The 288,358-nt window shown below is 39.8% G+C and overlaps 6 protein-coding genes across 14 annotated transcripts; 2 read left to right on the top strand and 4 right to left on the bottom strand.

Annotated features, from left to right (window-relative positions):
* Positions 1–82,924: 82,924 nt before the first annotated feature.
* On the bottom strand, positions 82,925–136,302 carry LOC124150673 (activin receptor type-1-like). 2 transcript variants are annotated; one of them, XM_046522670.2, is made up of 8 exons: positions 136,226–136,302; positions 95,148–95,233; positions 93,165–93,357; positions 91,930–92,138; positions 90,222–90,321; positions 88,418–89,038; positions 86,268–86,398; positions 82,925–84,674 (listed from the first exon to the last, which is right to left on the bottom strand). In XM_046522670.2, exons 1-8 carry the CDS (start codon positions 136,281–136,283, stop codon positions 84,492–84,494), a joined length of 1,581 nt encoding a protein of 526 aa, XP_046378626.1. In that variant the 5' UTR covers positions 136,284–136,302; the 3' UTR covers positions 82,925–84,491. The 2 variants fall into 2 exon arrangements, with proteins under 2 accessions (XP_046378626.1, XP_046378636.1); XM_046522680.2 differs by having other exon boundaries at positions 91,930–92,135.
* An 18,484-nt stretch (positions 136,303–154,786) lies between these two features.
* Positions 154,787–159,744, top strand: LOC124150685 (ankyrin repeat domain-containing protein 50-like). 6 transcript variants are annotated; one of them, XM_046522723.2, is made up of 2 exons: positions 154,787–154,934; positions 157,664–159,744. In XM_046522723.2, the coding sequence occupies exon 2, from the start codon at positions 157,675–157,677 to the stop codon at positions 159,466–159,468; it is 1,794 nt and encodes a 597-aa protein (XP_046378679.2). In that variant the 5' UTR covers positions 154,787–154,934; positions 157,664–157,674; the 3' UTR covers positions 159,469–159,744. The 6 variants fall into 6 exon arrangements, with proteins under 6 accessions (XP_046378679.2, XP_046378653.2, XP_048238452.1 ...); XM_046522697.2 differs by having other exon boundaries at positions 154,787–155,015; XM_048382495.1 differs by having other exon boundaries at positions 154,787–155,096.
* Positions 159,745–164,229: 4,485 nt separating this feature from the next.
* On the top strand, positions 164,230–180,271 carry LOC124150714. Its single transcript, XM_046522732.2, has 15 exons — positions 164,230–165,528; positions 166,745–166,944; positions 168,105–168,186; positions 168,315–168,405; positions 169,726–170,072; positions 170,723–170,890; positions 171,429–171,525; positions 172,520–172,624; positions 173,281–173,449; positions 174,472–174,554; positions 174,982–175,083; positions 175,685–175,808; positions 176,945–177,137; positions 177,990–178,132; positions 179,282–180,271. Exons 1-15 carry the CDS (start codon positions 164,445–164,447, stop codon positions 179,408–179,410), a joined length of 3,117 nt encoding a protein of 1,038 aa, XP_046378688.2. The 5' UTR covers positions 164,230–164,444; the 3' UTR covers positions 179,411–180,271.
* A 20,051-nt stretch (positions 180,272–200,322) lies between these two features.
* On the bottom strand, positions 200,323–211,242 carry LOC124152671 (nose resistant to fluoxetine protein 6-like). Its single transcript, XM_046525705.2, has 15 exons — positions 210,604–211,242; positions 209,834–210,042; positions 209,272–209,359; positions 208,947–209,037; positions 208,438–208,691; positions 207,164–207,331; positions 206,871–206,967; positions 206,511–206,615; positions 205,815–205,983; positions 205,112–205,194; positions 204,662–204,763; positions 203,894–204,017; positions 203,421–203,613; positions 202,152–202,294; positions 200,323–200,773 (listed from the first exon to the last, which is right to left on the bottom strand). Exons 1-15 carry the CDS (start codon positions 211,163–211,165, stop codon positions 200,648–200,650), a joined length of 2,514 nt encoding a protein of 837 aa, XP_046381661.2. The 5' UTR covers positions 211,166–211,242; the 3' UTR covers positions 200,323–200,647.
* A 3,253-nt stretch (positions 211,243–214,495) lies between these two features.
* Positions 214,496–228,636, bottom strand: LOC124152682 (O-acyltransferase like protein-like). The gene is made up of 15 exons (XM_046525717.2): positions 228,013–228,636; positions 226,463–226,671; positions 225,587–225,668; positions 224,923–225,013; positions 224,350–224,609; positions 223,754–223,921; positions 222,103–222,199; positions 221,863–221,967; positions 221,158–221,326; positions 220,025–220,107; positions 217,858–217,959; positions 217,281–217,404; positions 216,760–216,952; positions 215,503–215,645; positions 214,496–215,260 (listed from the first exon to the last, which is right to left on the bottom strand). The coding sequence occupies exons 1-15, from the start codon at positions 228,560–228,562 to the stop codon at positions 215,141–215,143; spliced, it is 2,496 nt and encodes an 831-aa protein (XP_046381673.2). The 5' UTR covers positions 228,563–228,636; the 3' UTR covers positions 214,496–215,140.
* Positions 228,637–236,057: 7,421 nt separating this feature from the next.
* Positions 236,058–281,474, bottom strand: LOC124152426 (3-oxoacyl-[acyl-carrier-protein] reductase FabG-like). 3 transcript variants are annotated; one of them, XM_048382688.1, is made up of 9 exons: positions 281,359–281,474; positions 275,600–275,739; positions 274,947–275,039; positions 273,630–273,771; positions 243,902–243,942; positions 243,020–243,083; positions 241,827–241,863; positions 238,318–238,384; positions 236,058–236,839 (listed from the first exon to the last, which is right to left on the bottom strand). In XM_048382688.1, exons 1-9 carry the CDS (start codon positions 281,456–281,458, stop codon positions 236,618–236,620), a joined length of 906 nt encoding a protein of 301 aa, XP_048238645.1. In that variant the 5' UTR covers positions 281,459–281,474; the 3' UTR covers positions 236,058–236,617. The 3 variants fall into 3 exon arrangements, with proteins under 3 accessions (XP_048238645.1, XP_048238646.1, XP_046381321.2); XM_048382689.1 differs by lacking the exon at positions 273,630–273,771 and adding an exon at positions 245,905–246,046; XM_046525365.2 differs by lacking the exons at positions 273,630–273,771; positions 274,947–275,039; positions 275,600–275,739; positions 281,359–281,474 and adding exons at positions 245,905–246,046; positions 247,377–247,469; positions 248,012–248,145; positions 248,747–248,885.
* Positions 281,475–288,358: the final 6,884 nt, after the last annotated feature.

Below are 288,358 nucleotides of genomic sequence, written 5' to 3'. Positions count from 1 at the left end.
CCAATTAATATAAAAAAGTGTTCCTTAAATTTGAAGAGAACCCATGAAGCAGTTCTCACGTTAAACGTAGCACAATGTTGAATTAAAAAACCCATTCAAAACTTGTAAAAAAATAATATTGTTTCATAAAATACACACATCAAAATCAACATTTGGACGGCACCTTTTATATTAAAATAGAATGTGTTTCTTACATTTGGAAAGAATCCATGTTGCAGCTCTCCAGTAAAAGGTAGCACAATCATGGAATAAAAAGAACCATTCTTGTTTTAAAATGTGAAAAGGAAACCTACAGGCGATATATCTCCTTTTTACTATCTCATCACACCACGAAATCCGGTTGAAATGTAGTGATTTTGTACCCATAATTTCTGTTGATTGTATACCCAGAATAAGTTTGCATTGGTTTCAAAGATATACGTAAATATTAGTTTTATACTTGTTAATTTACAATCATTTTCCTATCCAAACTTTACAATCAACTAAGGTTTAATCAATTTCACTGTCCTATCAGAACCAAACACTCAGTTTGAGTTTTGCCAATTGGATTGCCTTCACTCAGTCACAGTCAGTCATAATCATAGAGTCATATCATGAAATTGATAATATGTTGTTTTCCATGTTCTGCTCATTTACTATTGTTTGCAATATATATGTAAAAAGAAATATGATTTATATAGATCGATTGTTTATATTCATGGGTACAAAATCACGAAGCATTTTGGGTAGAAAATATTTTTATGGTACATCACAAACATCACGTGTATCTTGTTTCATCCGTTCTGAGAGGGGCTGTCGGATAGCATAGTGGTTGAAGCGTTCGCTCGTCACGCCGAAGACCCGGGGTAGATTCTCGACATGACATTCTAAATTGTCCTTCTTGCAATGATAGATCAATTACACCATTTTCCAATTTCGGCTTCAAAACTTAGACTTCGATATGTACGATGCTGTATGTGCTTCCGATTTCAGCAAAGAGTCATAAAATTACAAATAGTTTGATTATTTTACATAATCTGCATTATGCTGCTATTTAATCGTTTTGGTACTATGTAAATAAGTTCAGATTATAAATAAACTTATTAAAGTTTTGATACTTAGAAAGCTGGAGGCAGAAAAGTTTCAAGAGGACAACTCGAGGCATTGATTGCCAAGAATATATTTAGTGGCACTTCTCTGGCACGAAGACACCCTGGAGGCAGAAGAGTTCTATGAGGACACCTTAAGGCATTGATTCTCAAAAATATTTTGAGTGGCACTTCAGTCACGAAGACAACCTGGAGGCTGAAGAATTCTAAGAGGACATTTTGAAGCATTGATTGCCAAGAGTATACCAAGTGACACTTCTCTGCCACGAAGACACCGTACAAGAGGCATTTCGAAGCAATGATTGCAAAGAATATGTTCCAATGACACTTCATTGTCACGAAGACGCCCTGGAGGCAGAAGAGTTCCATCAGGACTGTAACGAAGACATCCTGAAGCAGATTTCTAAGAGAACATTTCGAGGCATTGACTGCTGAGAAGATATTCAGTGACACCTCACTGGGAGGAAGATTGCCCAGAAGAGATCTAAGAGGACATTTCGAAGCAATGATTGCAAAGAATGTATTAAGTGGCACTTCTCTGTCACGAAGACACCCTGGGGGTTGAAGAGATCCAATAGGACTGTCACTAAGACACCCTGAAGGCAGACGATTTCTCAGGCAACATTTCGGGGCATTGACTGCTGAGATGATATTCAGTGACACGTGGCACCTCACTGGCACGAATACACCCCAGAAGAGATCTAAGAGGACATTTTGAGGCGTTGATTGCTAAAAGATATTCAGTGACTCGTCACTGTCTAGAAGGCATCCTGGAGGCATAAGATTTCTAAGAGGACATTTCGAGGCATTGATTGCTAAAAAGATATTCAGTGGCTCGTCACTGTCACGAAGACACTTTAGAGGCAGAAAGCTTCCAAGGGGACATGTCGATGCATTGATTGCTAAAAAGATATTCAATGACACTTCAATGTCACGAAGACACACGAGAGGCAGAAGAGATGAAACTGCACATCTCGAGGCATTGATTGCTAAGAATGTATCAAGTGGCACTTTTCTGACACGAATACACACTGGAAGCATAAGATTTCTAAGAGGACATTTCGAGGCATTGATTGCTAAGAATATATTCAATGACACTTCACTGTCACGAAGACACCCTGGAAGCAGAAACGTTTCAAGAGGACATGTCGAAGCGTTGATTGCTAAGAAGAAAGTCAGTGGTAATTCACTTTCATGAAGACAAACTGAAGGCAGAAGTGTGCTAAGAGGACATTTCGAGGCATTGATTGCTGAAAAGATATTCAGTGACACTTCACTGTCACGAAAACACCCTGGAGTCAGAAGCGTTCCATTAATACTGTCACGAAGACACCCTGGATACAGAAGAATTCCATGAGGACATCTCGAGGCATTGATTGCTAAGAAAATATTCAGTGACACTTCACTGTCACGAAGACACCCTGGAGGCAGAAGCGTTCCATTAATACTGTCACGAAGACACCCTGGATACAGAAGAATTCCATGAGGTCATCTCGAGGCATTGATTGCTAAGAAAATATTCAGTGACACTTCACTGCCACGAAGACACCCTGGAGGCAGGACAGGGCCAATCAGTTATCTATGAGTTATGATTGCCAAAAAGATTTTCAGTGAAAATTCACTTTCACGACGGCGTCCAGCAGCACTTGAAGCAATTTTTTCCTAGAAGATATTCGGTGACAATTCACTGTCACGACGACACCATTGAAGCTGAAAGGTGCCTTGGTTTCTTCTGGAAACATTGTTGTCCAAGAGGATAGTCTGTAACAAATCACAGAAGAGACATAGACGAGTTGCAAGGAGACGTCTGGAGGCAATGTTTGCCAAGAAGCTGTTCAGTGGCAATTGACTGTCACGAAGAAACACTGGAAGCATTAGAGTGCCAAGAAGACTTCTGGGGGCAGAAAATGACCAAGAAGACCTATATATAGGAATATGTCTGCCAATAAGACATCCTTGAGGCAAAAGGCATCAACGGGAAACTCTCCGGGACCAGGTTTCCCAAACTCCCATGGTCACTGGTACCCAAATAAGACCTCTGGAGACCTCGATCTAAGGGTCGGGTATGCTTCTGAGGCACGTTAGGTTCAGAGACTTAACACTGCAGTAACCTGCACTATCCCATACTAACAACCTGCACGTAGGCGCATCACTTTATAGAAAGACACTTCCAAATTCTTTAGATTTAGGTTCAAAATCTGGGATTGTTTGGTTGTCAGAGGCAGTGTCAGCCTCTTTGTATCCGCCTGAAGCATGCCTGACCATGGATAACGACGGTCACACACTGGAGGCAAAAGGGGGTCAAGAAGACTTATGCATGCAGTGATGCTGCTCATAAGATATTCAGTGGAAATTGACTGTCACGAAGGCACTATGGAGGCAGAAGAGATCAAAGTGCACATTTCGAGGCATTGATTGCCAAAAATTATTAAGTGGCACTTCTCGGGCACGAAGTCACCCTGGAAAACAGTGACATGACGCATCTTGAGGCAATGAATGCCAAGAAGATATTCAGTGACACATCACAGTCACAAAGACACCCTGGAGGCAGAAGAATTCAATGAGGACATCCCGAGGCAATGATTGCCAAGAATATATTGAGTGGTACTTCTCTGTCACGAAGACTCCCTGGAGGCAAAAGAGTTCCAAGAGGACATTTCGAGCAGTGATTGCTAAGAATATATTCAATGACACTTTACTGTCACAAAGACACCCTAGAGGCAGGAAAGTTCCATTAGGATTGTCACGAAGACATCCTGAAGGCAGACGATTTCTTAGAGAACATTTCGAGGCATTGACTGCTAAGATGATATTCAGTGACACTTCACTGTCACGAAGACATCCTGGAGGCAAAGGATTTCTGAGAAGACATCCCAAGGCATTGATTGCTGCCAAGGATAGGAGGAAGAAAAGGTCAAAGTGCACATTTCGAGGAATTGATTGCCAAAATGTATTAAGTCGTACTTCTCATTCACTAAGACACCTAGGATTGTGACGAAGACACCCTGGAGGCAGAAGATTTCTTAGAGGTCATTTCGAAGCATTGATTGCCAAGAATATGTTCAATGACATTTCACTGTCACGAAGACATCCTGGAGGCAGAAAGCTTCCAATAGTACATTTCGATTAGTATAGAAAGTGTTTCTTACATTTGGAAAGAATCCATGTAGAAGCTCTAAAGTAAAAGGTAGCACAAACATAGAATAATTAAAAAACATTCAAAACATGCATGTTCAAAACATGCAAGAATTTCATATTGTTTCATAAAATCAACACATCAAAATCAACCTTTGCACTGCACCTCTCCTATTTGTATAGAAAGTGTTCATCTAATTTGGAAAGAATCCATGTAGCAGTTCTCCGGTAAAAGGTAGCACAATTTTGAATTACGAAACACATTCTAAGTTCAAAACATGTAAACCATCATATTGTTTCATAAAATATACATATCAAAATCAACCTTTGCACTGCACTCTGACAAAAAAAATATCTTTGAAAGGACAGACAGATATCCTTGGTATGGCTTTACCAATCCGCCATTTTAGATTGGGGGTATCATTAAATAAGAAACATCTAAATTTATATTATTAAAGATGTTTGTAGATATTTTGCAGGGCACATCACACATTAACACTTAATCACATCACATGTCGCACAAAAAAACATTACATGACACCGATCACTGGATATATAACACATATGGTACATGGCACATCACACATCACACATCACACATATAAAATTAATCACATTGCATATAAAAACAATTTAAAAAATTCAATGACACATATCAGAGGATACATGACATATATGTCAGATGGGAAATCACACATATACAAATAATCACAACACATATCACAAACAAAAACATAACATGACACAGATCACTGGATACATGTCACTTATGGTACATGGCACATCACACATCAAACAACACACAACACACATATAAAATTAATCACATTGCATAATTTTTAAAAAAAAAAACAGCAAAACATTCCATGACACATAGCACACCGTTGGCCCACGTTAGATTACGCCTGTTTTATTCCTCAATACCTCCCAGGCAGCTTGAAATGTTTGTACCAATCTAGTTAAAATATCAGGTAACAAGCAGTAAGTTTTGCAAGCTGAATTCACTTTGAAACTCTATCCGAGGAAGAGCATGTTTATGAAATGTGCTGTCTTCTGGCAGGGTGCCTCGGCATACATAGTTTCAAATACGGCCAAGACAAAATTCAAAATGGTTTTAATTACGTGCACAATTTCGTGATACAATATTTACTTTCCAAAACAACTTTCAAGACTATGCGCTAATTGTTCACAAATGTTTCAACATTATTTAAGGATATATGATTTTCCCACGAGTTTGCAAATTAAAAATCATCAGACAATAAGCCTGGCACGAATTGAAACATTTAATTTTCCTTGGCCTTACCCTATACATTTAGCATTGAGAGCAACACTGAGACAGGCAAAATAGTCCATACATCGGATCTCCTATGATTTATTGTCTTGATCCATTAAAAAATATGATGACAGCAACAAAATGACAATAGAGTTCTGGTTTAGGTGACCTTTTTTATTTGTTAAATGTCAAGTCAGAACTTGGGCCAAGTGGTTGAGGAGCCTTTTCAGTCCTCAAATGAGGAATCAGACGAACTTATCACAGGGATGATCTTCAACCTTATACATGGTCAGTACTTTTGCCTTGGTAACTGAATAAAACAATGACACAAACATTATAGAAATTACAAGGTAAGGGACATATTTTGAAAGTTGCCTTCCCCAAAATAATAATTTGATGTCTGTAAAAAGTCTCAGCAATGCTACCTCCACCCGTCCAAGTCATTAAATTGTTAAAAACTACTAAAACTGGGAAGGTGGCATGGACAGCAAAACCATGATACTCTTGGATCGTACATTGGCAGAAAAGCTTTGAACACTTAAATGAACAAGGGTAACCTCGACACATTCCATTTTCAAAGTTCAAAATATTCAATGTTTAAAACATGTACAAAATCATATTGTTTCATAAAATACACATATCAAAATCAACCTTTGCACTACACCACTTCTATTTGTATTGTAAGTGTTCCTCAAATTTGGAAAGAATTCATGTGACAGCTCACAAGTAAAAGGTAGCCCGAACATAGAATAATGATATAAAACGCATTCTATGTTCAAAACATGCAAAAATTTCATATTGTTTCATAATCTAAACATATCAAAATCAACCATTGCACTGCACCTCTTCTATTTGTATAGAAAGTGTTCCTCAAATTTGGAAAGAATCCATGTAGTAGTTCTTAACTTAAAGGTCGAACAATGTTGAATTAAACAAATAAACATCCTAAGTTCAAAACATGTTATTAATCATATTGTTTATAAAATACACATATCAAAATCCATATTTGCACTGCACCTCTTCTATTTGTATAAAAGTGTTCATCAAATTTGAAACGAATCCGTGTAGTAGTTCTTAACCTAAAGGTCGTACAATGTGGAATGAAAATAAAAAACATCCTAAGTTCAAAACATGTAATAAATCCTATTGTTTCATAAAATACACATATCAAACTCAACATTTCCACTGCATCTCTTTTAATATTTCAAGTTAAAGGTCGCACAATTTTAAATGAAGAAGAAAACATTATAAGTTCAAAACATGCAAAAAATCATATCGTTTCATAAAATAAACATTTCCAAATCAGCATTTGCACTGCACCACTCCTATTTGTATAGAAAGTGTTCCTCAAATTTGGAAAGAAGAATTGATGTAGCAGTTCTCCGGTTAAAGGTAGCACAATTTTGAATTAAAAAACACATTCTAACTTCAAAACATGTACAAAATAATATTGTTTCATAAAATATACATATCAAAATCAACCTTTGCACTGCATCTCTCCAATTAATATTTCAAGTTAAAGGTCGCACAATGATAAATTAAAGAAACATATTCTGTGTTCAAAACATGCAAAAGATCATGTTGATTCCTAAAATAAATATTTCAAAATCAATCTTTGCTCTGCACCTCTCTTATTTGTATAGAAAGTGTTCCTCTAATTTGGAAAGGATTCATGTAGCAGTTCTCCGGTTTAAGGTAGCACAATTTTGAATTAAAAAACACATTCTAAGTTCAAAACATGTACAAAATAATATTGTTTCATAAAATATACATATCAAAATCAACTTTTGCACTGCATCTCTCCAATTAATATCTCAAGTTAAAGGTCGCACAATGATAAATTAAAGAAAGATATTCTGTGTTCAAAACATGCAAAAGATCATGTTGATTCCAAAAATAAATATTTCCAAATCAATCTTTGCTCTGCACCTCCCTTATTTGTATAGAAAGTGTTCCTCTAATTTGGAAAGAATCCATGTAGCAGTTCTCCGGTTTAAGGTAGCACAATTTTGAATTAAAAAACACATTCTAAGTTCAAAACATGTACGAAATCATATCGTTTTATAAAATAAAGATATCAAAATCAACCTTTGCACTGCATCTCTCCAGTTTATAACTCAAGTTAAAGGTCGCACAATGTAGAATTTAAAAAAATACATTCTAAGTTCAAAACAAATAAAACATCATATATACATATCAAAATCAAACTTTCCACTGCACTCACACAAAAAAATGTCTTTGGAAGGACGGAAAGACGGACAGCCCTTTTAGATTTTGGATATCATTAAAAAAGAAACATCTAATTTTTTATTATTAAAGATGTTTGTATATATTATTGCAGGGCACATCACACATTAACACTTAATCACATCACATATGGAATAAAAAAATAAAAATACATGACACAGATCAAAGGGTACATGACACATATGTCACATGGCACATCATAAATATACAATTAATCACATATCACCAAAAAAAATACATGACACAGATCACAGGATACATGACACATACGGCACATGGCACATCATAAATGTACAATTAATCACATATGGCGAAAAGACGATATATGACAGAGATCACTGGATACATGACACATATGGTACATGGCACATGACACATATAATATCGATCACATCACATATCACAAGCAAAAACATTACATGACACATATGGTACATGGCACATCACACATATAAAATTAATCACATTGCATATAAAACAAACTAACATTCCATGACAAATATCACAGGTTACATGACACATATGTCACATGGCAGATCACGCATATACAAAAGTCACATCACAAATCACATACAAAAAAACATTACATGACACAGATCACTGGATACATGACACATATTGTACATGACAGATCAACATCACACATAAAAAATAATCACAATGCATATAAAAAAATTATTTATTTTAAAATGCATGACACATATCACAGCATACATGACACATATATCAGATGGCACATCACATATATACAAATAATCACATCACATATCACCCAAAAAACATTACATAACACATATCACAGGATACATGACACATATGTCACATGAAAAATCACGGATATACAAATAATCACATCACATATCACATAACAAAGACATTACATGACACAGATCACATGATACATGACACATATGGTACATGGCACATCACACATCACAAATATGCAATTAATCACATCACATATCACCAAAAATATTACACGACACAGATCACAGGGTACATAACACATCCCAGAAAGAAGTCAGGCGTTATGCCGTCGGACAAAACAACGTTGCCCAACGTTGATAGACAGCATAAGCCCAACGTTAGATTACGCCTGTTTTATTCCTCAATACCTCCCAGGCAGCTTGAAATGTTTGTACCAATCTAGTTAAAATATCAGGTAACAAGCAGTAAGTTCTGCAGGCTGAATTCACTCTGAACTCTATCCGAGGAAGAGCATGTTAATGAAATGTGCTGTCTTCTGGCAGGGTACCTCGGCATACATAGTTTCAAATACGGCCAAGACAAAATTCAAAATGTTTTTAATTACGTGCACAATTTTGTGATATAATATTTACTTTCCAAAACAACTTTCAAGACTATGTGCAAATTGTTAACAAATGTTTCAACACTATTAAAAGATATATGATTTTCCCACGAGTTTGCAAATTAAAAACCATCAGACAATAATCCCGGCACAAATTGAAACATTTAACTTTCCTTGGCCTTACCCCATACATTCAGCATTGAGAGCAACACAGAGACAAGCAAAATAGTCCATGCATCGGATGTCCTATGATTCATTGCCTTGATCCATTAAAAATATGATGACAGCAACAAAATGACAATAGAATTCTAGTTTAGGTGGACTCTATCTATTTGTTAAACGACAAGTCAGAACTTGGGCTGAGTGGTTGAGGAGCCTTTTCAGTCCTCAAATGAAGCATCAGACGAACTTATCACATGGTCACTCCTTTTGCCTTGGTAAAACAATGACACAAATACAATAAAATTACAAGGTAAGGGACACATTTTTTACATTAAAAAAGTTGCCTTCCCCTAAATAATAATTTGATGTCTGAAAAAAGTCTGAGCAGTGCTACCTCCACCCGTCCAAGTCATTAAACTCTTAAAAACTGCTAAAACTGGGAAGGTGGCATGGACAGCAAAACCATGATACTCTTGGATCATACATTGGCAGAAAAGCTTTTAACGCTAACATGAACAAGGGTAACCTCAACCTATACATTTTTCAAAGTTCAAAACATTCTTTGTTCAAAACATGTACAATATCATATCGTTTCATATAATAAACATATCAAAATCAACCAATTAATATCTCAAGTTAAAGGTCGCACAATGTTGAATTAAAAATCACATTCTAAGTTCAAAACATGTAAAAAATCATATTGTTTCATAAAATACACATATCAAAATCAACATTTGCACTGCACCTCTTCTATTGGCATAAAGGTGTTTCTCCCATTTGGAAAGAATCCATGCAGCAGTTCTCAAGCAAAAGGTAGCACAAACATAAAATAAAAAACCCAAACAAGTTCAAAACATGCAGAAATGTCATATTGTTTCATAAAATACATATATCAAAATCATCCTTTGCACTGCATCTCTCCAATTAATATAAAAAAGTGTTAGCAGTTCTCACGTTAAAGGTCGCACAATGTTGAATTAAAAAAAACACATTCAAAACTTATAAAAATAATAATGTTTCATAAAATACACTTATCAAAATCAACATTTGGACTGCACCTTTTTTATTAGAATAGAATGTGTTTCTTACATTTGGAAAGAATCCATGTTGAAGCTCTCAAGTAAAAGGTAGCACAAACATGGAATAAAAAAACCATTCTTGTTTTAAAATGTGAAAAGGAAACCTACAGGCGATATATCTCCTTTTTACTATCTCATCACTCCACGAAATCCGGTTGAAATGTAGTGATTTTGTACCCATAATATCTGTTGATTGTATACCCAGAATTTGCATTAGTTTCAAAGATATACGTAAATATTAGTATAATACTTGTTAATTTACAATCACTTTCCTATCAAAACATTACAATCAACTAAGGTTTAATCAATTTCACTGTCCTATCAGAACCAAACACTCAGTGTGAGTTTTGCCAATTGGATTGCCCTCACTCAGTCACAGTCAGTCATAATCATAGTCATATCATGAAATTGATAATATGTTTTTTTCCATGTTCTGCTCATTTACTATTGTTTGCAATATACATGTAAAAAGAAATATTATTATAAAGATCGATTGTTATATATTCATGGGTACAAAATCATGTAGCATTTTGGGTAGAAAATATTTTTACGGTATATCACAAACATCACGTGTATCTTGTTTCATCCGTTCTGAGAGGGGCTGTCGGATAGCATAGTGGTTAAAGCCGAAGACCCGGGGTAGATTCCCGACATGGGTACAATGTGTGAAGCCAATTTCTGGTGTTCTCCATGATATTGCTTGAATATTGAATAAAGTGGCCACCCACCCATCCGTTCTGAGAACAGGAGATTCTCAGAAAAAGTTTGTAAAGACATTCTAAATTGTCCTTCTTGCAATGATAGATCAATAACACCATTTTCCAATTTCGGCTTCAAAACTTAGACTTCGATATGTACGATGCTGTATGTGCTTCAGATTTCAGCAAGTAGTCATAAAATTACAAATAGTTTGATTATTTTACATAATCTGTATTATGCTGCTATTAAATCGTTTTGTTACTATGTAAATAAGTTCAGATTATAAATAAACTTATTAAAGTTTTGATACTTAGAAAGCTGGAGGCAGAAAAGTTTCAAGAGGACAACTCGAGGCATTGATTGCCAAGAATATATTTAGTGGCACTTCTCTGGCACGAAGACACCCTGGAGGCAGAAGAGTTCTATGAGGACATCTCGAGGCATTGATTCTCAAAAATATTGAGTGGCACTTCACAGTCACGAAGACAACCTGGAGACTGAAGAATTCTAAGAGGACATTTTGAAGCATTGATTGCCAAGAGTATACCAAGTGATACTTCTCTGCCACGAAGACACCGTACAAGAGGCAATGATTGCTAAGAATATGTTCTAATGACACTTCACTGTCACGAAGACGCCCTGGAGGCAGAAGATTTCTAAGAGGACATTTCGAGGCATTGATTGCTAAGAATATATTCAATGACATTTCACTGTCACGAAGACACCCTAGAGGCAGAAGAGTTCCATCAGGACTGTAACGAAGACATCCTGAAGCAGATTTCTAAGAGAACATTTCGAGGCATTGACTGCGGAGAAGATATTCAGTGACACCTCACTGGGAGGAAGAATGCCGAGAAGAGGACATTTCTAAGCAATGATTGCAAAGAATGTTGTAAGTGGCACTTCTCTGTCACGAAGACACCCTGGGGGTTGAAGGGTTCCAATAGGACTGTCACGAAGACACCCTGAAGGCAGACGATTTCTCAGATAACATTTCGAGGCATTGACAGCTGAGATGATATTCAGTGACACGTGGCACCTCACTGGCACGAATACACCCCAGAAGAGATCTAAGAGGACATTTTGAGGCGTTGATTGCTAAAAAGATATTCAGTGACTCGTCACTGTCTAGAAGGCATCCTGGAGGCATAAGATTTCTAAGAGGACATTTCGAGGCATTGATTGCTAAAAAGATATTCAGTGGCTCGTCACTGTCACGAAGACACTCTGGAGGCAGAACGGTTCCAAGAGGACATTTCGAGGCATTGGTTGCTAAGAAGATATTCAGTGACACTTCACTGTCACGATGACATCCTGGAGGCAGAAGTTTTCTGATAGGACATTTCGAGGCATTGATTGCTAAAAAGATATTCAATGACTCTTCAATGTCACGAAGACACACGAGAGGCAGAAAAGATGAAACTGCACATCTCGAGGCATTGATTGCTAAGAATGTATCAAGTGGCACTTTTCTGACACGAATACACCCTGGAAGCATAAGATTTCTAAGAGGACATTTCGAGGCATTGATTGATAAGAATATATTCAATGACACTTCACTGTCACGAAGACACCCTGGAAGCATAAGATTTCTAAGAGGACATTTCGACATTTCAATGATTACTAAGAATATATTCAATGATACTTCACTGTCACGAAGCCACCCTACAGGCAGTAGGTTTCTGAGAAGACATTTCGAGGCATTGATTGCTAAGAAGATAGTCAGTGATATTTCACTGCCACGAAGACACCCTGGAGGCATAAGAGATCCAGGAAGGCATCTCGAGGCATTGATTGACAAGAATATACCAAGTGACACTTCTCTGTCACGACGACACTGTAGAAGAGATCTAATACGACATTTCGAGGCAATGATTCCTAAGAATATATTCAATGATACTTCACTGTCACAAAACACCCGTCTTCAGCAACCCATGCTTGCCGTAAAAGGTGACTCTGCTTGTCGTAAAAGGCGACTAACGGGATCGGGCGGTCAGGCTCGCTGACTTGGTTGATGCATGTGTACGATCCCAATTGCGTGTATCGATGCTCATGATATTAATCACTGGATTGTCTGGTTCAGACTCGATTACTTACAGACCGCCGTCATATAGCTGGAATATTGCTGAGTGCGGCGTTAAACAACAAACCAACCAACCACTGTCACAAAGACACCCTTGGGGAAGAAGAAATTCAGTTGTAATTCTCTTTCACTAAGACAAACTGAAGGCAGAAGTGTGCTAAGAGGACATTTCGAGGCATTGATTGCTGAAAAGATATTCAGTGACACTTCACTGTCACGAAGACACCCTGGAGGCAGGACAGGGCCAATAAGTAATCTTTGAGTTGTGATTGCCAAAAGTGTTTTCAGTGAAAATTTACTTTCACGACGACGTTCTGCAGCTCATGAAGCAATTATTTCCTTGGAGATATTCGGTGACAATTCACTGTAAAGAAGACATCCTAGAACTCTTGAACCAATGATTGCCAAGAAGATATTCAGTGGCACTTCACTGTCACGACGACATCATTTAGGCTGAAAGGTGCCTTGATTTCTTCTGGAAACATTGATGTCCAAGAGGTTAGTCTGTAACAAATCGAGTTGCAAGAACGAGTTGCAAGGAGACGTCTGGAGGCAATGTTTTCCAAGAAGCTGTTCAGTTGCAATTGACTGTCACGAAGAAACACTGGAAGCATTAGAGTGCCAACAAGACTTCTGGGGGCAGGAAATGACCAAGAATACCTCTACAGGAATATGTCTGCCAATAAGACATCCTTGAGGCAAAAGGCATCACCAGGAGACTCTCCGGGACCAGGCTTCCCAACTCCCATGGTCACTGTTACCCAAATAAGACCTAAGGTCGATCTAAGGGTCGGGTATGCTTCTAAGGCACGTTAGGTTCAGAGACTTAACACTGCACTAACCCGCACTAACCCGCACTAACAACCTGCACGTAGGCGCATCACTTTATAGAAAGACAAATCCAAATTCTTTAGATTTAGGTTCAAAATCTGGGATTGTTTGGTTGTCAGAGGCAGTGTCAGCCTCTTTGTATCCGCCTGAAGCATGCCCGACCACTGGATAATGACGGTCACACACTGGAGGCAAAAGGGGGTTAAGAAGACTTATGAATGCAGTGATGCTGCTAATAAGATATTCAGTGGAAATTGACTGTCACGAAGGCACTATGGAGGCAGAAGAGATCAAAGTGCACATTTCGAGGCATTGATTGCCAAGAATTAATTATTAAGTGGCACTTCTCGGGCACGAACACACCCTGGAGGGAAAACATTGACATGACGCATCTTGAGGCAATGAATGCCAAGAAGATATTCAGTGACACATCACAGTCACGAAGACACCTTGGATGCAGAAGAGCTCCATGAGGACATCTCGAGGCAATGATTGCCGAGAATATATTGTGTGGCACTTCTCTGTCACGAAGACTCCCTGGAGGCAGAAAAGTTCCATTAGGATTGTTACGAAGACATCCTGAAGGCAGAAGACTTCTTAGAGAACATTTCGAGGCATTGACTGCTAAGAAGATATTCAGTGACACTTCACTGTCACGAAAACACCTTGAATGCAGAAGAGTTCCATGAACATCTCGAGGCATTGATTGCCAAGATTATATTGAGTGGAACTTCATTCTCACGAAGGCACCCTTGAGACAGAAAAGTTTGAAGAGGATATTTCTATTCATTCATTGCTGAAGATACGTTCAGTGACACTTCACTGTCACAAAGACACCTATGAAGCAAAAGCATTCCATGAGGATATTTCGAGGCATTCATTGCTATGAATACATTCAGTGACACTTCACCGTCACGAAGACACCATGGATGCAGAAGAGTTCTTTGACAGCTAGACGCCCTGATTGCCAATATTGTATTGAGTGGCACTGCACTGTCACAAAGACACCCTTGAAACAGAAGAGTTTGAAGAGGATATTTCGTTTCATTGATTGCTAAGAATACATTCAGTGACACTTCACTGTCACGAAGACACCTTGGATGCAGAAAAATTCTATGACTTCTCGAGGTATTAAGTGCCAAGATTATATTGAGTGCCACTTCATTGTCACGAAGAGTTTGAAGAGGATATCTCTATTCATTCATTGCTGAGGAAACGTTCAGTGACACTTCACTGTCGCAAAGACATCCTGGAGGCAGAAGAGTTCTATTACATCTAGACGCACTGTTTGCCAAGATTATATTGAGTGGCACTTCACTGACATGAAGACACCCTTGAGACAGAAGAATTTGAAGAGGATACTTCTATTCATTCATTGCTGAGGATACGTTCAGTGACCCTTCACTGTCACAAAGATACCTATGAAGCAAAATAATTCCATGAGGACAATTCGAGACATTGATTGCTATGAATACATTTAGTGACACTTTACTGTCACGAAGACACCTTGGATGCAGAAGAGTTCTATGACATCTCGAGGCATTAATTGCCAAGATTATATTGAGTGGCACTTCACTGTCACGAAGACACCCTTGAGACAGAAAAGTTTGAAGAGGATATTTCTATTCCTTCATTGCTGAGGATACGTTCAGTGACATTTCACTGTCACAAAGGCACCTATCAAGAAAACTAATTCCATGAGGACATTTCGAGGCATTAATCGCTATGTATACATTCTGTGACACTTCACTGTCACGAAGACACCATGTAGGCAGAAGAGTTCTATGACATCTGGACGCACTGATTGCCAAGATTATATTGAATGGCACGTCACTGTCACGAAGACACCCTTGAAACAAAAGAGTTTGAAGAGGATATTTCGATTCATTGATTGCTATGAATACATTCAGTGACACTTCACTCTCACGAAGACACCATGGTTTCAGAAGAATTCTATGACATCTCGAGGCATTAATTGCCAAGATTATATTGAGTGGCACTTCATTGTCACGAAGACACCCTTGAGACAGAAGAGTTTGAAGAGGATATTTCTATTCATTCATTGCTGAGAAAACGTTCAGTGACACTTCACTGTCGCAAAGACACCATGTAGGCAGAAGAGTTCTATGACATTTGGCGCACTGATTGCCAAGATTATATTGAATGGCACGTCACTCTCACGAAGACACCCTTGAAACAGAAGAGTTTGAAGAGGATATTTCGATTCATTGATTGCTATGAATACATTCAGTGACACTTCACTCTCACGAAGACACCATGGTTTCAGAAGAATTCTATGACATCTCGAGGCATTAATTGCCAAGATTATATTGAGTGGCACTTCATTGTCACGAAGACACCCTTGAGACAGAAGAGTTTGAAGAGGATATTTCTATTTATTCATTGCTGAGAAAACGTTCAGTGACACTTCACTGTCGCAAAGACACCATGTAGGCAGAAGAGTTCTATGACATTTGGCGCACTGATTGCCAAGATTATATTGAATGGCACGTCACTCTCACGAAGACACCCTTGAAACAGAAGAGTTTGAAGAGGATATTTCGATTCATTGATTGCTATGAATACATTCAGTGACACTTCACTCTCACGAAGACACCTTGGATGCAGAAAATTTCTATGGCATCTTGAGGCACTGATTGCCAAGAGTGTATTGAGTGGCACTTCACCGTAACAAAGACACCTATGAAGCAGAAGAGTTTGAAGAGAATATTTCTATTCATTCATTGATAAGAATACATTCAGTGACACTTCACTCTCACGAAGACACCATGGATGCAGAAGAATTCTATGATATCTCGAGGCATTAATTGCCAAGATTATATTGAGTGGCACTTCACTGACATGAAGACACCTTGAGACAGAAGAATTTGAAGAGGATACTTCTATTCTTTCATTGCTGAGGATACGTTCAGTGACCCTTCACTGTCACAAAGATACCTATGAAGCAAAAGAATTCCATGAGGACATTTCGAGGCATTCATTGCTATGAATACATTCAGTGACACTTCACCGTCACGAAGACACCATGGATGCAGACGACTTCTATGACATCTCGAGGCATTAATTGCCAAAATTATAGTAACTGGCATTTCATTGTCACGAAGACACCCTTGAGACAGAAGAGTTTGAAGAGGATATTTCGATTCATTGATTGCTAAGAATACATTCAGTGACACTTCACTGTCACGAAGACACCATGGATGCAGAAGAGTTCTATGACATCTCGAGGTATTAAGTGCCAAGATTATATTGAGTGCCACTTCATTGTCACGAAGACACCCTTGAGACAGAAGAGTTTGAAGAGGATATTTCTATTCATTCTTTACTGAGTATACGTTCAGTGACACTTTACTGTCACGAAGACACCATGGATGCAGAAGAGTTCTATGACATCTAGACGCACTGTTTGCCAAGATTATATTGAGTGGCACTTCACTGACACGAAGACACCCTTGAGACAGAAGGGTTTGAAGAGGATATTTCTATTCATTCATTGCTGAGGATACGTTCAGTGACACTTCACTGTCACAAAGATACCTTTGAAGGAAAATAATTCCATGAGGACAATTCGAGACATTGATTGCTATGAATACATTCAGTGACACTTTACTGTCACGAAGACACCTTGGATGCAGACGACTTCTATGACATCTCGAGGCATTAATTGCCAAAATTATAGTAACTGGCATTTCATTGTCACGAAGACACCCTTGAGACAGAAGAGTTTGAAGAGGATATTTCTATTTATTGATTGCTATGAATACATTCAGTGACACTTCACTGTCACGAAAACACCATGGATGCAGAAGAGTTCTATGACATCTAGACGCCCTGATTGCCAATATTGTATTGAGTGGCACTTCATTGTCATGAAGATACCCTTGAGACAGAAAAGTTTGAAGAGGATATTTCTATTCATTCATTGCTGAGGATACGTTCAGTGACACTTCACTGTCACAAAGACACCTATGAAGCAAAAGCCTTCCATGAGGACATTTCGAGGCATTCATTGCCAAGATTATATTGAGTGGCACTTCACTGTCACGAAGACACCCTTGAGACAGAAAGGTTTGGAGAGGATATTTCTATTTATTGATTGCTATGAATACATTCAGTGACACTTCACTCTCACGAAGACACCTTGGATGCAGGAGAATTCTATTTCATCTTGAGGCACTGATTGCCAAGAGTGTATTGAGTGGCACTTCACTGTCACAAAGACACCTTTGAAGCAGAAGAGTTTGAAGAGGATATTTCTATTCATTCATTGCTGAGGAAACGTTCAGTGACACTTCACTGTCACAAAGACACCTATGAAGCAAAAGAACTCCATGAGGACATTTCGAGGTATTCATTGCTATGAATACATTCAGTGACACTTCACTCTCACGAAGACACCATGGATGCAGAAGAGTTCTATGACATCTCGAGGCATTAATTGCCAAGATTATATTGAGTGCCACTTCACTGTCACGAAGACACCCTTGAGACAGAAGAGTTTGAAGAGGATATTTCGATTCATTGATTGTTATGAATACATTCAGTGACACTTCACTCTCACGAAGACACCTTGGATGCAGAAGAATTCTATGGCATCTCGAGGCACTGATTGCCAAGAGTGTATTGAGTGGCACTTCACTGTCACAAAGACACCTTTGAAGCAGAAGAGTTTGAAGCAGATATTTCTATTCATTCATTCCTAAAATATATTCAGTGACACTTCACTGTCAAAAAAGCACCTTTGAAGCAAAAGAATTCCATGAGGACATTTCGAGGCATTCATTACTATGAATACATTCAGTGACGCTTCACTGTCACGAAGACACCATGGATGCAGAAGAATTCTATGACATCTCGAGGCATTAACTGCCAAGATTATATTGAGTGGCACTTCACTGTCACGAAGATACCCTTGAGACAGAAAAGTTTGAAGAGGATATGTCTATTTATTGATTGCTATGAATACATTCAGTGACACTTCACTCTCACGAAGACACCTTGGATGCAGAAGAATTCTATGGCATCTTGAGGCACTGATTGCCAAGAGTGTATTGAGTGGCACTTCACTGTCACAAAGACACCTTTGAAGCAGAAGAGTTTGAAGAGGATATTTCTATTCATTCATTGCTGAGGAAACGTTCAGTGACACTTCACTGTCACAAAGACACCTATGAAGCAAAAGAATTCCATGAGGACATTTCGAGGCATTCATTGCTATGAATACATTCAGTGACACTTCACTCTCACGAAGACACCATGGATGCAGAAGAGTTCTATGACATCTCGAGGCATTAATTGCGAAGATTATATTGTGTGGCACTTCACTGTCACGAAGATACCCTTGAGATAGAAGATTTTGAAGAGGATATTTCGATTCATTGATTGCTATGAATACATTCAGTGACACTTCACTCTCACGAAGACACCTTGGATGCAGAAGAATTCTATGGCATCTCGAGGCACTGATTGTCAAGAGTGTATTGAGTGGCACTTCACTGTCACAAAGACACCTTTGAAGCAGAAGAGTTTGAAGAAGATATTTCTATTCATTCATTCCTAAAATACATTCAGTGACACTTCACTGTCACAAAGACACCTATGAAGCAAAAGAATTCCATGAGGACATTTCGAGGCATTCATTGCTATGAATACATTCAGTGACACTTTACTGTCACGAAGACACCTTGGATGCAGAAGAATTCTACGACATCTCGAGGCATTAACATCGAAGATTATATTGAGTGGCACTTCACTGTCACGAAGACACCCTTGAGACAGAAAAGTTTGAAGAGGATATTTCGATTCATTGATTGCTATGAATACATTCAATGACACTTCAATCTCACGAAGACACCTTGGATGCAGAAGAATTCTATGGCATCTCGAGGCACTGATTGCCAAGAGTGTATTGAGTGGCACTTCACTGTCACAAAGACACCTTTGAAGCAGAAGAGTTTGAAGAAGATATTTCTATTCATTCATTCCTAGAATACATTCAGTGACACTTCACTGTCACAAAGACACCTATGAAGCAAAAGAATTCCATGAGGACATTTAGAGGCATTCATTGCTATGAAAACATTCAGTGACACTTCACCGTCACGAAGACACCATGGATGCAGACGACTTCTATGACATCTCGAGGCATTAATTGCCAAAATTAAAGTAACTGGCATTTCATTGTCACGAAGACACCCTTGAGACAGAAGAGTTTGAAGAGGATATTTCGATTCATTGATTGCTAAGAATACATTCAGTGACACTTCACTGTCACGAAAACACCATGGATGCAGAAGAGTTCTATGACATCTAGACGCCCTGATTGCCAATATTGTATTGAGTGGCACTTCATTGTCATGAAGATACCCTTGAGACAGAAAAGTTTGAAGAGGATATTTCTATTCATTCATTGCTGAGGATACGTTCAGTGACACTTCACTGTCACAAAGACACCTATGAAGCAAAAGCCTTCCATGAGGACATTTCGAGGCATTCATTGCCAAGATTATATTGAGTGGCACTTCACTGTCACGAAGACACCCTTGAGACAGAAAGGTTTGGAGAGGATATTTCTATTTATTGATTGCTATGAATACATTCAGTGACACTTCACTCTCACGAAGACACCTTGGATGCAGGAGAATTCTATGGCATCTTGAGGCACTGATTGCCAAGAGTGTATTGAGTGGCACTTCACTGTCACAAAGACACCTTTGAAGCAGAAGAGTTTGAAGAGGATATTTCTATTCATTCATTGCTGAGGAAACGTTCAGTGACACTTCACTGTCACAAAGACACCTATGAAGCAAAAGAACTCCATGAGGACATTTCGAGGTATTCATTGCTATGAATACATTCAGTGACACTTCACTCTCACGAAGACACCATGGATGCAGAAGAGTTCTATGACATCTCGAGGCATTAATTGCCAAGATTATATTGAGTGCCACTTCACTGTCACGAAGACACCCTTGAGACAGAAGAGTTTGAAGAGGATATTTCGATTCATTGATTGTTATGAATACATTCAGTGACACTTCACTCTCACGAAGACACCTTGGATGCAGAAGAATTCTATGGCATCTCGAGGCACTGATTGCCAAGAGTGTATTGAGTGGCACTTCACTGTCACAAAGACACCTTTGAAGCAGAAGAGTTTGAAGCAGATATTTCTATTCATTCATTCCTAAAATATATTCAGTGACACTTCACTGTCAAAAAAGCACCTTTGAAGCAAAAGAATTCCATGAGGACATTTCGAGGCATTCATTACTATGAATACATTCAGTGACGCTTCACTGTCACGAAGACACCATGGATGCAGAAGAATTCTATGACATCTCGAGGCATTAACTGCCAAGATTATATTGAGTGGCACTTCACTGTCACGAAGACACCCTTGAGACAGAAAAGTTTGAAGAGGATATGTCTATTTATTGATTGCTATGAATACATTCAGTGACACTTCACTCTCACGAAGACACCTTGGAAGCAGAAGAATTCTATGGCATCTTGAGGCACTGATTGCCAAGAGTGTATTGAGTGGCACTTCACTGTCACAAAGACACCTTTGAAGCAGAAGAGTTTGAAGAGGATATTTCTATTCATTCATTGCTGAGGAAACGTTCAGTGACACTTCACTGTCACAAAGACACCTATGAAGCAAAAGAATTCCATGAGGACATTTCGAGGCATTCATTGCTATGAATACATTCAGTGACACTTCACCGTCACGAAGACACCATGGATGCAGAAGAGTTCTATGACATCTCGAGGCATTAATTGCGAAGATTATATTGAGTGGCACTTCACTGTCACGAAGATACCCTTGAGATAGAAGATTTTGAAGAGGATATTTCGATTCATTGATTGCTATGAATACATTCAGTGACACTTCACTCTCACGAAGACACCTTGGATGCAGAAGAATTCTATGGCATCTCGAGGCACTGATTGTCAAGAGTGTATTGAGTGGCACTTCACTGTCACAAAGACACCTTTGAAGCAGAAGAGTTTGAAGAAGATATTTCTATTCATTCATTCCTAAAATACATTCAGTGACACTTCACTGTCACAAAGACACCTATGAAGCAAAAGAATTCCATGAGGACATTTCGAGGCATTCATTGCTATGAATACATTCAGTGACACTTCACCGTCACGAAAACACCATGGATGCAGAAGAGTTCTATGACATCTAGACGCCCTGATTACCAATATTGTATTGAGTGGCACTTCATTGTCACGAAGATACCCTTGAGACAGAAGAGATTGAAGAGGATATTTCTATTCATTCATTGCTGAGGATACGTTCAGTGACACTTCACTGTCACAAAGACACCTATGAAGCAAAAGAATTCCATGAGGACATTTCGAGGCATTCATTGCTATGAATACATTCAGTGACACTTCACCGTCACGAAGACACCATGGATGCAGACGACTTCTATGACATCTCGAGGCATTAATTGCCAAAATTATAGTAACTGGCATTTCATTGTCACGAAGACACCCTTCAGACAGAAGAGTTTGAAGTGGATATTTCGATTCATTCATTGCTAAGAATACATTCAGTGACACTTCACTGTCGCAAAGACACCCTGGAGGTAGAAGAGTTCTATGACATCTCGAGGTATTAAGTGCCAAGATTATATTGAGTGGCATTTCATTGTCACGAAGACACCCTTGAGACAGAAGAGTTTGAAGAGGATATTTCTATTCATTCTTAACTGAGTAAACGTTTAGTGACACTTTACTGTCACGAAGACACCATGGATGCAGAAGAGTTCTATGACATCTAGACGCACTGTTTGCCAAGATTATATTGAGTGGCACTTCACTGACACGAAGACACCCTTGAGACAGAAGAGTTCTATGACATCTCGAGGTATTAAGTGCCAAGATTATATTGAGTGCCACTTCATTGTCACGAAGACACCCTTGAGACAGAAGAGTTTGAAGAGGATATTTCTATTCATTCATTGCTGAGGATACGTTCAGTGACACTTCACTGTCACAAAGATACCTTTGAAGGAAAATAATTCCATGAGGAAAATTCGAGACATTGATTGCTATGAATACATTCAGTGACACTTTACTGTCACGAAGACACCTTGGATGCAGAAGAATTCTACGACATCTCGAGGCATTCATTGCCAAGATTATATTGAGTGGCACTTCACTGTCACGAAGACACCCTTGAGACAGAAAAGTTTGAAGAGGATATTTCTATTTATTGATTGCTATGAATACATTCAGTGACACTTCACTCTCACGAAGACACCTTGGATGCAGAAGATTTCTAAGGCATCTTGAGTTACTGATTGCCAAGAGTGTATTGAGTGGCACTTCACTGTCACAAAGACACCTATGAAGCAAAAGAATTCCATGAGGACATTTCGAGGCATTCATTGCTATGAATACATTCAGTGACACTTCACTCTCACGAAGACACCATGGATGCAGAAGAGTTCTATGACATCTCGAGGCATTAATTGCGAAGATTATATTGAGTGGCACTTCACTGTCACGAAGACACCATGGATGCAGAAGAATTCTATGACATCTCGAGGCATTAACTGCCAAGATTATATTGAGTGGCACTTCACTGTCACGAAGACACCCTTGAGACAGAAAAGTTTGAAGAGGATATTTCTATTTATTGATTGCTATAAAAAACATTCAGTGACACTTCACTGTCACGAAGACACCTTGGATGCAGAAGAATTCTATGGCATCTTGAGGCACTGATTGCCAAGAGTGTATTGAGTGGCACTTCACTGTCACAAAGACACCTTTGAAGCAGAAGAGTTTGAAGAGGATATTTCTATTCATTCATTGCTGAGGAAACGTTCAGTGACACTTCACTGTCACAAAGACACCTATGAAGCAAAAGAATTCCATGAGGACATTTCGAGGCATTCATTGCTATGAATACATTCAGTGACACTTCACCGTCACGAAGACACCATGGATGCAGAAGAGTTCTATGACATCTCGAGGCATTAATTGCGAAGATTATATTGAGTGGCACTTCACTGTCACGAAGACACCCTTGAGACAGAAAAGTTTGAAGAGGATATTTCGATTCATTGATTGATATGAATACATTCAGTGACACTTCACTCTCACGAAGACACCTTGGATGCAGAAGAATTCTATGGCATCTCGAGGCACTGATTGCCAAGAGTGTATTGAGTGGCACTTCACTGTCACAAAGACACCTTTGAAGCAGAAGAGTTTGAAGAAGTATTTCTATTCATTCATTCCTAAAATACATTCAGTGACACTTCACTGTCACAAAGACACCTATGAAGCAAAAGAATTCCATGAGGACATTTCGAGGCATTCATTGCTATGAATACATTCAGTGACACTTCACCGTCACTAAAACACCATGGATGCAGAAGAGTTCTATGACATCTAGACGCCCTGATTGCCAATATTGTATTGAGTGGCACTTCATTGTCACGAAGATACCCTTGAGACAGAAAAGTTTGAAGAGGATATTTCTATTCATTCATTGCTGAGGATACGTTCAGTGACACTTCACTGTCACAAAGACACCTATGAAGCAAAATAATTCCATGAGGACATTTCGAGGCATTCATTGCTATGAATACATTCAGTGACACTTCACCGTCACGAAGACACCATGGATGCAGAAGAGTTCTATGACATCTCGAGGCATTAATTGCCAAGATTATATTGAGTGGCACTTCACTGTCACGAAGACACCCTTGAGACAGAAAAGTTTGAAGAGGATATTTCGATTCATTGATTGCTATGAATACATTCAGTGACACTTCACTCCCACGAAGACACCTTGGATGCAGAAGAATTCTATGGCATCTCGAGGCACTGATTGCCAAGAGTGTATTGAGTGGCACTTCACTGTCACAAAGACACCTTTGAAGCAGAAGAGTTTGAAGAAGATATTTCTATTCATTCATTCCTAAAATACATTCAGTGACACTTCACTGTCACAAAGACACCTATGAAGCAAAAGAATTCCATGAGGACATTTCGAGGCATTCATTGCTATGAATACATTCAGTGACACTTCACTGTCACGAAAACACCATGGATGCAGAAGAGTTCTATGACATCTAGACGCCCTGATTGCCAATATTGTATTGAGTGGCACTTCATTGTCACGAAGATACCCTTGAGACAGAAAAGTTTGAAGAGGATATTTCTATTCATCCATTGCTATGAATACATTCAGTGACGCTTCACTGTCACGAAGACACCATGGATGCAGACGACTTCTATGACATCTCGAGGCATTAATTGCCAAAATTATAGTAACTGGCATTTCATTGTCACGAAGACACCCTTCAGACAGAAGAGTTTGAAGTGGATATTTCGATTCATTCATTGCTAAGAATACATTCAGTGACACTTCACTGTCGCAAAGACACCCTGGAGGCAGAAGAGTTCTATGACATCTCGAGGTATTAAGTGCCAAGATTATATTGAGTGGCACTTCATTGTCACGAAGACACCCTTGAGACAGAAGAGTTTGAAGAGGATATTTCTATTCATTCTTTACTGAGTATATGTTCAGTGACACTTTACTGTCACGAAGACACCATGGATGCAGAAGAGTTCTATGACATCTAGACGCACTGTTTGCCAAGATTATATTGAGTGGCACTTCACTGACACGAAGACACCCTTGAGACAGAAGAGTTTGAAGAGGATACTTCTATTCATTCATTGCTGAGGATACGTTCAGTGACACTTCACTGTCACAAAGACACCTATGAAGCAAAATAATTCCATGAGGACATTTCGAGGCATTCATTGCTATGAATATATTCAGTGACACTTCACCGTCACTAAAACACCATGGATGCAGAAGAGTTCTATGACATGTAGACGCCCTGATTGCCAATATTGTATTGAGTGGCACTTCATTGTCACGAAGATACCCTTGAGACAGAAAAGTTTGAAGAGGATATTTCTATTCATTCATTGCTGAGGATACGTTCAGTGACACTTCACTGTCACAAAGACACCTATGAAGCAAAATAATTCCATGAGGACATTTAGAGGCATTCATTGCTATGAATACATTCAGTGACACTTCACCGTCACGAAGACACCATGGATGCAGACGACTTCTATGACATCTCGAGGCATTAATTGCCAAGATTATAGTAACTGGCATTTCATTGTCACGAAGATACCCTTGAGACAGAAAAGTTTGAAGAGGATATTTCTATTCATCCATTGCTATGAATACATTCAGTGACACTTCACTCTCACGAAGACACCTTGGATGCAGAAGAATTCTATGGCATCTCGAGGCACTGATTGTCAAGAGTGTATTGAGTGGCACTTCACTGTCACAAAGACACCTTTGAAGCAGAAGAGTTTGAAGAAGATATTTCTATTCATTCATTCCTAAAATACATTCAGTGACACTTCACTGTCACAAAGACACCTATGAAGCAAAAGAATTCCATGAGGACATTTCGAGGCATTCATTGCTATGAATACATTCAGTGACACTTCACCGTCACGAAGACACCATGGATGCAGAAGAGTTCTATGACATCTAGACGCCCTGATTGCCAATATTGTATTGAGTGGCACTTCATTGTCACGAAGATACCCTTGAGACAGAAAAGTTTGAAGAGGACATTTCTATTCATTCATTGCTATGAATACATTCAGTGACACTTCACCGTCACGAAGACACCATGGATGCAGACGACTTCTATGACATCTCGAGGCATTAATTGCCAAGATTATAGTAACTGGCACTTCATTGTCACGAAGACACCCTTGAGACAGAAGAGTTTGAAGAGGATATTTCGATTCATTGATTGTTATGAATACATTCAGCGACACTTCACTGTCGCAAAGACACCCTGGAGGCAGAAGAGTTCTATGACATCTCGAGGTATTAAGTGCCAAGATTATAATGAGTGCCACTTCATTGTCACGAAGACACCCTTGAGACAGAAGAGTTTGAAGAGGATATTTCTATTCATTCTTAACTGAGTATACGTTCAGTGACACTTTACTGTCACGAAGACACCATGTATGCAGAAGAGTTCTATGACATCTAGACGCACTGTTTGCCAAGATTATATTGAGTGGCACTTCACTGACACGACGACACCCTTGAGACAGAAGAGTTTGAAGAGGATACTTCTATTCATTCATTGCTGAGGATACGTTCAGTGACACTTCACTGTCACAAAGATTCCTATGAAGCAAAATAATTCCATGAGGACAATTCGAGACATTGATTGCTATGAATACATTCAGTGACACTTTGCTGTCACGAAGACACCTTGGATGCAGAAGAATTCTACGACATCTCGAGGCATTAATTGCCAAGATTATATTGAGTGGCACTTCACTGTCACGAAGACACTCTTGAGACAGAAAAGTTTGAAGAGGATATTTCGATTCATTGATTGCTATGAATACATTCAGTGACACTTCACTCTCACGAAGACACCTTGGATGCAGAAGAATTCTATTTTATCTTGAGGCACTGATTGCCAAGAGTGTATTGAGTGGCACTTCACTGTCACAAAGACACCTTTGAAGCAGAAGAATTTTGAAGAGGATATTTCTATTCATTCATTGCTGAGGAAACGTTCAGTGACACTTCACTGTCACAAAGACACCTATGAAGCAAAATAATTCCATGAGGACATTTCGAGGCATTCATTGCTATGAATATATTCAGTGACACTTCACCGTCACTAAAACACCATGGATGCAGAAGAGTTCTATGACATCTAGACGCCCTGATTGCCAATATTGTATTGAGTGGCACTTCATTGTCACGAAGATACCCTTGAGACAGAAAAGTTTGAAGAGGATATTTCTATTCATTCATTGCTGAGGATACGTTCAGTGACACTTCACTGTCACAAAGACACCTATGAAGCAAAATAATTCCATGAGGACATTTAGAGGCATTCATTGCTATGAATACATTCAGTGACACTTCACTCTCACGAAGACACCTTGGATGCAGGAGAATTCTATGGCATCTTGAGGCACTGATTGCCAAGAGTGTATTGAGTGGCACTTCACTGTCACAAAGACACCTTTGAAGCAGAAGAATTTTGAAGAGGATATTTCTATTCATTCATTGCTGAGGAAACGTTCAGTGACACATCACTGTCACAAAGACACCTATCAAGCAAAAGAATTCCATTAGGACATTTCGACGCATTTATTGCTATGAATAAATTCTGTGACACTTTGCCGTAACGAAGACACCATGGATGCAGAAGAGTTCTATGACATCTAGACGCCCTGATTGCCAATATTGTATTGAGTGGCACTTCATTGTCACGAAGACACCCTTGAGACAGAAAAGTTTGAAGAGGATATTTCTATTCATTCATTGCTGAGGATACGTTCAGTGACACTTCACTGTCACAAAGACACCTATGAAGCAAAAGAATTCCATGAGGACATTTCGAGGCATTCATTGCTATGAATACATTCAGTGACACTTCACCGTCACGAAGACACCTTTGATGCAGAAGAGTTCTATGACATCTCGAGGCATTAATTGCCAAGATTATATTGAGTGGCACTTCACTGTCACGAAGAGACCCTTGAGACAGAAAAGTTTGAAGAGGATATTTCGATTCATTGATTGATATGAATACATTCAGTGACACTTCACTCTCACGAAGACACCTTGGATGCAGAAGAATTCTATGGCATCTCGAGGCACTGATTGCCAAGAGTGTATTGAGTGGCACTTCACTGTCACAAAGACACCTTTGAAGCAGAAGAGTTTGAAGAAGATATTTCTATTCATTCATTCCTAAAATACATTCAGTGACACTTCACTGTCACAAAGACACCTATGAAGCAAAAGAATTCCATGAGGACATTTCGAGGCATTCATTGCTATGAATACATTCAGTGACACTTCACCGTCACGAAAACACCATGGATGCAGAAGAGTTCTATGACATCTAGACTCCCTGATTGCCAATATTGTATTGAGTGGCACTTCATTGTCACGAAGATACCCTTGAGACAGAAAAGTTTGAAGAGGATATTTCTATTCATTCTTTACTGAGTATACGTTCAGTGACACTTTACTGTCACGAAGAGACCATGGATGCAGAAGAGTTCTATGATATCTAGACGCACTGTTTGCCAAGATTATATTGAGTGGCACTTCACTGTCACGAAGACACCCTTGAAACAGAAGAGTTTGAAGAGGACATTTCTATTCATTCATTGCTATGAATACATTCAGTGACACTTCACCGTCACGAAGACACCATGGATGCAGACGACTTCTATGACATCTCGAGGCATTAATTGCCAAGATTATAGTGACTGGCACTTCATTGTCACGAAGACACCCTTGAGACAGAAGAGTTTGAAGAGGATATTTCGATTCATTGATTGCTATGAATACATTCAGCGACACTTCACTGTCGCAAAGACACCCTGGAGGCAGAAGAGTTCTATGACATATCGAGGTATTAAGTGCCAAGATTATAATGAGTGCCACTTCATTGTCACGAAGACACCCTTGAGACAGAAGAGTTTGAAGAGGATATTTCTATTCATTCTTTACTGAGTATACGTTCAGTGACACTTTACTGTCACGAAGACACCATGGATGCAGAAGAATTCTATGACATCTAGACGCACTGTTTGCCAAGATTATATTGAGTGGCACTTCACTGACACGAAGACACCCTTGAGACAGAAGAGTTTGAAGAGGATATTTCTATTCATTGATTGATATGAATACATTCAGTGACACTTCACTCTCACGAAGACACCTTGGATATAGAAGAATTCTATGGCATCTCGAGGGACTGATTGCCAAGAGTGTATTGAGTGGCACTTCACTGTCACAAAGACACCTTTGAAGCAAAAGAGTTTGAAGAGGATAGTTCTATTCATTCATTGCCAAGAATACATTCAGTGACACTTCACTCTCACGAAGACACCATGGATGCAGAAGATTTCTATGACATCTCGAGGCATTAATTGCCAAGATTATAGTGACTGGCACTTCATTGTCACGAAGACACCCTTGAGACAGAAGAGTTTGAAGAGAATATTTCGATTCATTGATTGCTAAGAATACATTCAGTGACACTTCACTGTCGCAAAGACACCCTGGGGGCAGAAGAGTTCTATGAAATCTCGAGGCATTAATTGCCAAGATTATAGTGACTGGCACTTCATTGTCACGAAGACACCCTTGAGACAGAAGAGTTTGAAGAGGATATTTCTATTCATTCTTTACTGAGTATACGTTCAGTGACACTTCACTGTCACAAAGATACCTATGAAGGAAAATAATTCCATGAGGACAAGTCGAGACATTGATTACTATGAATACATTCAGTGACACTTCACTCTCACGAAGACACCTTGGATGCAGAAGAATTCTATGACATCTCGAGGCATTAGTTGCCAAGAGTGTATTGAGTGGCACTTCACTGTCACAAACACACCTTTGAAGCAGAAGAGTTTGAAGAAGATATTTTTATTCATTCATTGCTAAGAATACATTCAGTGACACTTCACTCTCACGAAGACACCTTGGATGCAGAAGAATTCTATGACATCTCGAGGCATAAATTGCCAAGATTATATTGATTGGCACTTCACTGTCACGAAGACACCCTTGAGACACCAATGTTGAAGAGGATATTTCTATTTATTCATTGCTGAGGATACGTTCAGTGACACTTCAATGTCACAATGGCACCTATCAAGCAAAAGAATTCCATGAGGACATTTCGAGGCATTCATTGCTATGAATACATTCAGTGACACTTCACCGTCACGAAGACACCATGGATGCAGAAGAGTTCTATGACAGCTAGACGCCCTGATTGCCAATATTGTATTGAGTGGCACTGCACTGTCACGAAGACACCCTTGAAACAGAGGAGTTTGAAGAGGATATTTCGATTCATTGATTGCTATGAATACATTCAGTGACACTTCACTCTCATGAAGACACCTTGGATGCAGAAAAATTCTATGACATCTCGAGGTATTAAGTGCCAAGATTATAATGAGTGCCACTTCATTGTCACGAAGACACCCTTGAGACAGAAGACTTTGAAGAGGATATTTCTATTCATTCATTGCTCAGTATACGTTTAGTGACTCTTTACTGTCACGAAGAGACCATGGATGCAGACGACTTCTATGACATTTTGAGGCATTAATTGCCAAGATTATAGTGACTGTCACTTCATTGTCAAGAACACTCCCTTGAGACAGAAGAGTTTGAAGAGGATATTTCTAGTCATTCATTGCTGAGAAAACGTTCAGTGACACTTCACTGTCGCAAAGACACCCTGGAGGCAGAAGAGCTCTATGACATCTCGAGGTATTAAGTGCCAAGATTATATTGAGTGGCACTTCATTGTCACGAAGACACCCTTGAGACAGAAGAGTTTGAAGAGGATATTTCTATTCATTCTTTACTGAGTATATGTTCAGTGATACTTTACTGTCACGAAGACACCATGGATGCAGAAGAGTTCTATGACATCTAGACGCACTGTTTGCCAAGATTATATTGAGTGGCACTTCACTGACACGAAGACACCCTTGAGACAGAAGAGTTTGAAGAGGATACTTCTATTCATTCATTGCTGAGGATACGTTCAGTGACACTTCACTGTCACAAAGATACCTATGAAGCAAAATAATTCCATGAGGACAATTCGAGACATTGATTGCTACCAATACATTCAGTGACACTTTACTGTCACGAAGACACCTTGGATGCAGAAGAATTCTACGACATCTCGAGTCATTAATTGCGAAAATTATATTGAGTGGCACTTCACTGTCACAAAGACACCTTTGAAGCAGAAGAGTTTGAAGCGGATATTTCTATTCATTCATTGCTGAGGAAACGTTCAGTGACACTTCACTGTCACAAAGACACCTATGAAGCAAAATAATTCCATGAGGACATTTCGAGGCATTCATTGCTATGAATACATTCAGTGACACTTCACCGTCACGAAGACACCATGGATGCAGAAGAGTTCTATGACATCTCGAGGCATTAATTGCCAAGATTATATTGAGTGGCACTTCACTGTCACGAAGACACCCTTGAGACAGAAAAGTTTGAAGAGGATATTTCGATTCATTGATTGCTATGAATACATTCAGTGACACTTCACTCTCACGAAGACACCTTGGATGCAGAAGAATTCTATGGCATCTCGAGGCACTGATTGCCAAGAGTGTATTGAGTGGCACTTCACTGTCACAAAGACACCTTTGAAGCAGAAGAGTTTGAAGAAGATATTTCTATTCATTCATTCCTAAAATACATTCAGTGACACTTCACTGTCACAAAGACACCTATGAAGCAAAAGAATTCCATGAGGACATTTCGAGGCATTCATTGCTATGAATACATTCAGTGACACTTCACCGTCACGAAAACACCATGGATGCAGAAGAGTTCTATGACATCTAGACTCCCTGATTGCCAATATTGTATTGAGTGGCACTTCATTGTCACGAAGATACCATTGAGACAGAAAAGTTTGAAGAGGATATTTCTATTCATTCATTGCTGAGGATACGTTCAGTGACACTTCACTGTCACAAAGACACCTATGAAGCAAAAGAATTCCATGAGGACATTTCGAGGCATTCATTGCTATGAATACATTCAGTGACACTTCACCGTCACGAAGACACCATGGATGCAGAAGAGTTCTATGACATCTCGAGGCATTAATTGCGAAGATTATATTGAGTGGCACTTCACTGTCACGAAGACACCCTTGAGACAGAAAAGTTTGAAGAGGATATTTCGATTCATTGATTGCTATGAATACATTCAGTGACACTTCACTCCAACGAAGACACCTTGGATGCAGAAGAATTCTATGGCATCTAAACGCACTGATTGCCAAGAGTGTATTGAGTGGCACTTCACTGTCACAAAGACACCTTTGAAGCAGAAGAGTTTGAAGAAGATATTTCTATTCATTCATTCCTAAAATACATTCAGTGACACTTCACTGTCACAAAGACATCTATGAAGCAAAAGAATTCCATGAGGACATTTCGACGCATTTATTGCTATGAATACATTCTGTGACACTTTGCCGTAACGAAGACACCATGGATGCAGAAGAGTTCTATGACATCTAGACGCCCTGATTGCCAATATTGTATTGAGTGCCACTTCATTGTCACGAAGATACCCTTGAGACAGAAAAGTTTGAAGAGGATATTTCTATTCATTCATTGCTGAGGATACGTTCAGTGACACTTCACTGTCACAAAGACACCTTTGAAGCAAAAGAATTCCATCAGGACATTTCGAGGCATTCATTGCTATGAATTCACATTCACTGACACTTCACCGTCACGAAGACACCAGGGATGCAGACGACTTCTATGACATCTCGAGGCATTAATTGCCAAGATTATATTGAGTGGCACTTCACTGACACGAAGACACCCTTGAGACAGAAGAGTTTGAAGAGGATATTTCTATTCATTGATTGATATGAATACATTCAGTGACACTTCACTCTCACGAAGACACCTTGGATATAGAAGAATTCTATGGCATCTCGAGGGACTGATTGCCAAGAGTGTATTGAGTGGCACTTCACTGTCACAAAGACACCTTTGAAGCAAAAGAGTTTGAAGAGGATAGTTCTATTCATTCATTGCCAAGAATACATTCAGTGACACTTCACTCTCACGAAGACACCATGGATGCAGAAGAATTCTATGACATCTCGAGGCATTAATTGCCAAGATTATAGTGACTGGCACTTCATTGTCACGAAGACACCCTTGAGACAAAAGAGTTTGAAGAGGATATTTCGATTCATTGATTGCTAAGAATACATTCAGTGACACTTCACTGTCGCAAAGACACCCTGGGGGCAGAAGAGTTCTATGAAATCTCGAGGCATTAATTGCCAAGATTATAGTGACTGGCACTTCACTGACACGAAGACACCCTTGAGACAGAAGAGTTTGAAGAGGATATTTCTATTCATTCATTGCTGAGGATACGTTCAGTGACACTTCACTGTCACAAAGATACCTATGAAGCAAAATAATTCCATGAGGACAAGTCGAGACATTGATTACTATGAATACATTCAGTGACACTTCACTCTCACGAAGACACCTTGGATGCAGAAGAATTCTATGACATCTCGAGGCATTAGTTGCCAAGAGTGTATTGAGTGGCACTTCACTGTCACAATCACACCTTTGAAGCAGAAGAGTTTGAAGAACATAATTTTATTCATTCATTGCTAAGAATACATTCAGTGACACTTCACTCTCACGAAGACACCTTGGATGCAGAAGAATTCTATGACATCTCGAGGCATTAATTGCCAAGATTATATTGATTGGCACTTCACTGTCACGAAGATACCCTTGAGACACAAAAGTTTGAAGAGGATATTTCTATTTATTCATTGCTGAGGATACGTTCAGTGACACTTCAATGTCACAATGGCACCTATCAAGCAAAAGAATTCCATGAGGACATTTCGAGGCATTCATTGCTATGAATACATTCAGTGACACTTCACCGTCACGAAGACACCATGGATGCAGAAGAGTTCTATGACAGCTAGACGCCCTGATTGCCAATATTGTATTGAGTGGCACTGCACTGTCACGAAGACACCCTTGAAACAGAGGAGTTTGAAGAGGATATTTCGATTCATTGATTGCTATGTATTCATTCAGTGACACTTCACTCTCATGAAGACACCTTGGATGCAGAAAAATCCTATGACATCTCGAGGTATTAAGTGCCAAGATTATATTGAGTGGCACTTCATTGTCACGAAGACACCCTTGAGACAGAAGAGTTTGAAGAGGATATTTCTATTCATTCATTGCTTTGGAAACGTTCAGTGACACTTCACTATCGCAAAGACACCCTGGAGGCAGAAGAGTTCTATGACATCTAGACGCACTGTTTGCCAAGATTATATTTAGTGGTACTTCACTGAAACAAAAGACACCCTTGAGACAGAAGAGTTTGAAGAGGATATTTCTATTCATTCATTGCTGAGAATACGTTCAGTGACACTTCAGTGTCACAAAGATACCTATGAAGCAAAATAATTCCATGAGGACAATTCGAGACATTGATTGCTATGAATACATTCAGTAACACTTCACTCTCACGAAGACACCTTAGATGCAGAAAAATTCTATGACATCTCAAGGCATTGATTGCCAAGATTATGTTGAGTGGCACTTCATTGTCACGAAGACACCCTTGAGACAGAAAAGTTTGAAGAGGATCTTTTGATTCATTGATTGCTGTGTATACATTCAATGATACTTCACTGTTATGACGACACCCTTGAGGCTGAAGAGCTTTAAAAGGACATTGATGGGCCAGAGGATAGTCTGTTATAAATCACAGAAGAGACACAGACGAGTTGCAAGGACACGTCTGGAGGCAATGTTTGCCAAGAAGCTGTTCAGTGGCAACTGAATGTCACGAAGAAACAGTGGAAGCATTAGAGTGCCAAGAAGACTTCTGGGGGCAGAAAATGACCAAGAAGACCTCTATAGGAATATGTCTGCCAATAAGACATCCTTGAGGCAAAAGGCATCACCAGGAGACTCTCCGGGACCAGGTTTCCCACCTCCCATGGTCACTGGTACCCAAAAAAAGACCTCTGGAGACCTCGATCGATCTAAGGGTCGGGTATGCTTCTAAGGCACGTTAGGTTCAGAGACTTAACACTGCACTAACCCGCACTAACCCGCACTAACAACCTGCACGTAGGCGCATCACTTTATAGAAAGACACTTCCAAATTCTTTAGATTTAGGTTTCAAAATCTGGGATTGTTTGGTTGTCAGAGGCGGTGTCAGCCTCTTTGTATCCGCCTGAAGTATGCCCGACCACTGGATAACGACGGTCACACACTGGAGGCAAAAGGGGGTGAAGAAGACTTATGCAGTGATGCTAATAAGATATTCAGTGGAAATTGACTGTCACGAATGCACTATGGAGGACGAAGAGATCAAAGTGCACATTTCGAGGCATTGACTGCCAAGAATTATTAAGTGGCACTTCTCTGGCACGAACACACCCTGGAAGGAAAACAGTGACATGAAGCATTTTTGAGGCAATGAATGCCAAGAAGATATTCACTGACACTTCAAAGTCACGAAGACACCCTGGAGGCAGAAGAATTCCATTAGGATTGTCAAGAAGACATCCTGAAGGCAGAAACGTTTCTTAGAGAACATTTCGAGGCATTGAGTGCTAAGAAGATATTCAGTGACACTTCACGGTCACAAAGACACCCTAGAAGCAGAGGCGTTCCATTAGGATTGTCACGAAGACATCCTGAAGGCAGAAGACTTCTAAGAGAACATTTCGAGGCACTGACTTCAAAGAAGATATTCAGTGACACTTAACTGTCACGAAGACACCCTTGAAGCAAAAACGTTTCAAGAGGACATTTTGAGGCATAGATTGCTAAGAATATATTCAATGACACTTCACTGTCACGAAGACACCCTGGAGGCAGAAAGGTTTCAAGAGGAAAGTCCGAGGCATTGATTGCCAAAAATATTTTAAGTGACATTTCACTGTCACGAAAGACTGGAGGCGGTAGAAATGAAAGTGCACATTTCAAGTCATTGATTGAGAGGACTGTATTAATTTGCACTTCCCTGTCACGAAGACTCCCTGAAGGCAAAAGAGATCCAAGAGGACATTTCGAGGCATTGATTGATAAGAATATATTCAATGAAACTTCAATGTCACAAAGACACCCTAGAGGCATAGGAGTTCCATTAGGATTCTCACGAAGACATCCTGAAGGCTGAAGATTTCTCAGGGAACATTTCGAGGCAGTCAAGAAGACAACCTGGAGAGAAACGGTGACATAACGCATCTTGAGGCACTGATTGCTAAAAAGATATTCAGTGACACTTCCCTGCCATGAAGACACTCTGGAGACAATTGTTCCAAGAAGACATCTCGAGAAAATATCAAGTGACCCTAAAAGAAAACTAAGAGGATATTTCGAGGCATCGATTGCTTAAAATATATTTAAAGACACTTCACTGTCACGAAGACACACTGGAGGGAGAGGAGTTCTAAGAGGCCATTTCGAGGCATTGATTGCTAAGAATATATTCAATGACACTTCTCTGACCTAAAGACACCCTTGAAGCAGAAGGGTTCTAAGAGGACATTTCGAATCATTGATTGATATGATTACATTCAGTGACCCATCACTGTCACGAAGACACCAGAAACGTTTCAAGAGGACATTTCGAGGCATTGATTGCAAAGAATATTTTTTAAAAATAACACTTCACTGTCACAAAGACACACTAAAGGCAGGAGAGTTCCATTAGGATTGTCATGAAGACATTTCTAAGAGAACATTTCGAGGCATTGATTGCTAAGAAGATATTCAATGACACTTCACTGTCACGAAGACACCCTGGAGGCAGTAGATTTCTGAGAGGACATTTCGAGGCATTGATTGCTAAGAAGATATTCAGTGACACTTCACTGTCATGAAGACACCCTGGAGGCACGAAAGGTCCAAGAAGACATCCCGAGGCATTGATTGTCAAGAATATATCAAGTGACACTTCGCTGTCACGAAGACAACCTGGATAAAGGGAAGTTCTAAGAGGACATTTCGAGGCATTGATTGCTAAGAATATATTTAAAGACACTTCATGGTCACGGAGAGACCCTGGAGGCGCAAAAATTCCAAGAAGACATCCCGAGGCACTGGTTGCCAAGAAAATATCAAGTGACACTTCACTGTCACATAGACATAGACAAGTAGACATCTCTAGGCACTGAATGTCAAGAATATATCAAGTGACACTTTTCTCTCACGAAGACACCCTGGAGGCAGAAGAGATCAAAGAGTACATCTCGAGGTATTGATAGCCAAGAATTTATAAGTGGCACTTCTCTGTCACAAAGACACCCTGGGGGTGGAAAAGTGCCAAGAATACACCTCGAGGGAATGACTGCCAAGATTATACTGAGTGGCACTTCACTGTCACGAAGACACCCTGGAGGGAGAGGAGATCCTTGACATCTCGAGGCATTGATTGCTAAGAATATATTCAATGACACTTCTCTGACCTAAAGATACCCTGGAGGCAGAAGGGTTCTAAGAGGACATTTCGATTTTTATTGATTGATATGATTACATTCAGTGACACATCACTGTCACGAAGACACCTTGGAGGCAGAAGAGATCCATGACATCTCGAGGCATTGATTGCCAAGATTATTTTGAGTGGCACTTCACTGTTACAAAGACAGCCTGGAGGCAAAAGGATTCTCAGAGGACGTTTCGATTCATTGATCGATAAGAATACATTCAGTAACACTTCACGGTCACGAAGACACCTTGGATGCAGAGGAGTTCCATGACATCTCGAGGCATTGATTGCCAAGAATGTATTAAGTGGCACTTCACTGTCACAAAGGCACACTTTGGGTAGGAGAATTCCATTAGGACGGTCACGAAGACATCCTAAAGGCAGAAAGGTTTCAAGAGGACATTTCGAGGCATTGATTGCTAAGAATTATTAAGTGGCACTTCTCTGGCACGAAGACACTCTGGAGGCAGAAAAGTGCCAAGAGGACATTTCGAGGCATTGATTGCTAAGAACATATTCAATGACACTTCACTGTCAGGAAGACACCCTGGAGGCACAAGAGATCCAAGAAGACATTGATTGCCAAGAATAGATCAAGTGACACTTCACTGTCAAGAAGACTCCCTGGAGGCAGAAGAGTTCCATTAGGACAGTCACGAAGACATCCTGGAGGTAGAAGATTTCTAAGAGGTCATTTCGAGGCATTGATTGCTAGGAAGATATTCAGTGACACTTCACTGTCACGAAGACACTCTGGATGCAGAAAAGTGCCAAGGGGATATTTCGAGGCATTGATTGCTAAGAATAAATTCAGTGACACTTCACTGTCACGAAGACACTCTGGAGGCAGAAAAGTGCCAAGAGGACATTTCGAGGCATTGATTGCTAAGAATATATTGAATGACACTTCACTGTCAGGAAAACACCCTGGGGGCACAAGAGATCCAAGAAGACATTGATTGCCAAGAATAGATCAAGTGACACTTCTTTGTCACGAAGACTCCCTGGAGGCAGAAGAGTTCCATTAGGACTGTCACGAAGACATCCTGAAGGCAGTGGATTTCTCAGGAGACATTTCAAGGCATTAATTGCCAAAAAGATATGCAGTGACACTTTGGAGGCACAGGAGATCTAAGAAGACTTCTCGAGGCATTAATTGCTGAGAGTATATTCAATGACACTTCACTGTCACAAAGACAGCCTTGGGGCAGAAGAATTCCAATAGGACTGTAACGAAAGCATAATGGAGGTAGAAGATTTCTAAGAGGACATTTCGAGTCATTGATTGCTAAGGAGATATTCAGTGACACTACACTGTCACGAAGACACTCTGGATGCAGAAAAGTGCCAAGAGGACATTTAGAGGCATTGATTGCTAAGAAGATATTCAGTGACACTTCACTGACACAAAGACACTCTGGAGGCACAAGAGATCATTGTACACATTTTAAGGCATTGATTGCCAAGAATTATTAAGTGGTACTTCTCTGGCACGAACACACCCTTGATGGAAAACAGTGACATGAAGCATCTTGAGGCAATGAATGCCAAGAAAATATTCAGTGACGCTTCACAGTCACGAAGGCACCCTGGAGGCAGAAGAATTCCATGAGGACATCTCGAGACATTGATTGAGAATATACTGAGTTGCATTTCTCTGTCGCAAAGACACTAAGGATGCAGAAGAGTTCCAAGAAGACATCTCGAAGCAATTATTGCCAATAATATAGTCAGTGACATTTCCCTGTCACGAAGACACCCTTGGGGCACAAGAGTGCCAAGTCCACAAGAGGCAATGATTGCCAAGATTATATTCATTGACAATCCTCTGTCACGACGACAACTTTGAGGCGGAAGAGTGCCATTTATCATCAGGAGGCAACGACAGCCAAGGATATATTCAGTGTCAATACAATATTATGAAGACACCCTTCAGGCAGAAGAATTCCATGAGGACTTCTCGGGACACTGATTGGAAAGAATGTAATAAGTGGCACTTCTCTGACACGAAGACACCCTGGAGGCAGAAGAGATCAAAGTGCAAATTTCACGGTATTGATTGCCGTGAATGTATTAAGTGGCACTTCTCTGTCATGAAGACACCCTGGAAGCAGAAAGGTTTCAAGAGGACATTTTGAGGCATTGATTGCTAAGAATAAATTCAATGACACTTCACTGTCACGAAGATACCTTGGATGCAGAAGGGTTCTATGACATCTTCAGGCATTGATTGCAAAGATTAAATTGAGTGGCACTTCACTGTCATGAAGACACCCTTGAGACAGAAGAGTGTGAAGAGGACATTTCAAGGCATTGATTGCTATGAATACATTCAGTGACACTTCACTGTCGCGAAGACACCTTGGATGCAGAAGAGTTCTCAAAGAAAATCTCGAGGCATTGATTGCTATGAATTCATTCAGTGACACTTCACTATCACGAAGAGACCCTGGAGGTAGAAGAATTCCATGAGGACATATCGAGGCATTGATTGCCAAGATTATAGTGGCACTTCACTGGCACAAAGACCTTGATGCATACGGTTTCTAAGAGGACATTTCAACTGATTGATTGTAAAGAATACATTCAGTGACACTTCACAGTCACGAAGGAGGTAGAAGAGATCAACGTGCACAACTCGAAGGATTGATTGCCAAGAATATATTTAGTGGCACTTCACTGTCACAAAGACACCCTGCAGACAGAAGTGTTCTGAGAGGACATTTCCGAGCATTGATTGCTAAAAATATATTCAGTAAAACTTCTCCGTCACGAAGTCACCCAGGGGGCAAGAAACCATTCAGTGACGTGACATTTCACTGTCACGAAGACACCCTGGAAGCAGAAGAATTCCATCGCGATGCATTCATTGCCAAAACAAATTAAATGGCACTTCCCTGTCACGAAGACATCTTGGATGCAGAAGAGTTCAAAGAGGCCATTTCCAGGCATTGATTACTAAAAAAATTTGAATGACACTTCACTGTCATGAAGACACCCAGGTGGCAGAAGATTTCCATGAGGACATATCGAGGCATTCATTTCCAAGAATATACTTAGTGGAACTTCACTTTCACGATGACACCCTGGAGACAGAAGAATTCCAATCGGCCGTTTCGAGGCATTGATTACGAAGAGTATTTTCAATGACACTTCACTGTCATGAAGAGGTATGAGAGTTCCAAGAGTTAATCTCGAAGCATTGATTGCTAAGAAGATATTCAGTGATAATTCACTGTCACGAATTATTCGAGACCTCTTGAGGAAATGATTGCCAGAAGATATTCGGTGTCACTGTCACGAGGACACCCTGGAGGCAGAACAGTGCCCTCCCCTTCAGTGTCTATTTCTGCAGATATTTGTTAGGTCACAGTGACCTATTTTCAATGAAAATCATGTGCCATATTTTCGTTGACATTGGATTCCACCATGAGACTTCATATTTGGTTTTATATACTGGTTAACCCTTGAAAATATTGCAGCTGATATTGATAATGTCAAGGTCACGTGTTCTCAATAATAAAAAGCGATCAATGTAGTTGCAACTAATTGAAATGACGAAGACCTACTGGAAGGTCCAAATGACTAGGCAATCAAATGCAATTTTCCATAATAATCCCCCAAATGTTTTCACGTCGAATGTAAGCATTTATGTTTGTTTGTTTGTTTTCGTTAAGTGTATTCTAGATTCTCTGGACATGGCACTGAAAAACATTAAAATGACACAAACCAATTAATTCCAAAGATCGATTGGTTGGCACGTCACTCGTTCAGCAGTTATGATTTTACAATTAGTTCTCATTACCAATTGTGGAATGATGACGTCCTGAGGGCGGCGCTTTGAAGTGGTGAGGTCACTTGAGTAGATGGAAGTTAAAATGGGTCATGATACACGTTTGTTGTGGTAAAGTTTTCGCTATTCAAGAAAAATTATGATGGGACTCGTTCTGTATTGCATGTAATTGAATATATATTTATACATATATGTTTTACATGTTTATCCTTGCATCTGTAGGTAGTTGTAGAATAGCATTAATGTTGTAAATATGTAAGCTTAGTGCCATAAGGTAGAAATGGATCCCATACACCTGGGAATATTGTAACAATTTAAACCTTTAAGATTATGGTCGCGGTTGTTTGATCAACAGCCATGGCGAGATGAAGTCTGAAATGCATTGCTTCGATACTGTCAGTGCCATTCAAAATGATTAGCAGAGACAGAAAGCATTAATTATGAGAAACAAAACGCGCTGATGGCAGAAAATCAATATTACGACAATACTAATTCTACATGTCACCAATTTGTAAGTGCTTTCTTGTAACGTTGTCTTTCTTTTTCATTCAGTTTGAATCACTTGATCCACCAAGACTTGAACGAGCTGTGGAGGACAAGTAGTTGGTACCTGACAAAGGCCACTGTGATGGACATTACTTGGGCCGGGTACCACCTGGAAAACTCGCAGTTGTGCACCATCCTCTAATCACTCGAACGTGATGCCACACTTACAACTATTGTGAACACTACCACTGTAGTATTTCGCTGGGGACTAGGTGGTTTCAATATCATACTTGTGAGGCTGATTTTCATGAACTTTTGTGTCACGCCATTTTTTCTGTATCAAACCATGTATAATAAAAGTATGAAAAATCCACTAATTGGTTTTCATTGTAGCCATGTGAGAGTAGGATGATTTGTTGCAAATCTTGATATGATTCCCTAGTCTATCAGGCCAAACGATTTTCTCTCACTGCAAAATATATTGATTGACCACAGTTCAACACCAACGTGTTGTTTACTACAAAAATGACTGCTGAGCGATATTTTTTAAGTACATAATACAAAGTGGTAAATAATAAATGTCTGGCAGAAATTTCTGGAGGTATATAAAAAAATTCGCAGTACAAAACAAATCAGTCCGGATTTTCTTCAGAAATGCATTTGAGCTCATTTGAGGAACATAAACTTTCCAATGTTATTATTAAATGTGTTCCTGTAGGCTCGATGCCTTCATGGTCATGTTCGGACTGCTGACCATTCCAAAGTTGTATCGCCTTTCCTTCATGTAAGTTATATCCCAGCGTGTTACATGTAGGTTCATGCGGAGGAAACGTCTGAAGCGGTACAGAACGTAGGAGAACCCAAATGTCCGTAAAATGATAAAATATAAAACATAGCAAATTAGGAAAATTAGGCTACAAAAAATAAAAATAAAGTCCATTTGTTTGCAAACAAGTCTCGCAATGCAATTTAATTTTGGTTTTCTAACAAAAATGATCACACATATCTTCACACCACGATTAAGTGGTATTCAAGGTGAACTATTCACATGAAACGTGTGACGCACCACCTGAGAAGGGATGTATCAGGGTGTTTCTGTTCAAATAATGTTTTCTCATCAACTGACCTGACATAAATGATCGAACGTGCTCCATTCATTCAATTTTTGGCAAGAAATGACATATGTTCTCTTCTATGGAAACTCATTGAAACACAAAGAAAGTAGTTCCTGCAGCTTCGTTTTATTGAAAATGTTTCCACTGACGCGTACAGCAAAACTCAGCGTTCTAAATGAGCAAACACCACAACATGGACGGATCAGAATATTTTAGCGAAGTGACTTACGCTTTGAGGAAGTAAGAAATATAAGGAAACAAAAAGTGAAACATAAAAAGTAGCCAGTTCCTGGGACTACATATCACCAATTCTGAGTCACTCGGGTGAATGAGTGAGTGAGTGAGTGAGTTGGGTTTGACGCCGCTTTTAACAGTATTCCAGTTATATCGCGGCGTGTCAGCTTAATGTGGGAGGAAGCCCGAAGTGATGCAGGTCCCAGACGTTTATCACTTCGGTGAAACCCACGAGCACGGGTATGGTGCTGACAAACCTAGAAACATAATTGGGGCGAACCGGGATTCGAACCCACAATCATAGGTTTCTGGCGTGCCCAAGGGACGCAACTCTGCACAGCGAATCGCGGCGCCTTAGACGACTGGGCCACCCGTGCCCCCCACTCGGGTGAATGAGAGAGCTCAGCATTATTCCGGACGTAAAATGTTAAAATTGTAGAATAATCAATCAATGCAGTTTAGCTAAATGCTGCTTGTTGATCAGTTTGGGAAACATGCGTCTACAGGTAATTGATGGGTGGTGACACCAGAAACCCTGGATCTGCCTATGCCTTTGCTTGCTACACAATAATATAAAATAAAATTTACGTCGCTAGCTTGTCAGTCGTTAAACAAAATTCAACATAATATACCACACATCACTTCACGTACAAAAGAATAATTGTGGATATCCTATCTTGTGTAAACGGGACAATTATAATAGCTTTTCATGGTCGCAGGGATAAAGTTTTACACATGGTTCTTATTATTGACCATAAGAGAGAAATGTTCAGAGGAGATATTGCCGGACTGCACGTTCCACTCTTGCCTATGAATACATTACATTACCGCTTTCACATGGCTGTCCAAATCGCCAGACATTAACTCCACAGAACATTTGGGCTAGCTAGGACCCAAAGCCTCCTTCAATCCATGTCGGGACGATGCGGATCAGTTTTGGGGTCACGTAGTGGTCTCAATAGCTACCGAGAACAAGGCCCATTTGTGAACTGACATCATCATTGCTTGTACTTTTATTGACTTATTTACAATTACTAACATTCTCACATTCAGGCCATCATTTTCATGTGAGACGTTGACTTGCCTTTACACGTGTTCGCAATGGGTGGGGCAGAAAAATCGCACCTTTTCGCAAACATCTGATGTCATCACTTCTTTTCACAGTTATTCATGAACACTTGATATGGTCGCACTCGTAGAATGGACACGGATGTCACTTTTATTTCCAAGTTCTCATTTTAGCGGTTACACTGTGTGTAACACTCACGCACATTAATTTAATTTATCAGGGAATGGTGTTGGCGTTTGCTGTATATTACAAGATACATGTGGAATGGAGCAATGCCTTTGATCCCGTTTGTGACATGTATAACATAAATCCATGAAAACAAAGAATCCTACCTCCACGATGGGATGGTATGAATTTGATGTCGTTTTCATGGATTTATGTTTCGTTACAATAAGAAGAGAGACACTTGGCAGTCTTGGCTGTGTCTTGAAAAGACATGTCCTGCACGTGTTTCGACTGAAGATCCTTGGTTACTCCACTGGAGACAACTTGCGACATCTTTCGAACCACTTCGGCAACGACGGTCCAAGAACTAACAACTAGAGCACGACTGATAGATGGTGCCGTATCCAGAATGGAGTATGCCGACCATCGCTTCATTTGGAGTAATGTAAAATGATACATTTTTGTGACATTGTTGATGGTTTGTTTTGTGAATAAAATGAGAGTGACAAAACTTTTTATTATCTTATTTTGTTATTAAAAGAAGAAATATATCTTAATTATGTGTCATATTTCGTGGTGATGTGAAACATGATATGGATTACTGTGTTGTTTTAAACCCCTTAATGTGTTTTCATTAGGATTACACACGGGAGCTTAAACGCATTGTGCACTAAATCCGACCTTAATTGGTTCGTTAGCAAATCTAACGAGAGCGACATACAAGTCGAGTCAAACCGAGCTATTTTCACCCCAATGTCGCTCTGGCGTGCATAAACCCTGAAAACAAGGGGTGAACCGTTACACAGTGACTCGGGGTAACGATTTTCTGTGCTATAGAATCATGCATGTGTATGGAGTACATATATCTCGCGACGATGTGTCATTCCTTAACCAGTACGATGTATGGCATAAGTATACACACTTAAAAGCAGACACATGTTAACGATAATAATCACAGAGAGATAAATAAACGCAGTTCGGGTAAGTATTATTACCTTGGTTAATTATAAGTTGCCATTTTTTAAACAGTTTTTCATAAGATGAAAGAAATGATGGTGCAGAAAAAAGACTAGCAATTAACACTATAACCGTGATGCAAATGCGTTACTTAATACAGTCCACAAAGAACAATATATAGGGCGTATTTTTACTATTTATTCGTTATATGATATCAATAATTCATTTATGGATACTAAAGAATGAATTTATATCACACATTTGATTGTGTTTTATCATGAAATGTTTATTAACATGGAAAATCGGTTTTTAGATATCAATCACTGAATTTATTATCAAATGATGTACTTTATCATCTAAAAAATAAAATATGGTATTGTATCTATAGCCTTCGTCTCCGTGAACTTTATGCCACTTTTTAATAATTCGTGAAGATAGGTACAGTTTCGTAAGATTTGCATATATAGTCATATTCAGATGATGTCTACATATATGTAAGGGCAAGCTTCTTCCCTTTGTTTAGTCAGTAGCTGTCCTCCTGGCTCTGAATGTGGAACACAGGCCTTAGGGTTACATATGAATCTTGTTATCATTGTATTTTAATGCGATTTGAATATTATTATTTACTATCGTACTTACTTATTGTTTAAAATGAGACGTTTTAATTTAGATGTCACCACAAATTACAATTATTGCTTGTAAGTTCAACACAACTGACAAATACTCTAAAATATATGACTAAAAAAACATTAATGTACGTTGAAAAATATTATAATGTAAATGCCAAAATGATGTATCCAGGATCAAGTAGAAGATATATGGACGCTGGGAATTTATTCAACAGGCCCGTGAAAACAACACTGCTTTAGCTCAATGTTTACCACTCCTGGCGGCCATTATGCGACGGCCATCTTACACACAACCCCGTGCTCACGTCTACAGGTCTCTTCCTGCGGTACGGTAATTAGTAGAACCCTCTCCCTCAAGTGTATCCTCCATGATATAATCTACTCTCATTAATTAAATGCTGCCCTTTCCCAGCGTCACGGCCATGGAGCTGAGACGAAGAGACCCAACCATCATAAAGTAATTAGGGTCCAGTAAAAACAATGCTCCACCAAACCTCATAAACATGATCACTGAAAGTCGTACTACAGACGTTTAATGTCAAATCACAAAAAAACCCATTTGAATAGCAATAACATGTAACAGGATCATGTATTCTCTTAACACCATCGCAAGACACCATGTAATCACATCTATAAATGAAACATCAGCAAGTACATATAATAAAATGTGTATTAACATTTTTCGTCAGGAAATCAAAAAGTTATCTCCTTGTTACCACCTCCAGGTTCAGCTAGACATGGGTCCTCCTTTGGTCAAAAGTTTGCTCCCCCTCTAATGAGTGTGACACGCGTTGCACACGGGTATCACACGCGTGGCGGACGGGTTCCACACGAGTGACCAACGGGTTGCACACGGGTTGCGTAACGCGTTGCCCATGCGTGTAAGGGGAATGAACTTCTAGGCAGTAGTGTAGGGGGTGGTGGACAGTGGTTCGGTGTGACGAGCTGTCCTTTAACCTGGCATCTAGAGTCATTGCATCAACCTGTAAGTGCGCCATATGTCAAAAGTCTTACAGGGGGTCAGATGACATACGACAACACATGGTGACATCACATGCACGATTGGGACATCAGTGAACATCTGGCTTTTGGTCGCCTGTTACCGGTCATAAGGAAATTAACATGGTTCGTGGCATACTAGCATTTAAGTTGTGTCCCCCAGTCATTGAAGGTTTGGCAGGTGTGCGAGGCTATAGATCACCCAAGGCATTGTCTGCATGTGAGAACGCTTCCGATCACCACAAGGCGTTGCAGACACACGAGATCTTGCTCATGGGAACAACGAGGGAACTGTTGTTACCATATGTCAGAGGTGTAATGGCTGCTAACTGTGAAGAATGACAATTTCACTTTCATGGTTGATTCCATTCTGAGATATACACTGTATGCGTACCTATTCCGAGCTGGAATCAGGCACGGGAACCAAGCGCTTGTTCGGGAGAATGAAACCCGTATCAGTGACCTCTACTATCAGACCCGTATCAGTGGTCTCTACTATCAGGACCGTATCAGTGACCTCTACTATCAGACCCGTATCAGTGACCTCTACTATCAGACCCATATCAGTGACCTCTACTATCAGACCCATATCAGTGGTCTCTACTATCAGACCCGTATCAGTGGCCTCTACTATCAGACCCGTATCAGTGACCTCTACTATCAGACCCGTATAAGTTGTCACTACTATCAGACCCATATCAGTGACCTCTACTATCAGACCCGTATCAGTGGTCTCTACTATCAGGACCGTATCAGTGACCTCTACTATCAGACCCGTATCAGTGACCTCTACTATCAGACCCGTATCAGTGGTCTCTACTATCAGACCCGTATCAGTGACCTCTACTATCAGACCCATATCAGTGGTCTCTACTATCAGACCCGTATCAGTGGCCTCTACTATCAGACCCGTATCAGTGACCTCTACTATCAGACCCGTATAAGTTGTCACTACTATCAGACCCATATCAGTGACCTCTACTATCAGACCCATATCAGTTGTCTCTTCTATCAGACCCGTATCAGTGACCTCTACTATCAGACCAATATCAGTGACCTCTACTATCAGACCCATATCAGTGACCTCTACTATCAGACCAATATCAGTGGTCTCTACTATCAGACCAGTATCAGTGGTCTCTACTATCAAACCCGTATCAGTGACCTCTACTATCAGACCCATATCAGTGACCTCTACTATCAGACCCGTATCAGTGACCTCTACTATCAGACCCATATCAGTGGTCTCTACTATCAGACCCGTATCAGTGGCCTCTACTATCAGACCCGTATCAGTGACCTCTACTATCAGACCCGTATAAGTTGTCACCTCTATCAGACCCATATCAGTGACCTCTACTATCAGACCCATATCAGTTGTCTCTTCTATCAGACCCGTATCAGTGACCTCTACTATCAGACCCATATCAGTGACCTCTACTATCAGACCCATATCAGTGACCTCTACTATCAGACCAATATCAGTGGTCTCTACTATCAGACCAGTATCAGTGGTCTATACTATCAAACCCGTATCAGTGACCTCTACTATCAGACCCGTATCAGTGACCTCTACTATCAGACCCGTATCAGTGACCTCTACTATCAGACCCGTATCAGTGACCTCTACTATCAGACCCATATCAGTGACCTCTACTATCAGACCCATATCAGTTGTCTCTTCTATCAGACCCATATCAGTGACCTCTACTATCAGACCAATATCAGTGACCTCTACTATCAGACCCGTATCAGTGACCTCTACTATCAGACCCATATCAGTGGTCTCTACTATCAGACCAGTATCAGTGGTCTCTACTATCAAACCCGTATCAGTGACCTCTACTATCAGACCAGTATCAGTGGTCTCTACTATCAAACCCGTATCAGTGACCTCTACTATCAGACCCATATCAGTGACCTCTACTATCAGACCCATATCAGTGACCTCTACTATCAGACCAATATCAGTGGTCTCTACTATCAGACCCGTATCAGTGGCCTCTACTATCAGACCCGTATCAGTGACCTCTACTATCAGACCCGTATAAGTTGTCACCTCTATCAGACCCATATCAGTGACCTCTACTATCAGACCCATATCAGTTGTCTCTTCTATCAGACCCGTATCAGTGACCTCTACTATCAGACCCATATCAGTGACCTCTACTATCAGACCCATATCAGTGACCTCTACTATCAGACCAATATCAGTGGTCTCTACTATCAGACCAGCATCAGTGGTCTCTACTATCAAACCCGTATCAGTGACCTCTACTATCAGACCCATATCAGTGACCTCTACTATCAGACCCGTATCAGTGACCTCTACTATCAGACCCGTATCAGTGACCTCTACTATCAGACCCATATCAGTGACCTCTACTATCAGACCCATATCAGTTGTCTCTTCTATCAGACCCGTATCAGTGACCTCTACTATCAGACCAATATCAGTGACCTCTACTATCAGACCCGTATCAGTGACCTCTACTATCAGACCCATATCAGTGGTCTCTACTATCAGACCAATATCAGTGGTCTCTACTATCAAACCCGTATCAGTGGTCTCTACTATCAAACCCGTATCAGTGGTCTCTACTATCAAACCCGTATCAGTGACCTCTACTATCAAACCCGTATCAGTGACCTCTACTATCAAACCCGTATCAGTGACCTCTACTATCAGACCCGTATCAGTGACCTCTACTATCAGACCCGTATCAGTGACCTCTACTATCAGACCCGTATCAGTGACCTCTACTATCAGACCAATATCAGTGGTCTCTACTATCAGACCAGTATCAGTGGTCTCTACTATCAAACCCGTATCAGTGACCTCTACTATCAGACCCATATCAGTGACCTCTACTATCAGACCCGTATCAGTGACCTCTACTATCAGACCCGTATCAGTGACCTGTACTATCAGACCCGTATCAGTGGTCTTTACTATCAGACCCGTATCAGTGGTCTCTGCTATCAGACCCGTATCAGTGACCTCTCCTATCAGACCCGTATCAGTGGTCTCTACTATCAGTGGTCTCTACTATCAGACCCGAAACAGTGACCTCTACTATCAGACCCGTATCAGTGACCTCTTCTATCAGACCCGTATCAGTGACCTCTACTATCAGACCCGTATCAGTGACCTCTACTATCAGACCCGTATCAGTGACCTCTACTATCAGACCCAGGGAGTTCCATACCCGTCGCCTCACCGCAACATCGATGTCTGTCTCTGGTCACCCTAGCAAGGGTGAAGGGGGCGAATTTATCTTTGAAAGCAGCAACCGTCGTATAAAAAGATGGATGCCCCTGGCCAACCAACAGCCACGAGATGGGATAGGATATGCCACAAAATTGACAGACTTGAGAATGAAAGTAATTACGAGACATTTACTAAACGACCCGTGAAGATCCGGGATAGAATGGGTCTTCAGCAACCCATGCTTGCCGTAAAAGGCGACTATGCTTGTCGTGAGAGGCGACTAACGGGATCGGGTGGTCACGCTCGCTGATTTAGTTGATGCATGTCATCATATCCCAATTGCGTTGATCGATTCTCATTATGTCAATCACTGGATTGTCTGGTCCAGGCTCGATTATTTACAGACCGCCGTCATACAGCTGGAATATTGCTGAGCAAAGCGTTAAGCAACAAACAAACAAACAAACATAGTTTATTTCAACAATACCATCAATATCTACTTCAACTAATAACGCGGAATAGACACAACAAAAGAAAACGGAATGCAAAGGTCATTTTATTAATGAACCGCCAGTTCAACATGTATCGTCTGAACTAAAACATGATAATAGTCAACCACATACCAGTAAACACTTCGTCATTTTTCGGTGAGTCGTTTCACTGATTGAATGGCCTGCTCAGCGACCTAAAAACACCAGTAACGCCTAGGCTTGATCGATGGTGGAACAACACTAATTGCCATGTTAATGACCGCGTACATATTGATGAAAACGTCTTCAAGGAGTCTGTTCTGTTTCAAAGCGGCATCATCTGGAGCAGCTACCCGACAACGTATTCTTTTACGTACACTTCCCTCTGAACGCATAGGCATTATTTTCAATAAAACAGGAAGATCCTCGTCACTGCGTGCCTTCACAATGTCACTTTTCAGATCTCGGGCTTCTTCGATATGTTTTGCTTCTGTAACAATTATATAGGCATTCTGACCGGGCAACACGTCGCGTCGGAGAACTCTGTTGCGTCTTCCAGGGTCGTACTCAACAAGCTTGAAATAAACATTAATATTTGTTCTACCTTTGGCTGCGAGAATGTCCTCGATCTTTGATTGGTAGACTGATTGAAACTGGCTTTCAAGAGTCTCCTTGATGATCCCATGTTGCGTGCCGTCTACTAAGCTAATGACCATCACAACAAATTCAGCGTTTTCTGGTGGAGCACACGGCCCGGGTCGACATCTTCGCCTCATGATAAAAGCCTTCAAAGCTTGCATGATCACAGTGAAGTGAAAATGACGGATAGTCCTGCGATTGTTCCAAGAGGGAGTGAAGGTTGTGCAGGCGTTTGTCATTTATATGACAAGAACAAGGATGTTTATAACACCCAGACGTATTAAACGCTACTTTTAGCATACTTTTTCAGTGTTCTGACGATGTGGCAGTAATCCCTTGAACAGTCACTGGCAACGTACATGTAAAGACAACCGTGTGTCGAGAGAAGCTTTTTTGAAAACTGTATTTAAACAAAGAGCCAAACTTTGTATCAACTTGAATGACAAACCTTGGATACCACAAATTGTTCCATATCTAGATGTAAGTCAATACATTTTCTGTAGTTTTATCATAAAAAATTGAATCGGTCGTGTTTGAGCGTCTGCCTCAATCACAGTTTTCGGGGCTTATTTGGGATTGGGCCATAAATAGCAAAGCACATAGTCATGTTAATCAGAGTATATTTTTAGTACTTCCTTGTTACACAGATTTTTTTCAAGTAGACCTAAATTGAAACACCAGAAGCTAAGCTAATGCCATGGCGTCCGAGTGCTTTGACGGTATAATAGTTCAGGACAAAACTAATCTTTATTCAAGAAATAAACGACGAGTGGGAGTTGTTTATTTAAGGATTGACTGTGTATTTTTTCGGTTCATTGAGGTATGAATCGAAACTGTATGAATCTACGTAGCGATCAAAACAATGTTCATTGGACCTGTCAATTAAGGCAAGAGGCGAAAAGAACTGCAACAGTCAGACTGTAATGAACCGGGAGAGGGCGGCTGTTTCAAATAACATAGTCAGTTACCACCAGATTCAAACATTACTTCCCAGATTTCCACAGTTGGAAAAATGCTAGTAATGAAACCCGAAGACATGAAAGTTCAACCGAGGCGAGCGGGAAAAAACAGGTGAGCGAGCCTGCACGTTTGCTGTTTCATTCAATCATTCTCGGCCTTCGGTTTCAAAGGGTAGTTTGGACAATGAATATGCATGAAAGTCGCTAAATGTCCTGTGCATAACGATACACGTGAACAGAAAGGGAATTCCCTCGACTGTAATATTGGGATTCCCCGACCTTCCGCAGTAATAATAGTAGTGCGCCTCGGTGGGCGCGGCTTAATGTTTTACATTCATTTGGAAATGAATGCAATAAGACGTGACCAATTCGGCTAATCAGAATGCAGGATTTTCAACGAACACAACGAAAATGTAATTATTTTCCAATAAAGCACTGCACCCCATGGGGCTGATGATACAATGTACAAGCTTTAAAAATATTTACCCTTATTATACAAAATGATGACTCCCTCCATAGAATCCGAGCTATGCGATAAATCGCTAATTTTAAATTTTACTTTCAATCTAAGTGACAAGTATTTCAAAACGTAAGTGAGTTAAAATTTAAAGTCACATCGGCAATATTTCATCCATATCGTGATTTTCAAAGGTTATTATATAATAAATACATGTAAGCTATAAGAACCTGTCAACAACGGACAGTAAAATAACTAGACTTCTCAAAGATTATGATTTAAAACTAGCATGGAACCATAAAAAGACATCACTAGACAGGACAATTCTTTATAAAAAAGGACTATAGATCGCCAGCAATTGAAGGTAGATCACCATACTTATGACCATGGGGACTTACCTTTGCTTCCTGCATGAACCCCCGCGGAATTTACATCATCCCTTCCATTGTTGGCGATTATTGACAATTTAGCCGAATTAAAAGAACACATATTCTGCGATTAAAGCCGTGGCAGTAGTAAATATACTGTGAATGACGTGGACTTACGTACCATCTCAGGGGGACAATCCTTTTACACTTCTTCAACCCCCTTCGAGGTACAGCCACTAGCAATCTTAGTTATCCAATTTATTCCACCAATATTAAAAGTTCATTTATCAATAACAAAACACGGTTCACAATTTATTTAACAGTTCAATTTTTAAAAACAAAACAAAACAAGGATTAAATGAGAGTTGATATTGGTAAAACGATCCTTTAGCGATGAAACTTTAAAATATTGATCCCTTGTGATGGAAAAATCAATACAGTCAAGCAGGATATGCTTGACTGTGATTCCTTCTTCACAAGGGATACAGAATGGAGGATCCTCACCTTTCAATATATACTGAACCGCAAAAGAAACGTCACCCCAAGTAACATTGCATGAAAAGTTGACATTTAAATATCTGGGCAAATGTTGTCAAAGTTTCTAAAATTTAACATTACCTTGTCCGGAAAAATGAAATTTGATGATAAAAATACAAAGCAGATGACAATAAAACCGATCGCCAAGATTGACAAGAAATCAGGGGCACCAAGCCCTTGGACGATTTCAAGCTGGACAAAGCGCCCGGCAAGTAGCCAATGCATTTCAAGTCCACGTAAGGATCATATACAGTTTCCAGCAACGGTGCCAGACCACACACACTACAGATGACCGACCACGTAGTGGAAGACCAAGGGTCACCAGCCGACGTCAGGATCGTCAGGTTGTGCGACAAAAACTTCAAGATCGCTTTGTTACTGCTGCGGAAACTGCTCGACAGACCATGGGGACACACCAGCGACACATTAGTGCGGACACCGTGCGTCGACGATTGACGAGCAGACACCTCCACTGTCACAGGCCACACCGAGGACCCATTCTGACACCACGTCATCGCCAGGACCGTCTTCAGTGGGCAACACAGCACCAGCATTGGCGCCACCAGCTGTGGAAAAGAGTCCATTTATCAGACGAGAGCCGTTACTGTATCTCAACAGCAGATGGCAGAGAGAGTCTGACGCCACCGTGGGGAACGTTATTCGGATGCTTGTGTTGTTGAATGAGACTCGTGGGGTGGTTCGAGCATCATGGTGTGGGGTGGAATTGGTTTCGCACTGAGGGTCTGCCCTGTGGTCTTGCAGAACATCGATCCAGGGAGAGCCAATGGTGTCACAGCAGCTCGGTACATTGATCAAGTCTTGAGACCACACGCCATGCCTCATTTGGCACGTCGCAGCAACCACGAGTTTCAGCATGATAACGCCCGTGTCCACAATGCGAGAGCAACAAGAGACTTCCTCCAGCAGAATGGCATCAGAACCATGCAGTGGCCTGCCCTCAATCCCGATTCAAATCCCATTGAGCACCTGTGGGACGAGATTCAAAGACGGCTGAATGACGTCCGACCAAGGCCGAGAACTGCAGCTGAACTGCGTTAGGCGTTCCTCGGAGTGTGGGCTCAATTTAAGGGCCTATGGCCTTCATCAACCGCCTCATCCATTCCATGTATCGACGTTGCACGACAGTCATCAATGCACATGGCGGACACACGATATACTGACTTGTGATGCCATTTTCTCAGAGACTAGTGTTGTGTTTCGCTTTAAGAAATTTGACACTTCAATTTCAACCTTGATGACCTCAGTTTTGCCAAGTTTCATCTTTTAAAACATCTCAAAGTATGTTTAAAGCGTTTGGACAAATAAGGTTTCTCATATATCTATCCATGGTGACGTTTCTTTTGCGGTTCAGTATATATTCATTTGTATATCTGCTATGGCCAGTACGACATCATCGTATTATGACCTCTTCAAATCTAGACTGACAACACAAGTAGGTGTAGCCGATAGTTGGTTTTATTTCCTGTAATTTATTGATACCTACTTGGATGTCCCACTTCTTTTGTATCAGATCTCGGATGTAACATCTGATTACAGGTTTGATATCGCTGTATGGGATAAGAAGTGGCGTCACAGATTTCTTGAGTGCTGCTTTTGCAGCAGTATCGGCCATTGTGTTCCCACTGATCCCCACATGGCTGGGTAACCGGCAGAAAACGATGTCGTATTGGCCAGTAGCAAGATCATTAAACAATTCAATAATTTCTATTAAAAGTGGATGTGCGAAAGACATGCTTTTAATAGAATGGAGGCAAGAAAGAGAATCTGAAGAAATAATGAACTGTTTATGTTTCGTTTGGCTCTTGATATAATTTAGTGCTGTTAAAATAGCATTTGCTTCTGCTGTAAAAATAGAACACTTATCTGATATTCCTGGATCCAATGACGGTTGCGCTGGCAACAGCGCCACCATCCTTGGATCCATCTGTAAATATAGATTTATAAGTATCATACGGGCTTTGTAATTCATTATATTGCTGTTGATAAATTAGTTCATTTGTGTCGGAATTCTTGAGTTTAGTTAATGTTAGGTCTACCTAGTGAACAGCCGAGTGGGGGCTATGTTTTTAAGATTGATTTGAGCAGCAGAAACATCGGATTGTATTCTTATTCCAAGTGGTGTGTTCCACTTTTGAGTATGAATGTGCTATTTAGGGTGTCTGCTGTGTACACCATATAAACTTGCTCACCCCACACGCTCTTCTTAATGACGGCCCGTTTCAGCAGTGGTTGATCGCATCATGATCAGCAATCAACTATGTCATCAGGTGCGACGTGAGCAACGTGAAACGTTGAACGTTGGATGGTACGATAACACCAGTCAAGTCGCGTAAAAGGCAACTATGCTTGTCGTAAGAGGCGACTAACGGGATCGGGTGGTCAGGCTTGCTGATTTGGTTGATGCATGGCATCGTATCCCAATTACGTGACATCAATCACTGGATTGTATGGTTCAGATTCGATTATTTACAGACCGCCGTCATATAGCTGGAATATTGCTGAGTGCGGCGTTAAACAACAAACAAACCAATCAGGTCGCCGAGCCTGCGGACTGGTCACTGACTAAATCTTTCAACCTTTGCATGACCACAGCGAAGTGAAAAGAGCGGATATTTCAGCGATTGTTCCAATAAGACGTGAACCTGATGCATGTGTATGTCATTTGTATTATACGTTACATTTTAATTTTACACATCCGATACAAAACAATCCCGTTTGCCATAGTATTAAATTTGAAACGTCAACGCTAGAGAATAATCTATCTCGATTCAATTCGGCATACCGTATTCGACGTAATAAGCGCCCCGCTCTAAAAAGCGCCCACGGCGATATTTGCTAATATATTGGCTAGTGAACAATACCAATTCCTTCCGATTGATCAATGTACACAAGAATTATTTTTTCGTGTATAATACGCACTCGTGTGTTATATGCACCCTTGATTATGCGCAATTTAATTCTGGAAAAATATATCTGTTGTGTATAATACGCACAGACTTTTCTTTTGTATCATTTCAGGCTGTCAGCATAAACCATGAAATTAACGATCTTTCATCTCTGTGTTTTTTCACCAAAATTTTATTCCAATAAGAGCCCTCTTATTCTAATTTTGAGAGCGCCAGAAATGGGCTTCACATATTGTACCTATGTAGGGAATCGAACCCAGGTCTTCGGCGTGATGATCGAACGCTTTAACCACTGGGCTACCCGACCGCCCCATGTCATTTATAAACTCAAAAACATAAGGACCGTCATATATTTACAAAGCCACAAAATAATCAAGCTATATATTTTAAAAGTGGTTGTATTTTTAAAACAGGGCAGTTTTACAACATGTTTGCATAAACACTGAGAAATCCAGCAGAAGAAATTCATTTTATCGACATAAATATACATAGTACACGAGAACACAACGCGGTGTCTATATACATGGTTCTTCCTGATCATGTCAACATACAGAGTACACAGGAATAATATAAATAGCAGTGTCTATATACATTATTCTTCTTGGTCATGTCAACATACGGAGCACACAAGAATACATAGCAGTGTCAAAAACATTGTTCTACTTGGTCATGTCAACATACAGAGTACACAAGAGTACATAGCAGTGTCTATATACATTGTTCTACTTGGTCATGTCAACATACAGAGTACACAAGAATACCTAGAAGTGTCTATATACATTCAATTTGTCATTCCTGGTCATGTCAACATACAGAGTACAGCAGAATACATAGCAGTATCTATATACATTGTTCTACTTGGTCATGTCAACATACAGAGTACACAAGAATACCTAACAGTGTCTATATACATTGTTCTTCCTGGTCATGTCAACATACAGAATACACAAGAATACATAGCAGTGTCTATATACATTGTTCTTCCTGGTCATGTCAACATACAGCGTACACAAGAATACATAGCAGTGTCTATATACATTGTTCTTCCTGGTCATGTCAACATACAGAATACACAAGAATACATAGGAGTGTCTATATACATTGTCCTTCCTGGTCATGTCATCATACAGCGTACACAAGAATACATAGCAGTGTCTATATACATTGTCCTTCCTGGTCATGTCAACATACAGAGTACACAAGTACAAAGCAGTGTCTATATACATTGTCCTTCCTGGTCATGTCATCATACAGAGTACACAAGAGTACATAGCAGTGTCTATATACATTGTCCTTCCTGGTCATGTCATCATACAGAGTACACAAGAATACATAGGAGTGTCTGTATGCATTGTCCTTCCTGGTCATGTCATCATACAGAGTACACAAGAGTACATAGCAGTGTCTATATACATTGTCCTTCCTGGTCATGTCAACATACAGAGTACACAAGTACAAAGCAGTGTCTATATACATTGTCCTTCCTGGTCATGTCACCATACAGAGTACACAAGAGTACATAGCAGTGTCTATATACATTGTCCTTCCTGGTCATGTCAACATACAGAGTACACAAGAATGCATAGGAGTGTCTCTATACATTGTCCTTCCTGGTCATGTCATCATACAGAGTACACAAGAGTACATAGCAGTGTCTATATACATTGTCCTTCCTGGTCATGTCAACATACAGAGTACACAAGTACATAGCAGTGTCTATATACATTGTTCTACTTGGTGATGTCAACATACAGAGTACACAAGAATAAATAGCAGTGTCTATATACATTGTTCTTCCTGGTCATGTCAACATACAGAATACACAAGAATACATAGCAGTGTCTATATACATTGTTCTTCCTGGTCATGTCAACATACAGCGTACACAAGAATACATAGCAGTGTCTATATACATTGTTCTTCCTGGTCATGTCAACATACAGAATACACAAGAATACATAGGAGTGTCTATATACATTGTCCTTCCTGGTCATGTCATCATACAGAGTACACAAGAGTACATAGCAGTGTCTATATACATTGTCCTTCCTGGTCATGTCAACATACAGAGTACACAAGTACAAAGCAGTGTCTATATACATTGTCCTTCCTGGTCATGTCATCATACAGAGTACACAAGAGTACATAGCAGTGTCTATATACATTGTCCTTCCTGGTCATGTCATCATACAGAGTACACAAGAATACATAGGAGTGTCTATATACATTGTCCTTCCTGGTCATGTCATCATACAGAATACACAAGAATGCATAGCAGTGTCTATATACATTGTCCTTCCTGGTCATGTCAACATACAGAGTACACAAGTACAAAGCAGTGTCTATATACATTGTCCTTCCTGGTCATGTCATCATACAGAGTACACAAGAGTACATAGCAGTGTCTATATACATTGTCCTTCCTGGTCATGTCATCATACAGAGTACACAAGAGTACATAGCAGTGTCTATATACATTGTCCTTCCTGGTCATGTCAACATACAGAGTACACAAGAATGCATAGGAGTGTCTCTATACATTGTCCTTCCTGGTCATGTCATCATACAGAGTACACAAGAGTACATAGGAGTGTCTATATACATTGTCCTTCCTGGTCATGTCAACATACAGAGTACACAAGTACAAAGCAGTGTCTATATACATTGTCCTTCCTGGTCATGTCATCATACAGAGTACACAAGAGTACATAGCAGTGTCTATATACATTGTCCTTCCTGGTCATGTCAACATACAGAGCACACAAGTACAAAGCAGTGTCTATATACATTGTCCTTCCTGGTCATGTCATCATACAGAGTACACAAGAGTACATAGCAGTGTCTATATACATTGTCCTTCCTGGTCATGTCATCATACAGAGTACACAAGAATACATAGGAGTGTCTATATACATTGTCCTTCCTGGTCATGTCATCATACAGAGTACACAAGAGTACATAGCAGTGTCTATATACATTGTCCTTCCTGGTCATGTCAACATACAGAGTACACAAGAATACATAGGAGTGTCTATATACATTGTCCTTCCTGGTCATGTCATCATACAGAGTACACAAGAGTACATAGCAGTGTCTATATACATTGTCCTTCCTGGTCATGTCAACATACAGAGTACGGATTTAGTATCTTACCACCTGTATCTTCACCACGTTGACGTTGCTGTCAGTGGATCTTCCACTTAGCTGACTTACGGTTGGTAATATCCGTTCAGCAAATATGAGGATAGGTTGTTACAATAGTATACGATATACAACGAATTTTTCACAACTAACACAAAATCATTCGACACTGTCACCGCATCAAACCCCATGGCAGACTGGACACGGTTATTTGCGCACCGATTAGATAACTCAACAGGGTGGGGTGGTTCAAAGCGAAGCGACGGCGCTGCATGTTGTCAAATAAATGCTGGGGCGGTCGGGTAGCCTAGTGGTTAAAGCGTTCGATCGTCACGCCGAAGACCCGGGTTCGATTCCCGACATGGGTACAATGTGTGAAGCCCATCTCCGTTGTCCCCCGCCGTGATATTGCTTGAATATTGCTAGAAAGCGGCGTAAAACCATACTCACCCACTCTAATAAATAGAAATAAGCGATGATCAGGAGGGCCTGGAAATTTAAAAAATATTATTTCTATTTGCATATCAAGCCACCAATTCATCTGTCATGAGTTTCTGTTATGTATGTCCATCCACAATTAACTAGAATGTTTTATATCTACAAAATATATATATCAGCTAGATACAATGTATATAGCATGTATATAATACAGGCATCCTACTTCCAAAAATAGTTTTTCCTTTGAGAAGAGCATTTAGAAAAGCATTTTTTATATAGAATCGCTTATTTTACCGGCATACAGAATGTTCCGTTTCTAATAAACTAAAACAAGTATTCAAAATATGAAAGTCGCAAAGACAAAAAAAGTTGTTTTACCATATAAACTAGAGCGTGTAGAGTAACGATTATATTGACTGTACAAACGAGACACCCTAAATAACACATTCATACACACAAAATCGGTACACGGTTAAACGAGTTGGGTTTAACGCTGCTTTGCTGCATTTTCGGAAACATCAAAATATAATGGTCGGGGACATCTGTCCTGAAACCCGTGTTTCCGAACGACTAGCTGTTATTTGGAAACATTATGCATATGGAACATTACTGCTAACATAATTCCTCAATCAATTAATTTCTCCGGATGCCTGTACTTGAAATCCTTTCAAATATCAGTTTAAACTAGAGCGTGTAGAGTAACGATTATATTGTGTGCACATACGAGACACCCTAAATAACACATTCATACACACAAAATCGGTACTCGGCTGAACGAGTTGGGTTTAACGCTGCTTTGCTGCATTTTTGGAAACATCAAAATATAATGGTCGCGGACCTCTGTCCTGAAACCCGTGTTTCCGAACGACTAGCTGTTATTTGGAAACCTGCATATGGAACATTACTCTGAAGGGATCATTCCTCAATCACTTAATTTCTTAGTCTGGATGCCTGTACTTGGAATCCTTTCAACAGCATTTCTCTGTTTGTAAGGGGCACGGCTGGCTCAATCGTCTAAGGCGCCGCGATTCGCTGTGCAGAGTTGCGTCCGTTAGGCACGCCAGAAACCTATGATTGTGGGTTCGAATCCCGGTTCGCCCCGATGATGTTTCTAGTTTGTCAACACCATACCCGTGCTCGTGGGTTTCACCAAGGTTGTAAACGTCTGAGACCTGCATCACTTCGGGCTTTCCTCCCACATGTTGAATAATTGCGTAATTTTGTTGTTTTTTTGAGTGGTTGTTGTCAGCACGATGCTAAATAATGCATATGGAATCCCTTTAACGCACGTTTTTATATCCATTCTTGGGTAGTGAAATACATGGGGCTTGCATAAAAGTCAACTTTTGCATGGAATGCATGCTTTTCTGTAGCAGTTGCGTTTTTGTGACTTGATTCCATACATGTACTACAATATTGAAAACCAAACTTGACTTGTTTGAAAAATACACTTAAATATTGGTGTCACAGGAACGTTTGTTGATGAGTATATATAGCAATATTTTTAATTAGCTTAACATTTTTTGTTGCTACAAGTTGATTAAATTTTGCTCGTGATGGATACTGGTAATAGTAGCTTGGGATGTACAGCTTTCTGTTTTCATATAAAATGTACAAACTAAAAGGAAATGGTATTCATCCTCAATTATATACTGAACCAAATTAAAAACTTCACAATCCTAAAATTTTAACATTTTGACCAGTTATCATTGTGGGCCCTCATTGTGTATTTAAACAGTAATGGCCACGTATTGTCTTCAGATAACACCCGTTTTTGTGCAGGTGAATCGATCAAAATCATGTGCACAGCAGTATAGTGGCAAAAGTGGTTGATCACGTGCAACTTGTCACGTGGCCATAATACCGCACGTGTTTTCAGCCATGCTTGTTAGCAGTCATTAAAACAAGGAGAAAAACACAACAAAACAAAAGTCTTTACGGCCATTTGTCATGCCACGCCTTTCAAATGTGCAACGTGAACGTGCCATCGGCATGTTGCAGGGAACGTTGCTGAAGTTTGAACAAGTTTGAAAACAATGCCGTTTAAGACATTGCAAATCGACAATGGCTGCGTTTTGAGGCACCGTTTGACGAATATTAGGCCACCAACATTTTCCAATAAAATATATCCAATAAATATACCGGATTTTTTTTGAAGGTCAGCTTCAATGAACAACATAATACCTGTGTTTCCGAACGACTAGCTGTTATTTGGAAACCTGCATATGGAACATTACTCTGAAGGGATCATTTCTCAATCACTTAATTTCTTAGTCTGGATGCCTGTACTTGGAATCCTTTCAACAGCATTTCTCTGTTTGTAAGGGGCACGGCTGGCCCAATCGTCTAAGGCGCCGCGATTCGCTGTGCAGAGTTGCGTCCGTTATATTAGGCACGCAAGAAACCTATGATTGTGGGTTCGAATCCCGGTTCGCCCCGATGATGTTTCTAGATTTGTCAACACCATACCCGTGCTCGTGGGTTTCACCAAGGTTGCAAACGTCTGAGACCTGCATCACTTCGGGCTTTCCTCCCACATGTTGAATAATCGCGTAATTTTGTTGTTTTTCTGAGTGGTTGTTGTCAGCACGATGCTAAATAATGCATATGGAATCCCTTTAACGCACGTGTTTATACCCATTCTTGGGTAGTGAAATACATGGGGCTTGCATAAAAGTCAACTTTTGCATGGAATGCATGCTTTTCTGTAGCAGTTGCGTTTTTGTGACTTGATTCCATACATGTACTACAATATTGAAAACCAAACTTGACTTGTTTGAAAAATACACTTAAATATTGGTGTCACAGGAACGTTTGTTGATGAGTATATATAGCAATATTTTTAATTAGCTTAACATTTTTTGTTGCTACAAGTTGATTAAATTTTGCTCGTGATGGATACTGGTAATAGTAGCTTGGGATGTACAGCTTTCTGTTTTCATATAAAATGTACACACTAAAAGGAAATGGTATTCATCCTCAATTGTATACTGAACCAAATTAAAAACTTCACAATCCTAAAATTTTAACATTTTGACCAGTTATCATTGAGGGCCCTCGTTGTGTATTTAAACAGTAATGGCCACGTATTGTCTTCAGATAACACCCGTTTTTGTGCAGGTGAATCGATCAATACAGCAGTATAGTGGCAAAAGTGGTTTATCACGTGCAACTTGTCACGTGGCCATAATACCGCACGTGTTTTCAGCCATACTTGTTAGCAGTCATTAAAAAAAGGAGAAAAACACAACAAAACAAAAGTCTTTACGGCCATTTGTCACGCCACGCCTTTCAAATGTGCAACGTGAACGTGCCATCGGCACGTGCAGGGAACGTCCGTAACTGAATTCGCAAGGACGATGGGTTGTAGTCGACGGAATGTTTATGATTTACAGACGCGTCTACAGCAAACGGGTACCACCGCTGATCGCCCTCGGCCAGGTCGACCACGTGTGACGTCACATGCAGAGGATCGTCAGATTGTCTTACGTCACCTCCGTTACCGATTTTTGACGGCTACATCAACCAGAAATGAACTGTTTAGGGGTAGACTGAGTGTGCAAACTGTTCGAAACCGTCTGAGAACTGCTCAACTTCAGGCATACTGCGGGCCGATTTTGACTCAATTACACAGACGTCAACGTCAATTGTGGGCACAGCAACACTTACGATGGACTCAGAGGAATTGGAATCAAGTCGTCTTCGGTGATGAATCCCGATTTAATCTTCGATTTGCTGATGGTAGGGCGAGGGTGTGGAGGCGCCGTCATGAACGTTACGCCCAGTGTTCAGGAAGTTGACAGATGTCGAGGCGGAAGTGTCATGGTGTGGAATGCTTTCTGTGGCAATGCACGTTCCAGGCTTCTTGTCATCCGTGGCAACCTCAACGCTGCTGCTGGCACCAGAATTTCTGCTTTTTATGGCAGCACATGGACGCGGTTTGATCTTCCAACACGACAATGCCTGACCCAAAACAGCAATTGTGACAAGGAATTTCCTTCAGAATGCGGGAGCCAACGTCATGGACTGGCCGTCAAGGTCTCCCGACCTCAATCCCATCGAACACGTCTTGGATGCTCTTGGCAGAAGTCTGCGCACTCTCCAGAACCAACCACAGAATTTGAAAGATCTTGGCACCATTTTGCAGCAACAATGGCGTCATTTTCCCAATCATGTGTTCACAAGCATCACAAGGTCCATGCGGAGGCGTTGTGTGGCAGTTGTCAACGCACATGGTGGCCATACACGCTACTGAACTTGTGTGCCATCGGATTCTCGTGCTTGGGACTTATGATTTAAACTGTTGATGTTATTACCGAATAACGTAGGTGCTTGGAACAAATTATGGTTACCACCGTTAATTAAAATCCTTCTTTGGACATTAATGATTAAAAATTACCTTCTCTGATACATTTGTCCGTTGTATATCATATATGGGATTACCTTTAAAAATGTGAAGTTTTTAATTTGACACAGTTTATTATGATAACATTTCTTGCACTTAAGTAAATCAGTATTGACTTTGTCATTGTAACGAAAGTGTTTAATACAGAACTTATGGCTCAAACATCGGAATTTAAATAATATGCGGATAAGATCCTTGTTTGGACATAACTCCATAATATATATTTCTCTTGTTCAAGTTCATACTTATATGTAGTATAATGGTTACAAATAATGAAGAAATAAATTTAGCATGCCAATTCTGAATCTCTGTCTTTAAATCTTCGCTTAAAACATTGTATAAAATTTGATATGCTCCTACACTCCTATGCGATCCAAACATCCGTAAATCCGGTTTCTTATAGCAGCAAACGAACATGTGTTACCCAGTTGTGACTGCCGTTTTCATCCTGTGATTTCAACGTGTCATAACATGCTTTTGCGTATCGACAACTATCTATATACAACAGCCTGCACCAATACTTTATACAGCGACTAAATTAATTAACACATAAGTAGGTTCTACCTACTTTGCCTAGTACAGCATAGGTTGATACTTTTTTATGAACACATAAAGATCGTTTAAAGTAAAAACTCAATTTCCGAACCATATAACAATATGGAAGCTATTTTACTGTCAAATATTGTAGATGCTCCTTTTAGAGAAATGTTTGGATAATCCTTTAATAAGGTAATAATAGGAAACGAAGCCTTTCTGGCTTGTAGTGCTAATGTTTCACACGCTTTTGACCAAATTAATCTGGATGTGAAGACAATACCTAGATATTTATAGTGGGATACTACTTTCATATGTCTACCATCATGAGTCCGTTTTTCTGTATTTTTTAGGTATCCGCCATTCCTGAAAACAACAATACATGACTTCTCCAGGTTAACTTCTAGGCCCCATTTGTTACAATAACCTTTTAACACATCAAGTTTTCTCTGTAGGCCTATCACAGTGTCATCAATCAATGTCACGTAATCTGCTAATAATAGCAGTATGATATCGGTTAGTCCATCTCTAACAAAAACACCTTTCAATCCACATTTCTTCATTTCATCTACAAGCTCATTCATAAAAAATATAAATAAAACAGGACTCAACATACATCCCTGGCGTACTCCACATAATGTTGTAAATATTTCAGTTTTCGAATGTCCCATTCTAACACAAGCTGAGACCTTGTCATACATGATATCTTTTAGAATTCTAAACATTTTCCCATGTACACCTTTCATAAGAAGTACATACAATAGCTTATTTCTGTCAACAAAGTCAAATGCTTTACGAAAATCTATGAAAGCTGCATAGAATCTCTGTGTTTTGGTTTTCTCAAATACTTTTGACATAAAGATTGTAGGACAAATACATTATCATTGTAGAAGTCATGTCTAAAACCTGCTTGAAACTCATGTAATACTTCATGAACATGTAGCCATATTCTTATTCTGGATTCAAGGATAGATGTGAATATTTTACCCATTACATTTAGCAAAGAAATACCACGGTAATTATTTGGATCATAAACATCCCCATTTTAATACAATGGGATAATTATGCCGACATTCCAACTATCGGGAAAAACACCGCTATCCACTATAGTATTGAATAATATTTCTAAATATGGTAAAATTGAATTAGCGTGTTTAACAAAATCGGATGGTATACCATCAATACCCGGGGATTTGCCCATTTTAAGTGACTTGATTGATTTCTCAATCTCCTCTCTTGTAATACGTTCTGACAGTTTATCCATACTGTTACAATAAGTACATTCATCATCGTGATGTGTCATATAATGATTGACAGTTGCATCAAACCCATCACTGCTGTTACAACGAGTCGGGTTTAATAGATCTTTAAAATAAATAAACCACTCATTACGGTTCTGCAGTAGTGCTTTTATTTTTAACCAAAACTTCTTACAATCGCCATCTGCAACTGCTGTACAAATTTCGTCCGCGATCGTATTGTTGAAATGTTGGCACTTCTCTTTGCACAAAAGGCGGAAGTGTCTCTTAGACTGAATACACCTAGTCAAATTATCATTTGTTCGACATCTCCGAAACGTGTTTAGACGACAATATTTGAATATATTCTTTTTGCGAGCTCACATTCATGATCAAACCATTTAGGTTGAGCACGTTTAAAACCGTGTCGACTGTTACAGTTAACTTTAAGATGATTCCCCATATGTTGCAAGAGCTCCACTAGCTTCTCAGTGGGAGCATTAACACTGAAATGTACTAATAGCAGAAAATCATTCACAGTGTTACTCGAAATTTCAGATATTTCAGCTTCATTGAATTGTCTACGTCCTAAATCTGCCCATTTATATTTCAACACATCGTCACATATTACACCGCCATCGTTTGCGACATTAACAGCACTTGAATTTAATTTAACTTGTAAAATACAAGATACTGGAAGATGGTCCTAGTCCGTTCTGGAATGAACAACAATATCTATAACAGATTGAAAACATTTAGTAGTTGCTAGTACATAGTCAACTAGGCTTGATCCATTACTTGTAATACACGTGACAGTACCAACTTCATCAACTTTTCTCCTACCATTTACAATGTGTATTCCCCACAACTTGCATACTTCCAACAGAGCTAACCCATACTTATTCACTACAAGGCCTTGCGTTGATCTTGTCTCGTTAAAGTCATCAGCTAAATACAAACCTGTTAGTGGTAGGTAATTAAAGTCATGATCATCTTCAATTAAAAAATCGTCATTCGACCCAACTCTGGCATTAAGATCTCCTAATAATAGGATAGGTGTATCACTACCATAGCGTGATTTAATAGCTGACATTTTAGAGTCCCACTCTTCAATACATTAGTCTGAGGGTCCTCGTATAACGGGGATTGTTCAGGGTGTATGTATAGAAACCTAATGATGAAATTTTCCTTAACTTTAGAAAATACACTATTTTGCCATTCTTGGAATAGTCTCTCAAACATGTGTTCAAATGTCGTGCGTATATAAACAGCAACGACACCGGAAAACCGACCAAACTGCCGTTTTCTCTTTGCTGGGAGTACATGACATAAATAATAAGTCACTCTGCATAGTTTCGACATAGCCGAAAATATCAAAATGTCATGAAGGTGTTATTTTGCAGATGGGAATGTATTCCTTGTTGAAGTGAATCGATTACTAATCGTTCTGAGGTCATCATTTTCAAGGACATAGACTTCGCCGTTTATCACTAGCTTGTCATGGGAGAGGTAAGCAGTCTTATCATTTTGACGTGCATCCACCATATAAGGGATAAGCCCCGCTCTTATCTTTCTGACTCTCTCCGTATAATCGTTGGCTACATGTAACATCTCATTTCCTTTTAGTTTCTCTCTGGCAAGTTCAGTGACGCTTACTTTGTCCTTGTAGGACAGGAGCTTCACAATTATGGGCTTCTGTCTTCCTTGTCTTCTTTGCGATGACCTCGCTCGATTTCGATAGTGTCAGCATTGACCATACCAAGGTTATCGTGTAGAAAATCCCTCACTAGTTTCTCAGTCTCCGCCTACTTTTCTCCAATCACGCCCTCTGTGCCATGAATAATAAGATTGTTCCTCCTGCTCTGGGCCTCTTCTTTATCAACAAGATTTTCTAGTTTAGATATTCTTCTTTAAGTTCGACGTTTTCCGACCTCAACTTCGAAAATTCATCTTTAATTTCATTTCTGACTGTATCAAACTTTCTAATAAATTTACCTATGTCCGATCTTATAAGCTTCAAACACCAGTGCCGTCATCCTCGTATTGGTCAGAATCGCTGTTGTTTGAATTAACGTCACTCGTGAACGCTAGAGTAGACTGTCTAGTTGCCTTACTCCGAGCACCCCTACCGCCACTGCCCCGACCCCGCGGGCCTGGGTTCAACTCCACGTCAGAGCATATTTGATTGAGTCTTGGTATGTACGGGATGTAAATACAGGCATAAACGTTGTTAATTTCACCAAGAACACATGACGTCTTGCACATTGTCTTGTTAAACTGGCTGGTGTACATTTGACCATGATAAGACATCCAACAAATTCAACATGAGCAATATCTTCAAATGTCTTGACAAATATGATCCCGATATTCTTAGTTCTTTAATAATCGACGTGGATTGCGTCGACATGGTGTATAACACCCGATACGGCCTCGCCAACATTCAAGTGAGTCGCCCATATTGCACGTGAATTCAGCGATTGTCACGGGTGACTGGTGCGTGACAGCGATTGACAAGCGATTGTCTTCTAATGATGTGAGACTATTTCTTCTCAAAACGACATTAAATTTTAATTGATCTAAACATTTTCGTCACAACTGTACTTACATACGTTTTGTGTATCTTACACCGTACTTTCGTTGTTATTGTTGATGTATATTAGTCCATTTTCAAGGCCGTAGTATTTGTACAAGTATCAGTTGTCCAACGTGTTTAGAAAATGTTTACTTGTAAAATGTTCGTATGTGATACAATCATCATTCTTCTTGGGAGAAGGATTGGCGGTGATGATATATTGAGCTGATAATATCTTTCTCATACTTATAAGAGGAGGTAAACCAAGAAAGAAATTCCAAAATCAAAATTATTCATTTTTTATTTCACAAGGAATAATATGACCGCGGTCTGTAAATAATCGAGTCTGGACCAGAAAATCCAGTGACTGACACCATGAGCATCGATCCACGCAATTGGGATACGATGACATGCATCAACCTAGTCAGCGAGCCTGACCACCCGAACCCGTTAGTCGCCTCTTACGACAAGCACAGTAGCCTTTAACGGTAAGCATGGGTTGCTGAAGACATATTCTAACCCGGATGAACGATATGGATACCAGGTAGTGTAAACTTTTCGGCTTAATAATATTAGTTATGGTGTCTCAAGTTGCAGTATGCGCTGTCATATTAGGTAAGCAGAAAAAAATATTGGGCGAAGCGTAAGCCAGAACTAATAAAATGTGAACCAATGAAAACCAACGACATATATGGACTGTAACCTGATAGGTGCGCAGTTTCTCTGTCATGCTCATAATGATATTAGCAAGATGGATATGGCTTAAATCCACCAATTCTTTGTAAAGGTTCTGGAGAATGCTCCTCAAAAGTTTCACTTTAAAGAGTGTATGCATGATGTAAGATCGTTATTCAGAACAGATATTTACGTTTGGTTGTTGCTCCATCAAGTTCAATTCTTCACTTGGTGGGTGAGTGAGTAAGCTTTTACGCGACACCGTTCCAGTTATATCATGGCGTATCAGCTTATTGTGGGAGGACAGCCCGAAGTGATGCAGGTCTCAGACGTTTACCACTTCGGTGAAACCCACGAGCACGGGTTTGGTGCTGACATACCTAGAAACATAATCGGGGCGAACTTGGATTCGAACCCAAAATCATAGGCAAAGGGACGCAACTCTGCACAGCAAATTGCGGTGCCTTAGTCCACTGGGCCACCCGTGACCCTCACGTGTTTTAACGGTGTATGAAGTTGGTAGCACTGAGGGGCCCACACACGGGGGAAAACTTTCATTAAAACGCCCTTCAAAAACGTTTCACGTTAAAGCTTGTATCCCTGGTGGCCTTTCTTCCATTTTCTTTTATTCAAGAGTGATGTTAGATCCTTTTTCAGATGGGATATTTACGTTTGATTGTTTCTGCGTCAACTTCATTTCTTCAGTAACACGATCATGTGCCATTATCAAGAACGTCTGACCCCTAAATTTACAATTTAAATTAAGAAAACACCAGAAATTGCTTGCTTATGATACACGTACAGTGGCGCACATATCCACACACTTCATCAAATTAAAAATTACATAATATTATCAAAATATTTATCATCAGAAAAATAAAGAAGTGTTTGAATGTTAATGTTTTTGTTTTTAAAAAAATCAATATTATTTAACAATCGTTAATAATAATCGTATTTAATTAGAATTGTGAAATCTTTATAGATTTATAAGCCGTTATTTTAATACTGATGGGTTAGTGGGGGAAGTAATGTGACTTTATAGGATGTTCAGTTTACGCCAAACTGTTATATTACATTCATTCATGGTCAACGACAAATACAATAAGGGCAGAATGAATTTTAAGTCGTCAAAAATAATAATTTTCTGACCCTTTTAGGTATTCTGAATGATACAGCGCCTACCTAAGAAGCTTAGAGTAGCCAGAAGACAATGGTTTCGGGGAGTTGAATTCACAATCAATACAAGATCAATGGTTGTGGGAAAGGCTTTGTGACTTGAACAAAGACGCAATCTATATATTAGGGATTGGGCGAATCTACCCGGTTACCCGCCCCCCTATTACCCGACCCTACCCGGGTAACCGCTGAAGGTCTCAAGAGATATGTCCAAATGACTGATTGGGAATACATGTAGTTTGACCGTAGCTCTGGTGAAATGTATTTAGATACGCGTATAAAATGATCTGGTCATGCATAAACTGAAGTTGACTGAAGTTTTATCTTTATGCAAACATATGAAGTGAGAAGGAATGAAAAACACAAGTCACTTATAGTGTAACCATAGAGTTCTAGATAATTTTTGTCATTAAACAATATATCATGATTAACCATGGGTTCGGGTAGTCCTGTGAGTACCCGGGTCCTACTCAGTACCCACCCGACCCAAGTACCCGATTTACACGTCCCAGCCCTGCCATATACAGTCAAGTCCTGTTAATTCGACAATGTTGGTTGCATATGATTATGTCGGATAAACGAAATTAGGTAGTATCAAAATTCGTGATCGAAAATTGGACAACTATACGAACATAACGACATAACATGTTGTAATAACAAACATGTAAAAATGAAATACATTGTATTCATATTGTTGTGTTACATTGTCAGCGGAATATGTTTTCTAATCATGCAACCTCTAAAGTTTAACACAAAGCTACTGTAACGGACTGTATGACTGATTCGAAATACTTTTTAAAGCATAGCCTGGAATGGAAGTCGCCAATTTGAAACTTGTCTTTGGACTTGGACCACAAAGGCAATACCCTTAGAGTTAACTCCCTTAGCTCAAATGTTATGAGAGGGCGCTGTAAATAGCAACATTACATAAACAGCTGACAAGGAACACGTTTCGTGTATTTCTAACAGCAGAATGACCTCGCCTGAAAAGTTCCCCAAAGTACCTGGAAATGCCAGTGTATCCTGCTTGTTTACATGGCTAGGGTAGGTGTTACTAGGACACGAGAAAGTAACTTTATCATGAAGATCAGAGACCCAAAAACAGATGGTCGCTGTGCAGAGCAAGAATATTTCTAAATGAGAGGTACAACAGCCACTGGGAGATGTGCTGGTTACACGTACATGTTAACGTTGTTCAGATTTTAATACATACGGGGTAGAAAAGGTCTTCAGCAACCCATGCTTGACGTAAAAGGCGACTATGCTTCTCGTAACAGGCGACTAACGGGATCGTGTGGTCAGGCTCGCTGACTTGGTTGATGCATGTCATCGTATCCCAATTGTGTGGATCGATGCTCATGATATCAATCACTGGATTGTCTGGTCAAGACTTGATTGTTTACCGACCGCCGTCATATAGGTGGAATATTGATGAGTGCAGCGTTTAACAACAAACAAACAAACAGTTTTCAATACCGTCCAATGATGCTTTCTGATTCCATATGCAGTATTTTACTCAAGCAGATATTTTAAGGAACCTAAAGCAGAAAAATTGTGTTTTATCTGGAAACGTCAATATATTGAGGATCAATATCATTATATTCTAATATGCAATGTATATCAGAATCAGAGATATAAGTACATACCTAAGAAATTCGGTGTAAATCCGTCCCAACATAAGTTTAACATGTTAAGATCGCCTCCGTGGTCTAGCTTCCTCCCTGAGAGCGGAAGGTCCGGGGTTTTGACCCCCAGGCGCGTCATACCAAACAACGTTAAAATATGGTACTTTTTGTTACCCTGTTTGGCGCTCAGCATTAAGGGGCTAAAAATAGGACTGGTTGGCTCGGAGTCAATATACTGTGTCTGAGTGGGGTATTCATGTGAAACTGAGGCATGGTTTCTCAGTGGGCTGGCACTATAAACTTGCATCAGTCCGGACTAGTACAAGCAGCCTCTAATTTTCAAATGTATAAATAAGAGGTATCTTCTCCTGAGTGGGACGACATCAAATTTCAAAACACAGTAGGTTTATCTCCATTCTACTATGACTGCAACAACGCTTTGAAAAGGGTGCTCTCTTTCTATGTGTGACAACACAGGGTACAAACGTCAGCAGTCTTAGAACATTCCGAAAAGTGAACACAGGTAATATGTGTAAAAAGTATGAATAAAGTTCAACATTAAAATACCCATAGTCTTGAGAAGTTCAAAATAAGTTCATAGTTTTTCAAAAAGAAGTTGACAAACAACCCACCAGACTTGGTCCAAAGATAGATGTTTTAATTTCATCGCAGCCTGCTCTGCACTATTTGGACTCGGCAAGTCATTTCTTGGAAATCGACTAGAGAAATCATTTCTCGGAAATCGACTAGGGAAATCATTTCTTGGAAATCGACTAGAGAAATCATTTCTTGGAAATCGACTAAAGAAGTCATTACTCGGAAATCGACTAGAGAAATCATTTCTTGGAAATTGACTAGAGAATCATTTCTTGGAAATTGACTAGAGGAGTCATTTCTTGGAAATCGACTAGAAGAGTCATTTCTTGGATATCGACTAGAGGAGTCATTTCTTAGAAATCGACTAGAGAAATCATATCTTGGAAATCGAGTATACTGTTTCCATTGTAGGGGTGACAGGTTGTAGAAACAGATTTAAAAATGCTAAACGAACATATTAATAAAAAAACTTTATGAATTAACATTCTACTATTTATTTTAGATGGTTAAGTTTTATTAGATAGTTAGTAATTATCCCAGTAAATAAAAACAAAAATTTAAAATAAATGCCTCTCCACCCCCAAACTTGGATTTGGCAGAACTTGACCAACTTGACCTACATCATGGTCACTCACAACTCACAACCGTCATTGGCTGATGGTGTTAAGTTTACATTTTGTGCCCCAGACAAGTTACACGAGTAAGATGACAAGCCCGATCTATGATGTGGTTCAACATTAACCATTTGTTAACCTGTAGATTTCCTAAAATGTCAATGAGTAATACCGTATTCGACATAATAAGCGCCCGCTCTAATAAGCGCCCACAACGATATTTGCCATTATATTGGCTAGTGAACAATCCCATTTGGCACCCTTTCCGATTTATCAATGTACACAAGACATATTTATTCGCGTATAATTCGCAATCGTGTGTAATATGCACCCTTAATTATGGGCCATTAAATTCTGGAATAATATATCTGTCGGATATAAATATTTCAGGCTGTCAGCATAAACAACGAAACTTATCTTTCAGCTCTGTTTTCTTGCACCCAAATAATATTCTAAAAAGAGCTCCCTATTTCTAATTTTGAGAGCGCTGTGGGCGCTTATTACGTCAAATACGGTAGATAAGGCTACTCAAATTTCGGAAGCACAGATTATCAGCACCTCGTGAATAAATGCTGTAAGTAAGTCCCTCTCGAAATGCTTTGGAGGAACACCATCCATTCACTCAGGACAGATAATACGTAAATGTCCTCAATCGTAGCTTGTCTGTTATAGGACTTTAAAAAATACAATAGAAGGCTTAAAATCTCCATGCACCAATACTTATAGTACTACATCATGCATATACCGGTAGTCCTAATTAATGCTGGTGGGTGCTAACATAGAGAAACTGCCGATTGTTGTAGGCCTGGGACGAGTCCAAATTTGCTACCCGGGTACCCACCCCCCTATTACCCGACCCTACCCATGTACTTGCTGTAGGTCTCAATAGATAGGTACAAAATGTTTGATTACAAATAGTTTGACCGTACCCCCTGGCAAAATGTATTGAGATACCGTATATGACCGCGTATAAGCCGAATTGTAAGGACCAGAAAAAAGATTCTGTAGAAAGGGGTCGGCTTATCCACGGGATACACTTTCATGAGAGTATTTTCCAGATCGTGATCTGTCAGAAACATCGCCTGAATGACGGTCCGATAGATTACAACTTCCCGAAAGTTTGGAAGTTGCCACGACTAGAGCCATTATTGTTATAAATTATCAATAAAGTTATTATTATACACCAATGTACACATATAAAACAATCTGGTCATGCATACACTGAAGTTGACTGAAGTTTTATCTTTGTTCAGACATATACTGAGTAAAGTCAGAAAGAATGCATGCATTGTCAGAAAGAAATGAAAACACTTCTAGTGTAACCGTAGAGTTCTAGATAATTTTTGGCATTAAACAATATATCACATGGCTTACCACGGGTCCGGGTAGTCCTGTGGGTACCCAGGTCCTACTCAGTACCAACCCGAGAACCCGTGTTACCCATCCCAGCCCTAGATTGTTGAGTTTCATTTATGGTCCTGCCTCTGAAATATCACCAGGAAAAGAATACTGAAATAAAAATATTATTCTTCAGTGTCTTTTCTTCGACTTTATAACAAAGTTCCAAAACTATTTCAGAGATCTGGGAACTCAAACTAAGATTCCGTTCCATTTCCAGGATTTCATGAGCCATATGAAGTCTAGTTTCATTTTTGAGTGAGTGAGTGAGTTGGGTTTACCGCCGCTTTTAACATTATTCCAGTTATATCACGGCGTGTCGGCTTAATGTGGGAGGAAAGCCCGAAGTGATGCAGGTCTCAGACGTTTACCACTTCGGTGAAACCCACGAGCATGGGTATGGTGCTGACAAACCTAGTGACATAATTGGGGTGAACTTGGATTCGAACCCACAATCATAGGTTTCTGGCATGTCTAAGAGACACAACTCTGCACAGCGAATCGCGGCGCTTTAGACGACTGGGCCACCCTTGCCCTCAGTTTCATTTTTGATTAGACTCTTCAGAACATCAGTTTGGTGATGATATTTCTGTTGTAATACTCTCATTTCAATATCCACAGAACCAGGGGGGACTATGAACAGCTCGCCAGGAGGGACTCCCAGCTGTCTGGATGGAGGAGGTACTGCAGCGCCGCCACCAGGGAGGGGCGGGCCAGTGTGAGTACGAACCAAAGAATCGGCAATGATACCTTAACCAATTTAGACAGAACGTACGTCAATGCTCAGTTGAATTTGAACTCTTCACCAAATTGATAGCTGTGTGGCTAAAATATATAGAGGATATTTCATGTGTCCAGTGAAATATCATGTTTCTCTCATCGATCGACGGGGGGAGGGAAAGGCATTTCACGAGTGGCATAAAATATTACATTTAATATTACTGATTGTTAATACTGAAAGGTCATTTATCATGTGGGGTGGGGATGGGAGTGGAATTATTCTTTCTCCTCTCCCTACACCCCCAATACATGCAGAGTTTTACTCGACGCACAAATGTTTGATTGGACGCAGAAGAAGAATATGCTGTGTCTCGAGGGATCAGTGTCATGTACCTACACCGCATCAAGAGCAGTTATGGGTGTCTGTCATTTCATCCATCAATCATGACCACTGTCCACATGATCATGGATTCATTCCAGACTCTAAAGTAACTATCAAAACATACAGTACACTACACCATTTCATTACTTTATAGGACCCTCATATTGCCATGGACTACCCTCAATATTTATTTTTGGGGGTTCCCTGGACCCCATGTTTGTAAGTCAGGGTAAAACCTTGTACATGTGACATTTTTCCCTGCCCCCACCCAACCCACCCGTGTTAAATTACTTGTCCCTAAAGTTGGTTGATTGGTTTGTTGTTTAACGCCGCACTCAGCAATATGACAGCGGTCTGTAAATAATCATCTCTGGACCAGACAATCTGGTGATTAATATCACAGGCATCGATCTACACAGTGGGGATCGATGACATGCATCAACCAAGTCAGCGAGCCTGACCACCCGATCCCGTTAGGCGCCTTTTACGACAGCCATAGTCACCTTTTACACCAAGCATGGGTTGCTGAAGACCTATCCTACCCCGGAAACTTCACGGGTCACTTGTCCCTAAAGAATTTTCAAAATTAAAAATAAAAAATATTTGAAAACATAGAACTGTAATTTTTTATGCCCCCATTTGAACAGTACTTCAGTCAAGTCACGGCATGTCAGCTTGATGTGGGAAGAAAGACGGAATTGATTCAAGTTTTAGACACTTATCAGTTTGTTTAAACCTATGAGCATGGGCCACCCATGACCGTTTTATCCATACAAAGATTATTATGTCTTCATGTTCAATCAAAATTCTGAATTGCAATCAGAGACTTAAGAAATATGTTGCAAATTTTAAGATGTAACATCTACTGGAGTTTTGTTACTTTTAGGTGTTTTGTATAATTTATCAGTGTGTTGTTTTTTCAGATTGTCGTTGCCACCTATGCAGTAACAGCAATTACAGGCTACCTCATGTGGAAGAAATACACCTCGTTAAAGGAGGTCCAGTCAGGTTTAGGACAAGACTGAATGTGAGGCTGTTCTTCAAGAAGCTGTTGCCAACGGGATACGTATAGGTGTGATATAAACAGGATACTTATAGCCTATAAGTATCCTGTTTATATCACACCTATACGTATCCTGTATATAAGTTATAGGGATGATACAAACAGGATACTTGTCGCTGTGATACAGATAGTGTTTGCCTCATAACACTGGCGGACCTAAATGGATACGGGATGATTTCATACATCTTGTGAGACATTGTGTGGGGTTGTTTTTGTTAATTTTTGATATTGATAGAGTGCACTGCCACTTCCTCAAAATGTTGTATCAGCTGCTTTGTTAAAGTGAGTGAGGCGAGGTGAAATGAGCTTTAGAGTGATGTGTAAGATTATTGTGCATGTTCTGGTCTGTGGGGGGCGGTCGGGTAGCCTAGTGGTTAAAGCGTTCGCTCGTCACGCAGAAGACCCGGGTTCGATTCCCGACATGGGTACAAGGTGTGAAGCCCATTTCTGGTGTCCTCCGCTGTAATATTGCTGGAATATTGCTAAAAGCGGCGTAAAACCATACTCACTCACTCACTCACTCTGGTCTGTGGCTGCTTGTACTAGTCCTGAGTAATGCAAGTGTAATAGTGACAACCCACTGAGATACCATGTCTCAGTTCAACATGGATACCCCCCTCGGCCACAGACCGGGTAACAAGTACCATCTACTAACATCCTGTGGTTTGAGGGGCGGTGGGTTAGCCTAGTGGTTAAGGCATTCGCTTCTCACGCTGAAGGTCTCTGTCCACCATGGAAGCGGTCTTGTTATGTCAGTGGGTCTGCAAGATAGCACAGTAGTCAATGGTAGTGATGATTAACATTGACTGACAAGGGTGTGCGGTGATATACAGCGAGATCGGTATAAAAGAGATCGGGCATGGAGAAGTGGAAGAAGAGGAGTAAAATGTCCAGATATTTCTGGCTGTGTCCTTGGGTATATACAGTTATGTTACCCGCAACCAACTTGCCAGTAATTCCATCCTCACCTTGCTGTGTACTGCATTTATATAATGAGAATAAAATCCATTTTTACATGACCATACACATTTGACTTTGGGGGGCAGTCGGGTAGCCTAGTGGTTAAAGCGTTCCCACGTCACGCTGAAGTCCTGGGTTCGATTCCTGACATGGGTACAATGTGTGAAGCCCATTTCTGGTGTCCCCCGCCGTGATTTTGCTGGAATATTGCTAAAAGCGGAGTAAAACAATACTCACTCACTCACTCACTCCTTATTTGACTATTGAAAATGATCAGCATTAATTTTTATTACCAAAGGTTAGAGTGGTCGAAAACAACATTCTACCCGCCCTCACGATCATAAAATCTGATGCATGTTTCGTTTTTATTTCCATTTAAAAAAAAAAAAATCCTAATACTTACAAAAATTGCGATCCAATATAGCACGCAGTTACTTCCCTTTTCATGAGCATTGCTTTAATGCGCACCTCGTGTTTTGGTCATGGTGGCAACAGGAGTTTGTATTGTATGTTTATTTATGTAGGGAGGCCTTTTCCCAGGTTGAATACACAACTGTTTATTTGGTTACATACCAGTTTGAACAAGCAAAAACAAACAAAACCACCACCCGTCTACACTATATTTTCAACAGTCATTGCTCTTTAATGTTTTAAGCCTAACTACTTAGTAAACTCAACCGTTGCCACATCATTCATCACTTCCACTGTGATTAAAGGTTTAGTGCTAATATACTGACCGAAAAAGGTCAGGGATCATGAATATTTTTTGGGATACTGTCTGCTCAGTCTTCACGACAAAAACATATTCCCCAAAATATTCATGATTTCACGTGTTTGCCGTGTGCAGCGGCCAGAAACTTCCAGCTACTGGTCAAGGCCGTAGTTAACTTTTTTTTGCATGGGGGGGCGCAAATTATGAATATTTATTTCTTATTCAAGTTAACTTTCACTAGGAAAAATGTTTTCTGTAAAAAATATCCGGGGGGGCAACTACGGCATTACTGGTACTTCCATTTTCTGGCCACTGCACATGGCAAACGGCAAACAAACACGTGCGCCAGTTGAGATTCTCACAATCTTACCAAACTGAGAAATACATGTTTGTTGACTGCACTATTTTTAAACTATGATTGTTACAGAGACACGTGACATCGAATAAGTTTCTTTGTACAGCTGCAGACGTGTGGGTTATTGCTCCTTTGTGTGGATATTCACGGATACATTCCTCGAACAAGGAAGCTGCCTAAAATTATACACATAAATTTGGTAGATTGTAATTATGATATTTGCATTTTGTTTTCCTTCATTTGCTGTAGCATTGGACAGATTCATTCCTATTCTTCGATGCGCGATAGACGTTGTTTTCACAAGTCTTTTCCTTTGTAAGCGTGTATATATTACAGTCAATTTGTAAAATGTGATTCTCTCGGGCAATTTATTTAAATGTGTAAATATTTCAGTCATTTTGACAGAAAAATCTGTCCATTTCTTTTACAGATTGCAAATCTTTGAAACAAATGTTTCCTTAGCAAGAGCATGACTCGAAAACTGTTTACATATTCAACAAAAACATCTACGTAGGGTTGTCTGCAATTGCAATTGCGCATGTAAAGGGAAGTAACTGTGCTATATTGGATGGCATTGTTTCTAAGGCTAAAAAACATAATAATCTCGGTTCACAGGCACGGCCTGCATCATCTCAAAGTCCGCTGCTAGTTTCGTTTTTATTCCAAGTCCAATAGTAGTCAAATCCTGTATTCCAGTATTTTACTCATCCAGGAATACATTTATGTTGGGAGGCCCTTTCCCAGGTTGATTGTACACAACTTTGTTTTAGGTTACATACTAGTTTGAACAACCCCCCCAAAAAGAAAGACACCACCCATACTATATTTTCAAGAACCATTGCCTGAGAACCAATTCTTTTCTTTTATTAAGCCTAAGTATTAGGATTTTTTAATTTTTTTGAAAATGGAACTAAAAATGAAACGTACAGCAGACTTTATGATGATGCGGGCGGTGCCTGAGAACCAAGACTATTATAGTTCTTTTAGTCTGTGGTGACCATGGAACATGGTGGAGTTGAGACCTGAGTGTGCTTTCAAACTTCAAATTTTATTCCATTTCGGGACCTTTTCAAACCTGAACAAACATTGGCAGACATGTTTGCATCCCTGGAATGAAACAAAGACATCGAAGCATGTTTGCAAATAAATTATGACTTTATTTGGGTACATAGATTCACAAACTATATTTCTGAACCTATATATACATCAAGCATATTGATAATTTACAGTAGAATGGACAAACTGTACAATTACTTGAAAGAGTTGCTTCTGGTCTCGAGCACACAGTAACTGGTGCTCTGCTATAATCAATCTCAAAACTAGGGATTTATTGGCTCCTGAAGAAATAGCTTATGAATTTTGTGATCATACGTGGACAAAAAAAATCATCCTGAAACAGGATAACAATGTATCACAACAAAACATACCATATTCGACGTAATAAGCGCACAGGGCGCTCTCAAAATTAGAAATAGGGGGCTCTTATTAGAATATTATTTTGGAGAAAAAAACAGAGTTGAAAGATAAATTTCGTGGTTCATGCGGACAGCCTGAAATGTTCATATATGACAGATATATTTTTCCAGAATTTAATTGCTCATAATTAAGGGTGCATATAACACGAGTGCGTATTATCCGCAAATAAATAAGTCTTTTGTACATTGACCAATCGGAAGGGGTGCTACTTGGGATTGTTCACTGGCCAACATATTAGCAAATATCGCCGTGGGGGCTTATTAGAGCGGGGCACTTATTACGTCGAATATGGCAATATAACTTTACCAGTATATGAACATCTTACATAGTTAAAGTTAAGAATCATTGGAATGGCACCCAGTTTAAGTGATACCTACAGGCAAATGTCATATCAAATGACTTTCAACAAGGCTCACTGTATTATATATTCTTTGGGGATCCTAAATGGGAAAAGAGAAAAATTAAAGATATGTTATGGACGGTACATAATTTACTTGACTTCAAAAATAAAGAGTTTGTGAAGGAACTTAACTGTTTCATCATGGTGGTATGCCACACTCAGCACATGCTCAGTTGACAACAAGGAAGAGTAACTACTGGACGGTTTTTACACAGAGGTGGAAATAGAAAATCATAAATCTGCTCAAAGCATGTTAATAAGACATGGCTTGTATCATCCAAGCGCTTCTGATAAGCCAAATTAAGTATTATTTGCCCTTTTCAAAAATGCATTGACACAGCGGTGGGTTGTTTAAAAAGAAATATCCTTGATTAGGAATACCAACAAAAACACTATCAGCAAGAATGCTAGGACCCTAAAACGCTACAACAAAAGGCAAAAATATACATCAAGTCTTGGCAACAAATGTGGAGACATTAATTACATATTTACAGTTGATGCATGTTAATTGTAAGACTTGGATGAAAAGTGATATGATGACTGATAAACGATATATTTCAAACAAAATTAAATTAACATGAATCATTATAAACACAATCACCTCCTGATGAATGACTTTGGTTTTGTGAATAAAGCATGTAGACTCTAGTTGTCAGAAATATCTAACCTGAGGTACTGGAGCTCACCTTTAAAATGCTTAATTTCTACCTATACTTAAGATATGTGTCAACAATTATACAATTTATTCGAAAGTGGAATATGTGCACAAGGTACAAAGATAGACAAAAATTCTATGGCCAACGCTTGCATTCATCTGTTTTGACTATGTTAAAGGGAAGTCTTTTGGCAATTTTTTACAAAATAAATCTTGAATATATTACAAAAAAACACAATTATCTACATTAGCTGTGATTGACTAGTTCTACAATGGTCAAAAAAGGTATAAATTATAAAAAGAACACAAATGAAAATCTATTCAGATAGAATAGATTTAATAGTTTTTATGCTGAAGTCAGCAATATTCCAGCTATGTCACAGCAACCTGTAAACATGGTAAACAATTGAAGATGGGTCAGGTTGACCAGTGACTGAAACAGTATGGACACAATGACCAACAGGTTAACCATCCAATCCGCTGTCTGAACTTAGACCTGGGATTCCCCCACCAAATACGCCGTGTAAGGAGAGTCTTACGCTGCTCTTAGCACTATTCCAGCAATATTACCGCGGGGAACACGAGAAATGGGCTTAACAAATTGTATGGAGAAATCGAACCAGGCAAAACAACAGGCTCCCCAACCCTACCTAATTCAATGAAATACCACACATTGTTGACAGTGTTCTTAAGTTGTACCTTTATTTTGACATGAAATTATCAACCTTTCTTTGGTTTAGCCTGCCTTGGCCCTCTCCGCTGAACATTCCTCTGTCCATGGTGATGGAATGTTTTATTACTAAGCGACTGTTAACAAACACTTCTGCTACTTTCTCATCAGATGATCAGTATCTAGAGTCTTTGATAAAAAGAAGAGAAAATATAAAATAACACGACTGGCTGTGACTCCACTCATGGCAGTTTGCGAATCCCAGGTAAATATTTGTCATCTCGTTTCTGTTCCATAGAATTACCCACACCAACAGTTTATAACAAAACTTAATGATTTCCATGAATAAAGTAGCTGTATAATTACTTGCTGGGAGTTTGGCACAAATCTGTTGAGGTGTGATACACACTCTGATAGTGTATACAAGTAAATACCACTGAACTTTTGACATCATCTGGACACCAAGAAATCTGACACTGTTACAAACCTCAGAAGTATATTTACCTGATGGAAATATTTCATGTCAATACCAACTCAAATGCAGCTGAAAAAACATCAGCTTGACTGCAATACTGAATACTATTTGTATGACAACTCAGTCATATTTAGTCCTCATTTGGAATAAAATATTGATTCCTATCAAAAGCCCAGTAGTATATGTTTATTGGTTTTATTTTCCAAAACGGTTGTTGGTCAAAGAAACAATATATTTCTAATGTTCTTAGGGTCAGGGAAGTAACACCTTTCTTGGCACTTCGCTTACTTCTTAGTTATTCCATAACTGATTCTGTGGGCAGAAATAGAGACAGTTGTCAAAACTTTAAACTTATTCCACATATTTGTAATTTTGGGCTGTTGGATAAAAAATACTGTGCCTAGTCATCAGAGGGCTGCCTATGGAATGGAGGACAAGAACTGCCAACTGAACTGGCCTTCTGCTGCTCTGAGCAAAATCACTCTAAATCCTGTGCTGGAAGCAACGTATACAATGAAGGCTTCAGTCAATGTCCTAAAGCAACAAACACAATCCTTTAAAGCTCAAATCCTCACGAAGAAAACATCACATGGTCATCCTCATTATCAATATATACATCAGGTTTGTCACCCTCGAGTAAAAGATGACCTCTTCCATTCTTCAACAGTCATTATAAATCTGGACTGATTCCATATCATCTGGGGATGAAAGGCTAGAGTCTGATATTGTCACACTAAGGCTTAAACACATTCCTACATACACAAACATTCGTATAATTGGTGTCGTCTTTCTCGTTCTTGAATCATAGATAAATTCCCCATCTGCTCTCAAGGTTGTCTCTTCTGTTCATGAGGCTCTTCCTCAGCACTGAGTACAAATGGACTTGTTCTCGGAAAATTCCCATAGATTATGCCGTCTTGAATTGAACCGGTCACATGACACATAACACCAATCAGAATCTTCCTCCATCAGACATTCACACATTCCTAGTCGCAGAAGTGCCGACACACTTGTTGCAACGATTAGAAAATGAAAGCCCTAAGACAAGTTGTCACATAAGTAGTACCTCCACTACAAGTAGCTATGTAACTTTTATCAACACTGATTCTGTTTTGTGTTTTCGATATGTTTGCTGTCCTCAATCTTAAGGCATTTTTCTTCTATCTCTTGTGACCGTACCATCGTATACAGGGTTTTCTTCACTCGCAACATCGGCAGCCGAGCCTTGGGGTTCTGTGCCCAACACTCCTTCATCAGCTTTGACATCTGCACCATGATCTGAAAGTTCACAAAGGATATTCAATGGACTTCAAGGTCATGTTCTACAAACGTCAGGTGTCTCTCTCTCAAGTATGTTGTTATCATGTCTTGCGCTCGGCATTATGGGGCTAAAACAAGGACTGGTCGGCTCGGAGTCAGTATACTGTGTCTGAGTGGAGTATTCATGTTAAACTGTGGCATGGTATCTCAGTTGGCTAGCACTATGAAACGGCATCAGTCCGGACTAGTACAAGCAGCCACCCACACCCACACACACACATGTGCATGCATATCGCTATATAAGTACAATATTCTTGGACGCGACGTTGAACCCCATTTCACCTCTCTCAAGTAGCTGAGAGACGAAATGGGGCTTAATGTGGCATTCAAGATTATTGCACTTACATGGTGCCGTGCATGAGTGTGTGGCTGCTTGTACTAGTGTGGACTAATACCGGTTTTATAGTGCCAGTCCACTGAGATACCATGCCGCAGTTTGATAAGTATACCCAACTCAGAGTACACTGACTTCGAGCCTACCAGTCCTGTTTTAGCCCCTTAATGCCGAGCACCAGGCAGGGTAACAACAAGTACCTTTTAACATATTTTGGTATTATGCAGCCAGGGATCGAACCACTGACATTCCACTCTCCTTGCAGACGCTCTATCCACTAGACCACAGAGTGGTTATCTATCAAGAAAGCAACATTCTTAAGGAGCCAAAACACCATTGTTAATGGAATAATAAAGATTTGTTTGTTTGTGTGTTGTTTAATGCAGCACTCAGCAATATTACAGCTATAAATAATCAAGTCTGGACCAGACAATCCTGTGATTGACATCATGCGCATCAATCTTCACAATTGGGACATGATGACATGCATCAACCAAGTCACTGAGCCTGACCACCCGATCCCTTTAGTCACCTCTTACGACAAGCATGGGGTGCTGAAGACCAATTCTAACACGGATGTTCATGGGACAGAAGTATTATAAAGAATGAAGAATTAAGTGTCATTGGTACATTTAGCATGTTTAAAGGCACTGATATCTAGTAACCACATGTGAGACGAGAAGAATAAGGATGTAAAATGTTTGAATTCACTGAAGTTACAGATAACCAACATGATCAATAAAAGTATTTCATATCCCCGTATGGCAGCTTAATGTTGGAGGTGGAGCCCATTTACCACTAAGAAATCAGGGAGCATAATAGGGTGAGTGAGTGAGTTTGGTTTAACGTCGCTTTTAACAGTATTCCAGTAATATCACGGCATGTCAGCTTCATGTGGGAGGAATGCCCGAAGTGATGCAGGTCTCAGACGTTTACCACTTCGGTGAAACCCACGAGCACAGGTATGGTGCTGACAAACCTAGAAACATAATCGGGGCAAACCAGGATTCGAAACCACAATCATAGGTTTATGGGGTGCCGATGGGACGCAACGCTGCACAGCAAATCACGTCGCCTTAGACCCCTAGGCCACCCCTGCCCCCTAATAATAGGGTTAACTCTGGGATTCAAACTCCTAACAGCAGATTCCTGCATGGTAAGGTAGGCAACTCTAATAATGATCCCTCCGAAAGAAGCTAAGTATGGGTGGTACAAACCGGGTCGGAGGCCCATCTGTTTGGGATGACTGGTCGCTGCCCATCTGTCACCACCACTTTCTTCATGTCCTCGTAGCTCGGATCACTCGGCACCGACTCCCCGAACGGAAGCTTGTAATCTTCAGGAAAGCCTGAAAATGCATCCAGTTTACAATGATTTGTTTTGTTTTGTTTGTTGTTTAACGCCGCACTCAGCAATATTCCAGCTATATGACGGCGGTCTGTAAATAATCAAGTCTGGACCAGACAATCCAGTGATTGACATTATGAGCATCGATCCACGCAATTGGGATCCAGACATGTATCAACAAGCAGTTTATAATGACTGATAATACTAGGGCATAGTTCTAGTTCAATACATTTCACCACATTCCGTTTAAACATATTCATGATAATATATAGACGGCGGAATAGACTAGTGATTAAGGCTTATTTCGATTCCCTACATGGGTATAATGTGTGAAGCATGTTTCTGGTGTCCCCCTACTTCATAAACGTCATAAACCGCCGGAAACCCATACTAACTCTCATATGGCAAACACACAAATTCAGCCATTAGCAAAGAGAAACAGAGTTATGCCCCTTTAACTAAAGCCTCTTCTTGTTAGTCAACCTGGTGTTAAAACAACACTTGGACTTTCTGACTGGTATGAGGTAAACAGCTACATACGTCTTCACTGGCAGGCCCAGCAACACAAGCCAACACATACAGCTAGCAAGGAAATGCTGTTCAAACCCACAGTATGTGTATTCCGGCTATATTACGACAGACTACATAATAAAAAAAACCTCACAGCTTGATAATAAAAGGTTTTGATTACTGTAAATCGTGAAATTAATGCGTCTCCAAAAGAATGCGACCACTGACCCCTAGCCAAAAATGCGACTAAATACGAATGGGACACCCCACCCAAGCACTGACAATTCACAGGATGTAATGAGTGCTTGAATGACATTGTTTATATACTTCTTACAAGTGGAATACATTGTTGTTTGTTTTTAGTGTATGTCTAAGTTGGTATTTCTGCTAACCAAAATGTCTTATTGTTGATATAAATGCGATGTTTATTAATGCGAGCAAAGACCACTCGCATTTTTTGCGTTTAATTCACGCTCGCGTTAATTTCAAAATTTACAGTATCCACCAAAACAAGATTCCATTGGGCATAGGAAGCAAAATAGCAGTGAAAATTATGTGAATGGACACCTGTGAATGATAGCTAAAGCAAACTACGATCCAATATAGCATGCAGTTACTTCCCTTTACATGCACACTGCTTTACTGTGCATTTCGTGTTATGGTCATGGCAGCAATAGGAGTTTGTATGTTTGTTTATGTAGGGAGGCCCTTTCCCGGGTTGATGGTACGCGACTGTTTATTTGCTTACTTACATACCAGTTTGAACATGCAACAACAACAAAAACTACCGCTCGCCTGCCCACACTATATTTTCAGAAGTCATTGTCTGAGAACCAATTCTTAAATTTTTTAAGCCTAAGAATACTAATTTATTTCTGCTACATCCAAAACTTTAATTTTATAAGAACATAAAATTGTTTTGCAAGAAGAATTTAATTTTAGATTAAGAAGAGGTCTATCTTAAGCTCAACATAACAAGACACCAGTGTCCTCTGTTACTATCATCAGCTAGAACCACACAAAGGTCAATCAGTTGTGCCAGTAACATGAAGTCTAGGGCATTACAGGTTCTACTACACCAAATCAGAATCATTCGTCCAACAAGCAGTTCTCGTAGCCTTCAGTGCAGACTGAATCATCTGGCAGCTGTGACTGGATGATTGTTTTTGTTTTGAAATGTACATCAATCTAGTAATTAAAACTGACTATGTTTTTCTATATTTAGGGCTGTCTTTTTCAACATGATGACTTATGCTGAATGTGACCACACATCTTTTCAAGCAAGTGACATTTGGTGCGGAACAGGGGGTGGTGTGTTTAGCTTCCTGTACTCGGAAAAGGAGCTGGCTAAGCTAGTCACTTTGTTTGTTTTTATTGCCGCTCTAAGACCAAACTGTGCACACACGTACAGGTAATAACTGTTGATGCCTAATTATTTAAAAAAAAAATATAATGTTACTATAGATATCTATGGGAAAATATATAGTTGTGTGTAACCATTATGACCCACCTCCTGTGCAGCACTTGCGACAAATCTCCCACAGAACCAGGCCAAATGCATACACATCCACACACTTGAATGAGTCAAAGAAATCAGGGTTAAGAGTCTCTGCTAAAAGCTCCGGCGCCATGTATCTCTTTGTGCCCACTTTGTTATTCCGCCCTAAATCCAATTTATTATCCTCTTGCGTATGCGTGACAGCCAATCCCAAATCTCCAATACAACACGTTCCGTTGGACCGTACTAAAATATTTTTCGACTTTATATCTCGATGTGCGATGGCAGGTTTTCCGTGGTTTCCGACAATTTCCGTGTGCAGATGAACGAGTCCTGCAGCTGCCGAGTGAGCCAGATCCAACATCTGTAAGTGAGTGAGAACGTTCCACTGGAGATGGTCATACAGAGACCCGTGTTTGTGGTAGTGGGTAATGAGCCACAACTGTGTGCACGAGTTCCTGCTTGTCATGTCTGAAGCATAATACCCAAGAACGTATTCGTGACGTAATAGGCATGTGTTGTAGATTTCTGATTCCCTCAACCAGCTGGCTTCATCGCGCGATGAGAAAATTTTAACAGCCACGTCCTCGTCGTGATACTTTCCACGCCATACTTCTCCGTAGCGGCCTTTACCTGAAACATTAAAAAAGGTGTTAAATGCTGAAGTCATGGCAACCTAAGTGTGGTTGAATGGGTTACCACTTTTAACAGCATGACTCTGGAGAGTTTCTAGGGCTTTGGCACTGCTTAACTCCTGATACAAATGACTTTGTTCGAAATATGTCTCTGTTAACCCATAAGTAAATGGGTACCCGGTAGGATGAGATGGAAATGGGACGGTTAACCTTCCACCGCCGCACAGACACCTTGGGTTCTATACTCTAATGTGCAAATTGACTCTAATGACAAATTAAGTACAGTGATATGAAAGATTCTGTGTTCTTTGCCAAGACAGATTAACTATAGTAATATGAAAGAATCGGGTGTTCTTAAACGTCTTTTGAGCAGTATACATACAGCTAACTATTTTTTTTTTAAAGAAATAAGACCTAATGAGTTTGTTGTGTTCGTTGGTATTGTAATAGGTCTAATTTTAGTAAACCTGATCAAAAATAAAATCCTGATATAATGTACCACCATTTTCTCCACAAATATCATGAAACACATGTCCAAGTTTTCAAGAATCTCACAGAAAAAGCAATTTTCTTTCTACTGCCATTGTTACAAGTATGTCGTGTGGCACAACCCCTGTATCCCACAACGTGACCCCTCCACTCCATCTCATCCTATCCTACCCAACCCGTCCCATAAATGCCGAGTCCCTAAACTAATCTCTGTATGTATGTAACCTCAAGAGACTTAATCTAGCATGTTCCATTATTGGCGTGATGGGGGATATCCTTCATACTGAACATACACAAAGTATGGCTGGCTAAAAAGATCAATAATTGGAATTATCGTCGATGGGAAGAAACACTAACGATTATCGTTATGAAAATTGTGTCATCGATCATATCAAACAAATTGTGATGAAATAAAGTTTAGATTTACCAAAACAGACTTGTTATTATCAATCATGTCAATTGCCAAAGACTGAAAGCAACTGTTACTTAGGTGTCCACAGAGTAATCCATGCATAGATGTGTTACCAGTGGCATGAAGTGTGTTGATTTCTTTCGGACTTTTTTGCATATTTGCTCAAAGTTACTTTCTCTAATAGTTATCGATAATTGATCGATATTCCGTAAATGAATATCGGCCTCTATGATCTGTATCCATAGCCAGCCCTAACCACAAGTTAACCTGTTTTACATACCAATGCACTCGTCCAGTCGGACCTGCCGGGCAACTGTCTGTTGGACCAGGAAGGGCAGACCTGACCCCGACCCTGAGGTCATCGACTCGTCATACAGCTCCTGCGACAAAGCAAAAGGTCAAGGTCAATGAAACTAACAGTCCAGCCAATCATATGTCTGGTGATGATTGAAATGTTTATGAACAATTTTAGAATTTGACGTAAATTGATGCCAACCTACTTCATTCAAGATTCATTCGGTCTGATTATTTAAAATGTGACAAAACATCTAATTAGAAGAAAACGTTGATTTTCAAAGTGCAATCTGACAGGAACTGACAGAACCATTACAAAAGTTAGCCCAAAATAAGAACAAGACAAGTAAAAAGTAATGTTTGTTTCTTGTTTAATGTCACACTCAGCAATATTCCAGCTATATGACGGCGGTCTGTAAATAATCGAGTCTGAACCGAGACAATCCAGGCGTTGACATCATGAGCATCGACGACATTCTTCAACCCCTACCACCCAATCCCATTAGTCGCCTCTTGAGACAAGCATGGGTTGCTGAAGACCAATTCTTCACAGGTACTCTTTTTGTGTGTAAAACTCAAAGATGAAATTTTAATCAGTGTTTAAAACATATTTTGAACACATCATGAAATGGCTTGCCCCAGAGAGAAACATTGATAAGGACTTTCACTAAATTGTTCCTGTCAGCCACACAACACTGAGGTGTTGTGAGTGGAATTATTGTGTCTACCGTCTACTGATTGTAAAACCCTCACAGCTGTAATCACAAAGGACACAGCTGGAGCATTAGTTCACACTGCAATGTCTACCAAAACACACTAACACAGACATAACTTGTCACACTTTTGTTACGTATGTCAGCAGAATTGTTAGAGCTGGCACTGAAATAAGGGTTGGTTGAGTAATTCAAATCTCAATTTTTGGTGAGATTCCACTGTTCACACTATATGACCACAGACATGACAAGCTGACTGACATTGATACACACTCATGACACGTCATGTGAAACATGTTTGAAAGTTTACATGACCCAGTGTAGACAGTGATTGTCACACTTGCACAAAGCTTCTGCTGTTTCTAAAATCGGGGATGTCTAACAGGCTGTTTGTTTGAGCAGGACCTTACACATCCACATAATATTTAATTTCTACTCCTAATCCCAATTTCAGGAAAAATCCAAAAATACTTCTCAAAAGCCAATTTTTGACATGAAGATGCCATGACAGATTCACAAATGTAATAAGAAAGAATCGGGTGTTCTTTGACTTCCTTTTTGCATTATATTTGAAAAAAAAGGATTGTCATGTAAATTTTCAGTCATAGTAGAGAGCGCTTATTTTAGTATGGTTTTACGCCACTTTTAGAAATATTCCAGCAATATCATGGCGGGGACCACCAGAAATGGGCTCCACTCATTGAACCAATGTCGGGAATCAAACCTGGATCTTCGGCGTGATGAGCAAACGCTTTAACCGCTAGGCTAGCCAACTGCCCTTGCTTATAAAGATTACCTACAGGTTAATCTAGAAGTTGGGCAGGGGAGCTTATTGGAGCAGAGTGCTTAATACAGTGAATACGGTATGCCAGTTTTGGCTTCATGGTGCTGGAAAGTCAAGAGTATTTGTTTAGGGTGCCGAAGTGTCCGTTTGAGATGCGACAATCGTAGCGTTAAGAAAAAGTCTGCTTCATCACCAACCTGTAGAGTACTGTCTCCAACTTGCGCTGCACGTATCCCATCTTCCTCCAGTAAGCGTCTCTCACGGGCAAATAGTGCCTCCATCCGGCGCTGATGGACGCGTCGGAAGAGGAAGATTATGATAGGCATGAGGACAGCCACGATGATGATGGGGATGATGATGGCGAGGATGAGGGGGAGGTGGGATATCAGGTCGGGGAACAGTGCTGCTGAAACAATAACCATCACCAATCAAATACCATTCGTCTCAAACATATTGTTATATTATTTATTGTTTAACGCCACACTCAGCAATGTGCTAGCAGTCTGGAGATAATCAAATCTGGACCAGACAATCCAGTGATCGATATTATGAGCAACTGTCCATTCTGTCGGAGAATGCTGACATGTTATCAACCTAGTCACCTAGTCCGACCACATGATCCTTTGTTTGTGTGTTTGTTTGATGTGTGACGCAAAACTCAGCAATATTCCAGCTATATGACGACGGTCTGTAAATAATCAAGTCTGGACCAGTCAATCCAGTGGTTGACATCAAGAGCATCGATCTACGCAATTGAGATATGATGACATGCATCAACCAAGTCAGCAAGCCTGACCACCCGATCGCCTCTACAAAACAAAGGGCAAGCATGGGTTGCTGAAGACCTTTTTTCTACCCAGATCTTCACGGGTCACATGATCCTTTGAGCCACCTCGTACGGCAAGCATTGGTTCTGGGGACCAATTCTCCCACCAACTTGTCTTATGATCAGTAACAGATAGTACCATTATTCAAGTTGTATGATAACAAGATGCCGTACACAGGGATATACACCACATCATGAATATAATAGTTATACCCCATGGACATTATTCATATTCAGAACATCAAACACTGAAGTGAATGAGTCGGAGTTAACTCCATTTTAAACAGTATTTCAGTTACATCATTGAGTCAGCTATTGTGACTTTAATCTCCTCATAGAAACCCTACTCTGACCCTGAATCCTAGTCCATCTCACAGTCCCTGAACCATACCATTTTTCCTTCTTACCAGCCCTTACTGTAATGCCGTAAGTCTAAATAAAGCAAGTCTAGATTTTCCAAAGGGTTCTCTCTCATTGGGGCTCCTTTTCAATTTAAATACAGTCACCTGCTACTATCAAAATTACATATTTTTATTAAGCGTCACTGAATCTTATTGATATCTAAACTAACAAAGGCATAATGTGTTGTCCGAACAACTGTCGTACCGTCTCCTGGCTTTGCCGGTTCCGGCAGCAGCAATGGGATGTCCTTGTTGCAGTAGTTGGTGTTGTTGCAGCAGTCGGTCGCCAGGGTGTCCTGGTTCTTCTGCTTGCACATTGTATGGAGCATGAGGTCCATGTCCGTGCATCCGTATGCTCGCCGCTCTTCTCCATTTACTTTATTCAAGGATGCAAAACACTGAAAAGCAGTTGAGGACCTTGTGAAATACATTCTGTACCAACTTCACTGAACATGATTTCAATTAGAAACTAGAAAGTGTTTTTACTCGTAAAAACATATGTCTCCCCCTACTCCCCTAACCCCCATTCATTCGTTTACTTCACGTTAAACCCCATCTGTTCATTCCCACAAAAATAATTCACAATATTTTAATTCTAGAATTGCTTTGAATTCAATAATATTGAAAAGATCAAATTCTTAAATTTCATTATAAGCAAAAGACACAGAAATATTGAAGGGGTGTTGAGTTTAGTTCTGGAACAAAGCCTATCCCAATAAAGAGTCTAAGTTAAACTTGTCTCCATAAACAAGAAAAAATAAAATGTGAAAAACTTCTAAATAGCAAGAAGCACCACTTCAGGACTTGGTTAATATGTTACAACTTCATGAAATAATATTGAACAGTTTTTGAGTTATGGTCAGGAAACAAAGCTTACCCCCATTCAGAGTCTATGTTCAACTTATCTCCATGGAAACGAGAAAAAATAAAAATGTCAAAAATCTCTAAATAGCAAAAGGCACCACTTCACTGCTGGGTTAATGTGTATACAAAGTTTCGCGAAAAAATATTAAATGGTTTCTGAGTTATGGTCAGGAAACAAAGCTTACCCCCATTCAGAGCCTATGTTCAACTTATCTCCATGGAAACGAGAAAAAATAAAAATGTCAAAAATCTCTAAATAGCAAAAGGCACCACTTCAGTGCTGGGTTAATGTGTATACAAAGTTTCGCGAAAAAATATTAAACGGTTTCTGAGTTATGGTCAGGAAACAAAGCTTACCCCCATTCAGAGTCTATGTTCAACTTATCTCCATGGAAACGAGAAAAAATAAAAATGTCAAAAATCTCTAAATAGCAAAAGGCACCACTTCAGTGCTGGATTAATGTGTATACAAAGTTTCGCGAAAAAATATTACACGGTTTCTGAGTTATGGTCAGGAAACAAAGCTTACCCCCATTCAGAGCCTATGTTCAACTTATCTCCATGGAAACGAGAAAAAATAAAAATGTCAAAAATCTCTAAATAGCAAAAGGCACCACTTCAGTGCTGGGTTAATGTGTATACAAAGTTTCGCGAAAAAATATTAAACGGTTTATGAGTTATGGTCCGGAAACGGTGGGAACGCCGACGCCAACGCCGACGCCGACGGGAACCGTGCCAAAAACAATATGTCTCCCTCCATTCTGGGGGAGACATAATACTAATCTGATTACAGGATTAAGGGCAAAAGTGCTGAAACTACACCAGAAAGAATTCATTTGGATCTGCTAAGGAGCCTGATATCAGCCTCAAGTCTGCTGTAAATTTCAGTACATATTCCCAACTTGGAATTAAGATTTTTCCTATTCGTTTTAATCATGTTTATATAGTAATAACTCATATTACGGCCTTATAGAGGTGACTCGTATTTCACTGATAACTGGACCAATAAAAATTATAATGATAAAAAGGAAGACTCATTATAGTATTGGATGCAATGTTGTAATATCTCTGAATTAAAAAAAATAACGACTGTAAAAACATGCCGATTTTGCACAAAATGGTGAATTTTTCCCAATTTGTCTGGAATACTGGATACAACCATGACCAGTTGTGCTACTAGTTTGTTACCATGGTTACAGTGGTACTCATCAGAATTATTTGTGTGGGTCAGGATCTAGCACCCGATCCCGTTAGTCACCTCTTTTGACTGGTACAGTCACCTTTCACGGTGTACGATGTCACATGAAGGGAAGGTAATACTCACATTTCCATTGGTGACGCAGTAGTTGGTATCACATGTGCTGCAAACACAGGTGATGTTGTACGTGGGGTCTAGTGGCAGATTCACACCTGTAACAGAGTCAAATCATGAGGATACATGGTACACAGGTGACGGAGAAGGTTAGATGTAGCACTGTCTTTGGTCAAGTCATACAACATCACTACAGGTCCTGAACTAAGAATGCGCTTCCTGACCTTTTTCTGAAATTGATAAGTGGTGACAGCTTAAAGATGGTGAGGTGAAATGGGGTTTAACATCATATTTAAGATTGTGTGCATGCATACGTGGTTACTAATGCCGTTTTAATAGTGCTAGCCCTGTGAGATATTGTGCTGCAGTTTAACATGAACACCCTATCAGACACAGCATAATGACTCCGAGCCTTGTGTCCTTGTTTTAGCCCCTTAATGCTGAGTTTCAGGCAAGGTAACAACAAGTACCATCTTTTAACATCTTTTAATATGATGTGACCGTGGACTGAACCACCAACCTCCACTCTCATAGCTTAAAGAAACACCAAGTTGCATGTATATTTCCTTTTACACAATTGATCACCATTAAGATCACCATCCACCTACTGGCAATAACCCAACCATTGACAGAAATCAAGTACGGTCTGCCTACACTCTCTACAGATACTGCAACCAAAATGAAGACCATCCACTAAAAACGTTTGTTTGTTTGTTGTTTAACGCAGTACTCAGCAATATTCTAGCTATATCAGTATATAATGGCAGTCTCTAAATAATACCAGTCCTGGTCAGACAATCCAGTGATTAGCATCATGAGCAGTGATCGACACAATTGGGATACGATGACATGAATCAACCAAGTCAGCGAGTCTGACCAACCGATCCCGTTAGTTCCTATTAGAACAAGCATGGGTTGCTGAAGACCAATATCCCAGGTCTTCAAAAGGATTGACCAAAGTAATTATTTCAAATTTTGATATTATTCATGAAACAGAAAATATGAGGCAACTCAAAATAATGAGGACATGGCCTCAACAATGTCCCAGCAAGAAACAGGACAAAGTGGGAAATGTATTTCAGCATAAAACTGAGTTAGGGGGAGCCATGAGTGGATCACAGTGTATGTCCTGTACAGCCACCATAATGGGAATGTCACATGGCATTCATAGCTGAAAGGCTCCCCTCATCTGAGGTCAATGGCAGCCATCTGGCTCTGGACCAGATCATCATGGCCAGCAGCCACCTCGTCTGGGCCTTGCTCCACAGAGCGGTCTCCGCAACAACTTGACTAAAGCTACAGTCACACAGTCTATGCGAACGCAATGCAACCTATTGGCGACTCGCTTCTTTTGCGACTGACTGGCGATCGCTGAGACCGGTGCAACTACTTTTGCCCATATTTAGAATTTGGGTATGATCGTAGATCAATCAGCGATAGGTTTTGCAACTTGTCAGTGATTGATCGGTAACTGTTCACCACAGATACGGCAAAATGTTTGCAACTAGTTGAGACCGCTCGGTGACTAGTCAGCGAAACTTTGCAACTGCTCTGAAACCTTGAAGCGACCTCACTAAAACCTTTAAGAAACCCCTGGAACCTAACTGCAATTGTCAAATATTTTGGTCGCAAGGAGGTTGCATCGCGGTTGCATTGTCTGTGTGACTTAGGCTTCAGTCTATGTTAAGGTATGGGAGTTACAAGTCATGTTCATTCCTTGTACCCTGCCCCCTGTGGGTATTTCTGTACAATAAAACTTCTTCTGGCTAAGATCTTTTGTGGAACTTTGCCTTGGTTCTGGGGACCTGTCATTATTATAAGAGGCTGTCTAGGTGTGGCGTGAGCATGTCAGACGGAATTAGGTGTGTGGTGTGGTCAACTCAATAGACAAGCATTAGGGACGGTTATTATTTTCAGTATGTTCGTGTATCAAAAGCCACTTCCCTAACCCCCTCTGTAACAAATGGCCGGTCTCAGTGCTACAGCAATCAGCCAATAAACAGGGCCTGTTTCACAATGTTATCTCAGCCCTACGATCGTCATAAGTCTATGTTCAAACTGGTCCTGCTTCACAAAGTGATCTTAGCGCTATGACAAGCACAAGTTTATGCTAATGTATGGGAGTTACAATAATACTGTGGCTAAAACTGTTTTCTGGAATCTTGACCAGGTCATGTTTCAGAAGGTAATCTTAGCAGTATGATTGTAAGACTGTCATATTATAGGAGGTTGCACTGGTGGCCCAGTCGTCTAAGGCGCCGCGATTCGCTGTGCAGATTTGTGTCCCTTGGACACGCTAGAAACCTATGATTGTGGGTTCGAATCCCGGTTCACCCCGATTATTTTTCTATATTTGTCAGCACCATACCCGTGCTCGTGGGTTTCACCGAAGAGGTAAACGTCTGAGACCTGAATCACTTCGGTCTTTCCTCCCACATTAAGCTGACACACCACGATATAACTGGAATACTGTTAAAAGCGGGGTTAAACCAGACTCACTCACTCACATAGTATAGGAGTACAATCTAAATAGAGATGAAATTCCTTTGTGGAGTGGCTAAAGGTATGGTAGTATGGCAACAAGAAGTAATCTCATAACTGATCAGTTGTGTAGCTTATGTTCTCCATCACGAAGGAGTATACTGATCCAGCCCTGTACACACGGAATAACAGTGAAAATGGGGACAGGAGACCACAGATCATAGATGTACAATACAAATGATACATAGCTGCCCAGGCTATTATCTGATAACTATGCATTGGAAATCATAAGTCAACACCATAATGCTATTCATAGTCTTATCTTGGTAACATGAAAAATGCAACAGTGTCCAACAGAACCCTTTTATGTGACATTAACACCAGGGATGAATTGACTTCAGAAACCCATTTGGATCAGTCAGTAGACCAAAGTTTTATGCTGCAGTCAGCAATATTCCAGCCATACCACAACAGTCATCAACAGTCCAGTGCATGTAAACACAATTTCAAATCTGTGTTTGACTTATCCTTACTAGATCCACAACATTGATCTTTGAACATTAATACCTTTTAGCTTTATTTACCATACTATATCACTAATCCCTGTGTGTTGTGTAATTTGTCATGCTTTCTTGGGCATGACGTCAATCTTTGGACACCTTAAGATTATGTGCACATGTTCCTGTAATGTTTTACAGCAATACGTCATTAATTTATGGGACACTTCATTCAGTGAGCTTACATAACATTTAATATGCTCGGGACTTAGGGGTATTGAAGCTGATCCAGAAAGGTTCTTAACGCGTTGTGGGACTAGGGATGAAACCTGGCTACACCACTTCCAGCCGCAGTCCAAACAAGTTCAAATATGCAAGTAATTGATTACTGCAAGTTCCTCAAGTTTGTCAATTTTCCAGGGCTCAGAGTTTCAAACAAAGTGATATCCCTGATTCTATTGTAGAGTTTGAAGACATGAGTGAGTGAGTGAGTGAGTGAGTGAGTGAGTGAAAGAGAGAGAGAGAGAGGTGGGAGAGGGGGTATAGGTGGGTGAGAATGAGGGAGAGGAGAGAGAGAGAGAGAGAGAGAATGAGGGAGATGAGAGGGAGGAGGGAGGAGAGAGAGAAAGAGGGAAGTGGAGATGGGGGTATAGGTGGGTGAGAATGAGGGAGAGAAGAGAGAGAGGGAGGAAGGAGGAGAGAGAGGGTGTGTGTGTGTGTATGAATACATATACTGCTCAAAACAATGAAGTTAAAGAACATCCACAATTGGAAGACTGTGTGTTGCATTACCTAACAGCCATGACAGATGTCTATGGTTATATGAACAAATCAGGTGTTCTTTAACTTCTTGTGAGTAGTATATATATATAGCAGTCACCGCAGAGCAGTTCTAACCATATGTTTTCCAGATACCTACATCTACATGAACTGACGAACCTTCACTTCACAGGCCACAAATACAGTTGTCACACACTTAGTTTTAAACGGTTTGAAAATGAAATATGTATATATTAATTTTATGTTAATAGGCCAGAACCTAAACATCTCATTGATGATAAGAAGGGACATGATTCTCATATCTTGAATGACAAAAAATTTGAAATCACACTAGCAAATTTTAAGCCACACAGTGATACCATAATTATGTTGAAACTCCAAACTTGATTAATGTGATGCAAGAATGACACTATATAAATAATACATCCCTCGACACAATACCAAAATAAAGTATCATTTACTACCATGTTATACAATTTATTTTGAAAATTTGCTCAACATAAACATGATCAAACTTACATGAAAAATGAAGAAATATTATCTCAAAGCAAGTCATTAATTTCTCATGAGTTTAAAGAATTTAATATCCATAAGGATAGTTGGTTGGTTGGTTTGTTGTTTAACACCGCACTTAGCCATATTCCAGCTATATGACGGCTGTCTGTAAATAATCGAGTCTGGACCAGACAATCCAGTGATTAAAATCATGAGCATCGATCCACGCAATTGGGATCGATGACATGTTTCAACCAAGTCAGCGAGCCTGACCACCCGATCCCGTTACCCGGTAGTCGCCTTTTACGACAAGTATAGTCACCTTTTACGGCAAGCATGGGTTGCTGAAGACCTATTCTATCCCGGAATCTTCATAGGTCCCATAAGGATAGAACAGATGTCAATTGGGATCGATGACATGTTTCAACCAAGTCAGCGAGCCTGACCCCCCGATCCCGTTACCCGGTAGTCGCCTTTTACGACAAGCATAGTCACCTTTTACGGCAAGCATGGGTTGCTGAAGACCTATTCTATCCCGGAATCTTCATAGGTCCCATAAGGATAGAACAGAACTCCTAAAAATAGTAGGTGCACTTGAGCAAATAACACTTCTCGTGCACCAGTGTATTGTTGACGTCAATTAAATCTTAGTGTGATGTAAGATCGGAATGATGTCCCACTAGAAACAACGTCATAGCTGAAGACTGCTGACGTCATTCAACAATTCTGTCTTTCCATGATGGCAGTCATGATAAGTGCAATTTTCCTAAAGGGGAGCTCATAAAGATTAAGAAATGATAATAAAGAATTTATTACACTCGCAAGTGTGTCATACTGATTTTACGAATCTCGCGTAAGAATTCATGTATTACCCTGACTATCTCTTGGGAAATGCAACAATTCTCACACTTGTTTTGTAAAATCAGTAGGACGCACATGCACGTTAATAATCTATATGCATGTATCAGGGGAAGTCTCTGACATCTGTCTTCCATGCCGAAGACAATTCAATATCAGGAAAGCCAGGCCAAGAGTGAGTGAGTGAGTATGGTTTTACCCCGCTTTTAGCAATATTCCAGCAACATCACGGCGGGGGACACCAGAAATGGGCTTCACACATTGTACCCATGTCGGGAATCGAACACAGGTCTTCGGCGTGGCGAGCGAACGCTTTAACCACTAGGCTACCCGACCGCCCCCCAAAGTCAAATGTGTATGGTCATGTCAAAATGGATTTTATTCTCATTATATAAATGCAGTACACAGCAAGGTGAGGATGGAATTATTGACAAGTTGGTTGCGGGTTACCTAACTGTATATACCCAAGGACACAGCCAGAAATATCTGGACATTTTACTCCCCCGCCAGGCCAAGAAGACACTTGGCCAGGGATATGTTGTTAAATAATGTTATCTCAGCTAAGACCACTACTGCCTCTGGGTTAATCTCCAAGACCATGTATCTTTACACATGAGTTTTCACTTGAGCCTTGTTATTCCTTAGAACAAATACTTTAACCACACATCAGCGTCATCAGAGAAAGGGCAAAAAATGTAAAATATATCAGGATTTAATTGTTGTGCAACATGCATGGAGAGAACCCTGCCTGACACGGTACCTCAGATCTTATTCACATATTTTTTCAAACAGCCCCGTTTTTTTTGCAGTCCCTTTGCACTGCACGAAACTTCACAGCAATTATATTCAAATTAACATAACTGAGATATAATCAAAGCTGTGGTGTACGAGGCAGACTCCTCGTTCTCCGAACATGGGGATGCCTTCCTCAGCTTGGGAGACGCAGGACATCAACAGACAGGCTGGCCCACCCAGGGAAGCACTAATGATATAAACAGTCATCTTGGCGGCACACATGCACGTGGGGGTAAAGACCGTAATGAAGAGCTGCACCAACAAACAAAGCTGCAAACGCAATCATCAATCTGACGTATCCAATACTTTTTTCACATTTTTCTCTTTTAAACCTAGTCCCAATATCTGGTATATAACATCTGAGTAGCAAGCAGGTAGACGTATCGTCCACCAAACCGAAGCAAAGTATCTACTAAGCTGCTACTTACATGTGTGCGTGCTCTTGTTTAACCTATTACTCCAAGGTAGTTGGTCTATAAAAAGGTAGGTGAATGGTGAATTATTATTTCCTTATGTCACGAGGAACACTTTAGGTTCAGAAAAATGTCCATTATTGACAGGGACTGTTAAATAGGAAGGGAGTCATGAATTTGAAGAGTTGGGGTTTTTACACATATAGAATGGCACAGTTTTAGTAATGATCATATGGAAATAAAAAAATGACTTTCACAAATAAAAGTGTGAGTTTTGTACTCAACTGAGCTCATTATCGAGGAATGAAGAGAAATCAGGTACCTGTGAAGGTAATATAAAAATAATAAGCCACACACGCACACAATCCAGCATTGACAAAAGAGTAAGTTAAAATCATTTTACACCACTTTTAACAATATTCTAGCATCATGCAGGGAACACCAGGGCCCACTTGCACAAAGCGATCTTAGCTCTACCATGATCGTAACACCCATACTTTAACATAGGCTTATGAAAGTCTTAGCACTAAGATCGCTTTGCGCAAGTGGGCCCAGAATTCTACCCATGTGGTGAATCAAACCCAGGTGTTCTGTGTGACGAGCTAACACTTTAACCAATAGGCTACACCACCCCCATTGTCAAAAGAACAAGAAGAAGTCCAATCATAATACTGTCACTGTCTTTGAACAGGCTAAACTGGGTACAAAGAGGATGTCAGGTAACAAGAGACTGAGTGAACGAGTATGGTTAAACTGCTCAAACGGCTTCAAACAGTATTCCAGTTATATTACGGCATGTCAGCTTCATGCGGGAGAAAGCCAGAAGTGATGCAGGTCTCAGACATGCAAGATTTTGGTGAAACCCATAAGCGCAATTATAGCACTGACCAACATAGTAACATAATCAGGGCATGCACAAGTACTGCACAAGCAAAATTGACACAATACTTATGTCTATTACAGATACAGAATTATTTTAAAAATATTTCTCGCCAGACCTGAATTCTGTTTTCCATGTTCTCCAAGTATTTATTTTCATTTTCATCCTGTCCAACCATGCCGACCAAACTGAGGCTTCAGCGCCATTGGTCTTTTTGCAAAAGTATCATGTTGGCAGACCGGTGCGAGATACTGCTTAATCTACAGCTATGTCTAGATTCGGGGTAAACCATCTGTCAACATCTCATATTCATTTGGAAACATCTTTTTGTTCAAGCCAAGAATTATTTTGCGACTTTTTGGATTACGTCGTATGGAGGAAATTGTTCTCCAAGTATTTATTTCAATTTTCATCCTGTCCAACCATGCCGACCAAACTGAGGCTTCAGCGCCATTGGTCTTTTTGCAAAAATATCATGTTGGCAGACCATATTTGGTTTTGAGGGCCAGTCTAAATAATCTGTGCTTTTGGACATGATATGAACATTGTCATATTTTTCTTTTGTGTTGGTTTAGTTTAAGAAATTACAGACAATTCATTGCATATGATCGGTGTGTTCTTACAGCCAAGCATTGGCATTTTTGTTTCTCAAAAGAAAACTGGCGACCGGAACTATTATTCTGGCTCCAAAATCTAGCAATTATGTCCTGCCCGATTACCTGGAAGACTATTATCGTAAACCAAACTCATCAACTTTAAAATGATCCTATGGGGCAAGAATTCCATGTGCATCAAATAAATTTTGCTTTACATCCATTTTCAAACAAAAAATTCCATAATTTGCATTCAACCAAACTTAATAAAAACCAAACTGTTACTACTGTAGATCAATCACTGGTAAAAATACCTGGCTGAAAGTAACAGTTATAACAGTCTTGTACAATGTGAGCTGGTTTTTTCTAGGGCAAGGATACATCAGCTTGTAAAAACACTCAGACCATGTGACAAGCAGAGGCTCTTCGACCTTTCGTATATGACCTCGCTGTGAGAACCTTGCAGGAAAAAACACCACAGACACCTGATAAATGTGTTAACAATAGTGTGAATTAACAGCTCTATTGCAGACAATACAAGGAGGATTGGAGAGGTAGTCCCAGACATGACACAACTTCGATAACAGACAGTATCGCGAGATACTGCTTAATCTACAGCTATGTCTAGATTCGAGGTAAACCATCTGTCAACATCTCATCTTCATTTGGAAACATCTTTTTGTTCAAGCCAAGAATTATTTTGGGACTTTTTGGATTACATCGTATGGAGGAAATTGCTTTATTTGAGTTGACGATATACAAGGAGGTGAGGTGAAAAGGGGATTAACATCGCATTCACGATTATTGCATTTCTACAGAAATGAGCATGCAGGAGTGGGGCTTATGCTCGTTTTCCAGTGCTAGTTCACTGAGATACCATGCCACAGTTTTACGAATACCCCACTCAGACACATTGTTTTAGCCTCTTAATACCGGGCAAAGTAACAAGAAGTAGCACATTATAAAGTCTTTTAATATGATGCAGCCAGATCGAACGACCAACCATCTGGGCAGACACACTATCCACAAAACCATGGTAGTGGTCTGCTAGACAATGAACTTCAGCATATTGGCCATAACATTAACAAGATCTGCAGAGTCAAACCTACATGTTCAAACATTGTGCCAAAGGCACTTTGTTTTTCTGAGAACTTAATATGGTTTATTATTATCACTGATGCCACTGTGAGCTTCTTAAACATGGGGGGTAGGTGGGGTAGGCTTGTAGTTAAAGTGTTCGCTCGGGATGCCGAAGACCCGAGTTTGATTCCCCAAATGGGTACAATGTGTGAAGCCCATTTCTGGTGTCTCCCAACTGTGATTTTGCTAAAGTATTGTTAAAACGGCGTAAAATACAACACACTCACACATTCTTACACATGGTATAGAACATAAAGAATATTTCTCTATAATAAAGCAGCACATTACACATACAGCCACTGACAGACTCATAGAACAAAACTACTTTCTAGTCATGCTAGTATATGGTTGGATTCCAAGCCATGTTATTGATCAGATAGGACAAGATGTAACATTTCAGTACTTTCAACCTAAAGATGTCCTGGAAGTTATGCAAATAATAATGTAGTCTCATAGAAAACGTATCTCCCAATGAAGGAAACATGTGCAACCTTGAAGACTTACTGGCATGGGCTTCCTGTATATTCAGTTTACAGGATGTCAAAGAATTATTTCAATTTTACACAATTAAACGTGCTGCCATATGCCTTGCCCCTCAAATCTACAGGAAAGATAAAACCCTCTGACAATTATTTAATAATAATAATAATAATAATAATAATAATAATAATAATAATAATGGGTATTTATACTGAGACAAGTAAGAGTTGCAGCACTATAAAAATGTACAGATAAGACTTTAAGACGAGTAGGCCTGTACATTTAGAAGAAAAGATATGAGCATGCAATTGTGAATAGAGGTGTTTATACAGGATTTAAAAACGTCCATTACAATCAGCTCCGCAGCAATTTTAAGCTGCATCATAAACCCAACAGCAGTTCTACCATGCAGCATGACCTGAACTTAAACGCGCACAAATCGTGAAATCTTAGTTGTGGTGTATCCCAGATCCCTATGAAAACACAAGACATCTGTCTGAGTAGGGCAGCCATACAGTAACAATCCTGGATTCTCCGAGCCCACTAATCTCCTCCCCAACCCAGGAGTCGGGGAGACTACAGCAGTGCCCGATGACTCCCCGAGCCAGATGTCTTTGGACACATGTACAACCTGGTGCAGTAATTGGCTCTATTGGGACGGAAAACAGCTGCTTCTCTGCTAGGAAGGGAGATAAATCATAAGCTAAATAGCAGGTGATTACGACGATATTTTCCTATACTGAAATGGAGCGGTGTGCAATATTCCATGGTAAATTGGCTGTACTTCGTGTTTAGCTTTACCTCCAGTCTATCTGCCATAGCAGGTGTTATTGCTAGAAGCAGCTCAAATTGCTTATGCTATTTTGAAAGATGATCGACTACAAGATCCATTTATTTGCAATTTGATTGAAATCTGACATTTTCCGAGCAAACTTGGTTATGTTATTAAATGAGAGCACAAACATCTCATGCATAAATCTCATCGGAATTGTTTGCGATCACAATTATAGGATGCAGTTCCTGATATATAACTCTAAAGCCTGACTACAAACATTCCAAAGTCCCATCACTTCGTTTCATTTTATGAATCAGTTATGGAACAAATCAATGGTTATATCTAATTTCACTGAAGAGTAGCCAGTGATGAACGTTCCACTTTATTGATATTGAAAGGTTAAACCCCAACAATACTCCATCAGCAGGAAACGACTGTCTGCCTTCCGCAAGCCTTATGCAATAACAATGGGACCAGCTCCCACTTCTTGAGGTATTACTCTACAACGTTCACACAGACAAATCTCATACAGTACTTTCATATTCCTTAAGGATTTCCCACTTTGGGTAAGCTCTCAAAACCAGATCTGCCGTACTGCCACTGAGAATGAAAGCCATCAGACTGAAATCCATTGCAGCCATTTGCTTTCCCACATGTCATTAGCTTATATTCAGCAGGTATTTTTCGCGGCTGAATCTGGTGATTGTAAAATGGCTCCACTGCGTCTCAACAAATACACGCTGTGGTAACCAGACGCCAGTCTTTCCTGCTCTCTTCGCACGACACACCACATGCAAACATGCCGAGTCAGCACGATCTATACCAACAAAAACAACTTTGCAATAAAAGTGATGACCCTTCATATTACTATTTCAATAAAAAGAAATTTTCGTGAATTTGATGCCTGCTTAACCAGACGAATCATAATTTTTGCCTGTTTTAAGGCCGTCTGCTCCAGCTAATTACATTAGTTTCTGCACTTCACCATGAGCAGTGTTGCAGGTGCATGCACATTTGTTGTGAACCCTAACCTTCTCATGGGTTTCAAACAATAAACAAAATCATTAGCTTTCTTTGAAACTTTCAACTCTGTTAAACATACTTTCCAACATTCTTAAAAACACATCAGATGAAGATATTCTAACCTCGGATATTACACCGTCTTCAATATTTCTGTATCTGAAAGCTTCAATCTGCACGACATGTTCCATGGTTTTTAAGGTCACGCTGAAGAATGGGCGTATCTATGCATACAATGAACTCTAATTGTGTTATTGATTTCAGATTGGTTAAACGGACCTCAACATGTATAAACAATGATTCAAAAAATTAGTCAAGCTGTGAAAGATCATAAGCTCCTGTCAAAAAGTTGAAAAGGCTATATTTATTTTGATCTTTGTAAAGATCTTTATTGATCAGGTCAATGACATGAACAAATTAACATATTGGAAGCAAAGTTAATATGCTCGGCCCTTAGGGGTATTAAAGCTGATCCAGAAAGGTTTTTAACACGTTTTGGGACTAGGGATGAAACCTGGCTTCACCACTTCCAGCCGCAGTCCAAACAAGTTCAAATATGCAAGTAATTGATTACTGCAAGTTCCTCAAGTTTGTCTATTTTCCAGGGCTCAGAATTTCAAACAAAGTGATATCCCTGATTCTATTGTAGAGTTTGAAGACGTGAGTGAGTGAGTGAGTGAGTGAGTGAGTGAGTGAGAGAGAGAGAGAGAGAGAGAGAGAGAGAGAGATCCCAACCAACAGGCTGACCACACCTGGCAAACATTGAAGCTATTCTTGCTCAGCATCCCCCTCAGCATGGTTCAGAAATCAGACAGACTGTCACCCCACTCAATGATCCTTCTCAAAAGCAGTCACCTGCATTAGGAGCAAGGGTCCATCTTGCGTATAGTTTACGGCTTTTTGATGAGGTCAACAACTGTTTTGTTATCCACTCGGTTATCATGCGTCTGTGTATTGTGTTTTCTGAGATCTCTTTGAGTTTTTATTATACGTCACACTGATATGTAAAAAAACAATCAAATTTTCATTTCATTTTATGCCGCTACATTGCTACGGCCAAGGAAAAGGATCTACAAAAAATGTCCAAACTTAATTCCTGAAGTGGACCTGAAGAGAAAGCCCCAAATGATTATGCAACATCATCTTCGACTCATGAAGTTAAGTGAGTAACGGACTGGTCATTTATTATGGGGGTGGGCACTGGTCATACTTTTGGATGACCCTCCCAATGACCTGTACATTTTTTTCCTGACCCTCTCTGAAAAGACAACATGCAGACACACTTATGCTCTAATATATAATGTCCATTTCTGCATGGCCTTCTCAAATATGTGTATTTTTTTTTATAACCTTCCCCTAGATATTTTTTGGTGTTCCCCTCCCCCACAATATATGACCAGTCCTAAAAACTCTGGATTGACAACGTTTCTTCCAAATATAGTTCAGAGGTTAAATTGAATGCTCAGGATGCTTTTAAGAAATATTTTTACAAAATGAAACATTTCTTGTCATCCACCACATTCTCAACAACTGGACTTTCGTCTCAGAACATAGATTCACCAAATGCGTTATGTTATCAATACAACTTTATTCTCACACCTCGGACAGATGATAAAAAGGAAAAAAAACAAACAGAAAAGTGTACCCATTCACTCAAAACAGCCATTATTCCTAAACTGTACAAAAGCAGCCATTACGGAATAGACCCAAAGTCACAGAGCCTGCCTCCTCAGCTGTGAAGGTGATAAACTGCCATTTCATATTGCAATGACTGAAGAAAGGCAGGTTCAGCCAAGCGCTCCTGTTTATCAGATATTACATCAATATACCACCAGGTATGGCTGGCGCCCATCCACCATTACTTCAAGCTATAGGTCACTAGTGTGTGATCCCTCTTCTTGTCAAGCAGCAGGAAACTACTGACATGATAGACGTCCCGTCTCATAAACTTTGCATTTGAAAATACAAGCCTGGAGGAGCTTGATCACGTTGATGTCTGAATAATTGATGGGTCCCATGTCGTCAGAAATCCTAGCCTGATTTCAATCTAGCTGACAATTTGAATGATGCTCTGGAATACCCTTTCACCCATTATGGATTTATCCAAAGTTTCGAATATGATTTTAATGTTTTTGGCTACCTGAGAGATTAAATGTTGACATAAAGCACAAACACAAACTACAACTTGGTCTAGCACAGAAAATCTGACTGCTATCTGACGTTAAATTGTCCTGAAACAAATTCCTTTAAATTGAGACTACAAAACACGCTGACAATATGATATGTTAACAATGATCACATGAAGACTTGTTTTTGCAGGACTTGAAATATGTATTGAGCAGTTTTAAAGCCCATTCCAAATAGGTCATGTAGAGCTTTATTTGCTTTACTTGAAATGGAAAATACATTCAGTATAGTTTGCAATGGCTTGTGAGTGAGTGAGTGAGTGAGTGAGTGAGTGAGTGAGTGAGTGAGTTGGGTTTAACGATGTTTTTAATAGTTTTTAATAGTATCGCGGCGTGTCGGCTTAATGTTGGAGGAAAGTCCGAAGTGATGCAGGTCAAAGACGTTTACGACTTTGGTGAAACCCCCGAGCACGGGTATGGCTTGTGAGTGAGTGAGTGAGTGAGTGAGTGAGTGAGTGAGTGAGACTGAGTTGGGTGAGTGAGTGAGAGAGAGAGTGAGTGAGTTTTGAGAGTGAGAGAGTGAGTGAGTGACAGTGAGTGAGTGACAGTGAGTGAGTGACAGTGAGTGAGTGACAGTGAGTGAGTCAGTGAGTGATATGCAGGAAATATGTACATGATGAAAATGTTCAGCAGTTTGCTATCAAATATAACATGTCAATAATCAACACACCATCTACCATGTCTTCACATATCTGTAGTGGTTCAAACTTTGCTTGCCAAGTCGGTGCATAAAATATTTCTAATTTCCCCTTTCAAGGTGTTTGTTTGACGGTAAACACCAGCATCTACATACCTGACAGAAACATTCTTGTCATGAGCAAACAGTCGTGCTGCCAACATTCCAAGATACTATTATCTGTACCACTGACCACCTGTGAACATTACACTGGACTCAGAGCTTTCGGGGTGTGAAAAGAAGTCACGGGTGGTGAACACTAAGAAAGGATGCCCAAATCCGATTGGATTTACACAAAGGTGTAACGACTGCGAGGCCAAGTTCCCGTGAAAGGTTTAGGCACACACGGTGTCATTGTTTGCCTGGGTTTTCTTTCATTATGTAACAAGCTTAGCTGGAGCTCTGTTGACGGTAAGTATCATGTATATTCAGCTGGCTAAATGCTAGTATGGTTTCTCATTACATAGTCTGTGACTTCAGCTACTTGTCCGAAGCCTGACATGTAAGAAGTAAAATATACTGAAAACGATCTGATGAACATGATGAAGAAAGTTTGGCTTGTAGACTCAAATGTTTTCGGCAAAGACTAATATTATGATGGGGTACTCATATTTATGAAACCGCCTCTGTGGTCTAGTGGTAGAGCGTCCGCCCTGAGAGCGGAAGGTCCGGGTTTCAATCCCCGGCCGCGCCTTACCAAAAGACGTTAAAAGATCGTACTTGTTGTTACCCTGTCTGGCACTCGGCATTAAGGGGCTAAAACAAGGACTGGTCAGCTCGGAGTCAGTATACTGTGTCTGAGTGGGGTATTCATGTTAAACTGCGGCATGGTATCTCAGTGAGCTACTACTATAAATCGGCATCAGTCAGGACTAGTACAAGCAGCCACACACACACACACGTGCATGCACGTCGCTATATAAGTGCAATAATCTTGGACGCAACATTAAACCCAATTTCACCTCACCTCACATTATTTATGAATCATGTGAATCATGTCATGCTTGACAACGGTATAAGGATCTATACCAAAACGTCGCATTTACAGTAATTAAAGAAGTTTTTATCCATAAATTGTCTACTTTGTCATTCGTCAAGTTCTAAGTAATGTCTATCAAACAATTCGTGTGAATCATCATTAAGGCCTCCGTTCAACGAAGCAATCTTTGTGTTGCAAATATTATGATCACAATCTGTGCCAATATTTTTTTATTAATTTGCAAAGTTTACTGGACTGAAGAAATTTTTACTAGACTCGGGCTATGGACTAGAGGCTAAATCACAGACTGTGATCAACTCCCTGACCAAAACATATATTAATTATAGTCATATAGCCTTAAGATAGTTTTGTAGAAAGGGATACTGATTGGTTGAATAAAATAAAACTAGAATCTATTCCAGATTGTGGTGTTTTTCAGTATGGAAAATAAAACTATTACAATGACATATTTACTCCATCTCTGCTTTTGTTTGTTTGTTTGTTGTTTAACACTGCACTCAGCAATATTCCAGCTATATGACAGCGGTCTGTAAATATCCGAATGTGGACCATGCAACCCAGTGATTGATATCATGAGCATCAATCCATGCTGTTGGGATACAATGACATGCATCAACCAAGTCAGCGAGTCTGACCACCCGATCCTGTTAGTCGCCTCTTACGATAAGCATAGTTGCCTTTCATGGCAATCATGGGTTGATGACAACCTATTCTACCCTGGATCTTTACGGGTCCCTCTATCTCTGCACATGTTAGAGATACTGGCAGGTCGGAAAAGGCAAGAATGAAAAAGAGAGTATTAGAATTGTCAATGAAATTATTGTTAATCAAATTGTCCATCAATCATTGTTAATCAAATTGTCAATCGAAATCATTTTCTTCTAATATATTTCATGGCGTTTGTTCCATCAGAACAGATGTCTTAATTTCTCTGATTCATGCTATTTCTGCAGGTGGCGATGACTCAGCAATTAAATAAATGAGGATTTATGCCAGCCAGGGAAATTACTGTGTGTTAAAGCCTTTTAAATTATTTTTTAAGAGAAGTCCAGAAGATTCTTATTGAGAGTTTTGCTTGAATGAGACAAATATTTACTACATTTACATTTTTATTCAGTTCCAATTAGTAACAAAATTGAAGCATTTAAAACTGGTTCACAATTAATAGTACTCAAATGCCACTAATAAATTTTGACCTCATTACATTTTATTTGTCTCGGCTAGCTGACTGGCATGAATTTCAAAGGTAGGTGGCAAAGTAGTCCACACTGTCAGGGTTGAAATGAAAGACAATCAGACAGGCCAACCTCAGTAGCCATTGTAGCCAATCAATCCCCAGGGGGACACAAGACATGGCTTCCCACATGATACCCATTGTGTGACTGCCTTAACCACTGGACTTCCCTACCATTGAGGTGAGGAGAGGTGAGGTGGGGTTGCAGCATGGGATTTAACATTGTGTCCAAGATTATTGCACTTCTATAGTCACGTGCGTGCACATCGTGTGTGTCCGGACTGATGCCGATTAATAGTCTCAGCACACTGAGATACCATGCCACAGTTTAACATAAATACCCCACTCAGACACAGTATACTGACTCCGAGCCAACCAATCCTTGTTTTAGCACCTTAATGCTGAGCACCAGACAGGGTAACAACAAGTACCATCTTTTAACGTCATTTGGTATGACATGGCCGGGGATTGAACCCTGTACCTTCCATTCTCCAGGCAGACACTCTACCACCAGACCACGGAGGCGGTCTACCATTGTTGGATTTATGTCTTGTTTAATGCCTCACTCAACAATACTCCAGTTATATGATAGTGGCTTGTAAACAATACAAAAATCTGGACCAGAAAAAAACAGTAATTATTATGAGCAATGACCAACATTGTCCGGATACTATGATATGCAATCAACCAAACCACCAAATTTGACCCTCTGATCCATTTACTCACCTACTACGGACATATTCTAACTCAGATTGACATCCACTACTATGACAACTGAAACTGTAGGTTGTGTTGAGCATGTAGAGAGCCAATATTGCTTATTGTTAAAAAACTATTATACCTCTATTAAGAATCTTGCAATTCCATTGGTTAATCTGAACCATGTGATGAAACAATACATTTCAATGTAGACCCCAAAATCATGTGACTGACACTGACCTCGAATAATGACTGGTCACATGATGAGTAGAAAACAATATGGTGTCTGGTGTCATTTTACAATTTGCAGCTAAGTTACGAAAGAGAGGGCAGTTTAAAAAAGACTTCATGAACTTTAAAGTGAATTCCAGAATATCCAAAACGAATGACCACTCTTGACGACGTAAATATGCAAAAACAACGACCCTCAGACCTGACCTCCTCGGGTCCTTGTTTTCGCATATTGACCTCGTCAAAAGTAACTATTTGTATAATGTAGCACTCAACAATAGTCCAGCTGTATGATGGCAGTTTAAACAATCATCGAGACTGGATCAGACACCACAAAAACCACATCATCAGTAAATCATGACACAGAGTCAGCTAAGTCAACTCCTTCAACAAGCATGAGGTATTGAGGACGACTATCTCAGAATTGGTACAAGCCTGCCTTTGACTCTGTGCTGGTATTGTGCTTATTGACATACATGATCCATTTTAACATTAAGATCCTGGTTAGAATTGATCTTCAGCAACCCATGCTTGTCACAAGAGGCGACTAACAGATTCGGATGGTCAGTTTCAGTTACTTGGTTGATGCATGTCATTGTATCCAAATTGCGTAGATCGATGCTCATGATCCCAATCACTGGATTGTCTGGTCCTGACTCAATTATTTACAAACTGCCATCACATAGTGGGAATATTGCTGATTGCTGAAACAACAAACAATGTGATTCATTTGAGTCCATTTTACTGAAACCCAGACACTCAAAGAGTCTTGAAATTGTGCAAGTGAGTCTCTCCAACCCTGCATATGATATACCCTAACCTGATTTTCCTGACAACCCATCCAAAATTCCATCCGTATTCTTGATTTTTTTCCCCTTCTAACCAAACAGCTCAAAATTCATAATTAGATGTATAGTATATCTCTAAGTAGTACTGAGAAGTGTTATTGTCAAGGCAGTTCTCCAGCAAACACATGTGCAGATGTGCAGGTGCTTGTTTAAAATGGTTTAGGGAGAACATGGATTCCATGTGTGGACTGCCTTCCCCCTCGGAGGGGCACAGAGCTATCACCCACCTGGGACTGGAATGGCAGAATTAATTTACCAAGAGTTTGCACTCCTTCTGAAGTTTGACCCACTGATAGGCATCAAGGTGGGAGAGAGAGGAAGGGAATATTGATGAGCAACAGCATGGCAATATTTTGGGGCGTCTATGGTGAAAAGGTAGTTAAATCTGACCCTCTGATGAAAGTCAAGGTGAGCCGAACGTGACACAGGGCCAACTGTTGTGTGTTACAACATGGTGAGGTCTGGTGAGGAACCAGTGAGATGGATGGATTTGACAGTGGTTCATGATGCAGTGCCCAATGCCATATGTAACAGCTCAGCCATGGCATCGCAGCTAGTCGCCCCGACAGAACCTAGAGCTGCAATGTTTTTATGTAAAAATCAGCCTTGTTCCATTCTCAGTCCAAGCAACCTGTCATCCTCCTTTCAGCTCTGGAAATTCAGACACTGGAGAGTTCCTTTATACTCAAGAGTTCCTTTGCAGGAGTGAGTGAGTGAGTGAGTGAGTGAGTGAGTGAGTGAGTGAGTTTGTTTAACGCCGCACTCAGCAATATTCCAGCTATATGACAGCGGTCTGTAAATAATTGAGGCTGGACCAGACAATCCAGTGATTGGGATCATGAGCACCGATCCACGCAACTGGGATCTGATGACATGCTTCAACCACGGCAGCGATTCTGACCACCCGATCCCGTCAGTCGCCTCTTACAGCAAGCATGGGTTGCTGAAGACCTATTCTACATCACATTTTCACAGGGTGAGTGAGTGAGTGATATCAAGTATGAGGTAGAGGGGACATTGTGACAATACGCCCTTCAGTGAATCTCCAGGCAAGCATGAGTGAGTGAAGTTGGTTGGGTTTATCTCTGGTTTGAACAGTTTACAAGTTATATCACGTCATGTCCAATTAAAGTGGGAGGAAAGCCTGTAGTGATAACGGTCTCACATGTTTACCATTTGGGGGAAACCCACGATGATGGGTATGGTGCTGTAAAAACTAAAAACATGATTAGGGCGAACCAGGATTCAAACCAACGCTCATAGGTTTCTGCTATGTATGCCTTTCAGTGGTTCTTGTAGCAAGCATTATGCGCAAGGGATATTGTGACAATATGCCTGTCTGTGGATCTTGTGGCAAGCATTTGGTACAAGGGACATTGTGACAAAATGGCCTTCATTGTCCGGTGTCGAGATTAGTCCTCCTATGTCAGAAGGTCGACCTCAAAAACAGAACCCATTCAGTCATAGAGGCATGACTCAGAACCACCTCAATGATTCCGTCATAATGGTCTGTAGACGGAAGAATGCATTAAATCCTCATTACAGGCGAAGCTCAGAGACCTTTGAATATCGGTTTCTAGCCACATCAATTGTTAATGAAGGGTCAAGGGTCATCTTGACTGTCACACCATAGTCCCATGAGCAGGACTCTCTTCCACTTTGTCCCAGCTCACCCAGCTGAAAACCACTTTCCACCAAAGCACTTTGTCCTCGCACAGAATACCTGCACTCCACTTAACTGTGTACTTAAGCATGTGTTTACAGGCGTCATGCATGGTGTCAAAATGTACCGAGGGCCAAAATTGGGACCAAATCGAGAAGAAGCTTTTCTCACAAATGACAAGCATTGATTTCACATTTGTCCATGGTACCCCAGTCTCAAGCAGTGGTCATTTACCTGAGCTATTTCTGAATGTCAACTTACAAAAAACCTACAGGGTCAAGAACTGCCAGACCATTAAACTGTCAATACCATCATAACAGTGTTTTACACGCCACAGAAATGAAAGACCAGAACGCACAAAAGTCTACAATGGACGAAGGGAAGCACATTAATGTTACTTGCACCAAAATTAAAGTAATTACCAAATCTTACATCCCAAAGATGTTCGAAATTCTACCAGCCCTTTGGATACCTTCAACTATAGCATAAGTAAAACTACATCAGGCCATGCAAGCTCGTGGCCTAGTGCTAATTTCTATCCCTGACAGTACACTACACCATTTCATTACTTTACATGACCCTTGACATGAATTATTGGGGGTCCCCTGGACCCCTAGTTTTGAAAGTCAAGGTAAAACCCTGATCATGCATATAAATCTTGTCAACTGTTTGATAACAAAGACAGAGTTCCAACTTCGATATGAATGAGTGAGTGAGTTAACATTAACAGTCGCATCGGCTGGAATTCAGCAATATCGTGACTATCAACATGATCAAATGTTATACATAGTATATACATTTAAACAATAAAAACCTGTTAACAAAGGACAGTAAAATAACTAGAATATCCAATTTAATATTTAAAACTAGCATATAACCATAAAAAGATATCACCATATATAACAATACAATTTAAAAATATCTCAACTGCAAGTAGACCATGGGGATTTACAGTACCTTTGCTACCTGCATGGACTTCAGCAGGATTTACACCATCCCTTCAGGTGCTGGCGATTGTAAGCAAGATTAGCCACAATTAAAATAACAAATATTCTATGTTTATAGGAGTAGTAGATATAAATATTCTTTGAATGACATGGATGGATGATATCCTCTCAGGAGAACAATAATTTTACACTACTTCAACCCCCTTGTAGGATACAGCCACCCAACTTCTATATATTGATTAAGGTGCAAGCACCTGTTAGTATGTACGGAAACATCATATTAAAAAAAATCTAAGTGATTTTGTCTTCACTGATACTGCAGCCCCTAAATAAGACATTTACAGATATTATTTGAAAATAATTAAATTTAATATATGTTTTGTCAAAAGAAATTATTTTCTTATAAATAAGATGACAAACAAGAATTATTTTAAATTTAATTTAAATCACTTATATAACCTGCAACATGTTCAAACTATGTTGACAATACATAATACACATTTTAACCCAAACGTTCACCTCAACTAATTTGAGATCGAGATGCTAAATTATTAGAGACAGATAATGTGATTTTTAAAGACATCAAACTTTTTGGAGGAGTCATTGCTGACTGTTGGCACCAGAGAGGTTGGACATTATAGCATTAAAAACGTGAATTATTCACAAACCAGCTCATTATCATACAGCATCAATACTGTCCCCATCCTTCAATGTCCACCTGTCTCCTGTTGAACCTGCAGGTTAAAGCAATTTATTCTCCAAGTACAATCTTTAAACTAGCTTCATGTTAATATGCAGTCTTTACCGAATCACCTTAGACCAGTGGGGATTCTTGATAAGTATATATGTCCCCAGCAACATATGCTTGTAAGAGGCGACCAAGAGGTGTTGGTCAGACTCAGTGAATTTGTTGATGGCATGTTATAGTATTCCAATTGCGTGGATCGATGCTCATGACATTAATCACTACATTGCTGGTCCAGACTTGACTACTTGAAGCCAGCTGTCATAGTTGTAATATTGCAGCGTTATCTATCTGAACAATAGAACTTGTACAGTCTCATAGTTGAAGCATCTCATGAAGATTGTTTGTTTGTTGTTTAACGCACTCAGCAATATTCCAGCTACATGATGGTGATCTGTAAGTAATCAAGTTTGCCCCAGACATTCCAGTAATTGACATCATGAGCATCAACCCACACAACTCGGATAGGATGACATGCATCAATCAAGTCAGCGAGCCTGAACACCTGATCCTCATAGTCGCCTCTTACAACATGCAGTCACATGGGTTGCTGAAGACCTATTCTAACCCGTATCTTCACGGTTAAGATACTCGCAGAATGATCTGCCGAAGAGGTATCTGTTCGTATCATGAATAATTACGATAAACAATTTCCAGTTATCAATGTTCGAGCTTTAATGAATTAGTTTCAAATATAGGTCTAAAAGATATGTCAAGTGTGTTGTGAAAATAACATTGCTAAAACTACTCAAAGAACCCTTGAGGTATGCTTCATGCCTTTATAGAGTTTCAAATACGCAAAACGCAACACAAATATTTACAAAGACATCACATTCCCCTGAATGCTCTTGAAATATTTCCAGCATATATCCACCAATCTTAATCAAATAAACCTCCTACAACACACTTTTCATTCAGACCTCCATAAATAAAGCGATCGTAAACAAGCGAGCACAAACATTTTGCGATCATGTCTGGAATATCCATGAAGACAAAAATATGCAAAACAAATGAAAATTCCTGTTGTAACAAGAATGAAATGCAGCTAAGCTGATTGCCCTGTGTCAGACAACCCTGAAGGCGTTGTAATGGAATGCATAGCATGAAACACACACACTTTCGGAGTACTCAAGAAATGGTGTTGCCATTTGTCAGCCAGTAGCAGAGCTATAGCCACTGTAAACTCAAACACTACTTGGTGTTAAAGAGGAGCTTTTCATGAGTGTAGCTTCCTAACTAGGCCCACATCATCCAGCAATATCTGAGGCCATACATTATCATTCTCATGTACCCATCATGTCAAGATGATCTGTTATTCACTGAAAATAACCAAATGGCATAGGATTTCAGACACCAAACTGCTGACATGACTAACATACTTAACTTAATATTCTTAGTCCAGATCAATTTTTATTTCTTGTTGGGTCAGACCGAATAAATCATAAGTCTCATAAATCCAACAACCACTTAATATTGATTGTAAAAATATATGAAGAAACAAATAAAATATCTTTAACATGAAATAATCACGGCTAGTAACTTCTTGTCTGAATGACATTGACAATTGGAATAAATACATTTTCTTCTGCCTGCTCCACAAAAGCGAACAGATTTTCAAAAAGAAATATTAAACCCCTCAGGTGTGTACATAATGCAGTAATAAATTAAGTCATTGACTTTTTAATTTAAAAAAAAATATTTAAAGATTCTTTTCTCCCCTGCCTATTTTTTATTACAATACTCAAATATTTAATTGGTATTTACTTTTTAGTGATTTCTTCCGCAAAAGTAGCAGATGAAACAGAACAATAATCAGCATGTTCCATATCAAATATTTTCAATCCACAATGATTTATTATTTTCTTTAATTCTCAAAAGTTCATTTAGTTCCATCACAGACTTGTATAACTATAGGTCCGTGGTTCCATAAACAAAATACACAAGAAAAACAAATTTGTCTTGCCATGGGATCAGTTAGCTGTAAGACAAAAAAAGAGATTTTTCAAAAAGATGACCAACATATAAATTTCATCAACAGAAATCATTAGAGAGTACCACCAACACAAAAAAAAGTGTTTTTGAACGGGCACAAACTTTCAAGTATTTCATCTCATTTCATCTATGACAGTGATGTTTAGTTGTAAATTCATTGACTTTAGTGACAAAATCCCTAAAACTTGTGTTGAAAATGTCCTAGACTCACCCTGAAAACATTTATTATCCAATACAGTCCTGAAAGTTCACATTTCCTGTTTTATTATTTTCTTTAATTCTCAAAAGTTCATTTAGTTCCATCACCGACTTGTATAACTATAGGTCCGTGGTTCCATAAACAAAATACACAAGAAAAACAAATTTGTCTTGCCATGGGATCAGTTAGCTGTAAGACAAAAAAAGAGATTTTCAAAAAGATGACCAACATATAAATTTCATCAACAGAAATCATTAGAGAGTACCACCAACACAAAAAAAAGTGTTTTTGAACGGGCACAAACTTTCAAGTATTTCATCTCATTTCATCTATGACAGTGATGTTTAGTTGTAAATTCATTGACTTTAGTGACAAAATCCCTAAAACTTGTGTTGAAAATGTCCTAGACTCACCCTGAAAACATTTATTATCCAATACAGTCCTGAAAGTTAACATTTCCTGATGCCCCCCTCCGAACACAGAGGTCATTGTGACCAACCAATCTTTATTTTAACAGGTGCTTGTTACATGCAAGCCTTGGTTTCTTGTCAAGACACCTACCTGAATGATATGCACTTAAAACATCTTACAACTCTTCAAATCATTAACTTATTGTACAAAATTCAACTCCCCTAACCAGAAGTTTCAAGAAAATATAATTTATTCAGATATGTAACTCATATAGAAAATCTAAATATAGCTACCTCCAGTTTAGACTCATAGAAATACACCCCACCTGCCTACCCATACTATAGAAACTATAATCATGATAATAATCCTATACAGTTACAAAAACCAATATCTATATAAATATAAATATATATCTATATATATTTCACTGCTGAAAAGCTAAAATCATCCAACTTAAATTTAAATTCCTAGAAACAACCCAGCACAGCCACCTCCTGTGTGTGACATGTTCAGTGTGAATACTGAGCAGCCATGTCTGGCGGTGACATCTGGTTCAGTATATTAGAAAGGCAATCGCCTGGATCCGCTTTCATCATAGACCTGATACAATGAAAGTCATTCAGACTCGCTCGGCTTTGTGAAGCAATTTTACACTTCTCCAAAGAAGAGTCAATATAAAGCAAACCCAGTGCAGGCTTGGGATGAAATGTCTCTATGCTGATCAATTCAAGCACGAGATGATTGTGCGCAAGTGAATAAAAACTTTCTACTTGCTCTCCATGGTGAATTTTACATGTGGGGAAAACTGTAGAAATCACTGTAGGCCATGATATGATCATGATTCTAGCCTGATTCACTATCAGTTCAGCCTACAATTGTGGAAATGTATTAAATGAGTTGATTGAAGGGAATTATTCGTCGGTAGAATGAGCCCCATTGCTGATTGACGTGTCATTATCTGAGCTTATCTGCATGTAGGTCCCAATAACTGTGAACGACTTGTGTTAACTTAATGCCTCCAACAGACTTAGCTTTCTAAGACATACTAATAAGATTTTGATATTAATATTCCTCTCAGGCTAGTTTGCCTTAGAGATATTGGAAATTGGAAGCGGCTTGTTTTAGAAATTTTGACATGATGTCCGCAAGATAAATTGCTCCAAGAAATATTGGCTGCACAGCACACAGCCAATTTCCTGTGGTTGTGGAAGCTTCTCACTCTCTTTCCTGTCTTCAGTTTGTTTGCTGCAGGAATTTCTGTAATTCCTCTCATGACTTTAAAATATTCTGTCTACAAGCAATTTCACATTATTGCACAAATAATTGACATTATTTCCATGTAATAACATTTTTATCTTAGGCGGAGTGAAATGGGTTTAATGTTGCATTCAAGATTATTGCACTGATATAGCGTGAGTGTGTGGCTGATTGTACTCATCTGGACTTATGCTGGTTTTATAGTGATAACCAAGGGAGATACCTATTACCATACAGCAGTTGAACATGAATACCCCACTCAGACACAGTATACTGACTCCGAGCTGACCAGTCCTTGTTTTAGCCCCTTAATACCAAGTGCCAGGCAGGGTAACAACAAGTACCATCTTTTAACATCTTTTGGTAAGACGCGGCTGGGGTTTGAACCACCAAATTTCCACTCTCCATGCAGATGCTCTGCGGTTGTAATTTCTATCTTAATGGAATCAGACAGTATACTGACTCCGAGCAGACCAATCCTTGTTTTATCCGTTTTATACCAAGTGCCAGGCAGGTTAACAACAAGTACCATCTTTTAACATCTTTTGGTAAGACGCGGCCGGGGTTTGAACTACCAAATTTCCACTCTCCATGCAGATGCTCTGCGGCGGTCATTTTTACCTTAATGGAGTCTGATCAAATACTTGACTAGGAATAAAGCACACCCTCATTAGTCTGGACAACCTGGCTTTGCAGACATCCATATTTGGGAATTTCTATGTATGAATAAAGCTAGTGGATTTTCACACCTCTATCAACAGTATTTCAGTTATATCATATCATGTCAGCTTGATGTGGGAGGAAAGCCTGAAGTGATGCAGGTCTTAGATATTTACCAACTTGGTGAAACCATTGAACCTTTAATGATTGGACCACACAATTAAAGAGCTATTAAGTAACTTTCATTATAGATTTATTCATGGAACTATTTACACAGAGAAAGAATTATTGAACATGAAAATAATTGATGTAAATGTTTGCACTTTTTGTAACGTGGAGCCAGAAAATATTGTCCATGTGTTTTTATCAAGTGCAATTGTGAATTGATTCTGGAATGAATTGACGGTCTACTTAAATACATTTCTGGACGAAAATATAGTTCTTTCAGAGTTTGCAATACATTTGGGACTTAAAGCATGGCATTATTAACCGTGTGGTCTAAGCTGCCAAAAGGTACACACATATCTCGAGAATCCAAGGAAAAAACTTGTCTTTGGAAACGTTTCTGAAAAATATGCAAAGAAAAAAAGAAAATGTCATGCACATTTAAAACCAACGTAAAAACACAAAGTCTCTTGTCACTTTAAATACCCCATGGTTACATTGGTCATATGCCGATTGCAATGGAGGGAAAATATGAAGAAAAATAAGTACCCATTATCTATAAACATGATAAATCAGGAAATTTGTTAATCGGAACCATTTTCACTGGGAATGGTTCATTTCTGATTAACAGGTTTTTACTGTATATTTAAACATTCTTTCATTTTTGTTCAATTTAGTTTAATGCTGCAGTGAATAGTACTTTACTCATATATAATCAGCTTGATAATGGGACGAAAGAAGTGATATGGGTCTTAGGCATTACCACAAGCTGACAAACTTAAGACACAATCAGGGCGAAACTGGGATTCAAAAATTGTCTTTTAACGTTTGTGTTACAATGCATGTGGTCAAAATACTTCCCAGAAATACAAAGACTTGAATTTGGTTGACCAAGTACAAAATGTACTCACAAATACCCCATTTCATGACAATGGCATCTTGACCAAATTAATTTGACTCTAATGATTTGAATTACCACACTAACGATTAACGGTCAATTAATCATCTATAAATTCACAATGATTGATTTATACGTCTAGTACAAATTAACACAAAGAATGAATACAATAGGTCTGTATTTCAAAGAAACCAATTTTCAAACCATCTGACCATCTGTGAATTATCAATATCTACTGCGGAATAAATTTCTATAGCACACTTGAAGAATGACAATCTATTATATATACCTGTACTGCGAACAGGGTCAAGCAAATATCACCTGTTCTTCATATGATACAATGTTGCGTGTGAATAGTAACAAACAATACAGGGCAAATTGGTCCACACTGAAATTGATTAATATATTCTTTCAATTAACTTATCTAAAAGTAACACAAAGTCTTCGAGAAAATACATCACCATGCAAATATCTTGCTATACATGTTTCAGGATTAAGTGATTGAGTGCAATTCTTTGTAAAAAATATTTTGTATTTCCTTGAAGTACTTTCCATGAAGTACACTGCCATTTAGAAAGTGGTCAAATGTAACAAATGTTATATTTGGGATAACACTTTCTGAGTAAAGTACAGATTCTCATACTTTTTGGAGGCTGAGTCCAGTCTGGGATTCGAACCTACTTTTTCTGAATTGTCAATGTTTTTATTTTATCTACAAAATGCCTGCATAAATAATTAAAATAATTGTTACAATGAAAGGTATTTTATATCCCAATCTGATATACTAGTATTCAGTTAATAGTTACAGTTTATTTGCAGATCAAACTACTGAATAGAATTGTCATCTATACCAATATCCCATATATTTCAACAAGGAATTCAGAGGTGCTTCCATCACAGCTACACATACATGTATATGTAAAATTTAAAGAGACTACAATCCTTATATAACCTCTTCAGCTTCTTGTAGTTTCTTTGATTATTACATCTAACACATACTCAACAAGCTATTATGGAATTCATAATACAAAAAACTTACCTAATACAAATGGTATAGGGTGTTTGTGCACAGCATGTTAGAAATGTCAGATACAGCCCTCTATAGGTTCCGCCACAGCGGCACTATTTAACATTTCAATTTTTTTTTGTTATCATAATTATCATGTATAAAGTGATACTTTATTTTTGCATAATACCCTAACCTGTTTGTACCTGTTGTCAAGTGGGTGCATACGTACAATGAGATTATCTTGTCCTTATCATCTTATTCTTGACAAGATGTTGACCTTATAATACCCAATCTCTTGGATTTGGGAAAGTAGGTTGATACTTGTTATCTATGAAGATCTGAAATTTGAATCAGGAAACTATAACAGTGTGGATGGCACATTAATTTTGATTTGTTTGTTTGTTTGTTTGTTTAATGCCGCACTCAGCAATATTCCAGCGATATGACAGCAGTCTGTAAAAAAATAGAGTCAGGACCAGACAATCCAGTGATTGACATCATGGGCATCGATCCATGTAATTGGGAGAAAATGAGTTAGTCCATTGTTAATGAGCTTAATTTCAATCAGGGAGTTGTATTATTAATCAAAAGTTTACAGAAATCAATAGATACAGATATTTTGCTATGTTTGGAAGTTACATAAAATTATATGCATAACATGCAATAACAGTTGTGACGAAAATGCCCCAGGAAAGTAGGGTTGATCCAAGTATGTTTGTTTGAGCAAACAATTTTATCCCTAAATCAACATAACAGTCGTATAGCCTTGTTACCACTTCTAAATACCACAGTAACAAGCTTGCAGCAGCTCTAGACATATTAATCATAGATGGTTGCCCAAAATGACTTCACAAAGCAAATATTTCTCTTCCCAACACCCTGGGATCAATACAAAATGTTAGAAAGGGCCAGCCATCCGACCACATAGTCGTTATCTTGGGAGATTGTCTAGATCAACTTGTATTTATCACACAGATCTCTGTTTCATCATAGCTTTCTTTGCTAACGTTCCTGTAATTCTCAGAACACATCCATAAATCACAGTGAGTTGCGTTTCTTATGGCATTTCAGAATCAGAGTGGAAAGAACAATGGCTCAAAATGTTTGCAGTGTGATCTGTGACCTTTATTAACGACTTGTGCTCAAGTAGATATTTCAGATTCAAAACTCCAGGAGAAAATGTCTTCGTCCCTCCTGGTCAATGAACAGGACAGGGTTCCTCTGAACTCTTACAATGCACTAGGCGTGCTCTCGTCACTGCGGCTCCAGCAAGTCGCTCCAATCACATTCAACATGGCTTCTTCGCAGCGCCTAGGGATGTTTTAATGTGTTTGAGTAAAACACTACACGAATTAACATGGAGACAAAAAGATGCACAGACGGTAACTGGTTTCTTTTCTAGGGTAATTACTGGTTTGGGAGTGAAAATGGAGGAGACCAATGATTGAGCTTGCCAATGAAATATGAACTTTAATAAAGGTTATTTACACTTTTCAGATTCCACCACATGAATTTTTTATGCTTACAATCTTGGGTTTCATAATTACAGTATAAGCATGTTGTTTGAAATTGTTATTTTACATGTGCAAGAACGTATACTCAGCAGTTAGGGATTGTTAACAATTACTGTAAAAAACTTTACAAAAGTATTATAAGTCAATATGTCGCCGCTTCCAAAGACGTTTAGATTAAAAAAGGCCTAATACATGCTTTAAAACATCAAGTTACCAACTTCTTGTGATTAATGTAATTATGGTAAATAACGTATACCATAAATAATCGCCAATCTTAATCATATTTCCCTAAAACACTTCATAATGGCCACATATGAGACAAGGAGACGTCATATGTTAACAAGGTCAGATTGTCATGAAGGACGACCCTTTGGGTCTCCGTTTTTATTTGTCAATTGCCAGAATGAGTGACAGTAATTAGTAAGCTTCTTTCCCTGTGTAACTGACAATTACACGACAAGTCCGTCCTCAAGTGTGATGAGTTTTTAACTCAATCATTCCTAGACAGTCCTGGAGCCAACGTGCCGTGATATTCACGCCCATCTCGCTATTTTCTCAATTTCATGTGATTGTTGTGGCGACAAAGAAATTATGCCCTTAGTGATCACAGCTATCCCAATTTATCAAGCACTGCGTTCTTTATTTTAAGGAAATTTAATATTCAAGCCTCTGGATTTCCCCATTTTTTTTGCAGGTGCCACATCAGTGGAGCAATTCTTCCAGGATTCCCTCCAGCGTTTACTTGATTATCTCGAAAATAATTATAATGACAATCATTATCATGGCCATGACTTCAGTTTTCATGTTATTTTCATTGCTTTATGACCATAACGTATCATTATGATCGTTATAATTTTATAATGATACTTTACATAATTACGAACACTTTTAGTCTGTATCAACTGCAGTACGTAGTCTGTTTAAATGACCTAAAAGATATGTTTTTATACAATAAGAAATAGTGTCAAAAAAATGTATTGCAATATACTGCGATACAGGTATCTGTACTGCGATATATTGTGAGCTAAATCGTTTGACGGTGATTGATACTGATTGTACACGCAGATGCTATTTTGTACATAGCAAAGTCAATATTATGATGTCAAAGTCAGCATGGTCAGGGAGAGAGAACAATCACTTACGCCGTTTTGTCGAAAGAGAAAATCATTTGTGAACGAATTTCTGAGTAGATTTTAGGTTTTAAACGATACAAATAATAACAAAACTTGTATTTTATTTTTAACCCAATAAACCAGAACACAGAAAAAAATACTGCAATTGGTATTGTTTGAAAAGCGTATTGCAGTATACCGTTAATACTTTGTAGTCTTAATAAGAAATAAACTGTTCAGGTTACCAAACACTCCTGGCAACCACTGCTAATTATTATTTAGTAACAGCAAACACAAAGTCATCTACAAGGCCTGCTTCAAACAGAACGACCAATTATGGTAGGAAGGGCTTATTACCCCAAACCTGGCACACATACTGATATAAGCAAACAGGCTAATATAAACAAATACATAATTACAGGCCAGTGTGCGTATGAAGCAAAGACAAATTAAATATATGCAAATATCAAATGAATGTCAACACAGCATCAATGCTGATAATAATCTGACATTTAGAGCTGCCTTAAAACCTTTGTGTATCTGATCTTACACCAAATATAAAATATATTCCCTATTAAGCATATACATCCAGGATTACTGTTTACATCACGTTTCTTGTGTTCTCCTTCATTTAGGGTTGGAAAATAAATGATATAAATATTTATTCCATTATTCCATCTTTTCAACATATTTATTCATTCCATACAGATATTTTTTTTATATTTGATAACAGGGAAACCAAATTACCAAATTCTAAACTATAATTTGTATTGGTAACAGAACTGCTTAGGTTTCTAAACATTTTTGACAGAATTATCGAATAATTGCTGTCTTAATTATTTCATGAAATTATAGCTAAAGGGGAACACATCCAGTGTTCATCCTGCACCTCATCCTGTCATCCTTAAGCTGCTGGGGGGATGTTTTTTTAAATTCCATTGCCTCGGAGCTGAGTACTGAGCAGTTTAAAAACATATTATCGGATATATTTTTTTATGCTGAGTCAGTTATTAGGTTCAGTTGCTCCATAAACCAACAAACCGGAGACATAATGGGTTTAGGAGGAATATTGGGCCCGTACAACTTGAACAGAGCAATTCTACTCTCCACCTTCGGCACGGCAAAATTGCTATGAACATCTGGTGGTGAAGAAAATAACATCATTTCACAAAATTTTAATAGAATAGCAACATCTCCTGTATAAATATTGGTGGCGAATTGGGAAAATATTCCCTCCCTCTTCAGCGTAGAGCAAAAGGTTGTTGAAGCATTTAGGAGTGTGGGATAAGGCGAATCAAGATGAAGCATTCTTGGGGCTGGGGTAGCTCGGTCAGGTGTGTTGACAAAACATTTGTTGCTTCAGGCGATGGAAGGGAACGCCCTGGCAGTCGTGTAAATCTGTCCCTACAATTAGCTGGTGGATTCAAAATATCTCACCTTCGTTTGTCAATAAAGACCCTATCTTCTACCCAGCCTTCAACATCCACCTGCAAACCCCTCCACACACTCGAGTGGTTGTGTCTATCTCGGACATACACATCTTGGAGATATACTTCTTCAGCTGCTTTTTCCTCATGCATACCAATGAACATGAATTGCTTATATTTCAATTGCTGGCAAACTTACCATGGACAACAAACCCAAACCTGGAGGTGAAGATTAGTTTGAAAAAGAAAATTATAATCTTGAACTCTACTTGTTGGGAATAAAAACACTTGGACTCAATTACTGGGCAAAACATATTATGAAAAATCTAATCCAGGGTATTACCACTTCTACATTACCGAGGTAATTTAACATGCATGAAAACTCAATAGATGGGTTATATAAACACTAACGTCTACTGCAGGGTAATTTATGGCAAAAACACCATAACTCTTCTGGATAACAATTACAGTGTAGCTATACTGCTGGGTAATAACAACAACACTATAGTTCTACTGCTGGGTAATAATAAACCCATAGCTGGGTAATAAGAACATGGACATACTGCTGGGTTGTAACAATACTATAGTTCTACTGTTGCGTAATAACAACGTTATAGCCATACTGCTGGGTAATAACATTATAGCTATACTGCTGGGTAATACCACTATACAGTGCTATAGTTCTACTGTTGCATAATAACAACACTATAGCTAAACAGTAGGGTAATAACAACATTAAAGCTATATAGCTGGGTAATAACAACACTATAGTTCTACTGTTGCATAATAACAACTCTATAGCTCTACTGCTGGGTAATAACACTGTAGCTCTACTGTTGGGTAATAACACCATAGCAAAACTGCTGGGTAATAACATCATTATAGCAATACTGCTGGGTAACAACACTACAGCTCTACTGCTGGGTAATAACAACACTATAGCTTTACTGCAGGGTAATAACCATATTTTAGCTATACTGTTGGGTAATAACAAAACTTAAGCACTTCTTACAGGTGATAATAGAATAGCTTTACTGTTGGGCAACAACACAATAGCTATACTGTTGGGTCATAACACAACCATAGCTCTACAGCTGGACAATAACCGCTGGGCAGAATTTTAGTGCGCCTGCATAATGACACCTATATAGCTATACTGCTTGGTAATAACAACACCACAACTGTCCTGCTGGGCAATAACACTACAGCTATACTGCTGGGTAATATCAACGGCATAGCTCTACTGCTGTGTAATCAGATGAACATAACTAAACCATGGACATTGTCCACGAAATTTTTGACCTTATCTAATTATATTTGATACCGAGATAGAAAGTACAAATCATCTTCGTCTTCAATAACCATCTGTATGTATGAACTGACACCGTCTGATACAGAACACAGAAGAATATCAAATATTGCTCTCCCTCCTTCAACCAACATTGTCACCTAATGATACACATTACATCCAGAACTACATTTCAATCATAACTCATGTCTGTTATAACCACCCTGTCTAACTAACACACACAATAAACATGGCAGAAAAACTGTCGAATAATCTACAGTGGCGTTTCCTTTTCTCGTTCCCTGCTGTTTCATCCGTCCACCCAATAATTTCATCTTACATCCAGTCATTAAGTGAGGTGAAGATATAACGTTGCATTCAAGATTATTGCAATTGTATATCGACCAATCCAGTCATTAACAAAATGATTATGTACATAAGCATTTATGACATATTCCCCTTTTCCCCTAAGAATGATAATAATACATGACATAGCAGATATAAAGACATGATATAACAGTCATAATACATGATTATAACAGACATTTGTGGGCCAAATGACATTGTGGAGGAGTTCTTCCTCCTCCTCCTCCTCCTCATCCTCGCCCTTCTGTCATCACTGCCAGGTGCAGGACTTAGTCATCACAAGCACATGCAGCTCATATTTAGATGTGGCCATAAACTATCTTCATTATTACGCCCCTACAATTATCAGTATATACTCATTATACCAGTGCATGATGTACAGCCGGGCTAAATTTAGCCAACATTGAATACGCACAGTTGCAATCATATTCTATTTTCCCTGACTTCTCCTCTCACTATTTGCCTATGTAGCATGAGGTGCTTGTGTCTAGTTACGATACTAAACATGTACATACTAAAACTATTTCACATTTGATTAAATTCCAAGACACTCAAATTCTATTTTTTATATTTTATTAATTCTAAAAAGGAGATAAATTTTGAATTTCTTCAAAAGTTCAAAATTATTCAATAAGATTTATCAGCAATAAAATCAATGATAATTTATTGCGAATGAATAAATCTCATTCAATCTACTTTAAGAAGTATTTATTATGATATTTATAGAACTGAACCCATTACTGATTTAATTACATCATAAAAATATGTGTTCAGCTATTACTCTCCCTCTAATGTTCTCCCTCTTCTATCAAGCAATGTCTTTACCCTGGAATCACTCTTTATCGAACTCAACAAAGCAACAGCTATTAGGCAAGTACACTTAAAGTGAAAATCACTTTAACATGGGAAAATAATTAACATAAGTGTTCAGTTGTTTGAACATGAATTATGTTTGCAAACAAAAAACACCACTTGCCATTTCATCAAGAAAGCATTTGAACCTAAGAATCAGACATAATTACAGTACACTACCATGGGGTGAAACATCAATACGCTTGCTCTTACCATGAACCCTATAGGCTAGAAAAATGATATAGCAATTATTCCACTTGACAGAGACGATCAATGGGGAAATGTTATTGTGTTTTGAGAGATACCTTCACAATAACTGGCAGGAGTTTGGACACCGTTTAAAGCTACTGGCTTAATACACATGCTTTGAGTCATTAGGCTTCCTCAGTCTCCAAACATTATATGGAAAAATGACAGTCATATCCTATTGTCATTGTCATATCATTGTACATTGTCGGTAACCATGGTAACAGGACAAAGTTCAGCGAACACCAAATAGGACACATCTACGTTTAATACATTTAAAAAAATTCATTCAAAACATATAGTTTTCATATCATATTAATATTTTCTTTAACATGTTTAAACCACTTATCAATGCAGATTTGCATAAATATCTGTAATAAGAAAAGCAAATGTTAATCAATGGACTCTACTTTATGTTCTAGTTTTAAGATGATTAATAGCTTTCAAATACCATAATCAAATATTGTAATTTATTTTTTTACAAATGAAGATATTAATCATATGAAATATCATTTATGAAAAAAACATGAAGATGCAATATTCTCATTATTCTATCATAAAACTATGTGTATAGGGTTAAATGTATGTATACACAATATTGAGAGTGTTGTAAATCTATGATTTCTTGTTATTTATCTATAGAATTATAAACATAAACTTTATTTTTTAATGAATATGACAGATTTTATAGGCTTCGTGGGGTATATTATGAATGTAAATAATATTAGGGAAAGGAATATTCAGGCAACATTAAATAAAAATACATTTCATGTCATGTTTGAGAACAATTTGTTATTTTTCAATGTCCACTTAAATTTGAAAACAAAACTTATAAGGAAACATAAAGAAGTAAGAGATAGAGCATGAAAATTCACACATTTTTCATATATTTTTCACTTATAACTTTCAAATTTAAAGAAAATGGTTCTCACAATGGTACGTTAAATCTTTCAAAGTATATGGCTCGTAATACCACCCACACATCAACTCTGGAATATAACCAGGACAAATTTAAAAACCTAATTGTAATACTGCTAGCCAGAACACATCTCGACGGGTGCTTGGGGCATTCAGACAGGAACTGCATCATGATCCTTCCCCAACATCTTTCTGGTCAGCTCTGTGTCAAGTGGCCAGCAGTCTCAACAAATGCTCAAGTGCAGCTATTTTTTGGCGCTTCATGTCTAATGCTACTATTACCGTGATTATAGTCGGGGCCTACGTCGCGACCACTGGAGCCAGAGAGGGATGATGGCATTATTGGACGCCAACAAATAAATGACCACTCTTTTCCTATAATTCGTAACTCGGGGCAAAAATTGGTGTGGTTGAGATTCCCGTCCATCATTTCGGAAAGAAGAAAGTCACGTAGAACGCTGTGATCTGATTCACCCAACTATCTGACAATAACCCTTGGTTATTCTAATTCCAAACCACAGAGTCCAGGCTTGGGCAAACAAACCACAAACAGCACATGTACTGGGATGATATCTGAAAATTCTGTATCTATGATTTAATCTTCCTTTATTATATAAAATTCTTTTTAAAATGAAATTAAAATTCTTCAGCATGCTTCAGCTGCTTATCACTTTCTTAACAATGTTAAGCCCGACAAGCCACATTTTACATTTATTTTATTTCACATATAACTTTCATTTCTCCAGGTTGATAATTCTCTTCCAAAATATTTTTAACTGTTTATTACAGACAATTTCTCTTTTTCTATTTCAACATCTTGCAAGTATCACTGATCACACACACACACATTATATATATATATACATATATATATATAAAGGCAAATTTTATACAAACCCATATATTACCAAATTGCAGCCATGTGTGACCGACGATATGAATACAAGTACTCTAGGTTGAATAACAGTTTTAGAATTATCTCAGACACCTAATTCAATATTAAACTTGAGTTAACAAATATGTCTGTATTGAAACCAAAAGCTTAGACCTTGGAAGCACAAAAACATTGACACAGGTCTCATGTGGTAACCCTAAAGACATCAAGTGAAGGTGATCTTGTCTACTGACTCCACAATGTTGTGTACTGTACAACAATTATACACACCATATATGATAAAAGGCATATATAGCCCCCTAAAAAGCCATATTCCCAGTGGTATGCTTATAGTAACAACTCCTTTGACACCTTGTTTTAAATTGTTGTAGATATATACTTGAAGTAAAAAAAGCCACAAAACCTTTCCATATCCAATAGATCATAAAGCAGAGTCGATTGTACGATTCTGACTATATCATGACCATGTGTTTATGAACTACTATCAAATAGTAATACTGGAATAAAAGAAATGAAGAATATTGATTATGTCCTTTAATGTAATTACAAACAATCACATTTAGGCCAATAATACTCTTGTTTCTTATTTTATAATGGATAATGATAGACCTTCTGTTTCATAAGAACGCAGATGTCCCAATGTCTGAGAAATGTGTATAGAGTTACCTGCCCTTGGGTTCCAAATACTTGGGTGGGGACTAAGGAAACAAGATGCGATGAAATTGGGTTTAACATTGCGTTCTAAGATTATTGCACTTATATAGCGTGCATATATGGCTGTGTAGCCTAGACTGATGTCGGCTTATAGTGCTAGCCCCCTGAGATATCAAACTTAGTTGAAACATAGATACCCAACTCAGACATAATACACTGACTCCAAGACTACAAGTCAATGTTTTATCCCCATAATGACAGGCGCCAGGCTAGGTAACAACAAGTACCATCTTCTGGCGTCTTATTGTGTGATGGAGGCTGGGGATCGAACCAGTAACCTTCCGCTAGATGTAGATCCACAAGACCACCAAGGCAGTCAACTTGGGGAACTAGCCCCGTCAAGCAGTTGTAAATGATCAGTCAGAAAGAGACACAAACGTTACTCCTTAGTCTACCAAGTTGTTACTGTTTAAAGTGCTTGGTAAAGACTGCAGCCTACAGTCCACATAAGACGTTTATTCTTCATCTATGTCCTCCAGTCTGCATACTGGACAATCATGATAATAAATAACCAAGTACCCTGAATTTAATATAAGTTTGAAATGTGAACACCTGTCCTCCTTTCCTAATTTGGCATGAAGCTATATTTTATTTGCCCCAAATGTTGCTGACAAGTGGAACTGAACATCCCCATGACTTTGGACATATGATTGACAAGCCAGGTTCCCCTGTCAACACATTGCTATTGTGTTATGACAAGAGCAGCAAATTATCCATAACAACTAAATATTATGTACTTGAATAGTGACCCCATAATGAATATATCGGACAATTATTCAAAATAGACAACTGGTCGATTTGGTAACCTAATTAGTTCAGCTTTACACAGCATCATATATATATACACACGTTTTACTTTGTTGAAATGCATGTCATACTAAAAAGCAAATATTTGAATGATAATGTCAACGAAACTGATATCAAGGAAGGAAACGAGATGAGTCTTTAAGGAAATATTATATGATTCCGAAAATAGACAATATCATTAATAAATTTAAAGCGTTCATCCTTAAAATAAGTCAAATAAAAATTTAATGGCACATTTTCAACTATAAAGGTATTTATTCAACCAATTTCAGGTGATATAAACATTAAGTTGTTGTTTTTTCATAAAACATGGAATGTTATATACTTTACTTTTCTGTAGTAACAGTTATCCTAATATCTTTTAAATCACTTTACTACAAAGGTGCTTGTGGGTGTCCAACTGGTATGTACAATCACTGACATCAATTATTAAATAACATGATTAGGTAATCACATTTTCAAAAAATATTTCCTTTTAAGATTGATTTTGATTTCAAGTATTTATTGAATTTCAGAGAAGAAAGGTAGAGGACACAAGTTCAAGACTTAACAGCCTATTATTGTAACATGCATTCTTAATACAAATTTGGATTCTTTACAAAACAAAGTCAGGTTATTATTTATCTCAAACACAAGTTAAGTTGACTTAGTATAGACTACTTCTTATCTGTATTGAAACCAATTAAAACAAGTTTCATGTTAAAAGAAACACAAGAACACAAATTTCATGATAAAATTATACATATTAAAATATTTTCAGAATAGTCACAATCACAAGTTTAGAAAATCGATAACAACTTTTTGTGCTCAAATGAATCAAACATTCTCATATTCTGAAGTCAAGTACTGTACTCATGGTAATAACGCCCAGGGCGCTCTCAAAATTAGAAATAGGGGGCTCTTATTAGAATATCACTTTGGTGAAAAAAACAGAGTTGAAAGATAAATTTCATGGTTTATGCTGACAGCCTGAAATGTTTATATACGACAGATATATTTTTCCACAATTTAATTGCCCATAATTGAGGGTGCATATTACACACGAATAAATTGGTCTTGTGTACATTGATCAATCGGAAGGGGTGCTAACTGGGATTGTTCACTAGCCAATATATTAGCAAATATCGCTGTGGGCGCTTATTAGAGCGGGGCGCTTATTACGTCGAATACAGTATCCTACTCCACTTTTGATAGGGATATTTCTATCCTTCCATGATACACAAGACTGATTCCCATATTCCAAGCGTATATTTAAATAGAATGACATATCCGATTATCCCTATCAAATTTTGAGTAGCATATATACATGATGAACTTAACTCAATAAAACTGCCATTATCAGGAATTAAGAATTAACTTGAGTTGTAATTTTAGAAGAGTATTTATTCAGGACTAGAAAGTCACTGTAAATCCAAACACGACAAAATTATTTCCAATTTTGTCATCCGTTATGCAGATAGTATGACATTTTGTGTTGCCGTTCCCTATCATTCAGCCATGTACCTGATTGCCCCAAGCTGAGCCCTTATCACAGAATCTTTATGGTCGAGTAAAATATTTATTCATTTTCATATACAACCTTTTCCCATACACAATGGAAACCATATGACAGGGGAAGGAAATTAAATCATGTGTTCGTTAGTGATATTCTAATGTCACAGGGGCAATGTAACAAGGTTTGAATATTGCCTCGATCAATTAACTGTTCCGAATGCATTTTGGGGGACAACATGCTCTTGAAAATATACAATCACATTTGTGTTGATGGAAAAGCCACAATTGTATGCAACATGGAGGATAAATTTTTAACTATCATATCGCTAAACAAAGGATGACAGCAGACTTAGCACATGTAAGTCCTTTGTTACCAATGAACCAGAAATTGAAAAAAGAATTTCAGGTAAGAAAATAATATTTTGGAATATTTGAGTATTTGAAACCAATATATGAAATCAAAAATATATATTTGTTAAAAAAAGAGGAAAGAAAGTTTTACTGTAGACATTTTTACCTCAAACAAAATAATTAAATTAAAGCCATAAATGATAAATTAAAATAAGCTGGTCAAAAACAAAATATTTCAGATCAGAGGAGTCCTACAAAATTTATCGTATGATAGATTCAACAATTGAACTTTGATTAACACGTCTTGCACATAACACAATATAATACACAGTGGATATGAAGAAAATGCTCAGGCACACTCAACGACTTCACTTTCAAGAAGTTTGTTAGAATTTACAGATTTTCTTCAAACAATTCAAATATTCAACAGCCGGTTGATCCTTCTGTGGGCTATTTGGCTTCGGGGGAGCTAAAGTCAATGTTATTGTGTTTGTTCTAGTCGGTTCGGGCCTAAACTTCCACAGTGGTGTACGCTTGGTGCAATATTCCTGTCGAGATTTTTATCTTCACAAATAAATTGTTACTAGGCAAGCCGTGAAAGTATTTTATAATTCGTTCTGTCACAAGAAGATTCAAAAGGACCCACGACATATAGGGGACCACGTATCGAATCGTGAATCTTTCATTGCAAAGTACAATCGCCTAGCAAAGCTTTCCACTGTTTGTTTTGGTACAATTATCACCGAAGTGCTACCCCTCGATCAAGCAGTGGCGACATGAAGTCTGCACCCTGCAAACACACATCCAACACCCTTTTCTCCTTCCTTTCACCCGCAGTTTCAAATATATGAACTTAAATCTGTTGGAAAATATCACAATTACAACTAGAAAAAGTAGTTTCTCGGTATAAACAACGGAATCCCGAGACGACCAACACAGAAATTGTTCTCTCGTAGCACAACACTGGAAAGCTCGTGAGATTTAGCGTTTCACATGACGAGTCGAGCAGTGATATGCAAGCACACAATACATATAGTTGTAATCTGCACAGACAACAAAAATTAGACAAATATACATACCCAGTTCGATGGAAACCGCCGTTACACCTAACCACAGCCACGAGCCGAGCGACATCATGCCGCCATTAAAGTGTCCTCTCGTGAATTCATAGCCTGGCCTGACCTCATGAATATGAACGAGGCATGAATATTCATTAGCCGCTTGGCCCAGGGTTTCGTTCTTCACAAAATACCGCGAAATTGCCGGATGTTGATTCAATCGATTACATTGACCACCGAATTTTGTTCATATGCATCGCGTAAATGCCTGAATTAAGTCTGAATAGAATTATTACAGAATTTTTTTGTATAAATACGAACGGAAATCTTTGACCGGAGGCAATTGAATAGTTGAAAAAGTAAACCTGTCTTTAGGTTATCATCCCTTAATGTCCCTCGAAATCTCATAATCGATTTATTAATATATAATAGCCTTTTGATAAAAAGTGCAGGATGTACATTGATTCTGAATATAGTATGGGGAATAGAATAACCAACAGGTGTTCTGAAAACACATCTACAAAACATCTTCGACACGAGGAATGTGCGCATAGCGTCATTCTTCTCACAGCTTTATAGTTTTTTGTTTACTTGTCATTTTTGAACATTTGAGAGGTGACCAAGATTATCACCCGTGACAAATATGAATATGAGATGCTCCCGTTTGGAATTCAATGCCTGCATGTGCATGCATGGAGTGAATGCATGCACTCCATTAAGAGTTGACTATATGCGAAAGAATCATTCGCATATTGGTTGTGTTCAAAGATGTGATTAAAAAACAATCAAGACAAAACACAAAACAGACTTGGAGACTTACATCTTGAACATATGCAACGTTTGCTGTAGCATTCGTGACACAATAGACAGGAAGGATAATCTAGTTCAACATAAAGACAAAACTGTCGGTGGGAAGTTTGATATTTAAAAATTGTCATAGAAAATGTAAATTATGCTGATGTGTATATGGTATAAATTGTTTTTTTAATTACATTTTCAAAATTAAAATTTAAAATTAAAATTGAAAATTAAAATTCTGCGTGTAGCAATCATTGTTTTCTTAAAACAGAGGTTTGATTGATATGTGGTCATATTGTCCTTTTCAAAATTATTATTAATCTCCAGTTATCAATACATTTATATGATCACAGTAACGTGGCTTTGACTACATTATTGGTACAGAATAAAATATTCACGATCCTTTGAAACCAAAACCTACAAAGTTTACAAGCAGGGTATAATTCAGATACCCGTTTGAAGTTTCGATGTAATGGTCGAGTTTAAAGTACATGCACTAGTATAACATCATAAAGACGTGACCGTTTATGGGTTAATGATTTTAAATGTCTCAAGGATCAAATATACATCACTGCCATCAAATGTCTTTAATTCATCTGCTTCGTGTACACGCACAAAGGTATTTCTAGTTATATATGTAAGATATATTGCGAGGCTCAATTTGTCATAATGAACACGATTGTCATGATAGATGTGAGTGATTGAAATAGTGACATTTATTTGTTTTGTTTATTTGCTAAAAGACAATATCGTAATTTGAGAATTGTTTTTAATTTTATTTTGTGAGATACGTCGCCGGGGTGTTCTACGGTGAAATGTAAACACGAATGATATGACTCACCCGGTGTCAAACACTGGGCTGAGCTGCTTCTGTGGATATAGGTGTATGGCATATATGCAGAAGAAATTCAGGTCAAACTGCGAACCTTTTGTGCTGCATTATATAGCGCCCGCGGGAGATGTTAATCTACATTTTTTATCATCATCATAGTCGTCGTCGTCGTCGTCATCATCATCATCATCACGCAAGTTTAAGTTGAAGTAGTATACGAGGATGTCACAACCACCACCACCCTCATCATCATCATCATCATCATCATCATCATCATCATCACCAAGAATGAAGACTGAAATATTTCAATTTCTCTTCGATTCTTTGCTAACTGATGCGCAAGAACTAAATCTGTAACATATTCACCCATTATTGCGACAAAAGATTCAGTTATTGGGCGATGCAAGAGGGCATTCGGATGACAGAACAGGTTCACACAGAAGCGGAGACAGCGCGAGTCTGTATGGCCGGAGTAGGATCAGTGTGGTGTTAAGGTGTTCATAATTATCCTTCGACCTCCTTTGCAAGTCCAGAAACATTGTCCTGCAACATGTAAGCTCAATCTCTGCACTTGTAATTACTGCTCTGGTTACCTAATTATAATAAAAATAAAAATTACTACTACTACTACTACTACTACTACTACTAGTAGTAGTAGTAGTAGTAGTAGTAGTAGTAGTAGTACTTCTACTACTAATAATAAGTGCATTAGTCGATGCTCATACCACTATATACTGTCATTACCCCGGTCAATGGATCAGTGTGCGCTCGATTTTCATTCTCACCCCCCTGGGGAGTATACAACCTAAGCTGCCTGTGAGACGCTAGAAGTTTAACAGCCACATTACTATCTCATCCTACCGGGTACCCACTCACTGCTGGATAAAAGAGATATACTTATACCATGTATTTCAATTTGTCTAGAAACGATGTTATTAACAAAAAATACTGTTCTACTAGTTAATGCTTTTCGACTCGAACTGAGGATTTTATACTACAATACTGTTTCATATAAACTGCCGGGCAAAAGAAAGTATACCAATAAAATTTTAATTTGACTTAATATTACAGGCTGACAACAGTCGTCGGAACACTGTTTAAGGTCCTATGATATCCGCATCAAATACATCACCATCGAATAACCATTTCTTGTTTGTTTCATTTTTAGTCCAATCTCATTAAAATCAGATCTTAGTTCTCGCTACCACTAAACAAAGATCTGAGGACATCCCATTACGGGTCACGTCAGACTGACCTTGCGCAAACTTTGACCGACCAATGGAATGACCAATTAGAAGGCAGCTTCCTCGTGCTTTACGGCACTAATTTCAAATAAGCGACTACGCCTCGAAACATACTTTGACAAATTCTCAATTACAGATTTGAAACCTGAACAAAAGACCACTCTGGAATGGCTAATAGATGGTCTAGATTGTATGGTTTCAGTCGTTAAACCTTTAACTATCGTTCGGTATACCCCGTGTTAAAGTTTTCGAGGTTGCATGATTAGAAATCACATTCCGACTGTCACTTTCATAATCTGGTAAGCGATGCTCTGATTGGTCGGATGAAAGGTCGTTCTGACGTGACCCCTAATGGGATGTCCTCAGATCTTTGTTTAGCGGTAGCGAGAACTGAGGTCTGATTTTAATGAGATTTATTTTTAGTCACAATTAAACATGGGTGTATACTTTCAATTTTTATGAAATTTGGATATTGCCGGTATGACGTACAATTTAATTTCACCCACTTTAGCAATGTAAACAGTTCATTTGCTGATGTTTAAATGCAATTCCCCCGAATGTGCTGAAATTTACAAAATTCATAATGGACAAAAGTAAATAACACCCATCTTCTTACACAACATCAGTGCTTTTGTCCAGCATGCAACCTTGAATGCTGTTTATGATGCAAATATCCGACGATATGAACTACTTGTTAAATACGTTATATTGTTTATTCATGATAAAATTTCATCATTATCAAATCGATCTCAATGGCGTTATGGCGTCCATGCATGGAATCTATATGGAACAATGCTGTTTGTTGTTGAACGCCGCAATATTCCAGCTTGCGAGAGCGGTCTGTTTATACTCGAGTTTGGGCCAGTGATCGATATTATGAACAACGATCCACGCCGTCGGGGTACGATGACACGCAATTAACCAATTCGGCCTGACAACCCGGGTCATTAAGTCGCCCTTTACGATCAGCGTAATGTCCACACGATGTCACATTGCTAAATGAGTGAGTGAGTATGGTTTTACGCCGCTTTTAGCAATATTCCAGCAATATCACGGCGGGGGACACCAGAAATGGGCTTCACACATTGTACCCATGTCGGGAATCGAACCCAGGTGTTTGGCGTGACGAGCGAACGCCTTAACCATTAGGCTACCCGACCGCCCCTCACAATTCTAAGGCGCTCTTCGCGAACAATAGAAACCTTGGAACAATTAGAAGAATTAGCCAATCAGTATTATGCAAAATCATAATGCTCAGTGATAATTACAGTAAATAACCTCATTTACAAGTGACCCGTGAAGATTCCGGGGTAGAATAGGTCTTTAGCAACCCATTCTCGCCGTAAAAGGCGAGTATGCTTGTCGTAAGAGGCGACTAACAGGACCGGGTGGTCATCGTATCCCAAAATTGTGTGGATCGATGCTCATGATGTCAATCACTGGATTGTCAGGTCCTGTCTTGGTTATCTACAGACCGCCGTCATATAGCTGGAATATTGCTGAGTGCCGCGTTAGCCATATGACGTCGGTCTGTAAATAATCGAATCTTGACTAGACAATCCCGTTATTGAAGTGATGCACATCGATCCCCGCAATTGGGATCGATGACATGCATCAACCAAGTTAGCGAGCCTGACCACCCGATTCCGTTAGTCGCCTTTTACGATAAGCAGAGCCGCCTTTTACGGCAAGCATGGGTTGCTGAAGACCTATTCTAACCCGGATCTTCACAGGTTATTAGATATGCATCGTTTGCTTGCATCGTTAGCTTTACATAATGTATAAGAAGCGATGTTCATTCATATAGGCATCTAGTTGCCTGTTTATCGATCCTTCACATGAAAATATTGTTTTAACCATATTTTACGTAAGACGTATCCGCTATATATCATTCTGACACTGAGACACCACGTCAACTCTCAAATATTTTATGACTGTAAATCCGAAAAAATATTCTTAGTGTTTACATATACATTTTATATCCACTAATAAGGCTATGCAGCTGCAAGTTAGCTGAGTTTCTCAAAATATATGTTTATCCTGCTTTTTTTAAAACCATTATGTATATATTGTATGTGTAGCATTTCGAGTACAACCAACGAGCTACGAGATTGTGGATTATCTGTTCCTAGTGAATGAATTGTGTTAATCCCGAGCTTTTGGCGAGAGACTTACAGCATTCATTCATGAGTGACAAATAATCCGTAATTCCGGGTTTCGAGTGGGTTACTCTATATATTACTCACTGACATTTAAAGATAAAATGAAACAAAAAAACGCATGAAATGTCAACCCCACAGATTAACTTAACTGAAGGAGGCCTATCGTTCAGATGATGTCATGTTAACAATTTGTGACGTCATGAACAATGGATGACGCCATATCGTATGTTTTTCAACAATGAAGCACTGTGACGTGTTATGGCTTCCACTGACCAATCAGCATTGAGAATCGCTAAAATGCACATCTGCAAATATCGGAAAGTTACTACACACGATCATTCTACCCATGTGGGTTATACGGTAAAACGATCACAGGTGGGGTCACGCAGTTAGACTATATCTTTAAGTCTCTGAAATGAAAATTATTTTTTTTAAAGATTATTTTGGTTAAATTGTCTTTCAATATACAATACCAAGGAACGCAGAGACCTGCCTAAGCATTGTGCTTAGTAGTTTTTGGGGTGTATGTAGTTTTTTAAGGGTCTGTGAGAGGCGAAGAAATTGAAGAAAATGGCGCCAAATTATGAATGACTACACGTGCTACAAAATTAACCCTCTGACAGGTGGCATTCTGAAACATTACTCTTATAAAATAGATGCTTTTTAGATAGATGCATTTTAAAAAGGACCATGTATAATTTAATCTTGCCATGCATCATTTAATCTGGCCATGCATAATTTAATCTATCATTTACAGTCGTAGTATCATCGTCTCAATCTGTATCTCACAGCAGAGAAGTGAATATACTTCTTTTTTAAAAGGATGGGGTCCAAGGGGGGGGGGGGGGGGGGGGGGGGCACCCCGGACCACAAACCCCCTCCCTTTGGATCCGCCTATGCATATGTAGGAAATACGTACATTAATATGCAGTGTACATTGCGCAGAATATTAAACACTTATGGTATCTATCCTGCTTATACATAATTTCCTACATAGAATATGTGCAACGTTATCGAACTGGATTTCACGACAGGAAAAGCTGTTGATGCCTCAACGCTGTCAATACAGATTCAGGGCAGAGATATTTGTATTATCAGCCCACACCGAGGGACATTTAAAAGGCAACATTACCGCGCTTATAAATCACATCATGTTAATAGCCCTGCATTCGCTTCACGTCCAACCTTTTCAAACCCGTGTATAAATTTGATGGGCTGAAATCCACACCGCGAAGCACGCGCCGCCTGATGAATGCAACTATTGATATATACATTGTAACATATATTCTCCATTAAGCTTGTTTTAGCCATATTGCGCTAGCGTTTTAAACGTGACCGAGCTATTATCGTCAAGTGACTCGCGACTGATCCCAACAAGATGGCAGGATTTGAATACCATTAACATCGCAACCCCGTTTTATAAGAAACTGCTGAACCGTATCAAATTGCAACCCATTCCCACTAGGGTGAAATCGGAGTTATGAATTATTGAACCAGGGGATAATTAAGCACCCGTTATAATGACACTGCCTAAACAAAACCCCCCACCCCGTTGAGTGACAATATTTATGGTGTGTACATAACAGCATCCTGGCGTTGTGTGTCGCCTGGCGCGACTAATTCGCCGTCAAACCGGGCGATTGGGAGTGCAGGCTTACGAACCAGGTACATCGCCTTTCTTCTCCAGCAAGCCGACCCGTGAGCGGCGCAACGACCGGCGTTTCGCAATTTAGACACAACCAGTTCAAATCACGGCTGTGACTCTTTTGCCTATCAAAGAAGCTTTTCGCCTAGACGCCATTAAACTCTTTTGGCTAGTATCATTATTCAAATATTTGCTCTAGCCACATCTTTTCTACTTCAATCAGGCCTTTAAATGAAAGTAGAACGGGGTGTGAAAGGGGAGCTTGGGAAATGGAAAATCAACACTCCTACAGTCGCTTGAATCGTAGACTCTGTGTTTACTCTCGGTATAGCGGGCAAGCCTCGGCGAGTGTTTACCTCCGTATTATCCTACGCCGAGCCCAGCACACCTGGCTCACACTGGAAAATGGTCTTTTGTGGATCTGAAAAGAGTAAACGGGGGTTTAGTAAAGAGGATAAACGAAAAGGCATTGAAAAGCAGGATTTATTGTCACCCCGGCTAACACTTGAGCGGCGTCGTTGTATCACTTCACGCTCGAATGCAATAAAACACTTACCGGTAGAAAACAGATGAACACTTCTTTTGAAAAAAGTGAAGAAAACGAATGTTTGAATGTAACTATTCAGTACTTTCATTTGGAATTCGGCATCCTGTTGGTTACTGAAGGGTACTAGATATCGTGTTAGAGAGAGCTTACTATATATTTGCTAACTCGATCAAGATCATGTGTCATTATAAGTCGGTATGGTGTAATTGGTGCCGACATATTATGATGCAGAATGTGACACTTCAGGAAAAAAATGATTAAGCCGAGTAAATGCCGAACTAATAGATAAATACAAACATACAGATATATCTATCTATGTATCTATCTGTCTAAATGATTAAGACGAGTAAATGTCGAACTAATAGAAAAATACAAACATACAAATCAATCTATCTATCTATCTATCTATCTATCTATCTATCTATCTATCTATCTATCTATCTATCTATCTATCTATCTATCTATCTATCTCGTATGATTTAATGCCTGGAATACTGCGAGTGTGAAACTTATATAATTAATAAATAACTAACTAATATATTTGTCTTCATATTTGGAACGTAATCGGATGTAGATTAGCCTGTGCACAAATACGATACATTACACCGCATGGAACCCACACCAAAAACCTGCCCGTCTTAACCAGGTGTTAAAGAGTGGTTGAGCGCCAGCCCCATCACGTCACATGGCCAATAAACACTCCATGGGCATGTGAATACCTCCTTGAATTAAAATCTAAAGCAAGGAAAAAAACATTTCCGAGTGTCGATTTAACTCGAGAGGCGCTTGGCGCATTTGCCTAAATTCGGGTGTACCCCCGTTCCTAAAACAGGGTGTAGAGCCTTTCCTTTCAATGAAATGAATTTATTAAAGTCTTGAGTGCGTAATCCTTTGGGTAGATTCTGACTCATTTATTTTCCTGGTGATCTGGCATTCATGGCCTGTGATACGCCTGTGAAGATTATTGATACTAGTTGTATTGCTGCTCAGTCTTGCGATCCATCGTGCAAATAAATTGTGAAATTTGTGCCAAAGCACGTGCCTCTGACACCCGCTTGAAAGCGTCCTTTCAAACAACGTGCTTGTGACGGCTGTATATGAGGCGCGATATTTATGACTCTGAGGATTCAAGGTTTAATCTTTTCGGAGCTGGTTAGATTTTCTTTTTTACGAGAGGGAAAGATTAAATTTCACATACAAGGAAACCTTGGATTTTGCAAGTGAACATAAAAACGGATAACCTTTCGTTTCGAATTATTTATGACAGATTTCAATGTATCAAATTTTTTTTTTCAAATACCTTACATTTAAATAAAAATAACAGTGAATTGAGTGAGTGAGTGAGTGAGTGAGTGAGTGAGTGAGTGAGTGAGTGAGTGAGTGGGTGGGTGGGTGGGTGGGTGAGTGAGTGAGTGAGTGAGTGGGTGGGTGGGTGAGTGAGTGAGTGAGTGAGTGAGTGAGTGAGTGAGTGAGTGAGTGAGTGAGTGGGTGGGTGGGTGGGTGGGTGAGTGAGTGAGTGAGTGAGTGAGTAAGCAGTATTCCAGCTTTATGTCACCGGCCAGATATTACTCGCGTCTTGACCAGTGCGTTGTTGTTTGCCTGACCAACGACCCACACGCGTTAGGCTATCGTAACAGAATCAGACGACCAACTCCGTGGTCTGGTGGATAGAGAGATTTCTCCAATTAATGCCGATCCCCGGCCGGGTCATACCAAAAGTCGTTGAAAGATGGTGCTTGTTGTTACCCTGCCTGGCGCTCGGCATTAATTGGAGAAATCAAGTGCTGGTCGGCTCGGAGTCAGTATACTGTGTCTGAGTGGGGTATTCATGTTAAGCTGTGGCATAGTATCTCAGTGGGCAAGCAATGTTAAACTGGCATTAGTCCGGACTAGTACAAGTAGCAAAACACACACACATACACACACGCGCGCGCGTATGCACGTTGCTTCAGTACAATAATTTGTATGTCCAGGGCCCCCACCCTTTGAAACCCAAATGTAACAGTAAGTTGTAGGCACTTAAGCTGACTGAGAGGATATTTTGATATTTTGGACCCCTCCCTTTCAAAAATGCTGGATCCGCCCTTATAAACAGTTTCTGGGTTTCTAGATGCAGCTCTACACGCAGGGCAAGTCTTAATTCGCGAAAGGGGCATTATCAGTTTCTAAAGAGCACCTGTTGGTTAAAGTATCTGTTCGCCCCGATGTTGTTTCTAGGTTTGTCAGCACCATACCAGTGCTCATGGGTTTCACCAAATCGGTAAACGTCTGAGACCTGCACCACTTCGGGCTTCCTTCCCACATTAAACTGACACGCCGCGATATAACTGGAATACTGTTCAAATCGGCGTTAAACCAAACTCACTAACTCTTAAAGTCTCGTCACGATATGGCTGAAATATTGCCGATGTGACGTTAAACTTTAACTCACTCACTACTCTTAAAGTATGTGAACATGACTTAACAATGTCACAGTCGGTGTAAACTGGAAGTCTTTTAAAGAAACCCAAACCATGAGTGAATATGGTCTGTTTGTTTGAGAGATGGTATTTTTCGGTCACTGCTCCAAAATATTAAATATTTGTCTTTATAAGGAGAAGCCGAAGAATTGTTTTTACAACTAATATTTTAGGATATCCAGCAAGTCCGATGAACAGTTCATTTTTGGTGTTAATTCTATGGCAAAATATTTTCATACAACATTACCTCCTCGAAACGCCCGGGACTTTATTAATTCCTTTTTTGGCCGGAAATGCGTAATTTCTTCGTAAACGTTTTCTAGGTTAGTCTTTAAAACCGTCTCTAATTGTCAGATAACACTCCGCATATATTACTAATTATTTTGTGAAGAAAATAAATGAAGAAAACACATGAAACGCCCCAACAAAGAAACGACTCTAAAGTTAATATATTGTTCTAGTGTTTGTTTACCGCCACATTCCCCAATATTTCAGCTATGTAACGACGGCCTGGGCGTATATTCCCTTTCATACAATCCACTGTTATTTAAAACAAAGTATATATATTTGAAATGTCAAACCCACAAGTTAAACAACTGTAACGTCATCATATTTGTGACGTAACGCAGCAGTATAACACCATATTGCATTGACTACCTTTATAAACTGCGGGACAAACGAAAGTATACAAAAACTGGATTTGATCCAAAAATTACAAAATATATCAAAACGTTACTAGGCTGAAACGTTCGCCAAAACACTGCAAACGTAAGGTCAAAAACATAGCTATGATACCCGTATCAAATACACCACCATCCTCTTTCCATTTAGCTTGTTTATTTTTTAGCCACCTTCAAACAGGGTGAAAACTTTCTTTTGCCCGGGACTTAAGATTAGCTAGAATGTACGCGTGCAAATATCTGAAAGACACCACACTCGATCTTTTCTTAGCATGGGGTATTTGGGACCTAATCTTCCCCGAAATCACGACAGATATGTAGCCTAGGATGGAAGATGACGTTGCAGACGTTGATGTCCATAATGATCTGGCATATGTCTCAGTTGCTCGCGTTCTGCCAAAATATGTCAACAATCTGACGATAGTAATCGACTCGTGCTAATAACACGAATCTTTTTTGAATGTTTAGATTTATGTAAACACTTATTTTATACAGACGCTTCGCAAGTGACGGTGAAATTGGCATGGTAGTACAACTGTGTTTTCCACGACACTGTGATAACAAACATCGACCCTTCAGTCTGAGACTGGGTATGCAGATCCAGACAAACAGTCTATGTTGCTGGCTTGAGCAGTTGCACTTCCTGGTTTGTTTGTTTGTTGTTTAGCGCCGTACTCAACAATTTTCCAGCTATATGACGGCGGTCAGGCAATCCTGTGATTGACGTCATGAGCATAAGCGAGCCTGACCAACCGATCCCGTTAGTCGCCTCTTACCACAATAATAGTCGACTTTTACGGCAAGCATGGGTTGCAGGAGACCTATTCTACCCCGGATGTTCACGGGTCGCATTTCCTGGTGAGGTGAGGTGAAGTGGGGTTTAACGTCGCGTCCAAGATTATTGAACTTATATAGCGACGCGCGTGTGTGTGGCTGCTTGTACTAGTCCGGACTGATGCCGATTTTAGTGCTAGCTCACTGAGATACCATGCCGCAGTTTAACATGAATACCCCACTCAGACACAGCATACTGACTCCGAGCCGACCAGTCCTTCTTTTAGCCCCTTAATGCTGAGCGCCAGACAGGGTAACAACAAGTACCATCTTTTAACGTCTTTTGGTATGACGCGGTCGGGGATCGGACCCCCGGACCTTCCGCTCTACCATTAGACCACGGAGGCGGTCTATTACAGGGTTTAAATAAGTTCAAGCACCAGTTTATTCAATTAGGATTACCATTGCCGCGTGGGTCTGAGGATACTGCATTGATGTAAAACATTTCATGAGAGTAAATGGCGTGTTTGTTTGTTTGTTTGATTAATGCCGCGCTGGGCAATATTTTGTTAATTAGAGGTCTTATCTACGAATTTCAAACATTCTCTACCCCACAGTTCGAAATTTGCCAGCGTTCCTGTTTCTCTAGGTGTGGGTACCCTGGTGTATCCATCATAATGTCCCATGGCGGGAGGCGTTACTGAGTAACACCGTACACCTGGGGAATAAAGAACATTGTCCCCGCACCTGGCTTGTGGTGGTCTGAGTTCTGTTTGTTTTGTTTGTTGTTTAACGCCACACTCAGAAATATTCCAGCTATATGACGGCGGTCTGTAAATAATCGAGTCTGGACCAGACAATCCAGTGATAGATATCATGAGCATCATGGGATCGATGACATGCATCAACCAAGTCAGCGAGCCTGACCACCCGATCCCGTTAGTCGGCTCTAACAACAAGCAAAGTCGTCTTTACAGCAAACATGGATTGCTGAAGATCTATTCTACCCCGGATCTTCACGGGTAGTGGTGAGTGAGTGAGTGGGGTGGGGTTTATGGCGTATTGAGCACTATTCCAGCAATAACACGACTGGGGACACTAGAAATAGGGCTTCATACATTGTACCAATGAAGGGATTCGAACCGGATCCTTCGAGGTGATTTATCGCGAAATTACTTTTAGCCCGAAGAATACTGAACAAAAAATGTTTGGGGTCATGAATATGTTTTTTTTAAATTGAGTGCACAGTTTTCACTACAAAAATATGTATCTCAACAAAATATTCGCTTACTTTTTTGTCCACAGTACAACTATACCCTGTTCCTAGGGCACCGATCTCATGTCTCTGGTATCTTCGAGATTCAAGTCCATTACCCCCAGGGTGTCCATAGTAATAGTTTCGTTATAACGCGAGTCCACGGTGTGCTTCTTTATAGTTGTATAGTAATCAGACTCAGTGGTATAATCGTTGTCTGCTGACAAAAGTAAATATGTAAGTTAATTCACTTCACGATCTGTGGTTATTAAACGTGTATTCGTGTCTTTGACTCAGTCTTGGGGTCAAGCGAAGAAGGAGAATGTCATCTTCTATTTGACCACTCAGTAGTGCGTTGCCTAGGGATATGTCCTATAATCCATATTTGCATAATCTGGCCTTTTTGAACAGAATCTTCAAAGGAAGTTGAAACATTTCGTCAAAAAGGATAAAAGCTAAATTTGCAATTTGCGACCTCTTTGTAGATTTCACTTTGGACTATATACTGACTGCCATTATTATGACTAAATGGACCGGAAGTATCAAATGTACCTATACATGCACCGGTAGTATCACATGACCAAGCAGTCAGTGCAGCCAGAGTGAGTGAGTGAGTGAGTATGGTTTTACTCCGCTTTTAGCAATATTCCAGCAATATCACGGCGGGGGACACCAGAAATGGGCTTCACACATTGTACCCATGTCGGGAATCGAACCCGGGTCTTTGGCGTGACGAGCGAACGCTTTAACCACTAGGCTACCCGACCGCTCCAGTGCAGCCAGAAGCTGAATAAAGACGAGCTTTTACGTTTGACAGGCCTCTTTTTAAAACTTAGATTTGGTTTAAATTAGACTCATCAATTATTTTTGTTTTTGTAAGTATCAGTAGGATGAATAAAATATAAAATTCTCTATTTTCTTCTTTTGACCGGAATGATAACTTAATAGTGTTCAGAAGGGTACAAAACACCGCTTGGGGTACTGCTGAAGCTATGCATACTTGTCAGCTAACAAATTACACATCATTGAGCAGAAACAACTTATCTAAGTCAGACGGAATACTTGTGGTTGTGATTTTTTCATAAGGGTGATTATCAGGCAATAACAAACTGGAATGATACTTTTATTTTGCATTCCAAATTTTTAGGTTTGGCGATCTGTAAACCAAATAATCAAAATCGCCTTAGAAACAGGTAGACTTGCATAAGGAATGCACTGAGTATGTGATCGCAGGAAATAGTGAGTGAGTGAGTGAGTGAGTGAGTGAGTGAGTGTGAGTGAGTGAGTGAGTGAGTGAGTGAGTGAGTGAGTGAGGTTTTACAGTACTTTAGTGTATCTCTGCTTCTCAGTTGTAGATGAATCATAACCGAGGACGGGTCCACGACAATCGGATCCTTTCACCGAAGTTTTGCAACTTTGGTTTGTCATACAGATTCTGAAACAGAAATATTGGAAAACTTCAAATCAAGTCTACAATACTTGGGAATGAGTCTCCAGCACCAAACAGTGGAACTCTCCCCACCCCACGTGTGGCGTGAACATCGCCTCGTGTAACGCAATGCCCGAAAAGACCGCCGCTTTGTAGTGCAACTACAAACGATTCACGACCATGTCAGTGTGCGTGTGAACGGAACACTGCATGCAAGTTTCACTTTCCATGAACGTTTAAATTTCCACAATGTCGTTTTCATCTGAGTGAGTGAGTGAGTGGGTGAGTGGGTGAGTGAGTGAGTGAGTGAGTGAGTGAGTGAGAAAGCGAGCCCGCGTCAAAAAGCGTGATGCCTGGGTGAGTTAAACGAAACGTCACATGATATCGCAACGAGAACAGATATTCCATTCTTTGAAATATATCACTGTAAAATATTACTAAAATATTACAAATATCACTCATTTAATTAACATAGTGTTTCAAGGCATACTGACGATATTACAACTTTTTGTGACCCGTAAAGATTTCGGGATAGAATAGGTCTTCAGCAACCCATGCTTGCCGTAAAAGGCGACTATGCTTATCGTAAGAGGCGACTAACGGGATCGATTGGTCAGGCTAGCTAACTTGGTTGATGCATGTCATCAATTTCAATTGCGTGCATCGATACTCATGATGTCAATCACTGGATTGTCTTGTCCAGGCTCGATTATTTTACAGACCGCTAGAATATTGCTAAGTGCGGCGTTAAACAACAAACAAACAACCAAAACAAAACATCGTTTTGTATCCATATGTTTTATTTGCTTGTTAGCTCTTTTGATCATTAAATGCAATCTCTCACTGTACAACATGCACACATCCTTAATGTGACGACGAGGCAGAATGTCCCGCGAAACCCTTGGAACTAAAATGGTGGTTGGGTAGTCACGGTCGCATTTATTTTTCAACATTTCAACACCCTGGAATTTAGACTTCTAAAACTGAGTTTAAAAACCTGTTGTCTTTGCTGTGGGGAGTTCACGCAATAACTTAAGTATCATTAGTAATACAAGAGTAGTCTCCCTTGGAACACAGAAGCGGTAGTAAAATACCTTTGTCGTTTGTCGGGCATTCGTCACCACTCGCCCCTTTCCGTAACCTGCAAGAAGATCGCTATTCGGCTTGTCCCGGAATAACACGAGTTGGTCACGAATGGTTTGTCGGGCTGTGGGCTTTATTTTCATTACATGTGCAGGGTAGGTTTCAATGAACTGAAATTAACAAAGGTCTCCATATCAATTTTCAAGAAGCGAATGGAATAACAAACAACCACATCCACAGTTACAGACTGTATGCATCGTAATCCAATCTTGCTGGGCATTCAGTAATAGTCAACTGCTGTGCAGTAGAAAGTATACACAAATGAAACAAACAAGAAATTGTTTTTCGATGGTGATGAATGTGATACGGGTATTATAGTTGGGTTTAGGAATTTAAGTTTGCAGTGTTTCGGCAACTGTTTTCAGGCTAGTAACGTTTTGATAACGTTTGTAATTTTTTGGTTGAATCTAATTTTCAGGTGTATACTTTCTTTTTCACGGCAGTTGATTCCATTTGGCTCTTTGAGACAGAAAAACTCGCGGACAAAAATCTATTTTTATTTTTTCATTTATTTTTTACAATTAATTCAAGGCCAAAAATAATACAAAATGTATGTGGGATGCAGGCACAACACATGCAGGTTTAAATACGTAAGAATTAACACTTGTACATGTATTTGTGTAAATGGAGAACACAATTTTGAAGCAACTTGCAGTATTCTAGGTCTGTAATAGTATTGCAATATATCGAAGGGAATTCGAACCGATCCTGACACGAATGAGGGGCGTTATTTGTTGATACAATTAAATCATATGTGAACATTTTCACGATATAAAAGTAAATATATTTTTGACTAATGAAAGACCAATCCTTACGCCTAACTATCAATCACTACGACAGTTTTGATAATTATTTGTATAAAATATTGATTTTTATCCGTTGATTCAGGAATTATTGCCTGGTTCATTAGGTTTCTCTTTTCTGGATGAACTTCCTGTTATGTCACCAGACGCCACACGAGTAGTATATAGATAATGTGATTAAGTAAATGGTGTCAGTGTATGGAATACTGTAAGGGACATTCTCGCGTTCTCGCATTCTCGCACTTTTGGCATATTTGGTTGTTTCTAAAGGTCGAGATCGCGAGTTGGGTAAATCTCGCGTTCTCGCACTTTTGGAATTTTATGCTTTTGTCATAGGCCGAGATCGCGTTATCGCGAGGATGTCCCTACAGTATTCCATATCAATGCCTTCAGAACACGTTTAGGTAGATACGCAGATGCGTATGTCACTGACCAGAGTTTTATTTGTCTATAAGTGAGTTCGTGAGTAATTATGGTTGTAGGCCTCTCGTAGCAGTATTCCAGCAATATCACGGGGGATACCACAAACGGACTTGACACATTGTACCCACGTGTAGAATCGAACCCGGGCTTTTGGTGTGACGAGCGACCGCCTTAACCACCAGGCTACCCTACCGCCAATGCAAGAAAGCGTATCACGTTCAGCCTCCCCGTGCCCGCCCCCAAGGGAATGCCTTAATAAGTCCCTATAAGGACCATGCAGTGGTAGTAGTAGGCTCACCAACCAGTAGTCACTGCCGCTATGACGCGCTCAACCAGGGAGGGACTTCCTATAGCATCTATAGCCCTGTCAATGCGGCATCCTTAGTCCTGTTAAGGCGGCATCTGTAGCCAAGTCAATGCGGCATCATTAGTCCTGCAATGCTGCATCATTAATCCTGTCAATGCTTCTGTAGTCAAGTCAAGACAGATTTGGTGATTTTGGAAGGAAACATCACTGGACAGCATTACATTGACCATTCTCTATACCCTGTTGTACTAACCGTCAGATTAGAGCACGACCAGGTCGCCCTTATAACAAGGATCAGTTAGAACAGGCCCTCTGAGAGGAATGGTGTTGAATCCCATTTCTTGTGATCAGACGTATCACATCTATTCTCATGGTCGAGGTCGGCCGTCCATTGATTCCTGTGGTGGGAATACACAATACAGACTGACAATTGTAACATTCTGGAGGATTAAAGGGAGTTTCGTGTGCTGATTTCAGTCTTGATGGTTGATCGAATACTGAACAAGTGACCCCATCCAAACTGTGGCCACAATATCTTCTTTTTTTGGTTCTCATTCACTGCATAGCTTGTAATGATGTTGATATACAATTGATGCCTGTTGACAATATATATATATATATATATATGTTTATGGTGTATTTATTCCCAAGCAAGGGGAAATAATACTTAATCGGCATTTCACATCACAGTCAACAACTGTCATATCACAGCGGGACAAGTGGAGTCAATAACCTTGACTAGGACACTTTCATGATATGACATCTTGAAATGGAAATGACTATTAATAGATAAGTGCCACGGGCATAGTGTCTGTCATGCTCATATCTCGATGTCAAAGATTATGGCTTTGTTCGCCAAATACAATGTATTGATGAGGATAGCAATATTGTGGTCGAAACTTATTATTACCGAGGTGTAGGCAATGAAGATGTCATCCCAATATGACAGACGAGTGAATTCCCTTTCTCCTCACGTGTATGTCATCCACAGGACATTTAGTGAAATTATGCTATTCCATAAGTGTTGACATTTAGACCCGTGAACATCAGGGGTAGAATAGGTCTTCAGCAACCCATGCTTGCAGGCGACGATGCTTGTCGTAGGAGGCGACTAACGGGATCAGGTGCTCAGGCTCGCTGACTTGGCTGATGCATGTCATCGATCCCATGATGCTCATGATATCATGCTCATATATAGTTTTTGTTCTTGTTGCATGTTCAAACTGGTATGTAAGCAAATAAACAGTCGCGTACCATCAACCCGGGAAAGGGCCTCCCTACATAAACAAACATACAAACTCCTACTGCTGCCATGACCATAACACGAGATGCACAGTAAAGCAGTGTGCATGTAAAGGGAAGTAACTGCATGCTATACTGGATCGTAGTTTGCTTTTGCTATCATTCACAGGTGTCCATTCACATAATTTTCACTGCTATTTTGCTTTCTATGCCCAATGGAATCTTGTTTCGGTGGATAATCAAAACCTTTTCTTATCAAGCTGTGATGTTTTTTATTATCTAGTCTGCTGTAATATAGCCGGAATAAACATACTGTGGGTTTGAACAGCATTTCCTCGCTAGCTGTATGTGTTGGCTTGTGTTGCTGGGCCTGCCAGTGAAGACGTATGAAGCTGTTTACCCCATACCAGTCAGAAAGTCCAAGTGTTGTTTTCCTGGTGTTGACTAACAAGAAGAGGCTTCAGTTAAAGGGGCATAACTCTCTTTGCTAATGGCTGAATTTGTGTGTTTGTCATATGAGAGTTAGTATGGGTTTCCGGCGGTTTATGCCGTTTATAAAGTGGGGGGACACCAGAAACAGGCTTCAAACAGGGCGGACGCTCTACCACAAGACCACGGAGGCGGTCTATATACTATTAGCAAGTAGCCAATATTCCGTCAAACAAGTCATCAATTTGTAACGGCCTAAACGATCAGTTTCCTTGTCAATATGGCTCCCCACACACTTTCCTCATCGCGTGTTGTCCTTTACATAAATAGAATTGTAATTGTTTATTTTTACAGGAAGTGAGGGCCATGAATATCACAATTTCACTTGACATCCTTGAAGATTTTCCGGATCTGTTATCTACATTCCTAGATATCACATATACCTTATTCATGCCTCATACCCGTGGTGTCAAGTTTGCAAGTGAATGCATCAGCGGTTACCGGCACACGTTGTACACATGTCACACAAACGTTGAAGGGTCCTGAACAGACACAAACGTTGAAGGGTCCTGAACAGACACAAACGTTGATTGGTCCTGAACAGACACAAACGTTGATGGGTCCTGAACAGACACAAACGTTGATGGGTCCTGAACAGACATAAATGTTGATGGGTCCTGAACAGACATAAACGTTGATGGGTCCTGAACAGACACAAACGTTGAAGGGTCCTGAACAGACACAAACGTAAGTGCACGAATGTTAAATAAATGTACTGATTTTCCAATTACTTATGAGTTGCCACGTTAGAAGGTCGAATTCATGGCTAGGCATATATATTTACAATTACCATCTTTCTTCTATTTTATATTCACTATCATTAACGGGTAAACAGCCCTCTTACGTTTCTGTATGGCATTAAAGTGTCTCATTATCTCCACTGTATCTGTTTCGGTGAGTGAGTGAGTGAGTGAGTTAGTATGGTTTTACGCCGCTTTTAGCAACATTCCAGCAATATCACGGCGGGGGACACCAGAAATGGGCTTCACACATTGTACCCATGTCGGGAATCGAACCCGGGTCTTCGGCGTGACGAGTGAACGCTTTAACCACTAGGCTACCCGACCGCACCTGTTTCGGTGAGACCCTAAGGGTTCTCGGACACCCATATCGCAATGGCAAAACGACCACATGACATCAGATGAGGTGAATTGGGGTTTAACGTTGCATTCAATAGTATTGCATTTATATAGCGATGTGCGTATACGTGTATGTGTGCGTGTCTGATTGTACTAGTCCAGACTAATGCGAGGTTTATGATGTGAGCCCACTAAGATACAACAGTTTAACACGGATACCCCACTCAGACGTAGTGTACCGACTCCGAGCCGGCCAGTCCTTGTTTTAGCCCCTTAATGCCGAGCGCCAGACAGGGTAACAACAAGTACCATCTTTTATCTCTTGGTATGACGCGGCCGGGGATCGAACCACCGACTTTAAGCTCTCCGGGCAGAGGCACTACCTACTACACCACGGAGGCGCTCCAGAGATTACGTGAGCATATGCAGGACTTTCATCTACCCACTGAACAGTAATAATTGCCCAGTCACCATAGCAACCTAAGTGTTTTAATAACTACCCGTCAGAGTAACTACAATACATAGATAACAATACAGTAAACTACGTTTATAACGAACATGCTTATAACGAACTGATGGGTATAACGAACATATTTTTAGTCCCGGCCATTTGATGTATATGTGCTTACGAACTACGGTTATAACGAACTAAAATTAGTGGTCCCTTTGAGTTCGTTATAACCGTAGTTTACTGTACATAAGTAATACATAATAAAAATAAATAATTATGCAAGAATTCAAAATGGCTGAAGGCGGTGAAATGGGGTTATTCGTCGCGTCCAAGATCATTGCACTTATATTACACACACACACAAAACACACACACACACACACACACACACACACACACACACACACACACACACACACACACACACACACACACACACACACACACACACACACACACACACACGAGCGCAATTATCTTGAACGCGACGTTGAACCCCATTTCACCTCACTTCACCCCGTAACATGCACGTCATTATGTACACGGTATACATGACATAACTTGTCAACAGGCTCGCCCCTTACCATGAGAAGTACTATTCATGGTCTTTACTGTCAAATGTTGGTCACGTATTCTAATAACGAGACACCCGTGAAGATCCGGTGTAGACTACGGGTTCAGCAACTCATGCTTGCCGTAAAAAGCGACCAACGGGATCGGGTGGTCAGGCTCGCTGACTTGGTCGATGCATATCATCGTATCCCATTTGCATAGATCGATGCTCATGACGTGTCACTGGATTGTCTGGTCTAGACACGATTATTTACAGACCGCCGTCATATAGCTGTAATACTTTCGTGTGCGGCGTTAAACAAACAAACAAACAAACAACGACACGTGTATCCAACCTTTTTTGCCTGAGCTCACATCCTGAACCCTCTTACATATAAGATCATCTAACACAATATCATGCTCAGTCCTATGACCTTATCAAGGTAACAACAGATCCATACTGTATACTGCACAACATAGCACAGCAGTACTTATTGACGCAACCTTTACACCAATACTACAACGAAAACTCAACCCTATTGATACCATGTTTTCATGTTGCAACAGGCTAAAACCTACTATTTCAAACTTTAGAATTGCCAACACAAAGGCGTTTTAAAAGCATGCATATAACGATTTCAATGCACTGCCTTCTATCAGCAACGTGTGTCTCACACGTGCATAGATATCATCGTAACTCACTGTCAGTAGAGACGGCAGATTGTGTACGGCTCAGGTATGTCGTTTATATTTTATCTAGTGTAAATGTATTAAAGTTTCTACTTACTATTGACGATGCCATACTATTCTGCCTCACCTGACTCTTTATCTGTCATTGTTGCATATATGCAGTGTACATTATTATAAGAGTAACTAAATGATGCGTGACACGGTGACAGTGTCCATGAGCTTCGTTTATCATCACAGCCAATTGAATAGATTAATTTCTTTTCATTCTTTGTCATTCATTCCTGCCCATGTCGCGAACACGTTGTGTCAACACTAAATTTCACTGATAGATTCATATAATTTTCATCACTATTTTGCCTTTTACACCTAATGGACTCGATAATCGAGACTGGTAATTATTCTCTTTTTTATATTTCTAAATAATGGTATTAATATTTTAAACACTTAATTTACAGGTATTAACGCAATGAATGTCCTACGTCACAACATCAATGCAATACGAGCATTAACGTCAGATTCCATCCTCCATAATGAATGCAGAGAAGGGAACCTTTACAATGTGAGAAAACTATTGACCACGAATGCAGTGAACGTCAACAAACGAGGCCTGTATGGCTGGCCACCACTTTTGACAGCAGCATGGTGTGGAGATACAGACATGTTGGACTGCATCATGAACAAAGGGGGTGACGTGTCAGTGGTTGATTACGGCGGTGACAACATCCTTCATGTGGCCTGTAACGGAGGGAATGAGCATATGGTTAACTACGTCTTATCCATGGACATCGTCGACGTTAACAGCAGAGGACAATGCGGAAGGACACCAGTGATGGTGGCAGCATTAGGTGGACATCAGAGAATGGTGACTATACTGTTGAATGAAGGCGCCGATTTATCCTGCGTTGATGACGAGGGTAGTAGTATGCTCCATGTTGCATGCTGTGGAGGTGATGTTGAGACGGTGAAGTATGTCCTGTCGAGAGGATATACGCGTGTGGATGGAAGGAATCGCAACGGCTGGACAGCATTGATGTGTGCAGCATGGGCCGGACAAAGGGGTGCATTTGATGCGCTTGTGAGTGCAGGATGTGATGTATCAGCGGTTGATAACAACGGTAATACAATCCTTCACGTGGCTTGCCTTGGGGGTAATGTTGATATTGTGAAATATGTCCTCGTTGACATCAGTGATGACGTAAACTGCAGGGGCCAATATGGATGGACACCGGTGATGATAGCAGCAGGGCGAGGGTACAGGGGCTTGTTTGACTTTCTTGTGAGTAAGGATGTTGATCTGTCACTCGTTGGTGACGATGGTAACACCATCCTTCACATGGCATGTCTTGGTGGGGATGTTGAGATCGTGCAATATGTTCTCAGAGAGATACAAATGGACATCAACGTGGCAGGCCATGAAGGAATTACCCCGGTGATGATAGGAGCCAGGACGGGGAATCAGCTATTATTTGATCTACTTGTAAGTAAAGGAGCCGATGTGTCCATCATTGATCACCACAGGAACAACGTCCTTCACATGGCCTGTACAGGAGGTGATGATGTTATGGTCACAGACATTCTCCTTCTGAAACAATTCAGCATCAAGAGTAGAGGACAAAACGGGATGACGCCAATCATGTTCGCATCCCGAAGGGGACACGTGGGTGTGTTTGACGTGCTACTGAGCCAAAAAGATGATGTTTCAGTCAAAGATGATGATGGTAACAACATCCTCCATCTGGCAAGTCTTGGTGGTGATGATGCCATGACACACCATGTCCTCATCGAGACCTCCATTGACATCAACAGTAGAGGCAAGTTGGGCCGAACACCGGTGATGCTCGCAGCACAGTGTGGACACAAAGGTGTATTTGATGTTCTTTGGAACACAGGAGCGGACGTATCACTTTTCGATGATGAAGGTAACACCGCCCTTCATCTGGCCTGCTCGGGTGGGAATGATGAAATGGTACATTACATTCTTTTACATACCAAATTTGATGTGAACAGTAGAGGCAAGTGCGGAAGAACTCCAGTGATGGTGGCAGCAGAGTTCGGGCACAGAGGAGTCTTTGATATTCTTCTGAGACAAGGCTGTGATCTATCACTGATTGATGATGACGGTAACACCATCCACCATGTAGCCGCCATTGGCGGGCACGTGGACGTTATGAAATACCTTGTCTCACAGGACATTGAGGGTGCAAACGCCAAGAATAACCATGGGTCAACGGCAGCTATGATATCGAGTGAAAGACAGTGAGTGTATCAGTTATACTGAGAACAGAGTGATTTTGGAGAAATGGGTATGGTGCTGACATAATCAGGTCGAATCTTGAATTCGAACCCTCGATCATGGCTTTCTGGCACGCCTAAGGGACGCAACCCTCAATAGGGAATTGCGCCACCGAAGACGACTGGGCCACCTACCTAACAGTAGCGAAAATAATTCACTTACCGGTACACATACGAAGATAGAGTGCCTCTTAATTTATCCTTACCATAACGATATGCTCATACGATTGGACAATCAGAGGTTTCAAATCACAACAACCTCTGATAAGAACATCTAATTCGACAGCCACATCACCGTGAAAGCTAACGTTTATAGAAAAATACATTGTACTCCTTTCTCGATCGTTTTAGGTAGGTAGTTTCAAATAGTGATGTCGAACGCTGTTACTCGCTTTTAGGCAGGAAATATGACGAATATCTGACATCATATGAATTGCTTCACAACGCTGAGGCACTCCATTTTACAGTTGCACCTCAAATTCAGTTTTCCATTGTCAAATCTACAGTTGACATACCTATAGCTCGATGTTGACAACAGATATGTTTATTCCCCAGTTAATGAAGCAGCAGTTACTTTTAATAATGTAGCGATATGATAATTCTGTCTTTAGATATATTTTCTGTGCCATTAAATGTTTCAAATACACGCTATTGTCATGTTTATTGTGGTTCAAACAAATTGATGGGCACGTTGGCTAAACTGAAACAAGCAAGAAATGTTTATTGGATGGTGATGCATTTCATACAGGTATCATTGTTGTGTTTTGGAACTAATGCTTGCAGTGATTCAGCGACTGTTTTCAGCCAGGTAACTTTTTGATAACGTTTGCAATTTGTTGGTCAAATCCAAGTGTCTCCTTTCTTTTGTCAGGCAGTGTAGTTGTATGTAACTTCATCCCACATGTATGGTATGATTTATAGTGGATCTGTGATATTTACTCTACTGTTTATGATTTTCATGAATGCTGAAGCGACTAACGGGTTGTCAGTCTCGCTGACTTGGTTGATGCACGTAAGCGTATTCCAATTGCGTAGATTAATCCTCATGATGTCAATTACTGGATTGTCTGGTCCATACTCGATTATTTACAGACCGCCGTCATATAGCTGGAATAGTGCTCAGTGCGGCATTAAACAACAACCAATCAACTGAATACTGCATGGACTCTCGGTCGTGGTCTGGGGCAGCTGCAACACGGAGCGACCAGGGCCCCGTTCCTCAAAGCGATCTTAGCGCTACGATGATCGTAAACCTATGTTAGAGTATGGGACTTACGATCACCTTAGTGCTAAGATCGCTTTGTGGAACGGGGCCCAGGGCCACGTCCCACAAAGCGAGCTTAGCTCTATGATTGTCCTACGTATATGTATAAGTATTGGAGTTGTGATCGTCTTAGTGCAGATTTGTGTCTGTCTGTAGGGTAGTCGCCGCGATGGCTGTTCAACATGACAATGGTTGAACAGGCTGTAAACATGTGAAATCAACTGACCAATGTCAGAGTGTATTTTGTTGTTCATTTAGGTGAACGTTCAAACAGAACTTCTTGTACAAATAATGATCTCCCAGACGTCTTGGGAACGGTCCTAATAGGTTTAAATTTTTACAATGAAATTCTCTATCTGCATTCTGAACCAGTGTTATAAAACTTTCGGCATGCTACATTCTTCACCCACAAAAGTTATGAGTATGGATGTTTTGTTTGTTTGGTTTGTTTGTTGTTTAATGCCGCACTCACAATATTCCAGCTATATGACGGCGGTCTGTAAATAATCGAGTCAGGACCAGACAACGCAGTGATTGATATCATGAGCATCGATCCACGCAATTGGGATCGATGACCGTGCATCAACCAAGTCAGCGAGCATGACCACCCGATCCCGTTAGTCGCCTTTTAGGACAAGCATAGTCGCCTTTTACGGCAAGCATGGGTTGCTGAAGACCTATTCTACCCCGGATCTTCACGGGTCAACACAAGGCAACAGTGTAACTTGTAGGACAGGCCCTCTACACAAATGTGGTGAGATTTTACTCCCGCTTCTGAGCTGTCGACTTATAGTGCGGGGCTGTGTCAAGGCGGTACTTTGGTGTTCTCTACAAGACACGTTCGTTTCCATATATCCTTTGTATAGACAATGCTGTTTATAAATGACTCTGTTTTATATCTCTGTATTAAGTTCGCGCGGATGTTATGGTATGCCTGAAGTGATGCGTCTCTGTTCACTTTCTTCATATGTTGTATTAATACGCACTCGTGGAAATGGTGTAATGTTTTCGTAATTAAGTAAACTTCAGCGCTGGTAGCAAATAGGACATATAATTAATATAAATAATTCTTATTTCACATGGTGTTTAATATAATAATTTCCATTTATATTTTTGTCCACTCGACAATACTACTGTGAAACAGGAGTCGTGTCGTGTCAGGCAGGTCTTAGAGGTGATTAGAGGTGAGGTGATTAGAGGTGAGGTGATTAGAGGTGAGGTGAGGTGAGGTGAGGTGAGGTGAAATGAAATGGGGTTTAACGTCGCGTCCAAGATTTATTGCACTTATATAGCGCGTGTGTGTGTGTGTGTGATTATCGTGCTTGATTCATAAGTGAGACGTGTGTGTGTGTGTGTGTATATATATATATACTGCTCTACAGTAATATTTTTTGTAGTTTGCTTATATATATATATATATATATATTATATATATATATATATATATATATATATATATATATATATTTTCAAAAATCATCTTCATCAGATGAAAAAAGTGGAAGTCAGTAGGTCAGTAAGTCAGCCACGGTGTCAGTGCGTCGTAATACATGTACTTAAAGTATAGGACATCAAAATGACCGACGCGATAAACATGAAGGAATGAAGTATTGTTATGAACCTTTGTCGATAACAATTGTTATCACTGATGTCATCAATGATCATTTGGTCGATTGGAAGGTGATTAGAAAGATGTGGCAAATAGATATTGAGGTATTCATAGATTGCTGTCAGCGTTCACTGTAGTCTAGACACGGGTCGAGTCAACCATACTTCGGAATGTGCATTTCTTCGTTTGGACCCGTGAAGATCCGGGGTAGAATCGATCTTCAGCAACCCATGCTTGTCGTAAGAGGCGACTAACGGGATCGGGTGGTCAGGCTCGCTGACTTGGTTAATGCATGTCATCGTATCCGAATTGCTTGGGGGTGGGGGGGTGGGGGGATGGGCGGTCGGGTAGCCTAGTGGTTAAAGCGTTCGCTCGTCACGCCGAAGACCCGGGTTCGATTCCCGACATGGGTACAATGCGTGAAGCCCATTTCTGGTGTCCCCCGCCGTGATATTGCTGGAATATTGCTAAAAGCGGCGTAAAACCATACTCAGTCAGTCAGTCAGCCAATTGCTTGGATCGATGCTCATGATGGCAGTCACTTGAGTGTCTGGACCAGACTCGATTATTTACACACCGCCGTCATTTAGCTTGAATATTGCTAAGGGCAGCATTATACAACAAACAACAACACTACGATGGGTCGTAGCGAGGATAATCGGGCACACGGACAGGCTTCCAGTCACACTCTCAGACTTTCCCAATGTTTGCTAAAACGCTGAGTTCAACATTCAAGGATGTAAATGATCTGAAACAAGCTGTTGTGCGTATTTGTGCTGGAAAACGGCGTGGAAGGGATGCACCTGATTTTGATTTAGGGGGCATAAAGTGAATTCACTCTTCTCGTTCTCTCAGTGACCTTGCCCTCACGTCTAATACCTGCATCACCTCGGACGTTCCTCCCACATCAAGCTGTGATATAACAAAAAATAATTTCAAGCGGATTTACCCTAAACTTACTCACTAAATGACTAATAGTACTGTTTCAATTTTGTTATAACATCATTTAGAAGAGAAGGGTGTGCATGTAACAGCAAACATACACAAGATGGTCCGTTATTCGGATATATATCAGTAGTGGCCATTGTTCACGTCAATAGCCTTTAATCATGATTTGACCTAAGACCACCAACCCTCGCATCTGCAGGTCAGCACCGTATCAATACAACTACACAGTGAGAGTTGTCATCCTCATAAATATTTTGACCTGCAGTAGAATCGGCGAGGTGCCAAAGGACCAACTGTGTGCGCCTATTAATCGGCTCCATGAGACGCTCCCGTGGAATCTGTCCACACGGGTGTACGTAAACTACGAATTACTATTTTCTAAAACACTGAGTGACATTGTGTTACCTTGCCATGACGCCACTATACTCATTAAAATTAACACGTGCAAAAGTAACGTTTATCTTTGGTAATCCCCTCAACACGGTGTCACAGAACTTTCCAGACGCAGTTAAGGCTATTGTCAGCCTCATTTCATGGCACAAAACCTTCCAGATTTACAGTAACTACGGTAATTTATCATGAAGTATAATCTGTCCAATCCGAACTTTCTTCACACCGGATTCCGGACTGAATGTTGGGGGTTGTATTGACACAAGATGTATTTTCAGCTACACCCGAAAACCCCGATTTTCTTTTAATCAAAACTGTGAAGTAAATATTTATTTTTAAAAACAAAAACAAAGCAACCTGTTTTAAAAAACATCAAAAAACAATCTTTAATGGCAGACAAAATCTTTTCAACTGTTTGATGCATAAAAATTTGTTTCATGCATCTTCTGGGACAAATAATTTTTTTCGAGAAAATCACTTAAGATTTCACGCATTGCCCAACGTGACCACTTTTATGTGTCAGTAATAATTCTATTGGATGTATTCATATGTAATGCGAGACACCTACATGTAGTATCAGAGGTCACTGATAACCTGGGTCGAATACTTCATTCTGTGATTGTTCATAGATAATAGACGTCAGGTACACAATTATCAGAGTTGAGACTACCAGTCATGGACTAGCACTATATCGTTCTCAGTTTCTATAACTCCACCTTGTTATACCAGGAATATGGATCGTGTTTTTGTTGTTGTAATAGTGCTTATTTCATGTCAACTACATTCCCTGAGATGCGACGATGGAATCATTATAAACAGCGATGAAGCATACGATGGATCTTCTGTAACAGGAGGCCCGTCTTCTCAAACAGTCAGTTCTCGTCAGGATTCGTCGACATACAGCGAGATAGTCTCACATAAAGAAACAACGCATTATCCGTCTTCGGAGAAAGGAACCGATGTGACGACATCAAACACTGTTGGAATTAAAAGACCAAGCAGCCAGGTGCCCCTTAAGAAGAACACAACAACGGCTTCAGTTTTAAACAAACAAACAGTTACCGTACCCATCAGTGAAAGTCATGGTCCACATGTGGCTGTACCTTCTGCGGCAACAATTAGCATCAACCCACTTGCGGCGATGCTCGGACAGCTGCTGCAGAGTCCCCAAGCTAACACTATCCTTGGACTAATATTTGGCCAAAATCATACCGATGAACTGGCTCAATTGTTGAGCCACCTCACATCTTCAAGTCAAGGTGGACTGAGTCAAGAAGGACTGTCTGAGCTTCTCAACAACCCCGAAGCACAGGCAGTTATGAAGCAAGTATTTCAGCATGGATCTGTTGGAAACATGCTGAAAACGTTATTACCAAACATGCTCCCTGTTCTGAACGATATCACGCCGGCTCAACTGTTTCAAGCTGTTGGAAACATGGTCACTGGTTCGGGAACAGGCGGACATTCGAGCAACGGGGCAATTTTTCAGGCGATTATGTCTGCCTTACCATCAATAGCAGGATCTTCGGTGAGTGCAGTTCTGAAAAATTTCGGCGTTGACGTTAACGCCACTGACGTTATGAAACAGATTGCAGAACTTGTGTCTTTGTTCCGTGAGCAAGGCAACATCACTGCGCTGCAAGAGCTTGCCGTCAATGCAACTGGACCTGCTGGCATGATGCTCGATGTTTTACCATTGGCCAACAGCCTGGGGCAGATGATGAATCCAGAAACGGTGTCAGATGAGAATATATGTCTTGCTGATTTCAGTGCCTACATCCAGGGACTTCTTACGAAACAGATGTGGGCCATTAAAAGTAAGTGGGTGAGTGTGTATGGTTTAACGCCACTTTGAACAGTATTTCAGTAAAGTCACGGCGTGTCAGCTTGATGTGGGAGGCTGACCCGAAGCAATGCAGGTCTAAAAGTCGTAAGCACGGGTATGGCGCTGAAATAATCAGGGAGCAGTGGAACGCAAGATTCACAGGTCTCAGGTAACGCCAAGTGGGCGTAACTCTCCACAGCGATGCCTTTGGCTACTTGGCCACTCACGCTCCTTTAAGAATATGATATAAGCTAAATGAGGGGACGTCAAGATAGGTTTTATGAATTAGTGAGTGAGTAAGTTGGGTTTAAAGCCGCTTTTAATAGTATTCCAGTTACATCGCGGCGTGTCAGCTTAATGTGGGAGGAAAGCCCGAAGTGATGCAGGTCTCAGACGTTTACCACTTTGGTGAAACCCACGAGCATGGGTATGGTGCTGACAAACCTAGAAACATTATCAGGGCGAACCGGGATTCGAACCCACAATCATAGGTTTCTGGCGTGCCCAAGCGACGCAACTCTGCACAGCGAATCGCGGCGCCTCGGACGACTGGGCCACCCTTGCCCCCTTTTATGAATTAAATTCTACATTCATTATTGACATGGACAAAAAACAGTTGTTATTACTTCAAAGGGGTTAAAAAGGAGTTCGTTACATGAAATTGTATTGTTGTGATGTAAATTTTATATTCTCCATATGAAAGACATGCGCAGTTGTGGAAATGTTTTACAACGCTTTTAACATTATTTTTATTTTCATATTTTGTCAAAATGTTTCATCGCAACGAAATGCCATGCCCCAGGGTGATACAATTGACAGACCTACTGGGGACAGGCATAGGATCATCACTCAACCGAATATGGGATTCGATCCCACGACCAACGGGTGTTGTATCTGTGCAGTGTCTATATCGCTTTTTTTCCATGTTTGTTTTTTAACGCCGCATTCACCAATTCCAGATACATTGTAAATAAATAATGGAGTCTGGACCAGACTACATTGTGACTAACATCATAAGCATCGATCTCCGCAACTGGGGCACGATAACATTCATCAATCAAGTCAGCGAACCTGACCACCCAATCTCGTCAGTCGCCAAGCGGGGGTTGCTGAAGACCAATTCAAACCCGAGTCTCTATTACGGGCGTTTAATCCACTAGGCATCTAGACTGTAAAAACATTCACTGTGGCCTTCTATCTTGTTTCAGTGCTTGATGCATCTGGAAAGCCAGGTAGGAGTATCTTGAAAGGCGCTTTACAGTTTCTCGGGAACTACGATGAGTGCCGGGAGATCACCGGGACCCCCAACACCACAGTACCCCGTGTGGTCAATGGAGAGTACTGGGAGATGGCGTTCGCCTTTCCGGAAGAACTGGGCATGGTCATGGACGGCCGTGCATCCCTGTCAGTGAGTATGCGACTGTAACTTTCAGCATGGAGGAAGCTGTCGTGTCAGGCAGTTCTTAGAGGTGAGGTGAGGTGAGGTGAGGCAGGCAAGTCTTAGAGGTGAGGTGAGGTAAGGTGAGGTGAGGTGAGGTGAGGTGAGGTGAGGTGAGGTTTAACGTCGCGTCCAAGATTTATTGCACTCAAATAGCGACGTGCATGCACGTGTGTGTGTATGTGTGTGTGTGTGTGGATGCTTGTACTCGTCCGGACTGATGCCGATTTATAGTGCTAGATCACAGAGATACCATGCCGCAGTTTAAGATGAATACCCCACTCAGAAACAGTATACTGACTCCGAGCCGACCAGTCCTTGTTTTAGCCCCTTAATGCCGAGCCCCAGACAACAAGTAGCATCTTTTAACGTCTTTTGGTATGACGCGGCCGGGGATCTAACCCCGGACCTTCCGCTCTCCGGGCGGACGCTCTACCACTTGACCACAGAGGCGGTCGGCAGGTCTTAGGCCGGTGATAGCCCACAAAGATACAATACCGCATATTGCCTCCAGTTCTTCCCCGTAATGCTGAACGCCAGGCATGGTAACAGCAAGCACATTATTTTGACGTCTTTTGGTATGATGCGGCTCGGGATCGAACAACCGACCTTCCGGTCTTCGGGCAGACGCTCTATCCACAGTAGCAGCAGTAGTATAAGCAGCGGGAGTGATAACAGTAGTGCCACGGGTGCTAGTTTTAGCGACTATAATAGTAGTTATGGTTCTACCATGAGTATACAATGAAGCAGGAATTGTAATACTGAGTTAGTAAGTTTATTATCTTATTGCACTTTCATATTGCACTTTCATACTGCTGATTCATAGTATCAGCATCAGTAGTAGCCTATTCGTTAGTAGTCCTTGTAGTGGTATCAGCAGTAGTAGTAGCAGCCCTAGTCGTAGTAATAGTAGTAGTGGAAGGAGCAACAGCAGTAGTAGTACACAACAACCAGCTGGTAATTAAGTATGAGCAATAATGAAGCGCTCTACTCAGCAAAACGAAAGCGCTTACTTTCATCGGATACATCAAATGAAATCTATTATGTATACTATTTTGTCATTTGATGAAATATCAACATTTATAAGAGACAATAATCATTTCGTTGTGGCCTTACTTTTTGATCCACAGGCTAGGATGCCGGGTATCAAATGGGGCTTCTGTCTTCCTAGGTCCTGCAATGTCAGCACGGTTACACATGCAATATCCCTGGGTAAGTAGTGACTATTTTAGGGTTTCAATTATGACATTTAACACATTTTGACTGCATACTTCCTCATAACTAAGGTGTTGGTAATTATCGATCAGCCTGCATAAAGTATTTTGTTTTTGCGTATTCAGTTCCTTTAAAATGGCTTGGCTCTGAGCTGGTATCCGCTTCCCCAAGAACCGTTGATGATTGGAAAGAGGATGCAAGCGCCATCACAGCAATGTGAGTCAGCTTATTGATATGTATTGACGATGGGAAAGCTTATACACATTTAATACGAGGGTGACTGAAAAGTTCTGATCATATTATTGTTTGGGTTGTTTACTCATTATTTTTCGACATGGCCCCCACTACACACACATCTGCCGACGGAGCTGGAGCGCCTGGATTCCATTTGTCCTCCACAGCAGAAATGACCTCATCACCATTTGCAAAATGCTTGCCAGGCAGTAAATGGTCTCACCTTTAGGGACGCAATCCACCAGTAGAATTTGGAATCTCAGAAAACCAAAGCCATCACCTTGCCAGTTGACGCAACTGATATGCAGTCTTGGTGGAGAAGTCAAATGTTTCCACTTTCTTTGATGTTTTAAAGTCTATAGGCTGATAGTGGTGAACCCAAGTCTCATCCACAGTTTCAAATCCGTCAACACAACAAGCTGGACAACGAAACCTGGAGAGTTTCTGATTGGAGCCAGAAACCTTTGGACCCAACGTGCTAAAACATTTGTCATGGCCATATCATTCCACAGAATGTTCTCAACTCTTTGAGAGATACCTACTGTATTGACAATGTAACGCGTGGTGAGTCGTCGACCACCCATTATCAAATCATGTATTTTATCAACATTTCCAAGGGTGGTGGTAGTTGGAGGCCTTCCTGATCTTTGATCATCTTTGAGGCTCTCCTTTCTCCTCCACTACCCGCCTCCTCACAGTGGCAACGGAAAGAGTATCATCCCTAAAGTTGACAGCACATATGAATGGATACCTTTTTTCTTTTTTAAAAATCTTTTTTGGACATCATTTATTCATGTTTATTGTCAACGATTTTACATGGCCCTGTACATTGCCACGAATTACCTTTTAGCCCTTTCAGTTGGGAGATACTTGACAGTGCCATCGCCAATTCTATACATGTTCATCAACAAAGAACACCTACGCGTTGATGCCTGCATGAATATGCTGCATGGATGTATATTTGGTTCAAATGCAGACTGTAAGCATGGAAAGTACTGTACTTAAATCATGCGAACTATTAGGGGTCTACAATACACCCTTCGAGGTTACACTTAAACCTATTCATCCACTTCTGATACTCTATCTGGCATTACACACACTCTGATAATCTTATCATTACAACCAGTTATCAATAGATATGTAAAATGCAGGTTATGCCATGGCATTTGATGCACTAAACAAGCAATTTATTATGCGTTTATGTGACCATTAACCGAAAGGAAAGTATGCCACGCCCATGGCGGTCTTGTGCTTCCTGAAATGTAATTTCTTATTAAAAATAATACAACGTTAATCTTGCAGCATTATTTTAGTGCTGATTGCTTCGTTGTCGGTGATCGGAACGTGCTACGACGTGGTGTCTGGGTGGCTTGCCCTGCGGAGGGCAAAGAAATACGAGGAAGAGGATTTTTTGGACGGATTCAAAGCCTCGAGAGCTTTCGTCTCCGAGGACGGCAATCGTATCTGGCGCCTCAGTAGCGGCATCTCAATGACAGCAATGAACGGCAGGAGGGTGTACCCCCTGGATGAAGACGGGGGCCCTAACCACATGACCACAAGCATGAGTGGCGGGGACGGGGGGCACTTGCAGGAAGATGACATGGAGGAAGAGGAGCAACCACATATATCCAACACCGCTAACTATGACAGTAAGAATATCACATGTTTAAGTGAGTCTGTGAATTTGGTTTAACACCGCTTTTAAAGTACTATCACGGTTTGTCATTTGGATGTAGGAGACAAGCCCGAAGAAATACAGGTATAAGACGCTTCCACTTTGAAATCCATGAACACTGGTATGGTGCTGACAAACCCTGAACCATAATTAGGGTGACCCGGGATTCTTGCCCCCCTAAGGGACGCATCTCTGCAGCGACTGCAGTGACTGACTGGACCACACGCCCTTAACATGATAACGGCAGAATATGTGGGTCAACCTTTCGTTTTTCGTTTCTCAGTAGTGTTTGCGAATACAAGTAGCATGGTTGCTGCTGTTTGTTGTTTAACACTCCACTCTCCATATTTAGCTGTATGACAAGGGACCTGTTCTAGAAAGGGCTTCGACGACCGTTAGTCTATGTTAAAGTATGGGAGATACGATTGCTTCAGCGCCAAGATCGCTTTGTGTAACAGGGCAAGACTTGACAATATATTGAGTGCGGCCTTAAACCAACCAACAAGCAAACACACTTTATTTAATAAGTAACGTCCCTATTGCAAGACCATGGCATTATAAATATAATTTTTTTAAATATACACAACCAATACTCATGTGTCCCCTCCTCTGTTATTCGCATAGGCTTTGGTCGTAAGATGTTGTTGGCCTTCTCCATCCCAAGGAACGCGGAGAAGATACTCAGCACCGCATCAGGGGAGGGCAATCTTGGCTGCATTCACGGCATCCGGGTCCTCAGTATGGCCTGGGTCATCTTCGGACACAGTGCATCATGGTCACCCTTGAAAACAGGTAATGGTACAGAATTAGGTGCAAATCAGTGAGCGAGTTTTGTTTTGCTCTGCATTTGTTAATAGTCCAGCCTACTCATACAAAAGCCTACTAGACTAAAGCCACAAAAATATTTTTTAAGTCTCCATCTTAAAATTGCTATTTTGATAATTCACGCATTATCTTGAAAATTTGATTTTTATATCTGATAATGTCATCTCAAAGCAGAAAGTGAAGCCTTGGGAATTTTGAACTTTCAGCTTAGGAGCCTGGGATATTATGGAAAAAATAGATTATCTCAGAAAATGCTTGAATAAATAATAATTATGCTTCAGACTGAAAGATGAAATAGACTGCCACAAAAAGAAAACATTGTTGCAAGATTTCCTTTGTTAAAAAATATATATTTAGGCTCTAAAGTATATATAATACAATAAAATAGATCTAGTCTCCATACAACATCCTAGCCAACACTCACTCTTTTCTTCTGAACAACCATCCAACCCAATGTTTAAGCCAGAAAGCTACCTGAAATATAAAATAAATGTTGTCTATACAGTTGAGAACATTGTCGACTACATGGACAGGGCAAAGGACTTCACCATGCAGGCTTTGATAAACGCAACGCTCTCAGTGGATACCTTCTTTCTCCTGAGGTAAAGAACTGAATTTTGCAAACATAACTTGCAAAACTTGTACCATTGATGCTGATTATGGCATTGAGCTTTTTAACATTTTGAAACTGATATCGGTAATAAAATGACTCAACAAGCTTGTTTGAATCTAAAAAGGCGCTTGTGTTATATGCAAAAACAGAAGCACTCCATCCCCCATGCCCCAATCTTACCCATCAGAACCATGTATCAGGAACCATGTTGACTTTACCACATCAGCTATCAGTTGACCTCACACATGCCCACATCTTCCCGAGGCAAGGGAGATAACTGCCTTTGAAAGTCCAGTTTCCACACTTGCCGAACGTCATTTGGCTACAACTTACAAAGAATAATAATATCCTGTACGCCGCAATTCGCTCAAACCTATGATCGTGGGTTCGAATCCCGGTTCACCGTGATCATGTTCCTGTTTGTCAGCATCATACCCGTGCCCACGTGTGTCACCACGTGTGTCATCCCTTCTTGCTTTCATCCCATACTGATTCGCCGTCATGAAGCTGAAAGAAGCTCACCGACCCCTGTAACATATCACGCCAATGAACTGTGGAAATAGCGATATCTTACTATTTGTAAGCAAATTTTGTGTGTGTGCGTGTGTTGGTGGGTGGTGGTGGTGGGGGTGGGGTGGGGGGGGGGGGGGGGGGGGGGGGGGGGGTGGGGGGGGGGGGGGGGGGGGTGTGCTACCAAAAGGGCAGGACATGCTTATCCTTTTCGCAGATACACAATGTATATTATTATTATTATATTATAAGTAAATGGAGCGTGACAGTGTATCCATGGTGGTTTACCACCGATAACTGAATAGATTCATTTGCTTTCATTCTTGCCCTTTTCGCGAACACCTGGTGTCATCACTGATTTTTAGTGATCCATTCATATAATATGCCATTTACGCCCGATGGAATCTGCTTCGGCGGATAATCGAGACTGGTTATTCTCTGGCATTGACGTTTTACGTTTACACTTTACACAGCGGCTGTTTAGTGTGTTATCTGTTCCTGAAGGAGTCGAAGAAGTCACTGACAGGGAGGCCAACCGTAAAGCAAATGATATTATACTACGTTCACCGATACTGCAGGTAAACACAGTCTATACAACACAACAAGAACCGTCTTATGTACTCTTGGAACTAATACATGCATAAGGGATAGAGAAAAATGAGGCACTTTGAAAACACAATACCGATAATATACAAACTGAATAATTTTTAATGATTATGACTTTACTATTTTATTTATTTATCGGTGTCAAATTGGTATCCTGATACAAGAGGCCTCTCTTCAATTTTCATGGAATATTTAATAGTGCAATATACAGATTAACATGACAGTGCGTACATTCATGAAACTGTTTCATCAAAAGATCCATTTACATTAACATAAGACCTGTGAAGATTCCGCGGTAGAATAGACTGTCAGTAACCCATGCTTGCCGTAAAAGGTGACTATGCTTGTCGTAACAGAGAACTAACGGGATCGGGTGGTCAGGCTCGCTGACTTGGTTGATGCATGTCATTGTATCCCAATTGCGTGGATCGATGCTCATGATGTCAATCACTGGATTGTCTGGTCCAGACTCGATTATTTACAGACCGCCGTCACATAGCTGGAATATTGCTGAGTGCGGCGTTAAACAACCAACCAACCAACCAACATTAACATAAATATCATCCTACTTTTGTATGCAGCAACATCTTACGTGTGACTCAATCTTTGCTCTTTGTGATTTCTTTAGACTGACCCCTGTTTACATGATATTTATCATGGCGTATACCGGGCTAATGCGCCATATAGTGGAAGGACCAATATCATTCGATGCCGAACTAAAGGACGCAGACAACTGCCGCACACACTGGTGGACTAATCTACTGTACATAAATAACATCTACAAGAATGATGAAATGGTAACGTATGCATACATTGGATTATCTACCCGTGAAGATCCGGGGTAGAATAGGTCTTCAGCAACCTATGCTTGCCGTAAAAGGCGACTATGCTTGTCGTAAGAGGCGACTAACAGAATCGGGCCGTCAGGCTCGCTGACTTGGTTAATGCATGTCATCGATCCCAATTGCGTGGATCGATGCTCATGATATTAATCACTGGATTGTCTGGTCCAGACTCGATTATTTACAGACCGTCATATAGCTGGAATATTGCTGAGTGCGGCGTTAAACAAGCAACCAACCAACCAACCAACATTGATTATCGGATTGTTTGTTTCGAACTTAACTCTATGCCAATGTTGAAATAAAGGAGGTTGTTGAAATACAATGAATGCAAGACATAGGATTATTACTTAATGATAGACCCGTGAAGATCCGGGTTAGAATAGGTCTTCAGCAACCCATGCCTGCTGTAACGGGCGACTATGCTTATCATAAGAGGTATCTGGTATTTTTTATATTGGATCTGTGATATTTACTTTACTGTTCATGATTTTCATGAATGCTGGGGCGATTAACGGGGTCGAGTGGTCAGGCTCGCTGATTTGGTTGATGCATGTCAACGTATCCCAATTGCGTGGATCGATGCTGATGATGTCAATCACTGGATTGTCTGGTCCAGACTTGATTATTTACAGACCGTCGTCATATAGCTGGAATAATGCTGAGCGCGGCAGTATATGACGAACAAACACACAAAACATACTGATATATTTCCCTCAAAATTAATTGCAATATCGTGTGGCCCTTTTTGAAATGTGCTTTTAAAATGGTTATATTTTAATTTTAATTGAGCAGTTAAATTTTACTTACTTTACATGTTTGAAATGCATTTAAGAAATATAGAAATCAAAACTGAATGTTCCCGCAGTTAGCAAATATACGTGTTTTGTTTTCCAGAGGTAATTTTTTACTTGAAACGTCAGATACCTTGATCAGCTCAAAAGTTATGATGTTTCCAAAAAACAAACATTTTGCAGTGTCTCGGATGGTCCTGGTTTTTGGCCAATGATATGCAGTTCTACGTTGTGGCCCCTTTGGCACTCCTTCCAATCGCTTTTGGGTAAGAACTTTCAAATTAGTAAAGAGTTGATGAAGGGGAATAAAATGTTCAAGATATTTCCATAGTACAACAGATGATTGTATGTACGTCGTGACGGCGTGTTGTACCGTACATGATTGAAATTCAAAATACATTTAATATTAAATGTGCACATTTCCCCGTACTATTTTACTAAGCATTCCATGTCGATGTGGACGTTCTTTTGATCAGTAGTTTATATTTAACACGTCAATTACAAGTGAATTTTAAATGTATAAGGCCCATCTTTATGTAGGAACACGGAAAAGAATTTTGAAAGATAAGGGACATTTTTTTATAGACTTGTATTATTATTGTATCGACAGGATAACATTGATTAATTTTGTACCATGTTTTCATATGTAAACAAATACAATTGTGTTTTATTCCCATACTATATTGTTCCCAGACTTGATGCCCTGGGAATTATTGTCATGTCTGCGTTCCTGGTGATCCATATATCGACATACGGATATTATGAATATCATCTCAAAGGAGCAACAATGCTGCTGTAAGTGAAACTGTTGATATCATAATTTGTTTTGTCCATCGCTGTTTTGGACCCGTGAAGATCCGGGGTAGAATAGATCTTCAGCAACCCATGCTTGCCGTAAAACGCGACTATGCTTGTTGTAAAAGGCGACTAACGGGATCGGGTGGTCAGGCTCGCTGACTTGGTTAATGCATGTCATCGATACAAATTTCGTGGATCGATGCTCATGATATTAATCACTGAATTGTCTGGTCCATACTCGATTATATACAGACCGCCGTTATAAAGCTGGAGTATTGCTGAGTGCGGCGTTAAACAACAAACCAACCAACCATGGTAGTTCGAAAAGATGACAAGGTCACTCGAGAATATCAGTTTGACTGAACTTACTGACCTATCGACTCTCTTTGGGGAAACGATCCGTATGAATATGGAAAGGGTTTTATCGCTTTTATTTATTATTTTTTGTGTGTGCTAGAGTGGTTCGATGTTGAAACTATCCATCAATGGTTTGCTTGTACCAATGACCAAACCCGTCGTGAAGTCTGTTACTATTGTTTGCTTAATATCCAGAGCATTAACGTTTTACTCCATTGTTGTATACATTCGCTTTAAACAGGAATCAGCCGGACTACTTCAAGTATATATACTTCGTGCCCTGGTGTAGAGTTGGAGTGTATGGAATTGGTCTGTTCCTTGGCTACCTTCTCCATAAAACCAAGTGCAAAGCCAAGATACCAAGGGTGAGAGAGATTATCATCAACATCATTTTCATGACCATACTAAATCATTAAGACCGCCTCCGTGGTCAAGTGGATAGAGCACATGAACGGAGAAAGGAAGGTCGATGGATCCGATCCACGGCCTCGTCATTTTAAAAGAAGTTAAAAGATGGCATTACGGAGCTAAGCTAAAACAAGAACTGGTCCGATCGGAGTCAGTATACTGTGCCTGAGTGGGTAGTTCATTAAAACTGCGCACTCTCTATCTCTCACACTTATTCTACCCCAGAATCTTCACGGGTCGAAATATTCTTGGGAATGGCATGTTCCTCATCAGAGGAATCATCTAAAGCACGTTTGTTTTTTTTTGTTTGATTGAGCCATGGTGAAGTTGTATATATATCACCATCCCAGCTCCCCACCCACCATGGGACCCGTGAAGATTTCCGGGTAGAATAGATCTTCAGCAACCCATGCTTGCCGTAAAAGGCGACTATGCTTCTCGTAAAAGGCGACTAACGGGATCGGGTGGTCAGGCCCGCTGACTTTGTTGATGCATGTCATCGATCCCAATTGCGTGGATCGATGCTCATGATATTAATCACTGGATTGTCTGGTCCAGACTCGATTATTTACAGACCGCCATCATATAGCTGGAATATTGCTGAGTGTGGCGTTAAACAACAAACAAACCATCCAACCCACCCACCATGGGGTATCACAAGGATACTCACAAGCCAGTGGATTTCCAACTGGCAGCACCAAGGATACTGTGATGGTATACTGAAGTACATTAACGAAAATTCAATTAATCAACCAGATTGGCCCATGAGCCACCGCCTTCTGGGCATACGACTCTAGGCAATTTATATTTTCCACAATCAAAATACGATGACATGCATCAACCAAGTCAGCGAGCCTGACCACCCGATCCTGTAAGTCGCCTTTTACGACAAGCATAGTCGCTTTTTATGGCAAGCATGGGTTGCTGAAGACCTATTCTAACATCGGAATCTTGCCAATGTATTCAATGTTCTGAATTCAAAAATGGGAATGGTATCTTTAAATGATGGTAGAAACATACTCAAATATATTCTTCTTGAAGGCGACTCATGCCATGTCACTAATATGGGATGTTTCTTCCATTTCGGCAACAGTTCGCCCTTGTCCTTGGATGGCAGATCGCCCTGGTTATTGGCCTGATGTGCACATATTACCCCTACAGTGACTGGAAGGATGGCATTCTTGACTGGGATCTTAACACGTTAATCACGTTTACAACCCTTTCCAGACCGGGATGGGCGGTGTTCGTGTCATGGATTATATTTGTGTGTTGCACAGGCAATGGCGGTGAGTATCCATAATACCAGTACTATTGTTTGTCCTGTGCATGGTGCTTCGCTATATTTGAAAAGGGTATCTTTGTTTAGTTGCCACGTTTCGCCTTGATATCGACGAAACGTCCGAACTAGTTAAATGTTGCGTTTAAATCTCATCTGATCTAAGACACAATGACGATACCCTAGTTTCACCTTTGAAATGAGCAAATATATAACGTCAAAGCTAGAGGATAACAGTCTCGATTATCTAACAAATAAATTCCATTGGTCATAAAGGCAAAATGGTGCTGAAAATTATATAAATGGGTCACAGGAAATCAGGGATGGCACCAGGTGTTCGCGAATAGGGTAAGCATGTCATGCTCTGCGGGTACGTTTCCCCTTTATCAGCGGCTCGCGAAGATCCGGGGTAGAATAGGTCTTCAGCAACCCATGCTTGCCGTAAAAGGCGTCCATGCTTGTAAGAGGCAACTAACGGGATCGGGTGGTCAGGCTCGCTGACTTGGTCGATGCATGTCATCGATCCTAATGGCGTGGATCGATGCTCATGATGTCAATCACTGGATTGTCTGGTCCAGACTCGATCATTTACAGACCGCCGTCATATAGCTGGAATATTGCTGAGTGCTGCGTTAAACAACAAACCAACCAACCAACCCTTTTTTCAGCTCGAACCCAAAGGCTATTTTCTACTTGAACTTGGGTAGTGTGCAAAGACAACAGATATGCTTTGAATCTGATATGTACATAGTGTTTATTGTAAGAAACTTTTAATATATATTCCATACGTTTGCCGTGACAACATTTAAGTGAGCACTTTTGAGAAACTGTGTGTCAATAACTTGTCATTATGTGTCCCCAGGTGTGGTCAATAGGATATTGTCCTGGGGGGCATGGATGCCCATGGGAAAACTTACCTACTGTGCCTATCTCATCCACCCTGCACTTTTATCATACACGGAGTTCTCAACGAGGACACTGGTATATAACAACGTGATACAGATCGTGAGTAGCAGTCTTGTAACCTAGGGAAAGTTTTCTTACCTGAATGGTAATTCTTGGATTTCTTTAAAAAAGTAACACAATTTGTTGCCGGAAATGCTGGAAAACTAATTTTGTCTCCATTTGTCGCTGGATATACCGGATTCTCTGAAACAAATGTGCTGTGAAGAAATTAAGAATTGTTCGGCTCTCCCTTTCAGAGAGAAACAAGTATGTCTCGAAGCAGAGGCCGAAAAACTGTTTAGTGTCTGACATGATTCACTAATGTTTCATGGTTTGTCCATTACCGTACTGACCCGTGAAGATTCCGGGGTAGAATAGGTCTTCAGCAACCCATGCTTGCCGTAAAAGGTGACTATGCTTGTCGTAAAAGGCGACTAACGGGATCGGGTGGTCAGGCTCGCTGACTTGGTTGATTCATGTCATCGATACCAATTGCGTGGATCGATGCTCATGATATCAATCACTGGATTGTCTGGCCCAGACTCGATTATTTACAGACCGCCGTCATATAGTTGGAATATTGCTGAGTGTGGCGTTAAACAACAAACCAACCAACCATTGTCGTACTACCGAGAAATAATGAAAATGAGTGCGCATTGTTGGTGATGTTACCAAATAAACATTTACCCTTCAAACGATTTCAAACATGTAAGATATACTCTATGTTTTGAGGTCCTGCTGATAATGTTCCGAGTTATATATGACATACATGATTCAGGAACTATAAAGCTATTCTCTGTAGCTTAGCGTTTGTTTGTTGTTTAACGCCGCACTTAGCAATATTCCAGCTATATGACGGCGGTCTGAAAATAATCGAGTTTTGACCAGACGATCCAGTGATTGACATCATGAACATCAATCCACGCAATTGGGATACGATGACATGCATCAAACAAGTCAGCGAGCCTGACCACCCGATCCTGTTAGTCGCCTCTTACGTCAAGCATAGTCGCCTCTTACGACAAGCATAGTCGCCTCTTACGACAAGCATGGGTTGCTGAAGACCTATTCCAACCCGGAACTTCACGGGTTGGAATAGCTTAAAATGAGATACCAACATGACATGTGTTGTCATTTAAAGCAGTTTGTTTACCGAAACGTAGAACACAATTATATATGACGTTAATATGTATTTGTGCTTCCTAACAGAGTTACCATTTTATTGGGACATTCGCTGTGGCATACGCCCTGGCTTTCATCCTGTGTGTGTTTGTGGAGTCGCCTTGTCTGGGACTGGAGAAAGCTGTGTTGGCCAAGATGAAGCTGAAAAAAAGATAAGGGGCTGTGATTCTGTGAATTGTTTGTGAACTTAATGCGTTCATGGCTCCAGGAGAGGACATTGTGTTTTCAGCGTTGGAAGGCTATTCGCTTTCAGTTCAATTGCCTTTTTTGATATGCAACACTGACTGATTTAGTTCAATACTTCTTCATAGTGAATATTTATACCTGATGTGAACTATATGGGTTTTACCTTGATAGCAAAGCCAAAGGATGAATATTATTTTACACCGCGTTCAGCAGTACCACATCAAAATCGCAAAATAGGCTTCACGCATATGTTGGCCACGCATTCTGAGCTTTGGCCTCTCCAGCGAACGCTTTAACCACTGGGCTACCCCACCGCCCTTGTACCACAGGAATTCCTTCTGGGGAGAAATCATTAACGAAATTGCTCTTAACCCTTCAGCTTTTGTTTAAGTTCATTAAATGGCTTGACTGTTGATTCATACAGAATTCTACTTCTCACTGTCAGAAGTTTCTTAGTCAGATAGTTTTACGTTTTTTATTCATGTTTCATTGTACAAAGGAGGGGCGGTCGGGTAGCCTAGTGGTTAAAGCGTTAACACGTCACGCCGAAGACCCGGGTTCGATTCCCGACATGGATACAATGTGTGAAGCCCATTTCTTGTGTCCCCCGCCGTGATATTGCTGGAATAGTTCTAAAAGCTGCGTAAAACCATACTCACTCACTCACTCATTGTACAAAGGATGTGAATATGACCATAGGCGTTCATTCTGAGCATAAACATGTACATATTACAACACGTTTATTTGCATGATTAGGTATATCAGTTGTGTAGCGTTGGAGATAACACAAACATTTGTAGATGCTACCTGAATAAACAGATATCCCTTTTACTTGGTTGATTTAATCTCACAAATGAAAGTGTTCCTTTCTTCACGATAATAACAGTAATTAAAAATAAATGTTTAAATAAAACAATTTCCTTAAGAAATATCCACCTGCTTGATGGCGGTGTTAATATCTACACGTCGCATTCATTGTACTAAAGTTGTATATCCATAGAACTATCTCCCCTGTTCATCGCACCGACTTCTAAATACAATAGTTCGAGATAAGAGGAGTCTCACTTTGAGATGGATTGTTTGTTTAACGCCACACATAACAAACGTCTACAAATTATCAGCGAATTATTCTTGGGCGACTAAATGACGCAACTCCACATAGCGAATTGCGGCGCCTTAGATGACTGGGTCTATTTATTTTTTTAAATTGTAAATTCAGCCTTTTCATAGTCGCCTGGCTCGGCAAGCATGGGTTGCTATGAGTGAGTGCAGCGTGAGGTCACTTTTAACAAAAGGCAAGCTTTTCACTGTGGCTGACAACAAGAATGAGCATTCTGAGTGGTACCCTCCCAATCCCCAACCAAGAAACTCACTCACTCATGCACGCACGTACATAAATCTGGAAGTCATGGCATCACATGAGCAGACACCTGCTGGTGGTTAACACTGAGTTGTCCGTTTCGATGAGGTTTTTGAATGGCGATTGCCACATTGGGTATATGTGAGCTTGTTTGTTGCTTAATCCCGCACTCAGCAATATTCAAGCTATATGACGGCGGTATGTAAATGATCGAGTCTGGACCAGAAAACCCAGTGATTGACATCATGAGCATCAATCCACGCAATTGGGAAACGATGATATGCATCAACCAAGTCAGCGAGCATAACCACCCGATCCCGTAAGTCGCCTCTTACGACGAGCACAGTCGCCTTTTACGGCAAGCATGGGTCGCTGAAGACCTATTCTAACCAGGGTCTTCACGACTCCCTTTGGTCTATTTGTGAAAGTGGCAGAGAAAAAGAAACTGAACTTGTTTCTGCCCAGAACGGACATGCTGTCGCAAATTATATCAGGGTTGGACATGTGAGATATCTCCCGTATCGCGGGCCTGATGCCCTTTGGACGTGATGTAGCGGTCTCGGATTGATGAAACGGGCTTACAGTCGTCCTCCTGGAACTGTAAAGTACGTTTATAACGAACACGCCTATAACGAACTGACGGATATAAAGAATTTATTTTTTTGTTACACATGGGAGGGAAGTCACGATGGAACTACATCGATGACAAGTTCAAACATCAAGAATTATTAACGATATTATCGATAGACGCACTTAATGAATGAAGCTATAGTTAATCATAAGAGTTTGCTTTCGTTTTAAGCCAGATACGTCTTGTTCAAATAGACAAGTGAGTATCTTCAAAATATCTTCGTAAAATGTATTTTTGACATTGATCAAAATCGCCAATATACTTGTCGTGATATTAGCACCCGGCGAATAGACCAGGCCTTAACGGCCTATGTCGAGTAAGGAAAGGAATATCTTATAAGAAGGTAAGTGTATAAATATACTATGTCAGCACAACTGCTGGACCCCTTGAGTGAGTGAGTTAAAATTTAAAGACACATCGACAGTATTTCAGCCATATCGTGACAAGAATAAATTAGACATTAAATCAATATAAAAAACGTTTTCAGATCTGTCAACGATAGACAGCATGACAAATAAACTAATGTCCAAAAGAATGCATACCAAGAGTTTGAAAGACTGAAATAAAAAAACATGTAGTTCTCTAAGTATGTATGTATTAATTTTCATTAGAGTTGTGTTTTACAATATGTTTCAGCTATATGACTGCGGTCTGTAAATAATCGAATCTGGACCAGACAATCCAGTGATTGACAGCATGAACATCGATCCACGCAATTGGGATACGATGACATGCATCAACCAAGTCAGCGGTCCTGACCACCCGATCCCGTTAGTCGCCTCTTACGACAAGCATAGTCGCCTTTTACGGCAAGAATGGGTTGCTGAAGACCTATTTTACCCCGGATCTTCATTTATATTTATAGCTGATTACGTTCAAAATTATCAACACTTTTAATATTGATTATGTACACATTTGGGTATGTACACGATAGGCAATGTGTAGTTATCTTTCGTTTGTTTGTTGTTTAACGCCCAGTTATCGCCAAAGTGTTCGTGTTATTTCTGACATATTCCGTGTACAAAGTTGACTGTACCAATAACTTAAATGTTTGTGAAACTATGGGCAAATGCGCTGACCGTGAAATAAGATTCAGTTGATTTTTGTTATAACGCTACGATAGGGAATCAAAACAGTGGAAACTTGCCCGTCTGCTTACTGTACCAGTTATCGCTACCGTCTTTACAGCACGTGCCACGTGATCACGTGCACCGCTTCAGTTTTACAAATTACATTTTTTAGTATCTCGTGTATCGCACTCAATTTTTATATTCATTGAAATGACTAAGAAATGCTATTATCAATTTGTCGTCTGCAAACTGACAAAAAACAATATTTCCCCAAATTCGATCTACACATGCTTATCCTTAACACTATGTACTATGGAAGATCCGGGGTTGAATAGGTATTCAGAAGCCATGCTTGCCGTGACAGGCGATAATCTTGTCGTAGGAGGCGACCAACGGGATCGGGTGGTCAGGCTCGCTGACTTGGTTGATGCATGTCATCGATCCAAATTGCGTGGATCGATGCTCATGATATTAATCACTGGATGGTCTGGTCCAGACTCGATTATGTACAGACCGCAGTCATATAGCTGGAACATATTGTAAAACACAACTGTAATGAAAATTAACACATACATACTTTCTACATGCTTTTGATTTCCGTTCAGTCTTTCAAACTCTTGGTATGCATTCTTTTGGACATTAGTTTAGTTGTCATACCTTTCAATACGTTCAGGACCCGTGAAGATTCCGGGGTAGGATAGGTCTTCAGCAACCCATACTTGCCGTAAAAGGCGACTATGCTTGTCGTAAAAGGCGACTAACGGGATCGGGTGGTCAGGCTCGCTGACTTGGTTGATACATGTCATCGATCCAAATTGCGTGGATCGATGCTCATGATATTAATCACTGGACTGCTGGTCCAGACTCGATTATTTACAGACCGCCGTCATATAGCTGGAATATTGCTGAGTGCGGCGTTAAACAACAAACCAACCAACCAACCAATACGTTCAGATCCGTGAAGATTCCGGGGTGGAATAGGTCTTCAGCAACCCATACTTGCCGTAAAAGGCGACTATGCTTGTCGTAAAAGGCGACTAACGGGATCGGGTGGTCAGGCTCGCTGACTTGGTTGATACATGTCATCGTATCTCAATTGCGTGGATCGATGTTCATGCTGTCAATCACTGGAGTGTCTGGTCCAGACTTGATTATTTACAGACCGCCGTCATATAGCTGGAATATTGCTGAGTGCTGCCTTAAACAACAAACCAACCAACCAACCCTTTTTTTCAGCTCGAACCCAAAGGCTATTTACTACTTGAACTTGGGTAGTGTGCAAAGACAACAGATATGCTTTGAATCTGATATGTACATAGTGTTTATTGTAAGAAACTTTGTGCGGCGTTAAACAACAAACAAACAAACAAACAAACAATACGTTCAGCTGCATAATGCTACATAAATGAAAATGATCGACGCCGTATATATATATAAATTTAGTGTCTTTGGAACAGTGCAAGTATTTGTTTCCCGTATCCACATCTTTTCACATGTGCCAGATCCGTGAAGATCCGGGGTAGAATATGCCTATAGCAATCCATGCTTGCTGTAAAAGGCGACTATGCTTGTAAGAGGCGACTAACAGGATCGGGCATGTCAATAACTGGATTGTCTGGTCTGGGCTCGATTATTTGCCGTCCTACAGCTGGAATATTGCTGAGTGGGGCGTTAAACAACAAACAAACAAACAAATCATAGCATCACGAACGACATTTTGAAAACAAACGCAAACAGGTGCTGTCGGATCACATGTATGTCAAATGAAATCAGATACAAGTAAAAGAATATAAGTATATATAATGAACGGTTAAAACAAAAATAGGATTTTCTCAGAAGTATTTCCTCTATTGCTCTCTCATTACAGTAAAAACTATTTTTATCCCCCGCCCCAAGGAATTTAAGTAATTTTTTATTTTTTTACGTTTCCATGGCAACAAGTTGGACTTAGGTTCTATAAGGGTGGTGTTCGTTTCCCGGAGCTTAACTAAAAAACCGTGAAATACTTATAACAAATAAACTGTTAGATATTTCCTTGCCAAACATTGCATGTCTATGTATAAAGCACATACTGAACTGGTGCCATTTGATATTAAGGAGTTTTAAAAATGTTTATTTTAGAATTTCCATTGCAGCTATTTTGACATGGGCTAAGAGAAATGTTGAGTCAGTTACCTGATTTTGACCATAACGTGTTAAAATGGGCGGGGGATATAGATGACTTCGTTGACTATACGCTTGTTTATTTCTAGCCTCATGTATCATTTATTGGACGTTTATAAAATAATTTCAAAATATTGGTGACAGAATGACAATTAGCATTTACTATTTCATAAAACGTATTCAATAATACCTAGGTCCTCTTACTTATCTCCCACACCGATAATATAATATTAATAAAAGCCGTATGTTATATTGACTAAATGAGGTATGGCGTAAATAATGTTCACTTTGGAAAGGTGATAATTTGGTTTTAAATTGTATTGTTCCTAAGAATACGAACACAACAACATTCCGTGAGGTTAACGTACATCATCCTTTGTCATGCCTACTTCTTGAGGCTTAGTCTGGTAAGGACCACCTTCTCCAGACCGAGGCACGGAGACTCCACCAACACACAGGTGATGAAAGACAGGGCGTAGGAGACGGCAAATGTCCCTATGTAGCGGTAGCTCTGTAAAAAGACAAATTGGTTGTATGAATGGGTCTATGCATGGCCACTATCACAAAAACAACTAAAACTTTAACAACTGAAATAATGACATTGTTAGAAACGTATAACCCTATTTTTGGTGTGATCTGTGCTCACATGTTCTGCATATATGAACACTGGACGATTGCCGATACCAATACCGTTACCAAAATCTATAAATGGTTCTCTTGCCTATATTAATTAACCTGGCTATATCCGATCGCGATTCTCGTGCTTCAAGCATCTGCTTGTACTAGTCTGGCCTAATACAAGTATAATAGTGATAACACTATCATGATATAACATTTATACTAGGTTTTCATATAATAATTAGATCCACAACAAGTGCTTTAATGAGTTATCATGGTGTAATATTTATACAACATTTCATATAATTAGAGTTTGGCTAGTAATACATATCATCAGGTAAAAGCATATACAAAATATCAGTAGTTTCAGTCATAGATTTTAGATAGATGCTAGTCTAAGGTAACGAGAACACATCTCCTAGACATACCAGCTGAGATACAATGCCGCAGTTTAACATTCAACACAGTATGCGGATCAGTGCTTGTTTTGTATCCTTACCTCCGAGCGCCAGGCAGGGTAACACTATCTCTCTTATGAGTTTGGGTTTAGTGCTGCCGCAGATCGAAAATCGAACTTTTCCAATCAGAACCTTTCTCTAGAGAGGCTGTCGCTAGTTTCAGGAAATGCAGTTAATCAGATATTCAATGACTTGTCAGCTTGTTATTTAACGTCCGCCCGGAGAGCGGAAGGTCCGGGGTTCGATCCCCGGCCGCGTCATACCTAAAGACGTTAAAAGATGGTACTTGTTGTTACCCTGTCTGGCGCTCGGCATTAAGGGGCTAAAACAAGGACTGGTCGGCTCGGAGTCAGTATACTGTGTCTGAGTGGGGTATTCATGTTAAACTGCGGCATGGTATCTCAGTGAGCTAGCACTATAAATCGGCATCAGTCCGGACTAGTATAAGCAGCCACACAAACACATACTCGTACATGCACGTCGCTATATAAGTGCAATAATCTTGGACGCGACGTTAAACCCAATTTCACCTCACCTCACCTTGTTATTTAACAGCGAACAACATCTCATATGACGTCGGCCTGCAACAATCGAGTATGGACCACACAGTCCTGTGGTTGATATTATGAGCAACATGTCAGGGTACGTTCAGGCACTGATTCTACCTACCACAAACACAACATCAGCATATCTCAGAGACCTTACAGAGTACTCTGTATAGAACAACAAGACTGTGTGGTTCAGGTAGGCCCCGTACGTCAATCTACCCAGAGGAATCCAAGCAGACCAGGAGAGGATGCTGTTGATAACACCTGCAAGGGAGGATATAAGTATCAGTAGATGTAAGAAAGAATAAATGATAATTAAATTATTTCAAATCAATACATCTATCTGACAACAGACATAATGTCACACGATTATGTCCGTTTACTTCGGTAAGTGAGTGAGTATTGTTTCACGCCGCTTTTAGCAATATTCCAGCGATACCACGGCGGGGGATACCAGAAATGGGCTTCGCACATTGTACCCATGTCGGGAATCGAACCCGGGTCTTCGGCGTGACGAGCGAACGCTTTAACCATTAGGCTACCCGACCGCCCCCTTACTTCAGTAAACACTCTTGGACATTATCAGGGAGTTAACTCTATTACAACTTAGAAATCCATTATATCCTCTCTCAACGATGGCTTGAGCGAGGAATGTGGTCTTTCACTACAGATCGTATCATATATAGTTCAATATGGTGGATGTCATGGGTGTTTCATGAATCACGCGATAATGTCCTTTCATTGAATGTTTGTGATCGTGAACGAATGTTCTTCTGTCCACCTATATTTAGAAACTAAACCCAATATCCAAAGTCAGAACCACAGTGAACACCCCCGCGATTCATATATCGTTTTGCAACAATAAACAGTGTAAAAAAGAATATACATCAGCGTACGCAATCACGGCGGGAATGAACAATGGCATTTATTTGTTTACTTATTTGTTTGTTGTTTAACGCCACACTCAGCAATATTCCAGCTATATGACGGGGGTCTGTAAATAATCGAGTCTGGACCAGAAAACCAGTGATTGACATCATGAGCATCGGTCCACACAATTGGGATTCGATGGCATGCAACAACCAAGTCGGCGAACCTGACCATATAAGAGGCAAAACCCTTTCCATATCCATAAGAAATTTCTCCTGAAATATATTATATATCAAATAATCGATATACCTGAAGCCAATGTTGAACTTCTTGTCCAAATTGCTATGTTTCGATTTTGCCAATTCGAGCAGAAATTCCGATTCATATGCATAAAGAAACAGATCAGCAGGGAGGGGGTCAATTAGTGCCCACGGGGAGTCTACCGCTTGCCTAAATGTCCTACCCCCAAATGTTACATTGATGATATCAATGAGGAAGTCCAGCATTTCGCATATTGTCTTCTCAGTGGACTTCAGGTGACATTCGCTTTCATTTTTGACAAATTGTCCCGAACCTCTGAAGAAAGAGATGTAACTAGGTTTATGGTCACCATGTTTGGTGACAAGCCCCTGGATCAAGGAATGAAAGTTTTTCTTAAGGTTTGTCGTGTGGGATAGGGGTTAACAAAGTTGAAAATTCAAATGTAAGAAAGAAATGTTTAGACATAGTTTTTTCTTTTCTTATATTGCAAAAACCCAAGCATATCCTTTGAGTTTTTTTCAGAATCCACATGGTATTAATTCCACTTATCACAAATAATTTAGTAAATATCAAGAAAGTCAATCCTTGATTGTAAATCACTCTCTCTGATATATGATATTTTAGACCAAGACTTTGATAGGCATTTAGAAGTGATGAAGGGGAAAAGAAGTAGTCCTGACGTCATTACAAAGAAGTTGCTATCCATAAAAAATGTCCTATGTTAGGCTTAATGTGCTGTTTGTATAATATTTTACGTTTCAACGTTGTTTGATATAGTTTGTCACGTTTGTCTACTCAATGTCTGAATATGTCATATCGGGAAAAATTCAAACTTTGCGTGTGAACAGTTTACTCACTCACTCAGAGAAACCTTACCTCCGTTACGTGTGCAGCACACCAAGATAATCCAAGATACAAACAACGCCCAGCCAGGCCTGCTGAGAGTTTCATAGACGATTCTGGTATTGGCGCCCCATTGTCTGTCCGCATCTCGCATCTGGTCATATGTGATGTAAGAGCACAGAAGTCCTACAGCTAGGAATACCAGCCACCCCAGTACAAGGAGGTACTGCAACAAGTAGACTTCTTTAAATACAAGTGTCCTCACCCATCTACATCTACACCTACAGTGACATCAACGTGGAGCTCTCATACAAGCAGTGTTAGTGGATGAGTTTGGTTTTCAATGCCGCTTTGAACTTTATTTGACTGCCACAAAAGGTTCCTAAATCAGGGCAGATTTGGCATTCGAACTCAAGACCCGGTATGTTTACTCGATTCATAAATTTGGTATTACACAGGAGCTCGTTTAGTATTCTATATTTATACACTGGATATAAATGTCTTACTCTTCGTATCTTGAGTCTACACTTGGTTTTGTGTAGCAGGACCCCCAGGAACATCCCTATGGCGAATACGCCGACATGACCCCAGGGTTTACAGTAGACCATGACCATGAAATCCCTTGTATTCCTTGGATAAAGCATCATACAAAACTACATATATATATGCCAAGAATAGTGAGACTAAATTTTATTTACAGCAAATCAAACAATTTCTGTCCTTTTCTTTGGAAGTAATTTCAAATATAATTATAATCTATTTGACAGCTTATTTTATAAACAATGTTCAACCATATCACGGTGGCAGGTACATCAATAAAGTGAGTGAGTGAGTTGGATAAGTGAGTGAGCCGCTTTGGACAGTATTACACTTATACCACGGCGAGTGAGCTTGATGTGGGAGAAATCGCGGTCTCAGGCCTCCACCACTATGACGAAACCAACGAGCACCAGTATGGCGCTGATAAACCTGGAAACATTATCGGGGCGAACCGGGATTCGAACCCACAATCATAAGTATCCGCCGTGCCCAAGGGACGCAACTTTGCAAAGCAAATAGCGTCGTCTTAGACGACTGGACCACCCAGTAAAACAGTGATTGAAAGAATGAACAATCATCCATGTCACAGTCGCACGGTTGCACGACAAGCACGGATACTGGGGATCTATTCTTCCTTTGAATCCCAGCGAAGTGTCTGAAGCTTGACCCATTTTATCTTGATAAATAATGAAAGCAAAGCATGATCGTTTTCGCTGATGTTAAGTAATGTAAATACTTACAGAAGCAATGAGCTGCCTCCAGTTTGCCATTCCAGATATCCGTATGATATAACATGTATAGCAATGAATCCAGACATCACACAATAACCGAGCCAGGCAAAACTGAAAAATGTTGTGGCGTCATGAATCTATGACCTTCAATGAAATAAACCAATTCGGAAATGTTGTAAAAATGTTTCATCAATAATCCTGTGCATTGAATTTAGTGGTGACCTAATTCATGTGACTGTACTATTCCATCATCCATATGACATAGTTTAGGGACGTTAGGGTCAAGACGAAGGCCCAGGGTTCGATTCCCTACATGGATACAATGTGTGAAGACAATTCCTGATGTCCCCCGCCGTGATAATGCTGAAATATTGCTGAAGGCGGCGTAAAAATATAGTACCTAACCTACTCACTCAGATGATTAAAGTGTTTATTTACCCGAATGCAAGCGGCAGTAACGCCAGTGGTGCCACCACGTAATACTGCATATCATTTGCTAAAAACCAGGAAACTGGAAAACACTGAAACAGACGTGTGCGCCATGATTAAAATTAGCCATCGGCGATATCCAAAGGCTTGAAGACGGAAACAAGTGATCTAAATACGTCAGAATGAAAGGAAACAACAATAACACAATTTCGTAAGCGTGGTTTGGACATTACGCAGTAGTTGGAATGACAGCTTGATGACTACATATATTGCCAGATGCAGAGAAGGATTTATCAACTTTTCTCACAGAATACATGTATGGATGTCAGTGGACTTGTAGAAAATCCTAAACAGGAACAATATGCTCAATAGTGTGCTGCATTTCCCAAGATCTAAACATATAACTGGTGCCACGTGTAAGCCTGATACATTCGCTCTGCAAAAATCGGTTATTTATTAGGTGATAAAAGTAATGAGATGTAAGCAAGTAGAAAACAAAGTGTTGTTTGAGGCACTTGAATCACATTTGGTGGGAATGATTATTGACTTAAGCTTAGTCCCTCTTCAATGAACAATTACGACCGCATGATGACATTGTGTCATGTGTTTTTGCTTTATGTTCCAGTTCCAAAGTAGGATTTAATTACAAAACGTTATTCTTACAAATTCAACATTTTGAATTACAATCAGAAGATTGTATGCATTATATAATAAACAATAATGAGTACATTTACCATTTCATCTATCGTAACAAAATTGTTGATGTACAGCAGATTGGCCCACCAGTTGTCCCGACAGTGGTCTTTGTCTATGAGGTTCTTTGACTCAGCCAGTGGTCCGTCTATGAGGTGGTCCAGTAAGCCCGAGTAGAACATGACGATTATCATATATACAGGGGTCAACCTGGAACACAGAACCGGTACTTGAGACCAGTCCTTGGTGGGTTTTCGTCCTTCCTCTTTGTACTGAGCCTCAATAAGAATGTGACAGCAACTTTTTTGAATAAATAACTGGACCAGGGGATCGGTTACAAATATCAGCTATTATATAGACGTCGATGTGTACTATTTTGAGTTGGCAGTGAATAAACACATGGTCGGACAAAGGCTGTACATTTACTCTTTTGATGTTTGTGAACTTGGAAGAGATTTTATCTTATTTAGGGGGAAATAAGGAAAATACAAAATAACGATTTTACCAGATGAAGGAGTAAGCATATAGTCCGAAACGTTGTGTTCCTCATAATAAAGAAGAACTTTTATCTAAGCTACCTTGTGGTAAGGTCAATATCATGTAATGACAGGACGATCACGCCAAATAATTATTGGAAGAGTTTTCCCGCTTTTACTTACGAGATAGGGGGAAATAAGGAATATGTAAAATAACGATTTACATGAATAATACGTATTTCCAAACGTTGAATGTGTTATGTCTGTCGCGTCTCACATTTACCCGACCCATGAAGATCCGGGGTAACATAGGTCTTCAGCAACCCATGCTTGCCGTAAAAGGCGACTATACTTGTCGTAAGAGGCAACTAACGGGATCGGGTGGTCAGGTTCGCTGAGTTGGTTTCTGCATGTCATCGTATCCCAATTGCGTGGATCGATGGTCATGATGTCAATCACTGGATTGTCTGGTCCAGACTCGATTACTTACAGACCGCAGTCATATAGCTTGAATATTGCTGAGTGCGGCATTAAACAACAAACAAACAATCACAAACCCAATGTGGTAATCGGGTCCCTGCCATTGTGCCAGGCGCCACATCTCACACATTTGGAAAGGTAAAGTCCTCCCATACACACTGTCCCTTTTGGGCAATGATACTTACCTCCACCATCTATGGATGTAGTAGATGACCATCTGTCTGGCTGTAGGCTTCCCTCTGGCGGACTTCTCACACTCTCTCAGGAACAAGAACGTCAACAAGCACCCGCTAGAAAAAGTTTATAGGTAAACTGACAAGAAGCGAATGTTTATGATCTGCTACGATTTGCCAAACCGATATCTTCATTTATGTAGATAACATAACCTATTATTATTTTTAATTCTCCTACCAAACAAAAAAATGTTAACTTAAATAAAACGGGTTTTTTCAAGGCAAAAATTCGGAGTCAGATTAAAGTTTAAAATTCCAGTTAAGCAATATTTCATATGTAAATTATACTTTACAAAGATATTTATTAGCTAAATCGAAGTACCTGAGCAGAAAGAATGTATCAACTGCCAATGTGCCATTTAGTATGAACTGCATGGTGAATCTTCTCGTCCATTCAGCATAATCAATCCCGTTCTCATCTAATGGGAAAGATTAAAGACATGATTAAGACGTTAAAACAGTTGGCAAATCAGTTGGTTATTTTCGTACTATTCAATCGGAAGTTTATTTACAAATGATTTCAGAAAATAAGATAAATATAATGCTGATGCATCTTCCATGACACATACCAATAGTTTGCAATGCTTTAATTAATCCAAATGAGTTGTGATATTACTTGCAGCATCAGCCATTTACACTATAGTATAGAAAGAGAAACACGGAGGAAAGACGAAATACGAAAACTGAATAAACGAGGTGGGGTTAAATTGGGTTTAACGTCGCGTCCAAGATTATTGCACATTATTGCCGACTTATAGTGTTAGCCCACTGATATACCATGCCGCAGTTTAAGATGAATACCCCACTCAGACACAGTACACTGACTCCGAGCAAGACCTTGTTTTAGCCCCTTTATGCCGAGACAGGGTAAAAACAAGTACCGTCTTTAAACGTCTTTTGGTATGACGGGATCGAACCCCTGACCTTCCGCTCTCCGGGCGGACGCTCTACCACTAGACCACGGAGACGGTCACTGAATAAACGAAAACCGCGTCCTGTTAAGTGGACTGAGGTGTGGTGGAGGCAAACGAATGGCTGAAAGAGTGATAAGGTATCAAAGAATGTTGCAAAATTGTGTCACATTTGAAATGGTCGCAGCCTGATGGCACAATCATACCGTTAATGGTGGCCACATCCCAGTTCAGTTGCAGGGATCTATTAATGAGGGATCTATTCAAACTGCTGCAGCGGCACAGTAGGAAAATATGACTAGTTTATGACATACTATACTCACAGCTATCAAATCCACCCCGAGATGTTACATGTCCGAGGATGACCCAGGCCATACTGAGGACGCGGATGCCATGGAGACAGCCCAGGTTTCCATCCCCCGTCCTGGTGTTGAGGATCTTTTCAGTGTTCCTACGGACGGAGAACGACAGGAGGAGTTGGCGACCAAAACCTTTAAATACACAAAAATCAAAATAATTAAAATGGATAAGCTAAAACACTGATAGGATTAACCTTCATCCGTCGTTATCGTTCAAATTCTTCCCGAACTGACTAAAGCAATGCACATGAAAGTAGTGCAGGGCGCCTACCGTCATGGCAAGACATATAAACATGGATATAAATTCAAAAGTTCTGGGGTGAAATTGTGAAAAATTCTTGAGAATCTTCCTTATAAGCTAATGTGAACCACTGATATGCAGCAGCTTTGAATGTTGATTTTTTTATATTTTATTCCTCAGAAGCCGCAATGCGCTGAAATGCAAATGCAAATGGAACCATCTCATAAACCAATAAAAGCTCAAACATTAGATATTTCGCAAGGATACATCTGTAATAATGGCATTTAGATATCAAAACAATTCTCAAAAAAGAAAGGAAAATCAAAGTTTTAAGAATTTGACACAAACTGCACTACAACGTTTTTGCACTCAACTTTGTCATTATTTGCAATGCTGACGAAACCACATTACACAGTCAACTAACAGCCACACTTTACTTACTTGGTGGCAAAAGATTGTACTACAAAACACATTTGGCTCACTTCGAATGTACCAGATAAGAACTATTCGCACCTTTCAACTATTTTATCAATATGCAAGAGAATTTATGGATGTCAACTTCTTTATTATGAGGAACACAAAACGTAAAATCGTTATTTTACATATTTCTTATTTCCCCTTAGCTCTTAAGTAAAAGCGACAAAACTCTTCCAATAAATATTTGACGGGATCATTCTGTCATTACATGATATTGACCTTACCACTAGGTAGCTTAGATAAAAATTCTTCTTCATTATGAGGAACACAACGTTTCGGACTATATGCTTACTCCTTCATCAGGTAAAATCGTTATTTTACATATTCCTTATTTCCCCCCTAACGCTTTAGTAAAAGCGAGAAAACTCTATCAATAGTTATTTGGCGTGATCATTATGTCATTACATGATATTGACCTTACCACAAGGTAGCTTAGATAAAGATTCTTCTTTATTATGAGGAACACAACGTTTCGGACTATATGTTTACTCCTTCATCAGGTGATGAAGGAGGAAACATATACTCCGAAACGTTGTGTTCCACATAATAAAGAATTTAAAATCCACAAATTCTCTTCTCACTTCTAAATGCCTTTCAATGACCTGTTTCATAAAGTGTTTCTTTTGCGTCCATATAATATTGTGACATGCCACAACTGATCATTATCGTACCACGTCAACCCCTTACACTGACGGTCTGATTGATACTGCTGGTACACATTATGTTGGATTCTGATTAATTGTTTGAATTAGTTTTATATTTAAGCGGTCTTCATTTAAGTTGTAAAGGGAACTTTTTTTTCTTTCTTTTTTGTATCGCTATGTGCAAGAGACTGTGCTGTGAGCGGGTGACCGTAGAGGTTATAAAACGGTAATTATGCAATTAAATGCAAGTAAGACATTATTAAAGTGACCGTTTATTTTCATATTTGCGTCTAAATATTAGTATATTCATAGACGTTTCTGCATTATTTTGCAGTCAATCGAGCGGACAGGGCTACCTTAGTATTTTGTGGCAAGGGCAACCTTCACAAAACAAGAATCTGTTAGAATATGAATAAATGATGAAGTTGAAGAATGATTTGACGTCCTCAATTCTCGAAACCCACACATTACCTTCATCACCGTGTTCTTGCTCCTCTTGCTTTTCCAACTCGTGTAATCCTAGATGTTCATTTTCGTCGTGAACGATTTTAGGTAGCAAACCATCATCATTCACAAAGGCGTATCTATCACTGTCGCCGTCGATGTCTCCATTATAGCGGACGCGTCTGTGACAATTTGTCTCTGTGCTGATGATGTCATACAGTGTCCCCACAAGAGATAACGCAACGATGAAACAGATGACCACCCTGCAAAATGTACACGCCAGTTTGAAGAAGACATAATGTAAAACAGTTCCGTAGCATTTTCCAACGAAAGTCTGGCACCAAAGCAGGCATATAACACTTTTGTCAGCGCTTATAAATCATATCCTTTATGCAATAAATGAATCTCAATGAATGGCAAATTGGTGATGAACTTACACTGTTGCCACAGCACCAGAGTCTTCCTTCCAGTCTGACATCTTGGTGAAAAAAGCTGACACCAGAGATGTACCATTAGCGTCTAGAGGTACTACAGAGGATTAGTAACATAGGATAGTATACATATCAAATAATTGCTATACACCTCTATATGATGTATAATTTGTTACGGTGTCATTGTGGATATAGAGGATATTATATGAGTGTTCATGTCATACTATGTTTACGACCCGAGTGTCAAGATTCCGGTATTTCCCGAGCGAGAGCGAGGCACGAGTGTCGTAAACATCGAATAATTATCTATTTATTAGCGAAGAAGATGTCTACATAGAGAGTCGAATTTTAGTGTTTACCTATAAGGACTGTAAGTCGCAACATCAGCGGAACCACAATTTGTCGAATGACGTCAACAATCTTCAGCTATGATGTCGTTTCTAGTGTGACGTAATTCCGACCTCACGTCACAATAATGACGTCAGCAATGCCGCCCGGATGACGAAAACAATACATTGTTGTCCCCTGACGTGATATGACTCTAGGGCACATGTGATTTTTGTGAACCCCGATATGTTTGCCCTCGTAGGCAATAAATCATAATATTGCATATGCATTGCTTACAACTAGACTAAGTCATAACTACTGGCAGTATTGCCCAAACGAAAACTATGAATACATGTTATACAAAAAATGATCGATTATGTAATATTATACTTTTCCTTTTATGAGTTGTGAGAACATAGGCATTGAGGATTAAACTCACATCTTGAAGCTGCCTCTGTGACCTGACTGTCATTGCAGGAATTTGGTAGACACAGGTCCCATTGTATAAATACGTGGCGTTGATCTGTCTGCAAATGTATTCTCTCAATGTAATATATATGACCTTTTGTGACCTTATATGACTCTCAGGAGACAGGGAGTGTCATTAATTTTTTTGGAGTGGCGAGGAATAGGATGCTCTGATTTGACTTGACTTTAAACATGGTTTCCTAACTTGATAAATTCAACGCCATGTTATTTTGTTGATCTAAGGGGACATAACTGAGTATGATCATTTCCTGCTACTGAAGTGAGTGAGTGAGTTGGGTTTAACGCCGCTTTTAACAGTATTCCAGTTATATCACGGCGTGTCAGCTTAATGTGGGAGGAAAGCCCCAAATGGTGCAGGTCTGAGACGTCTACCACTTCGGTGAAGCCCACGAGCACGGGTATGGTGCTGACAAACCTCGAATTCGAACCTACAATCATAGGTTTCTGGCGTACCCAAGGGACGCAACTCTGCACAGCCGATCGCGGCGCCTTAGACGACTGGACGACCCGTACCCACTATGTGCTATGGAGAGTTATGACTGATCATAGAGTTTGTGAAACGTTTGATAAGATTATTATAATGAAATTAGAAAGATTTTATCGAAGGGAAACACGTACCGTAAATTGTTCATGCATGTTGGTAATATTGGTGATTGCTTCAGGGCCTGTGAGAAGGAAGTGACAGTAGCCTCCATTTATCACATGACTTTCTCCCGTGCTTTCATTGGTTAGTGTGTGTGACACATCCAGACATTCATCATAGTTACCAAGAAATTTCGTGGCTCCCCGTAGAATACTTTTGCCTGGTTTGCCTGATGCATCTAGCACTGTAACAGAGAAACACTTACCTAATAAACAAAGTCCTCAACAAGTATTTCAATGTAGATAGTATTGTCATATTGCATTTTCAGTAAAGACTGCTTTTTAAATGAATACCGCTGCAATGTGTGATTCGGGTTAAACTATGTATGCCAAAAACGTAGGGTATATTGTGAATCTTCAAGACAGATCTTGAAATAACCCCTGTTGGCCAGACATGCACTAATTCCTAGGGGCATGCTTGTGATGAGTCGACATATGTCAGTTTGACTCAAGCTGTTTCACTCTTTCAGAATCACCACTACCAAAGCGTAGTTCAAATATGTTTCGTTAACAATAATATAACGTAATGGAAATAAAAGCAAGAAAAGATCCTTTCATAATCATGAAATTGTTCGATTCCGACTAGATCATAGCATGTATTCATGAATCACTATCAAATAGTGATGATACCAGTGTTCGCCGGTGGCACCCGTCACAATAAAAGCAAAGGCATATAGTACGACTCAAAATAAGGAATTGCGTCAGACATCATTTCAGTCACATATGCGTCAAATTTGGAAATGTATGAGTTGGATTTGTGACAGAATGACTCACTTTTCAAGGCCCACATCTGACCCTCCCCAATACCCTGGAGATAGGCGCTGACGTCAGCTGTACATCGGTCCTCGCTCTCAAGTCCTTCCGGACTCAGTAAATACTGCACATCTGCCAACACCTTCTCCAACGTCGACAGCAACGGCGTCTCTTCGCTACTCGAACCTTTCTTTATAATAGTCTTCGAGATATCTTTAACACTTTTTCCATGTTTGTTTCCAATCACTGACCTTAAGATGGAAATCAACTGTGGATTCAGCAGAGTTGATTGCAACATTCCCGCCAACACATTCGCGCGTGGACCTTGAGAGGTGTTCATGTGTTCAGACGGGTTGGGAACAAAATGCAGTTGATCCGTAGGTTCCTCATACCGTTCGTCCTTTAAGTTTAAAGAACTTGGCCGACCACCTGAAGATATCTGACTATCCTGTGTGATAATGCCGCCTTGATGTGCAGTCGAATTGCTATTGTAACTTCCACTGAGCATATGAAGTTCATTATGCATTTGGATCGTGTTCACTGAACATATACACACCAAAACGATGATAAATGTTGATGACTGTGTTGATAAAATCATATTATATATATTGGAGAAGAGTTGACACACCAACGTTACACCGAATACCAGCTTCCCTAATACCGCTGATGACTTAGAATCTTAGTATCATAATACTAATAAGAAGTTATAAGTCAAGTCTTTACGATAACATCTGGACTGTAATGTAAACTTTTCACCGATACCTTTAGCCTTGACTCATGTCATTTGTTTGGCTCGACATCAAGTGATGGTGAAACACAATGCCACAGACGCTATGGTCACACTTAGTTTTATCTCCACTCCCAAAGGGTGGGTAACTTGCCTGCTGTTAGTTCAATTAGACCCGAAACATCTCATGCAGAGAGCGTATTATATTCTACACAGCCTGTCCTATATTGTGATTATACAAACTGCATGCGTCACTGGCAATATACGCAAGCCATATGCGTTCATGTGATTGGAGTATTGTTCAGTGTGGCATTAAACAACTAGCAAATAATTCACGTAAATTGATTACTGGTGAGAGAGGTCACATTGCCCCTTAGATTAACATGCGCAGTAGGTGCTGTCTTGTTCATTACATCCACGAACCAGGTGAGCTACTGAACAATAATATATGATACACAACCATAAGTTCATGGTTAATTAAGGGGAGGTGAAACGGGGTTTAACGCCACTTTCAAGATTATTGCACGCAAATAGCGACGTGCATACACACACGTGTGTAAACATATGTCGCAGTTTATCATGATACCCCACTCAGACACAGTATACTGACTCCAAGCGGACCCTTAATGTCGAACGCAAAGCAGGGAAACAAGAAGTACCACATCATAATGTTGTGTTTGACGCAGCTGGAGATGAATCCACCGACCTTCTGTGTGTTGTTTATTTGGATACAACTGTTTTAACAGTGTGGACAGTGTTAACAGAGTATTCGTCCATGCACCAAACTATCTTAAGAACGTGTGTGCCCACGATAGTAGAGTTACTGCCCCTTACTACCAGGTGGCGTCCTCCACGCGAGCAACATTCCGACCCTTGTGCTCGCTAGCACATTATCTCTTTCTCCCTCAAATTATCCCAGTAGCATTAATAGGTTTGCCAAACCTTCAATTCTTGTCTTTTTATGGTAACTGTGTACATAAGTTAAATCTTATGTGTAATTGCAGCACATTCACTAGACAATTATTATCCAGTTACACCGTGAGGTGTACATGGTATCCCCCCATTTGTTACGACCCGTGAAGATTCGGGGTAGACTAGGTCTTCAGCAACCCATGCTTGCCGAAAAAAGGGAACTTTGCTTGTCGTAAGAGGCGACTATCGGGATAGGGTGGTCAGGCTCGCTGACTTGGTTGATGCATGTCATCGTATCCCAATTGCGTTGACAGATGCTCATGGTGCCAATCACTGGATTGTCTGGTCCAGACTCGATTATTTACAGACCGCCGTCATATAGCTGGAATGTTGCTGAGTGTGGCGTTAAACAACAAACCAAACCAAAACCCGTTAGTTACACGTCCCACTTGTCACACACATCAAATCAGCATCCGTCATGGCTGAAGGCACTGACTGGTCTACCCGATGTTACCTAAGTATTAGAATAGAGTGATCCAAGAAAAGTAGAAAAGTAATCTTGTACTTTAGGTACTTATATGAAGATGTATACAATAATGTACGGTTATAACGAACTCTAAGGGACCACTCATTTTAATGTATCATAACCATAGTTCGTTACAAGCATATGTACAACATGTATACAGCAAATGAACGTGACCAAGAAATAGTTGGTTATATTAGTCAGTTCGTTGTAAGCGTGTTCATTATATATGTAGGTCACTGTACATAAGAAACTGTAGATACTGAACTTCTAGTTTATTTATGTCAAGTTTATGCGCACAAAGACATATATATATATGTTATAGAAATATTAAGATTCTTTATAAGCACTGAAAGTAGCACTGATTGATGGCCATTACTCAGTAGGTGTTGTACGTGCGTGCGTGCGTGCGTGCGTGCGTGCGTGCGTGCGTGCGTGCGTGCGTGCGTGTCTCTCTCTGTCAGCTGGGCCGGCAGAGTACGAATGCTCATTCTTGTTGTCAGCCACTGTCAATTGCATTAGTAGTATTAAAAGCGTCAACAGCTACCCTCACAGCATTACGAACAAGCAACAAGAATGTTTCAAAACAAACAACAGGTGCTGTCGGATCACTTGTATGTCAAAGGAAATCATATATATAACACATGTTCGCAAAGAACAATGAAGAACGAAGTGTGGTTTATTTCACGATAAACCATTGTTCCATCATGACGTCATTTCTGGAGATTCGAACATGCGCTCTCGCAACTTGATGACGTCGTATATTGGAGGACGTTATTTTTGAGAGGGAAAGGTCTAGGTGAAGCTGGGCAATGCAGATAAACGCTCTTAAATTACAGTAAAATATATTTTGATCGCTGTCCTTATATTATAATTCCAACACTACGTTCCGTGAGGTTAACGTGCATCATTCTTTGTCATGCCTACTTCTTGAGGCTTAGTCTGGTAAGGACCACCTTCTCCAGACCGAGGCATGGAGACTCCACCAACACACAGGTGATGAACGACAGGGCGAAGGAGACGGCAAATGTCCCTATGTAGTGGTAGCTCTGTAAAAACACAAATTGATTGTAATGAACAAGTCATAGCATCCCAACGGAACCACAATTGACAACAGCTCTCATGGCCCTCGTAATTGCCAGATTTATACTGGATAAAAACTATTTAGCATAATTAACAAGGGGTACAAAATGCAGCTGCTTTGCACTTGTACCCGATTTGTGCTACCGGTTATGCATATAACCGCACACATCATTACGCTGCCACCGCAGCGACATTCAATGGGCTTCACACATTGTACCAATGTCGGGAATCAGCCTAACGAGCGAACGCTTTAACCATTATGCTACCCCACCGCCCTCATGCAGTTGATGAGAAAAAACATCCATTTTGAGGTCGGTAATCTTGACTCGATGCAGAATAATCTTGACTGAACCGTTCTCCATCGCTGGTTTAGCCGTATCTGGTCAGATACTATTTTCAATACAGGAATTGCTGCTCCTGTTTGGGATGGGGTGTGTGTTGAACTCAAGTCACGAAGCCGCATGATGTGGCCCTGGCCAGAAGTTCCACAGCCTCGGCCTGGCGGGAGTCAGTCGCATGATGTGCCATGCTCTTGGTTCTGATACCAAAATCTAGGGATGGTGCTCTGCGATACATTGATTATCCGTGATGATCCGGGTTAGAATAGGTCTACAGCAACCCAAGCTTGTCGTAAGAGGCGACCGACGTTATCGGGTGGTCAGGCTCCCTGACGTGGTTAATGCATGTCATCGTATCCCAATTTGGTAGATCTATGCTGATGGTATCAATCACTGGATTGTCTGGTCCAGACTCGATTAATTACTGACCACCGTCATATAACTGGAATATTGCGGCGTTAAACAAGAAATTAACAAACGAACTGGTGTCAACCTCTAGCAGGTGCATGGTCAGGCGGACGCACAGCTTCCAATTGACGAAAAAAAGGAAACTGCGTGCGTGCGTGAGTGGGTGCTCTGGGATACAATGATTACCCTGGATACAGTGAGTGAGTGAGGTTTGACGCCGCTTTAGCCATATTTCTGCAAAATCACGGCGAGGGACACCAGAAATGGGCTTCATACATTGTACCTATGTGGGGAATCGAACCCGTGCCTTCGGATCGACAAGCGAACGCTTTAACCAACAGGCTAATATGTGCTGGAAAATATTTCTCTTTGAAGTAGTTCTGCTGAACATTTACTTGTCCTTATGTACATTTTGGCAACTTTTGGGTGGCCAAGTGGTTAACGCGTTGCCCCGTTATATCAACCGACCCTTGTTCGATTCCCACATGAATAAAATGGGTGAAGGCGTGACTGAACTATTGCTACAAGCAGCTTCAAACTCACTCCTTCACTCACACATTTTGAGAGTTCAGGCGTTGCAGGTACTGATTCTACCTACCACAAACACTACATCAGCATATCTCAGAGACCTTACAGAGACCTCTGTATAGGACAACAAGACTGTGTGGTTCAGATAGGCTCCGTACGTCAATCTACCCAGAGGAATCCAAGCAGACCAGGAGAGGATGCTGTTGATAACACCTGCAATAAACGATATAGTATTAAAACACGAATGTAGGCAGTGGAAGTTAGCGATAGAAAGATTTTTAAATTATCATCCCTTTTACTTAAAATAATAACTAGGTTTCTGTTATGTTTATATATAAATGATAATGTATTCAAATCAATTCACCTGTCTGACAACATGCATAAACTAAAACGATCATATCAGTTTAATTCCATCATCACTTATAGACTTTATAATATTCTACTACAACATATCAATCCAATATGGCCGCTCTCAGACTGTCTTCTTTCATCACAGATCGTGTCATACGTAGGACAGTTTGGTGGATATCATGGTTTACTCGTGGATCATCCGCACAATTAGTCATTATGTCTCCGATAAGTTTCTATCACTGAGTGTTTGTGTTTGGGCGAATGTCTCCTGTCGCCCTATACTTAGTAAGTACACTACAGTTCGAATGTCAAACTCATAGTGACATCTCAAAGGCATTTATATATGTTTTGCAAGAATAACAGGGTCAAAAAGAAGAAACGTAACCAAACGGTGGGAATGAAGACATTTTTATGTGGAGTGAGTGAATATGGGTTCACCCCGCTTTTAGCAATATTCAAGCAATATCACGGCGAGGGACACCAGAAATGGGCATCACACATTGCACCTGGGCATTCGGCTTGACGAGCGAACGCTTTAACCACTAAGTTATCTTTCCCCTCCTTTTTCATTTAGAAGTTTAAGAACAATGACAGACACCTTGCTTACATATAAGGGGCGATCGGGTAGCCTAGTGGTTAAAGCATTCGCTCGTCACGCCGAAGACCCGGGTTCGATTTCCGACATGGGTACAATGTGTGAAGCCCATTTCTTGTGTCCCCCGCCGTGATATTGCTGGAATATTGCTAAAAGCGGCGTAAAACCATATTCATTCACTCACTCACTTACAGATAAGATACATCACTCTTTCTGATATATCATATCTGAGATACAATGCTCTATTGGTGTATATCTTCGTGTGTTTTCAACGTGGCTCGATATGGGTTCCATGTTAACTTTTGTCTGCTCAATTTGAACAGTTTTCACTCACTCACTCACTCACTCACTCACTCACTCACTCACTCACTCACTCACTCAGAGAAACCTTACCTCCGTTACGTGTGCAGCACACCAAGATAATCCAAGATACAAACAACGCCCAGCCAGGCCTGCTGAGAGTTTCATAGACGATTCTGGTATTGGCGCCCCATTGTCTGTCCGCCTCTCGCATCTGGTCATATGTGATGTAAGAGCACAGAAGTCCTACAGCTAGGAATACCAGCCACCCCAGTACAAGGAGGTACTGCAACAAGTAGACTCCTTTAAATACAAGTGTCCTCACCCATCTACATCTACACCTACAGTGACATCAACGTTGAGCTCTCATACAAGCAGTGTTAGTGGGGGAGTTTGGTTTTCAATGCCGCTTTGAACTTTATTTGACTGCCACAAAAGGTTCCTAATTCAGGGCAGAATTGTCATTCGAACTCAAGACCCGGTATGTTTTCTCGATTCATAAATTTGGTATTACACAGGAGCTCGTTTAGTATTCTATATTGATACACTGGATATAAATGGCTTACTCTTCGTATCTTGAGTTTACACTTGGTTTTGTGTAGCAAGACCCCCAGGAACATCCCTATGGCGAATACGCCGACACGACACCAGGGAAGACGGTAGACTTTGTCCATGAAATCCCTTCCATTCCTTGGATGAAGCATCATTCATATATATCCTTCTTGATGGAAGTTCAACTAATATCATAATCTATTTGACAGCTTTTATGTTAATGCTACATTCAACAATATTACTGTGGCATGTACATTATCAATAAAGTGAGTGAGTGAGTTTGGTTTAAAGCCGCTTTTAACAGTATTACAGTTACATCGCGGTGTGTCAGCTTAATGTGGGAGGAAAGCCCGAAGTGTTGCAGGTCTCAGACGTTTACCACTTTGGTGAAACAAACGAGCTGACAAACCTGGAAACCTGAAATCTCGGAGCGAACCGGCGTGCCCAAGGGACGCAACTCTGCACATCAAATTACGGCGTCGTGGACGAGTGAGCCACGCGTGCCCCCCTGTACACAGTCAAATCAAGACAAAGTAAAACAGTGAGTGAAAGCATGAGCAATCTTCCTTGTCACAGCCGCATGGTTGACACAATGAGCCAAGTCAATCGAGCCTCATCACCCAGTTCTCTCTTGTCACGTGTTACGACAAGCACGGGTACTGGGGATCTATTCTTCCTTTGAATCCCAGCGAAGTGTCTGAAGCTTGAACCATTTTATCTTGATAAATAATGAAAGCAAAGCATGATCGTTTTCGCTGATGTTAAGTAATGTAAATACTTACAGAAGCAATGAACTGCCTCCAGTTTGCCATTCCAGATATCCGTATGATATAACATGTATAGCAATGAATCCAGATATCACACAATAACCGAGCCAGGCAAAACTGTAAAATATGTAGCATCATGAATCTTTGATCTTCAATGAAATATACCAATTCGAAAATGTTCTAAAAATGTTTCATCGATAATTCTGTGCATTGAATTGACCTTATTCATGTTACTGTACTATTCCATCATTCATATGAGATGATTAAGGGCCGTTGGGTAGCCTAGTGGTTGAAGCGTTCATTCGTCAAGATGAAGGCCCAGGTTCGATTCCTTAATTACATGGGAACAATGTGTGGAAACACTTTCTATTGTGCCCCTCCGTCATATTGCTGAAATATTGCAAAATGCGGCGTAAAATCATAGTACCTAACTCACACACTCAGATGATTAAAGTGTTTAGTTACCCGAATGCAAGCGGCAGTAACGCCAGTGGTGCCACGACGTAAAACTGCATATCATTTGCCAAAAACCAGGAAGCTGGAAGACACTGAAACAGATGGAAGTGCCATGCTTAAATGGAACCATCGACGATACCTAAAGGCTTGAGGACGGAAACAAGTGATCTAAATACGTCAGAATGGAAGGAAACACAATAAGACAATAATACCGCAGTAGATGGAATGAGAGCTCGATGACTACATATATTGCCAGATGCAGAGAAGGATTTGTCAACGTTTCTCACAGAATACATGTATGAATGTGAGTGTACTTGTAGATAATCCTAAAAAGGAACAAAGTGCCCAATAGTGTGCTACACATTTCCCAAGATCTTAACATATAACTGGTGCCATGTGTAAGCCTGATACATTCGCTCTGTAAAAATCGGTTATTTATTAGGTGATAAAAGTAATGAGATGTTAGCAAGTAGAAAACAAAGTGTTGTTTGAGGCACTTGAATCACAACTTGGTGGGAATGATTATTGACTTAAGCTTAATCCCTCTTCAATGAACAATTACGACCGCATGATAACATTGTGTCATGTGTTTTTGTTTTATGTTTCAGTTTTAAAGTAGACACTTTAATTATGAAATGTTATTGTACAAATTCAACATTTTGAACAACAAGAATGTCTTAATTATATGATAAACAATAATGAATACATTTACCATTTCATCTATCTTATACAAATTGTTGATGTACAGCAGATTGGCCCACCAGTTGTCCCGACAATGGTCTTTGTCTATGAGGTTCTTTGACTCAGCCAGTGGTCCGTCTATGAGGTGGTCCAGTAAGCCCGAGTAGAACATGACGATTATCATATATACAGGGGTCAACCTGAAACACAGAACCGGTACTTGAGACCAGTCCTTGGTGGGTTTTCATGTGTGCTTGCTTTTCATACGTATCCTACATAAGATAGTTAAAGGGGCGGTAGGGTAGCCTCGTAGTCACGCCGAAGACGGGTACAATGTGTGAAGCCCATTTCTGGTGTCCCCCGTCGTGAAATTGTTGGAATATTCCTAAAAGCGGCGTAACATCATACTCACTTACTCACTCAGATTGTTGGAAGAAGATTCTGGATTGGGAAACTGGAGAGGTTACTCATTGGATGTTTTGTCTCCTTGGAGGATTTTCGTTTTTGATCGGCGTTGTCTAAAATTATCTTTTTGTAAGGTCAGTATTAAGTATTGAGAGAATAATCATGCTCTGGTGTAAGGGGAAGGGTTTTGTCGCTTACATTTACGAGATATATTAAATTACGGATTATATAAAATTAACGATTTGCATTTCCAAAAGGTTAAATGTGTTATGTCTGTCGCATCCCAGTATACCCAATGTGGCCCGTGGGCAATGATAGTCACCTCCACCATCTGTGGATGTAGTAGATGACCATCTGTCTGGCTGTAGGCTTCCCTCTGGCAGACTTCTCACACTCTCTCAGGAACAAGAACGTCAACAGGCAGCCGCTAGAAAAAGGTTATAGGAAAACTGACAAGAAGCGAATGTTTATGATGAGATTTGCAAAACCGAAGACTTTATTTTATGTAGATAAAATAAATATATTATTATTTCACCTACTAAACAAAAACATGTTAACTTCAATAAAATGTTTTTCAAAAGCACAACTTCTGATTTAAACTAAAGTTTAAAATTCCAGAAAAGCAATATTCCACATGTAAATTGTACGTCACGAAGAGAATTATTAACTGAGAAATATGTACCTGAGCAGAAAGAATGTATCAACTGCGACAGAGGCATTAATGATGAACTGCATGGTGAATCTTTTCGTCCATTCAGCATAATCACTCACGTTCTCATCTGGTGGGAATGATTGATGATACAATTTAGACATTAAATCAGTTTGCAAATCAGTTGGTTATTTTCGTGCTATTCAATCGGAAGTTTCTTTATAAATGATTTCAGAAAATAAGATAAATATCACATGGATGCATCTCCCAGCACAAATACCAATAGTTTGCAATGCTTTAATTAACCCAAAGAGAGATCTACTCACAGCTGCCAAGTCCATCCCAAGACACTGCATGTCCGAGGATGACCCAGGCCATACTGAGAACACGTATGCCATGGATACAGCCTAGGTTTCCATCCCCCGTTCTGGTGTTGAGGATTTTTTCGGTGTTCCTGCTGATGGAGAACGACAGGACGAGTTGGCGACCCAAACCTTAAAAAACACCAAAAAACAACAAAATAATTAAAATGGATAAGCTCAAATACTGATAGGTTTAACTTTCATCCGTCGTTATCGTTCAAATTCTTCCCGAGCTGACTAAAGCTGTGCACATGAAGCAAGTGCAGAACGTCTACCACCATGGCAAGACACATAAGCATGGACATACTGAGGTACTGAGGTACTGAGGTACTGAGGTACTGAGGATCTTCTCTGTATTCCTGCTGACGGAGAACGACAGAAGGAGTTGACGCCCAAAACCTTTAAAAACAATTTGAAAATTTCAATAGGTTTGGCTTGACGAACATTTTGGCTAAAATGCTGATAGGTTTTAACAGTCCTTCCTTCCGCCAATAACCTATGATTGTGGGCTCGAATCCCGGTTAGACCCGATTATGTTTCTCGGTTTGTGTTCGTAGGTATCACCGAAGCGATGAACGTCTGAGATCTGCATCACTTCGGGCTTTCCTCCTACAGTAAGCTGACACCCCGTAATAGACTGGAGTACCGTTCAAAGCGGCGTTAAAACCAACTCACTCACCACCTCTAAGAAAGTTAAAGAACTTAGAATGAAACATTGATATGATGTGTACGAATTCAATGAGATTTTGATTTGTTTAAGTCAGTAAAATAAAAAAATAAATTTAAAAAACCCAATTCAACCAATTCTAAATTCAAACTTCGAAATGATTTCGAATTTACGCCTCATAAAATAAATTAAATGAAAATATTATTCAATCGTGGAATGATACAAGGACAAAAGCGTTATTATTCTGTATCGTATTATCAGTATCAATCATTGCGTTTAGATTTTAAAATAATTCTTGAAAAATGATATCAAAGAATATAAGAAAATATTGAGCTGAATGCAGGTTATCATGATTCTAAGATTATTTTGGGCACCATTTTCTGAAGTCAACTTTGGCCATTGTTGGTGATGCAGTCGAGAAGACATTACGCAGAAAAATTAACCGCCACGTATAAAAAACTCCTTGCATATAACATCCGCCTCATTATGATGTTGAACACCAGTACCTTCGCGATTTTAACAAAATGCGTTTGGCACCTATACGATTTTGTGACGTGCCACTATGTGTTACCTTCATTTTGATGTTTCTCCTCTTGGTTTTCTAACCGCTGAAACCCAGGACGCTCGATGGCTTTGTTAACGTTTTGACGTTGTTGACCGTCATCATTCATAATGACCTCTCTATCGTAGGCGCCAGCCTCAGATCCACTGTCACCGTTGATGTCGCCAGTGTAGCGTTGACGTCTGTAACGGTCGATCTCCGCGCTGATGATATCATACAGGGTTCCCACAAGGGATAACGCGACGATGAAACAAATGACAACCCTGCAAAATATACATGTCGGTTAAAAAGAAGATTGTAACCATGCGGAAACGCTATCATGTTAAGTCTTGTAAAATAGCATCAATTTAAAACTTTTGTCTATCATCAGAGTAGGGCGCAGGTTCAGTCATGGCAACGTTTCCAAACTTCCATTGGTGGTCTGATTGCTTTTCGTTTGTAAAAATTAGATAATTATTAAATAAGATAAATCACTGAACGAGATAAATTAATGGATGGCAAGTGAATGATGAACGTACACTGTTGTAACTGCACTGGCGTCTTCCTTCCAGTCCGTCACCTTGGAAAAATAGGCCGACCACAGAGATGAACCAGTGGCGTTCAGAGGTACTAAACATGATGAAACCAATATAAGTGACATGTAAATACTTGCAATACACGTCTGTATGATTCTACACGTTGTAACGGTTGTGATCTTTCTAAACACCATCCTACTATAGATGTTGTTATATTGTATATGCATTGGTTATGACCAGTTAAAACACTGACTGTAATGCCAAATAAAAAAACGTATTTTAGATAATAAAGACCTTTTCTTTTTATGAATTGAAGGAATTGACTTACATCTTGAAGCTGCCTCCTTGACCTGACTGTCATTGCAGGAATTTGGTAAACACAGGTCCCATTGTATGAACATGTGGTATGGGTTGATCTGAAATATTCTCTTAATGTAATGCAAATGGCATTGAAGAGGGTAGAGTGAGTGAGTGAGTGAGTGAGTATGGTTTTACGCCGCTTTTAGCAATATTCCAGCAATATCACGGCGGGGGACACCAGAAATGGGCTTCACACATTGTACCCATGTCGGGAATCGAACCCGGGTCTTCGGCGTGACGAGCGAACGCTTTAACCACTAGGCTACCCGACCGCCCCGAAGAGGGTAGAAGGGTGTATAAAGAGTTTTACATCACTTAGTTTAGTTTAAACATATTTTATTCTCATGAAAAGGATTGGGCACAAGTTATCACAACTTAGAACACTTTGAGCATGGGTGTCGAATAATTATTTATTTGAGTACAGGGGAACTTGATGTGCATTTCCTGTCATGGCATAGACATGCAAAACAAAAATAACATGATGGTATGCAAAAATAAAGTTTATAATGTCATTGTAGAGAAACACGTACCGGAAGTGGTCCATAGCCGTTGGTTACATTGGTTACTGATGGCGGAATTGTGAGTAGAAAGTGACAATAACCTCCCTGTATCACATGACTTTCTCCCGTGCTTTCATTGGTTAGTGTGTGTGACACATCCAGACATTCGTCATAGTTACCAAGAAATTTGATCGCTCCTCGGAGAATACTCCTGCCTGGTTTGCCTGATGCGTCTAACACTGTGAGAGAGAAACACATACAAAACTGAGAAAGCAATCAAGATAATATTTAATTGTCTGTCTATATCACATTTTATGTTTGTTGGTATTTTTATCACAAAAATATAAACCGATCCTTGACTTTTAACTATGACGCTATCAGGTACTGGAAGGTAAAAACATTGTAAGATGTAATCATATGAATAAAAATATCTTATTATCAGGTTCCATTGGACGAAAAAGGCAAAATAGTGGTTAAAATAATATGAATGAATCACTGAAAATCACCTTAATTCAGCAACAAAAATTCAGTTTTTTCTTTTGTTATGAAAATTGAAATGTTACGAACGCTTCCTTTTGGCAAGCACTTTGTAGGAAGGATTTTACTCCCCTTTGACTAATCTTGAGACCAGTGTACGGTAAATTCCCCTTTCTGTCATTTGAATCTTTCAACAATTACAACTTCCAAATATCTTATTCGAATGCAGTGCTGCGGGTTAAAGTTCATATTTCTAACGTCAAAATGTGTCAAAGCTGAACTCTTATATGGTGACGAATTGCATAAATGTGTGTCAGACTCACTTTGCAAGGCCCACATCTGACCCTGTTCCACACCCTGGAGATAGGCGCTGACGTCAGCTGTGCATCGGTCCTCGCTCTCAAGGCCCTCCGGACTGAGTAAATACTGCACCTTCTCCAGCATCGACAGCAACGGCGCCTCTTCGCCATTCGAACCTCTGCTTACAATAGTCTTCAAAACACCCTGCATACCATCTCCTTGTTGCTTTCCCATGACGGTCAATAACATAGTAGCCAACTTGGGATTCCGCAGAACTCTATGCAGTACTCCTGCCGACTCGTTCGCTTCTGTGGATGAAGCTTGTGGACCTTGTGAGGCATCCTTGTAGTCAAACGAATGGGGAACATTGTATTGTTTTAGGTGTTCTTGATCTCTGTTGTTGTTGACGTTTGAGGAACCTGGCAGACTATCCACTGTGGTATTGCGTCCTCGTTGTGCAATCGAAGTTTTAGAAGTTTGATTATACTTATGAAGATCATTATACGTTTGAAAGGTGTTCACGGAAGACATACACACCAACATGATGATAAGCAGGCATGATTGTGTCGGAAACATTATAAACATCTTTTATCTCGGGGATCACGGGGATCACGGATGTTGCTGTGTTGAACAGACTCTTGAACGTCCCAGCTGTAAGTCAGCATCACCACTGATAACCTGCAGCCTCAATACCGTAATCCATTCATATATGTGTTGACCCCATTGCGATATCAAATTATCTATCTTACGCGCCCGTCAACTGTACATGCGAGTTATATATAAAGGCTTTATGGTAGACGTAGGATTGAATTATGAAACATATGCAAGGCCCTCGATTATATTAATAGTTGAGATTTCTTTCGGTGTCATTGGATTGTGAAGGTTATGCTGTTGCAACACCAGTGCGGTGTTAAAGTTCATATGTATCCTTCTCTCATGTGAGTGAGTGAGTTGGGTTTAACGCCGCTTTCAACAGTATTCCAGTTACTCCACGGCGTGTCAGCTTAATGTGGGAGGAAAGCCAGAAGTGATGCAGGTCTCAGACGTTTACCACTTCGGTGAAACCCACGAGCACGGGTATGGTGCTGACAAACCTAGAAACATAATCGGGGTCCTTCTCTTAAAGAGTGTCAATTGCAGACAGGGATATGCCCATGACCTATACCTGCATACAGGGCCTTGACATGATTGTCTCACGTGACTTTACTTTTTGATAGTGAGTCAGGCTAATGTGGGACATACCGATAATGTAGGTCTTGAAAGTATATCGTTTTGCTGAACGAGGACGGGTACAGTGAGTGAGTAAGTGAGTGAGTGAGTGAGTGAGTGAGTGAGTTGGTTTAACGCCGGGTTGAGCGGTATTCCATTTATATCATGGCGAGTCGGCTTAATGTGGAAAGAAGGCCCGAAGTGATGCAGGTCTCAGACGTTTACCACTTTGGTGAAACCCAACAGCACGGACATGCTGGTGACAAACCTAGAAACATAATCGGGGTGAACCGGGATTCGAGCCCACGATCATAATTTTCTGGCGTGCCCAAGGGAGCACAACGAAGTGCGGCGTCTTAGACGAATCATTGCCAAATAGCTCATATTTGTCTTTAAAATACGGGAAGACTTGTAAACTCTTTGTAACTATCACTAGACAACATGTTTAACTGCATAATTATGTAATATCGGTCTTTCGGCCTGAACTACAAATTTATTTACAAATCGGAATATTAACTGAATCCGCTGCTTATAACATTTAAATCAAGTCATTATTTTTCATGTTTGTTTTCTTACGATTAGCAAACACAGTTTGCATTCCAATGTATCAGGGTGTATTATCTTAATGAATGCCGTGTTATCATGTATGAAAACACGGCGGACCACCGACAAAACGTTAAAGGGCTCCGCTGACGTGCTGTCCTTTCTTCTATTTGATACACACTGCGAGTTTGGTAGGTCACGGAGACTATCAGGCTGTATCAATACCGGGATACATGCGTGTACGGCCTAGTCTATGGACACACGAAATGAGCGTATACGTCTTGTGACTACATATAGTATTTCAATAAGGGGATGGAAGTTATAAGGCTGATAATGCCTTTCTGTTTGGGTCAGGTAAACACTGTAGAGTTGACAACGTACGTGAGTGAGTCAGTGAACTCTACAGTGCTTTGAACAGTATAGCAGTAAATCAAGGCGCGTCAGCTTGATGTAGGAGTAAGTTAAACACTGTAGTGTTGACAACGAATGTAACTCAGTCCATGCGAACACGTGAGTGAGTTGGTGAGTGAGTGAGTGAGAGAGTGGGTGAGTGGGTGAGTGAGTGAGTGAGTGAGTAAGAATGCCGCCTTGTTATATCAAGGCGTGTCAGCTTGATGTAAGAAATGATGGTCCTTACAGCCTTAAAAACTAATTTTCGAATCCACGTGTCATAAGTTCTGTCTCGCCTTAGGGGTGCACCTGTGACCACATACAGTGTACATAAACACACTCTTATGACCACACACAGTATTATACAAGGATACGAATCCCCTGACGCCATACCCTAAGAAGATACGATGAAACTCTAAGCTTTACATCACTGTCTGAGTATGGTTCTACGTCGTATTTTAACAATATTCCATCAATATGCTGACGGAGGACACCAGAACGGGGCTTCACACGTTCACATTACTGTGAAATGTCTCACAATAAAAAGTGGAAAGACCAGAGTGCGTTCATTAATAAAAACCCAATCTTTATTAATTAAATCGTACATCAATAAATAAAAAAAAAAACATTTATCGCAATGGTTTAATTACCGTATATGCAATTCATTAACTTAATGGAAACCATTCATTTTCTTCAGGATAATTCATCAATAAGCAAATGTCCAATGTTTGGACCAGTAACGTAACATTTATTTGAAATTTCGAGTGGTGTGCTTGTTTATTTGATCTATTTGGTGATTTTATCGCCATTGCAATATGATACACCTAACGCAGTGTCTAATGTGAGTTTTAAGGTCCAAACTTTCTGCTGAATCACTCAACACATATAATGTAAGTAGCTTGGTGTCCTAACATAAACCTTGTTTATTGACAAAATAAATGTAAAATGTCAATAGATGACATCAGGATCAGTAAGGATTGTATTGTTTGCTATTTAAACTTGAGATATAAGTACTACAGCAAATTGCTGATAACTTTCTTTGCATTTAACTTTCGATGAGATTTGATAAGGACAATGTTACATAATGATTGATATATCGCATTTAATATTGGGGCAACTTCTGACATAAATATTGAGAGAGTTCCATGACGTATACCATGAAGAAAGATAGGTACATTGCTGGAGTTCCATGACGTATACCATGAAGGAAGATAGGTACTTTGCTGGAGTTCCATGACGTATACCTGATGGAAGATAGGTACATTGCTGGAGTTCCATGACGTATACCACGAAGGAAGATTGGTACATTGCTAGAGTTCCATGACGTATACCATGAAGGAAGATAGGTACTTTGCTGGAGTTCCATGACGTATACCTGATGGAAGATTGGTACATTGCTGGAGTTCCATGACGTATACCACGAAGGAAGATTGGTACATTGCTAGAGTTCCATGACGTATACCATGAAGGAAGATAGGTACATTGCTGGAGTTCCATGACATATACCATGAAGGAAGATAGGTACATTGCTGCAAGGGGGCACGGGTGGCCCAGTCGTCTAAGGTGCCGCGATTCGCTGTTCAGATTTGTGTCCCTTGGGCACGCCAGAAACCTATGATTGTAGGTTCGAATCCCGGTTTGCCCCGATAAGGTTTCTAGGTTTGTCAGCACCATACCCGTGCTCATGGGTTTCACCGAAGTGGTAAACGTCTGAGACCTGCCTCACTTCGGGCTTTCCTCCCACATTAAGCTGACACGCCGCGATATAACTGGAATACTGTTAAAAGCGGCGTAAAACCCAACCCACTCACTCACTCACATTGCTGCAAATGAAACACACATTTGGATTCTGAAACAGTATATTTACAATTATTACCAATTACGTATGTAATATGGACACACACTGTAGAGCCAGTTAGATAATTATGTAAAATTGTATATTTGAATACCTGTAAATGACTTCATCAGCAGTCACTGTTAAATAAGTGACTGTGTACACATTTAACACAATTGCATCAGTTGTCTCAAATTGGGCATCACAACACGTGTATGAACAGTCGTTTTCTTGAGTTCGCCTCCTCAATAAAAGATACATTACATGACTTAAGATCATCGATGGTTAGGAATCGTTCACTTTATGGCTATTGGAAACCACGTCCTTGACTATCCAGGGTATGATATCTCCACCCTATTATCATAAACAAATACCCGTGACCCATTCGACACCCTGATTTCGTTTCGGAAGTGACGTCACTATCTCCATCTCTAACGCAGCATAGTACTTCTCTCGCCGATTGGAGCAATCGTGCTAATCGAATCAAGCTTTAAGCAAAGCCTTTGTAGCGAATGGGTCCAATGTATTTATCATGATTAAATTGAGATATAATGCCATGGATAAACAAGGATGTTGAGATGTTCTCATTTCTTCAGTCTGCCAAGAACTGCTTTCTCGAGCCCGAGACAAGGAGATTCGACAAGGACACTTGTGATGAAGGACAAGGCATAAGCCACGATGAATGTTCCTAAGAAGTGATAACTCTGTCAAGAAAAAACACATTTGAGAGCAAACCATACTCCACCATATAAGCCATGCACATTAACATTGAGATAACGGATTAGTGAATAAACGTCACTGTTCTTGTAAATTTGTTCTTTGATATAATTTTCACAGCTATATTGACCTTTACGCCAAATGGAATCTGTTACGGTAGGTAATCTTGACTGGTTATCCGCTTGCATTGACAATTTATATTCATGAGGTTTCGTCCAGAGGTACTTACCACATAAGGAATATCAGCATATCTCAGAGACCTCACAGAAAACTCGGTGTAGGAGAGAAGCACCGGGTGGGCGAGATAGGCTCCGTACGTTAGTCTTCCCAGGGGAATCCAGGCAGGCCAGGACAGGAGACTATTGACGAAACCTTCAACAACCAAAGCATGTTAGTAATCTTTTAAATATATGATTAATTTAATTGATTCAGCTAATTGAAACATGTTATTTCCGTCTGTAAACTAGAGAGTTATAGCCTGTAAGTTTAGACTGCGATCCTATTGCAATATACGGCTGGTCCGACACTCTCGGTCCTACAACAACTATCACCGTTTTGTTAGACGACTTTGATTCAAGGAAAATACCTCTTGATATATCGTAGGATTGATCCACGTGAACTCCAGAATTGTTATCCTCCTAAATGTACATCCCCCACACAAATACACACATACACACTCTCAACGAATCTTCCCCCACGTCCTATACAGCACACACGAGTAAAACCCCACGTCCTATACAGCACACGAGTAAAACCCCACGTACTATGCAGCACACGATTAAAAGCCAATGTCCTATACAGCACACGAGTAAAACCACATGTCCTATGCAGCACACACGAGTACAAGCCTACGTCCTATACACCACACTAGTAAAACCCCACGTCCTATGCAGCACACGAGTAAAACCCCACGTCCTTTACAGCACACGAGTAAAACCCCACGTCCTATACAACACACGAGTAAAACCCCACGTCCTATGCAGCACACGAGTAAAACCCCACGTCCTATACAGCACACGAGTAAAACCCCATGTCCTATGCAGCACACACGAGTACAAGCCTACGTCCTATACAGCACACTAGTAGAACCCCACGTCCTATGCAGCACACGAGTAAAACCCCACGTCCTTTACAGCACACGAGTAAAACCCCACGTCCTATACAACACACGAGTAAAACCCCACGTCCTATGCAGCACACGAGTAAAACCCCACGTCCTATACAGCACACGAGTAAAACCCCATGTCCTATGCAGCACACGAGTAAAACCCCACGTACTATGCAGCACACACGAGTAAAACCCCACGTCCTATACAGCACACGAGTAAAACCCCATGTCCTATGCAGCACACTGAAAAAAACTTCTATGTCCGATGCAACACACTTGTAAAACACACTAGGATTATTCAGTATAGACACGCGCATCCACACTTCCAACAGGGCCTTGTGCAGTGACCCTTCCCTGAGTATCTCAACCCTGCCTTACCCCCATGTCCTGTGCAGCACACTAGTATGACCCAGGACACAAACACCCCCCACAGTGGTCTGTACAGGGTCTCGTGTACAATCCGGGTATCCACGTCCCATGGTGTATGACCCTCGCCGAAGTCGTCGTACGTCACATAGGTACACAACAAACCGATAGTCAGGATCACTTGCCAGCCAAGCACCAGGACATACTGAGACAAAGGTAAAACATGGTACATGATGTGTATGGAAGACTCTTACAAGGTGTACTTTGACAGTTCTGTTTCATATAACTTCTCTCATGGCATGCCAGAATAAATATAGTCATTTGAAAATATCGGGCGTTCTTTAACTTTTTTTAGCAATATTATTACTGTGTACACAATGTCATTCACCGTAAAAAAATGTGAATATCTTAACAATTTTTAAACACTTACTTAAACGTGCACAACATGTGAGTACATATTTGAAACACAATTACAGTAAATAGACGTCTTCAATTCCTTTAAGTTAGATACTAGTAGTTAGTGTCTAGCTTACTCTTGGTATCCTGATTTTACACTTGGTCCTCTGTAAGATGGCACCGAGCATCATGCCTACAGCAAACACACCAACGCGGCACCAGGGCAAAGGGTAGATCTTGTTCATAGAGTCAGCATTACCCCTGAAGTGGGTGAGTGAGTGAATTCGGTTGAAAGCAACCTTAAACAGTATTTCAGAATTATCACAGCGTGTCAGCGTGTTGTTGGGTTCGAAGCCTGAAATGAGGCAGATCTTAGACGTTTACTACGTTGGCGAAACACATGAATATGCTAGGGTGCTGACAGACGAGGAACGAGGATTTGAACCCACGAACACGGGTTTCTGGCACACCCTTGGGTCGTAACTCCGTACAGGGAATTGCGGCGCCTTAGACGACTGTTCCACCTATGCCCCCTTACCTCTAAAACAAGAAGTGTAACATTGTTAAACTATTACTTAAAAATGTACCGATGTACATTACGTCCTTGTTACGACATTACCCGACAAATCTAGACATACATTATAGGAACAGCGCTCCAACGTTAACACAAAGCGAAGACATCTTGGCGTGTAGATATATAGGACATAAACTCACACAAACTGAGTGGCACCTCCCAGCTTCCATTCCAAGTACCCGTAGCTTCCAATGTGGACCGCTCCAAAGAGACACATGACGCTGTATCCAAGCCAGGGAATTCTGTGATGACAATTTAAGCAAGTACAAGTACCACATTCCTTATGAACAATATACACTACCCAGTACAAGTACCACATTTCTTATGAACAATATACACTACCCAGTACAAGTACCACATTTCTTATGAACAATATACACTACCCAGTACAAATACCACAATTCTTATGAACAATATACATTACCCAGTACAAGTACCACATTTCTTATGAACAATATACACTACCCAGTACAAATACCACAATTCTTATGAACAGTATACATTACCCGGTTCAAATACCACAATTCTTATGAACAATATACACTACCCAGTACAAATACCACAATTCTTATGAACAATATACATTACCCGGTTCAAATACCACGATTCTTATGAACATTTTAACTGACTAGTACACATTCATACACGCTTTATGGACCATATACACTACCCAGTACAAATACCACAATTCTTATGAACAATATACACAGCCCAGTACAAATACCACAATTCTTATGAACAATATACACTACCCAGTACAAATACCACAATTCTTATGAACAATATACACTACCCAGTACAAATACCACAATTCTTATGAACAATATACATTACCCGGTTCAAATACCACAATTCTTATGAACATTTTAACTGACTTGTACACATTCATACACGCTTTATGGACCATATACACTACCCAGTACAAATACCACAATTCTTATGAACAATATACACAGCCCAGTACAAATACCACAATTCTTATAAACAATATACACTACCCAGTACAAATACCACAATTCTTATGAACAATATACATTACCCAGTACAAATATCACATTTCTTATGAACAATATACACTACCCAGGACAAATGTCACAATTCTTATGAACAATATACACTACCCAGTACAAATACCACAATTCTTATGAACAATATACACTACCTAGTACAAATACCACAATTCTTATGAACAATATACACTACCCAGTACAAATACCACAATTCTTATGAACAATATACACTACCCAGTACAAATATCACAATTCTTATGAACAATATACACAGCCCAGTACAAATACCACAATTCTCATGAACAATATACATTACCCAGGACAAATGTCACATTTCTTATGAACAATATACACTACCCAGGACAAATGTCACAATTCTTATGAACAATATACACTACCCAGTACAAATACCACAATTCATATGAACAATATACATTACCCAGTACAAATACCACATTTCTTATGACTAATATACACTACCCAGTACAAGTACCACATTTCTTATGAACAATATACACTACCCAGTACAAATACCACATTTCTTATGAACAATATACACTACCCAGTACAAATACCACATTTCTTATGAACAATATACACTACCCAGTACAAATATCACAATTCTTATGAACAATATACACTACCCAGTACAAATACCACAATTCTTATGAACAATATACACCACCAAATATAAATACCACAATTCTTATGAACAATATACACTACCCAGGACAAATGTCACAATTCTTTTCGGATTTGTGCTTAACTAGTAGTATGCGTAAAACACCTTTACCATTCACGGATGTGTGTGTATGTATGTTTAATCATACAAGTAACGTTGATACTTTTACAATTGGAAGTTATGAAGGTGGTCGATCGGGTAGAAGTATAAACGACTTGGAACACTTTCACTCAAACAAATTCTATATGTATTCAGGACATCTTACACATCCAAATTACTTCGCAAATTATTCTCATTCCATCTAGTGGTTCTTAGCTGTTACCTTATGATCCAAAATGCACTCATCCTTTTCGCAAAATTTGATTACAATTGTCATTTGGTCTGTCCTCAAATTGGATATAGTGATAATCAATTACCATCTAGAATAGGGGCGGTGGAGGTAGCCAACTGGTTAAATCGTTCCTTCGTCATGCCGTTTCTCCACGTGGGTACAATGTGTGAAGTCCATTTCTGATTTCCCCCGACGTGATATTGCTGACATATTGCTTAAAGCGACGTTAAATCATACTCACTCACTCACTCACTCAGTCCCTCCATATAAATCTATGACCTTACCCAAATGCAATAGGCAGCAAAGCAAGGGGAGCAATCACGTAGAACTGCATATCCGCGGCCAGAAACCATGAAGCAGGGAAGCACTGAAATGACATGTCTTTGTACAGTGTTCTTAATGTACTTGAATAAAGTGAGTGAGTTAGGATTTATAGTCACATCGGCAATATTTCAGCCATATCGTGACTAAAGCAAGTTGTACATTAATAATACATACTTGAATAAAGAACAACAGTAACTCATTTAGACGACCAACACAATACAGTGACACTACCTTAATGCTAGTCGTCTAAGGCGCAGCGATTCACTGACCAGAGTTGCGTCCCTTGGGCATGCCAGAAACCTATGATTGTGGGTTCGAATCCCGGGTCGCCCCGATTATGTTTCTAGGTTTGTCAGCACCGTGCTCGTGGGTTTCACCAAAATGGTAAACGTCTGAGACCTGCTTCACTTCGGGCTTACCTCCCACATTAAGCTGATACGCCGTGATATAACTGGAATAATGTTAAAAGCGGCGTTAAACCCAACTCACTCACCAATGACATTGAATTTTAGGTAACACCTGGTATCATCACTATTTGCTTGTGATTAATGGACGCGTGCTCATGATATGGTCCGAATTGTACAATCGACTCTTCTTTTGGTAGATATTTCTTATGGATATCGAAAGGGTTTGTCGCTTTAATTTAATTTCATCAAAAGTCATCTTTAATTTCATATCCAGGGCATAATATATCTCCAGTACACATTGCGGCAAGAAACAAATGTGTGACCCAGTGAACGCGGCGACATGGCTATCTGCAGGTAAATCGTCTGGTCCAAACATACAGGCCGCAGTGATATTAACTCACTCACTGAGGCAAATTACACTTCCGTATCTTGGTAAATATATTGGCAAGAAATATCATTTTTCTGTATAATCCGATTTTTGAAATTGCAGACTCAATTGAAACTACACTTATAAAAATATAAATACATGTACAGATAATTTTATTATTAATATTATTTCGGTGGGTAATTTTGGTTCTAATAATGTTTTTCTTACGTTATTAACTTAATTTGCAAATATCGTCAACCTGTTTATTTAAAACACTTAATTCGTATATCTATGCATGAAATCCAATTATGCAGTTTACCATGTCTTTAAAGTTGTAGAAGTTATTAATATAAAGTATGTTTGTCCACCAATTGTCTCTACAGTTGTCCTTTTCGAAAATGTTCCTTGATTCAGCGACTGGTCCCTGAATAAGATGACCGAGCAGCCCGCTGTAGAACAGGATGATAAACATGTACACTGGAGTTAACCTGTGGAAAGAAAACGGGAATAGCTATAGAACTCAGATCTAGAGCATTGACAGCAGATGTATTGGTTAGCTACACAGCATGTCACATTGAGTAGAACACAGCGTTCAGCACTAAAGAAGGGACTGTGCTTGACTGAAGCTCACATGCTATCACTTCCCCCAACTTAATCAGAGGCAAACATGATATCAAGTTTGAAGCACTGGCACCGAATGTGTTGGTAAACTACATAACACAGTACACGTGGTTGTCAAGGTTCCACAGGGACGCGTTTAAGTTGATATAATGTGTGGTAAACGTAACTCTCTACCTACACGACAGGGTTGCCTCGTCATCAAAGGCGGCGCAATTCTCTATGGAGAGTTGCGTCCCTTGGGCGTGCCACAAACCTGTGCTTCCGATTCTTACTGAATAGTTACTACATTTGTCATTAGCATATCCGCCATACTCGTGCGTGTGGTTTCATATTAAGTGATTTATTTGACCTTGTAAAGTGACAGGACACAGGTGTATAAATATATGCTTTCATTGCCCCTCACCTCCACCATCTGTGGATGTAGTAGATGACCATCTGTCTGGCTGTAGGCTTCCCTCTGGCGGACTTCGCACACTCTCTCAGGAACAAGAACGTCAACAAGCACCCGCTGAATATGATTACATTGAACACGTATATGTTATTACTTATTAGTGTAGTTTGAATTCGTGACAAAGTGTTTATGAATATTAAACTAAAATAAATGAATATAAAATAATACTTTGAATATATCATGGGAGTTTACCTGAGTACAAAGAATGTGTCTACCGCCAGAGTTCCATTTACAAGAAACTGCATTGTGAACCTCCTCATCCAGTTGGCATAGTCTAGCATGTTTTCCCCTGTCAACAAACAGGCATCCATTGGTCATAATATATAGATTCACTGAATGAATGGAGCAATAATGCAGTCCACGTTTTACAATCATTCCCAAAGCATTTTCAGAACACGACAATGAGTACATATATGTACAGTAAAACGTCTTTGACTGGAATTCGCGTATGTATGTATCCTTATGCCACTTAATAGTTCCGGTAAAACCGATGGTCGCGTTGGTCTCGAACAACGGGTATCTCGACACATACCGATAAAAAGAGGTTAGGAATCACGAATATTATTTAGGTATTTTTATGAAATTGTATGCTCAGTGTTCACTACAAAAACTATCCCCCAATATATCCATGACCTCAAACTCTTTTGTTCATAATATATAGTGAATCTCACCCGAGTGTCTTTTGATATCAAATATATCAACACGAGTTGATAAAAGTGGAACATTTCCGAGGCTTGCCGAGGATATTTGCCACTTTTATCAACGAGTGTTGATATATTTGATATCAAAAGACACTCGGGTGAGATTTTATTTATCATCCGACATCATTCTTCCAACTTTTTCAATTTGTAGACAGTAATTAGCAGTGTCTTCAGTGTAAAAAGTACTGCTAACAGCTTCAGCAGCAGAGCCATAAGTGGTTTCAATTGATTGTGACGTCATGGTAACCAGTGACGTCACGATGGTCTGCAAAGCATTGTGATGTAATTTCATTGCAGCGATATCTACAGTGGATGATAAATGTACAATAGACTCCGCTTTTAGCAGAGATTTTTTGTAGTTATGGAAAGGGTTTTGTCACTAATCTTCGCTGTCTCCGAATGAATCTACATGTTAATTGAGGCGCAAAAGAAAGTATACCGAGTATTATTGTTTTGTAATTGAAATTTGAAAGAACTGTTGTTAAATTTGATGATGTCCATTTAACCATCACCCATTCCTGAAACAATTTGTTAAACGTAATATGTGGCGGGGTAATATTGTATAAACATTAATTGGAATCAATGAAGTCTTGGGTAAGAAATGAATTTGCAACCACATGACATGTTTGAATTGTTGCTCTTTCGATTATTTAATCGTTATATCAAGTTTATTTTAAAAATTCAAAGTTTCGATTTGTCCTCTCGTTATTTCAATTTTCGAGAAAATAATTAAATTGATAACGAGAAAACAATCGAAATAACGATAAAATAATCGAAGTAACGAGAAAAAACTTGAAATTTCGAGAAAATAAGCAAATAATTGAATGTAATGTACCAAAGTTGCACCATAAGGCTTTCGTAACTGAGGACCTATTCCACGCGATTCCTTTAACAAATCGAGAGTGTCTAAGAATGAACGCTTTCAAGTGGTTTACGGAAACCAGGGAACATTGATGTCATTATATAACCACTGTTCACACGCGAGAGGAATACATTTATTAAAAGATAGAAACACAACCATTTCCGTAATCATAAAAAAATCTCTGCTATAAGCAGAGTCCACTCTAGATTCCGATCATAAGCATGTGTTTATTAATATCTATCACTATTTGTGAAATCGCTATTAAAGTCGCATTACGCACATGTGCTCATGCTATCCCAAGTCATGGAGTGACCGAGGATGACCCAGGCCATACTGAGTACGCGGATGCCATGGATACAGCCCAGGTTTCCATCCCCCGTCCTGGTGTTGAGGATCTTTTCAGTGTTCCTGCTGATGGAGAACGACAGGAGGAGTTGACGACCCAAACCTGATTAAATACAAGGCAGTACACAAAGCTACAAAAAGTGACAATGTAAAGCCATATTGTCAAATGATATTATCACTGAGTGGGACACTGCCATTTATGAAGTAAAAATAAATTAGACGTGGAAACGACATGATATCATTATTAATGACCAGTAGCCTGGTGGTTAAAGGTTCACCTCAGTCCAATTGCCCATATCGTAACAATATATGAAGCATTTAGTAGTGACCCCTGCCTTGACCTGGCAGGCATATAGCGAAGAAATCTCCTCTCCTTTCTCATGCTCATGTTAAAGGCCGTTACAGTTCATATCACCAAGCAGATACCAACTGATTTGGACACTATAGCTTATATGCAGATGACCTCAAACTAAAACGTCGTGAGCATATTACACCTTTCACATGCTCTCTGTTAATATTGAGTGTACCAACCAATGCTGTTTTCCTTTTGCTGATTTTGTTCTCCATGCGAGATCTTTCCTATTCTAATTCTTGGTAATCCATTAGATGCATGACCGTTGTTCTCCTTCCCACGTAGAATATCGTCGTCGGTGACGAAGGCTTCGCTGATGTATGCGCCACTGTCATCTTCATTGTCATTACATTTCTGTCTGTAGCGCTCAATCTCGACAGTAATGATGTCATATGATGTCCCAATGAGCGACAGAGCGACGACAAGACAGATGACGAATCTAATAACATATAACGCAAAATTGGAACAGTTGGAGGTATTTACGAGATTGGATAAGAACATTAATAACTTGGGATCGAGACTCGATATATTTAGTCAGGGCAGGATAGGTCATCAGTACATCATGGTTATCTTAAAGGGGGTAACCTAGCTAGTCATTCGGAAGCCTCGGGTTCCATTATCCACATGGGTACAATGGCTATGATTCATACACATAATGCAACTTGAGATTTTACAGTCAAACCATCTTGGGTTTGAATGAGTAGTTCCAATTTGAGCACAAATTTCACCATTCGCTCATCTTTTTTACGTACACTGTAGCCACAGCCGTACTGTCTTCCTTCCAGTCAGAGAGTTTCGTGAAGTACGCTGTGATCAGTGAAACACCGGTAATATTCTTTACAACTGAAACACAGTTAAACACATGGCATCCAAGTATCTTTTTTCGCGTTTTCTATTTTATTGTGCTAAGGGACAAACATATTGTTTGATGGCGCAGTTGTCAAAGGCACGAGTCTTGTCTCCCTTTGTCGTGTCAGAATCCTGTGATTGTTGGTTCGATTCGAAGATACGCCCTGTTGATTGTTGTATTCCAATGATGTAAACGTCTACGACCTGTGTCCCTCCTGGTTTTCCTCTTACACACATTCATGTCGTGAAACACAACTAATTTTTTACTAAGTCTTAACAACCCATTATTTCACTTTAATTTTAAAGGATAAGTGGCTGGGTTGATAAATGTGTTGCTTGTGTTTCAACGGTTTCAATATTTTCGAGTATTGCATGACACATGATTTATGAGTCAAACTGACTAATAGCTAACTTTCTTATCTGTTTGTAAATAGTAACGTTCAGCATTCACTTACAAATTCACATATATCATATCAGGGAGGTAAAGGTCGAATTAGTTAGCAATAAATATGCCACATGATATGAAAATATATAAGTTATTTAAACAGCTGGGTAAAGATTACGTACGGATTGAGGCTGCGTCAGACACTGCACTGTCATTACACGACTTGGGTAGACAAAGGTCCCACTGAACAGTCGGTTGACCAAGCTGCGGAAAAAAGCACCTGCCTTCATCATGGCTTTCAAATGTCATGAGATTAACAGTACCTTTAATGTAATGATAGCTAATACGATCGGACATCAACATTTATGAATGTATCCATGTAAGTTAGGTCATGTACAAAATATGAAATCCTGTTCTACACTACCGAGATGGCTTGGGTGTAAACGATTCATTGGGGTGGCACATTTTGTTCAGCAAATGTTTGATCAATGATTTGAATCATCTTTGAACCTAAACAAGACATCCTCACCCCTAACTTGTCTTCTTAAAACAAAATAAAAAATATAAACTGAGGAGCAAAATATAATTAACCTTATTTTAATGCTATGTTTTATTTTCAGTTGACAATATCTTACATAAAGCAATGAACTCTACTGGCGCTTAGTCAACACTCAAAGGATACTTCTACATAGTTTCATTTTTAAAAATATGATTTGATTTAAAATTTTGAAAATTAAAAGAAAAGTGTTTTCGCATAATACACAACTGGTGATTGGTATGTTAGACATCTTATGTATAAAAAAACAATAAATTACTTTTTTTCGCCACACATTTACAACATTTCAAACGTGGTCATGCATGTGGTTGCAAATTCATCTCTTACTCCAATCTTCATGGAACCAATGAATGTTTACACAAAATTACTCAGCCACAACTCACGTTTTACAAACTGTTGTAGGAATGAGTGATGGTTACAAATACATAATCAAATTGAACATTTCTTTCAATTTTCTTCGCTCCTCTTTTAAGATAAAACATTTTATGTGAAATATATTTACGGAGAAGGGCATATTTCCATTCGTTAGATTGCTGATTGCTGCTGGAATGGTGAAGACGAAGTGACAGTAGTTCCCCTTGATCATGTGACCAGAACTGGTGCTCCCGTTTGTTACGGCGTGGGTCACAAGTAGACATTCGTCGTAGTTACCCAAGAACTTCAACGCCCCTTGTAGTATGCTTCTGCCAGGTTTGCCCGATGCATCCAACACTGCAACCAATCATTTCTCTGAATATACCACTGGAAAGAGTTAAGCGTCGCTTCCTCCAAATTTCCCCCCAAACAGCCACTTTCTAAAATTGTATCCAATAATAATTTTCTGTTTTAATTGTTTTTAAACTGACATACAGAGACCGAATGCGAAATATATATGATCTGATATCGTTCAGTAATTGTCGAATATTGTGCTTGTGCCTCCGGTGAGGCAGGACACGCTCACCTTGTCGCGAATACATTGTGTCATCACTAATTGATTGTGATTAGTGAGTGGGTGAGTGAGTGAGTGAGTGATTTAAAATTTAACGTCACTGATAGTGATTAATAGACACAATCTTACAATGGAATCGAATAGTGAACTCTGCTTTTAGTAGATACTTCTTATGATAAGGGAAATGGTTATATATTGCCACTCTGAATGTTAATGGTAAATCTAAATATGAAACAGGTGAGGCGGGGAGTCTGTATTTCTACTCCAGGCGGGTAAATCGGTGGAAGGGAATTGGCCAGCTGGCCGTTAATGAACGATATCGGATCATGGTGATTAGATTTTGCCACTTGGAGAAAATATTCAATCTGCATAAAGAATGGCCAGCATGAAGGGGGCTTATTTTGGGGCATATGGGGATGCCTACTTCTTGCCTTAATGTCTTATCCCCAAATTTTACACACGTGTTATCTATGAGGAGGTCCAGCACTTCCCCTACTTCCTCATTTTACTTAAGATGACATTTGCTTTTATTTGTGACGCACTGCCCAGAGTCTGCTTCTGAAGATAGCGATGTATGTCACTATATATGAGGCATCACGTTTTCAGTCATATATATATTGGATGCTGCTTATGTATTTTCCAGGTGTATAGATTGGTTATTATCATAAATTCGCCACAGTTTTAAGCCTTTGTTTGTCAGCGTCATACTCGTATAATCGTGTTTCTACCCATGCAGATAAAAACACCCTGGCTGTTTCAGAAATATTTTGAAATCAGCGAAACCCCACGCACACACAACCACTATTACCTTGCTTCCCGTATCCCCAAAACGTTAGTGTCAGTGTTAAAAAGACGTACTTATGTGCGTATTTATGTATAAACTTATTTAAAGGTAGGCATAGTTGAACGTCTCCAATAAGGCTTTCCACAGTGGACATCTGACTTTCCAACACCCAGGTGATTTAAACAAATATCTATACTACTTTTGTTGATATTATTTGTGATATAAATATCTGCATCGAAGGCAAAACTGTTCGTTCTTCTTAATGTTTAAAATGACCTTAAAGCATTGGTCAAGGAACTCTTATGTTGTGGCGAATTACATAAATGTGTGTCAGACTCACTTTGCAAGGCCCACATCTGACCCTGTTCCACACCCTGGAGGTAGGCGCTGACGTCAGCTGTGCATCGGTCCTCGCTCTCAAGACCCTCAGGAGTCAGGAAATACTGCACCTCTGACAACATGTTCTCCAACGTTGACAGCAACGTTTGAAACTGTGTCTCTTCGCCATTATTTAATACGCTTGACGTATATTTTCCATTGTTGACTCCCAAAACGGTCATCAACTGAGAAACTGTCTGGGGGTTTCGAAGGAGTGTCTGGATTATACTACCCGACAGTGTCGGTCGGTCTGGAGGGGACGAAGCAAGTTTGCCTTGAGGAATATGGGTATTTGGTGATACTCTTCTCTCTACCTCCTCTTGGCTTTGGCTTGGAACCACCAGCTCATCTTTAGATCCTGAAGCTGAAGATTCAATTCCTCCTTCCGTATCTTCTGCAATTGTGGTAGTTGACTTCTGTTCATCTTTGTAAATCGGTGCGTGTTTCACTGAACACGTTGCCGGAAGAAGAACTAATAATGTTATTGTTACAAAGTACATCGAGGGACACATCTTTTACCCTACTTGTCACAGGCTGGCGAAAGTGTAAGCGCGAGTGTTGGCTCTCAGTAACGTCTCGTAGTAGGGTCCAGATAACGAAAACAAACATCCAACTGATAACAAGGTCGCCTAACAACCTTACCGTAAAACAGCTAAGATGCAGCAATGAAATAGTTCATATTGACAGGCGGGATATTATGCGTTTGAAGAATACATGTACATGTAGCTGCCTAAATGTTACAATGGTGACTTTATATTAGTACATTACGATTACTAAGTTAGCTGTTTAGAGATGACCCTGGACATGATTCTTGTACAACATGGTGCAATAGTTAACGGCATGTCTATTGCCAGTTATGGTGCAATAGTTAACGGCATGTCTATTGCCCGTTATGGTGCCATAGTTAACGGCATTTCTATTACCCGTTATGGTGCAATAGTTAACGGCATGTCTATTGCCCGTTATGGTGCAATAGTTAACGGCATGTCTATTGCCCGTTATGGTGCAATAGTTAACGGCATGTCTTTTACCCGTTATGGTGCAATAGTTAACGGCATGTCTATTGCCCGTTATGGTGCAATAGCTGAATATCGTTTCTTCTTGTGCTTATAGGGGGCGTGTAATCTAAGACTGCTCAAGTCGCCAGGTTGCATGGGCGTGCCAGAATCCTACCCACATGTCCGTCGGTTTCAATCCCCGGTTCGCCCTGTTTATATGTTTAAGTTTGTCAGCACCATATCCGTTCTCGTGGGTTTCACGACAGTAATAAACGTCTATGATCTGCATCACCACATTGAGCAGATACGCCATGATGGAACTGAAATACTGATCAAAATGCATCATCTGTGTCCCGCCCCATGTGTTACAAGACCAGAACACAAGTGTCCCGTGCAATGTGTTACAACCCCAGAACATTCGTGTCTCATCCCATGTGTTACAATACCAGAACACATGTTTCTCACCCTATGTGTTACAAGACCAGAACGCACGTGTCCCGCCCCTTGTGTTACAATACCATAACACACGTGTCTCATCCCATGTGTTACAAAACCAGAACACAAGTGTCCGGCCCCTTGTGTTACAATACCAGAACACACGTGTCTCGCCCCTTGTGTTACAAAACCAGAACACACGTGTCTCACCCCATGTGTTACAATACCAGAACACACGTGTCTCACCCCATGTGTTACAATACCAGAACACTCGTGTCTCACCCCATGTGTCACAATACCTGAACGAACTGTCTTACCGCATGTGTTACAATACCTAAACGAACTGTCTTATCCCATGTGTCACAATTAATAATCACCCGTTTCTTATCCCATGTGTTACAATACCAGAAATCCGTTTCTTATCCTATGTGTTACAATACCTGAACGAACTGTCTTATCCCATGTGTCACAATACCAGAACACCTGTGTCTTATCCCATGTGTTACAATACCAGAACACACGTGTCTCACCCCATGTGTTACAATACCAGAACACTCGTGTCTCACCCCATGTGTTACAATACCAGAAATCCGTTTCTTATCCTATGTGTTACAATACCTGAACGAACTGTCTTATCCCATGTGTTACAATACCAGAAATCCGTTTCTTATCCTATGTGTTACAATACCTGAACGAACTGTCTTATCCCATGTGTCACAATACCAGAACACCTGTGTCTTATCCCATGTGTTACAATACCTGAACGAACTGTCTTATCCCATGTGTCACAATACCAGAACACCTGTGTCTTATCCCATGTGTTACAATACCTGAACGAACTGTCTTATCCCATGTGTCACAATACCAGAACATCTGTGTTTTACCGCATGTGTTACAATACCTGAACGAACTGTCTTACCGCATGTGTTACAATACCTCAACGAACTGTCTTAACGCATGTGTAACAATAAATAATCACCCGTTTCTTATCCCATGTTTCACAATACCAGAACATCTGTGTCTTATCCCATGTGTTACAATACCTGAACGAACTGTCTTACCGCATGTGTTACAATATCTGAACGAACTGTCTTATCCCATGTGTAACAATACCAGACATTCGTTTCTTATCCTATGTGTTACAATACCTGAACGAATTGTCTTATCCCATGTGTCACAATACCTGAACGAACTGTCTTATCCCATGTGTAACAATAAATAATCACCCGTTTCTTATCCCATGTGTTACAATACCTGAACGAACTGTCTTATCCCATGTGTCACAATACCTACACATCAGTGTCTTATCTATGTCCTATGGAAAGAACCATGTCGCTTATATTCATAATACTGAACAACGGTGTATTTCCCCATGTGTCACAATACCCCAGTATCCACGTTTAGTCCCATCTGTTACAATACCTGCATGCCACCTCTACATTTCCCCATGTGCTACCATACTTGAACACCCTTGTCTTACATATGTTATATATATATGTAGTTTTGTCACTTATATTTACAATACTGAACACCCGTGTCGTATTGTCCTTAAGTAAACTACGGTTATAACGAACACGCTTATAACGAACTGACGGATATAACGAACTTACTTTTTAGTCCCGACTATTTGCTGTGGTTATGCTGTATATATGCTTATAACGAACTACGGTTATAACGAACTAAAAATAGTAGTCCCTTTGAGTTCTTTATAATCGTAGTTTAAGGTAATTGCATTTTGGGGTAAACGGGACCCTACTACAGTTACCTAATTTAATGCCGTTCCGCGCCGTCATGGTCGAGGTAAACCACGACTTTGCTACTCGCTTTGTCAGAATCGGGTCGTCTTAGTCAAGGAGTAATTGGTCTATCAACCCAGACTCCGAACTGTCTCGATCAGCATTCATCAACCGGCCCTTGCTCTCATTGAGCAACACAACATGTGGGTTACACTCACATACATTTAACGCTCCAGTCCATCTCCAAAGACGGCTTCTAAATAAAATCGGCTAGACTCGTGACAGAGTGTGAAAACATACTGATGGCAAAGGGCCAGAGTCAACTGGAATTACCGCACTACTCAGCTGGTGCTAAATGTATCTTTTAAGGTGATCTAGTCTGACCTTTCTTTGTCACATGTATTAATGGTTGGTTGGTTTTTACGCCGCACTCAGCAATATTCCAGCTATATGACGGCGTTGTATAAATAATCGAGTCTGGACCAGACAATCCAGTGATTGATATCATGAGCATCGATCCACCCAATTGGGATCGATGACATGCATCAACCAAGAGAGCGAGCCTGACCACCCGATCCCGTTAGTCGCCTTTTACGACAAGCATAGTCGCCTTTTACGGCAATCATGGGTTGCTGAAGACCTACTCTACCCCGGATCTTCACGGGTCACATGTTTTAATGCCTCAATTTGATTCGTTAACAGTTTGATCTGACCATGAACTCATGTGGGTCGTACTCGGAAAAATACCGAAACCTGCGTGCCACATTGGTCATCACTACATTGATTCATTACCTCATCGCCGCTAATGTGGAACCAATCCGATAATAAATATGAAATGTCCGGAAACACTCCGATGATAAATGTGAAATGTCCTTTCTCTATTAACTCCTTTCTAACTAAAGGTTCTCTGTCGCAACTTTATAAATAATGCAACTAAATCATTGCAGCTATCAACGGTGTGAGTTGTTACAATTTTGTTACCATTTTCTAATGTTTTTGAGATGCATTTTAACCTTATAACAGTATCCCATGCATTAACATTCTGGACACCTGTGTCTTATCCCAATGTGTTACAATACGAAACACTCGTGTCTTATCCCATGTGATATAATACCTCAATACCCGTATCTTAAAACGCCTCAAAGACCTATCTTACCCAATATGTTACAATACTGAACACTCGTATCTTACCCAGTGTGATATATAGAGATTACTACACGAGTGCCTGACAGATATCAACTTGGATATTGTTTCAGCTACAGTATTTTTAATTAATCGAAAAATATAAGTTGTCCCCGAAAATTCTTGAAAAATATAATTATGCTTCAGAGTGTTAAAAAAGAATTGCCTGCCACAAAAAATACATTGTTGCAAAGTGAACAGAAATTCAGGCTCATGGTTTTAAGTAAAAGAAATACCTGGTTTTTAAAGCTGTTGCTGAAGAAATATCTGACCTCTATACAAAATCCCAGTCCCCTCCAGAATATCAATTGGTCGGTCGCTAAGTTTGCAGTGTTCCGGCAACTGTTTTCAACCAAGCAACGGCTTGATAACGTTTGTACTTGGTTGCTCAAATCCAATATTCAAGTGTATACTTTCTTTTGTTCCGAAGTTTATCAACACAGGTCGTACAGTAAGTAAGGATAAAATATATGGATGAACAACTTCATTATTACAATTAGGTGCGACGTTTCGGTGTAGGTTCTAACACCGTTATCAAGCAAGTGATGTACAGAGTATGGTTGACATGTCACGTCAGAACGACCTTTCATCCAACCAATCAGAGCGTCGCTTACCAGATCATGAAAGTGACAGTCGGAATGTGATTTCTAATCATGCAACCTCGAAAACTTTAACACGGGGTATTCCGAACGATAGTTATGGGCTTAACGACTAAATCCATACAATCTAGACCATCTATTAGCCATTCATGAATGTTTCAAATTTTGGGGTTTAGTGGAAATCACAATTAATATTTAAGATCATGTAACAAAAACATCACATGTTCGCGAAATGAGTGGTGGTTACCATGAGGTGAGGTGGTTTGAAATGGGGGTTAAAGTCAAGATTATTGCACTTATATAGCGACGTGCATGCAAGTGTGTCTGTGTGTGTGGTTGCTTGTACTAGTCCGGACTAACGCCTATAGTATACAGTTAACCCACGGAGACACCATGCCGCGGTTTTAACAGCGATACTCTACTCAGACACAGAATACTGACTCCGAGCCGACCAGTCCTTATTTTAGCCCTTTAATGCCGATCGCCAGGCAGGATAACAACAAGTACCATCTTTTAACATCTTTTGGAATGACGTGGCCGGATATCGAAACCCGGACCTTCCCATTTCAGGGCGGACGCTCTACCGCTAGACCACGGAGGCGGTCTATAGGTCTATTACAAACTGTATTATAGGTATATGACAGAGTGACCATTGTGTCACTGAATGTAATAATTCCATTGAAATTGACTAAAAGACAACACGAGAAAAGAATTCTTAAGCTTCTGATCATTGAAATTAAGGTTTATTAAAATCTTCGCATCTTGTCATTCATTCAATTCATTTCGATGTCTACATTTGACACGCTGATTGGGGTATCAACTTGTCTACATCTATGCTATGTGGCATATATACATATGTGATGGAGTTCAGATTTGTACCCAAACATTATTCACTTTGGATATTCGTACCGATATCCTTCTTTCATGAAAATCATAGATATGTGTGAAGGCATCAAATAACATAAACTGTAGAAACAAATCATTTCAAAGACGACATCAGGTGAGTATACAAATGTAGACTTCATTCACGTGTGACTGAATCCACATGACCCTGTTTTGTCACGGGATAATTACGCACGGGCATTGAGTTATAGTATATTGATGTAAAGAGATGTTTGATCATATCGTGATATTATTTCACCATTTCATGTTTTTATTCATTTTATCATAACTTCACGATACACCTTATCTTATTTTTATACACTGAGTTACTTTAGAAGATATTTCTATAAATATACACTTATTATTTCACCACTTATTGTAGAATAACAAAGCTCAAACTCCGAGCTTTGAAACATTCCAGCAGAAAAGCTGATAAGAGATGCCAAGTTACAAATCAAAGGCATGCGACATGCGACATCCGGCATGCGACATGCGTCATGCGACATGCGACAAGAGGATACGTCGGTTTGCATCCTGTAGTTTGGGGAAATGCTTTAAGCATTGTGTTATTACAGTTTCGTGATAAAACTGAAGGAGTTTGATTAATACAATATCATAAAAGGAAGTATCACAAAGTAGTTTTACATGAACATATAAAAGGCGTCTGATCTCGTAAAAAGAACTATAATGTGGTCATAGTTCCTTTCAAATGGTGTGAGTAACAAAATGAGTAAATTATTATGTAACATTTATCAAGTTGTAAAGTCAAGTGTGAGAAACCCGTGGAAAATATTCTGATGTATTTAAATGTAACATGGGTGTACGCTAAGGATGTATTCCTAGCCCCTCCCTTTTCTGTCCTTTCATCAATGAACCTGTGGCAGAGGATCCAGACATTGTTGATATATATTTGTTGCTTTTTGCTGATGATATAGTTATGTTCTCGAGTACAGAATTTGATAGATAGGCTGGAGCTGTACTGTTCTAATTGTAAACTCCAAGTAAACACTGAAATAACGAAACTGTTTGTTTTTAAAAAAGGAAATATACTATCAAGTAAGGAAAATGGTTCTTTAACTCACAACCAGTACAGATTGTCACTTCTAAATATCTTGGGATTAGTTTCACGATCAGATTATCGTGGAATTGTCACACCAGTAATGCAGCAATGCAGGCAAAAAAGATATTCATGGGTATCTTACCATGTTTAACAACTTTCGCTGATCTTTCAGATACAACTTTTTTTTAAATATTTGATTTAATAAATGCTCTTATTCTTTTATATGGAGCAGAGGTCTGGGGTGATAATTAATACAGAGATATTGAACCAGTGCATCTGTATGCTTGTAAAAGATTCCTTGGCGTAAAACACTGTACATCGAGACTTATGGTATATGGTGAGTGTTGGCAACTTTACCTTTTTCAATGTATTAGAATCCTTAAGGGGGGGGGGGGGGGGGGGGGGGGCTAGCTACGGCACTGGTCAGTCTGTCCAAAATAAGACCATCCAATAAGTAAATATATATATAGATCTACCTAGAACATCCCACTTAATAAAACAAATATCAATACTAATGCTATGGTAATTAGAATATTAACTGCTCAACAAATTTGCAACCAGTCACGAAAATAGATATGACCTATGGCCTGTGGCGTTTCCGTGTGGAATGAGTCATCCTTATCCTCAAGTCAATTAGCAAATGGTGTAAAAAGTAGTTACGGGGAGGGACAACCAATGACACTTATTACAATTTCTGAATATCATATCAATGGGGGCTTTTACAGCCATGTTTTGAACTGATTTTACAAGTCTTCTATTCATGTCAATACCGATTCGTTGTCTTAAACCTTAGATACAAGTGATGTTTGAAACATTACAAGGAACTATAGAAAATTGCCTTATAAATATTTCAAGCGTTATGCCTCATACGGCCAATGATTTCGTACGGTGACTGCTAAAAAACAAATTAATCCGCCTTTGTTTTGTCGTTACAGGTTGGCGACGCAAATGTTATTCGATAATAAGATTTGTTTTTTTAACGCTGCACTCAAGCTATATGACTGCGGTCTGTAAATAATCGAGTCTGGACCAGACATTCCAGTGATTGACATCATGAGCATCGATCTTCGCAATTGGGATACGATGACATACACCAACCAAGTCAGCGAGCCTGGCCACCCGATCTCATTAGTCGTCTGTTACGACAAACACAGCCGTCTTTTACGGCAAGCATGGGTTGCTGAAGACCTATTCTACCCCGGATCTTCACGGGTCCGATGATAAGATGCCAAATACATTACATGGTGATGCTACAGCTGATGTTTAATCCTTTTAAAACTATTTCAAATGATTTAAGGCCTTTGTATTGAGAAAATAACAAGTCAAACGTGTGCCTTTCTACTAACACGTCATCAAAACATAAAGTTGAGTTGACATTTTGTGGTATAGGGGGCGATAACATGATACTAGTATTCAAGAATGAACCAACAAGACAAAGAATTAAGTAGCGAAGAAAAACCTTATATTCACGTGAAATATAACCTGTTCCAAGATGTGAGATGTGCAAGTGTACTGGGGTGTTTTGGCAGTGTTGATCATGTTTTAAAATTGTTTCGCCAATGCGATACGAAAAGACAGCATGAAAGCACATGTTAAAACGAAGAGGTACATTACAGTGACGGGTGCAAAGATACAAGGCATGGTACACAATCATGTATCCGATCCAGTCTTTCAGCTATTCACGTTCAGCCTTTTGGTTAGAGCCACTGCCCGTCCTCTCCAGGTGTTTCAGGACACGACCGTCGAAGGGCATGTGAGCTCCGCCAGTGACTGGAATACTGGCTCCGGTTATGAAACTAGCTTTGTCCGACAACATGAACGTCACCGCATGGTTAATGTCTTCCTGAGTTGTAAGACGACGGATGGGGTGGAAATAGTGGGTGAGTTTCTCCTCCAGCTGCAATTCGTAGGGGTGGCTATTACGTAAAATATTAGCTACAAAACCTTTCCATAATCATATGAATCTCTATCAAATAGTCATGATACCAGGTGTTCGCGAAAAGGCGAGCGTATTCTGCCCCACCGATTGCATCATCACAAATACACGAACAGGCAAGTCAAGTATTCACCCGAAAAAACACGGGAACACATGACACGTGAAAATAAAGACTTGCATCGGACATCATTCTTGTCACTTATGCGTCAAATTATTATAGACACGCATCAACTGTTAACAAGATCATGTCCTACCTTTTCAATCACAGTACTTAGTGTACATAAGGAATAAAACCAACATTTGGAAAGGAGGATGTTTCGTTACCGGTGAGTCGATCAAAGTATTTCAGTTATGCAAACTACTCAAAGTTATCAAATACGGAAGGCGCGGTGGGGTAACTCTGTGAATTGTCATTACCAAAAGCATTGGTTCAAATTGGCTTATCTGTGACCGGTCATAATCAATTCTGCTAATATTGTCAAAAACATATATTATGGATTTTTTAATTTGACTGTTATTACTTCTATGGAACCACTAAAAGAAGAAACGAAAGAACATATATTGATTGGAGGGGAAAGTCCGTGAACAAAACATTTTTAAAGAGGCCTTTTGTATTCAAAGCCTTCTCAAGTTACAAAAAGTTCCATGTATTATTAAACGTTACGTAGCTAGGAGTATGCGTGGTGACTTTCAGTATATGTTACCTTTCCCCTTACAGTTGTAGCCTTGCTTACAACTTGTTGCTTCATGTGATCTATCTACAACATGCAGCGAAACCTCCTAAATATGGACTTAACTGTTCACAAAGGAATTGGATTAAAAATTGTACAGATTAACGAAGCATGGGTATAGATTATTGTTCTTTGTGTAGTTTTTGACGTCCATAAAGTCCGAAAAGCGGGGTTTCCAATCCAATTTGTCTCGAGTCCACATGTAAACAGGTACCGCATACCATGTCGTGAGAAAGCCTTTAACCAGTAATCGTTCAAACTGGAGGCTGCCACGATGTTTAATTATACATGTTTGTTTGTTTGTTTGTTGTTTAACGCCGCACTCAGCAATATTCCAGCTATATGACGGCGGTCTGTCAATAATCTAGTGTTTGGTATCATGAGCATCGATCAACGCAAATTAGATACGATGACATGCATCAACCAGGTCAGCGAGTCTGACCACCCGACCCCGTTAGTCGCCTCCTACGACAAGCATGGGTTGCTGAAGACAAATTCTAACCCGGATCTTCACGGGTTGCAAATGTATGTTTCAATAGTCACTGAACATTTAATTTTCACAAACTGACTGCATATCAAAAATCCATGTACCCATGTCCACTGTCTAAAGAGTTGCAATGGATGCTTCAGTTCTTGACTGCTGTATTTGGACACAAGCTTACCGATAACTTCAAGATAAGAAACTAGGATTGCAAACAAATCACTGACCTGTGCTTCTTCTTCGGCCGTGAGGTTGCTGAACCGTCCCCACACACTGGTCATAAGGGCACCTGGCCTGAAAGACAAGCCGTTATTTCTCAATGGAGCTTTAAATTCTATTACTGTGTCACAAAGACCAGAGAGCGATAGCGAAAAAAAGTTACTTCAATGGCATCGTATTTAACGCTGGTAAAGCAATCACGAATCGCAACATCTGACTACTGATTTTTCAACCTGAATCACAATTTTATTTTTTTCATGTCATGACATGATTTCAGTCGCGAAGAGAAAATAATATTTTTCTGGTATTAGTTTGGTCCTATTTTCTAACATTTACATGAAGTGAAGATATGAAGGGAAGGATTAAGCCCCTTGAGTGAGTTGGCAGCATGCTCGAGCGGTCCACAGAAAAAAACCTCATCAAATATACAGAAACCAAAGGTAACTATGACATCTGGCTGGTACAAATTGGTTTCTAACTTAACCCTGACGCGTCGTAGATATCATGGGTATGTCTACCGAAACACGGAGAACGAGTATTGGTCGGTTTTCTCACCCTCGTTGGACTCGTCAAATCTGCTTTGTTGGACAGTATACACCATGGATGATATGGTAGCTAAACACTGAGATCTGTTATCGGCTTATTGGAACATTTTCATTTCTATACACTATGGTGCAGTTAAGTGCTGTAGCACTAGTGATTCAAAAATGCTTGCTACTGTCTGGTGATGTGGAACTAAATCCGGGCCCCCAAAAGTTGATAGAAATTAGATAGACATTGACATCATGCAAGAAATTCGAAAAATGAAAAATGATCTGTCACGAGAGATTCGTGATGTCAAATCAGACACGCGAAAACTTAACAGAAGTATGGAAGAGTTACAGTCAAGCATACAAGATATAAACAGTGCCAAGTTTTATACCACGGTCTTTCATACCAATTACGCAATTTGCATAAACAGTTATGTTAGTTGCCTGACGCCACAGCTGTACGACTACCTTTGGACGGCAGTCTGTCAACAAACCTGACTATCAAGCGATGGACCAGAAATCCAGTCACACGTTAGCGCATTTACTGATTTTGTGGAGACGAAAAACGACATGTTAATTTTGAATTACTTCCAGTGTGTACAAGTGCAGAGATTCTGCTGCTTAGAAGCAAAGAAAAAAGGTTCAACAAGTATGTTCGATTTGCAATACATTAGGGGAAGTTTTAATGTCACGGTCCAAACATTTCTTTCATTGTTTACTCAGCATAATTATTAATAAATGCTGCTGCTGAACTTATGATGAAACTCGGGGACTTTCAAGTTCAAGTAAATATAAACCGTCAACGCCAAAGAATAACCAGTTTTGATTATCCGCAGTGTGGTGTGTAATTTTAGTAAAACACATTTAAGAAATATATTCGATTTGCAAATAAGCTCATGGCATTGCGGAAATTTCAATGTTGAACACACTTGTCACCTTAATGGTCTTATGCTTCCTTCCTCTAGGGTTCTTAAACAAAAAAGGACACGGACGATGATTACATTCATAGACCTTCGGGCAATATTATGAATCCAAGGAATATGAATGTTTCTGCTGAATGCAACCGTTTTGTGTCCTGGTTAAGTAAGTGGTCCGTCGTCTTATATGTGGGATACAAGACACAGCGTACAACAGCATACAATATATGAACGGTATTATGTATCCTACAAACCCGTTCAGCCATTGCATGATATAGCGTTTTCCGAACGAGTTATTTTCATGACGATCTAAATAATTATAGGAACACAAAAGTACGCTGTCAACCGACGATTTACTTCAATGCTCTAGACCCAGGGTTTTAGAGGTCGTTTAAACATCAAGTGGATATCTTGGAGAGTATTCAGCTGATCCCCCTCAACCACATTCTTCGTGAGATACGGTAGGGTAATACTTACCAACACGAACATGAGACTGACTGGTCGGGACACATTTACTCCGTTTATCGCTCTACGTTACTTTGAAAGTCGGAATTGCACAATGGACTTTCCTTTTATTTCAGCAGAGATTTCTTATATTGTTTGCTACAATGTTCGACAGAAATTAGTTTCCGTTTTGAAATATTTGTATACCTTCTACCGGCTAAATAATTTGTTGTTTTAATATTCCGGTCAGAATTTCGTTTTTGTGATTTTGGCGTTTATACATAAAATGAGTTTGCTTGGGTTTTTTGAGTACTTATTATAATGACAGAGATTTATTACAGTATACTACAAATCCACCAGGCCATGATATATCGAGATTAAGATGAGTGCATTATTTTAATTTTATCCAGTGACGCGGAACATCTGCGGGCATCTGCAGAGAAGATGGGGGAACGTTCTCTTGTGAATGCCCCTTTTTAAATATTCAATTACAGTCAGTGAGTCAGCTGTGTTAAAAGCGTGTCAGCTCGATGTTGGAGGAAAGCCCGGAGTTATGCAGGTCTTAGACGTGTACCACTTTTGTTAATCCCATGAGCACTGGTGCGGTGCTGACTATTCTAAAACATTATCAGGGTAAATCTGGGATTACAACCTGCTCCAATAGGTTTCTAGCAAGCCTAAGGGACGAAAATCTGTACAAGAAATAGTGGACTCTTAGACGATGCCATAAAACATATGGTACGAGTACACGTCAAGCTAGGGAATTGCATCGGACATCATTTTTGTCTACGGTGGCCCATAAGGGACATGGAGTCCGTCTTTCAATATTTTGATATTTCACTTACTGTTATCGTAACCTTTTGCAAACTAACAAGATTTGTTATACAAATATGTGATAAATCATGTATAAAGAAGATATTAAATCGCTGAAAAGTGAAGAGAAAATGTCAAAAACTAAAATGAAAATGTCAAAAACAAAAACGAAAATGTCAAAAACAAAAACGAAAATGTCAAAAACAAAAGCGAAAATATCAAAAACTGAAATGAAAATACAGAAAACTATTTCCACGCGGTGATAATATTCCCATCGCTGTGAAAACTATTTACCCCGCGGTGGAAATAATTTTCTGTATTTTCATTTTTAGGTTTTTACATTTTCGCTTTTGTTTTTGACATTTTCGTTTTTGTTTTTGACATTTTCATTTTAGTTTTTGACATTTTCGCATCACATTTCAGCGATTCAATAGCTACTTGAAAGTACATTTTCCATGTTTTCGGTTGTTTTTATACATGATTTATCACATATTTGCATGACAAATTGTTTTAATTTGCAAAGGTTACGATAAAAGTAAGTGAAATATCAAAATATTGAAAAACAGACTCCGTGTCCCTTATGGGCCACCGTATTTGTCACTGATGCGTCAAATTTTGAAATGTCCTCCACATGTCTGGCTGAAAACCTTTTGAAAGCTTTAGTGAGACCTGGATGTTGTAACCTTGATCAAACAACTTCTGAGCAAGAGTCGTATGACGCAATTGAAAGACATGGTTTGGCTTACATGAGATGAAGTGGCATATGGGATGAAAATATATAAACACGTTGCCATGGCGACACTTCATACTTACTTTATGCTGTTGACCCGCACCCCCGCCGAAGCAACCTCTGCAAATATAAGGGATCACATTCTTAATTTCATCCGTTAGATAAAACAACATCAAATAATCTATATATTGACTGAAACAAAACAACAAATATGCATTTTCATTATTTCCATGATGTAAAACAATTTAGACACCACAGATTGTCAAAGGCGTTGGACGTGTTGTGAGTTTTGTTAAGTGTTTTTTCGCCAATTCAAGTCAGATTCCATAGGGCGTAAATGTCAAAATAATGAAGAAATTTATATAAATGGATCACTTAAAATATGACACCAGGTGTTCGCAACAAGAGTGAACATGTCCCGTTAGTACTCGCCACTCATAAAAAAAGTCATAAAAAATAATGAGCCATGGAGTAAGAAAGTGTGAAAACCTGTAACGTTCGTAACATGGGATATCATCATGTTGACAAGGGACCTGTCATATTAAATAAGTTCTTCTGAATGTCTACCACAAAATTTCTCGAATGAATTAATGTTTTTATTTGTTTGGTGTGTAAATAATCGAGTCTGAACCAGACTATCGAGTGATTGATATCATGAGCATCGATCCACGCAATTGGGATACGGAAACTTGTATCAACCAAATGAGCGAGCCTGACCACCCGATCCCGTTAGTCGCCTCTTACCGCAAGCATTGGTTTCTGAAGACCTATCCTATCCCGGATCTTCACAGGTTTCGAGTGAATTATCTGGATCTTTGATAGTGAAGCCTTGATTGACGGTAAAATTTGAATAACATGCAATGCACTTTAGTACCTAAGCAATTTGAAATGTAGAATTGGAGCTGATGGTGTACTGCCCGACATGAAGGGGAAATTCCTTTTTTCCTTTATGTAGACACGATAAAATTTAAAACGTATGACTCACCATTGCTGATAAAACGTCAAGAATTACAGATAGAACCATCAACAGCAACCCCTTCTTGTGAGAATTGAATGCAATGACCTTATGGGGTCGGTGAACTGGCTGACCATAGGCCATTGCACCCCGACGTCGTAGGTTGCGTGCATGACACCTTTCTGGTCCAGACACGATTTGTACAGGATGCCATGATAGACCTGGAATATTCCTGACAGCAAAGTCAATCATTCACACACTCACTGAAACATATCGAGGTGAGATACAGCTAAGTGTAGCTTTGCGCCACTTTTAACTCACCTAAAGCAAGCACCTTTGTAAAATGTTCCAATCCTGCCTTTGAAACTCCATAAACCAGCATTCGCTTAATAGAAACGGACAAGAAATGATTAAAAAGATGTGTCAAACATGACCCCATTAATGCTTACGTTACGCGTAAAGCTAAATTCATTACGCGCAAAGCCAACAAGGAATTCTACAATTCGTAACGCACTTGATTCACGTAAAGCTGCCTTTTACCTTTTTTACGTGTAAAGTTATTTGTTTGTCGGTGCAATTGAAGTGGGTGAAATTGCCAGGCGATAAGGCAGTAATTTACCCGTAAAGCGAAATTCATGGGTTGGATAGAAGGTTTACGCGTAAAGACGTCAGCTTTACGCGTAAAAAGTGTTACGTGTAAACCTACATCGATTATTTATTGGTCGAAGGCTTTATGCGTTATGACTTCAGCTTTCCGCCTTTTAGCCTACGGGGGCGATCGGGAAGCCTAGTGGTTAAAGCGTTCGCTCGTCACGCCAAAGACACGGGTTCGATTCCCGACATGGGTACAATGTGTGAAGCCCATTTCTGGTGTCCCCCGCCGTGATATTGCTGGAATATTGCTAAAAGTGGCGTAAAACCAAACTCACTCACTCACTTTTAGCTTACGCGTAAAGACATTAGATGAAGGAGGAACAACCGTTGTTAGCTTCAACCTACTTGGATTCCCTATTTGTCAAAGACTTAACCCGTATTGAATTTCGCTTTACGTGTACCGTTTATCATCGTCTGACCCTATCTGCTAACCATACACGTGTTCCATCGGATGACCTGCTTAAAATGATTATGATATTCGTTGAATAAGTGTGTGCAGCTGTTAACTCACTTTCAACATATGATGCTACAACGTTAAACGATACTCACGCAGTTGTCGACGGTGACACTTGAGATGTTCAGGATACTTCCTGGAAGGAGAAATATGCTTTACAAGCCAACCTTAAAGTTTCCCCATCATTCAAAGACATAGGTTTACCACTGAATAGAAACAAGTTTGAAGTGATTGTTAGTTTAGTATAGCAACTTTTGTTCAGTCTGCAGCTAAAACACGAACTAATACGTATGGAAGGTAATAAAAGCTGCGCGTATGCATGACATGTTTGTGTCGCCCCTCCCTGAAAACAACCGACCTTCACGGGCAAAATTTGAGTATTTGAGTAACGCACATTAAGAAAGAGGGTGCAACGGAAAATTACCGATAACGTTTCGTATTTATCGTTCTGTTACGAACTAATCCGTCATCGTTTCCAAATTTCAGGGCATCAAATACTCAATAACACCCTCAAATCTCTCAACACATATTGTCGATCTCATGACTGACTGTGAAATAGTGTTTTATCTTCCACTTGCCGGTCATTAACTGTGTGAATCACATTGCTCTTTTCAGAAAAAAAAATAACACAGAGGGATGATCAGGGGTGAAATCAGCTGTTGTTTTTTAATTTTTCACTGATGTAAAATTACATCAGTGAAAAATTAAAAAACAACAACTGATTTCACCCCTAAAATTACATCAGTGAAAAATTAAAAAACAACAACTGATTTCACCCCTGATCATCCCTCTGTGTTATTTTTTTTTCTGAAAAGAGCAATGTGATTCACACAGTTAATGACCGGCAAGTGGAAGATAAAACACTATTTCACAGTCAGTCATGAGATCGACAATATGTGTTGAGAGATTTGAGGGTGTTATTGAGTATTTGATGCCCTGAAATTTGGAAACGATGACGGATTAGTTCGTAACAGAACGATAAATACGAAACGTTATCGGTAATTTTCCGTTGCACCCTCTTTCTTAATGTGCGTTGCGACAACTTGAGATTGTTGACTTTTTAAAACTATTTTTCTAAGGTTTTGGGGATGCATTTTTACCTTATAGCAATACCAATACCAACTAAAAACACACGATGAACTATTTTGTATCGCCCGATCCTGTCCTGCCTCAGAAACAACTGAGTAACATCGCATCAGTGAAAAAATCTTATTTATGTCATCAGCCTATGTTGTTTCTCACGACAGCAAATGTCCACAAGCTTTAATCATCAGATCATTATCAAAGCAAACCTTCTTGTTGTTTGTTGTTTAACGCCGCACTCTGCAATATTCCAGCTATATGAAGGCGGTTTGTCAATAATCGAGTCTGGACCAGACAGTCCAGTGATTGACACCATGAGCATCGATCTACGCAATTGGGATACGATAACATGCATCAACCATGTCCCGATGTGCTTACAACAAGCATACACGCCTGTTACGACAAGCGTGGGTTGCTGAAGACCTATTCTACCCCGGATCTTCACGGGTCATCAAAGCAATCCTTCAGATTGACAATTTATATGATTTCTTATATATTATCTGTAAAAGATAATGTACTGGGATATTGGAAAGTGTTCTTTACTTTGTACCCAAACAATCTGATATTAGATATACATATATAATGTTATCCGCCGACACAGATTCCACTGGTCGTAAAAGGCAAAAAATATCGGTGGGCATCGATAGATACCACATTTATCGAATTACAATACAGAGCAGTCATCCCTGACATGGCCCATGCACCAGTGAACTCATACTTAAGATAAAGCAAGTTCGGCCCGATTTGGACGAAAAGCGCACAACGGGTTAGTGAAGGGAAGACTGGTTGAAATTAATGGGATTGACCATTCTATGTCAGTGACCTGGTGACAAGAGTCCATTATGTTATGGCTATTAGGCGGTGATGGAGATCTGAGAAAGCAATGATTGCCTTTTGTCACTTTGAGGGTTCCTAAAGTGTGTTTTGAAAGGACAACTGGTGCCCTGAGATTCACGCTGAGAATACGGTCAAACATTTAAGTATGATATGGAGATCTGAGGAAGCAATGACTTGCCTTTGGTCACTTTGAGGGCTCCCAAAGCGTGCTTTGAAAGGACAACAGGTGCCCTGAGATTAACGCTGAGAATACGGTCAAACAGTGAAGTATCGAAAAGTGACATCTTATCTGGGTGGAATGCTTCACCTGCATTGTTGATCTGAAACAAAGATATGTGCTCTGTTATGAACAGTGTTAGCATTAACGTTGACGGATTTGGTGTATTTGACAATACTCACAGAAATGTTAGTCTGGGTAAGGAATTATTGACGTCAATGTGGACGTGTATAAATAATCGTCTCTGTGACATGAACGCTATCGAGTATATAACTCATGAACTTTACCCTTACTCTGGCCAATCATGATCTGGTTTCACACGTGACAGAATCATTTTTATTCTGTAGTTGTTTATTTATTTACATATATTAAAACGTGATATTAAAACACAAGAACAAAAATGTATAATGTAATGATATGTTTAACAACCATTCCTTTGCAATCATTTTTTGACACCGTCCAAGAAACTGACTAGGTCAGAAGTGGACTTTAAATTCGCAAATGACTGAGAGTGATTTTCCCTTTTACTTATTTCCTTCGTTTCTTCGCATTATATGATACGACCCAATACTTGCGGCCAGTTGGAGGAATAAAGTGTTCTCATGTCCACGTTGACATCGGTGGTATCTTAGACACTTATGTCCAAAGGATACATAGACATTCGAGATATATAAAGTGGTGTTTATTTTGTTTCCAAGTGTATATATAAAGGTTATTCAAATATCTGAATTACTAAATATATTTCAAAATATATTTGTAGTTCTTTGTATCCATTAGAAGCCTATAGACTAGCTCCTTACTTAATGACATTCTGATTTTAATCGGGTAAGGCAGCCTTACCCGATTAGGGAAGAATAAAGCCTATCAAACAATTCATTCTGATTTTATTTCACTTCGGTATGTGGCGATAACAAATGAATAGCTATGCCACTGATGGCACATTTAAATGAGTGAGTGAGTGAGTATGGTTTTACGCCGCTTTTAGCAATATTCCAGCAATATCATGGCAGGGGACACCAGAAATGGGCTTCACACATTGTACCCATGTCGGGAATCGAACCCGGGTCTTCGGCGTGACGAGCGAATGCTTTAACCACTAGGCTACCCGACCGACCCTCTACATTTAAATGAAGTTTGTGTTCAACGACATACATTTTGACATGTGTAGACCGGCTTTTGATTGACCCCACATCAAGCATGTACACACTTTGATCTCCCAAGCTGATGACACATTTACAAAGAACGCATAGAGGTTGTATAACCTGCCAACTAGACCGCCAACAACCTGACACCAGCACTGCTTGGTGGGACCCAGTGATTGTGTTTTGTTCGTGAGGCACGTCATGGAGTAGAGACTGCATTATATTTCTGTTAAGCATCCTAAACACTTTTGTTGAGACTATGTTCGTCATTCCAATGTCCGCTACACTTACTAGGGCATCTATTCTGCCAAATTTCTTCAGTGTTTGTGCTGGTATGTTCTCAAGTATGTCGTCTTTGCTCAAGTCGCCTTCCACACACAAAATCTGAAAAATGGAAGATTAAATATTTTCGCGTAAAAACATTTTAAACAAACATTTCTTTTTCACAAAAAATACCAACAGGTTAGAAGTACTGTTTGATGTTATATTTCATCAGTACCAATAAACTAATATACGGAAATATAAAGCTTACAACGTTATTATTTATCGGGCTTTCAAACCTCCATTACATAAACATTAATACATTCTGCCTAAACCTTTTAATTAACTTCTTATATTCTTATATTTCTTTGTATTTGTTGAAAATTATATTAAATCCTGTTCCTTAGATAAACAATAGTGTTTTCCTCAGTATTGTGAGAGACCGGACCACATTGGACCCTCGCTAACCCGATCGGAATTTTCACTGTGAAATCGTCCGCGTACTGCATGACTGTCCTTGTCTATATTCCAAAAACTAATCGGTCCGGAAAGAAAGTTTTCTTGTTTATCAAGGTTTTTATGTAGCTTTCAATACGAATTTCATGGTCCCTTCTCATTGTATTTAACCACGTCACATTCACTAATTACATCATGGCTGCACTCACATCATCGCAACCAGCAGCCACACACAGGTCAGCTGTGGCGTTGAGGCCGGCGACACTCCTACCGTGAATGGTCAGCGCATACCCTGTCCGTGCTAGCTCCTCCGCTATACCACGCCCTATACCACTACTGCCGCCTGAAAGATTTCAACATGAAAACCAACTGGGAGTTGCATGAGACCGAAAGTCTTAACCAGAACTAGGTGAGGTGAGGTGAAATGGGGTTTAACGTCGCGTCAAAGATTATTGCACTTATATAGCGACGTGCATGGACGTGTATGTGTTTGTGTGGCTGCTTGTACTAGTCCGGACTGATGCCGATTTATAGTGCTAGTTCACTGAGAAACCATGCCGCAGTTTAACATGAATACCCGACTCAGACACAGTATACTGACTCCGAGCCGACCAGTCCTTGTTTTAGCCCCTTAATGACAGGGTAACAACAAGTACCATCTTTTAACATCTTTTGGTATGACGCGGCCGGGGATCGAACCCCGGACCTTTCGCTCTCCGGGCGGACGCTCTACCACTAGACCACGGAGGCGGTCTAACCAGAACTAGAGAGTTGTAGACCTGCAGAAGGACTTGTATTGTCAGTCGAGAAATATCAAGTACATCACCAACGCCTTCTTGGGATTTATATATTTACGTGTTTCAAAATCTGACAAAAGAAGGAAACATCAAAGGCCGTAAACAATTCCTATTTTTACTTGAGAACGAATAATCAGTAGTACTGACCTGTTACAATTGCCACCGGTTTGGAAGACGTCTGACTGGTATGTTGGCGTCTATGTCCAGTCTGAAACACACGGGTAAACTGGAGCAGCTTTCGAAACATGGTTCCTATGTGCAGATACTTGTCAGTCCTGTACATGTGTTGCTTTTATACACCAGGTCTGGAATAACTAGGGCGTATTCTGTCAGGTGATCTAAAGTGCGTAGTGTTCCATCACGCAGTTATTTTTGTACCCTTGTGAATCTAAAGAAATCTACCCTCGGATGTTGCACGGACGAATGACGCCATTTCGTCTCACTTCACGACAACACTTCTTCATCGTTAACAGGTGGAGGGGCGGTCGGGTAGCCTAGTAGTTAAAGCGTTCGCTCGTCACGCCGAAGACACGGGTACGATTTCCGACATGGGTACAATGTGTGAAGCCCATTTCTGGTGTCCCCTGCCGTGATATTGCTGAAATATTGCTAAAAGCGGCGTAAAACCATACTCAGTCACTCAATTAAACAGGTGGATGAATGGAAATGGGTGTTTAAGGTATTGGTGTGCAATTTAATTATTAACCTATTAACAACGCACTGTGCATTGCTTGCGCATATTGCGCACACCGGTGTTAGCTGCGTGTCCAAAACCCGAACCGTGTTCATTTAGAACTTATTACAGAACTTCTTACCTTACCTTAACATGTGTAATGAAAACATTAACGTATATTAGTTTAATAGATACATAATATGCTGAAGTTATGTGTATCACATTCGATATTTTCCCCCAATTATTATAAGAGTGTTAAAAATTCATAATCCATACCCCAACTGATTTAATTTACAAATAACAACCCAAGAGCCCAACTGACCGATTAGCAATTTCCTTTGCTCTATGATTAAAATCTAAAGTAACCAAAGGCCGAGATATTTACAGGAATGTGCTATTTCTATTTGCTCATCCCACATATAAAATAGAACGAAGACGATATCTGCATACAGAGGCGAATTTGAGTGTTTACCTATAAGGACAGCAAGTCGCAACAGCAGCGGAACCACAATTTGTCGAATGACGTCAACAATCTTCAACTATGACGTCTTTTCATGTGTGACGTCATTCTGACTTCACGTCACACTATGATTCGAATGACGTCAACAATGCCGCCCGGATGACGGAAACAATACACTGTTGTCTCTTGACGTGATTTGATCCGCGGGACACATGATTTTTATTAACCCCGAAATGTTTGCCCTCGTAGGTAATAATATGTTTTATTACCCATATGGGCTCAAATATTCAGTGTAATAACTTTTTGATATTTGCACAGTGTGCAATTAGTGATTCTCGAAGCTGATTGGTCAGTAAAACAAAGATCAATTTTCATTGGACAACGGAACTATTTTTTTCTCATCCCATTCATTCACAAATCCACGCCTTTTCCTTCAGATGTTTTACGTGCTACAATCTCACTGATTCGGGATTTTTAAGACAAGACACATAATTTCATATTAACAACATGATTTCACATTATCATTTTTTTCATTTATTTCACATGATTTTCATTTTACAGTAAAAACCAAAACTACGTCCCCGTTTGTAAACAAACATGGCTGGCCATTTGAGACCTGTCAAAGTAAATGACCTCGTTAAAGAGGACGGAGATCTGACTGACATGAAAAGTTATTCGTATAATTCAACCTCTGAACACATTTAATGTCTTTGTTGTCAAAACTGCATATGGCCAGACTGAAGTTCCAAGATTCAGATTGTGATGTTGCCAGAAACTGTTTCTAGGGCGCCAAAATCATCACCACCAAGTCCTGGTTTGCGTCTGTGTTAGGCCTAGAGGGCTTGCTGTTTGATGAATTTTTCGAACACCCGAATCCAAAAACCGGACTTTGTATAGACAGGTTTGCCTTTGTGAACGGTGATGACATCGATAACTGCCAATGAAAATGAAAACACAATGAAAAAGACTAAACTTGACAAGTTGACATGAACTTTGTTCACAAATGTATACAGGTAAGAAAAACACGAAAAATATGACTCGCTAAAGCTCGGAACTTAAAACATTAATTTCACTCGTGACATATTTTCCGTAATCACTCGTACCTCGTGGGTTATTCTATAACTACTATATAGAAGGATATGACATGAATTCAGTTCTGTTTAGAAATGCTGAGACATCTACAGATATTAACCTTGCTATTATAGAGTCTGTTCACTTGTTAAAATTTAAATATTTCTTTCATAATAACATCAATCTAATAGTCGTTTGTATGTGTGATATGCGATTTGCTGGTATGTAGAGGTATATGTGCACAAGTATACATGTGCATGGATGTACCGGTACATGTATGTGTGTATTTTTGTGCAACTTTTTTTTATGAATCTGGAAAGGATTTTTATCGATTGTATTTACTGTATATTTGCATCGTAATATTAGGCACAGGTAATCTAAATATATTAGTTTATGTACAGTTTACTTATATTACGTGTTAAATGTCCTTGTTGGGAGAGGTGTTTAAATAGGCTTTACCTGTTCACCAATCCCATTCCATTTCGGAATATCAAGGATGCATTTACATTGTAAATGAAACATTGGTAATTTGCGCCGGTTTTTCACCACGTACCTATCACATTTAACAGTATACGGTCCTGAGCTATATTTATATCACTTAATAAAAACATGATATACTTATATTTATATGAACTATGTGGAAAAGATACCCTGACTTGCAGGCGTTCAAATTCCAATGTGTCTGGTTATTAGGTCCAAGGTTGGTTCCCACGGTGTCAATATATAGTCATATACCTACTACACTTGAAATCGATGTCCATCATTATGTGAAATACCAATAAAAAGGTCACTACCCCTCTAATCGTTGAACATAAATTTTGACTAAAAGCATTACAGGTCAAGTCAAGGTTAACACCCACGAGGAGATATAATATGTGATTTAGGTATAAAGAAATTATTTCAACACAAAACAACAAACGCATATATAAGTGTGATCCATGTGCGAAGTGACTTTTCTGTCTTTTTCATCATTATCCTACAAAATATATATGTTCATTGTCAATACTTCAATAACAATTAAGTAATGAACTTTCATATATTTTCCATGTCGCCCGTCTCAGTCATTTGTCAACCATTACATGTTTCCTGTACCCGTGACCGCCTCCGTGGTCTAGTGGTAGAGCGTCCGCCCGGAGAGTGGAAGGTCCGGGGTTCGATCCCCGGCCGCGTCATACCAAAAGACGTTAAATCATGGTGCTTGTTGTTACCCTGTCTGGCGCTCGGCATTAAGGGGCTAAAACAAGGACTGGTCGGCTCGAAGTCAGTATACTGTGTCTGAGTAGGATATTCATGTTAAACTGCGGCATGGTATCTCTGTGGGCTAGCACTATAAATCAGCAGCAGTCCGGACTAGTACAAAAGCAGCCAACCACACACGTGCAAGTACGTCGGTATATATATATAAGTGCAATAATCTTGGACGCGACGTTAAACCCCATTTCACCTCACCTTCTGTACCCGTGAAGGTCCGGATTAGAATATGTCTTCAGTGTTTTGATGCGTACATCTGGTAAAACAACGGGTATGTCAAAAAGACTGTCTTGAAAGATAATATTTTCTCTTTTTACAGTATAAATAAGGTTTGTTGATATACCAGTTAAATGTTTCTGGTTGTATATAGGCACAGCCAAATAATAGCTCATAATCTAGACCAATCAATGGCTTTTCGAATAAAACGAAAATAGTTTTCTGTAATGTTTGACCATTTGACGAATTCATTGAATTGTTTTGTTTTTATTGGAAGTATTATCCCCCCAGACAGTCTCCCGCAGTTTCAATGTGTTCTGTCACTTTGGCGATAGATTCATAATCTGAGAACACATGGAGTAGATCTATATCATCGGCCGCCGTTTCAGTGGTACCCACAATATCAAAAGATTGCATGTAACGAATAAAATCCTTATCTGTTGTATTATGTGCAATGCCAGACACTGCAAACACGTAAACGTCGTTTTTTTCCGTATATGGTCATTCGACGGACCAAAGACTAAAAATTCATTAAAATTGATTAATTGGAGAGCGTCTAGAAAGTGTCCGGAAAAACGTTCATACAGTTTGCCCCTCACTTTAGGAAGGTTTATATACTCCAATAAACTCACACAAAGTGGAAGTCGCGCTTTGTATAACCCTATTTTACCATAGGGCGACAACGCGACGACACCACTATTTTCAAGGTCTCGTTGTCGCATTGTCGCCCCATAATACATTTGGGAAAAAGACGTTAAGTTCAGTTAATGTTACAGTTAGGAAGCCGTGGCCATATTAGTAGTAGGTCTACCTGATATGTCTTGAATTGAAAACACAAGTCCGTCCACGCGTCCATAGCGTTTTATTGTGAGGTCTTAATGTAGGTGCTTAATGCTCATGTAACGCCAAGTTCCAAACTGTCGCGCTCGAGCTGGTTTACATGCATATAAAGCTTCTAAAAGTGTCATATTCTTAAAGAGGTAATGAATTCAGACCACGTAGTATCTCATCCACATTCCACATGCTACTAGTACAGTGGTCGTCCAGAAGATCTTACACTTGACCGAATAAGACAAGGGACGAGTCCACGCCTGACCTGTGGTCTCGTGGCCCCCATGAGGCACGTGTTTGTCTGAGGGGGGAGCGAAGGAAATGTGCCCAGAGCCGAGCTCGCGACACACTGTATACTGCATGTGATGTACAGACATATTACACTTGATACATGTATACTGCATCTGATACGTATTTGCGGAAAAGATACAACTTTCAAGGTTCAAGATTCAAGTTGCATATATTTCTTGTACAACAGACCACCGTCATATCACTGGAATATTGCTGGGAATGGCGTTAAACAGAACACACAATTTCTTTTCAAAATGGAGCGATGCAGTCATTTCATTATACATGTATGTATATGGTTCTATGGCAGTAATCCTTTTTCGAGTGATATATATATATTTATATATATACATTTACATATACATATATATGTAGTACCAACTCACTCACTCTGTTCCGAATATTCAGCAGAAAATATAAATTATATTGACCAGCTGTGAGATCAGATATCAGATTTTTACAAGCAGTCGCAAACTGGACTTATTATTGTGTGGTATGAGCTGTGACATAGACTCTCTCCCAGACAGTCCAACTCAAGTCTAGAATGATTGGGAAAGTCTCGAGTGGCTCAACTCTAGCCTGAAATTAAGAATTGTTAACATTCTGTGCCCCTTTTTAATTTTATTCTTTTTATTTTGTAGACATTGATAGACCAACCAGGAAGATATTGATGGGAAATTAATATCATATGTTCTAACTCATCCAGTTAAATTTATAACACAATAAAATATTAATATTTGATATTATGAGGTGCATGATCATGTGCATGTTCATTGTAGGTAGTAATTTGCATACTAGTCAATTTGATTATGATGTATATTATAGTGTTGCGCGGCATCAACGATAAATATATGATATCCTCAATTGTCATCGATGTATTGACATCGGACAATGGACGACAATTCGACATTCTTATTTGAGCAATGAATAGCTCATCATCGGCAGTGCCCGCGTCAGTAGACTGATACAATGTTCGTGGTATCGATATGTATCTACAAAACACAATACAAAAGAGCCCATAACAATGCTTAATTTCATCGCTAGAAGTAAAGCAATCTAGACTTGCCAAATCGTTCTCGACTTGAGTTGGATAGGTAACCAGCGATCGAGGCAACTCACTAACCGAACCGTTTGTGAAAAGTCAAGTATTCAAAGTTTAGGTTTTTGAACATGTGCATTGTATGACAGACATGAAATTAACGCAAGTGAGTAAATTATTAATCCAAATTTATTATAAATAATACTGAATATATAGGAAAAAAGACTTAAGTTTAATTTCTCATTTTTGGAGGGTGTTTAATAATAGATTCATGTGTTTAATTGTTTGTTGTTCAAAGCCGCACTCGGCATTTTTCAAGCTATATAGATATATTGCAAAGTTAGAATTCACAGTATTGTCAACTCGTATAGATCCGGGTTAGAATAGATCTTCAGCAACCCATGCTTGCCGTAAACAATAAAGAAAGAAAGAAACAAACAAACGATTTTTATGTTTTCGATAGTTCTCTTTGATGCTATAATAACTATTTGTGTCCCGGACCTACCTCTAACTGAAGACCCGAGAAGATCCGGGTTAGAATTGGTCTTCGGCAACCATTGCTCGTCGTAAGAGGCGAGTAACGGGATCGGGTGGTCAGGATCGCTGACTTGGTTGATGCATGTCATTGTATCCCATTTGCGTACGAAGTTCATGATGTCAATCACTGGATAGCTGGAGTATTGCCGAGTGCGGCGTTAAACAACATAAACAAACACACAAACCTCTAACCGAAATATCCTCTGCCATAGCGATGTGGCGCGGGTCTAAGAAGGCGTCGTTGTTCCTTACCAGCTGTTAGGAATTATTCCTGGTGTTACACCAGCTCCGTGTCTGTCCTGTCGGGTTTTGATCTCACCATCTGTTTTATTGTTTTGTTTAGGCTCGTTTATTAGGTTTTTTGGCTAAAAAGATTTTTTAGTGTCTGGGTGTTCACGTCTCGTTCTTTATTTATTTTTTTGTCTCCGTGATGTCGTCAGATAGTTCGCTTTATTTGAACCTCGTGGGTGCGTAAAAGGCCCGATCCTCGCTCTGTAGATGGATCTATCATCATGTTTGGTAGGATATACTCATAAGGACAGTTCTGACAGTTTATGTGATCGAAGGCAGTGCAGATGATTAGTTACAAGTTGTTTTCTTGACATCTGATTTTCTTTGCGTTCTCGCGTAACCATGTAAAATGGATTATGTGCAAATTCAATGTTATATTTGATCAATATGTAGTGTTGTTTCTCCCCTACATTCAGCCATCCATTGAATCTCTACGTCATAGCAACAATGAGTCACATCACGTCTGTTTCACGACTGAGTTCACGTATAAAAGATAAAGAAAGAGAAAGATTCGAGGGTAAAACACCGCCTAAAATACTCACTATACTCATTCAATAATAAATAAAAGCGATAAAACCCTTTCAACAGTGATAAGAAATCTCTGCTAAAAGCATTTTGACTGTCATGAGTATGTGTTTATGAATCTCTATGGAATAGAACTGTGACACAAGGTGATCGCAAAAAGGTAACAATAACGCACGCAAATCTGAAAACACATGAGGTTTATTTCCCAAACGATTTAGAGTATTCAGGTTCACTGCTGAGATCGAGGAGGATTTCAAAGAACGTCATACGACTTTTGCACAGAAGTTATTTCCAAATTGACGCATCGGTGACAAACAAATATGTCTGATACATTTCCGTATTTTAACTTGTGTTTTTTCAGGTAAACAATTGTCTTGCCTTTGCATGCGTTTGTGACAGGTGCCACCGGTGGCGCAGGATTCGCTCACCTTTTCGCGAACACCTTGTGTCATCACTTTTTTATAGTGATTCATAAACACAAGCTTATGATACAGTCGGAATTGTACATTTCTTTCAGCAGGGATTTCTTATGAATATAGAAACGTTTTTGTCTTTTTTATTCATAAACTAAGCAAATATTTAGATACGTACGCGTGCTTGACCAGAAGTGTTACTTTAATAAAAATGTGAAAACTTGATATTGTTAATAGATATTACCGGCTACACGTTTCTAAAATAAAACACGAGAAAGATCAACAAAACTGTTTTGCACATGCTTAATATAACTACATCTTAGACTGAGCATGTTTCGATATAAGGGGGAATCAACACACGATAATTTTTCTGAACTGTTGTTTGTAATCAGCAAGGATCAAACCCCTTGCATCCCAGAATATATTGGCCTTAACTTTCTTCACTGATCTTGAAGACTTGAATTTCTTTTGTGCCGGAGAAGTGGAATGGTGCCATTCAATGGACTGACATTTTCACTCGGAATCATAGCGGTAGACCCATGTCTCATCACCCGTAACTAATCCCCTTTTGAATTTGACGAAATCCTCGTCAATTAGCTCTAAATTTTCTCTGGCAATGTTGGTTCCTGTTTTCCTTAACATCAGAATTCAGAAACTTTGGCACCCAACGAGCAGATATCTTTTTATCTGTAAATGTTCATGAATAACGGTTTCAATGAATCAATGGCTTAGACGTGTGTCTTCCACAAGTTGAGCAGTGGTAATACGTCTATCTGACAGTAAAAGTTTTTTTATCTCCTTAAATGAATCTTCATTGAGGGACGTCCGGACCTAAGGTCATCATCAAGGCTTGTTCTCCAGCCTTAAACATAGCCAGCCGATGTTTAACAGTGGAATAGCTAGGGCACTTATCTCCATATACTTGTGACATGCTGTCATGAATATGTTTGGGAGTATTTTTCTCTAAAGTAAAAAACTTGATGACTGCTCGGTACTCGTTCTTTTCCATTTCTGTGTCCATAAGGACCCCTATCACGTTCAACTGACTGTCACTAATATACAAACGGCCTCAACAGACCAAATACACTTGCAAGGAACTACTCAGGCAATGTACTACATTGACTAGTTAACTTGGTTATGGCCCATAGTTGAAAGTTAGTCAGGTTCAGAACTTTTTGACCAGCCCTCGTATATTTGACTTCATTAAGAGAGGTCACGTGGCACCTTGTCATGGTGGTGGTCGTGACACAATGTTGAAGGCATTGACTACATGAGCTAATATCACATATGAGGTGGTAGAATATGTGAGGCACGTATCACTTTGCATTGAGTGTCAGAAGAATCGAAAACCAATCACCACAAAGAGCGTAGTTGCTGAACCCACCCTGCCTAAGAGCTTTCGATCTCGAAACCAGGTCGACCTTGTCGACAGAAGTCAATGGGCTAGGGTTCGTCCGAGTAGATAATGTATATCACGACTATCACACTAAGTATTGTGTATTGCCTCCAGTTACACCTAAACGTGCTGCAGATTTTGGCTTTCAGCTGATGGACATTTATATTTATTGCTTGGCGTACCTTAGATTTTTTGGTGATAATGGTAGTGAATTTACTGCATATGCTATCACTGAGCTCAAGCTTCTATGACCTGACCTTCTGATGGTCCATAGGAAGTCCAGACATCCACAAAGCCATGGTTCAGTGGGACGCTTAAACGCTGAGTACTTGATAACCCAGACTTAAACCATGCACTTAATGGAATTGCTATCAGGTTTTAATTTATCAATGGCTACAGGGAGTATAATGTAGGGTTTGTGAATATGACGTGTAACTTCAAACATGCTAAACCTGCGGGTAACCTCTCCCACCCTTTTATGTGCATGGGGGGTTATGTTTTAACCTTTTTATGTAATCTTATGACTATTACTGACTGTTATTTTAAGGAAATGATTCACATAAGTATGTTTCCATAAACATACGAATAATCCTCGGCCCGACATCCGCTGCCCTCAGAATATTAAATTGTCAATTCCTCAGTAAATTTAGGGTTATGAATTTCAATTTTAGGTAGACCAAGGACCATAGGAAATTCATAGTCATACACAGTGTAGTGAAACTAAATACGTCACTGTGAACGATACAATAACACGCAAGCCTTTTAAAGGTTGGGTGATGTTCAAAATCAATTCAGTTGAAAGCTATAACAAGCCCACAGTTTTCATTCTATGATTTTTCTCGAGTTTCGACAGAAGAACAGCCTTTTTAAATTTTCTGACAACATATACAAGCATGAAACCCACACGTCTATGGTGATATCCGGGGGATCTACGTGTTTTCTAAAAAGAGGGATATGTCCTTATAAGTGAATTTGTATTATCGTATCACACCATGACAATATCACAAGCGTTGTTTCAATCTATTTCTCTGGATCACAATTACTCGCATACAGTTGTCTTTCCTGATTCACCTTCAAACTATGACCCTGTACAACTAAGGTTCCTATTCAACAGAATATAGGCGAATGTATTTAGTCCAGCTGACTGTGGCATATAAGTGTTTTCTTCTTTCATGTTTTCATTTATTTTTCAAGTTCATGTCCAATGTAGTTTGGCATTCTTGCTGATTCCTGCTTCACTCGTCATAGAAAACGGTTTTCTTTTGTCCTCCATTCCATGTATATATTGTGTTGGAATAACGATGATTATTTTTCATTGTCTGTGAAATGTCCCCAAAAGATGCTGGGATATTGAAATATCTGCAAAGGGCAGACACAAAACAGTATGAGGTATCTCATTCGCCAAAAACGAAAATGTACATACTGCGGCCATTGAAGATAGGGTCCCAGGCAGTGTGTCATTTAGTAATTCAACTTATTACATGGCCTGAGCCTTATCATTATCTCAGCGAATAATTAGTAATGTAATATAATATCTTCATATTAGTAGTGGGCACTTCTTCTCCCTAGAAGACGTCTAATTGGTAATTACGCTGTAAAATGTGTTTAATCCTTGTCCGATGCCTGAACTTGTTTGGAATTGTTTCGAATGAAAACGTTTTAGATTACCAAAAAACAAATTCAGATAATCACGCATTTCATATCTGTGGACGATATTATCAAATACGAATCTGTGATGGATCACTTAAAGACTTAAATGGTTTCATATAACGATCGAAAGTTCTTTTCCTACCTCAGCTTGATTTCACTGCACTGTGATTAAATATCCCCAAGACTCTCGAGTTTGAAATATCGATTGTTACGACAGTAGATCTGGCGTAACTTCGTCCTCCGTATTGAAGCGCGAAAGGGATATGGTAACTACATAACATCAACAGTTTTTGAGAACATGTTTTTGTTCAAAGCCTGTTGAGATTTGGGAATATTGAGATCCTGGCATGTATTATATGTTATAACGTTAGTTATAACATGTAAAACCTTTGTTTCCTTTGGGACTTAAATATAAATCCTAAACACGTTTAGAGATAGATAAATCTAGTACCTGTTTAATACCTTCACACATTTTACAGTTTTTAACTGTGGTAATATCTTATGAATGCGGTCCTTCACCGCTCTGTATAGCAGCAGATAGCAGAACAAAAAACTGAAAGAAACTTCAGGCATTTCAAGAACTGTTGTTCCTAAAAAGTATTAACCTAATAGTATGACTTATCTCATTGGCCAAACATGAATATCTGCACAGTGTAGCCACTGAAACTCGGGTCCCAGGCAGTGTACCGTGTAGTAATTCAAGACTGTGAGTTAAAATTGTTTCATGGCCTAAGCCCCATCATCATCTCAGGTTATAATTATTAATCTAATATGATCTCTGTCTTTATATTAGTAGTGGACACGTCTTCTCCCTAGAAGATGTCTAATTGGTAATTACGCTGTAAAAAAGTGTTTAATCATTGTCCGATAATATAAACGCGTTTTGATATCTAAATATTTTTGTATCCTAAACAAGTTTTGGAATTGTTCAGAATGAAGACTTTTCAGATTTATCTGTCGAAGTAAAATGATGCAATATTAAGATAATCAAGTACATTTAATGTCTTGTTTTTGTGTTGGACAATATTATCGCATAAGAATATTTGATTGATCACTTTTAGACATAATTGTTATCACACGACGATCGACATTCTCTTCTGACATGTTTGATTCTATTGCAATGTGATTGAATTACACCAAGATCCCAAACATGATCGCCATTAACTACATCACACAGTTTTCATAAACATGTTTATGTTCAAAATTAGTTGAGATATTAGGATATTGTAATCCTGGTATGTTATATATGACATAACGTGTTCAGTTAAAACATTCAAAGTCTCTGTTCCTTTTGGGACTTAAACATAAATCCTAATCACCAGTTTTATACCTTAACACATTTATAAAATATACAAATGCAGTAATACATGTATCTTACGGCCATGACCCTTAACAATTCAGTATTGTGTGTTTGTGTGTTTGTTGTTTAACGCCGCACTCAGCAATATTCCAGCTATATGACGGCGGTCTGTAAATAATCGAGTCTGGACCAGACATCCCAGTGATTGATATCATGAGCATCGATCCACACAATTGGGATCGATGACATGCATCAACCAAGAGAGCGAGCCTGACCACCCGATCCCGTTACTCGCCTTTTACAACAAGCATAGTCGCCTTTTACGGCAAGCATGGGTTGCTGAAGACCTATTCTACCTCGAAATCTTCACAGGTCCAATTCAGTATTGCAGCAGATGTACATGTACACGTAGAACGCAACAACAGAACATTGATACAGGGAACATGTACCTTTCACTCATATTATGAACTTAATATATACAAACACTTGGAAGGGTAATATATAATATATATTTCATATAATATATATTTCAATTTAGAACGAGGAATTCAAAGACTAAAATATGACTTTTGTCATAATTATAATTATCCATACAATCATATCTGATAATGGTGTACAACACTTTTAGCAATACTAAATCTGCCCTTGAAATTTCGTATAATAAAGGACCGGACCGTGGTCAAGGGGAAGAGGGTCTGTCTAGAGAGAAGAAGGTTGGTGGTTCGACCCCTGGGCCACGTCCCACCAAAAGACGTTAGGTGAGGTGAGGTGAAATTGGGTTTAACGTCGCGTCCAAGATTATTGCACTTATATAGCGACGTGCATGTACGTGTGTTTGTTTGTGTGGCTGCTTGTACTAGTCCGGACTGATGCCGATTTATAGTGCTAGCCCACTGAGATAGCATGCCGCAGTTTAACATGAATACCCGACTCAGACACAGTATACTGACTCCGAGCCGACCAGTCCTTGTTTTAGCCCCTTAATGCCGAGCGCCAGACAGGGTAACAACAAGTACCATCTTTTAACGTCTTTTGGTATGACCCGGCCGGGGATCGAACCCCGGACCTTCCGCTCTCCAGGCGGACGCTCTACCACTAGACCACGGAGGCGGTCAAAAGACGTTAAAAAATGTACCTTTTGTCGAGGGGTATCTCAGTGGGCTAGCATTGTAAAACCGGCATTAGTGCGGACGAGTACATGCAGTTCTACTAGACCGTTTACTGTTAGCTTATTCTTCACAGGAGAATTGTGTCTTGAACGCAACCTGGCTATATAGGTAGAGTATTCTTTTATGTCATGAGAAATATATTCTAGGTGAACACTTCAAACACATTTTTAAAACCTACCTGAATATTAACAATACATGAATTTCACTGAGCAGTTAGTTGGAGTTTATGCATTTACGCTCACTGAGCAATATTGGAGCTATTCACAGTTACTATGATAGTATTGAGACAGAAAGATAACTTTCATTTCTAGAAAGGTCATTGAGTGGTGATACAGACACACTTTTCTTCCCCGAGGGTGTGTGGCTGACTAATGTCTGCTTCAATATTTTGATTTCAAATGATGGCTTTCACCTGGTGGGATATCTTTTGTTGCTATCTTCAATTTTGTTTCTTTTCATAAATATGAACACATATATGACAAGAAACTAAGGGTTTTGAAATAACGTGTGGATGAAATAACTTCTGTATTTCAAAATGCTCATTCTGCCTTGTGCGAGCCACATTCGCTCTGCACTGCTTGGTCCATAGACGTGCTAAACTCCCATAACAATGGGGCGAAACATGCCCAGGTTAGTTTGTTAGCATCAATCCCATACTTGTGAGTTTGCTCCACATAAGACAACACCTGTGGTACTGACCGAAATACCAGTAGCCCTTGATTAAATTGTGCATTCTGTATAACCATATACACGTTGTTTAGTTTTGTGGTTTGAGTGTTTCTTGTGTGTGTTCTGTTTCTTGATGCATTTGTGTGACTGCCACAGGAGTAGCGAATGGAATTATGTCCGGTTCAATTCCCAATTGTACCATATGTTGCCGTATTTTTTTCAGGTTAGCAATTGACTTGCCTTCGCGTGTGTTTATGACGGGTGCTAAAGATGGGGCAGGATATGCTCATCTTTTCGCAAACACCTGTTATCATGAATGTTGGTGACCGAAGTATATTGACTATGATACCGTGAGTTGTTGCCAGCGTAATCTGATTATAGTTATATGACACACTGTCCATGATGGATATTAATAAACCCATTGAAAAGGGATAGCTATATAACTCGTGTACAGATGATTATCATGATTATTATTATTATTATTATTATTATTATTATTATTATCACTGGGTTTGGGTGATCCTGGCATCATCATCATCAGCTCACGGCCCTTGCCCCTATACACGCAGCCCAGACAGGGAATTGGACTTCTCCCAGGACGCGCTGCCTAGTCAAACCCACCCAGAACTTTTCGGAGAATGTGAAGGCTCCCCAACACTGCAGTATTCTGCATTATCAAGATTGTCAGAAGGGCTGTATTCCTGGTAGCAAACCCGGTTACCCTCCCAATGTCAGCCAAAAGATTAGGAGGTACCAAACCTAAGGCACCAAGAACAATGGGGAGTCGGACAACTTGGTACTTGGGATGCAAGCGTGACATTTCGAGTCTGCGTGTCTGCATATTTGACATGTTTTTCCTGAATCTTGTCAATCACATTAATATATTATTATTGAGTTTTAATTAAAAAAATCAAGATCAATGACATTGTTGTTTAAGAATTTATTAAACCCTTCGCATATTTTATTTCACACATTTGATTCCATGTTGTCATTCATTCAATGCATTAATAGCGATTTATGTGTACATGGTTTGACAATTGGACTTGCAGATATGGATAGTGTGCAGATGGGACAAGGGCCTTGAGCTGATAATGACCCTAACCATTATTGTAATACTTTTATTTTAATAATAACAATAATAATAATGTAGGACACTTATATTGCCCTAGACTCCATACACTTTGAGCATGCTCAAAGTGCTTACATTATTACCCCGGTCCCTGGATCAATGAGCACTCGATTTTCATTCTCACCTTCCTGGGGAGTATACAACCAAATCTGTAAGGTATGTACCTTTTCATTACTGACTTTGGGTATTCATACTGATATCTTTATCACAAGAAAATCATAGACATGTGAAAAGGCACCATGCACAAACAATTCATCACAAAAAGTACAACGACGACATCAGGCCTTCGCGGAACGGGTCTGTACAACAGTGAGGACTTTATTCGAGTGTGATGAAATCCACTGGACCTTGTTGTGTCACTGGTATGTTACGCAGAGGCTTTATATAATATGTGTATATAATACGTCAGCGCTAGAGAAGAACCAGTCTCTATTATCTGCCGAAACAGATTCCATTGGATGTAACAGATCAAAAGAGTAGTGAAAACTAAATGAATGGATCAATTACATGTCAGTCATGCGGGGCCAAGCAAAGAGATGTTTGATCATTTTGTGATATTATTTCAAAATTTACATGTTTTTTATTTATCTTATACTTTATTTTATTATATATGCAGTGGCGTACTTTGTAAAATATTTCTAAACATATATACTTATTTTTTACGATTTATTGTAGAAAAGCAAAGCTCAAACTCCGAGCTTTGCAACATTCCAGCAGAAAATCTGATAAGAGATGCCAAGGATTTATTTCACAGCAAATGAAATTCAATTTATCCGTTTTCATCCTATAGTTTGGGGAAACCCTTCAAAGAGTGTGTTGATTTATTCGTCATCTTAACAGAAAGTGTCACAAAGTAGTTTCACGTGAACATCCGCAGAACTATTAATAAAATATCAATAATGTAACCCTGGGTTCCTAGTATATGAGTGTTGATACAGTCTTCAACAAGCTGGTAATCATGAAAAGGACAATACATCCTCGATACTCGGTTCTTATGAATGAGATAGTTCCATTCGTGAGGTGTTAGCTCCCGTGCGGAACGCAAATAAATGCTCACAGTTTTCGAGCATTGTGCAAAGAATGAACTGCTTAGACAGCGAAGCATGACCTGCATTTCAGCGTCTGTATGAGCGAAGTTGCTTTCTTAATCTTTAAAATCTTTTAATTTGGTGATGAATCAAAACGCTTGGACTAACACTAGTTACATGTAATCATATTGCCTACTAGCCACACGCTACCGTAATCGACGTCTATGAGTAAAGGAGTGTCAGTGGCCAAAAAAAATGTTTTTACACTGATCTGTTTTTCATTTATAAATTTTCAATTACACAATCTAAGCTACAAAAGTAAGCTAAATTCATCAAGCGGTTCATGAGATGAAGTTGGACATACAGGCTATACCAACAGACGAATCAATGCGACATTACCTCAGATAACCCTAGGAGCCACATGAGCAAAGATATGCCGGGGGTTGGGGTGAGAGGTTTTGTGGTGATGAGTGAGTGAGTGAGTATGGTTTTACGCCGCTTTTAGCAATATTCCAGCAATATCACGGCGGGGGACACCATATTTGTGGTGATGAGGGTAGGAAATATAATATCACCTACCGCCTCGAATAGAAACAAGACAAAAATTATGAAGAAAAAAGTTTCAAAGAAGAGGTAAATTATAGTGACGGGTACAAAGATACAAGGCATATGATACACTCATGTATCTTTCTATTCACTTGCGGCCTTCTCGACAGAGTCACTTTTGGCGTACTTGTTCTCCAGATGCTGCAGGACACGACCGTCGAAGGGCATGTGAGCTCCACCAGCAACTGGTATATTGGCCCCGGTTATGAAACTAGCTTTGTCCGACAATATGAACGTCACAGCATGGTTAATGTCTTCCTGAGTTGTAAGACGACGGAGGGGGTGGAAATAGTGGGTGAGGCTCTCCTCCAGCTGAAATTAGTAGGGATAGATATTACATACAATAGAAGCGACAAAACAATTCAATAATCAAAAGAAATCTCTGCTAAAAGCAGAATCTATATTACAATTCCAACTCTGTCATAAGCATGTGTATTTCTGGATGACTATACAATACAAGTAGCGGCGATTCCAGGTGTTCTCGAAAAGGTGAGCGAATCCTGCCCAACCGAAGGCACAGTCACAAACGCATGCAAAGGCAAGTCAGTTGTTTATCCGAACAAAGATGGGAAAATATGAAACACTTAAAAATAAGGAATCACATCAGGCATCTTTCTTGTCACTGATTCGTTAAAGTATTATGGACACTAATGCATTAATGCCAAAGAAGATTATGGCTATTTGTTCAATTATTCGAACATGGTTCATCGATCCGCCTAATACCCGATAACATGTGGAATAAAATAAGCATTTTGAGAAGAGGGTCTTGCGCACCGCTGAGTCTGTTTACTTATTTAATTTGTGCAAAAATACTTTAAGTAGGCTGTTAGGGACCCACTTTTCCCCAAGTTTATTTTTAATCGTTATTACTAATATTGTTAAAACTTATATTTTGCCTATATATTTTTTACCCGTCTGACATTTCCTCTACAGGATCACACAAAAAAGGACATGTTTTTATTTATCTATTGTATTAAAACCGACCATATTCATTTGGGGAAAAGTCCGTAAATCAAACATTTTGTATTCAAAGACTTCTGTAGTAAATATGTTCCATGACATTTTAAGTGTGTCACAACGTAAAGCAATGTATGGTAGGTGGTCATCAATAGGTAACTTTTCCCCTCACAGTTTTAGGCTTGCTTTCAAACTTGTGGTTACATATGACATAGTGAAACCTCGTTAATCCGGACGTAAACATTCATAATAAAATCGTCCAGACTGACATCCACAGATCAAAAGCATCTACCCCGACTTATCCCCCTTAGACCATAAATGAAAACATTACACACATTTAACACACAAGCACAGTCTGTTTTATTAGGTTGGTTACAGAGAAAGTGAACCATTTTCCATCAAGGGTAATGACATACATGACATTATATAGGGGACATAAAGTAGTCTATTACAGTGTAGTACATAAAACCTCTCCATCTCTGAAATAAATGACCGGTCCCTCTGAGCAAAACCTCATAGTCAAACACTAAAACAAGAGCAAAAAAAACGTTGGAGAAAAATAATCTGGGAAAGCGTAGATTATAGATGTCCTCATGATGACATGTAATTTGGTGAGTGTAACTATTATGGGTAAGACCACCTGCCACCAAAGCCTGCCAACGATTGATTGAGGCGCGCCCCGCACTTGTACCCGTAACGCACCTTGCACTCATGGCGTACACCACTGTCTCAAATACCTGCGCATTTGAGAAACAGATTTCCAGCCACTGCATGTGTTACCCGTGCATTTAAATATCGTGACGGCAAAACTATACACATCTGTCATTATCCTTCACGCCGAAGAAAAGTAAATGTTCTGCCTCCACTTTTAAGCAAAATAATCTACTCCGAGTTGTCTCCCTTAGAACATTCCCTTACACATATGTTGTTCCTGTAGAAGGCAACGCTTGCTCTATAGGATGGATTCACCAAGTATAGATGCTTACCGAAAACTGAAATTTGGGAATGTGTGGCTTAGAAACCTAGTTGTTTTAGAAACCAAGAGTAGAGAGGTATAATTTTGTTCGACATATAAGATTATCACATATGTCTTTGGCATTCTCGGGGGCCAAGGGGGCACGGGTGGCCCAGTCGTCTAAGGCGCCGCGATTCGCTGTGCAGAGTTGCGTCCCTTAGGCACGCAAGGAACCTATGATTGTGGGTTCGAATCCCGGTTCGCCCCGATTATGTTTCTAGGTTTGTCAGCACCATACCCGTGCGCGTGGGTTTCACCGAAGCTGTTAACGTCTGAGACCTGCATTTGGGGCTTTCCTCCCACATTACATTAAGCTGACACGCCGTGATATAACTGGAATAATGTTAAATGCGGCGTTAGACCCAACTCACTCACTCTCAGGGGCCCATCATCCATGAGGAAGGAGCCCTGCCCCTTAAAGCACGTATCCGGGACCCCTGCATCTGCCGCCGTTGTGTCAGCTATACTGGCTTCCGTCACTGACCAAACCTTCTAACCTTTAGCTTAACTACATCTCTCATGAGACTTCATATTTTGAAAGGCATATCTGAAAAACAACAAGAAAAGTACAGTAATCATATTGCAATGTAATATTATCCCCGGTAAAACAGTCACTTTAGGTATTGTGAAGATGAAAGAGCTCTCTTAAAACATTTGATTCCACTGTAGTCACACCCTTACCCATGTCTCTAGCAGTAATGGAAATGATAGCGTTTATCATTGCTTTGTCTAATAATAGCTGTGTTCATTGTGCATGGCCCTTTCCCTCCACTTAACATTATGAAATACAACGTTATATCTACTGGCTTTGCCGGAAACACCCGAAGACTAAAAATCTTTTGCAAATTTAGATCAGTGTTTGATTGCACGTGAATACCCTGCGCAGTCCCTGGGGCCTTCGATCGCAGAAGAAACTCGGGTAGCTTGTCCAGATCCGGTAGAACATCAGGAGAAACACGCTGTTCCCGGGAACTGTCATGGCCGCCGGTATGACATGAGCAACTCGCTTGCGTTCCCTGATTTGTTTTTTCCTAGTTTTCCCGTTTTCTTTTCTCCGCGCTCTGAGAATCCTTCCAAAGTTCTTCGCCACTGGCAAGATCATTAATCTGGTATTCTTCAGCTGTTTTCCATCCCTGATTACCTTCATTCCTTCGTCCAAAGTAAAGCTGCAAAACATTTTCTATGTTCCTAAGAAATCTCTGCTAAAAGCAGAGTCGACTGTGCTATCCCGACTGTATCATGAGTACGTGTTTATGATCGCTATCAAATAGAGATGATACAAGGTGTTTCCGAAAAGGTGACCTTATCCTGCCCCACCCTGGGAAACGCCACAAACACACGCAAAGTCACATAAATTGTTCACCTGTTTAAACACGGGAACATGTGGCACAAGTCAATATAGGGAATAACATCGATAATCATTTTTGTCACTGATGCATAAAATCTTCTTTAAATATTTTTGACGTCCATAACAATAATCCATGTGTCCGGAATAATGTGCCCCGGAGTACTGAGGTTTCAATGAATATATCTAATTTGTCAAGTGACCATGTCAGGATGACAACGTGACAAATCCTCTCCAACAACCTCCATGATTTCACTGAAAGGAAACTTACAGAAGCAGTCCACATTCGCCGCCACAAGCCATCATTCAACTGAGAGCAAGGCTATTTCATCCCACCCGCCTACTATGAACCCATTGAGCAATAATCACTACGCCTATGCAAACATATTCTGTTATTACAGTATTATCCTTCTGTTGTCATTACTTACTCATGTTATCCCACTCACATATGCAATTGTTATTATTGTTTATCCTCTACTGCGAATACTCAACCTACTATAAGTCGTCTAAGGCGCCGCGATTCGCTGTGCAGAGTTGCGTCCCTTGGGCACGCCAGAAACCTATGAGTTTGGGTTCGAATCCCGGTTCGTCCCGATTATGTTTCTAGGTTTGTCAGCACCATACCCGTGCTCGTGGGTTTCACCGAAATGGTAAACGTCTGAGACCTGCATGACTTCGGGCTTTCCTCCCACATTAAGCTGACACGCCGTGATATGACTCGAATACTGTCAAAAGCGGCGTTAAAGCCAACTCACTCACTCACTCAACCTACTATATATATTCTGTACAATATCCCTCATTATGTCCCTTGTGCGACATACGCTTGCAGTCGGAAAGCGCACGTAAAATCCCCAACCTCAGTCAGTCAGCCCTCATTAAGTCTTGCTTGACAACGGTATAAGGACCTATACCGAAACGTCGCCTATACAGTATTAAAGAAGTTGTTATCTATAAATTGTGTCATTCGTCAAGTTCTAAGCAATGCCTATCAAACAATGCAAGTTACCATCCCTAAGCAAGAACCACGTCCTAAGTCGTATGCATGTCTTTAACCTCTTCAGTGTTAACCAGTCAAACTGTTGGTTTATAAGAAATTTATTTATATCGATGTCCACTGGCTAAGTAGCTGAAATGGACGCCTGGTCATTTATGTGACCACAATATGAGGTGATATATATAGAATACTTAACGAGCTCCCGTGTAATACCAATTTTATGAAACGAGTGACAAGTACTGGTATCTAAACGCTCGTCAGAAACCACAACTATTCACGAGTTTCATAAAACTGGTTTACACGGGAGCGAGTTTGTATTTTATTTTTTACTTGCCATTTATAACGTTTTTAGAATTATACTGTTGAGTGTGAATATTCTGAAACCTACACGATCCACGGCATAACCCAATTAAGTTTAACAGAATAAAACTTTTAACGTCAAACACGTCAAAAGTTGAAACGTATGAATTTAATACCATACAACGGTCCTGCTTTAGAATTCAGACGTCCGTTCCACAAAACTATCGTAGCGCTAAGGTTATCGCAACTCACATGCTTTAACTTAGACTAACGACTGCCGTTGCGCTACAATACAATCGCCTTTTTGAACGGGGCCTTGCACCTCAAAGTTTACAATCACGTCATTATACCCGATGACGTAATTTGTGGAATTTTGTTGCAAGATCCATCGGCGAAACAATGCCATGTGACGTCAGCCTAGCAACAAGGTTGCTGGGGTCATCGAGTGTGAATAAGCTCCTCTCAGTGATCTAGCAACTCCACACGCAATGTCGTTTAATAAGCCAAGGGATGTTGAGGGCTTTCAATATTTGTTCGTGAAACGTGTGCCGAGAGTACACAAGCACGCGTTTTTTCTATTACACAATGTGTAAAACAGCTGTATGTTTATTAAACGGGGGATCTCTTCACGGGCATGATTACCAGAGATTACAATTGAACCACTGACCTGTTTTTCTCGTTCGTCCGTGAGGTTGCCGAACCGGCCCCATACAGGGGTCATGATAGCGCCTGGCCTGAAAGACAAGTAATTGTATCTGAATGGAGCTTAGCCCTTTTAGTACCGTGTCACAAAATCAGGTAACGCCAGCGAAATAACTAAACCCTTTGGCATCGTATTTCACTTGACATTATGCTCAATGTATCCAAGGGGGCTTAAACCAGAACTGGTTTGATTTGCAAAAGATGAAGTGGCATATCGGATGAATATATGAACACGTTGCCATGACGACACTTCATACTTACTTTATACAATTGACCCGCACCCCAGCCGAGGCAACCTCTGCAAATATAAGAGATGAGATTATGTTATATTCGAAATGCCATCTGTCACAATAAACATCAATACATTTCCATCATGACGAAAACACAAAACTGTATCTGTATCCGTTTCATAGTGTAAAAGAAAAGACAAAGGCAAATTTTATCAGTGAATTCAAAACAATAATCGTCAAAAGACAAAAGGCGAAACAATAACATGACTGAAACATCACTGAAAGTCATATGACACCAGGAGTTTGCAAAGAGGAGAAACATGACATGCTCTGCCGATAGTATATGCCACTCACACAATCGTAATTAAAATGTGAGGGGAGGTGAAATTGGGTTTCAATATTGATAACACGAGGAAACTTGAAAGAAACGCAAGGCTCTCAATTGCTGATACATCATCAGGAATTACCGGGGTAGAATAATCTCCAGCAACCGATTCCTTTGAGAACTGAATGTCATGGCGATATGGGGGGTAAAATGTGTGACCTTCCGGACTGTGGGGTACGAGCATGATGCCTTTCTTGTACAGACTCGATAATATACAGGTCGCCATGACACATCTTGCATATTCCTGACAGCGGAGTCAAACAACATTCATTCACGCCATCTATCTTCTCAGTTGCTTACCCTGAATCTCAAATACTACTCAACGCAAATCTCAAAAGCACATGTCAAAATTCAGGCGTTCCTCAGAGTGTGGGCTCAAGTGCCTATGGCCTTCATCAACCGCCTCATCCATTCCATGTATCGACTTGTGATGTCATTTTCTCAGAGACTAGTGTTGTGTTTCACTTTAAGAACATTTGACACTTTAATTTCAACCTTGATGATCAGTTTTGCCAAGTTTCATCTTTTTAATATGTCCCAAAGTATGTTTACAGTGTTTGGACAAATAAGGTTTCTCATATATCTATCCATTGTGACGTTTCTTTTGCTGTTCAGTACATATAGGCAATTTACGTACACCAATATTTTCTTTCAAAGTTTGAATCTGCGTACTAAATACGATTCAATTGCGATGCGTCCCATGTACCGCACTGCTGAGATACGAATACCCACCAAAATAGACCCCCGAATTCCGCGTACCAAAAGGGGGTTGGCAGTCTCACAAATACTTACCTAAAGCAAGCGCTTTTGTGAAATGTTCCAATCCTGCCTTCGACACTCCATAAATCAGCATTCGCTGAACAGAAACGGACAACAAGAATAAAAAACAACATGTTCAATAACCGACTTCAGGTTAAAATGCATTCGGTTGCCGTGTTTGAAATGTTTATTTATTGATAAGTATATGCTGTTTCTAATTCACTTTCTACATAAGGTGCTACGGACAACGATACTCACGCAGTTGTCGACGGTGACACTTGAGATGTTCAGAATACTTCCTGGAAGGAGAAATATGCTTTACAAGCCAACCTTAAAGTTTCCCCATCATTCAAAGACATAGGTTTACCACTGAATAGAAACAAGTTTTGAAGTGATTGTTAGTTTAGTATAGCAACTTTTGTTTAGTCTGCAGCTAAAACACGAACTAATACGTATGGAAGGTAATGAAAGCTGTCCGTATGCATGACATGTTATGTGTCGCCCCTCCCTTCTCGAGGTCAGAAAACAACTGACCTTCACGGGCAAAATCGCATCGGTGAAATTTTTTAAAAAGAACTGATTTCACCCCTGATCATCCCTCTGTGTTATTTCCCACGACAGTACATGGCAAAAAAACATTAATCATCTGATCATTGGCAATGTAATCCATATGCAATTATTGAAGGCGTTGAAATGTAACTGTAACGACCGTCAATATGATCAGTTTTAGGTTGAATATACGAGATGAAATGGTGTACTGGAATTGGCAGGTGTCCCGTAATGTGTACCGGTGAGTGAGTGATTCTGGTTTTACGCCGCGTTCAGCAATATTCCAGTAATAATACGACGAGGGACACCAGAAATGGGCTTCACACATTGTATCCATGTGGGAAATCGAACCCGGATCTTCCGTTTGACGAGCGAACACTTTAGCCACAAGCTATGTCTACCTCACCGCTCCTAATTTGTACCACATATCAAATACCAGATTACATTGTTACTACAATACCATCAAACATTACTGATCATAAGTTATAGGGACCTATGAAATACTTCGAGTTATCCGAGGTTCGACATAGCCGGAAGTATATAAACAGAAACGTCGCCCACCATCCATATAACAAAACATTTTATTCACAAACGAAACTACAAATATCAAACAATGAATTTTGATGCGCAATCAACTTGAGAATGAACACGAGTGTTCTAGTAACCATGTCAACGTATAGTGCAGGTTGAAAAGCGTAGAAGTCAAGGATGGCACTCAACCAGAGGATCATTATGATCCACATCAGCCATGGTTCTCAACTAGAGAATCCCAGTGACCCACACATAAATTTCCTTTTGCAAAACTACAACAAAAATTTAAGCCAAATGGAAGTAACGATAAACTGATCCCACCGTCGCTTCACATGGTCGTCAACTAGTTTAAATTTATCAAATTATCCAATCACAATACCCAGCAGTCATTCCTGATATAACACCTGCCTCGCTGAACATAGGTTTCAGTATAAGACGATTTATCTGTCATATTTCAGTCAACATGTTTATACTGTCCATTCACCAGCGCGGACGTTTGCGGCAAAGATGAAAGATGCACTGGTTAACCGTCTATAATTGTTATTTGAACATCCACGGTTCGTATGGCGCCTGTCCCATGCGCTGTCAGTTTAAGTTAGGTCAACTTGGATACAACGCACATAGCGGCTTAGTGAAGGGAAGACAAATTGAAACGGATATCTGATTATCATGTCAGTGACCTGTTGAGGGATTACAGAGATCTGTCGAAGCAATGACTTGCCTTTTGTCACTTTGAGGGCTCCCAGAGCGTGCTTTGAAAGGACAACTGGTGCTCTGAGATTCACCTTCAGGATACGGTCAAACAGTGAAGTATCGAACAGTGACATCTTATCTGGGTGGAATGCTTCACCAGCATTGTTGATCTGAAACAAAGATATGTGCTCTGTAATGAATACTGTTAGCATTGGCATTTTAACGGGGTTGGTGTATTTCACAATACCCACAGAAATGTTAGTCTGGTCTGGTCTTTTATGAGTCAGTGTGTACGTGTATAAATAATATGCTCCCAGACATGAGCACGCTTGTACGGAAATTATGTCCAGTCTTTATGAAAACATATTTGGGAATAAGATGTTGAGTTTATGATTCTACCCACCAGAAGCCTATAGATTCCCAATGTTTCTGTCTTTTCTTACATACGTGTTCTATTTACGGAAGCGTAGTGGGGCCTCGGTGAATTTTTTTGTCTTAGTTTCCCCTACGTATGACTTAGTATCTTCTACGTAGGACTTACTATCTCCTACGTAGGACTCACTGTCTCCTACGTAGGACTTAGTATGGACTAGAATTACTATCTCCTGCGCAGGACTTATTATTTATCTTCTACGTAGGACTTAGTATCTCTTAGTATAATGATTCTAGGCCATACTAAGTCCTACGTAAGATATAATAAGTCCTACGTAGGATATAGTAAGTCCTACGTAGGAGATACTAAGTCCCACGTAGGAGATAGTGAGTCCTACGTAGGAGATAGTGAGTCCTACGTAGGAGATAGTAAGTCCTACGTAGAAGATACTAAGTCCTACGTAGAAGATACTAAGTCCTAGGTAGGAGATAATAAGCCCTACGTTGGAGATACTTAGACAAAAGAAATCAACGTGGCCCTTCTACGCTTCCGTATCTATTTTATTTCACTTTGGTATGTGGCGAAAACAAATAAGTAGCCATGCCACTGTATGCTCAATTTGTTTGTGTCCAGTAATTAAGTTCATCATATGTCAACGACATACATAGATGATGTATTTAGTGTGCGTTCGGACGTATTGGGATTGACCCCACTTCATGAAAGTGCACGCTTTATCTCCCAGGCTGATGACACACTTACAAAGAGGTCATAGAGAGGTGGCTTAACCTGTCAAGTAGGCCACTAGCAACATTGTTGACACTAGACAATTACATCAGTTGCCATCACATTGGTGGAACCCCGTGATTGTGTTTAGTTCGTGGGGTACGTCAAGGAGTACATACTGAATTATGTTTCTGTTATGCATCTTAAACCCATTTGTTCAAACTGTGTTTGTTCATTCACTACACTTACAAGGGCATCTATTCTGCCGAATTTCTTCAGTGTTTGTGCTGGTATATTCTCAAGTACGTGGTTCCTCGACAAGTCGCCATCCAAACATAAAATCTGAAAAATAGAAGAACATTTTCGTATGATAACATGTTAAACAAACACATATCTTTTTGACAACTAAATACCGCATGGTTAGAAGTGATGTTTGATGTTATTTGCTTTGGCCGGACTGGAACATGAAGACACAATGCATCCTTATCACATTCCTATTTATCAGACTGTTAAATTTCCCTTTAAAAAAACCTTGATAATTTATTCCCAAACCCCTTAATTAATTCATCTCTTATATATTGTAGTCACTTGAAATTTGTTCTAAATCAAGTTCCTGAAATTAACAATAGTGCTTTCCTTAGTCTTGTGAGAGACTGGGCCATAAAAAAACCTCGCTAATCCGGAAGTGTGAAATCGTCCGGATTAACGAATTATGTGTACTGCGTAACAGTCTTTGTATAGTTTTAGACGTCCGACAAGCGGGATTTCTCGACTAACAACTTAAGGAATCACTTAAATTATCAATACGAATTTCCTGGTTCTTTCCGAAGAAATGCCTCATCCGACAGTTGTCTTTCACTGCTGTCATCTGATGGTCCTAATCATATCATGGCTGCACTCACATCATCTTCATCGCATCCAGCAGCAAGACACAGGTCAGCTGTGGCGTTGAGACCGGCGACACTCCTACCGTGTATGGTCAGCGCATACCCTGTCCGTGCTAGCTCCTCCGCTATGCCACGCCCTATACCGCTACTGCTGCCTGTAACACAGTGTACAGAAACTGCAATCCTTTAATTGAGGAGAGGTGAGATTGGGTTTAACGTTGCGTAATTCAAGATTATTGCACTTACGTAGCGAAGTTCATGCATGTGTGTGCGTTGTACTAGTCCGCAGTTGAACATACGTCCACTAAGACTCATTATATTGACTCAGCGCTGACCAGTCCTTATTATCGTAGGTGTGCGGAACGCTAGGCAGGGTAACGTCAAAAACCATCTTTAAACGTCTATTGTTATGACACGGCAAGGGATCGTACCACCGACCTCCCCCTCTCGGCAATCCTTTAAGAACTTTTCCTTGTCTACAACTTTGTATTTTGAATCATGTGGAACTACATATATGCTTACTACGTGTACCACCTATTGTAATATACAGGGGCGGTGAGGTAGTCTTGTGGTTGAGCGTGTTTGCTCGTCACACCGAAACCCCGGGTTCAATTCCCCCACATGGATAAAACGTGTCAATCCCATTTTTGGGGTCCGTCAGTGATATTGCTTGAATATATCTATAACACCCAGAAGAAATTCATATTAATATTTCAGCCTGCACACCTGTGCACTAGGGTATGATATTCAGTGATAGAGCTTGTAAATATATTCAATGGTCTATCCTGAAAATATATACATCGACACCTCATATCAAATTGTTCAGGTTGCAACTGAATACAGAAAAAAACCCATATTCAATGAATCCGACTGCAAATAAATAAAACAGAACCTAATATTTAATGGTTCAGCCGGCAAATATATGCATCGACAATCGACACGTCACATTCAGTTATGCAGCTTGCACCTAAAAACAGCAGGGTACATGGCATTGTCCTTACCGAGGTCAAGGTGGTGCAAGCCGAGCAAGGATCATAATCCGTATCCCCTTGAGTTTCATCTTGCAGCTTCAGAAACTTATACAAATACCAGAACATGTGTGTTTCATTTGAAATAAATTTAAATAAATTGTCGCTTGTAGGACCTTGTATTTACAGAACGTTTATAATAATGATGTTTTCATCTTTCTTACATGATATAATCTTTGAGGTCATGGATCATGAATCCCATCTTGTCCAGGGCATTATAAACTTGAAATGGGGGAGTCAAGACTACCGACTGGCACTTCCAACTCTTGACATCACATATCATCAGCCTTAGCAAGTGGCCATTTATAAACATATGCACGAAAGCCTCATAACTCGCCAATGATGTCAGTAATGTCTCAAAAAGGATAAACATTTTGTTGAAAGGAAACGAACAAGGATTAATAAACTCTAATGAGTGATTGAATTATGATTTTCCTGTGCCTAACATAACAATTGGGATGTTAGATAGATGTTAGGTCAGTTCGCCGACACGTTTAGGGGTTATGAGGGGACACCCTGTAGCCTGATTTTGGCTAACATGGAACTATACTAACGAAAAAGGTAACAGTGCTTCATACAGAGTGGTGTAAAAACATGTATTATGTTACTGAAAATAACAACATAACATTTGGTTATTCGTCTGATCAATGTTTTATCATAAGATATTCACTGACAAAACCCTTATCCTGTAACAGGAGACAGGGATACGCCCCCAAAGAGGGGTGGTGTAACAACTCAATTAACAATGTCAATATTAGGATTGTCACCGCCATGTGGGTTGATACAGGCGAGGCAACGGAGGCGCATTGAAGACACCTGATGATTGACCTGGGGGATGTTGTTCCAAATGTCAAGCAAAGATTGGCGCAACTGAGCTAATGTTACCGGCTGGTTCTGGTCCTGTCGTAGGCGTTGAGCCATCTCATCCCAAACATGTTCTATGGGGAAGGATCTGGAGAAACAGCCGTCCATGGAAGCACAGCAATGTTATGCTGCCTCAAACTGTCTTTCACAACACGTGCAACATGTGAGCTAGCATTATCCTGCTGTAACGCGACGTTACGTCCTTGCATTTGCATAAAGGGTAGAACATGATCTCGAACGATTTCGTCACAGTAGCGTACGACAATCAAAATGCTATTAATGATGAGTTTTGTCCGCCCCGTACCGTTACACTTCCACCTCAAGTTGATTAACTCAAGCGTCGCAAAAACGTTCTTATGGGCGCCTGTAGACACTTGCACGACCATCAGAACTGTCCAGATGCTATTAGACTCATCTGTGAACTGTATACGGCCCCAGGTTTGTATTCTAAACCTCAGATGCTACCTACACCAAGCTAGGTGTGCCTGACAGTTTGGTTGAAGCAAAAATTGGGCGTATCACTGGATGTCGGGGCCGGGTGTTATGCTCCCTCAGCCGGTTGTGTGCGGTTCTGCCACTAATTGGTCCTACCCTAGGAATTGTGCGAGCTGTTTATGTGGCAGTTTGGTATCGATTCCGTAGATGCACCAACCGAATATGGTTGTGTTTTTCTTGTTGACTTGACGTCACACGTAGACGACCGGCCCGTGGCAAGTCATAAGTGTTGCATTACAATGCACGTGCAAATTGTGAATTACGACCTTGAAGTCGAGGAGATGTCTTCGTGAATATGTATTGAAAGATGCATTATTTAATTTCAAAATAAGTTTATTTTCATTTGTCCTTATATGAAGCACAGTTGCTCTTTTCCGTTAGTATATTTGGAACAAGTCATTGTATCCCACTTGGCCATAGATGTGACAAAAAGTACACTGTCTCCGCAATAAAGCAAAAGATGTTTGCAGAATTTAAAACAACTTGAAGACACACAACCTACGGGAAGGAGTAAAGCAAGTGGGAATAAATCAAGAAGCTACTGTGCTTTTAAGCACATTTCAGAAATCATCAAATGTTCTAGTGATTATTGCAGTCTTTTGAACTTAAGATAAACGTTTCAAAACGTTCGTCCAAAAAAGAATAATTATAGATGTATTCTACTTGGTTCAGCCCTAGATATTGTCAAAAGCTATATATATTTAAGGGGTATATTATTTATATAATGGTCGGTTTTGTAAGGCACAAAAACGCCTTTGCGAGCAATCCTCCAGAGCCATGTTTGTCGTTTTGACAAAGATTCGACAATTTAAAATGTCCGTCGACTGACAATTGCATTTGTTTGACCACATCATTCAACCAATATTATTATATGCCTCTCAAGTGTGGGGCTTTGAAAAGTCAGTTACGATTTGAAGAATTGCAAGCGTATTCTTAAAGTCAAGCCATCAACTCCCAGCTAAATGGTTTATTGTGTACTGGGAAGATACCCACTATAACTTATCATAAAAACTAGAATGATTTTATGTTGGAGTAAAATGTTACTATCACGAAACAAGCTGATGCAGGCAGTGTATGGGCCTATGTATGAGATACATCAATGTGACAGTGATAATTACATCCAACTTTTAACTTGTATAAAAAGAATACTGGAGAGCACGGGGTTAAATGATTATGGCTATCTCAGTCGATCATTTCATGGTTGAAGTAATAAGTTGAAACAACTCTTACAGATCAATATTATCAAGATTGGAGACGAGAGATGACCTCCTGTTCATTGGTGTTTATTGTTCACTGTTTAAGCAGTTACATGTCACTGAACCAGACCTATTATGACTGCCTGTAAACCTAAGATTATGTTTTAACTCGATATAGCAGTGTTCAGAGCAGGTTATTAAAATCTAAAGATCTATTTAGGTATATTTCAAAAGTCTAACAATATCTGTACATCTTGTAACCTTAATGTTGTAGAAAATGAGTATCATTTAGTGCTTGTGTGTAAACGCTATCTTCAATTAAGAAGGAAGTATATTCCAAAAACGTTTACGTGCTATCCAAATATCAATTTGTTTTGCATACTCATGTCAACCTCAAATATTACTTTTTTACAAAATATTGCATTGTACATACATCATGCATTGTCAGTTAGAAGAAACACGCATACCTGGTAAATAGGTTGAACTATGGGCTATGGTCTTTCAGTTTGCAATGAATAAACAATAGAATCGGTCGATGGTACAGGGTACAGGGTACTTAGAGAACATTGAATCTGTACATTATGTACTTTTGAGTAGATGACGAGTTACGTTACATGTTAAATTGCCCTAACATAAATGTCCTCAGATTTTGATATCTTCCAAAATACTATTGCGAATATCCTTCAACTGAAACATATAGACAAGTACCACTAATGTCTATGCAATATAGGCCTATCCTTATAATGGTGCATCAATGAAATTGTATAAATAATATAAATAATGATACCAGTATATATTTGTAAATATGTATATATCTTGTACTATTATCATTACTATCTACGCATCGTATCTAAATTGCGTAGATCGATGCTCATGATGTTAATCACTGGATAGTCTGGTCCAGACGCGATTATTTACAGACCGCCGTCATATACATGTAGCTGGAATAATGTTCAGTGCGGCGTTAAACCATTTTCAAACAAACAAACAAACAAAACTATCTACGCATTCTCACTGAACATATCTGTCTGTATATGGGGACATATGAATATAAACCCTCTCTGTATCACATGTAGACCGCCTCCGTGGTCTAGAGGTAGAGCGTCCGCCTGGACAGCGGAAAGTCCGGGGTTCGATCCCCAGCCGCGTCATACCAAAAGACGTTAAAAGATGGTACTTGTTGTTACCCTGTCTGGCACTCGGCATTAAGGGTCTAAAACAAGGACTGGTCGGCTCGGAGTCAGTATACTGTGTCTGAGTGGGGTATTCATGTTACACTGCTGCATGGTATCTCAGTGGGCTAGCACTATAAATCGGCATCAGTCCGGACTAGTACAAGCAGCCACACAAACACACACACGTACATGCACGTCGCTATATAAGACTTAGTGCAATAATCTGGGACGCGACGTTTAACCCCATTCCTCCACCACCACACAATTTAAATAGAACGTAAGCGTTTGTTGCCTGACGCCGCTCAAAAGTATTCATGTAAAATCCAGACATTCAAGTAATGGACCAGAAAATCTGACAGCTCACTCTAAATGTCCATCAACTCCATCAAAATTGAATAACTGTAACCTTGTCAAAACTGGCTTCACTTACATGTACATGGTTATAAGTGGCTTCATATATGATGAATGGGTTAGAATCAGCCCTGAAGCGTTGTATATGTTTAAATAAAGAAGTTGTTGTACACAATACTCGTCATAATTACTCCAACTTCTAAATGCCTATCAAGACTCTTTTTCACATAGTAGGCTTATAAGGTCAAGCGTAAGATCATCCTTACGGGCGCTGCTCTTGATGCATGGGACACTGTGCATGGGTAATACGTGGTCTAGTCGAATAACATTCTTATACTCTTATGCTTTAATTTATTCCATTCAGCGAGGGATTTGTTTACGCAAGACTGTTCAGCCTATATATCACTAAAACTAGAATTATATTGTACCTACAAATCCATTGTACAACTTGAACAATATTTGTCATCAATTAATCCTGTAAATTTAAGAACAGCTGAAGACTTAGATAGGCATTTAGAAGTTGGAAGAACAGGAATACGTGACACGTTTTATGGATAAACAACTTATTTTATCCTTTGTAACGACGAAGCAAACCCCAAAGGTCGTAAAAAAGGAAGATTCCAACTTTTTTGTGAACGAATAACGACGAAAAAGGTTTCACTAACCTGTTACAATTGCCACAGGTTTTGAAGACGTTGAACTGGTATGTGTGCTTCTACACCCAGACCCAAACACACGAGTAAATTGGAACAGCTTCAGAAACATGTTTCCTGCTTGGAGATTCACCCTCTAATGTAAGTATACTGTTGCTACCATCCATATGTTCTGGAATACCTTGGGCGTATTCTGTTTTGTGCTTAGATTTGTTTAACGCAGTTATTTTAGTTCCCCTGTGATCCTAAACAAATCTAACCACGGGCGCGACACGGACGAATGACGCCATTCAGATCCTTTCAGGAAAACTCGTGTCACTTCGGTACAACCTCTCTTGACCGTTACACGAGTGAGGAAAGGTTTGGCTGTTTAAAGCATTGGTGTGCTATGATAAGTTTATTTATCATATTAACCAGGCCAACGCATGCATTTAAAAAAAGGTTGCGCGCCCTTGCATTGTTTATGCATGTTCACACATACTAATATATAGTGATCGGGGTAAGTTACATGTTTGATTGTTACTTAACGCCGCACTCAGCAATATTCCTCTTGTATGACAGCGGTCTTTAAATAATCGAATCTGGACCAGACTATCCGGTAATTGACATCATGAGCATCGATCAGTGCAGTTTAGTTTAGTACCTATTCGCAGACATCTCATGTCGCTTGCACTGAAAGTGAACGCGGAATGGCACTATTTTGTACAAACCCGTTCTATTGACAGTGCCGGAATACCAGAGAAACAATTGTTGTATTAGCTCAGTTTTGTAGTTGTTTGTTGTTCTCGTAACATATTAAAGTTAGAAGGTAGAAGAAGAGAATAAAGTGGATTAAAGTTCCTAAAATGAGAAGTAGACACTGAAGGCTTCCATGGATGTTTGAAAAAGAGAAATGCGAGTCCACAATGGGTTCTTTACGAAATCAAGTTGAGAGAGGATGCAGATAGTGCCCACATGATGAAGTTAGATCACGGTGGTACAGCTCGCCCAAGCCCAAGAGTGTATCGAGAACTGGATGTGCGACTGAAGGATCAGCTCGGATGTCGAAGGAACATCCAGTTCCTGGATGATGCCTGCTACCTTCTAAAGCTGAACTTAATTCAAGTTTACAAAAAAACGAACTCTAATCAAAAGAGAAAACAATGAACTATTGTTATTACTATATATAAATGTTATTAATCTTTACATACTGAAAAAAACTCTTTTTTGAACTGAACTCTAAATAGCTTCTCTTGTGAATCGAAAGAAAATAGTATGATTATTATTATATATTTAATGCCCTCTGCATGTCTTCTATAAAACCTTTTGAAAGCTTGACTGAGGCCTTGAATGATGCAACCCTGATAAAACAACCTTTGAACAAGAGTCGTATGACGCTCTTTGAAATGTTCGTACATGTAGAAAAAGCATGCTCGATTGTACCTCACAAGTTGTGAAGCGGCTATAGCTTTGGTTCGACATGAAAGGCAACATCATTTTCGGCTTCCAAGCAGTTCTGGACATTAGAAAAGTACAAGGCGTCACTTCTGTATTTTCATAGATCCTGAACACACTTGTGACTTTAAAAACGTTGGAATATGACAATGATCTCATCTGAATACATGTCAAAGACTACCAATACCTGATTAACATTTTTGTGAATGAATGAATGAATATCGTTTTACGCTGCATCAGCAACCTTCCAGCTATTCACGGCGAAACATTTTTGTGAAGGAACACCGTACATGTACGTCATCACAGATGACGCAAGCACTGGTTCACATCAAATCATATCAAGAAGCACAGAGGGCACTTGAAAAGGTGCTCAAATAACTATTGACTTGGAACAGTTACAAAACATACGGCCTTTAAAATGTGACTGATTACAGAAAGGGTTTTACTTATGTCGAAATATATTGTGCCGAACATGTTGCCAGGTGAACACATGTATTCATCATACCAAATCCATTTCGGCAGTGGTGGGTTGGCGAACAACAGTTGGTATCATCAGTATTAATGATAGTGATTCAAAAACATGCTTCTGATGTACATGAAATCGGAATCGTAAAATGGACACTGCTTTTAGTTCATTTGGGTTTTTTTCATCATTCCTGTTTTTGCTTTTTGGCCCTGAGGAATCTGTTTCAGCTAATAAACGAGACTGTTAATGCTCTGTCGATGACCTTTTGAATTCGGACTTTTTGTGATTATGGAAATAGTATTGTCGCTTTTATTTTCGTACTTATTCAAATACTACAATACTACAACCAGACATAAAAAAGAAAGTTTGGCAAGAAAAAATGTCAAATGCACGACTATATGAGTCCCCGTTAATTTACAAAACATATCTAATGAGCGTAAAAGAGATACGTTTTGAAATAGAAACGACGAAACGACAATGTTTTTGGAAACTTTATAGTGGCATAAGCAGTCTTGTTATTAGACGGTCAGGGCGGTCGGGTAGCCTAGTGGTTAAAGCGTTCGCTCGTCACGCCGAAGACCCGGGTTCGATTCCCGATATGTATACAATGTGTGTCCCCCCGCCGTGATATTGCTGGAATATTGCTAAAAGCGGCGTAAAACCATACTCACCGACTCACTCACTCACTATTAGACGGTTTAAAGTTGTATGCCCCATTCCAAAGGAACACAAGGCAGCATATGTTGCAATGAACAAACACATTAACGCTTCATGTGTTGGTTCAAATGTTTGAGGACATTGTGAATACAGCGAAACTTCTTTGACGCGAACTATCACATTTACTCCATTTCACATATGTTAGAGATCCGATAGACACTCTGGACACTGAGGTGTAGTAACGGCTGATCTTGAAATAAACTAAACTGGATATACTTTAGATCTCCCGCTCAAAGTCTGACAGTTGATCCTACAGTTTTACCAACGTAGGCTGTACCAGAAGCACGAAGCGGAACAAAACGGATACATTTTACTTACTGAAAAACTCGAAGAAGGTTAAAAATTCTCGTGCGGTTCATTGAGCAAATAGGTGTCCCAGATATCATATAAACTGGAAATATGTTTGTGTTCGTTGTACCATACAGCTAACAGCCAATTTCACAGTGAATAAAAATCAATTTATGCAATGACTGCTCAAGCATAACAATTGTTTCTTTTAATTTGTAGATTGTTAAAAATATAATATATGGCTGGTTCTAGTTAGGTCGATAGTTTTATTAAATGATCACTTCCAAATACATGTTGATAAGAAAACCGAGTTTGGCATCCAACACAATGTAATGTCTTCATTGACTGTAGTGGCACGGGTGACCATGTCGTCTGAGGCGCCGCAATTGTGGGTTCGAATCTCGGTTCTCCCTGATTCTTTTTCTAGGTTTGCAAGCACCATACCTGTGCCCGTGGTTTTCCCCGACACTACGTTGACACGCTATGATATAACTAGAATACCGTTTAGAGCAGCGTTAAACCCAAGACACGTCCTCATTTCAATAATAGGGCACAGTCTGTTCAATGTGGCTCGTCTAATTTTAAAAAAAGAAACACTTTTCCTTGAGCATCGTATTTCATCTGTATGTGATAGTCCGAAAGTCCTCGTAAAGTCGTGGCAAATACCTGCCTTTACTTCCACACAAAAATCCATATTGCATAATAATTAATTGAGATCAATACGCAGCTTGTTACGCGAGTACCATCAGACCCGTGAAGATCCGGGGTAGAATAGGTCTTCATCAACCCATGCTTGCCGTAAAAGACGACTATGCTTGTCGTAGGAGGCGACTAACGGGATCGGGTGGTCAGGCTCGCTGACTTGGTCGAAGCATGTCATCGATCCCAATTGCGTGGATCGATGCTCATGATATCAATCACTGGATTGTCTTGTCCAGACAGGGTTATTTTCAGACCGCCGTCATAGAGCTGGAATATTGCTGAGTGCGGGGTAAAACAACAAACAAACAAACAAAATTCACTTGCATCATGTATTTCCGCTGCCGAGCCTGCAGTTATGATTAAACTGCTAAGCACCCTTAACCGTTATATTTTATTTTTACTGTATATTTTATCGAGATCACGGGTGGCCGAATGCGCTGCGCGGTAGGCCAGAGACAAGCGTTTCGAATCTCGGTTCTGGTTATATGTTTCTAGGTTTGACAGCACCATTCTCGTGCTCGTGTGTTTCACCAATGTTGTAAACTAATAAGACCTGGGTAACGTCGGGCCTTCTTCCCACATTAAGCACGTCTTAAATACTGTTCAATGCGACGTTAAACCCAACTAACTCACTCACTCTCTTTTTTCACTGTAATATTTTCATGATGAGATCGATAAACAAAGACGTTTGAAGAATCGCGACAAGCTGGTCAAGATGGTTGTCCACTCGTTTCACATTATATTTATCCGATTATCAGCGTTAATTAGGTAATATTAATTAGATAAATTTGGGTCATTTGTACTGCTTAGTCATAGAATTAGATGACCGCCTTTCATCGTAAATTTCGATCATTATATTTAGGGTCGTGGTCTTGTCAGTGTTGACCTTGAATTGACTCAAAATGTGTGTGCAAAGATTTGAGAGTGTGTTGTTTTTATTCACCAAGTTTGATTGATATGTATTTCCAATTAAATGGTGGACAGTTATTTGTTTGAAGGATTATGTAATTTGGCTCCATGAGTACCTCGTACCTAGCAACGAGACACATTGGAATTTGGACAGCTGCAGGTTGGGGCATATACGTTACCATCTGCACTCTGCACAGCGAATCGCGGCGCCCTTGACGACCGAGCCACCCGCGGCCGTGCCCCCAATTTAATTAAAAATAACCACATAACACATTATAGTAGACATACTACCCCAGCTCTGGTGGCGGGCAGGAAATCCCATTTCAAATATCATCACGTCATGGATGAAGCCATGTAATTCATTATAGAGTTATGATGGGTACTCTCATCCGTAGCACTTGTCCTTTGTAATGGGACCTTTGTAAAAAGGTTTGGAAAATCCATAACTAATTATCAATTATGGAAACAGAATACCATCTCATGCGATACACTCTTAATTATCAGTCGATATCTGAGTAAATTCAATCCAAACCTAGACGCTTCAATCAACGGTTTGTAATGACATTCATTTGATATGTATTTTTAATAATATATATATATGGATGAATACACGATCGGACAACTTTTTTATTATACAGGATCAGTTTCTCTACAGCCGGTATCATTTAATGAGAGTTAAACTACACAAGCCAACTTCACACGACGCACATTGGAAAGAGATTTCATAAGAATAGGGGGCGGTCGGGTAGCCTAGTGGTTAAAGCGTTCGCTCGTCACGCCGAAGACCCGGGTTCGATTCCCGACATGGGTACAATGTGTGAAGCTCATTTCCTGTGACCCCCGCCGTGATATTGCTGGAATATTGCTAAAAGCGGCGTAAAACCATACTCACTCACTCACTCATAAGAATAGATATCGGTCGCATGTCCAGTTTTTGTATTGGGTTTAGCTATAGATTGAACAAATGCCGCCGCCTTTCATTCATGATATGAAATACGTCTCTCAATTTCAACTTACTCAAATAATTCAAATTTACCCACTACTTCCATCGTTAACAGCTACACATGTATCTGGTACCGCGATCATCTCGCCCTTTTGCACTTGAGCCACGTGGAATGAAACGAACTCAACAGCCGGTGTTGTAGCAAAAATGTAACATCGTGTTAGCTAACAATTAACATGATTGTGATAGCTTCCGTGCCTATGAGACGAGGAAGACTGATAATTAAGGCTAAAGGACCACTCAGATATTAATTAAACTGAAATTGATGCATCGTATTAACACAGATAATATTGCGGAATTCGTTTATGATGTATTTTTTTACAATTTTCGTAAATGTGTTTGCTCAGTTCATATTACATGTATTACTATAATAGTTAATTATATTTATATTCAATTACATCACATCCAAGTATATGCGTATGTCATTATTCCAGTGTAGTTTATATAGATGACTAGATACATTTGTAGGTTGAACTTGTATAAATCTAGTTTATCGGGGGCATTGGGTTGCCCTGTCGCCCAAGCCGCCGCAATTCACTGTGCAGAGTTGCGTCCTTTGGGCATGCCCCAAAACTATGAATGTGGGTTCGAATCCCGGTTCGCCCCCGATTATGTTTCTGCGTTTGGCAGCATCATACCCGTGGGTTTTACCGAACTGGTGAACGACTGACACCTGCATCACTTCTGGCTTTCATCCTACATTAAGCTGACAGGCCGCGATATAATTGGAATAGTGTTACAGGCGACGTTAAACCCAACTCACTCACTATCTAGTTTATCTGTGATGTTTACTTTACAGTTTTAGTGTACATGATCTTTATGAGTGTAAAAAAATGATCTCTTCGTTATATGGCTTGTATGTTGAATGTGAACTCGCTCACTCACTATTAACTGTTTCCGAGAATAATTCACATCTGTGGGATAATTAACCTACCACGAGTGTATCTTTCAACAGACGTTTCATAATCTATGCAGTATGTCCGCCAGTAATATGCAAAGTACGACATACCAAACTGAAGCTTAGTGCACGTGCTACCTAGAATTTCATTCCCCATCTTTCAATAGATGGTTTCATAAACTATGCAGTATGTCCGTCTGTAATTTTGGATGTGAAATACGACATACCAAACTGAAACTTTATGCTGCCAAGAATGTTCTTCACAATCATTTTTTTGAAGGAACACACTTTTTGTGAGCGTTGAAAAGGTAGCCCCAGTTGAAATTAGAACGTGTTAATTTGACAATAGATAAGACTCTGACACTATTTGTAGTTATGATAGATTTTGAAAATTTTCCTGCATTCGAAATATTCATGGAATCAGAATAAGCAAAATTCGCAACAAAAGGTTCGCTGTTTTTTTCCTTGTCGACCTACCTTTGACACCTAACGGACAATAGCGTTAACTCACAATGAACTGACAAATACATTGCACCAGTTTACCATAACTCAGTCAATATTTGCTCGTGATAGTGTTGACATACCTACAATGTAA

This window comes from Haliotis rufescens, unplaced genomic scaffold, assembly GCF_023055435.1.
Source record: "Haliotis rufescens isolate VD_foot unplaced genomic scaffold, xgHalRufe1.0.p SCAF_4, whole genome shotgun sequence".
NCBI lineage: Eukaryota > Metazoa > Mollusca > Gastropoda > Lepetellida > Haliotidae > Haliotis > Haliotis rufescens.
This window is presented reverse-complemented; position numbering and strand designations above follow the sequence as displayed.

What these genes read in the sequence shown, in the direction of transcription:
- LOC124150673 (XM_046522670.2), bottom strand. Translation starts at nt 136,283, where the DNA reads ATGATGTCGCTCGGCTCGTGGCTGTGGTTAGGTGTAACGGCGGTTTCC. An exon ending in CCGACTGGACGAGTGCATTG is followed by an intron (nt 89,039 to 90,221) that starts GTATGTAAAACA and finishes TTAATGTTTCAG; the next exon opens with GTAAAGGCCGCTACGGAGAA. An exon ending in TCGCAAGTGCTGCACAGGAG is followed by an intron (nt 86,399 to 88,417) that starts GTGGGTCATAAT and finishes ATGCATTTTCAG; the next exon opens with GCTTTCCTGAAGATTACAAG.
- LOC124150685 (XM_048382494.1), top strand. Translation starts at nt 155,843, where the DNA reads ATGACGCGGCCGGGGATCGAACCACCGACTTTAAGCTCTCCGGGCAGA. An exon ending in GGAGGCGCTCCAGAGATTAC is followed by an intron (nt 155,931 to 157,663) that starts GTGAGCATATGC and finishes CTTAATTTACAG; the next exon opens with GTATTAACGCAATGAATGTC.
- LOC124150714 (XM_046522732.2), top strand. Translation starts at nt 164,445, where the DNA reads ATGGATCGTGTTTTTGTTGTTGTAATAGTGCTTATTTCATGTCAACTA. An exon ending in GCAAGCGCCATCACAGCAAT is followed by an intron (nt 168,406 to 169,725) that starts GTGAGTCAGCTT and finishes TTAATCTTGCAG; the next exon opens with CATTATTTTAGTGCTGATTG. An exon ending in CAACACCGCTAACTATGACA is followed by an intron (nt 170,073 to 170,722) that starts GTAAGAATATCA and finishes TTATTCGCATAG; the next exon opens with GCTTTGGTCGTAAGATGTTG.
- LOC124152671 (XM_046525705.2), bottom strand. Translation starts at nt 211,165, where the DNA reads ATGTTTATAATGTTTCCGACACAATCATGCCTGCTTATCATCATGTTG. An exon ending in GGAGAAACATCAAAATGAAG is followed by an intron (nt 207,332 to 208,437) that starts GTAACACATAGT and finishes GTGTTTTTTAAG; the next exon opens with GTTTGGGTCGCCAACTCGTC. An exon ending in TGTATAAGATAGATGAAATG is followed by an intron (nt 205,195 to 205,814) that starts GTAAATGTATTC and finishes CATCTGTTTCAG; the next exon opens with TGTCTTCCAGCTTCCTGGTT.
- LOC124152682 (XM_046525717.2), bottom strand. Translation starts at nt 228,562, where the DNA reads ATGTGTCCCTCGATGTACTTTGTAACAATAACATTATTAGTTCTTCTT. An exon ending in AGTACGGCTGTGGCTACAGT is followed by an intron (nt 224,610 to 224,922) that starts GTACGTAAAAAA and finishes ATATGTTATTAG; the next exon opens with ATTCGTCATCTGTCTTGTCG. An exon ending in GCAAAAGGAAAACAGCATTG is followed by an intron (nt 223,922 to 224,349) that starts GTTGGTACACTC and finishes GTATTTAATCAG; the next exon opens with GTTTGGGTCGTCAACTCCTC.
- LOC124152426 (XM_046525365.2), bottom strand. Translation starts at nt 248,882, where the DNA reads ATGTACAGGACTGACAAGTATCTGCACATAGGAACCATGTTTCGAAAG. An exon ending in TACAAAGGTGCTTGCTTTAG is followed by an intron (nt 241,864 to 243,019) that starts GTGAGTTAAAAG and finishes TTATATTTGCAG; the next exon opens with AGGTTGCTTCGGCGGGGGTG. An exon ending in GTGCGGGTCAACAGCATAAA is followed by an intron (nt 238,385 to 241,826) that starts GTAAGTATGAAG and finishes CTTGTCTTTCAG; the next exon opens with GCCAGGTGCCCTTATGACCA.